The sequence below is a fragment of the Sceloporus occidentalis genome, unplaced genomic scaffold, assembly GCF_023333645.1.
Source record: "Sceloporus occidentalis isolate IW3139 unplaced genomic scaffold, rSceOcc1.0.p SCAF_4, whole genome shotgun sequence".
NCBI classification, from domain to species: domain Eukaryota; kingdom Metazoa; phylum Chordata; class Lepidosauria; order Squamata; family Phrynosomatidae; genus Sceloporus; species Sceloporus occidentalis.
In genome coordinates, this window is record NW_028316984.1 from 138514070 (window position 1) to 138801016 (window position 286947).

A 286947-nucleotide genomic window follows, 5' to 3' on the forward strand; every position below is an offset into this window, starting at 1 on the left:
CCTTTTTCCTGTGGGGGCTTTTAAAACGGGTTGAACTTCCTAGATTAGACTGCATTTCATTATTTCAAATCTAAAGTTGAGGCAAATCAAAAAAGTCAACTTTGACCACATCACAAGAAGGCATGCCTCATTAGAAAAGGCAAGAATGGCCCGGGCCTGGCCTGGCCACGTACTGGGGTTTGCGCAATGGTGGAGTGTCTGCACAACCCGCAACCCTAGTATGTGGCGGCAGTGGCATCACCATGGCAGCCTCCCATCCACATGGGAACCGTCATAATGACGTCATGCACGTGCCACGTCCAAACGGCATGGTGCATGCGTGACGTCTGCACCACCCCAGGCTGCTTATGGCAGCCTGGGCGCAGTGCGGGAAGGAGCTCCGAAATGGAGCTTTTTTGGGCACCGCATCGTTCCCGCAGCAACCAAACGGCTGCATGAATGATGCTAGGGAGAAAGGGGCCACCTGGCTGCAGCTCCTGGGGTGTCCAAGGGCATGAAGCCCCAATGACACCCCTTTTCTGTGCCACGGAGAAGCGGCATTTTGCTGCTTCTCCGTGGCCCGGAAAAACTCCAAACTGGGGCCGCAGGGCTGCTGGTGAGGCTGCCCTGCCCCCAACCCAGAGATAAAAGGGGCGCCACAGACCCACCCCTTTGGGGCAGTCTGTACTGCGCCAATTCTAGGAAAGGTAGAGGGGAGTACAAAGAGTGGAAGGCCACACACCAGATGGACAGACGCAATCAGGGAGGTCACAGGCCTCCGCCTGCAGGGCCTAAGCAGAGCAGTGGAGGACGGGGGTCTTGGAGATGTCTCATTCAGGGGGTTGCCATGAGTCTGCATGCCAGTAACATATGTCCAGCTCAAGAAGCTACAGTACTAGTCTCTGATTTTCCTCATCTAGATTATTTAGAGGAGAGAATGCTATTCTGTTGCAAATAGTAGGAATAAAGGAACAAGCAGAGTCTGTTCTCAGTTGCTGTTATTTTCTAGCTTTCCCCATAGGCTCAGTACCTTTTACAAGAGCTTTTTAATTCTTTTAAAAGGTCATTTCAGGGTCTTTCTAAAAGTTGATTAGTGCAAAGGAACTAAGTCTGGCAGAATATTGGATGATTTGAGCTTGCTTTTTTACTGGCCTACCTCTGGTGTGCTGCCCCTGGAAGGTTCCCAAAAAGGGATTGTGGACTCTGTCTGAAATTCAAAGCCAGGAAAATTATTTATGTATTTTATTTATTTTAATATTTATAGCCCACTCTATGTCACTAGCTACTAGGGTGGTATATAAATAAAATACATTTGCTATGGTTAGGAGTAATTTAATAATTTTAACAGTTTACAAACATATGTGCCAATGTAAATAATTTGAAAGCAGTGTAAAACCACATATATGTACAGATACAGGCAAGTTAGAGGCAGTGTGATTTTGGATTAGGACTCTGGAGACCAGGTTCTAATCCCCACCCAGCCATGGAAACCCACCAGGTGACAAGTCACACTCTCACAGCCTCAGAGGAAGGCAAAGGCAACTTCCTTCCTCTCAGAGCAAATCTTTCCAAGAAAACCCAGTGATAGGTTCACTTTCTGGTCACCATAAGCAAAAATGACTTGAAGGCATACAACATACAGCTCTTCCATACTGCAGAAATAAAGCAGTTTGACACCATTTTAACTGTCATGACTCCATCCTGTGGAAATCTGACATTCATAGTTTGTTGAGGTATTCAGTCCAGCTTGTCAGAGAGCTATGGTATCTCACGATTCTGTAGGCTGGAGCGATGGCAGTTAAAGTGTGAGACTGCTTCATTTCTGCAGCATGGATACACATTTAGAGAAGTTAAAAACCATGTTTTAATTAGGGCCCAGAATGAAGCTAGCATGAATACCAACTGGACCTCCAAGAAAGAACATTCAACAAGTGGGAAGCTAGAGCAGAGAAGGCCTTCTGTCATGTGTCCACATAGGACCCTATCACACTAGCGAAACCCCACTGAGAAACGGGATTTAAACTAGATTTAAATTAGGAAAAAAACCTGCAAATGAGGGAAGTTTATCAGATGACGTTCCTGCAAACGTGAAATAACAAGAAGTTAAAATGAGGTAAAATGGAGAAAAATGGCAACTTTTTACTTTTGGAACTTACCGAAAGTAAAAAGCTGCCATTTTTCTTCATTTTACGTTCAGTTTATTTTCACATTATTTCAAGTTTGCAGGAATGTCGTGTTATAAACTTCCTGCATTTGCAGGCTTTTAAAAAATTTAAATCTAGTTTAAATCACATTTCTCAGTGGGATTTCGTTAGTGTGATAAGGTCCTTTCCGATGACAAGGAATTTAACTTGCACATTACAGAGTGCAAAATGTTGCCACTGAACTATCACAGTTCCCTCTAATGGGTCCTAGCCTGCAATATGGGAACTGTTGTTAAAGCAATTAAGTGGGACATTTCTTAGGAATTTATTACACAAAGCAGATCGGGAGTTTATCCTGTGAATATCCTGGAAAAATTATGTAATTATGCATAACGATTTCACATTATTCGTGCAATTACTCACCATTTCCACTTCATTTGCGGGATGCTTTAAATGTGCTTTAATCTCTCTTTAATGCTGAAATCAAACCAAGTGTGATAAACTCTGGGACACAGAAGAGAGCCTTCCAGACACATCTCCGTGAACAGATGTGTATATAGGGAGGGAAAGGCAGTCCTTTATGTAGCAGCATCTCAAAGGTGTTTAAGAATGTTAAATGTTGTCACCAGCACATTGGATTAAGACCGGAAGCATATTTGCAGTGAGTTAAATGCCTACAGATGGTGTGTGTGTGTGTCTATGTGCCTTCATTTCACCTGTTAACTTATGGTGATCCCATGAAATTTACAGGATTTTCTTAGCCAAGGAAGACTCAAAGGTGGTTTTGCCAAACAAAATCTAAAGATCTCATCCAACAGCTCAATGTAGATAATAAGCAAAATGTTCTGAGCAATATTTTTTCCTTGGCTTAAAATTGTTTTCCTTTGGACCATAACTCATATATGGGGGAGTATGGGAGTTGCAATCTTAAAAAAAAAAGTATGTTTTCCATCCATTAATGTTATCTGTGCCATACTGCTGTTAACATGGGAGGAGCAATGTTTGAATAAAGATAGCATGATTTCTATATACATAGACAAAAAGGTTGTGATTTTTGTCTGAGCAAAAAGGGGAAAGGAAATATGCAAAGGCCCGGGGGGGGGGGGGTAGAGGGCATGTGCTTACAAGTGCTTTTCTCCTTGGGTGCAGAGGAAGAGAAGAAGAGGCAGGGCAGGCACACCTTCATCATGCCTAGGCCCAGAATCAAATGAAAGGCCCTCCCTCCCTTCTGACTGCCACTGCCCTGGCTCAGACAAGAGTATCAGTTGGATTTTTCCTTTTGTGCCCTATCTTAAGTATATTGTAAACCTGAGGGAAAGGAACTAGATTTATTTATTTATTTGTTGGTTGGTTGGCATTTTTACTTGTACCCTGTACAGAGATAGTACTATATAAATAAATGATGACGGTAATAATACTCATTGCACAACCTGAGTAGCCAACAACACATCATTACTTTGCAGAAATCCTCAGGCGCAGTACCAGACAAACATTATGAGCCATAATCCCCTTGACTTTACACCTATAAATAATACATGAGTATCTAGAAGGAGATAAGATTACATCATTCAGTAACAAGAAGTTATGTTCTTAAGCCAGCTGTTTGCAAGAGGGTTCAACCATTTCTGAGAAGCTGCAAGGCTGCACCACCTATCTGTATCTGCATATTGCTATAACCTAGACCTGTGTGGTGACTAACAGACCACAGGGATGGAACTAATGAAAAGCTGTATGTACAGTAATACTTTGTTATTCTTATGGTGTCACAGGACGTTTTAAAGCAATCAGTTCACAAGGTGAATTCAGGCAGGTCACTATTCCTTTAAGTCTCAGGGATATTTAATGTCCTGTCCTAATCTAATGGGGGCAACAGGTGTTTTTAAAAAGTGATACAGATGCATTTCCCATTCCAGGTCCAATCCAAGGTCTGGTGTTACCCATGGTTAGACCTGTCAAATTGTCATTAGTAGCACCAAACATACTGAATGTGGAAAAGAAAGAGTACTGAATCCTATCAGTCTCTTCTGTTTCAGGTAGATTAATTGACGTTATGCAAAACTATATATCCTTGATAAAACATTTGTAGGCCGGAAAACTACATGCAGTGTCTGTTTGCTCTTCCTCCTCATGTATTGAAGCAAACTTATGCAAAGCTCTTTAAATACTTGAAATGCTTTCTATAAAGCAGTGATAGTTCCCGAAGATTTAGATTTCCTGGGGAAGAACTAACACAGAAGAATTGTGAAACACTTTATGGTGGTGCTTCATTTGATTGCTTACTGCTACTCAATTGAGTTGTGTTGTGTTTGCAGTCAAGCTATACATCAACAGTCTTTCTTGTACCTGAAATAATAGCTTTTTTTTGTTTTTAGCCAATTTTTAAACTTAGTAGACATGAGTTGCTACCTTTTCCCAGTGAATTTTGAACTCACATCCTTTGCGTTTTTTAAAAAAAGTTACTATATCCCCCCTCCCCTTTTCCTTTTTCTTTCTTTCTTTCTTTGGTGGTCAATCAATTGCATAGGTTTCCTTCCCTTTTACAAAGTCAGCTCAAATACTGATATAACCATATTATCAGCAGAGTAGCCGTGATCTCATAATCAAATTGACCAATTGGTGACGTATATGATTTTAGCAGTCTAAATGGGAGAAATACTCTATTTTTGGGATCCCTGTCCCTTTATCCTGTCCTCAAATAGCTTTGTACCCATTCCATTCACAGAATGGAATCATGTATATAGAGGACGACATGCATAGGCTGTTCTCTTGAGCAGCAACTCAGCATAATCAGACTTTCAGCTTATGCAAAAAGTGCCTACATGTATCCAGCAGATATGCTCCCACTGGATGAACAGCATAGGAATGCAGTATGCAGGAGTTACTGCAGTCTACAAGGCACACGTCTTTTTTTCTATGTGATGTTTACTTTGTGAAGAAACAAATTCCTGGATTGAATTCCTGATTTCTGGGTATGATAATCACTATAGATTCTCTGTTCTGCTCTGGTCAGATCTCACCTGTAGTACTGTATCCAGTTCTGGGCACTATAGTTCAAGAAGCATGTTGGCAAGCTGCAAGGCATATCCAGAGAAGGGCAACAAGATGATCAAATGTCTGGAAATCAAGTCTTATGAGGAAAGACTGAGGGACTGAGAGGTCATATGATAATTATCTTTAAATATCTGAAGGGAATCATGTACAGCTCCAATGTGGAGCAAGCTTGTTTTCTGCTGTTCCAGAGACTAACACAAACCAGTGGATTGAAATAGTAAGAGATTTGACCTGATCATCAATAACTCATTTTTTAATATTTTTCTCTTTTTTAAATTTCTTTCTTTCTTTCTTTCTTTCTTTCTTTCTTTCTTTCATCAGAGCTGTTCGATAGTGGAATAGTTTGCCTTGGAGGGTTGTGGGTTCTCCATCTTTGGAGGTCTTTAAACAGACGTTAGATGGGCCTCTTTCAGGGGTTCTTTAGTAAGACAACTGCTAGAGTGCAGGTGGCATAGGTCTTGGAGTGAATGCTATCAGAAATCAGCAAAGAATCTTCATTGTGCCTGCTATGCAGCAGTGAGGCAGGCCAAAAATTATACTATACCTCTGGGTTTGCATCCTCAACCTCCCACACAATAGGACTTTTCCAAGTGGTGAGGAGTCTTTTAGGAACTCAGGTATGCAACCCATGGTTACCTGCTATGAAATATTTGCTAGGTACTTTGAAGAAAAACTTATTCTCATTCACTCACAGTTTGAGACTACACTTGTTACAGAGCCTAGGATACACTGTCTGGTCAGTTTTTATGGGTTCATTTTCAGTTATTGACACATGATGATGTGGACAAAAAGCACGAAGCAGTTTTGCCTACCACATGTAAACTGGAGCCTTGCCCTTCTTGGCTGATAAAATCTAGCAGGACTAGATTGACCAGGTGGGCCCAATGGATTGTAAATGCTTCACTATGTCACAGGGAGGTGCTTGCTGCCTGAAGAGAACCTCTCTGGACCCAGAGGTATATGGGAACTACTGCCCTATTGCATATATCCCCTTGGGCAAGGTGCTTGAGTGTGTGGTGGCTGGGCAATTTCAGGCATAACTAGAGGAAACAGATTATCTGTATGCATTTCTGTCCAATTTCAGGCCAAGGTACAGCACTGAAATGGCCTTAGTTGTTCTGATTGATGACCTCCTCTGAGGAAAAGATGTATAGGATAGGGTGTAAATATTTTAATAAATAAATAATAAAGGAATAGTTGTGTATTCCTGCATGGCAAGGGGTTGGACTAATGGCCCTTGTGATCTCTTCCAACTTTATGGTTCTAGATTAGAGAGCCTCATTTTCACCAAGGAAACATTAACTAAGCAAAGTGGAAAAATACAAAAGGTATAGGTAGCAGCTCTCTTAGGGTGTAGCCACACTGCAGAATTAAGGCAGTTTGACACCACTTTAACTGCTATGACTATCCTACAGAATTACAGGATTTGTAGTTTGAGGTATTTAGCCTCGTCTGTCAGAGAGCTGTGATGCTTCACCAAACGACAAATCCCAGGATTCCATACTCTAGAGTCATTGCAGTTAAAGTGGTATTAAACTGCTTTAATTCTGCAGTGCGGCTACACCCTAAGTACACACTGTTTTCCAGCAGGGCAGTCAGTTGCATCAAAACCAACAAAGGAGCCTTGTGGTACTCTAAAGATTGCCACAGTGCAGAATTCATGCAGTTTGACACCTCTTTAAGTGCCACAGAATTCCTGAAGAATCCTGGGGTTGGTAATGTCTTGTGGCACCAGAGCTCTCAGACAGAGAAGGCTAAATATCTCACAAAACCAAAAGTCCTGGAATCTCATAGCATTGAGCCATGGCCATTAAAGCGGTGTCAAGCGGCATTAATTCTGCATTGTAGATGCAGCCTGGGATTTATTCAGTGTACTTAACTAGAGTGACAATCCTGTTAACACTTGCATCTCATTGAAGCCAGTGACACTTTGTTTTGAGTAGACATGTAAAGATAGGTGCCTTTGGAACTGAGGTACGCAAGGCTGTTGCTTGATTTGATTTGCCCTGGAGAGTAAAATAGAGAGTGGGTGGCAGCACATTGTGGCTCCCTGAAGAAGAACAGTAGAGAGAGCATAAAGGGACCAGGAGCTCTTATCACAGGGTTCCTGAGGAGGAAAGAAAACATTTTGGTGTTGTGTTGTATATAGCGGAAGCATTTAATCAGTTTTGTACTGCTTTGTTTACAGACAAAAAGCAGGCGAACACTCTCTTTTCTCTAAGAAGGTTTATGCACCATCACTGACTGCATCCACAGTCAGAATTTAGGAAGCAGGACAATAAGGTGAGTGGCCTAAATACCCTAAAAGCACCAGATCCTGTCTGATCTTGCAAGCTAAGCTGGGTCAGCTCTGGTTGGTACTTGGTGGGAGACAGCCGATGAACACCAAGTGCTGTAGGCTATATTTCAGGGGAAGGAACTGGCAAAACCACCTCTGAATATTCCTTGCCTGATAAAACCCTGTGAAATCCATGGGGTCATCATGAGTCAACAAGCATCTTGGAAGAATATACACACAATAAGATGCCTATGTAGGTTGTGAGCTTTGCAGTCATGCTAGATCTGGAACAAGTGAATCCCATGATGAGATATGAAGGAAACTAAAGTGATCTGAGGGTCCACAGAGGCTAAGTCCAAGCTGGGTTGAAGCTGATGGCTGAAATACTCATGTGACAAGGAAAGGGAGCACAAAAAGTTTTGTTGATTTGTGTGCCTCGAGGAGGTGTGGCTTAGTGATTCAATGAGACAAACACAGACACCACACCCGCTGTTGGCCTTCAAACGAAAATTGTCCATGAGGAAAACCAGTGCCAGGTTGTCACAAGGCAAGATCTAAAAGCTAACAGAAATGGATTGATAAAATCTCTTTCATTCCTGAGTATGTCTGAATCTGAGTATAAAAGTAGTAGGAAAACATGGGGTTGTATAAGATTCAATTGAAGTAGCAGCAGGACCTCAGTATTCTCATTCTAGGGTTTTTATCAGCCACCTCTGCTTCCAGATCATCTGTTTTCCTAGCTCTTTTCTTTTTTGTAAAGATCTTTGCCTTTTCCTATACTGCTCTCTATGGGCCAGACTGCTGTTCATTATACCCAATCTCCAAACATTCTTCTCTCTATATATACACAGACAACAACACTGTCTACCCTGTAGGCTTTCTATTTCATTCCTCCCTCTCTTAATTCTCCTGTTGAAAATTGCCATCCTGTCTCTTTTTCCTGTTCAAGACTTAAATTATCCAGAATCTAATCTCAGTCCCTCTCTAGAGCTGCTGAACTGTGAATGGCTTGGCACCTGGAATTGTTGCTCAGCAGAATCAAAAATTCTGGTACCTTTAAAAAGCCAGAAATTTCCCTGGATTCCAAGAGGATCAAATTGAGGCTGTCATACTTTGACCACATCATGAGAAGCCATAATTCACTATAAAAGACAATAATGCTGGGGAAAGTAGAGGGCAGCAGAAAGAGAGGGAGGCTGCAGGGCAGATGGATAGACTCAATTGGAGAGGTCATGGGCATGGATTTGCAGGAACTAAGCAGAGCAGTGGAGAACAGGGAGGCTTGGAGATGTCTCATTCACAGGGTCGCCCTGAGTTGGGGCTGAAAATGAGCAGGTTTGACCTTCAATATTCTGAGGCCTGAGCCCAGTGTACAGAAAGGGACACCTTTCTTACTGACTCACTACTTCTAAGAAAAGAACTTGCTGTGTGTACCACCTTCATCTGATGCTAGCCCAGTTGCCGCAGTAATGCCCTCTCTCAGGAGCCCCCACTGCAAGGATGCCACCTGGGCCAGGGTTGGGCAGCCTGTGGCCCTCAGTCTAATTTTAAATGCCCTTTACAAGTAATTGTTTCAGACAAGAGCAACCCATCTCTTTGCCTCTAGTCAATTGGGAGGAAGATAGGAGGAGGAGGAGGAGGAGGTGTTGCACTCATGTTGGACTCTGGCTCCCAGGGAATGTGGCCCTCAGCAAAGGATAAGCTCTTCACCTCTGCATATATACTATGGTCCAAAACACACTGCAGAAATAATCCAGTTTGAGACCACTTTCACTGCCCTGGCTCAGTGCTAGGGAGACTGGGAATTATAGTTTATTGTGGCACCGGAGCTCTCTGTCTCACAAAACCACAGCTTCTAGAATTCCCCAGTATTGAACCAGGGCAGTTAAAATGGTCCCAAATTGGATTATTTCAGCAGTGTGTTCGGACCCATCTCAGTCCTCACTTACCATAAAGAAGTTAATCCCATTAAGCATTTGCCAGGTTGGCTATTTGAACTTGTTTGTTTTTTCTCTCTTAATGTTGTCCTCAGTGCTGGTTTTTGCTCTCTTAATGTTGTCCTCAGTGCTGGTTTTTGGCTTTAATACTTCATTTCATATTGTAATTGAACTGTTTGTAAGAAGTGTTTCAGATTAACAAGTAAACAAACACACAAACAGAGCGATAGTAGCTAAAAGTGTTGGATGAGAACTGAGGAGACCTAGGTTCAAATATGCATTCATGGCGATTGGACTATGAAGAATTTACCATGAGTAATCTTGGGTTAATCCTATCAGCCTAACCTCCCTCCCTCAGTTGTTTGAGGGTAAAATGGGGAGAAATACCATGCATTTCTCTTTGAGCTCATGAGATGAAAGGTAAGGTATGTTACAAATACATAGCTAGACTGAGATAAGAAAATGCCAGGTCATCCTCTGATCATGATTGGACTATGGCAACCTTGACTCTCTGGTCTTTTGTCATCAGTGCTCTTTCAGTGTCTCTAACTCTTCTGCGAAAATAGCCCACTTCTGTTGACACTCTGAATGTGGGAAGCTTCTGCTAATTTCTGCATTGATTTCCCATCCCCTTCACCTTTAGCACAAACATTTTGTCTCTACTTGTGACACTATCCAATAACCTTGCCCTGTCCTGCTTTTCTGCCCTTATCTATCAATATCCCAGTGTCTGTGACTCATATTCTCAGTCACCATATTTTCCTGTTCTCTTAATCCCACCACTCCCATTGTGCCTGGATCTATTCCTGTTGCCTATTCTCTATCCTTCATGAAATCTCTTTTCAGAAGCACTTTTTCTCTTAAGGCTGGATTTGCAGTCCCAAAACAAACAAACCAACAATCCAGTTTGATACCATTTTAAGTACCATGGTTTAATGCTATGCAATTCTGGAAATTGTAGTTTTGTGAGACATTTATCCTTCTCTCTCAGAGAGCTCTGGTGCCACAACAAACTACAATTCCCAGAATTCCATAGCATTGAGCCATGGCAGTTAAGGTGGTGTGAAAGTGGGTTATTTCTACAGTGCACATACAGCCGAAATCTTAGTCCTCATCTGCAGTTGTAATGTCAGTGGCAACCAGTGCATTTATTCACATTCATCCTTTGCCACTAGCCTTTCCCTTTCCTCAGCTCTCTTGCTTGCCATATGCCATTAGATTGTGAACTCCTTTTAAGCAGAAACCTTTCCTTTTTTTTTAAACTCTGTAAACTGCCAGGTACACTAAACATCTGGCCAATGTGTGAAAATGAAAGGCAGTGCTTCCCTAGCTCTGATGTTTACGCTGTTCCCTTGGGTCTGTAGCAAACAGTCAACCCTGAGGAATCCAGCTCTGTTCCTTTAACAGTTCCGCTATCTTGATCTCATAGTTTCTCCCTCTCTAGTTGGCTCCTGAGCAAACACACCCTTTTCCTCACTGCTAATAATCCACACACCCTGCTCTGCTGGTATTATTGTCCCCATGTGTTATCTTGTGTTTGTCTTGCTCTTATTTAAACCGTAAATGCTTCAGGGCAGGGAGCTTGTTTTATCTGTGTTTGTCAAGTTCATGGGGCTGCATAAATGCTTTTGATAATCCATAACAACCATAAAATTGGTCATTTTAGAAAAAGAAACAGATTAACCATAGGAAGGTGTGGTTTAACTCCTACAGGACCACCTTCTGGGTTTTGGGGGTGTATGGGTGTGGGCTGTTTTACAAGAAGGTATACATGGATTGTTTCTGGAGAGAAGGAATAGTTAGCACCAAGGAGCTGTTGTCAAGGTCCTGATTCCCTTTGCTGCTGTTGCTTTGTAAGTCTTACTAATCCTTTGCTGCACTGTTTTCCTCTTAGGTCTGTTGCCCTTTAGTGTGACCAGTAAGAGCAATGTGTAGACCCCTCTAAATTACATTTGGAAACATAGTTAGTTCCCAAATCTGAAATAGTAACCGGAAAACCTCAAGCATCACCATTGGTAATATTTTGCTCTACATCAGAAGTGGAGAGGCCTGTAAGATAGACAGTGATGGTAACTTCCCCACATTCATCACTTACTGTTTCATCACCTGATGACTTGCAGCTGAACCCCAGGGCTCTTTCCAGTGTAGGAATGACACATACGATGTCGTAACACATGCTTTGTCACACCACACACACTGACCCACCAAAGCAGAACCAGATTTCTTACTTTACCTTGAAGACAATGAACATTCTAAGCAAAAACAATAACAGAACTAGTATTTTTCCCCATAGCTTAATCCTAGGCCTGTCTACTACAGTGTTAGTCCAAGTAAATGTGCACCGGATTGTAGCTTTCAGGCCACAATCCTGGACATACTGTTGGGAATGAATTTCATCAAATTCAGTATGATTTATTTATCTGTAATATATGCATAAGACTAAACTGTTTCTGTGATTTTACAGAATGTATCTTATCTTCATTGCAGCTTCTGTTCCTCTTGTTGCATGCACCCACTTCCCTGAGCAGTATGGCACCCCTGAGAGGTAAGGCCTCCTGGAACCTATCCACAGCACCTTTGCTCCACCAGATCTTCAAAAAATAGGTGAGCTCCACATTGCCACCACCTTCTCCTCTCCAGATGTGCAAGGGTTGCTAGAGCTACCTTCACCATTCTGTTGCTTGTTGTTCCTCCACCCAGGCAGCTTTTCTGATGGGTGATAACCCAGAGTACATCTACACTGTAGAAATTATGTAGTTTGAAACCACTTTAACTGCCATAGCATCATCCTACAGAATTCTGGAATTAGTAGTTTTTGAGGCACTAGCACTCTTTGGCAGAGAAGGCTTCACACCTTGTAAAACTACAAATCCCAGGGTTGTATAGGCTGAAGCTACAGAATTTAAAGTGCTGTCAAACTGGATTATTTCTGTAGTGTAGATGCACCCCCAGGAGCCTGCCTCTCCCTGCAATGATTTAACCAGACCTCTAGCCAGCAGTGATGTGGAGGCAAATGTACTTCCATAAGGTGCATCCATACTACACAGTGGTAGAAGTCTGATGCCACTATCCTTTAAAATACTGTGATACTTTAATATAGTTCTGTGAGGTACCTAGAATTATCTAGTGAACTCCCTGATCTAGAGTTCTCAGGCATAGAATCCAAAGTATCTCAAGAAACTACAAATACAAAGCCACATCCTATGAAATCTTGGGATTGGCAATTTATGGAAGGTCATTTATAATGACCAGTCTCTAAAGCCAGCATGGCATAGTGGTTTGAGTGTTGGGCTACAACTCTGGAGACCAAAGTTTGAATCCTGGCTCAGCCATGTAAACCCACTGGGTGACCTTGGGCAAGGCACATTCTCTCAGCCTCAGAGGATGGCAGTGGCCAACCCCCTTTAAAGAAACTTGCTAAGAAACCCCCATGATAGATTTGCTTTAGGATTGCCATAAGTTGGAAATGACTTGAAGGCAAACAACAACAACAGAGTGCCTCACCAAACTATAAACGCCATGTTTCCATTGGATGGAACCACAGCAGCTAAAATGGAATCACAACACTATCATTGTGTGCTGTGAAAGAGCCCCTGGAGACAGACACTGGCATGAGATAACCACCTCAGAAAATACTCCAGCTGTATCTTTCCCTCCCTCCTTAGGGCCACCACCACCACCAAGTAGTATGTGTAAAGGAATTCAGTAGAAAGAGGAAGGCAGACATCTCAGAGCTTGCTTCAGCTCCCTTCCCTCGTATGACCTTCTTTTGAAACATCATTTTCTGTTTTAATCATTACACTTGTATCCTACCTTTCCATGAAAAAATAGTATTCGAGGAAGTCAAGAAACCAATCAGCTGCTTTGTGAAATAGATCCTCAAGTTATTTTTAATATTTTAACTGCTTTTAAATTATTAATGAATTTATCTTTATCTTGTAAGCTGCTTTGGAAATACTTGTATGCTGGAAGACAGCATACTGATACTTGATATTATTATTAATTTCTACAAATTAAACCAGATTCATAATGTTCTGAAAAAGACCTAATTGTACTACTTGTAGAAAATAAGCTGGTTTTTATACATATACTTGGCCTTCAACACTAATAAAACTATTAGCTTGATTCAATATTTCAAAAGAGACAGATTAGGGAAAGGCTTTTGGTTTAAGAGACTGATTTAACTGTCTTTTTGCTCTGAGTACAGCTCATCTATCATGAACCCTGAGATTTGAAGCCTAACGTTTGTAGCTTTTCTTCTTAATTGGATTTTAAGACATATAACATGCAAAATAAGAGATTCAATTCATATACAACATATAAGATAGTTACTCTGTAACAAATTACAATAACCCTAAACTGATCTAAGATTTCAGTTTTCTTTATCTCTTATCATAGGTCTCTTATATCTTAAAGTTGACAAATTTAGATTAATTAAATCTGCCCCGCACACTCAGAACAACCGGGAAGAACTTGTTGGAAATTCCACCTTCTAAATATGTTATTACTGCCCAGATGGCCTTCTCAGTAGCGGCCCCCACAAATCTGGAATAGTCTTCCCGACGAGCTCCGTCTTATCACCCCCTGGAAACATTTAAAAAGAGGCTTAAAACCTTCCTCTTCTGCCAAGCCTTCCCCCCTGGAAAATGAAGTCATGTACTCTGATCCCATTGACTCTCTACCTCACCCTATTGATTGATTGAATTATTGTTTTTAGATTGTATATTGTATTTAGTGCTCGTGCTTTTATCTATTTTATGATGTGTTTTGTAATTGGTTTTAAACTCTTTGTAAACCGCTTTGATCTTTTTGGAAAAGCAGTATATAAATAAAATTTATTATTATTATTATTATTATTATTATTATTACATTGTCTTGCACAGATATAGGATGGGAGACACATGGCTATACGAGACTATGTGTGAAAGGGATCTGGGAGTCCAAGTAGACCACAAGCTGAACATGAGTGAACAGTGTGATGCGGCAGCTAAAAAGGCCAATGCAATTTTAGGCTGCATCAGTAAGAGTATCGTATCTAGATCAAGGGAAGTAATAGTGCCACTCTATTCTGCTTTGGTCAGGCCCCACCTGGAATATTGTGTCCAGTTCTGGCCGCCACAATTCAAAAAGGATGTTGAAAAACTGGAATGTGCCCAAAGGAGGGCAAGTAAAATGGTGAAAGGTCTAGAAACCATGTCCTATGAGGAACGACTTAAGGAGCTGGGGATGTTTAGCCTGGAGAAGAGAAGGTTAAGAGGTGATATGATAGCCCTGTTTAAATACTTGAAGGGATGCCATACTGAGGAGGGAGCTGACTTGTTTTCACTTGCTCCAGAGATTAGGACCCGAAGCAATGGATGCAAGCTACAAGAAAAGAGATTCCACCTCAACATTAGGAAGAACTTCCTGACAGTAAGGGCTGTCCGACAGTGGAACAAACTCCCTCGGAGTGTAGTGGAGTCTCCTTCCTTGGAGGTCTTTAAACAGAGGTTGGATGGCCATCTGTCGGAGATGATTTGATTTGGATTCCTGCATGGCAGGGGGTTGGACTGGATGGCCCTTGCGGTCTCTTCCAACTCTATTATTCTATGATTCTATGGTTTCCCACATTTCCAACAATTGTTTTTGTACTTATTCTGAAACCTCACTAATTTTGATGGAGTCATGTACCATCTAAAGAATACATTGTAATAGTTCTCTTTAAGATTGTTACATTTAGCAAACTTTAGATTATACCTCCAGACTCTGCCCCTTCTTAAAGGTATTTGCTTCCCTATGTTCTGCATCCATTTTACCATATTTGTTTTGATTGTCTCTTCATGCAGTTCTATATTCAATAAGATCTTGTAGATCTTCATTATCATATGCTTTTCTCCTTCCCTTGGAGTCTTTTTTTCTAGTACTTTTACTTCATTTTCTATTCCTTGGGTTGTGATAGCTTAACTTTTGTAGCTTTGAAGGATTCTACACTTCTACCTTTTTAAGAAATAATAACAAAAAAACCACCCTGAGATTGTCAGCACCATTCTGTGGTTGCAGTTACGTTACCAGTTCTTGAATTTTTACAGAGTCATTAGTGAAAAGATGCATAGCGTGAGTAATGCACACACTACAGATTGTGTCATATACATTAATTTTGCCAGGGCAAAATTTTGCATTGGGGGAGGGGGAATTAAAAATGGATGTGAATCATTATATATGTCCAGAAATGGTTGGGCTAGCATGGCTTTGTAGACCATATCAAATGAGTGACTCTTGTTGTTGTATGCCTTCAAATCGTTTCCAGTTTATGGCAACTCTGAGGTGACTCTGTCACAGGATTTTCTTGGCAAGATTTGTTCAGAGAAGGTTTACCATTGTCTTCCCCTGAGGCTGAGAGCATGTGACTTGCTCAAGGTCACCCAATGGGTTTCATCAGCGAACAGGGAATCAAACCTTGGTCTCCAGAGTCATAGTACAACACTCAAAGCACTATGCCACGCTGGCTCTCAGTGACTCACCCAGATATAAACCACCTCAAAATGACTGAGGCATGTAAATAGTGTGTTATCTCTCTGTCTTTTATTTAAGAGTGGCTACAACTTTCAAGAGAACATATAGAATTAGTCCCAGAACATTGGGAAAGAAGCCCAAGTGAATCATGGGAGCCAAGCAGAGTTACTAGTGTGTGGGAAAAAAGCTACCTGTGCTTGAACATAATAAGGGAGTATGTAATAATAATTACTGTTATTGTAATAAGGGCTGGGTGACTATCTGAGAAAAAGGTGTCTGGCAATAACCTTGGCTTGGTTTGTTTTCATCTGTGAGTAAAATAGTAGTTATGTACATATGGCAATAATATCCAGAACAGAACACTGGCAGTGCACCAACTATGCACCATTCTGTTCAGGCGTATGTAGGTTAAGCCAAACAATTAATTGAATTTGGCATACACCCTGACCCTTTGCTGTGTTGACAGTCTGCAGCAGAGTCTAGGATCCAGTTCTAGGCTCCCAGGACTGCCACAAGAACATAATTCGAAAGTTATTTCTTTCTGCAGAGCTGGAAACAAGCCTCAACCCCACACCAGAGAAGCATCAAGCACTGGATTTGCTATGCTAAGGCCAGGTTACAAGTACCCATGCCCTAGGTTCTTAACAGGTGCAGTGTGCCTCCCGGCATGACAGTTTCTCAAGACCCCCCTCTCAGTGCTGATTAGCTCACCCTCCAGAGAGGGGAGGTGCTTGGAATGCTTTTTCAGCATCCCTTTCAGTGTCAGACCATGTAGCAGGGAATATGAGAGGAAGAGAAGGAAGTGAGTGTCAGGGTATGGTTGGGAGAGTGGGGCTTGTGTAAGTGTGGTGGCTGTTTGGGAGGAGGTTGGAGCAAAGGTCACTGCTCCTCCATTCCTCTGCCAGCCATTTACTGAAGCCGGCTGCTGTGTGTACCTTCACAGAGCAGCCAGCTTTGGTAAGTGGTTGGCCTCTTCCCCAGGCATTTATGTTTCTGGACAAATGGTTGGAACAATGGTCACTATCTGCCCCAATGATTTTTCCCAACATGCAAACCTTTTGGGGGTCCGCTGGAGCGGTTGGCAGAATGACAAAGGGAGGTGACTTTCTTTACCATCACAGCAGCAGAGCCACCAGACTCGGAAGGCAGCCCAGTCCCACCAACAGCTGCTGTTGGCAGTGGGCTGATTCTGCTGCCTTTTCCAGGTCTAGGAGACCTGTTGGCCAGGTGGTCAAGAGAATAACTATGAAAGGGCTTATGCCGTTTGTGGTTCCCTACATTTGTGAAACTGGATTCTCAACTCTAGCAACTTGATGTCACCAAAAACAAAGTTGCTCTTCATAATATAACTTCTTATTTTAGTAAACTTTGTGCTCAGAAACAAGCACATGGATCACATCAAATATAAACATTATGTTGAGTTGGATACTGAATTTATTGAAATAAACATATTCTAATTTGAATGATATTTAGTTCAAGAATATTAATATGAGTATATATAAACATGTGAATGAAAATACGCACACACAAAATACAAAAATATTTTTATTCATATACTAGGTCAAAGGTAGACGTAAAGAGGGGCCCAGAGGAGAAAGGTTTGAGCAAACTGTATATTAAGCCTTCATATTCTACAATTTGTTTGTTCATTTCACTTATTCTATATCCCTTTTGGGGGAGGGATTTCTAAACCTTTTAAGAAAAAGTGGTTTTGTTTTTTGTAGGATTCTAAGAAATTATTTTTTAAAAGAAAGAAACTAAAGTATCAAGTCTTATGTCTTTGGCTTTAGGTTGTGGAGAAACTACGGATAGTTTAATATTGTTATCTTATTCTACACTGATGGTTTACATTTAGACCTCTCTCTGCAGTTTCTGCTTCCATTCCCATTTTTATTACTTTGCAGTGTTATTAAGAACCATTTAAATTCTTAATATTGCAAAGGAAAGTATATTAATTTAGTTCTGTCTTCCAGGATGAAGCTGTGAAGTGTATGAAAAAAGAAAAGAACAAAGAACTTTGGCCCGTTACAAATGGGCCTAAAAGTGTGCACTCCGCGTGTGCTAGGGTTACAAAGGGGCGTCCTTTCTGGACACCCCCAACCCTAGCACGCGCAGAGCGCACACAAAATGGCGGAGGCCGTTCCACACGGCTGCTGCCATTACGACGTCACAACCGCGCCGCCTCTATACATCGTCACGCCGCGCCAGGGCGCATAGTGCGCCCCTTTCCCGGCCACAAAAGGAGCTCCGAAACGGAGCTCCTTTTGCCGTTTGCGTCGCTGGGCGCAGCCTTCAGACGGCTGCACCCAGTGACGCAGAGGAGAAAGGGGCCACGTGGCCCCTTTCTCCTCCTCCCCGCTGCGGGGAAGGGGCCTTTTGCTGCTTCCCCACAGCCTGGAAAGTGGCGGATTGGGGCCTCAGCGGCTGCCACTCTCGCCGCTGAGGCCCCGATCCGGTGGGGAAAGGGGCGGGTGCAGGCCGCTGCTTTTCGGCGGTCTATAACCCACCTTTGTGAAAGAAAAAAGAAGCAACCATGGAAAGAGGAAAAATAAGGGTTGTACTGTTTCACCCCGTGTATCCCAAAACTACCAGAGCCTGCCAGGTGCTTAACATCTTACGTACCCTGTTTCTGCAGTCCCAGGCAGGCAGTATCAGTGACACCATAATGTTTATCAGGCCTATGCATGGCTGTTGGGCTGCATTTGGTTTTGCGAGTCACAGCTTGTGAAGGCTTGTACTGTAGCTAAAACACAGTAAGTTTTCACTGCATTCTTTGTGATCACTTTTTTAAAAAAAGAAGCACAGAGGTCACTGAATTTGTACAATACAAAATTGAAGGAGATTGTGTGTGACAGGCGTGTGTGCCATAGGAAATAGTGGAGGTCGCCCCTCCATGGGTATTTGAGGGCACAGATCTGAGATCCATGAGTTAGGTGTGGCAACTGTACAATTAAACAAATCATCACATTAAAACACTATTACATTTTAATAGTATAAAATTATTTTTAAAACAATCAGCAAGTTAAAAATGCGGCAGGCTGATAATAAAACACTCTCTAAACCAATTAATAATTAAAAGTCTTTCTGAATAAAAACATCTTTACCTTCTGGGAAAAGGGGAGCAAAGAGGTGGTTAGCCTAGCAGCCCATGAAAGAAAATTTCACAGGCTGGGAGCAGCCACTGAGAAAACTCTCTCCTGAGTCCTCACCAGATGGGCTTGTGATGGTGGTAAAAGCAAGAGAAAGCCCACCTCCACTGATCTTAAAAGTTAGCCAGGTTCATATAGGGGGATACAATCTTTTAGATTGATCTGGACCTAAGCCATATTGGGCTTTATAGGCTACAACCAAGATTTTGAATTGCACCTAGAAATAAACTGGTAGCCAGTGCAGCTGTTTCAGCAGGGAACTTAGATGTTCTCTGCAACTGGCTCCAGTCATCATTCTGACCATAGCATTTTGGACCTGCTGAAATTTCTGAACAGTTTCCAAAGGCAATTTGATGTTCAAAGAGATTGTAATCCAGGCATGTGTCACTGTAGCCAGGTCTGACATCTCAAGGAACATGCACACTAAAAGCATCTCAGGAAGTAAACTGAAGTCTACGAAAGCTCATGCTGCCAACTTCTTTCTTTCAGTCTCAAAGGTGCTACAAGATCTCTACTGATTCTACAGACTAACACTGCTATAACTTTGTATTCTGGCATACTAGTTTTAACTATGCAAATAGTCACTGAATCATGAGCATCAAGATGTGAGCCTGAAATTTCAGGGGAAGTGTAACCCTATCCAGCACAGGATAAATCCCTCTTCCCCGACTTGCTTTTAAACTGACCAGGAGAGTACAAAAGTGGTAATTTTTTCAGAATTCCATGTTTTCAAAAAGAAGGTGGCAAGAGAGCAGGTGATTCTGTTAAGGTGCTTTACCTTTCTTAAGAATAACAAGCAAGTGTCACTGAAGGGAAGTTGCAGAATGAAGTCTTCATAAGCTTGACAGATCACAAGCTGGAGATGCTGCCTGTCAAGTTAAAGACTCACAAGCCACAGAAGAGGATGTAGCTTCCATCCCTCTTGCTCCATTTTTCCATTGACCTGGTCCCCTTTCTGCTGTGAGTCCTTCTTGCTCTAGCAAGCAGGATGCTATGCAGTGAGACTGGGGGTATAGAGCAGGGGTCGGCAACCCCCGGCCCGCGGGTCTGATGCGGCCCGTGGAGGCAGCAGGACCGGCCCCAGCGCAGTTCTGCTGCCGCCACCGCCGCCACCTCCACCTCCTCCTCTGCCCCAGGCCGTGCGGCCCTCCTCCTCCTCCACCACGCGGAGGAGGAAGAGGAGGGCCACGTGGCCTGGAGCAGAGGAGGCAAAGGGGGAAGCCCCGCACCGCCCTCCCTGCCTCCCTGCGGGGCCCGCGCTGCCCTCCCTGCCTCCCCACGCGGTGGAGGAGGAGAAGGGCCGCGCGGCCTGGGGCACAGGAGGCAAAGGGGGAAGCCCCACGTGGGTCCGTGCTGTCCTCCCTGCCTCCCAGTGCCATCCACCTCCTTCTCCTCTGCCTCCTCTGCCCTGCCCCCAGGCCATGCGGCGCATGGAGGAGGGGGGAGGAGAAGAAGGAAGAGGAGGAAGAGGAGAAGGAAGAGGAGGAGGGGGCAGCAGGAGGAGGAAGAGGAGGTGAGGGCAGCAGAAGGAGGAGGAGGTGGTGAGTGGCCAGAGGCCTCAAGGTTTTTTAAATTTTATTTTGCGTGCTTTAATTGTTAACAAGTCTCCCTTGCTTTGACAATGATAGTATGATGATGATGATGATGATTATATGACTCAGCTTGAGAGGCATGCAGGCACAGTTTCTGAAGCTGAGAGAGTGTCACCTTCCAAAGTGTGTTTCGGGTGCTTTTAATGCTAACAAGTCTCCCTTGCTTTGACGATGATAGTATGATGATGATGATGATGATGATGATGATGATGATGATGATGATGATATGACTCAGCTTGAGAGGCATGCAGGCACTGTTTCTGAAGCCGAGAGAGTGTCACCTTCCAAAGTGTGTTTTGGGTGCTTTTAATGCTAACAAGTCTCCCTTGCTTTGACAATGATAGTGTGATGAAGATGATGATGATGATTATGATGATGATGATGACGATGACGATGACGACGATGACGACGACGACGACGACGATAATGATATGAGTCAGCTTCAGAAGCATGCACGCACTGTTTCTGAAGCCAAGAGAGTGTGACTTTCCAAAGTGCCTTTTCTGTGTGTTTTTGGTTCTTTGATGGTGATATTGATATCAGAAAGCCTCTGAGGCAAGGCCAATGTAAATTGCTGTGATTTTTACAAACTCATGCGCAGTGAAGAAAAACCAATGTCCCTTGACCTATCTATACTTACTAGTTTCTACCTCTAGAAGAGCCTTTTCCACAGCTGCCCCTGCCCTCTGGAACACGCTGCCCACTGAGCTCCGCTCATCTACTACCCTGGCCCAATTTAGGAAGGACCTCAAGACCTTCCTATTTAAGCAGGCATTCCCCGACTAAACATCCTGCGGGCCTCCCTCCTCTTCCGTGGCCATGAGGATGGGCTAATGGGGCTTTTTATTGTTTTTATTGTTTTTGTATTAGTATTGATGCTGTCGCTGTGTTTTTAATCTGTGTTTGTGCTTTGTTTGCATTTGGAAGCCGCCCTGATCTTTTTGGAAGGGCGGGATATAAATAAAGTATTTATTTATTTATTATTATCTGATGTTCTGTTGTTGACTGTTTATCGATCCATTTCCTGTATTGCTATGTACTCTATATGTATTATCCTACTTGTGAGTATGTATTTTCCCTGGATAATGATTAACCTTCCATTTTGAAGCCAAGCCCTCCCTCCTGTCCATCTGCCTTGGTCCAGGCCTAGGAGGTTGAGAGGAACTGCTGGACCTCTTACCCTTTCCCTCCACCACTCCCTTCTCCTTCTGTGTCATGTCTTTTTAGATTGTAAGCCTGAGGGCAGGGAACCGTCTAACTAAAAAGATTGCATGTACAGCGCTGTGTAAATTTACAGCGCTTCATAAATAAAGGTTAATAATAATAATAATAATAAGTACACACTTTTGAGAAGTACACTTGGTGCAAGAACAGTGAAACCACCTTGACATGTTCAGTATGCATAGCCATGTTAAACCTAAGGGGTTTGGTTATGGAATAAGCCTCTGAAATATGCAAGAGGCCATGTTAAGTAAAGCCATGAGAAATGCACAAATGTGCTGTTGTGTGTGTTTTGGAATGCAGGTTGGGGGTGTTTGGCCAGAAAGGGACCGAGGAGGAGAGGGCGGGCAAACACCTCCTCCCCCCCCCGGGGCTTCGGTGGAAGCTCCGCCCCCGGTGTGCGGCCCCGCCCCCAGAGGGTGGAAGCTCCACCCCCAGCTTCGGCCCCCCAACTTGTCTGAGGGACAGCAACCCGGCCCCCGGCTCAAAAAGGTTGCCTACCCCTGTCTTAAGTGCTGCATAGTTCACTGACTATTGCTGTAAGATGACTGGCTTGAGCACTTGTGGATCTAGGGGAGCAAATAACAGTATCAATAAGATTCAGCATTTTCTAAACAAGCTAATTAAACATAGTCAGGTGTCCTTTGATCCACAGAAGTGTGTTAGTCAGGAAGGGCACATTTTCTTTGCTGCAAAGCAGTTGCCAGGTGAAGCTACTGATAAGCATGTTACAAATCTGTCTGAAGAAAGGTGAGTCAAGTCAGTTAAACAGAGGCTGCTGAACTCTGTGTGGTATAATTGATAACTAAGACAAAATGAGGTTATGATAAGCAAGAACAAGGAAAATGGTGTTTTGTACAGCTTGCACACCTCCTCCCCCCCCCCCCCAAATAGCTGATTATTAGATATTTAAAGTCTTTTGAAGCAGACTAATAAGATTTGCAAGAATGACTCACAGATCATACAAGATAGGTCAGGTCTAACCTGTTTGGTCTCTCTTTCTCTTACTCAATGACATGTTGAAAAGCAGTGACAAGAGCGCTCTCTCTCTCTCTCTCTCTCACTCTGAGCTTGAAAAGCTATTTAATAACTTCTGATTCACAGAGTTAATTGCAGATATTCCAGCTTCACAATAGACAATTGTTTGCAGTAGAATTTTGGTTTGGACTTCCTTCTGCAGGTCACAGTTGGGTGCTTGTTTCATTTCCCATTTGCTCAGAAATAAACCTCAAACACCTGTGAATAGTAGTGCTGTTTAAGTTTAGTTTTTAAGTGAAGTGGAGACTTCCACTGTTTTGAAACTTCTCCGTGTGCTTATTGGGAGAACACTTGCACTTTCATAATGGCAGAAGGCTATTAAACTCTTGATTTAAAGCAAGGGCGGGAATCTTAGGCCTTCCTAGAATGTTGCCCATCCTGATCTGCAGGGAAAGGCTTTGCTGTAATCTATAAAGTACATGCTGATTTTCTTCTAGAATTCTTTGGTGCACTCCATTAATCATCATATGTTTGCAGTGTGGTCCCTAGTATCTCTAGAGACCACACTGCTTGCACCTCTGGGATTTCTCTCTCCATATACGATTGGAATCTGTGCTGTAGAATTTTGAGCATAATTTTGCTTTTGCTATAGTTACTGCAGTCTTGTGTGTTTCCTTTTTTGTGGATGGGAAGGTACAGTATATTGAACACTTTTAGTCTGTTGGCCATCTTTTTGTTTTCCATACTTGTTGGCATATTTTAGTCACCACTTTGGGTTGATTCTGTCTGTATGGACAGTAGCACCTCATTTGGATTATCATCTGTTCCTGGTGATTTACTCTTCCGAATTTCTCTTAGTGCATCTTCCATCTTGCTTTCTAGAACCTGGGGTTGCTTTTCATATGGCTCTTCATTCCATGTGTCATTTATTTTATGACCATTTTTATATAGCTCTTCTGTGTATTGCTTCCACATTAAGCAAACAAAAATAATGACCATGGAGGATTTACATAAATTAAGTCTAGGTAACAAAGAAATAAAGCTAAAGGTTTTCCCTTGACATGAATGTCTAGTTGTAACCAATTGTAGGGGTGGTGCTCATCTCCTTTACTAAACCAAAGAGCCAGCGTTGTCTGAGGACAGCTGTGGTGGTCATGTGGCCAACATGACTGCACCAAATGCTGTTACCTTCCCACCAAAGGGGTAACTATTTATCAACTTGCATTTGTATGCTTTCGAACTGCTAGGTTGGCAGAAGCTGGGACTAGTGATGGGAGCTCACTCCATCACATGGCACTTGGGCCTTGAACTGCCAACTTTCCGACCTTATACAATCATAGAATAATAGAACTGGAAGAGACCGCAAGGGCCATCCAGTCCAACCCCCTGCCATGCAGGAAATCCAAATCAAAGCATCCCCGACAGATGGCCATCCAGCCTCTGTTTAAAGACCCCTAAGGAAGGAGACTCCACTACATTCTGAGGGAGTGTGTTCCACTGTCGAACAGCCCTTACTGTCAGGAGGTTCTTCCTAATGTTGAGATGGAATCTCTTTTGCTGTAGTTTGCATCCATTGTTCCGGGTCCTAGTCTCTGGAGCAGCAGAAGACAAGCTTGCTCCCTCCTCAATGTGACATCCCTTCAAGTATTTAAACAGGGCTATCATATCACCTCTTACCCTTCTCTTCTCCAGGCTGAACATCTCCAGCTCCCTTACGCGTTCCTCATAGGGCATGGTTTCCAGACCCTTCACCATTTTAGTCGCTCTCCTTTGGACATGCTCCAGTTTCTCCACCTCCTTTTTAAATTGTGGTGCCCAGAACTGGACACAGTGTTCCAAGTGGGGCCTGACCAAAGCAGAATATAGTGGCACTATTACTTCTTCTTCGTGGTCTCTGTGAATCATACAAATGGGTTTCACTGCGCCTGCGCAGTGCTGTTCGGAAACTTCTAGAATCACTGGGCAAAGTTTACTTTGCAACATATAGAAACTTTTTGGCGGTAACCCCGCCCACCCGTTATAAGGCCCCTGCCTTCCCGCTCTTTCCCCAGTTCCTTTTTTCCGCCGTGCTGGTTGCTGTTGGAACTTCGCTCTTGCTAGCTTGTTTGGATCACTGGTTCTATTTGACTCAGACTGTTTTTCTGGACTTTGGCTTCTCTTCTTCCCCCGTGCTTTTTGACCTTGGACCGTGTACTTCGATTTGGATCTCGGATTTTGTTTTGGCTTGTCGACTTCGATACAATGTCTCCTCCCTTCAAGAAATGCGACATCTGTGGAGGAAAAGTTCCTGTACAAGACCCGCATTCCTCTTGCCTGCTGTGTCTCGGCCGGGACCACGACCCCAGGGCTTGCAGCCTCTGTAAGTCTATGTCTTCCCAAGCCCGGAATAACCGGGAATTGCGGCTGACGTCCGCAATAGCCCAGGACAAGATTCGGGAGGGGGACCCTCGCCCTGCCTTGGCCCCCTCGGCTTCTGCTGTGGCTCTCCCGGCCCGTGATGGTCCGGCCAGCACACCTCCCTCTACTTTGTCGGTGCTGGATTCGGGGGTTTCTGACGCCGCACCCCCTGTGGCCCGCGGCTCCACTAAGCCCAGTGCCACCTCCAAACCCACTAAGCACCCTCATAAATCAGGGTCATTGGGTTCTGCTGCCGCCTCTGCTCCACCTCGCGAAGAGGGAGCCCCCTCCGAGACATCGGGGTCATCCCACCGAGCGGCCTCCGACCAGAGGTCCCATAAGGCGGCTTCGGCGACTTCGTCCAGCTCCAAGAAGTCCAAGGCCAAGTCGGGATCTTCAGACCATTCCAAGCCCTCCAAACCGGATGACTCCGTCTCGAAACGGGCCGCCTCCGAACCCTATGGCTCGGGCCCGAAGGAGCCCACCTCCGGGAATAAGGATGGAGCCGGACAGGTGGCTAGAATCTCGGAGTCACCGATCCTCTTCTTTCCCCCGGATGCACCTGCTCGCCCTAAGTCTGGCAAGAAGAGGCAATCATCGGCCCCGGCCTCAACATCTTCTTCTTCTGCTAAGAAGGCCAAGTCATCTAGTGGTCACCCGAGTTCTCAGTCAGGGTCTCCATCCAAGAGGCTGGCCGCGCCCAAGGAGGCTACTGGGTCCCGCAAGGCCCATCATCGATAGCGCCCTCGTCCCGACTCCCCGGTGACGGTTGCTTCCCTCGCCACACCGTCTGTCGAGGTCCACTCTCCTGTAAGGGATCGTGACCGTGTGGCTGCCGTCCAATCATCCTCGGTTCAAGATCCGTCGACTTCGACAGTGCTTCCTTTTCTCCTCTCAGATGATGAGGACCCTTGTGACCTTCCAGCGAGGTCCCCTTCACCTGCTCCGCATTCACCGGCTCGGGAGCTCGATGATGTTACGTACTTCTACGACTCGGAAACTGACCAGTTCTTTTTGCCAGTCCCGAGAGAGGTCGCCTTGGCTAAGCCCACTTCGGTTCGGGACCGCACTCGTGAGCAGGACCGTGCTCATGGCCAGGATCGACACCGACCCGAGGAACGGACCGACCGACCAGGGCCTTCTTCAGCCACTTCTTTGCTGCCCGTGACCCGGCCGACTGAACGCACCAGACCTGTGGCTGCTGTTGAGCTGCTCTCTTCGGATTCGAAACCGGACCCCATCGGCTCTGATGACGCCTCGGGTGAAGAGGAACTTGCTCGGGATTCCCCGCAATTCCTTCACCACCCGGAGGTAGCCTCCCCGACGGATGATGTCAGATCTTTTGCGGAGCATGTTATTAAGATGTCCAGGGCTCTGGACATCGAGCTCTCATATCCTGAAGAGGAAGCCAAGGACCCGGTTGAGCGCAGGGTGCGCGGTCGAGTCCACGTGACACCCTCCGTGCCGTTCCTGCCGTCTCTGGAGACTTTGGTCAAGCGCTCCTGGGATGCCCTTTCTTCACTCCTTGGCCCGCCACGTAAGATCGAGTCCCTTTACAGGGTTTCGGCTCCGAACTCACCATGGCTGACCTCACACCCTCGCCAGAATTCGGCTATCGTCGAGGGCTCCCAGCAGGTCTCCACGCAGCGTCAGGTGGCATCACCAATGGATAAGGAGGCCAAGAAGATTGATGCCTTGGCTAGAAAAGCTTATGCAGCGGCTGCGTTGGCGGTGAAGGCGACCAACTACACTGCCTGTATGGGCGCCTATGTCCAAACCCTGATGGAGGGCATCTCCCCCATCGTGCCGGACGTCCCGGATGGGGTGCAACGGACTCTGACTGAAATCAGGGATGAGGCCCATTCCATTGGCGCCTGGCTCATCACGGCGTCCAGGAATGTCGTGGAGTGTTCGGGCAGGGCCATGGCAGCATCCCTCGCCCTAAGGAGGCACGCCTGGCTAAGGGGCTCGGACCTCAATTCTAGCGTCAGAGCCACCATTGAAGACATGCCCATCGATGACTCGGGCCTGTTCCATGCCGAGACAGACGATAGGCTTAATCGTAAGTTCAGGATGAAGGCGGCGGCGAGGAAACATGGTATGTCGGCCCCCGTTCCATCCCCTTTCCGCAAGCGATTTCGCCCTTGGCAGCAGCAGCAAGGTCAATTCCATAGGTCCTCCTATCAGGACCGCCAGTTTCATCAGCAGGGCTCCCAGCGCCAGAGGTACCCGTCCCAGTCCTCTTCGTCTTCTGGCCGCCATAATCAGTCTTCCCGGTACCGTAAAAACCGCCGGCAAGACCCCAACCAAGGCAAGAAGAGGGCATGAAAACTTCCCGCGCACTTCGCCTCTCCTCTGTGCTTTCTGGACATCCTTAGGCCCCTTGCCAACGTTTGGGCCTCTATTTCTTCTGACTCCTGGGTACTAGACATTGTCTGTAGGGGTTATTCCCTCGAGTTCGAAGAGCTCCTGCCCACCGGAGCTTTTATTTCCACCCCCCCCCCCGGACACCCTTCTCGACGAAGTGCGCGCTTTGCTTCTCAAAGGGGCTATCTCTCCGTTACCCCCCGAACACTGTTCCAGGGCATTCTTCTCCAGGTACTTCACGGTACCGAAGGCAGATGGCGGCATCAGACCCATTTTGGACTTAAGACAGTTAAACCTCTTCCTCGAATACCGCCGGTTCCGGATGGTAACCTTGGCTTCTATTTTGCCTCTCCTATACCAGGGCCTGTGGTTTGCAACGGTTGACTTGAAGGACGCCTACTTCCACATCGGAATTCGGGAGTCCCACAGGAGATTCCTCGCCTTCGCCGTCGGCTCCACCGCATACCACTACAACGTGCTTCCCTTCGGCCTTGCCACGGCTCCACGGGTCTTTACAAAGTGCATGGCTCCGGTGGTAGCATACCTCCACCAGAAAGGCTACAGGGTCTTCCCTTATCTGGACGACTGGCTGTTTGTCGCCGACTCACAACAGGACCTCCGAGAGGCAATCTCGTTTGCCTTGCGACTCTCTCGGTCTGGTCGTCAACAAGGAGAAGTCTCACTTCACTCCGGCCAGGCAGGCCAAGTTCATCGGAGCCATCCTTGACTCCGAAAGATGCTCCGCCTTCCTTCCCGTGGAACGCTTCCAGGCGTTAGTAGCATCACTGAAGCCTTGCATTTCCCACAGAAGGGTGAGAGCCAGGGACGTCCAAGTTGCTCTGGGACACATGGCGTCAACGACCTTCGTGACACCGTGGGCACGGCTTCGCCTGCGCCCGCTACAGTCCTGGTTCCTCTCAGTCTTCTCCCCTATGGAGGACTCTCCGTCAAAGTGGCTCACGGTACCGAGGCCGGTGGCCGCCTCCCTAAGATGGTGGTTGGACGACCGCAACGTCTGTATCGGGATGCCCTTCCATCAGCCTCAACCTCAATTGACTCTGACGACCGATGCCTCTCTGGAAGGCTGGGGTGCCCATCTACTCGACCTGGTTGTCAAGGACAAGTGGGCGGCCCAGGACAAACATCTCCACATCAATGCTTTGGAGATGCTCGCAGTCGAGAAGGCTCGGAGGGCATTCGAGCTCACGGTCACAGGCAAAGTGGTCCTCCTCAGGACGGACAATACTACCGTGATGTATTACATCAACAAGCAAGGAGGCACCAAGTCCAAGACTTTGCTCGAGATCACTCTTCGCATCTGGGACTGGTGCATCCAGAGACGCGTGCTCCTCCAGGCGATTCATCTCCCAGGAGAGGACAACGAGTTGGCAGATCGTCTAAGCAGGTCCTCTTCGGTGTGCCACGAGTGGAGGCTCCATCCGGAAACGGTCAGCGACGTGTTCGAGCGGTGGGGAACCCCCCGGATCGACCTCTTCGCGACCGAGTGGAACAGCCACTGTCCCCAGTTCTGCTCCAGAAGGCTAATGGACGGATCCCTCGGAGACGCGTTCGCCTTCCTTTGGACGGGAGAGCTGCTTTACGCCTTTCCTCCCTTCCCTCTCATCACCAGGGTGGTGTCCAAGATGACAGCGGACCGTTCGCATGCGATCCTGATCACCCCGTGGTGGCCCAGACAGCCGTGGTTCGCATCCCTTCTCCACCTCTCCAGGAGATGCTTCCTCCGCCTCGACTTCCGTCCCGACCTGTTGTCGATCCAGGACGGCCAGATCTTGCACCCGGACATCGTGAACCTGCCGCTGGTGGCCTGGAAGATACAGCCCTAACCGCCCTGCCGGAGTCGGTGAGGACGGTGATCCTGGCTGCAAGGAAACCTTCTACTCAGGGGTCCTATGCCCTGAAATGGAAGCGGTTTAGCCTCTTCCTTGATCAAAAGGGCTTGTCTCCTGCTCAAGTGTCCACTCCAGTGGTGCTGGAATTTTTGATGGCGCTCTTGGATGAGGGGCTGTGCCTCACATCCATCAAGTGCTATTTGTCTGCCATTTGTGCCAAGTACCAATTCGGGGGGAGGGCTTCCTTTTTTAGGGACCCCTTGGTGAAGGGGTTCCTTAAGGGATGTGCCAATTTGCATCCTCCTGTGTCGGTACCGGCGCCGGCTTGGAGCTTGGAGGCGGTACTGTCCGCACTCCAATCCAAGCCCTTTGAACCGATGGCCACGGCGGACTTGAGACTACTGACTTGGAAAACCGCCTTTCTTGTGGCCATCACCTCTGCCCGCCGTGCGGGCGAACTCTGTGCCTTGCGGAGGGACCAGCCCTTCCTGAGGTTTCACAAGGACAAGGTGGTCCTTCAGACAGACATTACTTTCTTGCCTAAGGTTGTGTCTGCTTTCCACATGTGCCAGGACATTGTGTTGCCGACCCTCGCTTCCAATCCGACTTCGGATGCAGAGCGGAGCCTGCACTCTCTTGATGTCAGGAGAGCGCTGGCGTTTTACCTGGACAGAACTGCTGCCTCCAGTCGGTCCGAGAGACTTTTCCAATGCTACTCGGTACTGAAAAAGGGGTTGCCTGTGTCTGCGCAGAGGTTTTCCAAATGGGTGGCCGGTACCATCCACCTCTGCTATGAACTCCTGGGCAAACCTCTCCCTGGCAGGGTTCGGTCCCACTCCACAAGGGCAGTGTCAGCATCCTCTGCATTCCTATCGGGGATTCCCTTGGAGGATGTTTGCAAGGCTGCTATTTGGTCCCAACCTCTGACTTTTATCAAACATTATAGGTTGGACACCAGAGCTATTCGGGACGCAGCCTTTGGGAGGGCTGTGTTGGTTTCAGGGTTGCATTGATTGCACTACTGATGGTTGTGTTTAGCATTTGTGTATATAATGCCTTTGCGTTTGCATTCTGTTGAATGTTGCTTTACACAATTTCAATGGGATAGGTCTTGCACGACCTTATCTCCCCTTCTCAGGTTTAGCAATGTTGTTGCTATGTCTGGTTTGTGCAAGAACAAAAGACTGACTCCTTTTATGGTTCAAGGTGTTTATTGTTGTAATAAATGTACCTTTGGTTTACCATAGCTTTGGTCTCAGGACACTCCCTCCGCCGCATACCTAAGCTTGTCAGTCTAAACCCATTTGTATGATTCGCAGAGACCACGAAGAAGAAGGACAGGTTGCTTACCTGTAACTGTATTTCTTCGAGTGGTCATCTGCGAATACATGCAAATCCCACCCGTCCATCCCCTCAGTGTCCTGCTCTTATTGGCTCTTTCCATCGCCTGCTTGGCGGAAAAAATTGCGGAACTGGGGAAAGAGCGGGAAGGCAGGGGCCTTATAATGGGTGGGCGGGGTTACCGCCAAAAAGTTTCTATATGTTGCAAAGTAAACTTTGCCCAGTGATTCTAGAAGTTTCTGAACAGCACTGCGCAGGCGCAGTGAAACCCATTTGTATGTATTCGCAGATGACCACTCGAAGAAATACAGTTACAGGTAAGCAACCTGTCCTTCCCTTGATCTAGACACGATACTTTTATTGATGCAGCCTAAAATTGCATTGGCCTTTTTATCTGCCGTGTTGCACTGTTGACTCATGTTCAACTTGTGGTCTACTTGGACTCCCAGATCCCTTTCACACGTAGTTTCATTCAGCCACGTGTCACCCATCCTATATCTGCATTTCATTTTTCTGCCCTAAGTGCAGTACCTTACATTTCTCTGTGTTGAATTTCATTTTGTTAGCTTTGGCCCAGCTTTCTAGTCTATTCAGGTCATTTTGAATTTTGATCCTGTCCTCTGGGGTATTAGCTACTCCTCCTAATTTAGTGTCATCTGCAAATTTGATAAGTATCCCCCCAATTTTGTCCTCCAAGTCATTGATAAAGATGTTGAATAGCACTGGTCCCAGGACAGAGCCCTGTGGGACCCCACTGGTCACTTCTCTCCAGGATGAAAAGGAGCCATTGTTGAGCACCCTTTGGGTTTGGCTGGAAACCGATTACAAATCCATCTAACATCTAACAAATCCATCTAACATCTGCCTTGTCTAGTCCACATTTTACAACCTTGTTTTCAAGAATGTCATGGGGAACTTTGTCAAAGGCCTTACTGAAATCAAGATATATTATAGCCACAGCATTCCCTTCATCTATCAAGCTGATCGTCAAAATTGGCGTCTTAACCATTAAGCTACCACATCCCAAAGAAATAGAAATAGTCAGATTCCCCATACCTTGGACCAATCATTGACCAGAATGGAGAGTGCAGTTGAGAAATCAGAAGAAATCAGGAATGGGAAGGGCAGCTATGAAATAACTAGACAAAATTCTAAAGTGCAAAGATATAAAGCTGAACAATAAAGATAGTCCAAGCCATTCTATTCCCCACCACCATGTACAGATGTGAGAGCTGGTTGGTGAAGAAAGCAGATAGAAAAAATATCAACTCATTTGAAATGTGCTGGAGAAGAGTGCTGAGGATACTGTGGACAGCCAGAAAGTCAAACAAATGACCAGAGCTCTCCATGGCCTGGGCTTTCCCTGGAAGCCAAGATGACCAAACTTAGGCTGCCATACTTCAGTTACATAATGAGAAGACACAACTCACTGGAAAAGGCAATAATGCTAGGAAAGCTGGAGGGTGGAAGAAAGACAAGAAGGCCACATTTTGGATGGCTTTATTCAATCAAAAAAGTCACAGCCCTGAGTCTACAGGACCTGAACAGAGCAGTAGAGGACAAGAGGGATTGGAGGTGTCTCACTCATGAGGTCGCCATGATTCAAAGCCAGCCAAAGGCACTTAACAACAACAAACAACAAAAAATAGATGGTGAAGAAATTGAAATAATTGAAGTTTCCCCATAGCTTGGCTCAATTATTGATTGGAATGGAGATTCCAGTCAAGGAATCGGAAGGCTAGAACTTGGAAGGGAAGCTATAAAGAACTAGACAAGACCCCAAACTGCACTAAATATTAAAGTTAGGATTGCCAATACCATTGTACTTCCCATCACTATGTACGGTTGTAAGAGCTGGCCAATGCAGAAAGCTGACAGGAAGAAAATCAACTCATTTGAGATTTTTTTCCAGTTAAAAGTTCTGAGGATATTGTCGATTGATTTTAAAAATTCAGACAAATGAGCCCTAGAACAAATCAATCCTGAACTAAATATTAAAGTTAGCATTGTCAGTACAATTGTACTTCCCATTGCGGTGTATGGTTGTGAGAGCTGGGCAGTGCAGAAAGCTGATAGGAAGAAAATCAACTCATTTGAGATGTGATTCCAGAGAAGAGTTGAGGATATTGCTGACTGATTAAAACATTTCAGACAAATGGGTCCTAGAACAAATCAAGCCTAAAATGAATTGAAGATGTCATACTTTGGCCATATCCTGAGAGGACATGATTCACTAGAGAAGATAATAATGCTTGGCAAAGTAGAAGGCAGAAGGAAAAAAAGAAGGCTACATTCCAGATGGATAGATTAAATCAAGGAAGCCACAGTCCTAAGTCTGCAAGACCTGAGCAGAGCTGTTAAGCATAGGTTGTCCAAGAAATGTCTCATTCATAGGGTTGCCAAAGTCAGGGTCTAGCTGAGGTCAGTTAACACATACATTATTGTTAATTACAGGTAATAACAAGTTTATCCTACCCATCTTCCAAATGGCCCAAATTTCAGTATTCTCCTTCAACCCCTTTATTCACACAGCACTCCTGGAACATGGGTTAGGGTAAGAAGAAATAACTATCCTGAACTGATGTAACATGCTTTCTAGTAAAGCAAAGATTTGAAGGAAGGTCTTTCTAATCTAATGCAACAGCTAGCTTTCTATGCCCAATGAAAGGGGGATTATTTTTTTTCGTTTAAGTTTCAAAAATATTTGAGAAGGGGCATGCAGTGATGGTAGACTGCAGTGGGACCCTTTTGAACTTACCTCTGTTCCGGATCCTCCTTTTGACTTTAAGCAGATACACCAATTTAAAGTTAAAAACAGGCAGAAACCCATTCCCAGCTGGATCCTTGTGTTGGGTTGCATGTAGGGTTCTTTTTGAAAATGATCTAGAACCCTTCAGCTGGTCAAAACAAAGGTCAGCAAAACCGTTAATTAGGATTGGATGATACTTCTATGTGAGCTACACAGAGCAGTCTTAAATGTTAGAACTAACAACTCTGATTTTATCATATTGCCCACCATTTTCGATATTTCCTAACATTTGGTTACCTCTTGATTTTCATTTTTATATATGATAGAAACATATATTTTTAAAAAGATATATAAAAATAACCCTAGACATATATTTCAATATGATTCTAGGGCATCTATGCAGTTATAGACCTCCTTTTAAGTGTTGTTTGGCTCTATTAGTGTTCCCCCATGCACATGGTTGCAGTTATAATGCCCCATGCATAGGAATATGATTTGTACAAGAAGAAGACCAATTAATCAAGTAAGAGAGTGTATTACCTTTTACTTAATAGAAGTGGTTCAATCAATAATTTGCACAGTGAAGGAAGGGAGCAAATTAGTGATTCTCATTGATTCTCCTGCAACTTCTCTAAAACATCATTAGAGGGTCAAGGGGCTTTCTGGAACAGTGTGTGATGTGGTGCTTGAATCTGTAGGAGGGAGTGAAATTACTACTTAGCACACTTTCTTCCTTTCTCTAGTGCAAAAACACCTGGAGGACCAAAGTTTTGAACCCACTGCACTAGTGCAAAGGCTTGACTGGATCCATGTCCGATCTGTATGGGAAGAGCCCTCATTCCCAGAAGGGCATTTATAACTGAGCAAGAGGAAGAAGGTGAAGGTGAGCAGTTACTAATTTATTAATGTTGCACAGCAAAAGAAAGATGTTTAGGTTATGTGGCCAGAAAGTAAATTTCAGGGGGACTTTCACCAGCTATAAACAGCATGACAAGTCAGGATGTGGCTAACAGTACTGTTCTTTCCATTATAAACTTGAGTTTTATTTCAAAAGTATTCACTTCTCTCTTCAATTTCCCTTTTTAGAAGTGAAACCTGAGTTCATGCTGCCACATTTAAATACCCCAGTCAGAGGTCATCAAATTATGTACACTTGATGTCATTTTGTGTAGGGAGAATGTCTTAGAATAGATGTGGCAATATGAGAGCCTGCTTTTTACAGAATGATAGACTGAAATATGCTTAACTCAAGGCTAATACCTGCAACATGACTTGAAGATAATATTTTAAAGAGATTTTAAAAATTATAAATATATAACAAGAACTCAAGGCTAACACCTGCCATATGATTTCAAGATTATACTGTAAGGATTTTAAAAATTATACATATATACCAAGAAACAGTAACATGTACAACAGTACAACTGTTAATTTATAAAAACCCCATAATTTGATAGGGTTTTGTTAGGCAAAGAGTATTCAGAGGTGGGTTTACTGGTTCCTTCCTCTGAAATATAACCTACAACAAGTGGTATTCATTGGTGGTTTCCCATCCAATTGCTAACCAGGGCTGTTCCTGCTTAGCTTCCAAGATCCGACAGGATCTGGTACCTTTTATGCAGTGGTTCTCAGGACTTTTTACTCTTGTGACTGCCCTTCACATCTACATGTGGATGTCGTGCTCCCCCACCCCACTCGACATAGTATATGAATAAAAATATTTTCGTAGAATCATAGAATAATAGAGTTGGAACTGAAGAGACCACAAGGGCCATCCAGTCCAACCCCCTGCCATGCAGGAAATCCAAATCAAAGCATCCCCAACAGATGGCCATCCAGCCTCTGTTTAAAGACTTCCAAGGAAGGAGACTCCACCACTCTCCGAGGGAGTCTGTTCCACTGTCAAACAGCCCTTACTGTCAGGAAGTTCCTCCTAATGTTGAGGTGGAATCTCTTTTCCTGTAGCTTGCACTGTGTTCTGTTCTCTGGAGCAGCAGAAAACAAGTTAGCTCCCTCCTCAATATGACATCCCTTCAAGTATTTAAACAGGGCTATCATATCATCTCTTAATCTTCTTTTCTCCAGGCTAAACATCCCCAGCTCCCTAAGTCATTCCTCATAGGACATGGTTTCCAGACCCTTCACCATTTTAGTCGCCCTCCTTTGGATACATGGCTCCGGTTTTTCAACATCCTTTTTAAATTGTGGTGCCCAGAACTAGACACAATATTCCAGTTGGGGTCTAACCAAAGCAGAATATAGTGGCACTGTTACTTCTCTTGATCTAGACACCATGCTTTTATTGATGCAGCCTAAAATTGCATTGGCCTTTTTAGCTGACACATCACACTGTTGACTCGTGTTCAACTTGTGGTCTACTTGGACTCCTAGATCCCTTTCACATGTAGTCTTGTTTTGTTTGCTTAGTGTGCATATTTTCATTTGCACATTCATGTACATTCATGTTTTAACATTTTATAAGGGAATAACATTGCTCAAATTAGAAGTTATATTCAAATAAATTCAGTCCTTGACACATGTGTGAATTTTTCACATTCTGTCTCATACAGCTCTGCACTCATATGCACCAATGCTCACAGATATATACACACTCAATAATGCTCTTTCATTCTTTCTTTCACTCATACACATACTCATTTATTCTCTCTCTCACACACACAGTCACACAGAAACATTCATTCCTCTTGTGTTCTCTTCCCTCAAGTGAAGACAGCTACTCCATATGCCCTCCTTCCTTTCTCTTCCTCTCCAGGACAGAAAAGCAGAGAGTGTGTCTTGGGGGCAGGAGGGATTAAGGTCGCCAAGTCCCATGCCCCCTTGATCAACTCTCGAGCCCCCCCCCCCCCATTCTTGCTCCATTGTTTGACAACCAATGCCTTTAGAATATTTTGGTTAAACTCAGCCTAATTATTTTTTTATAAAGACATATAACATTAATCACTTTAAAGGCTGGTCTGAAAAAGATCACATTATACTTTCTGGGTGTATTAATAACCAGAGTTTGGCACATGCTGTCCTATATATGCCTTATTGTAATCAGTATCACTGGTATATATCTGTGGGAGAGATCACTGTTAGCCTTTAGGGTAAGGCACTATCAGTGATCTCTTTCCCTCGATGCCATCGTCCCCAACTACAATTGTTCTTCCTCCTCTTTCTCATCATTGCCCCACTTGTTTGACAGGTAGAGGAAGCCAATAAACAAATAGTAACATTTCCTGCAAGAGCCAGTGTGGCATAGTGCTTTGAGCATTGCAGTACGACTCTGAAGACCAGGGTTTGATTCCTGTCCAACCATGAAACCTTGGGCAAGTCACATGCTCTCAGCCTCTGGGGAAGACAACAGCAAACTTCCTCTGAACAAATCTTGCCCTGAAAACCCGGTGATAGGCTTCACCATCAGAAATGTCAGAAATGACTTGAGGGCACAGAACATATGCACACACACAACATTTACTGCTTCTACATTTTATTCACCACCACCACCACTCATTTCCCGACGGCTTCTTTTTGCGTCACAATTGTGACACACGAGTGTGCAAATGGTGCACTCGTGATGTTGTAAGCACAGGGGGACATGCAGATGCTAAGCATCCAGCATGTCAAAATGGTGGTGCCCATGTGTATAGGCATGTACTAGGGTTAGGGCATCCAGAAAGGATGCCCTTTCGTAACCCTAGTACATGCCGAGCACATACTATTGGCGCGTCTGGGATGTGCCTATATTAGTTTTTTAAAAACACACTTTATTTAAAATTATGTTAAAGACAGAAAATACATGGTTGACATTATAAATGATTCTCCACAGAAAAATCTGTGAAGATTAATCAGGCAGAAATGAAAAGCTGTTTCCATCCAGAGGTTAAATATTACTACATGAAGGTCAATTGTACTGATGTTTGCTGAAACTTGTTTCCAGGGAAATATTGTGTAAGGTGGTGACACAGCCCAAGAATTATGAATAACCTGAAACCATATGTACTCTTATGTGTATTTGTAGCTTCAAGTTGCCTATAGACTTAGGGCAACTCCATGAATTTCACAGGATTCTCTTAGGCAAAATCCTCCTCCTCCAGGAGCAGGTTTGCTATTGCCTTCTTCTGAATATAACCAAAAGTACTTGGTATTCCTTGGCTGTTCCCCATCCAAGTACTAACCAGGCCTGACCTTGCTTAGCTTCCAGGATCAGATGGGATCTAGTGCCTTCAGGTTATTTAGGCCCTATATTGTAAATTCTTACATGAACAGAGGGTGGGGAACTAAAAATGATAATGCTGTGAGTCTTTTGAATATTTTATTTTCAGTGATGAATGCAGCAGCCATCTTATATCTTGTTTTGATTTAACTTTGGGGAAAAAACATTTTTCTGTTGTGTGCCTTCAAGTCATTTCTGATTTATGACAACCCTAAGGAAAACCTATTATGGGCTTTTCTTGACAAGATTTGTTCAGAAGAGGTTTGTCATTGCCTTCTTCTGGGGCTGAGAGAATGTTATTTGCCTAAGGTCATCCAGTAGGTTTTCATGTCTGAGCAGGGATTTGAACTGGTCTCCAGAATTGTAGTCCAACATTCAAACCAGAACAATATCAATCTTTCCTTTTGTGATCCTGGGTGCTTTCTTAATATGACATAAAAAGCTGTTATTACTTTATTTTACCTTTAGGGAAACATATAACAGGTTGGACCCAGATGTAGGAGATTACTACACACACCTTTTAAACCACAATTACAGTAATGAAATAGTGGCTTTAGCGGTACATATCACATGACATTGCCTTTAGACCATAGCTGCAGTGTATGCTAAGAGTGGTTAGGGCATCCTTTTTCATTGACAGGGGAAACCCACCAATAGCTGCCAATCAGGCAGGAGTCACAGGACTCCACAAGTGTGAAATGTTATTACTGGGACAATTGTGAGATCACGTGGTGTCACAGTCTCCTCTCTCCCCTTGTCCCCCCTCCCCATCGCTATTTTGGGGAATATTTTCTTTCTTTTCTGTTTTAAACTTAAACCACATTGCCAGAATTGCAGAACTGCATTAAAAATATCTAAAATAAAGTAAAATAAAATGAAAGGTATGCTGGGTAGGGGATAGGGAGGGAGGGAATTAAGGGGAAGTTAGGAAGAGGGCACAATGGCAGCAGCAGCCTCAGTCATATGATTTTGAAGACGTGCAAAAATGGCTGCTCACAAAACGGTATGTTTGCGTTTTCCTTCATTTGCACGATTGCGTCGAGAACAGGGCTTGTGTGATAAAGTCCAGAGTCGTATTTAAAATAGAGTTGCTGAAATCACTGTGACTAAAATTAGTAATGATTAACTTAAGTATCACTGATTTACATGTGTCTACTTGAAGTATGACTAAATCTGAATCCATCCCAGTAACTGGACTTTAAGGACAATCTGGCTAAGTAGTTTAAATATTTGTAATTTTACTTTCTCCATACATTTGTGATGCCTATCTCTGTAAAATGCTATTGTGAGATCCTTCCGTGACTATTGTGGCAATTTTTAAAATAGACCTAATGGAAAATACTTAAAGTTGCTTTTTTCAGAAAATGTTTAGCATACTAAATTCATCAGTAACCTTGGCAATGCCAAGTTATGTGTATGTTTTGCTATCGAAGAGTAACACACTTGTCCTTTTAAAAAGCCAGTATGTTTCTAGTCTAAATTCAAAGTGCTGAGGATGACAATTAAAGCCCTAAATGCCTTGAGACATTGTTGTTTTAAGGAGGGACTCTCTTTTGTCAGGTCATGACTATCCCAGGAAATTTCAGGGCCAAAACCTGAGATAAAGAGACAACATTATTATTATATATGAAAAAGGTGCAATCACTAGGGCGATGTTATTACACAGAGTATACTATTCAGATAAAAAAGGCCAAGTCTCAGTCTTAATAAAGAATTTTTTAACGATTGCTCTCACCCTGAGATTCCTCCCCCTGTGCAATGGAGAAGATGGCACCAGCATTGAGATTCATAGAATCATAGAGTTGGAAGAGACCACAAGGGCCATCCAGTCCAGCCCCCTGCCATGCAGGAAATCCAAATCAAAGCATCCCCAACAGATGGCCATCCAGCCTCTGTTTAAACACCTCCAAGGAAGGAGATTCCACTACACTCCGAAGGAGTGTGTTCCACAGTCAAAGAGCCCTTACTGTCAGGAAGTTCTTCCTAATGTTGAGGTGGAATCTCTTTTCCTTCAGCTTGCATCCATAGTTCCGGGTCCTGTTCTCTGGCGCAGCAGAAAACAAGCTTGCTCCCTCCTCAATATGACAGCCTTTCAAATATTTAAACAGGGCTATCATATCACCTCTTAACCTTCTCTCCTCCAGGCTAAATATCCCCAGCTCCCTGAGTCGTTCCTCATAGGGCAAGGTTTCCAGACCTTTCACCATTTTAGTCGCCCTCCTCTGGACATGCTCTAGTTTCTCAATGTCCTTTTTGAATTGTGGTGCCCAGAACTGGACACAATATTCCAGGTGGAGCCTGACCAGAGCAGAATACAGTGGCACTATTACTTCTCTTGATCTAGACACTATACTTTTATTGATGCAGCCTAAAATTGCATTGGCCTTTTTAGCTGCCACATCACACTGTTGACTCATGTTCAAGTTATGGTCTACTTGGACTCCTAGATCCCTTTCACATGTACTTTCATTCAGCCATGTGTCTCCCATCCTATATCTGTGCATTTCATTTTTCTGCCCTAAGTGCAGTACCTTACATTTCTCTGTGTTGAATTTCATTTTGTTAGCTTTGGCCCAGCTTTCTAGTCTATTCAGATCATTTTGAATATTGATCCTGTCCTCTGGAGTATTAGCTATTCCTCCCAATTTGGTGTCATCTGCAAATTTGATAAGTATGCTCCCAATTCTGTCATCCAAGTCATTGATAAAGATGTTGAATAACATTGGGCCCAGGACAGAGCCCTGTGGGACCCCACTGGTCACTTCTCTCCAGGCTGAAAAAGAGCCATAGTTGAGCACCCTTTGGGTTCGGCCGGTCAACCAATTACAGATCCATTTAACAGTTACTTTGTAACTGTTACAAAGTAACAGAGAAACTTATCCTATATAAACCTGCTTGAGGACTGAAATCTGCAGGAAAGGTCTCCTTCTGTGTGCCAGCAATGTGGTCAAATGATCTGGGAGGAGGCCTTCTCAGCTGTGGTGCCCGAAGTGTGTAATACCTTGCTATGGAGGCTCTGTTGGTGCCAACATTGGCTTCATTTTGACACCAAGTAAAAACACAGCTATAGAAGTCTTTGGGCCCAACTGATTTGTTCCAAAATGTCCATGCACATGGTTTTAAACTGTTTTAACTTTGTAAAACCTGTTTTAAATTGTTACATTGTTTAGTATATTTTACATTTAAAAAATTCTTTTAAAATTGTTTTAACATCAAAAATAAACAAATATACTGTTCACATCAGTTTCACTTTGAGATCTTATAGTATAGAGTGGATTATAATTATTTTAATTTTAAAATATAACTGAATAGTTCACAGTGGTGTCCACCCACCATATAAACTTGTGTTATGATATGTCGGTTCTTTTCCCCTTGAAGGTGATACATTAAATGAAGAGAGTCCTCAAGAGGAAGTATGAATGGGCTCCATTTGCTTTCTTCAAACTTCTCTGAGACATTACAAAGGATGGCAGGTGCCCTCAGACCTGCAGAACACCAGAGAGAGAGAGAGAGAGAGAGAGAGAAGGACTGTGTTCACCACAGTGGGATGTGTTTTCAGTTTTTCTCACCATGTCTTTTTGAGGGTTTATTGGATCTTATTAGTGTAACTCCACTTTCTCTGCCAAAGAACCCTTGTTTTGAAGGGACCTATAGGACTTGGGTTGAAACACTAAATTTTAAGATGGGATCCAAATATTTTATTCCCTCTATAGTCTCCTCAATCACTCTTGCCCTTTGAATTCCTTTGAGCAACCAAAATTTCATTAGAACTTTTCATGTTCTCAGACAAAACCCTTCAATCCCTTACTGTGATGGTTCCCAACTTGCTGGTCATCAGGTTTTGGACCAGCATTCATCATCATTGGGCATGTTGTCTGGGACATGGGGTGATTGAGGGGATCTACGTTTGGATAGCACTGCCTTACTACAGCTCCTAGGGACCAAAAGCTGTACATCAGGCAACCTAAAGGAGAATAGACTGCCAAAGTATACAATCCTTTAGCCTCTAACCTTCACTGCAGATAAAAAGGTGCCATTCTACCATGGTTATAGGCAACAAGGATTACTCTTCCCCTGTTAGTCACAAATATGAGATGATGAACATTAGGACCTTCAGGACCGTGAACCAGAGGAGGAGACAGGATCATAGTGCTATCTTTGGCAATGCCAACACTTGTTCTTTGTGGTAGTTTGCTGTGAGGCAAATACTCTGGTTAGCAACTTGAGACAAAACAACAACAGCACAAAATGGTATTTATTGTCTTTCTGGCACAGCAGATATTCTTTGCTTTGAAGTACTCTCGGTTGTGAAGCAGATACTTTGGTCAGCAACTTTGAGCCAAAGAAACAAGGGAGTATTTGTTGTTCACCTAAAGCAATGCTTGCTCTCCTAGTTAAAGAATTACAGGACTTTACCTGTTCTTATTCTCTTCCAGTGCAAGGAGCAAAGGGCTTAATAGGTTGCCTGGCTTGTGTCAGATTGCAATTAAAGGGGCACATTCAAGAAACATGAATGGCTTTCTTTTAGATCTCCATCCAAAGACTCTTAACTCTAAAAGAATTCCAGGGTGCTCTTTTAATTAAAGAAGAAAACAAACCATAAATCTTTCACAGCCGAACTTTTATCAAAGCTATTGAATTGGCACTGCATGAGTTTCCTTGAAATAACAAATGTCTGGTATATCATTCATGAGTACTCTTGGCTATAAAAGACCCACAGCCATTTCTATCAAGACATGGTAAAGTCTTTGGGACAAACATAGTGGGAAGGTGTGGAGAAGTCCATTTGAATCCCACATTTTAAAACCTCTATTTTTTTTAAAGAGAGAGAAAGACATATGCATACATTGTTGTCATACTCACCCATTCAAGATCCTGGATTTAAAAAAAATTCTGAGGGAGGCCCATTTTAGCTAGATTCTTTGCTTCTTAGATCTCCCTTCAGGGCTGAGCTAGTCGGCAGAATTCATTTCATATATATATTTTTTTAAAAACCTCCTACTGATGTAGTATTTTCTTGCACAATTAACCAGAAGGTTGTATCTTCCATACTTGGCTCTTTCTGGATCCAGAGTTTAGGTGTAAATAATAGCAATTTCTTCATGACTCTGGTTTCTTAAAATCATTCCCCCTTCTTGTGATTTTTTTCCTTTTTGGTCCTTAAGTGTCACATACCATGTTATCTACACGACTATGAGGAATTCTGTGTATCCACTGATGGCCACACTTTTTTGCTTTGGAATCCATCAATCTGTTTTAAATAGAACATTCCTTGCATTAAAGTTGTGATAGGCACAGTCCCTTTTTTAAAAGAATCTGAAGTGCACCTTTCATCTCATTGCATCCTGGGTCAGTGCCAGATTCTTTCTCATTTTGTTAGTGATCACATAAGGCAATCCCACCTGCCACCATGTCCCTCTTGCCATGCCTAGGAATAGCTGAAAACAAAGAGAAAGGACACAATAGAAGAATATATTTGTTGTGGTGCAATGGGTTGAGAGGTCCGCATTTTAGTATCCAATGAGGCATGAAACTCAGTGATCTCTCATTTACCTTCTCTCCCAGCCTAGCCTACTTTACAAGATCATTGCAAAGATACTGGGGGAGTTGAAAAACCAATTAAAAAGACCTTGAGTTGGTTGAAGAAAAGATATGCTGTAAATGAAACAAGCAAAAAAATAAATGCTAGATTGTGATATTCCTGTTCAGCTAAAACATTTCTGACATGCCACGCTGATTACTTAAAATGTAGTTTTATGATACCTCTGAACTGATCTTTTTAGCAGGTATCTACTCATCATGTCTTCTTAAACATCCATTGTGTTATTGCCAGCTGAACTAATGTATGTACATTGCCTTCACACCTTGCTATTTTTCTCTCATTCCTTTGTTGCTTTCTCCTGTGCTGGGTTTTTGATTGTGAGCCCCTCAAGTCACAAGGGAAGGGGCTGTTTATGTTACTCTATAAACCATCAGGTGTTATTTTAACTAGGTTGATGGGGTGGATGATGATAAAATTATTGTTATTCTCTGACCAGGTGACAAAACTCACTTCTCCTGCAAATATCTTGCTTGCAATGTGGGCCTAACCAAGGCTGCAGGACAATAGTGTTGTGATAGTAATTGACTGTATGATAAGAACCATAGTAGCCTAGTCATCCTATTTTATTGTATTGTATGGTTCTTGTGTTTTAAATGGTTGTCCTAGGACAGAAGGGAGAAATATGTTAAATAAATATTGTACCTGTGAGTATATCCAGCTGTAGGGCCTTTGCAAAGTCTTTTCTGACATTAGCACTGCCAGCATCAGCCTTTTTTTCAAATCTGGAGCTTTGTTCAGCAGCTCTTCCAAACTCTTCAGTCCTTATGACTCTCATTAAAAGCTGGTACTCAGCATTGCTCTAATCTATAACTCTGGGCTGGATGAGACTTGTAATCTCAGGAGTAAGGCTGAAATTGGGTCTAATGGGGTGAGTAGAAGCTGCCTAGCAGTTGTTTATAATTATCCCCTGGAAACAACATTGACAAAGATTGCTTTTTCTCTTCCTTCTAGCAACCTCTTCCACCTTGTCTGAGTCACCTTAAAGTAAAGTTCAAATCACTGTCATCAATTTCAACCACTTTTAGTCTGAGATGAGACAAGTGAGATCTAAACAAGGTTGTTACAGAAGAATACACTTCTGAGGTTACTATGCACCTTGGTCAGAAGCATTCTTCAGATTTTTTTTTTATTGCATCTGGCTTGGGAATGTGAAGTGTTTGTTTAAGCTGTAATTAATGTAGTAGTTCCACCACAACCAAGGTTCTGGCAAACATGCAGGGTTTCTTTTAAACCCAAACATCCTTTGTTTTAATGATGGACGTATCGTTTTTAAATTGAAAACCAGGGATGAGAGATGGTAACTTCCCTCTCAAATCACTGATGATTGTATGTGTGTGAACAAGGATCCAAACTTTGGTTTCTAACTTCAGTGTTAAGCATTTCAGCTGCTAATCCATAGTGATATGATAAAACTGTCTGTCTCTTAAAGGGTGTTTGCTTTCATTTGGACAGTGCACAAGAATCTTATTGGTTATAGTCCTAGGATCTGCTGGTTCAGCTCTTTCAACACGTCATTCTGTTAGGATGCCTACTGACCTGGTTAATCTCTAGCTCTTCACATCTGACTTTGGCTTGTAAATGATTTATCAATTGGCCCAGATCCCTGTTTGCTCAAGGAGGTGTGTTGTGACCTCTGGCATTCCTTGTGTACAAAGATGCAAACTGCATCTTTGATTATGACCTTTGGTGCAACAAGCAAGAGGCCATCTCATAGTAAGGTCTAGAAGTGAAAGTGGACATGAGGACCCTTGGGTATTAACTCTATTAATGTTCATGGGCATTTGCACTATGAACAGGATAGAAGGAGTAATTGTGCAGTACCAGTCTTGGACAGAAGTAGTTTTTCAGTTACTGTGTCTCAAATAAGCATAATGGCTGATATTTCTGACCCACAGAAGCCATACAGAATAATGTACATACTGCCTTGTATAGATTAACAGTAATCATCTTAACTTCATAAAATTTGGGGTGTTGGCATATCCGATATCCCCATTGTCAATTCCTGGAAAGATCATCAGGCCTTTGTTACATTGCAAAACAGCACCTAATACCCCTTGATGCTAGGATCTCAGATATAAATATCAGTCTCAAACCTAACCTTGGCAAATATACTGTGCACAGAGAGACTGTGAAGTCGAAGGCTTTCATGGCCAGCATCCATGGTTTCTTGTGGGTTTTTCGGGCTATGTGGCCATGTTCTGTGGCCACATAGCCCAAAAAAACCCACAAAAAATGAGATTCTTCTACTCACTGTGTCTCCCTCAGACATTGTCTGAGCCATTTTTGTGGTCTCCTTTCCAGGACAAATCAGTATTACCTCTCTACATCCCTAAAACTCTAGTATCCAATTTCTATACTTCTGTTTTGGTTAGTTCTGATTGGTGTGCCTGTTTGAATTACTATTGTATTACACTCCTGCATATTTCTAAATAAAATCTTCTTATTCACCCAAACATGGAGTTCTCCTCAGTTAGTACTGGTATAAATAGATGGAAATGACGCTCCATGTTACCCAGCCTCTTGTAAGCCTCCTTGAGCTAAACAATTCCCCCAACCTTTAAAGAGCTGCTGACACAGTTGGTGGAGAACTCCCAGTCCCCCCAACTTATTTTGGGTAACAAGGGTTTGTACAAGACAGTTTTATGGGCCAGAAAAGCAGCAACTGCTGTTTGACAGTCCATAGCAAAGTTTCCAAACATTTCTCTCATTATGGAAATTACAGGTGATGTGTTTCTATGAGAATTAGTTGTTAGATGCTCTTAAGTCATTTGAATGGAGCAAAAGTAGACTTCGCTCCCTGCACTCTCATCTAAAGATTGTGTATGTGTGAAAAGAACTACAGGCTGCCTTTCAAGTCTGAGGAAGGACTGTATAAATTAGCAGGCCTGGGGCTTCCCTTCTCTAGAAATCTAATATGGAACAATGAATTTGGCTCCATCACTCCACCTATGCTCAGCGGTATGTACCAATAAACACACATTTTACATTCATTTTAGCCTCGCTCTGGGTACTGACCTTGCTGCTCTGTATGGTATTATCCAGCGCTATTGGATTCAGTAGGTTTTTTGTCATTCTGTGTTTTTTTGCTGCTGTGATAATCATGTTGCTCTAGTGCTTTGCTTTTGTTTCAGTGAGTTGCCAGCACTAGCTACAGAAATTAAGCACCAAATTCAGTAGTAATCCATCAGCTTCTTCAAGACAAATATTATAAAATGCTGTTAAGCCTTCACACTTCCATAGGAAACCAAACTTGGGAAAACATGGCCCTTATCACTTAGAGAAGCAAGCATGGAATAACAATAAGGTCCTTCAGAGTTTTGACCTCAACTGTTTTGGGAGGACCAATTCACAGGTGAGTCACCACATTGCAGTAGTGTAAATTGTAAGAGCCAGAGGAAAGGTGTTGGTAGGCTGGATGCTGTCCATAGGCCATCCAATCCCTGCCTCTATACATATAGAACAAGATGTAAGACATTTATATATTGTTTTCCATAAGGGGGAGGGGAGAAAGAGAGAATGAGAATGGAGTAGCTGTCCTGCTATGATAAGCATTTGTTATACTCACTGTATAACTGATATGCCACTGTAGGTTCATAGTTCTGGTTAGACCTGAGATTTGCCTTGAAAAAACTGCCAACTCCCAAAAGATCATAGCAAATACTCTTTGTGCATTGACCTGCAATATCACTAACATTTATTTAGCACCATTCCAAAGTCCTAAGATAGAACATGTTGGTGGGGGAGTTGGGTGTCCTCTGAGAGCAATGTATTGGTAATGTAAAAGAACAGGTCAGGATTTTGTAATGCTTTGATAAGAATGAAAGTGTGTGAGGAAAGTGAAATGGTGTTACATCTGTTGAAATCCATGGTGATTGAGAACCAGCTTCTTTGAAGAAAAAGGGGGAGTTATGAGAAGGGAAAGAAAATTATATTATAGAGAATTATAAAGAGAGATCATTTCAGATAATGAAAATCAGCAGGAGTGAAAACATACTGTATATGTATTCTATCTGGAACAACTTCTGAACCAGAAACATCCAGCAGCAGATGAAACTGGGTCAGGGAGGAATTAAAATTGGGATCGGACCATTGAAGAACCCTAAATACTAGAAGTGTGGGCATGGCTCCTATTTGGGGCACAAGGCCACACCATTGTTTTACTACACCATTGTATTTAATGGGATTTGAGCATCTGTGGATTTTGGTATCCACAGGGGTCCCTAGAACCAAACCCCAGTGGATACCAAGGACCCACTGTATTTTGGTCCTTCTGGTGTTTTGGACCTCAACACCACCACCACCACCCCACCTGGAGTCTGTAGCTATTGTTCATAATGTCTAGAGCATCTGGGAACTAAAGTCCAAAAGATCTAGAGGTAGCTTAAGAAGCATTTCCCTAAATGGAACTTCAAAATCAGAGAAATAGATCTGGAAGTAATTGTTATAGAAAAGGTAGGTTGAGATCCTGAGCAGGGCAAAGGGTCCCATTTAAAGTCATGGAGGCAGAAGGGGATTTTTGTGCCTTTCCCATGGCACCTACCCTCTCCTGAAATGCAACATGGAGGGTCAATGGAGGAACATTTTGAGTGGGTTGAGCAGTGTAGGGCTGAGTGGAAGAGGAGATCCCTGAAGACCAGACAGAGGTACCTTTTGTGAGTGGGAACTCTACCCGCTAATAAAAGTGGCAGGAAATTTAATGAGGGCAATTCCTAGCAAGAGAGATGGGGAGAGGGAGTGAGAGAAGCCTGCAGCAATGCTATAAAGATAAAGGTAACAAGAGAGGAAGAAAACAGAATTCCTTTAGCAATGTTCAATATTATCATCATTTGCTCCCAGTGACTGACATAACAGGCCATTCCTTGGATTGCAAACTGAGCATCCATAGATAATCTGGTTTGCTTTTAAGAAATGTAATAGCTCCTATTTTCTTGAATGCCATTTAATTACAGCTGTGTCTTAAATGTTGCTTGTGTGTATGTATAATAATAGGCAGAGCCACAGTAAGAGCTCAATTAATTCTCAAGGAGGCTATTATGGAATAAAGAGCTCATCAACTAAACAGTGCTCTGCCTCCAAAGATAAGTGACATCCTATAATTCTTATTGGGTGGAATAAGACAGATTACTAATGTGTCACATTTCCAGTAATAGACAATTTAGTCCAATTATCTCACTCCTGTACATTTTATCTCCACATCTTAGTGAGGCATCAGTCTTCCAAAGTCTCTTATTTGCCTTGTGAGCCACCTTGTATCCCATGCTGGCAGAAAGGTGGCATATTAAAAATACATACATGCATGCATGCATCCATACATATAAGGAACAATGATTTAGAGGGGAGGTTCTGTGATGAAAATGAACTAATTTCTAAGCACAGGTTCTTAAAGTCTAGATAATTCTGGGTGTTTAACATTCAGAGACCTAAGCAGGCCTCAGTTATAGGGTAGCATGATAATGGAGATAGTTCAAGCAGTGTAGTTGCACGCCAACCTTGCTATTTCATTTTCTGTTCTCACCCAAGGCTATCTAAATGCTTGAATAACATGCCCCATTTTGAAATGGTGACATCATAGTAAATTTCACATGGTGACTCCTTTCTCCTTTGATTTCAGTGTCAGAGGAAAGGTGAGGAGGGCCAGTGTGGTGTAATGGTTTAAGCATCAGACTAGGACACTGGGAGACCAGGGTTGAAATCCTGGCTTAGCCATGGATACCCACTGAGTGACCTTGAGCAAGTCACACTGTCTCACCCTCAGAGGATGGCAATGGCAAACCCCTCTGAAGAAACTTGCCAAGAAACCTCCATGATAGATTTGCTTTAGGGTCATCCTGAGTCAGAAACAACTTGAAGACACACAACAACAACAAGAAGGAAAGGTCAAGAGAGACCGCTGCCCTGGGATTGCGTATACCAGCTGTTACCACATGAGGGGACATGCAGCAGAAGTACTGGCACTTGCTATATGGTATGGTTTAGGTAGAGCAGTCTTCCTCACCCCAGCACCATCTAATAGGTTTGACTACAATAGCCATCTTCCAATGCTTTCAGGAATAATAGGGTTTGTAGTCAAAGACATCTGAAATTCTAGGTTGCAGGTGGCTGAGGCAAAAAAATCTTCAGATGATTTGATTATATCAAAAAGCAATGTATAATACTTATCTGAAAATAACTAGCTCTTCCAATTGAACTCCACTGTCTGTAATACATCCTGACCACTTCAGAACTCTTCCTTTGCAAGTCCCATTCAAAGACACCTGTTGTACTAGTGTTGCAGTTAAAAAGCTAAAAAGTAATGTTCCATTTCTTGGTATATGATTGTCTTGGAGCCCTGGTGGCGCAGTAGTTAAATGCCTATACTGCAGCCACTCACTCACAAACCATAGGTTTGCGAGTTGAGTATCAGCAAAAGGGCTCAAGCTTGACTCAGGCTTGCATCCTTCCTAGGTCACTAAAATGAGTATCCAGATTGTTGGGGACAATTAACTTACACTTTGTAAACCACTTAGGAAGTGCTTAAGAGCACTGATAAGCGGCATAGAAATGTATTTGCTATTACTATTGGAGCTTGAAAATTGTACTTTTTTTGGACTCCACATCATAAAATCCTTCAACTATCATAGCTAGTGACAGAGCTGGCTTGTGGATCTTGGGAATTATAGTTGAAAAGGTAACTTTTCAGAGTCCTGACCCAACTGGTTAAAGCTGTATGTAGAAAGTGCTAGATTTAAAAGTGGTTAGATACACAGACAGTGGATATTTGACTATATTCAGCCAAATAACCTTTTAGCAAAGGTTCAATACTAGGCTTAGAGGTATTGCCTATAAAGCCCTCTACATGTTACGGTAGGTCCAGGCTATCTGATAGATCTTACTTTCACATATAAGTCTGTCCAATCACTCTCACAGCTACAGCTGGTGGGGATGCTGGAGAAGGCCTTTTCACTAGATGCTCCCAGGTCTAGAACTCCCTCACTAGAGAGGCTCCTTGTTATCTTTCTGCAAGAAGGTGAAGACGTTTTGTTTCAAGAGGCCTTTTAAGACTGGTGGCTGAGGCGGAGGGTTAAGACCGTTAATAATGTGCTATGTTGTCGATATTTGTTGTTTTGATTTTTCAAGGATGTGCTTTTAATGCAATTGGTAGGTTAACTATATGTTAACTCTTATACAGCTAGGAAAATAGAGAACAACAACAACTAGTTGTGGGGGTTGTGGGGGGGGGGTGGACAGGCAAGTGAGGTAGGGGAGTGAAAGGAGGCTTGCCCCTCCCTTCACCTCTGCATGGCTTCTCCTCACCAGGAAGCCATATGGAGGCAAAGCCAGGAGGGTTGGCCTTGCCCCTCCTCTTCTTCCACTGCCTTGGGTTCCTCCTCAGGGATCCATGGCTGTGAAGAATGAGGGGCAGGTGCCAGCACTGTCTGCAGCATCAGGAGGACCCCTCCAGGTGTCACCACTCTTCTGGGGTGTTACCCAGTGAGGCCTGTATGCCCTGCACTCTCCGAGTGCTGCAACTGGTAATAATATTCATCAATATTCTACCTGGGCTTCTTAGTTAAGAATGTGTAATTAAATAACTTGTCCTGGCCCAACTCCTCCCAAGCCATCTTAACATCCAGCAGCTGGATTGATCAAAGGAGTTCCATTCAGCTGTCAGTCAGGACACAAAGAGGATGATGTTTCTAGTCCTCTCCCACCAGCAAGTGAGCTTGCCATGAGGAACTGCAACAGGGATCTTGCTTCTGATTGTTGCAGCATCACTCACTTCTTACACTCTAATTGGCAACTGAACAGACTTCCTTCCTTCACTCAGTCCAGCTGCTGGCTGTCAAGGGTGGCAGGGAAGGGCATTTACGATGATGGGAATAGGTTCATGATTGTATCTGTGTAGTCTTACTGAATATATGAAGCAGTTATAGATTCACGACTCAAGGTTACAAATCTGTAACTGCAATACAAAATTCTAGCCATTTTTAGTAATGAAAATAGCCCTTCCAAAAGCAAAGTGAAAAATCAAGCCAGCTGAAATTTACTGTAAAAAGCTATTTGAGAGACTTGGTATAGATGCACAAGATTATGGGCAGAGAGATTCAAGTTCAAGATATGGCTTGCAGGATCAGGACAAGGTGACGCAAGAATTGCCTTTAAAGTAAGCTAGCCTCATCAAACAAAAGCAAAGGTTCCTAAGACATGAACAAAACTGATTTGTCCACCATGTGCAAAGTTGTTTAAACCACATAGAACCAAATTCACAGAGAACTTCTGCAAGAACCAAGAACAGAAACAAAAAAACTCAAGGGAACAGCTGAACCGTAGATAGAAAGCTGTGCCTTATTAAGAGGATGTAGAGGTGAAGCAAACAACTAGGTTCCAGTGTCTTGCATGCATAAGTTTATAAGAAACCGGTTTCCAATACCCTAGTAAATATCCATATGATCTAGAACAACCTAGGCAACATTGTGCACTAACCAATTGGGTGTGAAGGTGTGGTGATTTTACTGTTGCAATTCCCACTGCTAAATTTCAAACAAACAAAAGTTGTAATTATACATTCAAATGTAGGTGCTTGCTCTGAGTTCTTAAAAGCAGGGCTGTGGCTTGAGTCTCACAGTTGTTGTTGCTGCTACTGGTGTTTTTACAGCTTGTCAGAAGTACTTTAGTTAGACAATGCCTTACTTGGTTTGTCTTGTAAAAACTTTCAGACTGAGCAGGACCAATATGCAAAAAAAGTATATACTAGAATAAAAGAGAGATGCTCAGATGGTGATATACCAGAGGGCTTGTCAACACTGATAAAAAAAAAATCAGCCTCACTTTGCAGCAGTCATGAGCCAGGCACATGAAGTTTTTGACAATTTGCAGGGAAATAGCTGTGAATTTGGAGTGAATATAGTTCAGATGGCTTTAATTTAATTTCTAAAAGTCATCTTTTGCCACAAAAATCTCCTTGAAAAATCTGAATTTTCTTGGGTGGGACTGGTTAAGCCTGGCAAGCCTGGTGTGTGTCACCATGTTTTTGTACTTCAGTGTATATTTATCCAAGAGATGAGTGGGGTAGATTCTGCTATCCTCTCCCTCTTATCCCCCTCTGCCCAAGTATCATGTTGTTTTTACTCTTTTTACTCTTCCCCCTACTTTGATCCTCCCCCACACCAGTTCAGCATGCTGTCTTTGTTTTTATTTCAGTGAATGGAGCTCATACACACACACCCCAGTCATCCACTCATCCAGAGATCAGCAATGTAGGTATGGGGGGAGTGTGCAAGATCTCTGCATGAAGAAGCAAGTGAATGATTGGGAGGAAGACAATTCCATAAATAAATGATAAATAAAATGCATTTTATTTATTCTTTGGGGAGTGTATGTGTGTGCATTGTAAATTTCCTCACACACTCACTGGGGCAGCAAAGGGGGAAAGGGGACTAGGTGGGAAAGCATCCAATCAGAGTGCAAAGTGGTCTAGATTAACAGCGAAACAATAACAGCTATTAGTTTTTTTGTGGGGTTTTTGGGCTATGAGGTTATTCCTGACCTTTCGCCAGCAGCTGTGGCTGGCATTTTCAGAGGATAGAATCATAGAATCATAGAATCATAGAATCGTAGAGTTGGAAGAGACCACTAGGGCCATCCAGTCCAACCCCCTGCCATGCAGGAAATCACAATCAAAGCATCCCTGACAGATGGCCATCCAGCCTCTGTTTAAAGACCTCCAAGGAAGGAGATTCTATCACCTTCCGAGGAAGTGCATTCCACTGCCTAACAGCCCTTACTGTCAGGAAGTTCCTCCTAATGTTCAGGTGGAATCTCTTTTCCTGTAGCTTGCATCCATTGTTCCGGGTCCTGTTCTCTGGAGCAGCAGAAAACAAGCTTGCTCCCTCCTCAATATGACATCCTTTCAAATATTTAAACAGGGCTATCATGTCACCTCTTAACCTTCTTTTCTCCAGGCTAAACATCCCCAGCTCCCTTGCTGGCATGGAAGAGAGTGGGATATATATACTGTTGGATGAGAGGAAGTGGTTTACATGTTAATCTGTGTATTGTTCTGTTGTTGAATGGCAAGGCTATTTAACTGATGACCCATTGTCTGCTGGGAAACTCCCCTCACCCTGGTGGTTTTCATTTGCATTTGCTGGGTCTTGATTTTGGTGTTTTTCAGGACTGATAATTGATAATATTTTCTTTGCCAACAAAATGATTGGTCTTGGAAGGAGGGAGCTGATATCCCTTCTGTTTTGCAAGAATCTGCCCCATGGGTGAGTCGTACAGAGCTTGGAAACAATTATTTTAGGACAGCTCCCAGTATATCTCAGCCTGCATAGCCATTGTTAGTTTTTCCAAATGCTGGTGAAATACATGTAGCAGAGAGGAATATCTTCTACATATATTACTCCCCCTCCTTATCCATTCATACATGTGCTTCATGCTTTTCCTCAATTTATACAAAGACCGCTTTCCACATTTGAATAAGCCATTTTGATATATTGAAGTTCACATTTTTATTTACATGTAGATGATGCCTAGCCTTTTCCAGCCGTTGAAGAGTTAAATTGGTAGTTTTGGGAGAGAGGCTTCAAGTTCAGTTAATGACTAACTGCATTCCATCCCTTTTACCCTGACTGCAGGACAGTCAGGATGGATTGGTTTAATATGTACAGACAAAAGCCATTTGATGAAAAACAGTATCAGTTCATACATTTCCCCCCTGTCTTTGCTATTATGTCATCTGGTATTAGTCTTATTCAGTGTAGAATATTAATTTTTATCCAACCTAGGAACAGAAGAGGCTGTACATAGCCAGTTTATTTTGTAAATAATTAAAAATGTAGGAACAAGATTTCTAGATCCCTCTCAAACACAAAAAGGTGTTAAATTTGCAGCCCTCATATCTTTCCATTAAACGGTGCACTAGACCTTTGAATGCCAATTGTGGTTTCTACTGAAATAGAAATATTACATTCAGGAGGTGAATGCCAGCCAGCCTGGTGGGTCGATCTTTCTTTAACCTTGCTTCCCCCGGGAATGGACTATAATTTTAATGATCACTGCTAGTATGGCCAGTGGTTAGGGATGATGACAGTTGTAGTCCAGCATCCTCTGGAGACCCAAGGTGAAATTTTACAGCTTTTATTTTGTTCCTTCCTTTTGACATTTAGGTTTAATATGGCTGTAAGGTTGGGGGTCCTTTTTAGCATGCACCACCCACCAGAAGCAGATGGATTCTCATGGATCTGAGAGGGCTGTAGGTATTTTCCTATTGAAGCTGTGGAATGCAGGGATGACCTGGGCTGTTGATACAACAGCTCCGAAGGAAACCCTCTCACTGAGAGCCAGGGCAACTTCTTGGGATGCAGCTGAGCTGTAGGGTGTGCAAGCAAGCAAGGAGACATTTAGGATACAAGTGGAGGAAAACATCAGCAAATGCAACTGAATGCCAGTTAGAGCTCACAGTTGAGCCTACCCAGTGACAGTGAGGATGGGGAATGTTTTTTCTCCATCACAACTGTGTCCTTTCATGGCAGCCAGCAGATTTTGCTTTTTTGCTTTGCAGCGCTTATTGTGAGGTTTTCTGGGCAACATTTTTTCAGAAGAGGTTTCCAAATGGCTTCCTGAGGCTGAGAGCTGGTGACTTGCCCAATGGGTTTCATGGCCAAGCTGGGAACCAAACTCTGGTCTCTGGAGTCCAGCACTCAAACCACTGCACCACACTGGCTCTCTCTCATTCTATAAATGCATGAAAATATTTTCCCCTTGAACATCATCTTACAATTACAAGGGAACAGAATGTATCCACTAGCCCCTCCCTCCTCAACTGTCATCTCGGCCTCAGAGGGAGCCATCAGGCAGACCCAGCAACATCAGGGACTGCCTGAAGGAAGAGGCCCCTCCCTCCTCAACTGTCATCTCGGCCTCAGAGGGAGCCATCAGGCAGACCAGCAACATCTTGGACTGCCTGAAGGAAGAGGCCCCTCCCTCCTCAACTGTCATCTCGGCCTCAGAGGGAGCCATCAGGCAGACCAGCAACATCTTGGACTGCCTGAAGGAAGAGGCCCCTCCCTCCTCAACTGTCACCTCGGCCTCAGAGGGAGCCATCAGGCAGACCCAGCAACATCAGGGACTGCCTGAAGGAAGAGGCCCCTCCCTCCTCAACTGTCACCTCGGCCTCAGAGGGAGCCATCAGGCAGACCAGCAACATCAGGGACTGCCTGAAGGAAGAGGCCCCTCCCTCCTCAACTGTCACCTCGGCCTCAGAGGGAGCCATCAGGCAGACCAGCAACATCTTGGACTGCCTGAAGGAAGAGGCCCCTCCCTCCTCAACTGTCATCTCGGCCTCAGAGGGAGCCATCAGGCAGACCCAGCAACATCAGGGACTGCCTGAAGGAAGAGGCCCCTCCCTCCTCAACTGTCATCTCGGCCTCAGAGGGAGCCATCAGGCAGACCCAGCAACATCAGGGACTGCCTGAAGGAAGAGGCCCCTCCCTCCTCAACTGTCACCTCGGCCTCAGAGGGAGCCATCAGGCAGACCAGCAACATCTTGGACTGCCTGAAGGAAGAGGCCCCTCCCTCCTCAACTGTCATCTCGGCCTCAGAGGGAGCCATCAGGCAGACCCAGCAACATCAGGGACTGCCTGAAGGAAGAGGCCCCTCCCTCCTCAACTGTCATCTCGGCCTCAGAGGGAGCCATCAGGCAGACCCAGCAACATCAAGGACTGCCTGAAGGAAGAGGCCCCTCCCTCTTCAACTGTCATCTCGGCCTCAGAGGGAGCCATCAGGCAGACCCAGCAACATCAAGGACTGCCTGAAGGAAGAGGCCCCTCCCTCCTCAACTGTCATCTCGGCCTCAGAGGGAGCCATCAGGCAGACCCAGCAACATCTTGGACTGCCTGAAGGAAGAGGCCCCTCCCTCCTCAACTGTCATCTCGGCCTCAGAGGGAGCCATCAGGCAGACCCAGCAACATCAGGGACTGCCTGAAGGAAGAGGCCCCTCCCTCCTCAACTGTCATCTCGGCCTCAGAGGGAGCCATCAGGCAGACCCAGCAACATCAGGGACTGCCTGAAGGAAGAGGCCCCTCCCTCCTCAACTGTCATCTCGGCCTCAGAGGGAGCCATCAGGCAGACCAGCAACATCAGGGACTGCCTGAAGGAAGAGGCCCCTCCCTCCTCAACTGTCATCTCGGCCTCAGAGGGAGCGATCAGGCAGACCAGCAACATCAGGGACTGCCTGAAGGAAGAGGCCCCTCCCTCCTCAACTGTCATCTCGGCCTCAGAGGGAGCGATCAGGCAGACCCAGCAACATCAGGGACTGCCTGAAGGACGAGACTTCTCCCTGCTTTAATTGTCACATTGTATTTGTATTGTATTCAATTTTCACTGTACACCGCTATGATCATTGCGGAATAGCGGTCTATAAATAAAACGTATTATTATTAAACGTATTAGCCAAACGAGCTGCAAAACAATGAAAATTATGATAAGTAACTTCAAAATGTCCATGTATTTGTGCTACTGTAGACCTGGACACCGCTATTGGTCTTGTGTTCAGCCCAGAACTTGGCAGTCATGCAATACTGTATTTTGCTTTCACAGCCAGAGTCAAGGGAAACGTGACAGCAGATCTTACCACTTCCTTTGGAAACCTGCCTGCTCTTCCTCCCTCTTCCTTCATTATTGCTCACCACTGTGGTCTTGAAGGTTCTAGGCAAAGTTTACAACAATTAACTAAATGATGTAACATGATTTTGTCATTCACTACCAGAAGCAATTACCTATTGCACTCCATAAGATCTATGCACTCTGGGTGCGTGCGTGCATGCATGCGTGCTTTCAAGTTGCCTGGTGATTTATTGTGATCCCATGAATTTCATGGATTTTTCTAAGGCAAGGAATACTTTTGCCAGTTTTTTTCCTCAGAAACATAGCCTACAGCACCTGGTATTCATTTATGGTCTCCCATCCATGTACCAACTAGAGCTGTCCCTGCTTAGCTTCCAAGATCTGATAGGATCTGGTGCATTTATACAATTATAATTCTGTAACTGAATTACCATAGATCAGACTCAAATACAGCTCTTGAAGTTACTAGCTGAGCTGCACAAAAACACAGTCAAAGCCAACCAATTAACATACTTACTGGCAAGGAACACAGGTTAAGAGACAAATGGCTAGCACAAGGCCAGTCATGCAGAAATTAAAAAAACAAAACCATTCAGTTTTCCTTTTTGATAAACCAGATAGACACTTTTGGCGTTCTAACTGGAATCACTCAGCTTTACTTGAAAATCCTATATACTCTGCCAGTTGTTCTGTGTCAAGAGGGCTTTCATATTCCCACATCCAATTATGTTTTTAACCCTCCCCCCAAAAAAACTGGTGATATCAGGGATTAAACCTAGGACCATCTGAATTTAAGGCTTGTGCTCTGCCACTGAGCTATAGTTATAAAAACAATATATCTTTAAAAACTTGAGAAACAGCTCTTACCAATGTCATTGTTGACCTTGACTTGCATTCAATCATCATGTTTTTTCCTAGGCACCCAATCATTGCGAGACTGTCCCCTCTGAGACATCCTTAGACACTGACTATCCTAACTCTATCCTCTGGACAATTTTGTCATCTTGATCCCTGCCTGATTATTCACATCAAATGTCACATTCAGCATCTGGCTGAATTTGGAGATCTGCAGAACTTTAACTTTACTTGGTGGAACTTTTAATATGATTAAACATGAGTAGACTTGTATGTCTATAAAGGTTTCTTAGAGCACTGATATTCACAGTGGTAAATTTGTGGACTAGTGACAGTCCCTGCTGAGTTTCCAGCAAGAAAGAAACAATGGTTGCTGATGGGAACAAATACGGTGTGCCCCTGGCACTCTGGGGGGAAAAACTCCCCATACCAGATATCATCATCATCATCATCATCATTTTTATTTGTATTTTCCCGCCTCTCCCGACGGATCAAAGCAGGATTACAATCATAAGAAGCAATGACCTAGAAGAGTGTTCCCCAGCGTGGTGCTTTCTCTATATTTTGGATGACCCCCTCCCCCATAAGCCCCCGTTAGCATGAGCAATAATTGGGGATGATGTGGGTTGTAGCCCAAAATATTGGGAGAGCTCAATTGTAAAAGGCTGGTCTGGAGAATATCGGCAACTCCCTCCCCTACCTGTTCAACTGTTATCCTGCATGAACAATTATTATTCAGCTATATATCTGCAGCCAAAATAAAATTAGGAGTCTTTCCTCCAAAGCATCCTGCTCAAAAAGCTAACACACTCTGTTTCTTATTAATAACGATTGCCTGCAAGTGAACTGGTGAACTTTACAACCTGTGTTCTATTTTTAAAAGATTTGGAAAGTTTTTCACAATAGTGGTCACCCTTTCAGCTGCAGCACGAGTGCCATCTTGTGGTTCCAATGTTCCTTTAGCTTTGCCTGAAACTTTCATTGTCACAGTTCAGTGCCACCTGGTGTGTGAGATGGATTGGAAATCAGAGGGTAGGATGGGACAGGATGGATAATATGAATGGGTTGGAACAGTATGAATGTAGCAGTCTAGTGTGAGCCGTGAGCAGCAGGAAAAAAATACCTTTATGTTGACTGAGGTTGGGGAAAGTATGCATGGATGAATGAACAAGGGGATAGAGTATGCAGTGTGTGAGTAAACAGAATACAAGACAGGAGCAGCTTCCAAAAGCTAAAATAACTAGAGGGCTATTCATTTGTACCCTGCTCCACATCAGTAAAAATATATTTGGGGAAAAAACACTAACTCAAGCTGACTTTTTAAAAACAGTAAAATTTTAAAGCTGCTATCTCCTATGATTCCAGCCTATTCCTAGTGGTACAGCCTATTCCTAGTTCTTTCATACTCATATAAAGTGCCATCTTACTAGAGCTGTATTTCTATCAGTTTTCTGTAACAGCACTGCCATCTCTCTCCCTCCCTTACAGTGTCTCAATCATAACTATTGTATATGCTGTACTGTGAGTGATACACCTAAATGTTGGCCATGCTATGAACTAAGGAAGATCAATAGCATCCTCTAGTGGTGCAATGAACTCAACTCAGTGCAAAACATTGACTAGAATTCATCCATCAGCTTTTTGTAGCTTTTGAAACTGAAGCTGGTAAACATAGCATAGAAAAGCAACATTTAGGCTGTCCAAAGAGAATGTTGAACTTTACTGGGTAAGAACAAAGAACATTTATGCGACTTTAGTAAGAATGGTAAAATTTCCCAGACAGATACTGTTATTAGGCCCTAATTAAGGAAACTTTTCCTAAGAAGCTACTCACTTATGAGTAACCATTCATCTGTAAATAATAATCAGTTTTCCTTTTTAGTCAGGATATACTGGCATGATCAGAGAAATTCAAAAGGAGACTGTGCTATTCTTCAGCTCATAAATATGTTCTACCCTGCAATTTAGGAGGCTCTAGAAACAAATTTATCAAACTGTGTTGTAAAATAGTCTAACATGTACCCTAAAAAACAGTTCTCTTGCATGTTCCCTTTGTGAACATGACCTTATGTACCATGGACACTTCTTACTGTCAACATATCTGCACTGATATGTTGCCACTGGAAAATATAAAGCTGTGCTTCTTTTGGGACATTTATCACTGGAATTGATAAATATGCAAGAATCTCTGAGGTGTTACTAGTTTCATGACCATAGTTTTTTGTGGGTTTTTCGGGCCATGTGGCCATGTTCTAGAAGAGTTTCTTCCTGATGTTTCACCAGCATCTGTGGCTGGCATCTTCAGAGATGCTGGCGAAACTTCAGGAAAAACTCTTCTAGAATATGGCCACATAGCCCAAAAAACCCACAAAAAACTATGGATGCTGGCCATGAAAGCCTTCGACTTCACAATTTCATGACCAATTGGTTAAGAGGGAGAGCAGACATCCATCCACTCTCAGAGGTACTTTTATTTATAAGAGGGAAGAATACCCACTTTGTAATATTGCTCACAAAGTGCATGTGTGCCTTTAAGAGTGCAGAGTTCCTCTTATTTTAGCTGAGGAAAAGGTGTGTTCTATTTATCAACTGCATTAAAGAAACTCCAGAGAGATTTGCCTTCTCCTGAACAATATTATCTGTTCATGTAATGAACACGGCATGCTTTACAGAAACCTGGCTGGGGGATGTCAGTAGTGTAACGTGGGCCCAGGCCCTCCTAGCCAGGTATTATGTCAATGAGCAGGTAAGGGGAAGTGGGCAAGGGGGAGGAGTGACCGTGATCCACAATAACAACCTCACTTTGGCCAGGATACCTGTCTGTAAGACTAACCACATTGAGTGTATTTACCTAAGCCTGAAGGCAAGGGATAATCTGGGTATACCATCCACCCCGATGTCTAATAGACTCCCTAGCTGAGCTGACACAACTGGTCTCAGAGTTGGTGTTGGAGTCGCCCAGGCTTCTTATCCTGAGTGACTTCAGCATCCCACTTGAGTCCAGTTCTTCAAATCTAACAGATGCAGCTCGGGAGTTCACGGATTCCATGATAAACATGGGCCTATCCCAATTGGTCTCTGGGCCAACACGTTCTACAGGTCATACCCTCGATGTGGTCTTTACTACGGAACAGAGGTATTTGTGGGCGGAGATGGTTCACTTCTTGGTCAAGGTTGGACTGAAGGCCACTACCCATAACCCTGTCGAGGGTGGAGGGCCTATTAGAATGGTCTGCCCTCAAAGGCTGATGGAACCTGTCAGGTTCCAGAAAGCCCTAGAAGGTTGTGATTGGCAACGCCGGTGATTCTGTTGCAGTCTTGGTTAATACCTGGAATAGTGACCTCACCAGTGCCATAGACACAATCGCTCCCTAGCCTCCTTTTCAACCTGCTTCAAATCATAAGCCTTGGTATATGGAAAATCTTAGAAGAATGAAGCAGGTTGGACAATGACTAGAGTGCTGCTGGTGAAAAACTCAACTCTTACCTGACAAGACACGCCATAGGGATTTTCTTGATTCCTATGGAGTGGCAATACTTGCAGTGAAGAAATATTTTTCCTCTGCACATATTGAGTCTGTGAAATCTTGCCCAGCAGAGCTGTTCAGGGTGGTAAGAGATTTAACTCAAATGCCTCCCTGTACCCTTTATTAGAACCTGCTAGGTAGTGTGAAAAAGACAACTTGATCTCTCAGTCCTTGTCCTTCATGTCTGGCTGTCCAGGGAGGTGAAGCAACTAAGAAGCTGCTGAGACTTATAATTAATGCATCCTTCAGGGAAGGCCATTTTCCAGCTAGCTTGAAAGAGGCGGCGGTGGTTAAACTACTATTGAAAAAGGCTTCCCTTGATCCCTTGGACAAAAACAACTACAGGCTGGTCTCCCTTCTTCCATTCTTGGGCAAAGTGATCGAGAGAGTAGTTGCCATTCAACTCCAAGCAGTCTTGGAAGAAATGGATTTTCTAGATCCATTTCAAACCAGTTTTAGGACAGGAAAAGGGAGTTGAGACTGCTATTGTTGCCTTAGACAATGATTTGCATCTGGGCATCGATAGGGAAGCACGACCCTGTTGGTGCTTTTGGACGGCTTTTGTGCCTAGTTCAGAAGGTTCAACTGGTGCAAAACATAACAGCCATATTGGTTGCTGGTAAATCCAATTAGCTTCCAGGCGCAGTACAAGGTGTTGGTTATCACGTTTAAAGCGCTACATGGCTTGGGTCCAGCTTATTTGTTGATGGTGGGGGGTTGGGGGATTATGTAATGTTGATGTTAGTTGTATTATGTATTTGTATGTTCTATTGTAACCTGCCTTGATACATAAGAGGCAGGATATAAACAAACAAACAGTCTTCTCCTAAGACTACTGTGTCAGATTCTCTTTCCCTTAAGAATCCTTCCCCATAATTTGAGGTGAAAACTGGGTGCATGAATTGCAGTCCAACACATCTGGGGGCACGTAGGTTTCCACTGCATTGAGAGCATGCTTGTGCTTCTTTTTGGCTTGCCTTTTGCAGATCCAGCCATGTTCTGTGCACCAAGCCAGACCCGAAGATTTGAATCTTTTGTTCAAATGTCACTCTTTGTAACCTATGTAATGGTTTCTTAGACCTGTATTCATATACGTATTTCTGAGAAAAATAAAATCCCACTGAAGGCCCACCTAGTTTCATTTTCATTTATTGTTGTGTACCTTCAAGTCCTTTCTGACTTATGGCAACCCTATAATGAGGTTTTCTTGGCCAGATTTGTTCAGAAGTTTGCCACTGCCTTCGCTTTGCCCGAGGCTGAGAGCATGTGACAGGCCAAGGGTCATCCAGTGGGTATCATGGTTGAGCTGGGAATCAAACCCTGGTCTCCAGAGTCATAGTCCAACACTCAAACCACTATGCCATGCTGGTTCAATTTGGTACGGCAGACAATAGAGGGAAGGCTGTGTCAGACAGTAGCCAGGAGTTTAGGACAGAGGCATTAGGCAATCAACATTCATGTACCTTCACAGTTTTTGCAGAAGCAGCATAGTTTCATCCTTGTATGACATGGTACCCTAAGTGAAAATTCCTTTTCTAACATAGTGCATCTAGTCATACATGACTAGGAGATTATCAGGCACAGGCCTGGATAATGATGGGCAAGAAGAAACTAAAGAAGCTTTCAGGAAACAAGATATGAATTGCAGGCAAGTCTGTCAAGCAGGATCTTTCTGTAAGCTTTGCCAAAAGAGTGTACCTGTGATCAAAAAAGACAAGTTACCTCCAGAGAAGCTTAACTTAAAAGTTTCCAGAGGAGGAATGTGGATATTGGCTCCACAGAAAAGGGCTTGCAGAAGCAGCAATCTGAGCTTTGTTGAATCAGACCAATGTTCTATTTAATACCAAATGCCTCCAGGAAACCAATAGGTAAGGTTCAGTAGCATACTATCCTTTGTCATCCAAGGTAGATGTCACCACTTCCTGCGACAATAATTTTCATACACTACTCACTGTCAAAAACAAAGAGTTGCAACTGAAAGACATTTAACATGTTTATTTCATTTTGTCTCTCCCAGATTTGCCAGTGTTTCAACAGATGACAGAGTATTCTAGCATGACAAAGGAGAAGCATTAGTCCTTCCACTTTCTTTATACAATTGTGCTTCTCTTTCTGGCTTCCTTTTTTTCTAAACTAAATAGTTCCAAACGTCAAAGAAATGAATGTCGAGAACATTTCTGATTATTTTAATTGGCCCTTTCTCATCTTCTCCAGCTGTATGATATCCTTTTAAATTTGGCCTGATCAGAATCATACAAGTATTCCAAGTGTGGCCTTAGGATACCTCTGTACAGCTGTTTTATGATAGGAGCAGCTTTATTTTTAATCAGTTCCCCAAGAAACCCAACATGCAACTCATCTTTGTTACAGCTGCAGCACTATAGATTACCAAATCTCCTATTTGTAGTGAACAAATAATGACTTACAAAACTAGTTTCATTATGTATCAATTTTATTGAAAATAAAAACTGTTGCTAACAAAGAAAAAAGTTTACAAACTTAGTTTTAATGAGCAACACAGAAAGACTGCTGAAGCTACAGTAAGCAGGGGAGAACATTTATTGTATTTACTGTACCACATCAATACATTTAGACATTTTAGAACTGTTTACAAATATTTTAACCAGATTCTCTCATTTTAGGTAAGTGGGAGCAAGAGAGTTTAGTGATCACAAAATTAAAGTTAACAAAGTACTACCTATTAACAAAAGAAACAATAATCATGTTTTGTAAAATGAAAATGCGCCTTTATGCTTTAGCATTAATAAATTCACATTACATTAAGCTTTTGTTGAAAATTTGTCTTGACAATCTGAAAATATGTCATCTATGAAATTTGAGAATTTACTGTTTCTGATACCACTGTACCTTGCTATTTTTAGTGTCACACACTGGTAGTCACAGAGAATAAAGCTCTCTTTGCAATATTAAACTACAAGTTGAGATTGCAGAAAGTGTGGCATCTCTAATTTTTCTCTGTAAAATGAAGCATTCTCCTATATGCTGCATTGAGCTCTCCCTTGTTAGGATCATTTATAAAATGAACTGAGTTATGAAAAACTTTGCAACCAATCCTGATGAAATACAAAGCAGGAGATATACCTCCAGACTAGAGCTTATCATTTCAAAATGCACAGCATCTGCTTAAACAAGTAACTTAACTTCACTGGTTTGCTATTTTTCATGTCAATACTAGTTCAGAATAAGCAAAATCATTCATTTACTATCCACAAAGCCTCCTGTGAGCCATTAAAGGATAGATGTACACTGGGGATGCTATAGATGGTTCTCAAAATTGCATGTTAATCAATAGCTCAGCTCAACCTTGGTGGTTTACTCAATGCTAAGTAAGAAGAAAATAATCTATATGCAAATAAGAAACACAGCCAAAGTGGCACTACAATCTGTGTTTTCCGTTTATCACATTCAATTCCAGTGTGTGCTGCTGTAGTCAACAAGAGTTCACCTACAATTGTACATGGGGCATCTGGATAATTATAATTTTCCAATCCAATTTTTTATTATTGGTTACAGTTTACCTAACTCTATTAAGGGTGGGAATGAGGGCAGGATTACCTCCACTCTCCAGAGGTTTACGCTCACTGGATGAATTTTCCCTCTCCCATTTGCAACTTATTCAAGCTTATAGAAAATTTGACTTAAAAGTGGAATATTTATACATCTTTCAAAATACCTTAATTGCGGCTTTCAGCAGAGCTTGACCTAGAACGAGACCTCTTCTTGGTTGGAGGAGGAGAAGGGGAGGAATTCTGTGGGCCAGAGTGATGGTGTTTCTCGGACCCCTTCCTCTCAGGTGTACGGCTTCTAGAGCCCCTCTTGTCAGGTGTACGACTTCGAGAACGAGACTTGCTGCTTGATTTGGAGGATCTTGCAGACCTAGACTTGCTGCGAGATCTTGAATAACTCCGTGAACGAGATCTGCTCCTGATAAAGAAGAGATTTTTATGAAAACGTTTTAAGATTTATCATGTGACACTCAACATCCAGTATTCATAGTCAATTAAATGTTTTGCCTGCCTCCAATCTTGCATGTGCTACTAAAAAACTATCAGGACTCAGGTTACCAAGACTTGGGGAGACACTTGTTCGAATAGGTAAAGCTGGTGTCTCAACTAGTCCTCTTAGCTTGACTATTTAGCATTCAAACCGCTACAAGACTCTGGTTCTCTCTTCAAGAGCAAAACCACACTTTTAAGAGCTTTTAAAACCACACAAAGAGCCATTTATAAAGCACTCGATCTAGAAAGGGACACCTGAAAATCCCTGTTGCATGTGCAGAAGCTACTCTCATAAATGGCAGTAAGCAATCTGGGCCTTCTACTGCATCACACCCTAAGCTACCATGGGCTGCTTGGCTACCCAGCCTAATGCTATCGTCAGAGGAGACAAATACATATATCCATAATTAAGTGTAGATACACCCCAATTAACAGAGTAGATGTGTTGCTGGGCATTATTTCTTTAACAGTAAATTTGGCTCCAGAGGCAGCAATAACAAGGAAAGAATGGGGAAAGGTGGTGTGTGTGTGTGTAAATAAAAAGTCTTAAGGAGCTTCACTGTCAAAGGCTGTGTCAAATGAGGTATGCCTGTACTGCAGATTCTACTACCAAGTGAGAAACTCAGTTCTTTTGAACTATCCCTAAGAAATAACTTTTCTTTCATTAAGCAGTCAGAGGTTTGGTCTATCTAATTAAGAATTCCAAAATGCTTTTTAATGAATAGTACAATGGCCCCATATCTCTCTCTGGTTTCTTTGCGAACCAAGATTCAGGAAGGACTCATCCCACGCTTTCTACAAGCGCGTTGATGACTAAAAAGGCTGATCCGAGATAAACAAGTCCGGTTGCAGAAAGCACAGCAGAATGTCTCCTTGGGTGACGTTTCCAAGTTGTGGTTCTTTCTGCATTCTCGTTTTCTTCAAGAAACGTTCGGCGTGAGTTTTTGAAGAAGGCTGCAGCATCGTGGATAGCATGTCTCCATGCCTCCTGATGTGAGGCCAGGGTGAACCATTGTTGGTGATCGATTTGGCCAAGCCTGAGATGTTGTTTCAGGGAGTCCTTGTATCTCTTCTTTGGGGCGCCCCTCTTATGCTGACCCGTGGCAAGTTTACCATAAAGTATTATTTCTGGGAGGCAATGGTCCTCCATCCTAGAAATGTGTCCTGCCCAGCGCAGCTGCGTTCGCAATAGCATGGCCTCAATGCTGGTGATCCCTACTTGCTCAAGGACAGCAACATTCGTCACATAGTCAGTCCAGTGTATATTCAGAATTGTGCATAAACAGCGCTGATGAAAGCGTTCGAGGAGTCGTAGGTGTTCATGATAGGTGACCCATGTCTCAGACCCATAAAGGAGAATAGACAGTACAATGGCTCTATACACACTGACTGATTTTTGTGCTTCACCTCAAATGTTTGTTACTCCAGACTCTTTTGTGAAGCCTTCTGAATGCACTATATGCCTTTGCTAATCTGTGATCAATCTCTTTATCAATCTTGGCGTCTGAGGAGATGATGATTCCCACGTAGGTGAACTGCTGGACCGACTTAAGCACAGATTTGCCTACAGTGACGTGAGGATGGTAGTGTTCTTCCTGTGGTGCAGGCTGGTGGAGAACTTCCATTTTCTTCAGGCTGACTTCCAACCCAAACAGCTCTGCAGCTGTTGCAAAGCAGGATGTTAGGCGCTGGTTCCGTATGGGCAACAAGGGCAGCATCGTCAGTGAAAAGCAGCTCATGGACTAGATAGTTTAGAGTCTTAGTGCGAGCCCTCAGACGGCTTAAGTTAAACAAGCTACCTATCAGTACGGTAGCATATATAAATCCTGTCCTCTTCTTTGAGATCTGCCGTAGCCCTTTGAAGCATCATGCTGAAGACTGTAAACAGAGGTGGGGCAAGAACACAACCTTGTTATCACTCCATTAGTTATTAGAAAGGGCTCTGAAAGAGCATCGCCATATCTGACTTGACTGTGCTGGCTTTCAGGTAGCAAGATAACCATTTTAAGGAATTTAGGGGGACATCCTAGTCGTTCCAGGATCTGCCACAGACCTTTTCTACTCACAGTGTCAAAGGCTTAGGTAAGGTCGACAAATGTTACATAGAGTCCTTTGTTCTGCTTTCTACATTTCTCCTGCAGTTGTCTAAGGGCAGATACCATATCTGTAGTGCTCCTAATAGCTCTAAAGCCGCATTGGCTTTCAGGGAGAAGTTCTTCTGCAATAGCAGGAACTAATCTGTTTAGGTGTATCCTTGCAAGGATTTTTCCAGCAATGGAGAGCAGTGTTATACCTCAATTGTCTCAGAAATTGGATTTTGCTCCTTTTTTCTTATATAGGGTGATGATGACTGCATCTCCAAGATCTGATGGCAGTTCACCTTTTCCCCAGCAACTCACAAGGAGCTCATGGAGTTTAGCATGGAGTACATGACCTCCATGTTTCCAAGCTTCAGGTGGAATTCTATCAATCCCGGCTGCCTTGCCGTTTTTCATCTGCTGTATGGCCTTAAGGGTCTCTTCCAAAGTGACCCCATAACAGCAAAAGGATTTGCAGCCATCTTTAATTAGCATAGTACCCAATTAGAATCACAGAATCATAGAGTTGGAAAAGACCACAAAGGCCATCCAGTTCAACCCCCTGCCATGCAGGAACTCACAATCAAAGCATCCCTGACAAATGACTATCCAATCTCTGTTTAAAAACTTCCAAAGAAGGAGATTGCACAACTCTCTGAGGTAGTGTGTTCCACTGTCGAACAGCTCTCACTGTCAAGAAGTTCCCACTAATGTTGAGGTGGAATCTCTTATCCAGTAGCTTGCATCCACTGTTCTGGGTCCTATTCTCTGGTGCAGCAGAAAACAAGCTTGTTCTATCCTCAATATGACACCCCTTCAAATACTTGTACAGAGCTAGATCAACTCTTAACTATGTCTTCTCCAGGCTAATACTAGTAGGTACCATAATATGATTCTGTCCACTGACAATTCACAGAGCAGGTAACTTTTCAGGATTGTGTTCTGGGCACATCTTTCAACAGGATACTAGATCTGCTCAGCAACAGCAACAACCTTTCCCCTTCAGGTGAATGCTTATGTACCTGTTATACACACCATGTGAAAGATCACCTTTACTTTTGCTGGTTCCTCCTAATAAACCCTAGCCTGAGGGAGGGAAACTTTCCCCCTTTTTTCTGTGAACAATTTGTAGAAGGCTTGACTTCTCCCACATTCAACCTGATTCAAAAGTTGGAAGTAGCAGCAGGTTCAGGTGATTTCAACTACATTCAGTGCATGCTGCCAGTTATCATTAATTATCCCCTGCACAATTTGGGCATCAAAACAAAGGGACTATGCACACAATTACACCATTTCTCCTCTCCTGCTGGTGCTGTTATGCTGCCTTTGGCCGCTGGTGAGCAAACTATGCAGTCTGCAGACTTAACTGGAGCCTGGAGAGGAAGGGTGCAAAGTGCAGCTGGTCTGTGAATGCTAGTTTCATGTTCATCAAATTGGCAGATCCACAGGAAGTAAACAAGTGCTGTAAGAGTATCTCGCAGAACAGGTGGGAAGATTTAATACTTCACAGTCCCTCTTCGCCCTTCCATTTTGACACTTCCAAACAACCCTAGTCTCCCCTCGTCTCTATCCCAAATGCTACAGAAAAAAACACAAAAGGATAATACGTGGAAAATGCCTTCACAAACTGGCTACAAACAGTGATGGTCTCTGTGAGTGAAGATGGAAGCAGTACCTATCATAAATAATTTGTAGTAAAGACAGAACTTGTGTGACCATCTTTAAGTTCTCTACAGAGCTTAATTTCTAACACAAGGTATAAATCTGTTTAGCCTAGGAACCTTAATATGATGCATATTTCAGGTTCTGCTCTAGCTTACTGCTTTATCACACTAGGGGGCAAACAGGATTTAAACGAGAGTTAAACAGGAAATGTCATGTGATAAACACCAGCATTTCCTGTTTAACTCTCGTTTAAATCCTGTTTGCCACCTAGTGTGATAAAGCAGTTAGTGAGTATGAGAGAAGGCAGCATCAAGTAAGCTGCTGTTGACTCAGCTCTTATCTATTCACCTCTAAATCATACAAGGGGAGAGAACATTTGTCAACTCTTGAAACTGACCATAGTGTGCTAGAAATGGATTTAACAGCTGACTCCTAGGAAACAGTGGTTGACTACACAATCCAGGAATAATAACAACAATATTTATTTATAACTACTGTATATACAATCAAAATGGGGATGTGGTGGCTCAAGTAGTTAAGATGCTGACTCTGTTGATTACAAAATTGGCAGGTTGGCAGTTAGAGGTCTGGGTGCTGCATCGCTAGTCTCAGCTTCTGCCAACCTAGCAGTTTGGAAGCATGCCAATGCAAGTAGATAAATAGATACCACTCCAATGGGAAGCTAAACAGTGTTCTGTGCAATCATGCTGATCACATGAACACAGAGTAGCTGGATCTTCAGCTAAGTAACGGATATGAGCACGGCCACCTATGGTTGGACACAACTTGACAACCTTGTCAACAGGGAATACCTTTACCTTTACTTTACTTGGGGAATCCATCCCAGCCCCCCAGCCCCCCCAGTAAGGCAAAAAACGTGTATGCTCAAGCCCCATTGAATATAATGGGGCTTGGGCGCAGTGGTGTGCACGCGCCATTCATTGTATTGCCGCGTGGCTTCAGTGTAACCTGAAAGCCATGTATAGTGTGCCCGTGTATGGTGCGGGTGCACTGTACAATCAAAAACAAAAACAATAAAACCTAACACTAAAAATATACAGCGCGCCCACGTCATACGCGGGCGCGCTTTACGCGGCTTGAGCATACGTGCTCAAGCCGCGGGGTGCGCACGGGGCGGCGCATCCCATTCAATTGAATGGGCGCGTGCGCCCGTTGCGCCCCGCGCGCCGCCGCACCAGCGTGCACAAGCCCCATTGTTTCCAATGGGGCTTGAGCATAGGCAGAAATCGCCCTACGCGGAGGGATCCGGAACGGATCCCCGTGTAAGGCGAGGACCAACTGTACATCGAATTCCCAATATTCATTACCCAACTCAAGCAACCTCAGAAACAACTCAGCAGCTTAATCTGGCAAATCAGAGGAACATTTTCAACCCCTTACAAAAATGGGTGAGATCCTCCTCCAGCCAGAAGTCCAAATCATTCCACAGATGCAGAGCCAGATCCTGAAAGGTGTGCAGCCTTGACAGGGCTGTGTGCTTTGGTGAAACAGACAATTATCCTTTGCCTGAGGATCTTAGATTCCTAAATGGTGCATATGCTAGCCAACCTGCCAGCACAGATCCTAAATACAAAGGGGGGGGGGGAGGAGGAGGAAGATAAATATATTTCAGACAGAACATCTGATGCAGTAGTATTTCTATTCACCAGATGTCCGCACACAGCACTTTTCTCCATCCCCTTTTCCATCCTATCTGGATCCTGCTATAAATTTCTTACTAATCTTCTACTGATTTTAACTGTTATTTTATACTATTGTTTTAATGTCTTTCTGGTTTAATCTCTTTTTAGTATTACTATGTTTTTATACGGGGGGGGGGGGGGGAATATCTCATTTTATTGTTGTAATCCACTTGGATTCCAAGTGATTAAGCAGAATATAAATAATAATATTATTATTAGCACCCATCTATCAGATGTTCTTATGGGGCAACATACCTGCGTCTTTTGCGATCCTCAATTAGTTTGATTCTGCGCCCATTCAACTCACTGCCATCCAACTTGTCCAATGCACTCTTCATGTCACTAGATGATGCAAACTCCACAACACTACAACCATGAGCAAATTTGCCATATGAGTTTGTGATTGGTAGCAAGCAAGAAATATTTATTTGCATTTATTACTTGGAAAAATCATAGACTCTCCTTCAATGCCTATTGCAATACCACACTAAGTATTGGTACCAAAATTTAAGTACTTGGAAATTTCAGGAAACTGCTGCCCCCCATACTAAATGCTTTTATAGAACATAACATAGTTTAAAAAATTCCACAAAACCATTCTATAACCAAAAACATCTAGGGAATAAATCTGAAAACAGAGGTGCATTGGGATAGACGACTTCTTTTCCTTCTGCTGATCTTGTGTATGATAGAACTATAGGAAGCTCTCTTATCATGATGTTTGAGTGACATCATGGCCTTTGGCTGAGATCCAAAGTATGACACAAGTAGTTGCTTTGAAATTCAAATTCTGAACTGCTGCTCCCCATACTAAATGGCAAATCACAGAATTCTGATAGTAAACATACTTTCAAAAACCTGCCTACCCTATGCAGCAGGCCTGTTGCTTAAAACCAAACCCTCCCACTAGAAATATTTAAAAACAGCTATTCAGATTTGTAGAAATCACTTCACTAAATACAAAATTCATTCTTACCCTTCATTTGGATTGTTTCTGTGAGCATCTACAAAGGTAACTTCTCCAGCCTTTCTCATGAAATCTTTCAAATCCTGCAGTAAAAATTACATTTCACCTTATAAAATAAAGACTGAACTCAAAATACGGAAACATTTAGCTTCCTTGATAAAGCTAACAATTATAGTAAAATCCCATTTCATATGGCTATTACGAGCAAAATTAAGCTAACAGCTCACATATAGCAATATACTGTACAATTTAAAGGATTACCACATATATTTAACTATGCGACATTTGAATGGCATTATTAAATGCAAGCATTTGATCAAAACTGAAGTCTCAGTTTGCTAGTACATTAAAGGTTGCCTGCTAACATTTTCCTCTCTACTTCTACAAAAAATTAAACACAAACGTCTTTATTAAGCTAATGCTAAGATTCTGTCACAAACTCTCAAAAGGCAGTAACAACCACCTTCCTGGCTTTTGTCAGTCTGTGTCACAACCTCAGTGTTATTTTAACAGAGACTTGCATTTAATGTAGTTGAGAATGAGCCTATGCTGTAACACTACCCAATTAAGCATTAAAAATGTTTTACAACAAGTTGATTATGAATTATTTCTTAACCTTTACAAAGTGCCCCAAATAATAGCTGACATTTTATAGCCATAGGCTACTTACCACAATATACCACAAGTGGTCAGATGATATAAGCAGGTACCTTAAGCAAAGAGTCGCTTGTCCAATAATTGCCTAGCAGACCAAGAGGATCTCCCTTACATGGGAGGGGCAGAGGAATGGATCATAGCAATGCGCTTCAGGGGGATGTACCAGAGACCCTGAAAGCACTGGACACAGTCTCCGGAAGCAGCTCTAGAACCTGAGGTTGACCTGTGCTAGCCAATCGAGCTGTGGGCCAACCAAGATCTACATCGCCAAGATAGGTGTGTCATGGGTACCAAAGGGAAAACTCAGAACAGGCCAAGCCCTAGAAATTCAGCCACTAGGAACCCCAACCTCTTGGGTTCTTTCTCCTCCACACAAGAGAAACGAGGGCTAACCCAAAGCAAGGCTGTTAAAAGAGGTTCAAAATGAACTTGGTTAGATATATATTTGTGAAAAAAAAATACAAACAAAAAGCCTAAAACTGAACTACAGTTTACAGGATGCCTCAACTTATTTAGTGTTTAATAAAGTTTGGTTTAGTCTTAACAAACTAGCATGTGCATCAAACAGTCTGAAAACCTGAGCCTTATCCTAACAGTTTAAGAAGACATTTCTTCATGGAAGCAATCAATTCTACAACACCCAGAGCACTCTAGCCCAAATTTGCATGACATTTGTATATGCACATCTCAAATGTATAACAAGACCTACTGGCGGTGATGATTCTAATCATGTTTAAATAATGAGCACAAGAATTTTGAATAGTCAAGACTAGAGTACTTAGCATCTGTAAGACTGAATCTTCCCTATACAAAGTTCATAACATATAATGCAAAATGATGCTAAAAGTATTTCAAACTAGTTACATCCGGAGTAATGAGACAAAGCTAAATAATTGTTTTCATTAATCCTTGTGTGATCTGCAATTGTTTAGCTTTGATAGCACAAGCAAATGTGCATATAAAAGCCCCATTTAAAAATCTGACTATACCAAATTTGAAATTAAGATTTTCTGTCTACCTTAAACTTGTTGTAAATTTAATGTTTAACTATACTAGGCACATGAAGAAGGAAGCTGTACAAAAGTTTCCATCTTAAATATTTTTCTTAATTTGGCCAGATCCTATTTAGGAAACTGAAATAACTGTGTATCAACACCTTTCTACAGGAGGCCAAAATTTGTAGCTTTCCCTTCTGAGTTACATGGGAAACTTGCAAAGGGAAGGGGAAAATTACGAATATGCACCATCAGGGATTAATGGGCTTCTAGTCATAATCAAAAGGAGACTACGGCCCCATACAGACAGGCCAAAATAAAGCTGCTTCGGGTCATTTTGGAGGTATGCTGTTTAAATAATGCATGTGTGCTAAGAGCCTGGAAGATGCACCAAAGCCACGATCCAGTCCTAAGGACTGGTGCACAGCTTTGGTGCAGCTTCCGGACTCTTAGGACGCATGCATCATGTAAACAGCATACCTCCAAAGTGACCCAAAGCAGCTTTATTTTGGCCTGTCTGTATAGGGCCAATGATACCTTTAAAAGCCAGACTGTGCTGGCCTGGAAAAGTTCATGTTAAAGTTTGCATAGCTACATACCAGGATAAAAAAATACTATTTATTCAATCCTGAACATAAGAGCACAGGTCCAGAGCACCTGTGAGCTTATGTCCGGCACTATTTATCCCTCAGCTCTCACTGTAATATTAAAGAATTAATGATCAGACACATATTATTTATGAAACTGCTACCACTACGTAGTCCTGGGAGAAACTGCTATTCACATCATGTGAACAGCAAAATTTGCTTGAAATTCTATTAAAATATATGAGAAAATCAAAATCTAACATCAATGGGCCTTGAGAGTTATTAGTTTATTGTAAACTGCCACCTGGGACTACTATCTCACATGCAGTTATGTATGCCAGTCTTAACAAAATCAGTGAGTTACATCTTTTTAAAGGTTTCAGTTAGAGAGATTTTCTTTATGCAATTGAGATGGACACTATGTGATAAGGACTTGAGCAGATTAGGTAATTAACTATGCTGAAATGGGAAACAATGCATTAGTTTCCCTATTAAGCCTTTTCTGTTTCAAAGAATACAGAAAGTGATAAAACTGGGCAAACATCACATGCAAATTAATGAAGAAAAAGAAATGGGCATGGATGCAGTATGGCAACAATATTTTTTTCTTGCCTACATGAGGCAGTCATCTGCCAGAGCCTCAGGTTAGTGCCACGTTTTCTCAACCACAGTATGAATTCTGTAAACATTGAACAGTCTGAGATACATGAATGCCTGCAATTTAGTGTTTCTCATACAATTGGTAATCTCACCTATACCAAAAGCATACATGGCTTTTCCATAAAGCAGCCCATAGTTTGTATCATGGCAGCAAAACAGATTTGAACAGAAAAAAAATTACTTTGTAATTAAGAACCTTCAGAATAATTATCACTGGTTTTATGTTGGTTAGAATGTATTTGCTGCTCTTAGTTTTGATTCACTCATGAAAGGAAGGTGCTCAAAATAGAACTGCATGGAAACTACTCTATCCAGCAAGCTACCATGCAAAGTGGTTTACTAAGTAGTTCTGGATATTTTTCAATGCCTCTTCAGAGCCAGGCAAGGTGTGAAACTCTCATGAGAATTTCATACAGCCAGCCTGTCAGGAAGGGCAGCCCAACTATCTCAGTATTGTCATAGAAGAAATGAGAGCACTACACTACACTACACTACTTACTATTGTAAATAAGATCTCAGTGTATACCAGATCTAGTTCAAGAGAACTGTCATAACAGGCACAAGCTACTTACAAATACTGTACACTCGTTTCATAGTTGCTACTACTGTAATCTTTCCTTACTAATAACAAAACTGAATCTTGGCAAGGTGGAGACTCTACAGACTGCTGCTTTCCACGTTCAAGAACTGGCTAAGTAACATGCCCTGGATGGTGTTTCACCCCCACCTCTAATAACAGGTGTGTAGCTTGGGAGTAAGAGAGCCAGCATGGTATAGTGGTTTGAATGCTGGACTACGATTCTGGAGACCAGGATGTGAATCACCACTCAACCATTGGATGAACTTGGATCAGTTACACTCTCTCAGCCTCAGAGGAAGTCAAAGGCAAACCTTCTCACAACAAATCTTACCAATGTTCAGAATGCTTACATTTTGTTGTAAAATTTTACCATCTTATATTTTAAATTGTTCTAATTGATTGTGGGCACACTATGTGCGGCTACAAGCTTACACTGAAACTGTGCGACAATAAAGCCTGTGGCATGCGCACCATGAGTACACGCTCCACTGTTTTCAATGGGGCACGAACATACACAGAATTCCCCTTACGCAGAGGGATCCAGAACGGATCCCCTGCATAAGGGAAGGGCCCACTGTATATGAACTGGGATAAAAATAATGTAAATAAATAAATACAGAAGTAGCAGCCTGAAGCACCTGCAACTTTGTAATGTCAGGAGCAGCAGACACAAATACAAAATTAACAAGCTTCAGATAATGTACTTAGAGATTTGTGAAATACAGGTTTCCAACTTCAGTTGGAAACACAGGTTATTGCATTTGGCCTTTTGTTAGATGTGGAATAAAAAGTTAAACCTTTCTGTTTACTACATGTGGGATAAAAAAATTGAACTTTTCCCATTACTATAAGCAAAACAAAATTAATAGAAGAATATCCAGAACAGTTCAATGAAGCATCCATGTTATGAAGCATATAACTGGATTTCCAGATATCAGGGAGTAAAAGCTTGCTTGTAACATTTTCTGAGGCATATCCCAGGCCAGTCTAAGAAATCAAGAGCCCTTGGATATGATTAGGTAGTGCTTTTCTCTTCCTAAAACAAATTGGCTCCAGGCTTTCTTCCCTGGTCAAATGCCTATTGGTGGACATTCTACTTGGTTATTTGAAAAACGAATTCTACATATAATTTTGTTCATCTCTTCCATTAAATCTCCTTTTGTGTTTGATTTCTTCTAGAAGAAATATATTATGTGCTGTTTGAACAACATTTTAGTAAAAAACCTGTAACAAATAACAGCAGCAGCAGACACAAAGACAAAAGTATTTTTTTCCTTAGATCCTTGTTTTTCTAAAAACACTGTAATGGTAAGTGCCTCTAAGGAAGAAAACATTAGAATAATTAAATAATTCAGAGACAAATAAGAGGAAACCAGGGGAGGGGGGAGGCACTTGAAATCACTCATTTTATTTTGTGCTGTCTTTAGCATTTCTGTATTAAATATTTGCATTTTATTGTAAAATGAATCCAGCCATCATGTTTCATATTTTCACATTAATAAGTAGCTCGCAAATATATTTGCCAGACTTCCTTGCATCCTCAAGTGAGTCTCTCATCCTAGATTATGGCTCCTCATCCATGTGCTGCCCATTGATGGCACCACTGCTTTAACAGTATTTTCGTAACACACCCAATTTCTAAGCTTCCAAACTACAACTATTGGTCAATATAGTAAATAGATTTCTCTTGTTCCTGAAACGTGAAAGTACTCCCAATCTCTTCCTACCATTTGCTTCTTCAAGGTGCCAAGGGAAACCCTGTTTGCAACGTTTCTAGTACTCATTAAAAGGAAGATATTTCCTATTCTCAAATTTATATTAACTAAAAAGATAATAAAATTGAGGACAACTAATAATGATACTCATATAATCATACAATAACCTGCTAATCACCATAAAGGTTAGAACTGGTGCTAACTTAAACATAACAGCATCTTGCTGGTCATAAAACTTATAATTGTGAGAGAATGCAGGACACCACCCAAATAGAATCAGGTGTTATTTTCTGTTATTTTATGATTTTGCCTCCACAGTGGATGCAATTACCAGGTAAAATATTCAATTTCAGGATCTGTGCAGGAACAGTTATATATAGCATACAGTAAAAGGGAAGCTTTGTCTTTTGAAGAAAATATTTTGAAGAAAAACAGACTGCCATAATTTAATTAGCTTTAAGCTAATGATAGCAAATGGGCTAGTTTCTTAAAAGAGTTACATATAAGAACACATTCAAACATTTTGCTGATTCAATAGAACCTCATTTTTTGCTTCCACACTCAAGATTTAAGGAAATCTGAATTGGCCCGTTAGTATTTTTGGCCTATGAAACAGATGAAGGTGAGCTCTCTTTGACCAGATTTAAAATTAAACAGTAAAACAAGCTGGTATATTAAACAGTAAAACAAGCAGCAATTAGAGAAAAACAAAGAATGAAAGGAAAGGTGAAGAGTAATCACTATCCCTTCTATCAGTAATTATTTTGGATAGCAAACTAAGCCATGCTAAGAACCTATTTGTCCATGACAGATGGCAAAAGGTCTCAAAAATAACTTGTAAATATTTGTGTGATCACATTATAACACACACAAAGTTCTCAAGCATCCTACAGTTGTGTGGAATGCTGCTCTCAAAAGACTGCAAATGAGGACTGCTTTTCATTTAACTTACACAAGTATTTTGAATCTACATGTGAAACAGCTTTCACACTTTTAATTGCCAAGGTTTTCCCTAGCCTATTATGAAATCTTGTTGAGCATAGCTTAGGCAGATAACATTTTCACTTTCCCACAGGGAAATGCTGTATATATAGTATATTTTATACAGTATGGCTATTTGCATAGTTTATATTTTATTTATATAGTATATTTTATTGGAAGGGTAACTATACAGGAACTATGCAAGATCCTCTAGATATATCAATGTATGCCGAGGTCAGGATTATCCATGTCATTTTACTTCCAATTTCTGCGTATGGTTGTGAAAGCTGGACAGTGAAGAAAGCTGGCATGAAAAGAATCAGCTCATTTAAAAGATCATGCTGGAGGAGAGTTCTGTGGATACGATGGACAGCCAAAAAGACAAATAAATGGGTCCGAGAGGAAATCAAGCCTGAACTTTCCCTAGAAGCCAAGATGACAAAACTGAGACTGTCATACTTCGGACATATCATGAAAAGAAGTAACTTGCTAGAAAAAACAATGAAGTTTGGCAAGATAAAAGGCAGGAGGAAAAGAGGACCACCATATTACACATTGATAGACTCAATCATGGAAGCCATGTCCTGTGTTTGCAGGATCTGAGCAGGACAGTTGGTGACAAAATGCCTTGGGAGGTCTCTCATTTTTAGGGTTACCATAAGCCTAACAACAACAAAGCTTTTGACAAGGCTCCCCATTATATTCTTGCACACAAGCTGATAACATGTGGACCAGACAGTGCTACTGTCTGGTGGATCTGTAACTGGTTGATGGACCTAACCAAGAGAGTACTCATCAATGGTTCTCTTTTAGAACAGGACATGAACCAAAGGATTGAAATCACAAGAAAATATATTCCAATTAAACTTTGGGGAAAATATTTCAACAGTAAGCGGTGTTCAACAGTGAAATGGACTTCCCTGAAAGGTGGAGCACTCTCCTTCATTGGATATCTTTAAACAGAGATGGATAGCTCTCTCTCAGGGGAGCTTCAACTATGCATTCCTGCATAGCAGGGTGTTGGATAACATGGCCCTTGTGGTCCCTTTCTAATCCTATGATTCTATGATTTCAACAGGGACAAGTCAGATCTGTCATCCTAAGCAAATGTCATGTAACCTTATAAAATACTGCAAAAGGAAAAGAGATCAAAGATTACAGGTATACTGAATCCATAAATCTGAGCACTTCAAACATGAAATGGTTCAGGGTTTGCAATTTATTTAGCAGATATTTCAAACAACTGTTGAGCAGTCCCATTAGCACAGGACAATTAAGAGAAAAAAGAAATCATAAACAACTTAAAGGAAAACAATGTTGTGCCATGAATTTTCACCCCTACACAACCTATCCCATGCAATTAAAAAACCCTAACTTTTCAAGGCAACCAAAAGCTTTTCCAGATCCAATACAAATGTCTAAACTCACATGCATATTAAATATTATTCTAAACACAGTCCAGCTACTCACAAACCCCTTGAAGAGTACAGATATTGTATAAAAGTTGTTGTATCAGGAAGAAAACCAGTACTCCAGCCATGTGGCCATTCTGTTCATTCTATTGGAGCCAGATACAAACTGGAAACAAGCCGCAGATTTTACCACTGAATGAGACCGGCCTTTTAATTAAAAAGGTTAGATGTCTAAAATTGACTTTTCACAATTCTTTTTTAGATGAAGATTATAGTTGTCCAAGAAACACTAATCAGCATTTTAGTTGTTTTTTTTTTAAAAGAACATGTTTCTTAAAGACTTATTTGTTGATATGCATATCAAAGAATTTTAAGCTTTGGTTTTAATAAAGATACTCTCTAACTACTTTTACTAGTAATATTAAACTTTATGCTACCCCCTTCAGGAAACAACCCCCTTCATGTTTTGAGCAAGAGAAATCATATTTAAAGATCCAACTCACCTGCCAGCTTACACGTGAAGAAAGATTTTCAACTATAAGCCTGTGTTCAGTACGAAGAGGTGGACCATACTGGCTACAAGACACATACATTTTCCTGTTAGTTCACTTATGCTTCACAAAGAAAATTAAAATGCATGATGCTCTGAAAGCCAGTCTGTCTGCTCAGCAAACAGTGTGTTCTTTAGAAATCTGGCCACCCTCTATTTAAATGGGGGCAAGACTGCAAACACAGTTGGCTTGTTTGTAGTAGGAAAGGCAAACTGAGTATACACAAAAACAGCAAGACACACACTAAAAGACTATAGTTTAGTTCACACATATGTGTTAATCAGTTGATGGCTTACTTGTGTGCAACACAAGCACAGAAAGTTTTTGAGACTTAAACCTAATGTTAATGTCAAGTGATGAACATGACTATGTGAATCAGTCCTAGGAATCAATCAGGCTGTACAGAAGATAGCTTACTATAGTGTTGTTATTCCAATGAGCTCTAGTGAGATAAGTCACTATCTAGTCCATATTCTATTAATAAATTTGGTATTATAGGATCTGACTTTCTGTCATCACAACCACAAGTTATAAAACAGTAATAAAAATAACTAGAGACTCATACGTTAGTTGCTTTAGGCTACTGGTCAAAATCCACTCAAGGTGATGGCGCTTTCACATTACAAAATGCGACAACCAACATGTTCTCCTTTTGAACACTGAAGCAGAGGCAATTCCATTTTATTTGCCTACCTCTAAATGCCCCACATTTTCAGAATATCCAGATCTTCAGAGCATTTAAACAGAAGTTCCAGAATCCCCCAACTGGCAGGCCGAGTCCCACTTTTCACTACTGGAAACAGTAGTCTTTTCTTGTCTTGCACCATGTGCCTGATGTCATGAACGTGACTACCATGCCAGATGCCCATGAACGTCAGTCACATATCCTACTTTTAAAGTTCACTTTTAGCCTTGACCTTGGATCACTCCTACTGCAGCAACATCACTGCACTAAAAAAAAGAGAATCTAAACAGCATATCTCAATATGCAAAATTTGTTGTTCCCAATGCTCTTTTTAAACATTGGGATGGAAAAACGATGCCTCTGAATGATATACAAATATGCTATTTTAAAACAGTGCTTAATATAATAATTACAAATGTCTAACAATTTCTTAGAGAGATTACATCAAACAGGACTTCTGGCAGACAAATCAATACTGTTACAGTTTAAATGTGAGAAAACTTTAGGCACAACATTTTTGACAGTGACTATGAATATGCACCACAAATACACATAATGATCACTACAGATTTCAAACAGATTTTGACTTTAAAACATGATTTGCAGATCTCAAAATTTATTTTATTATAGGTTTTGCTAACAAAGCATTATAAACATTCCAATATATGAGTAACTTTCATTTGAGGTTTGAATCTTAAGAAACCATTATTCCTGCATGGTAAGAGATGAACTAGATGGCTCTTGCAATCCCTTCCATCTCTACAATTCTATGAAACTATACTAAGTTTAGGCTATTGACATGTGATTGAATGCAACTTATACATCAGAATAAATATCAATAGGCATAAAAATGGTATCACATTTCAATGATAACCCCCCCGAGCCAATTACAGGCAATAATTGACTACTTCACTGACTCATCTTTTCATCATAACCTTACAGATCAAAAATAGCTAAGTCACTTGAGAGGAAGATAGGTAGGATATAATATTTAAAAATAAAAATAAATAGTTGAAGTCAGCCTCAAAAACAATATTGTAAGGAAGCTTGTGCTAAATACATAAACATTACCAAAAATGTAAAATATAAAGATTAGAAGAATTGCAATTGCCTAGCCATACGAACACCTTGAAATTTCAAGTAGGGTCCTAAAATATGAAATATTTGGAATCCAGAAAGTATGTAGAATTTTCTAATACACTGTGTAATAAAATGTATATACTAATATACTTTTCGTAAATAAATAAAAAAGATGTCTTACCTAGATCCACCCCCATAGGACTGGTAGTAATTGAACCGTTGCGGATATCTTCCCCTACCTCCTCTTCGGGCTCTGGCATGTTCAATTGTAACTCTTTAATAACAAAGAAAAAGAGGTGGAAATGAACTGAAAATATGCATCCTCTTTCAGTGCACTCAAATAAACGGAGTAAAACACCTGGGGTATTTGAAAACAAAACTCTGACCACAATAAGCAAGCAATTCTCTCCTTTTCAGCGTATCTTCTTCAACTTTTGTAAGCAACTCAAAATATCTGTTGTATGCAACTTTAAATATCTTTAAGATACCCAAATATGTTCTAATTATATTTGTTCAAGAGTTCAGAGTCTGGAAAGTGAAGTCAATATTTTGCAGAACATATACTGAGAACTTTTTATTTGTGCTCAAGAATAGAGGTGGTAAGAAATACTAGAAACCTCTGAACTTATTCCTAATTCTGCACAAGTAAGACAAGACTCCACACTTCTCTCAGATTCTCTCTGCACAAAGAATGCACAAAGGAGAGCCTGGGTTCTCTCTCATTTGTACTGTAGTTTGAAAATCTTCTTGCGCTTTTCTTTGTCTTCTTCAGTAAATAAGAAAAGCCAGTCTCTTCTCTCCTTTGAGACTTTTGGCATGTGAGATAAGACACTGTAGTATCTTACTTTTTTCAAGCACCCAGAGAACCGGGGCAAATAATTTACTGGCTGCATGAATTACTTAAAATTCTGGAATTAAGTTTTAATAAGAATGTTAGAATATCCAGTAGAATAAAAAAGACCAATTACTTCCAGTATTAAGAGGAATAGCTAATACCCAGAGGACAGGATCAAAATTCAAAATGACCTGAATAGATTAGAAAGTTGGACCAAAGATAACAAAATGAATTTCAACACAGAGAAATGTAAAGTACTGCACTGGGGGGGGGGGGGGGGGGGATTGAAATGCCTAGATATAGGACGGGGGACACCTGGCTGAACAAGACTATGTGTGAAAGGGATATAGGAGGCCTAGTAGACCACAAATTGAACATGAGTCAACAGTGTGATGTGGCAGTTAAAAAGGCCAATGCGATTCTAGGCTGCATCTACAAAAGTATAGTTTCTAGAATTATCAAGGAAAGTAATAGTGCCACTCTATTTTGCCTTGGTCAGGCCTCAGCTAGAATAGTATGTCCAGTTCTGGGCACCACAATTCAAAAAGGATGTTGTGAAACAGGAGCTTGCCTAAAGGAGGGCAACCAAAATGGTGAAGGGTCTTGAAACCATGCCTCATGAGGAGAGACTTAGGGAACTGTGTATGTTTAGCCTGGAGAAGAGACAATTAAGAGGTGATATGATAGCCCCAGTTAAATATTTGAAGGGATGTCATATTGAGGATGGAGCAAGCTTGTTTTCTGTTGCTCCAGAGAACAGCACCCAGAACAATGGATGCAAGCTGCAGGAAGAGATTCCACCTCAACATTAGGAGGAACTTCCTGCCAGTAAGAGCTGTTAGACAGTGGAACACACTCCCTCGAAGGGTGGTGGAGTCTTCTTCCTTGGACGTCTTTAAACAAAGACTGAATGGCCATCTGGCAGAGATTCTTTGATTGTGAGTTCCTGCATGGCAGGGGGTTGGACGGGATGGCCTTTGTTGTCTCTCCTCCAACTCTATGATCCTATGTTTCTATTCATAAAAGAATAATTTTAGTCCAGATACTTTTTCTGAATTATATATTTACTTCCAGTCACAGTGCTAGATATCCTGATCCTTTTATGAAGAGCTGAATCAGAAGGACAGTGACCGAATGTTCGGTCAGTGAAACTGATAATTGTTCTCCACCATGAAACAAAACATTAAGGCAGTATCAAAATGAAATATAGGAAAGTTCCCCTTCTGATTCAGGAAACTGCACGGACAGCCCTCTAGAAACTGTTTGATTTCAACTTCCATCAGCTATACAACTATGGCTAATAGTTGTGATCCAATATCATTTGAAGAGTCCCAGGTTCACTTCCTATGGCCCAGAGAAAAGGAAAAGGTAAAACACTCCAAACAACACTATGTAAACTCATTAATCTTTATATTTGCAAGCAAAATTATTTAGAATGCCAGTACAAGGAGTCAATTTTATAAATAACAGACAGCAATATAAATAATACATTGTCACAACAATATTTCTGGGGAATTACAAACTGCAGTTGCGCTATCAATTATTTTATTTGAAGTTAAATTTACCTTTCGTTGCATAGTTCTTTACCATTCAGTTCATATACTGCATCATCCGCATCTCGATGATCCTCAAATTCCTAGAAAAGAAGCATCATGAGTCAAAGAATGAGACAACGTTTGCCCACTGGTCAGAAGCTGTCAACACACTGCATCCAAAGCTGACAGTCTCAGCTTATATTAATGAAAATGTACAAAGTGATGCAATATTGAAAATTTGGATTAGACAAACAGCACTTAACTGCAGGTATTTTTTCATTGATATACAGTGACTGATTTCATAAAAGATTATAGCATTCGTTCATTTACTGTGGTTGGCTTACTCTAGATATTCAAAGAGTTACCATGCTATGACACTCACTTTTCCAAATACAGCCGGCCCTTCCTTTATGCAGGGGATCAGTTCTGGACACACCCACACACATACCCGCGTAAGGAAAAAACGTGTATGCTCAAGCCCCATTACTTATTCTGGGGCACACCAGGGTTTTTTCCAGGACATCTTCCAGCGTATGCTGGAAGCCGTGTAAGGCGCGCCCCCCATATGATGTGGGTGCACTGTATTTACAAACTTGGAAATTTTATTCAAAGTACTATAATATTATAACATTGTAAATACAGAATTTTCTGAGGTATTTTGGAAGCAGAGGCTTGTTATCCAAAATATGTAAACCTAAAAGAAAAGGCTATAAAAGATTCAAGCAGCATATTAATATGGGGAAATGATTTAAAAATTAAGGTTTCCCAAATTATGGCAGGGTACAAAGCGCCAGAAAGAGACACGTTCCCGGCGCCTCTCTTTGTTCCGCAGGAGTGCCGCAGCAACCAAATTGCATGGCGCTCCTGCAGAGCAAAAAAGGAGCACCAGGAAGCGGCTCCTTTTTTGTGGCACACGTCTGCGCCCTAAAGCACCAACGATGCTGCGGTGACGTCGCAACTGCGCCGCCCCATTTGGAGGCACCACAGCTGCGATGTCACCAGTATGCGTTGCATCTGGTGGGTGCACTGCAACTGCGGCGCTCTCGTCACGTGCGAGGGCTGCTGGGCATGTGGGCGCTCCGCCCACCAGGCAGTCCTCTCACGTGACGCGGGCGTCTCAAAGGCCCATCTGTTCTGGGCCATAAAGTGTTTTTTAAAATCTATGATTTGTTCTTCATTGGATATGAGTTCAAAGGAGAATGTTTATAAGGTATAGTGCATGTTAGAGCTAGTGTGGTATAACACTTTGAGTGTTGGTTCAAATCCACACTCAGCCATGAAAACCCACTGGGTGACCTTGGACAAGTCAGATTCAGCATCAAGCGAAAGCAATGGCTAATCTTCTCTAAACAAATCTTACCAAGAAGACTGTTATAAGTTTGCCTCAAGAGTTGCTGCAAGTTGAAAATTACCTGAAGGTACACAGTAAATAGTGTTATGTTCTATTCTACACTTATAATAAGGCAGAAGATACATGCAACCTTGACTTATGCTGGAAATGCAGTACACTAAAAGGATACCATATTTCTTGACATTTGTATATTTACATCAAGTCCATTACAGCTACAAGGATGAAGGCAAACAAATCAAAACTTAATCCAGACAAAACAGAAGTGTTCCTAAGCAGTTGAAAGACAGGTCTGGGAATAGAGATTTAGTCTGTGTTAGATGGGGTTACACTCCCTCTGAAAACACAGGTTCACTGTTTGGGGTACAGAGCCTGGAGTTAAACTAGTGCGCCAAGTTCACCTCTTCTTTGAGAATTGGTATCTGGTCACAGCGGAACTTGTCTTGGATTACATCACATTTGGATTACTGTAATAATGCACTGTACCTGGGACTGTCCTTGCAAAGTACTCAAAAACTTTAGTTAGGCCAAAGAACTGCAGCCAGGTTAACTGGGACTGGCTACCAGGAGCACACAATCCCCTTGTGGCAACAACTACACTGGCCACTAGTCTGTGTATGTGTCTTCAAGTCATCTGTTGAATTATGGTGACCCCATGAATTTCATAGGGTTTTCTTACACAAGGAATATTCAGATGTGGTTTTTCCAGTTCCATCATATGAAATATAGCCTATAGCACGGGTTGGGGGCATGCATCATCTAAACATCATGCCCCCAAGCCACGTGGAAGCCAGCTTAAAATGTCCGTCTGTTTTGGGCCTAGGTCTCCAAAGTACTTAATCTGTCAGAGGTATGGACTCCATTACTTTACTTCATTATACAAAAGGAGTTGCATCTAAAATGCCTGCTGGTGTTCTGTCTGTCTCTAGAGCAAGTCTCCTTTGAATGCAATATGCTGTGCCATGGGGGTTGCCCTCCCAATGTGGGCTGAGGGAGTTTTTGATATGGGACCTCCTGGTCTCCTGTGTTCTTGTTCTACAGTCCACCCTATGTAAAGTATATTCCAACCCCTTCTGACCTTTCCAAGCAGTTTAAGGAAGGCTGCCAGGGAAAGGTTGAAGTGGAAACATCAACTCTTGCCAGCCGCACTTAAGGGACCATCCTCTGATTACAAGTGAAATCATTTGTAGTTCCACCTTCCCCAATGTGATGCCCTGTAAATGTCACCGACTACAACGTTCAAGCATTACAGTGAAACACTAAAAATTATAAGTTGTTCTTCATAATTTAATTTCGTTATTTTGAATATGAACATTAGTTTTACTTTCTATGTTTTTCTTAATTACTGCATTTGCTCCATAAAATCCACCTTTGGGGAAAAGTATATGAGACAATTGCTTTATCTGGTTAAATTATGCTTAAAAGTTTAGCTTTCAAGGACTAAGTCCTTTTATTTTTAAGTGAAGAACGTATCCTGGCAACTGCAAAACAGAAGCTGTTATTTAAAGATGTGTTACATATTAAAGTAAGAAATCTGTAAGAAACTATTATAAAATTGAAGACAAGACTGAGGCACAGTAAGGGAGCAAAGGCTGCAAAATCACTGCCAATTGTTTAACTACTCATGGTGGTGTGCAATTTAAATACACTAAACTGAGCATCTGGATAATGTGTCACAAGGGAGAGGGACACTGACAGATATGGGCTTGTCCAATAGCAACTGCTCTTATTCTATCACAACATGTAGTCAAATCACATGGAAATATTTCTATTCAGAAAGGCTTAATGGTGTAGCTCTGCTTGCTTTCAAAACAGCCCACAGTATATAATAATAATACTTATTTATTTATAACCTGCTTTTCAGCCAAGGCTATCAGTTATGCAATGTTTGTTACTGTTGTATGCCTTCAAGACATCTCCAACTTATGGAAACCCTATCATGGGTTTTATTGCCAGGATTTGATCAGAGGAGGTTTGCCCTTGCATTCCTGAGGCTGAGAGAGTATGACTTGTCCAAGGTCATCCACTAGTTTTCCATGGCTGAGCAGGAATTCTAACCCCAGTCTCCAGTTGCAGTCCAATGCTCAAACCACTACATCACACTGGCTCTATGCAATGTACAGATATGCTAATAACACAACTGGCATTTGGCAGGCTAAACTTTCTATCCCATACATCTGTGGCTTAATCCACTTCATAAATTGGGGTTATGTTATCCACCCCCTTACAAAAACATTCTGTAAAATTACTTCTGCAGCCATATTTTCATCCTTCTAACCACTGAAGAATGGTTGCAATAATATTCTGTTTGTGTATGTATCACCATATACATTTCCTCTTATAATTAAATAAATCCCATTAAGATAACAGCATCACAAACTGATCCTTCGAGTTTAGAATATAAAGTTGATGTTAAGAAACAGTACAGTACAAAAACTTCTTGTAGTTATGTGCCTCCACGTCAACTTATGACAACCCTACCACAGGGTTTTCTTGACAAGATTTATTCAGACAAGCATGTGACTTACCCAGTCACCCACTGTATTATCATGGCTGAGTAGGGATTCGAACTCTGCACTCCCAGAGTCCAAGCCTAACGCTCAAACTACTACACCACACTGGCTGAAAATACTATTTCTAGTCAAAAATGACCAAATTTCTTACAGATCAATTGGATGAAGCTGTGTTACCATGGGATAGTGTGTTATAGAAAGAGTTATAGTTTCTGTGATACAGTAAGTGGTTTACTATACTACCATAGTAAACTGTTCTTTTCCTAGTAAAGAAGGCAGAACTACTAGGATCTGCATTCCAGGCAGATAAACACCATAAGCACAAAGGAAACAGAACCTTCAAAGGAGGACTATCAAAGGGAACCCTTCTTGCTCACACATGGCAAATTTTTTTTACAATATCGCTTCAATGCTTCAGAGGCGTGTGTGTGTGTGTGTGTGTGTGTGTGTGTGTCTTCAAGTCACCTGCTGTCTTCTTGAGAGCCTATCAATTTCATATGGTTTTCTTAGGTAAGGGATACCTAGAGGTGGTTTTACCATTTCCTTCCTTTGACATATAGCCTACAGTGCCTGGTATTAACTGATGGTCTTCTATCCAAGTATGCAATAATGACCCTGCTTAGCTTCCAAGATGAGACAGTATTGGATGCCTTTAGGGTATGTAGGCCTGCATCAGAAACTACCACTTCATTAGTGATGATGACTACTACCATGCTGTCCAGCAGGCACTGCTGCTTCACTTAACATGTATTTTTTCCCCTGAAATCAATCTCTCTACTGAGTGTAGAGAAATAAGGGCAAGCCTCTGTTTTCATCCACGGATTTGTGTCTGGAGGAAGTACATGAAGGTAACTATCGATTCAATATAATTTTATCACACATTTTCCTGCATCTTTCCTGAAAATATATTTCAGCTGAGCTGTATAAAAATTGATTAAGTTGCACATTACAGTGGAACCTTATTATACGCGGGGGATCCGTTCCGGATCCCTCCGCGTATAAAAAAATCCGCCTATGCTCGAGCCCCATTGTTTCCAATGGAGCTCGTGCGCGGTGGCGCGGTGGCGCAACGGGTGCGTGCGCCCATTCAACTGAATGGGACGCGCCGCCCCTTCCGCCCTGCGCGCGCCGGCAGCTTTGAGCACCTATGCTCAAAGCCGCCTATAAAAAGACCGCGTATGCGGAGGCTCCACTGTACTGTTATTAATCAACTTTATAGCAATGTTTTTACAAAGTGTTAAGCATCAGTACAGGGTCAGGCACTGCACAAGTACAAACTTTCTGAATCCTATGTCTCTTCCTAAACTAAAATAAACCCTAACAATCTAAATTTTTATAGATATAAACAAAGGGTCAGGGTAAGCTCCAGCCAGATGACACTGAAAAGTATCCCTTTCACTATCTGGCCAAAGGAAGTGGACCATCGTGATGTAATGTTTCTGCTTTTCTCTGTCCCTTTCCAACCCAAGAATGATAAAGAAAGCAAATGTACATCTCACCAGCTCTGTTGTACTTTCCAGACAGCCACAGATGGATTTTGTTTTTATTCCCATGCACCTAGATGGAGCTAAGGTGCAGAAAATGTGAGCATAGTCCACTAAAGGGCCACCTAATGTCTTATGGTTGCTGGATTCTTTCAAAGAATGGGGGACCAGCTAGGCAGAAAGGCACTTCTCACTTGTGCAACTACACAAAACAAATGGATGTTTTACTGTTATGAGCATACTCTACTGAAACCAATCTGAGTATGAAACTTCTAGCACTAATTTAAAGATGCTACACAAGACTGTTTAGTTGTCCTCTATTACGGAGGCAACTCTTTAATTTCTTATTTCAGACACAAGGTTTTCAGTTGTTTAAAACATTTGCATTTTGGTTTAAGTCCGAGAGAGAACCAATATTAAAGTTATTTGAGCTATACAGTGGAGAAAGTACAGCACTAATGGCGGCTGCGTCTACTTTCTCTTCATTACCTTGTAAAGGGAGGGGCTGTGAGGGAAAAGCACACTCAGTTTTAGGAGTGGAAAGAGCTGTTTGGGCTGAAGGAAAGGCTCAGGAAAGCACATTAGGGCATAAACAACCTATCACTCAAGAATCTTGATAAAAAATTTTAATTTCAGTTAAAATGCATTTTATCTTAGAATTTATTTCCAAAACAACAAAACAACAAAAACAAATATGTTTTTAAAAAACTGGTATTCTGCTTAATCAGATGTTCTAGTGTTCAAATGTTATGAAGTACAGATAACTACTTACAGCCTTCTAGCATGGGGGAAATCTTGAAAAGGTGATATACCTACCACAAAACCAAAGCCATTTTTGAGATTTATTTCCCGTATGCGACCATATCCCTTGAAAAATTTCTCCACATCTCGCTCTCGGGCGTGTGGACTCAGACGTCCAACGAAGACACGACAGCCACTCATTTTATTCTAAATGGCAAAAAAATTAAGCTCTCATTAAACTTTTTATTACAGATATGCTAACACCTTGCTCTATCCTTTTTTTTAAAAAAAAATAACAAAGTGGTAAAATTTCACATGACAATATAGATGTAAACAAAGAATCCCAAACTTATCCAATGAACTAGCAAGAGAAGCAGTCAAACAGCAACCCCATTGAAATACTGAATATATTCATGTATAAGTCTGTAAGTTTTAGTTTTTAAAAAAAACCTACCCCAAAAACGTGACCCAACTTATCCAGGGGTCAATGTAGGTGCTGAACTTTAATGTGTATAAATAAATAAACCATCCCTGTTGAAAGGCAAGAGTGTAATCTGTCCTGGAAGCACTGACCTTCCCCTCTACTCTCTCATCCATCCAGCCTCAGGGTGGGCAGAAACAGTTATGCCTGCTGGGATTTTACTAGTTCCTTGGCATTGTTTTCCTTTGGATCCTTTCTTATACACCAGTACGTTTTACCCTCAACTCATCCATCAGTCATATCAAATCCATAATTTTTGCCCCCAAAACCTGCCCTGGACTTGAGGTCAATGTATAATTGAGTATATATGGTAATTAAGCACATCTTCCTCCCTGCATCAGCTGCACTAGTGTGGGAGTATGGAGCCTTTCAAGTTGTGCAATTCAAAGATTGGCAAACTCCTGGAAAAAAAGAAGAGGAGGCTCAAAAGAGTCTGTTGCTGTTGTTTGCTTTCAAGTCACTTCCAATTTAGGGTGACCCCAACACATGCTTTTCTTGTCAAGACTTGGTCAGAAGGGGGGTTGCCATTGCCTTCCTTTGAGGCTGAGAGTGTGTGGTTTGCCAAAGGTCACCCAATGGGTTTCATGCGCAAGCTGGGATTTGAACCCAGAATCATACTCCAACATCCAAACCACAACGCCATGCTGGCTCCAGAAAAAGATAATGCCGTAACAAACCCTTAATGTCCACAAAAGAGCTAAAATTAAGCCTCGTCACTATGAGACACTTCCCAACCTGACAGAAAACAGATCAGGAAAAGAAATATTAAAAGACCTTTCCTATCCAGACCTCTCATTATTCCAAGGTTGGAGATGCTGAGAAAGAAATGTTGGGAGGATATTCCCAGTTATCCATCCCTTCCTAATATTTACCTTTCAAGTGGAAGCAAAGGCAGTGTGACTGTGTCAGCTTGCAAAGGCCTGTCCTTGGAGAACCTGGAAGGGAAAGCCAAAGGAAAAGATGAGTATGGGTGGGAGAAGAGAGAGGAAGGGAAAGAAGGAAGGAAGGGGAAAAGGGGGAGAGTGAGAGAGGATAGAAGGAAGAGAGGGGGAGGGGGAGAGAAAGAAAGAAGGAGGGAGGGAGGGAGAAAAGAGCCAGTGAGAGAGGAAGGAAGGAACGAAGGAAAGAGAGAGAGAGAGGAAAGAAGAAAAGAAAGAGAGAGAGAAAGGAAGGAAGGAAGGAAGGAAGGAAAAGAAAGAGAGAGAGAGAGAGAGGAGGGAGGGAGGGAGAAAGAAAAGAGCCAGTGAGAGAGGAAGGAAGAAAAGAAAGAAAGAAAAAGAGCGAGGGAGGAGAGAAAGGAAGGAAGAAAAGAAAGAGAGAGAGAGAGAAAGGAAGGAAGGGAGGAAGAAAAGAGCCAGTGAGAGAGGAAGGAAGAAAAGAAAGAAAGAGAGAGAGAGGAAGGAAGGAAGGAAGGAAGGAAGGAAGGAAGAAAAGACCCAGTGAGAGAGGAAGGACGGAAGGAAGTAAAGAAAGAGAGGGAGGGAGGGAGAAAAGGGCCAGTGAGAGAGAGAGGAAGGAAGAAAAGAAAGAAAGAGAGAGAGAGAGAAAGGAAGGAAGGCAGAAAAGAAAGAAAGAGAGAGAGAGAGAGAAAGGTAGAAAGGCAGAAAAGAAAGAAAAAGAGAGAGAGAGGAAGGAAGGAAGAAAAGAAAGAGAAAGGAAGGCAGGAAAGAGAGAGAGAGAGAGGAAGGAAGGAAGAAAAGAGAGGGAGAGGAAGGAAGGAAGGAAGGAGGACGGGAGGGAGAAAAGAAAGAGAGAGAGAGAGAGAGAGAGAGGAAGGAGGATGGGAGAGAGAAAAGAGCCAGTGAGAGAGGGAAGGAGGAAAGAGAGCAAGGGGGAAGGAAGAGGGGGGAGAGAAGAAAGAAAGAAGGAAGGGGAGAGGAAGGAAGGGAGGAAAAAGAGAGGGAGGGAGGGACTTAGTGTCCTGATCGCTGTCCTCTGACCCTGGAGGCCTGGGTTCGACTCCCCGCTCAGCCCCGTAAGGCCCTCTGGGGGAAGGCGGCCTTGGGCCTGAAGTCTCCTCTCTCTCTGGGCCTCGGAGGGGGCCGTGGCCAACAAACTTCCCAAGAGGGAAACCCCCGAAGAAACGAAGGCAGAGAAGACGGCAGGAAGGGAGGAGAGGGAGGGGAGGGGGCTCAGGGCCAGAGCCTGAGAGGGATGGCGGGGAAGGGCTTCAGCCGCCGAGGCCAACGCGCAGGGCCCCTCCGCAACGGATAAACAAAGGCCCGCCGTGCGCCGAGGCTCCAACCGCCCCTCCCTCTCCGCCCCGGTCCGCCCCCGCAGCAGAGGGAGGCTCACCGGCGGTGGCGTTGGCGTTGGCGTTCCGGGGCGTGTGTCCGGATGCGTGCCTTCCTTCCCGCCTGCCGAGAGGAGCGCCGCCTCGATGCCTCAGTCCCGCTGCGGGTCCGCCACACAAAATGGCGGCGCTACTTTCCCTCGGCTCGGACTGCGCCTGCGCGGACGGCGGCGCCTCCGCCCACCCGGCTCGCGCACTGCAACTCCCAGAAGGCATTGCGAGGGAAGGGGCGGCTCAAACGGCCGGCAGGGAGCTTCGGGGGAACGCGGGGGCCCACGGGAGTTGTAGGCGGCGGCGGCTCTTCAGGGGCCCAGGTGGATGGGATGAGGAGGATGACTGTTACACAAGGCAATTGCTGCCGATAACTTGTTTGTTTTTGTTTGTTTTGTGAGCCGCCTTGGGTCCCTTTCTTGGAGAAAGGCGGCATGCAAATGAAGTAAATAAAATGAATAAAGATGTGAATAAAAAGTAAAAGCTATGATAAGTGCCTTAAAATAATAATAATAATAATAATGTATTAATATATATAATAATATATACTAATATAATATATTAATATACATAATCATAATGTATTAATATTAATATTTTAAAAAGATATTATTAATAATATATGATTATTATATTATTACTATATTAATAATAAAGATAATATAATTTATTTATATCCCACCTTTTCCAGAAGGATCAAGGCGGGTTACAATAAAATACATAAAATACATAATACAACACAATCAGAAATATATATCCCTTATCCCCTCACCTAAACTAAAATAACATTATAATTACGCTAAACACTAAAATAACAACACTATAATAATAATAATAATAAATTTTATTTTATACCGCTTTTCCAAAAGATCAAAGCAGTGTACATAAAATTTAAAATCAGTTGCCAACACATCATAAAATAGATAAAACCAATAACACAATATACAATATACAAATCTAAAACAATCATTCTAAAGGGTGAGCCAGGAAGTTGATGGGATCAAAGTACACTAGTTCATTTTCCAGAGGGGAAACCTTGACAGGAGAGGCATTATCAAAGGACCATGTGGAAGAAAGCGTTTGCCCTTGTGGTTCCAACACAGTAGAAGACCTATCTCATTACCTATTGGAGTCTCCAATTTATAAAGATATAAGAAATGCCCTATACAAAGAATTAGGAATGGTATCAAACAACTATGACTCTGATTTACATTTAATCATTTTGTTATTAGGGGACACCGAAACTAGTATCTCTGAAAAGATAGCCTGTTTTGCTTTGAAAGCATCAATCATAAGGAGGAAGCACTGTAAAGACAATGGTTGGGTTACAGAAGAGATCTGAATCTCTGCTATCCCTGAATATTCCCACCTCTGTAATTTAACCATATATAGTCCAGTGTATTTGGTTCTTACGCCTATCTAGATTTATCTGAGCCCTCATTTTTGTCTTTGCCTTTCTCTGTGATATTCTGTTTTAAAGATGATTTTAACTTCGTAAGCAATGTATTATTTTATAATGTATTTGATGTGTTTTATGTTCTACTTTATTATTTTTTATGCTTTTATGGATTTTTACAATGTATTGATGTTATATTTGTTTTGACGGATTGCTTTCTTTTTGTAATGGCATATGCTACACAAATAAACTTATTTACTTACAGTGAAGGGGTGTCATATTGGAGATGGAACAAGCTTGTTTTCTGCTGATGCAGAGAATAGGACAGGTAGTAATGGATACAAAGGAATCAAGGGAAGTAATAGTGCCACTCTGTTATGCCTTGGTCAGGCCTCACCTGGAATATTGTGTCTAGTTCTGGGCACCACAATTCAAAAATGTATTGAACTCTGCCCATGGTTATTGTTTGGATTTTAAAATGTTAGTTTTAGTTTTATACTGTTTAATCTTGTTTTAAGGAGGGGTATTGTGTATATATGGATATATTTTAGTCTGTTGTACGCTGCTTTGATTGCTTGGAAAAATATTATTATTTTATTTATTATAAAAAGGATGCACAGAAACTGGAGCATGTCCAAAGGAGGGTGACTAAAATGGTGAAGGGTCTGGAAACCATGTCCTATGAAGAACAACTTAGGGAGCTGGGGATGTTTAGCCTGGAGAAGGTTAAGAGGTGATATGATGGTTGCCCTGTTTAAATATTTGAAGGGATGTCATATTGGGGAGGGAAAAAGCTTGTTTTCTGCTGCTCCAGAGTACAAGACCTGGAACAATGGATGCAAACTGCAGGAAAAAAAGATTCCACCTCAACATTAGGAAGAACTTCCTGACAGTAAGAGCTGTTTGAGAGTGGAACACACTCCCTCGGAGTGTAGTGGAGTCTCCTTCCTTGGAGGTCTTTCAACAAAGGCTGGATGGCCATCTGTCAGGAGTGCTTTGATTGTGAGTTTCTGCATGGCAGAATGGACTGGGTGGCCCTTAAGGTCTCTTCCAGCTCTACGATTTTTGCCACATTACCGCACTACACTCTTACAGCCCTGCATTCTAGCAAACACGTAACAGCTATGTTAGAAATACAGCTAGAAATATGGTTATAATCTCTTTGGAGTACTGTAACACACTCTTGCATGAAGGTGTCTTTGAACACTGTTCAGGCACTTCACCTGGTTCAAAGTATTCTGGGACTGTTGACCAGGGTAGGTTATAAAGCCCATATATTTCCCTTCCTACAGCAGCTTTCCTGGCTAGAATCATAGAATCATAGAGTTGGAAGAGACCACAAGGGCCATCCAGTCCAACCCCCTGCCATGCAGGAACTCTTAATCAAAGCATCCCTGACAGATGGCCATCCAGCCTCTGCTTAAAGACCCCTAAGGAAGGAGACTCCACTATACTCCGAGGAAGGAGTGTGTTTCACTGTCAAACAGCCCTATGAGGAACACCTTAGGGAGCTGGGGATGTTTAGCCTGGAGAAGAGAAGGTTAAGAGGTGATATCATAGCCCTGTTTAAATATTTGAAGGGATGTCATATTGAGGAGGGAGCAAGCTGACAGTAAGGGCTGTTCGACAGTGGAGTGTAGTGGAGTCTCCTTCCTTGGAGGTCTTTAAACAGAGGCTGGATGGCCATCTGTCAAAGGGAGTGCTTTAATTGTGATTTGCTGCATGGAGAGAGTGTGTTCCACTGTCCAACAGCCCTTACTGTCAGGAAGTTCCTCCTAATGTTGAGGTGGAATCTCTTTTCCTGGAGCTTGCATCCATTGCTCCAGGTCCTAGTCTCTGGAGCAGCAGAAAACAAACTTACTCCCTCCTCAATATGACATCCCTTCAAGTATTTAAACAGGGCTATCATATCACCTCTTAAACTTCTCTTTTCCAGGCTAAACATTCCCAGCTCCCTAAGTCGTCCCTCATAGGGCATGGTTTCCCGACCCTTCACTATTTTAGTTGCCCTCCTTTGGACACTTGGCTCCAGTTTCTCAACATCCTTTTAAAATTGTGGTGCCCAGAACTGGACACAATATTCCAGGTGGGGCCTGACCAAAGCAGAATAGAGTGGTACTATTACTTCCCTTGATCTAGACACTATACTTTTATTGATGCAGCCTAAAATTGCATTAGCCTTTTTAGCTGCTGCATCGCACTGTTGACTCATGTTCAACTTGTGGTCTACTTGGACTCCCAGATCCCTTTCACATGTAGTTTCATTCAGCCAGGTGTCGCCCATCCTATATCTGTGCATTTCATTTTTCCGCCCTAAGTGCAGTACCTTACATTTCTCCATGTTGAAATTCATTTTGTTAACTGTGGCCCAGCTTTCTAGTCTATTCAGGTCATTTTGAATCTTGATCCTGTCCTCTGGGGTATTAGCTACTCCCTCTAATTTGGTGTCATCTGCAAATTTGATAAGTATGCTCCCAATTCTTTCATCCAAGTCATTGATAAAGATGTTGAATAACACTGAGCCCAGGACAGAGCCCTATGGGACCCCACTGGTCACTTCTCTCCAGGATGAAAAGGAGCCATTGCTGAGCAGCCTTTGGGTTCAGCCGGTCAACCAATTACAAATCCATGTAACAGTTACATTGTCTAGCCCACACTTTACAAGCTTGTTTGCAAGAATGTCCTGGGAAACCTTGTCAAAGGCCTTACTGAAATCAAGATATACTATATCCACAGCATTCCCTTCAACTACCAAGCTGGTAATTTTATCAAGAAAAGAGATCAGGTTTGTCTGGCATGACTTGTTTCATCACTAACTGCCAATGTACAGTAAAACACACATATGACCATACAGTATGTTCGAACATGAAAAAATATAGGGGCCCCAAATGTACTTTCTGCCCCAGGGCTCCTAAAGGCCTAGCTACAGGCCTGCCTGCTATTCCACTTTGACTGCTCTGGCTGCCTCCTGTTAGTGAGGCCTAAGAGCTCTCTGGCTGAGAATTCTAAATACCTCTCCTTAAATTGCAAATCCCAGAATGCAACAGGAGGCAGCCAAGCAGTCCAAGTGGAATAGCAGTGCTTTAAGAGTATTGCTGTAATCTAGTATGATTCTGTGATGTGTCCAAAGTATGACAGCCTCAGTTTCATCATCCTGGCTTCCAGGGAGAGTTCAGGCTTGATCTGTTCTAGGACTCATTTGTTTGTCCTTTTGGCTGTCCACATTATCCTCAGCACTCTTCTCCAGCACCACTTTCCAAATGAATTGATTTCGCTCTTAGTTGCCTTCTTCATTGTCCAGCTCTCATATCCGTACATGGTGATGGGAAATACAAAGGCTTTCCTAACAATTCTTTACTGTGTACTGTGTTGGACTGTCACTGGGATCACGTTAATAAAACATAGTTGTACTCCAAATTAATTAATCCCTAATATCCCTTTGTGGGATGCGGTGGCTCAAGTAGTTAATATGCCAACTCTGTTGACTGCAAGATTGGCAGGTTGGCAGTTGGAGGCCCAGGTGCTGCATGATGGAGTCAACTCCCATCACTAGCCCCAGCTTGTGCCAACCTCTATGGTCAGCTTCCAGAAATTTTCCACTGGAGGACCTAGATATTCCTAGAGAGAACAAATTAACTAAATCCATGAACAATCAAATCCACAACAGTCAAAATCACAAATCTAGAGGGACAACTGTATGTGCTTTCAGACAATAAAGTAGATGCAGACTTCTGACCCTCTTCTACAGAAGGATCTTTGCAATGTTGTTTCCCAAATCCTAAAAACCAATGCTTTTGATCGTGCATTGCTGAATATGCCACCTGGCAAACCCAAAAGGAGCACCATCAATTTGATATTTGATCTGAATTAAGGGGTTTGCATTTGGATTATGCATTTGATCTGTATAAGATTACTGGCTAAATTTAGAAACAAGATGTTGTGCCTAATTACATAATTAATGAACACAGTTGGCACAGAGCCTTTCAAACATTTCCACATCACTTAAACATAAGTATGAAATTCAGAATTAGAGATTTTGTTTTCAATGGACCACTTTAGATAATTCTCAATGCTAGGCTTTCCAAATTCATAGGTTATGCCAATGCTACAAGAAATAAGCTATTTGTGTGCTCAGATGCAACTCTGGAAATTTCCCAATATGCCAGAGCAAATGATGAACTGACTTCATATCAGCTTTGTACCAGATGGTGCATGGTGGAATAGTGGCCCATAAAGCAGCAGTAATAGCCAACCTGATCCATGTCATTCCTGTTACAGAATTTATTGAACTAGATGGGGATTTATGGAACTAGATGGGGTTCCCAGAACCCCAGGGGTTTGATCTGATTAAGGACCCTTTTGTTTGCTTCTTTGACTGCCCATCTCAGCACTCTTCTCCAACACCACACCTCAGATTAATTGATTTTCTGGTTCACTTCCTTTATTGTCCAGCTCTGATATCCATACATGGTAATGGGGAATACAATGGCTTGGACAATTCTAAGTTTCATGCTCAGTTTTATATCTTTATACTTTCAGGTCTAGTTCTTTAATAGCTTCCCTTCCCATTCCTAGTCTTCTTCAGATTTCTCTACTGCAATCACTGTGCAGTGCCATCTGCATATCTTCGATTGTTGGTGTTCCTTCCTCCTGTCTTCACTCCTCCATCTTCTGAGTCTAAACCTGCTTGTTGTATGATATTTTTCTGCAAACAAGTTGAACAAATAGGGTGATATAATTCAGCCTTGCCTGACCTCTTTGCCAGTTGGGAACCATTTTGTTTCTCCATATTATGTTCTTTCAGTAGCCTCTTGTCCTAAGTATAGGACTATCAACTGTAGTGGGACTCCCATTTCTTTAAGAGCATCCCATAGCTTTTCGTGATCTATGTAGTCAAAGGCTTTGCTATACTTATAAAGCATATGCTGATTTTCTTCTGGAATTCTCTGGTACGTTGGATTAACCATCACACAATGTGGCTCCTAGTGCTTCTTTCTTTCCTAAACCCCACTTGCACCTTTGGTTTTTCTCTCCATGTATGATTGAAATCTATGCTGCAGGATTTTGAGCATGATTTTGCTTACATGGGAAATTAATCATGTGGCCCTAGATCTGCTGCAGACACTTATGTCTCCTTTTTTGTGGACGTAGCTGTATATTGATTGTTTCCAATCTGTTGGCCATCATTTTGTTTTCCATATTTGTTGGCATATATTAACACTAGAGTTGATTCTATCTGAGCGGACTGTTGCAGTTAAATTGGGAAGTTTATCTTGTTGTTATATTACATCTGGGAGCAGCTGCATGCTTTGATGGATAGTGGCAAAATAAGTGCTGTACCCAGGGTGAAAATGCATTTGTTTTTCATCCTCTTGATAGAGCCTACATACCTTGTAAGGATGACTACAGGAAAGGAGCTATTCACTACCATAGTGTCATGAAATCAGTCCTGACAACCTCTTGTTGTGTTGACCCACCACTGGGGTGAGGGAGCCAATCCCACTGCTGCACACAGATGATTCCCCTTAGCCATATTTTTCTTGAGCAACTGAACACATAGACTCCCCCATCCCCCCCCCCCCCCAGGCCTATTTCTTTGACAGTCCGAAAAATAAATTTTTACTAGAAGCCAGCATGATTAACCTCAGGCTGTTGAACTATGGCCATATCATGAGAAGACATGAGTCACTGGAAAATATGATAATGCTGGGAAAAGTTGACTGAAAAAATATCAATCTCATTTGAAATATGGTGCTGGAAAAGAAATCTGCAGATATGATGGACTGCTAAAGAGGAAAGCCTAGAGCAAATCAGGCCTGAACTTTCATTGGAAACCAAGATGATGGAACTGAAGCTGTTGTACTTTGGACATTTTTTGAGATGATATGACTAACTGAAAAGACAATGATAATCAGAAAAGCTGAAAGCAGTAGAAAAAGAGGAAGACCACATTATAGATGGATAGATTCAGCACTGAATTTGGAAGGCCTGAACGGAGTGGATATTAATAGGGTCGCTTGGAGGTCCCTTACCATAGGATTACTATGAGTTAGAGCTGACTTGATAGCCCTTAATAACAATACAATACTTTAGGGGCAAGGCACATCTGTTGCATGCATGAAGTTTTAATTCAACTGCCAGCATTTCCAGGTGGTACTGGAAGAAAAATCCTTTCTGAAGCTCCAGAGAGCTGCTGCTTCACATTCATTGTGAGCTTCACATATACTGAGGGCAAGCTGGTAGAAGATGAGATTTTATGCTCTGTTCTGGGCATGCATGTCTACAAAATATGCAGCAGCATGGGAAATGCAACTGTCCCTTACACAAGATGAATCAGCATGCATACAGATGCTATAAAAATGGTCACATGAACATAAATAAAGAACACAAGTAGCCAGTGTGGTACAGTGATTTGACTGTTGGGCTGGGAAACCAGGGTTTATAGCTCTGCTCAGCCACTGTATAACCTTGGGCAAGTCACACTCTCTAAGCCTTGGAGGAAGGCTATGGCAAACCCTCTCTGAACAAATCTTGCCAAGAAAACCCCATGATAGGTTTGCTGTTAGTTGGAAAGGACTTGAAGGGACATATCAATCCCAAAACGTGGTTGAGAAATAATATTAAAATGACAGATTGGTAATACCTTTTGTTAGCACAACTCAAGTGCTAGAAAAGCGGCACATCGATGACACATGTTTCAGAATTCTTTATTAGTCATGAGGTAGGAGGATGGAGGAAGAAACAAGAAAATCCCAACATCTGGGGTGATGGAGTGGCCTGTGTCTGTTTGAACCTAGTTATTTCAGGCTCAGTGAAGTGAAGATGTGTCAAAGTATTGGTTTTCAGCTTGCTGGAAACCACAGTTAATGATTTCTCTCTTTCTCTTTTTTCACCCACATGCATACCAGTAACAAAAACAGCTGAGCTAAAATTATTCTATCTACTGCTCTAGATCTATCAGCCAGATCTATACAGTTCTGGTAAGATAGCTACCCCTGTAGTCACAAGCCTTTTAAAAAAAAAAATTCTGCCCAAAGCTTCCACTTTGTTTCAACAGATCCATCTTTGGCTCCTTCCTTCCAAACAGACTTTGTCCAATCCACATGAGTGTGTCTACATACAGCTGCAAGGATTACACTGCTGCCACCTTCTCTTTGAGTCAAACAAATGCAGAGGCAAGTTATGCTGACCATAGGTCTAATTCCAAAGCTCACACTGTTGTATTTTTATTAAGTTAACCAAAAGGAACACATTAATTTTCCAAAGGTGCAAAATTCATGATGAAAGTTTGTGCAATGCATTGAGCCTTTTGTTTACGACAGTGGTACTCAAACTTTTTACCCTTGCCTCCCCATTATATCTATATGCAGATGTCACCCGCCCCAGTGGCACCCCTAAAGTTGATGTCACCCAATGCGGTGACTCATAGCGTCCCTCCCCCATTGACTCCTCTTATTTGACACCATACAGAATCCTTAGTAATGCTTTTCTGCACTAATGTAACTCATAAATCATAATTCCCATATACCACTGAACGTCATGCCAATAGTTGTAACATAAACAACTAGCAAAATTAAAATTATACCTTCAAATTACAATATCATACACACAGCCTAAATGTCTACACAGTGAAGATTTGTTTAAAATGTGATGTTTTTAAAGACAATTTTTAATAATAAATAAATTAAACATATATATATATATATATATATATATATAATTAAATTTTGACATTGGAAATTTTAATTTTAATAAATTCTGGGTCCTCTCCTTCCTCCTCCCACTGAGCTTCACCCCACTCCCACCATCTCTTAAAACATTTTAAAGGGAAGCAGATGAATGCCACAGCCCATTTCTGCCAAAAGGTAGGTGTTTGAGGAGCAGTGGGGTCATCCCCCCTTTAGGGTGTCACCTGGTGCGGTCCACACCCCATGCACCCCCTAGTGATGCCACTGCCCCCCACTTGAAGAAGTGTAAGAATAAAAATATTTTGTTTATTTAGTATGCACACATTCATATATATCCATATTTTAACATTTCAAAAGGAAATAACATTCAACTTAGAATTTTTATTTAAGTAAATTCAATATTTAACTCAATGCATGTGTACATTTTACATGTATAAAAAACATTGGGAAGAGGAGGAGGGATCAGGGCCTCCATGTTGTGCGCCTCCCTGGAAGTCCTGTTCCACTGCTGAAAAACGAAAGCATTCTCCAAAATCCAATGACAGATTCTTGTTATTTTCTCAAGTTTTCTTTTAATCAGCAATGAGTAATGCAAATAAATTCTGGAGAAGCTGCATAACAAAATAAGGGCTGGAACTAAACCTTTGCCCCAGAAATCAGCACCTAGTCAGATTTATCTTGTTCATGACAGGGAAACAAGGAGTTCCATCCTGGGAACAATCTGCTTTACACAGAAGGAATGTGTAATGGTAGTTATGTAAGCAAAAACTGATGTCTGAAACAATGCTTGGAGGGACAATTGGAACAAAATTTTGGAGTGGCAATTCTGGGTTCTTGTTTAACAAGAGAGTCAGTATGTGGCAAGATACTATTTTTGCAAAAAAAAATCTCTGTCTTCAGTAGGAAATTATGTATTTTGGGTTGGGAAATTATAAATGTGATTAGTGCATACATCTTATAGTTTTTTAAAAAATCCTCAAAAAGTGAAAGCATAAAGACCCATTATGGTCTCATGGCTACCAAGATGGATTTAGATGGTTGGAGAACCTATATTTGAGCTTTTGCTTGACTATTAAATTCAGAGGGCAGCCCTGGGGTTCTTTCAGGAATTACACCTTCTAGTCTATTATGAACGTCTTTGGGTAGGAATGAAATACAAAGCATATTTTTATATTTTGGTGGGTGTGGAAAACAAAATAGTTTTGATTTCCATGGTTCCACATTTGGCTTGGTGTATAGCAGAGTCTAACACTAGCAAGTTCCTGAAATTTCCTGAAATGTAGGTCAACCAAGACATAACAACTGCCCTCATGCAGAATAGCCACACAAATGTTAACATTTTCTTATCTTAGTTATATGTACTTATTACCCTTTCTTGTTACTTTCTGAGGCAAAAATGCTTTCAGGGAATTTCTCTCCCAGTTGTAAGCCATTTTCTTAATTTTTCAGAAATATATTTTTTAAAAACACACACAAAAAAATAACAGCAACACGTTATTTTAAAGCAAGCCAATAGGCAATGCTACCTGCTCCTTTTTTTTTTTAAGTAACTTTCCAATCTCTCTTCAGTAGGACCTTTTTGGCAATTACTGTATAAGGTGATGCACTTTTGGAAGAACTAAAGTTCATAAACCATCAGTTATGTGTATATGAATTATACAGAATGGGGGATCAATAAGTTACACTTTGAAGAATTTTATATTTGAACTTCTAGGCTGCTTATCAAATGCCAAGGTACAGGTAGTAGAGAGTACCTTTAATTCAACCAAGATAAATAATAAATAGTGGCTGCCATCCTAATTAGGCAGTTACGATCTTGTTAGCTAGACTTAGGATGTCATAACTGTTTCATATTTACATTTGCAGTTGTGACACCAGTGTCATGACTGCCAGTGTCCCAAAACCCACCTTAAAAGCCTGGCAGCTGTACCAAGTGAAGGGGCCCTGTGGCACCAGCATATGGGGCAATGGGGGATGCAGTGCCTGACCCAATTCCGCCAGTGAACTGCAGTGCAGTAATGAATTGAAATCTGACCCTGCTGGCACGAAAGATCCGGGTGTGCTTTTACTGCCCTGGTTGGGAGCACTACAGAACTTCTTCTTTCAGTATGGCTGTCTATCTTTTGAGGTGGGTTTTAGGGGTCAGATCATGAGACAGTGTAGCTATGACATTGTAGCTTTGTGTCTCATGCAGGATCTCAGCCAGTATTGCTAAATTGGTGGTATAAGTGCCGTGTTGTGGATTGTCAAGGAGACAATTTGGGACATACATTTTATATGTTCTATAATGCTTTCCTGGAAGGAATTTTAAATCTTATTTCTGATTTAATATTTACATACCATGCTGTAATGAAAAGCAATGTAATGTAATGCACATGTAATGTAATACAACATAATAGTGAAGGGAATTAGAAAAAGAGCAAGACCACATGCTAGATGGATGGACTCAATTAAGAAGGTCACAGGTATGAATGAGCAAGAACTCAGAATAGCGGAGGATAGGGAGTCTTGGACATGTCTCATCCACAGGGTCGCCATGAGTCAAGATCAACTCGAGAGTGGTTAACAACAACTGTAATGATTCAATAATAACTGGATAATAAAGAGAGACAACTACTGCACTACTGCAATATATACTGCAGCATGTGTTAAGAGTTTTCACTAGTAGAGTTCTGTCTGTTTGCCTAGGTGCCATGTAGATAACACCAAGGGGAAAAAATAAGTGTCCCGTGTGGTTTTGCAGATTATGGTTAATAGGACTCTTTTCCTTGGAACAACCAATTATACTGTAATAAGACCCTTGTCATCTACACAAGCCCAAATACTCTTAGGAAGGAACTGGGACTTGAGAAAAATAACATTTGTTTCTAATAAAGATTCAGGAGATTTTGTTTTGTTTTTAAATAATTATTTTAGTGCAGTACTGCCAACTACTACATTTGTAACTTGATTTTCTGAAAATTTCTAGGCTTTGGCTTATTGTGTGTGTATGTGTTTCTCCTACATTTCTATATTTACAGTGACAGAGAATAGTGTGAAGATTAAGACATACTCAAGAAACTAGGGCTTGGGTGGGAGGCAAAAAAAGAGGGATAGAGATAAACACACAGACAACAATTATTGGATTGAAAACAATAAAAAATAGATTAGAAGCCACTCTTGTATGGAGTATGTGTGACTGGACAGGTAAAATGAGATTTAAAAAAACCAAACCAATAATAGTACAACCCTATCCACACTTAGCTAGAAGTAATAAGCTCCAGTGAATATAGTGGAATTCATGCACTTTTGAGTAACTTGTTTAGAAATATACTGTCTATTAAAATGTTTTTTAAAACATAAAATGATTTATTTCCCAGAGTTAAAAATGCTGCCTCTTGAGATATGTACATATCCAAATGTGAGTCTCACCTAGAATAGACCCACTGAACCAACTGCTGAATGGTAAGTCAACATTTATGTACCATATATACTCAACTATCTGTTGACTTCATGTATAAGTCGAGGGCTGGCGTGGAAGCCAAAATTATGGTTTTTGGTATGACCTGTGGATATGTCAAGGGTTAAATTTAAGGGCATGAAATAAATGATCTAAAGGATGAAGCAAAAGAAAGAGATACCAAAGAACTTACAAAATTCCAGCAGCATAACTGTTTGTGTTTATATTAAGGCTGGATGGATGACACAGTAGAGGGGGTTCAGTACTTCCAGGACAGATTACACTCTTGCCTTTTACCAGGAGATGGTTCCTTTTAAAATAAGAGTTAAAGTACAGTACTTACTTAACACTAGCCATTGATAAGTTGACTCAATTTATTGGGTCAATTTTTAAACTAAAAATTTCTGAACTTACACACAAGTATATACAATTAGTCCTATTAACTGTGTGGGTCTAGTCTAGCTGGGGCCAACAACTGGATTTAGACCCTTGCGTTTGATCCAAGATGACAATTTGGTATACATTTATCTTAATTTGAAATAATAATACCAGCCATGTAAACATTACTTCATTACAGAACAGGGTTGGAGTGGGGATGGGAAGCAGACTTGGTTACAGTATTTAAGAAAACAAGTAAGAAAAAGTTGATACTAGCATAATATGCCAAAAGAAGTGCCGCAAGCTACTAGTACATTTTGAAATGTCTTTCTTGTTACAGCTAAATAGAATTAAACAAGTGATGTAGACAAAAGAACGAAATCTAGATTTTTTATCACAAGATTTTTTTTTTAATATGGTCTGTGACAAGCAATATCAAAGATGCCAACTTTCAAGCGCCATATTTGGAAACCAAGACAACTTTCAGCAATGACACACAGTAGGCATATTGCAATTTTAATTAAATATGAAAACATGAGCTGTGTACATTATTTTTCCCTAAAAAAACACAGCAATTTCAAAAAGTTTTATTGTAAAATATTTCCATGAAATGAGTGAACCAGCAATACATGCACTTGCGTGCCTCCCCCTCTGAAAACAAACGTGATAAAGAATATAGAGGGACAAATGAGAAAAGCTGACTTATGGTAGGACACATGGGACTGGGCTACAGCATATAAGCTTACGATGCAATGCTGGACTCCATTTCCTATGTCTTAACAATGGGAGGGGGGGTACTTCACATTTTCTTTTGGTATTACTCTTTAAAATTTCTATTTATGCTTTGATCTTGGAGAAAAATACCTTTTTTCCTATAATAAAATACATTTCTTTAAATGTAACTTTTTCCCAGAAAATAATTTTGTAAATAATCATTCTTCAGGGGCATGGCGGGTTACTTCATTTCAAGATCTTTCCATCTGCTTCCCTCCCCCACTGGGATCTGTTATCTGAAGTGAAAAAGAGGAAGGCTGGAAAAAGGCAGAGCAGAGCCTGCTTTGCAGAGAAAAAGAAAAGTGCGCCTGGATGGGAGTGGGTCAAGATGTGTGTGGATAGATAGGTGATAATTAAAGGTCACTTTCACCATAGAGGGCTGTAGAGAAAGACATGTAGTCCAGGGCACCAGGTACAGAATCCAGCCCAGTATAAGGTGCCATTCTAGCAATACAATATTCCGCTTGATCAGGAGGCAGCTCCCGTCGTAATTCATCCACAGTGATATAGTTCTGCAAGAGAAAACAGAGATGTTGTCATTCCATTTCAACTGGATGAAGCAAAACACAAGTTTAGTAATACAGCAACCACTTATTTGAATACTAAACAAAAGTGCATAAAGATTTCATTATTTTAATATAGGGGGTGTAGAATTTTTAAAAACCTGTGGTATAAGGGAGTACTGCAGCCACAGAACTTAAATATTTAATATGCTTTTATAAATGTTGTATACTTAATGCAAACGTTTTAAAATCAAAGGTAATTTAAATAAACAGCTTCACATAGCATGGAAGCGGCATGCTACGGCCTGAATGTTGTTGCTAGTTTCAAGTAGAGTAGACACTCTGTTTCAGTAGGATTTGACTCACCATTTAACAATTGATTCAATGGGTCTACTTATTTTGGGCAAACCTACAGGAAAGCCTATATTTTCTGTATTATAGTGTTAAATACATGGAGGCATTGGCGTACTTGACTATTCAGTGAAACATATTTACCAAGAAATAATAATTTCTTAACATATGTATAGCACTTTCAAATGCTCTAATTGTTTGACATGAGTTAGTTTTTATCCTTACACTATGCATGTTCAGACACTATTATAATATCTTTAAAACTGCAGGTGGTTCTCTGAGGCTGTTAGACATTCAGAGTAGCAAGTCAATGTGTTCTCATAGCAGAAAGAAAATTCAAACTAGGGACTTCCTGATTCATAGCTCGCTTTCTTAGGCATTGCATTTAAGACTCAATCATCCTGTTCCCTTTGTTTTGAAGAGTATTTAAACCCATCTCTGTAAGATTTTTGCCAGACTCTTTCCAAGACAAAATTTCACATCTGGGGTAGACAGATGGACTTTCCAGAATCTACAACAGGTTTTGCAGATTCTTGCAGAGCCTCTTCCATAGGTCTGTAGCACCGATGCAACAGTGCCCTCCACTATCTGTTTAGCACTGGGCACCTTTGCCACTACTGCCAACCATCTCTCCCCATCTCTCAATAATAGTAGAAGAGATGGATAATGCATGTATAGAAGCATCTAAGACAAAGGAATATGTCCGTGGGTGACTTTAAAGATGCACAGTCCAACTCAATTGTTCTCACTCACTATTGCATAACTCCCCTTGATTATATTATATATGTCAACTGAGCATGCTTAAAGCCACTTAAGGCCTTGATTAAGCATCTAGCTCAATTAAACATCCTTCCTTACTACTTCAGTGCAAGGGAAAATACTGATGGATTAAAGGAGGATTCTGTAAGTAGAATAACTGGGTTATAGATTTCTCACAGGCAGCAGGAAATCCTGTTGGCACAGTGGTTAAATGCCAGTACTGCAGCCACAAGGTTTTGAGTTTGATCTCAGACAGGGCTCCAAGGTCCACTCAGCCCTCCATCATCTTGTAGGTCAGTAAAATGAGTACCCAGCTTGTTGGGGGCAATTGGCTGACACATTGTAAACCACTTAAGGAGTGTTAGTTCACTGATAAGCGGTATAGAAATGTACTTGCTATTCCTATTGCGATAATATGGGGATTTATGAACAATGCTTTGCCTGCATGAACTGTACAGAATCTTAGCAAAAACTTTCCAATAAATCCTTTCTTTTCCTCAGTCAACCTGAAATCAAGATTATGTTTTATTTCAAGACTGCATGTACCCCATTCAAATCTAAACTCACTTTATCTCCAGCCAGGATCTTGAAAGAGGCCATAACTTGATCAGCTGTATCAGTATCTGCTGTTTCCCGGGACATGAAGTCAATGAAGGCCTGGAAAGTCACTACCCCTATGCGATTGGGATCTACAATGCTCATGATTCGAGCAAATTCTGCTTCCCCCTGGATAATAAGACAAGATTGTTAGAAACAAATCAATCTAGCAGTGGCAAAAAAGAATAACATATACATTTGTTACACATGCATACTTTGTTATACATGCATCTTTGCTAACCCTGGTGACCTCAACATTTGTAAGATTATAGCTTGCATCTTCCACAGCCAACATGGCCACTGGATGTTTAGATGTATAAGCATTACATATTGCAATTGGCTGCCTCATTACATATGTCAAAAGCATGTGATTTGTAAGATAGCAACTCTTCAGTTCTCTTTGCTCTGTAATTGGCTTTATATCCATTATACCCCTTCTTTCATAAATGCAATAGTTTAATATTAAAAGTTTATATCATTTCAGTAGGACTTAAAGCCTGACCCTAAGAATTTATTTACAAATATCGCACTAAGTTCAATGAAACACACCCCTGAATAAAAAGGGAAAGAAATGGGAGAACAGGGTTCTGACCTATTTCAGTATTAGCCTTATCAAGTAAGCATAAAATCTTAAGTGATCTCACAGTACATTCAACTGAATTAGTGATCAGTGAGCTGATCAAATGTCAATGTTGGCCTTCACTGTTTGTCATTCAAGGTAACTTTTGTGTGCCTTCAAGTCGTTTCTGACTTATGGCGACCCTAAAGCATATCTATCATGAAGTTTTCTGGGCATGTTTCTTCAGAAGGGGTTTGCCATTGCTCTCTTCTGGGGCTGAGAGAGTGTGACTTGGCCAAGGTCACCCAGGGGTTTTCCATGGCTGAGTGGGGATTCTAACCCTGCTCTCCAGGGATATAATCTAATGCTCAAGCCATTACACCACACTGACTTTCATTGCCCTATGTGTGTATTTGAAATTTGTCATTCAAGGTAACGTATTGGCCTTCTATGTGTGAACTTGAAATTTCTGTTTGGGTTTCAAGGTGGTAGTGGTGTTTTGTATTGTGGCAGGGAATATACAACTACTATATTTTTGGGAAACAAGTTATAAAAGGCAAAATCCTGTACTGGAGACATGTTGGCCCATGGCCTGTGGCAGAGATGGGCTTGGTATGGCCCATAGGCTCCCACTGTTCCCACACTTTTTGTTTTTTAACAAATCATTTTTCCCCACTCGTAGCGGTCTCCACCAGCAGTGATCACAGGCCAAATCCCACCTGCAAAAGTGGGTGCCACGGTTACCATCAGTTTTGTTTTGTTTTATTAATTTATTTTGCTATTCCTGCCCATTTATGAGCCTGAAAATTTTGGCCCCCAAGCTTTCACAAATTGACCATACTTGATTTGGGGGAAGCTCTGCTGCTCTACCACCATGAAATATTTGTGAGTAGAAAAGCCTAGATAGGATCATGGCTGCCTGTACTACGTGTGTGCGTGCACACAAATACATGCTCCAATGCTGCCGTGTGTGTCTGGCTATGCAGGTGTATACACTGTGCAATATATCTCCCTGTCATAATGAATTATTAGCTTCCTTTATGTGTGGGAGAGCTTATAGACATCATCATCAGCACAGTCTCTGACTGGTGTACACTGGGGGACTTTACAAGGAAGCTAGGATTGTTTTTGTTGTCTTTATATTGTTTTTTAAAATTATTTTGTTTAGGTTTTTTTGTGGCTTTTTCGAGCTATGAGGCTGTGTTCTAGAAGAGTTTATTCCTGACGTTTCACCAGCAGCTGTGGCTGCCATCTTCAGAAAACAGTGACATGGAAGAGAGTGGGGTATATATACTGTTGGTTGAGAGGAGGTGATTTGCAAGTTAATCTGTGTATTGTTCTGTTGTTGTTGAATGGCAAGGCCTACAGGGTGTCCATTTAATTAATGATCCATTCTCTGCTGGGAACCCACCCACCCCTTCACCCTGGATGGTTTTTATTTGCATTTGCTGAGTCTTGATTTTGGTGTTTTTCAAGACTGGTAGCCAAACATTGTTTACTTTCAGGGTTTCTTCTTTCCTGTTGAAATTGTCCAGGTGTTTATGGAAGCCATTGAAATACGTAAAGGGAGGTATGTTGCAATATACACAACAAGCTACCAATACAAATATATTATGAGTGATGTTTCTATCCTGCCATAATTCCTATCCTTGTTCAGGGATTGATCACTCAGAAATTTAGATAATATTCTGTTTTCAATTCTAAAATATAGTTTAAATCAAGCACTCCAATTTGTAAATAAGTATGTGAGATAAAGATGTTAAACTATACAACCTTTTTATGATTCAAAGCCATGGGACTGACATGGCCTTTACCTTGATTATTAGACATATGCCCTTCTCTTTCTGAGGAGCTAAAATGACATTGTTGATAGAATGATAGAGGCCTCTACATTACCATATTGTAACCAATGGAGATAAGGAAGGTGCGGAAATCTTCAGCATCCATCATGCCTGTCTTCTTCTAACAAAGAGTAATTCGAGGATGGAGCAATGAGGAAAGAAAGAAAGAGAGAAATGGAAAGCAGACCCAGAAGAGATGACGTCATGGAAGATATCACAAAGAATGGAGTTACAGCGAGGAGGAGGAATGGAAAACAAGATGCATTGAACAATAAAACAAAACATCACAATGGTTTGAGAAAGCAAGAGATACATATATTCCATTGAAATTTTGAAAGATGGACAGGAAAGTTGAAACAGAGGAAAGAAGACAAAGGTATGAAAATATAAAACGAAACATTTAAGGAATTGGGCAAATGGAATGTAAAATAGGAAGCAAAAGAAAATGTATGGAAAGAATGGAATTGTGATAACACAAAAACAGTTGTAGATGGAAATATGCACAACACGTTACAAGAACATTGACAACACATGGATTAAAAAAAAAGAGAGAGGGGGGGAGAAATATGTTACTTCCTTATAGTTCAATATCTTGACACCCCCACTTGTATTCAGTACCTGTGCATCGTTTCCAATATCGTAACCCAAGCTGATGAGACAGGCTTTGAATTCCTCAGGGCCAAGTGTGCCGGAGTGGTCCTGGTTATGCAGTGTGCCAGGCAGCCGGACATGCAGTGCCAGTGGAGTAGTGACAGAAGATGAAGAAAAGAAGTAGAAAAGAGGGGAAAGGGCAAGGGAAGGTGAGAAAAGGAGGTGGTGCATCATGCAGTGGATAAAGAGGGGGTGGGAGGAGAATGGCATGCAGAAAAAGACGGGAGAAAATAAAAAGTGCACAAAGTTAGAGTCTATGCGGACATTTAAGGTTGTGCTGATGCTTTTTTATTTTAAATGCACCAATTTCTCACAAAATATGGCCGTGTCTGCTCAAATGTCTGCATATTAATCATTACCAGTAGTGATTTTTGAAAACTGCTTTAGTTGGAAGAGACCACAAGGGCTATCGAGCCCCTTGCCATGTGGGAATAAATAATCAAAGCACTCCCAACAGATGGCCTTCCAGTCTCTGCTTAAAAACCTCCAAAGAAGGAGACTCCATCACACTCCGAGGGAATGTGTTCCACTGTTGAGTAGCTCTTACTCCCAGAAAGTTCTTCCTAATGTTTAGATGGAATCTCTTTTCCTGTAGCCAGAATCCACTGCTCCATGTCCTAGATGTTTATCACACTATACTCTGCCTGAGAATTCTAAATACCCCTCCTTAAAACTGCAAATCCCAGAATGCAACAGGAGGCAGCCAGAGGAGTCAAAGTGGAATAGTAGCACTTTAAGAGTATAGTGTGATAAACATCCTAGTCTCTGGAGCAGCAGAAAACAAGCTTACTCCAGCCTCAATATGACATCCCTTCAAATATTTAAACATAGCTATCATATCACCTATTAACTTTCTCTTCTAGTTCCCTAAGTTGCTCCTCATAGGTTATGGTTTCCAAACCTTTAACTATTTTGATCACCCTCTTCTGGACACGTTCCAGCTTGTTCATATCCCTCTTGAACTGTGGTACCCAGAACTGGACACAGCATTCCAAGTGTGGTCTGACCAAAGCAGAATACAGTGGTACTATTTCTTCCCTCGATCTAGACACTATACTATTGATGAAGCCTAGGATCATATTGGCTTTTTTAGCCAATGCACCACACTGTTAACTCATCTTTAGCTTGAGGTCTACTAAGACTTCTAGCTCCCTTTCATATATACTGTTGTCAAGCCAGGTGTAACCCATCCTATATCTATGCATTTCATTTTTACTTCCCAAGTGTAGTACCATAAATTTCTCCCTGTTGAACTTCATTTTGTTAATTTTTCACCAGCTTTCCAATCTACCCCTCCTAATTTGGTGTAACCTGCAAATTTGATCAACATGCCCACTATTCTATCATCCAAGTCATTGATAAAGAGGTTGAATAGCACTGGCCCCAGGAAAGAATCCTGTGGCACCCTGCCCTGCTAGGCACTTCTCCCCAGGATGAAGAGAAGTCATTGGTCAGTACCCTTTGGGTTTGGACTGTAAACCAACTACAGATTCACCTAACAGTGGCATTGTCTAGTCCACATTTTAATAGCTTTCCTTGAGACCTTTTTTTAAAGAATCAATTATGTTTTCTTCAGGATCTTAAGAACTGACATAATTTAATCAACAACTTCCAGACTAGTGAAAAGCAGGCAAGAGCATTGTTGACCAAAAACTTGCAATCAGAGCAAGAACAAGATCTTTTGAGTCTGGAATAAAGAACTATGGATTTACACGGACCTATTAGTACAAGTAGTATACAAATAATTCCACCTTAATCAAGTGCAGTCATTTGTAGTCTAAAGAGTTTAGTATTCAACAGGACTGAATGACTGTGCTGCTTGAAATTCACTGAAGATTGAAACTCTTGACTTTGGCTTAGAATGCACCCAGAGATGTGTTATAATATTAATGTGTCCTTCATATCTTCAGGGTTGTAAGAAAAGCCCACACAGTGAATATAAGCTTCATTAAAACATAGGTGTAAGGCAGTGGACTGAAGAGCCTTCACTCACTAGCTGAATTCAGTTTGTATGACCAGTTTTATCTGGTCAGTTACTCTTTGTCATGGCCAGCCAAGATCAGCTCTCGGAGGATGAGGAGGAGGATGAGCCTCCTCCAGAGCAAGGGCTGATTGAGGCAACGCCAGGTGTTAGTTCTGCTCTGCCAGGTCCCAGCTGTGATCCTCCAGCCCCAGAGGAGGAGATTCAACCAGGTCCTAGTGCCACAGAGAGGCTTCCTTCGGTACCACAGCCTAGTGGTGAGTCTGGAGACGAAGCTTGCCTGCAGGTGCCTTCCTATCAAGAGAGAAGGGCCGAGAGTGCTTGCAGGCGCAGATCCAGGAGGATTGCAGAAAGACAGTTAGCAAATCAGCCTCAGGTGGCTCGAGGGAGAGCTTCCCTGATTTAAGTGGAAGAGAGGTTTGAGTTTGTTGCTAGAGTTTATTGCATGAGCCCTTGGTGTGATTGCTGTCGCTCTAGCTCCAGACATCTTGTTACCTTGCTTCCTTGCTACCTTGACCTCGGACCGGACCTTTGTTATCTCTTGGCTATTGTGACCTCGGACTGTTTTGACCACGCTGCTTTCTGGCTTCCTGACCTCGGCTCGTCTTTCGGCACGCTTGACTTTCTGCAACCCCGACACCGGCTTGTTTCCTCGGCTTGCTCTTTGACTGCTTCTCCACAAGGTTTGTTTGCCTACACGTATCAGCATAAGTCAGAGATTGCTGGCAGCAATCCCGGACATAATAAACTCTAGCCCTAATCATTGCTGATAACAGAATGGCAGAAGCAGTGCTCGTTAAAGAACTGTTGGAGCAGAACCAAAAGCTGACAACTCAGGTTGCTATGCTCACTCAGGCTATGGCAGAGCTGCAAAACCAAGCTCCAGCTCCGCAGCCACCTCAGCCTAAACCAAGAACCAAGTGTCTCACTGCTTTGCCTGAGAAATTCTCTGGAGACCGGGCTATGCTGGAGAGCTTCTTGGCCAGCTGCAGTTTGCATTTTAGAATCAGGAAGGCAGATTTTCCCACAGACTCATATAAGGTGGCCTTTGTTATCAGTCTGTTGTCTGGCCCAGCTAGTAAATGGGCAACGCCTTATTTGAATGCAAACAGCCCGGTGCTTGATAACTGGGAATCCTTTGTTAAGGAGTTTAAAGACACTTGGGGAGACCCAGTTAGGACTGAGACTGCTGAGCACCGGCTATTGACTTTGAAGCAGGGCCAGAGCTCAGTAGCAGATTACTCTGTGGCTTTTCGCCTGCTTGCCCAGGATGTCACCTGGGGAGATAGTGCCTTGCAGGCTGTGTTTCGGCAGGGACTGTCGGCTGGGATTCTGGATGAACTGGCTCGCTCCGAACCCCCAGCAACCCTGGCAGCCTTAATTACCCAGGCCATTAGATTGGACTGCCGCCTTACGGCTCGGAAAGAGGCTCGACAAGCTGGCCTCTCACTGCCTTCGCTCCCTGTGTCGTCATCTCCTACAGTTGCTTCCGAGACTGTTGTTCACGGAACCACCGAGGAACCAATGCAACTGGGGGGAGCTCGGCCCCGGCTCCCAGGGACAGAGAAAGAGCGGAGGAGGCGGGAGGGCCTTTGCTTGTACTGTGGCCTCTCTGGACATTTTGCCAGGGTCTGCCCGGCCAAAGGACGTCATGCTAAGCCGCCGGGAAACGGCGCACCCCAGGTGTAGAGAGGGTTTGCCACCTGGGGGCCTGTTCAAAACCCGACCCTGTTGCTTTGGTCTCCCGGAGGGATCCCCTACTGGTGGCTGCCACCCTGCGGCTCCCATCCATGGAACTGTTGCCAGTAGGAGCCATGCTGGATTCAGGAGCCTCCAACTGCTTCATGGATTTGGCGTTTGCTCGTCAGCATGGGATCCCCATGGAAGCACTGCTTGAGCCCCGACCGGTAGAGACCATTGATGGACGGCTCCTTCGCTCAGGCCCGGTGACTCATCAGACACCGTTGCTTCATCTGGAGATCCAGGGCCATGTTGAGGAGCTTCGTTTTTTGTTGGCAGCGGTCCCGCACTTCCCGTTGGTGTTGGGCATGTCGTGGCTCTCGCGGCATGACCCGCATATTTCCTGGTCCCGGCGGGAGGTGCTTTTCGGCTCTGAGTATTGTCAGGAGCACTGCTGGCCAGAGCGGATCCCAGCGGCTGTGGTGGCAGAGGCTCAGGATGGCAAGGTGACGCTGCCGGAGAAGTACCAGGACTTTGCGGATGTCTTCGACAAAAAGGAGGCGGACCGGCTTCCCCCGCACCGGCCCTATGACTGTGCCATTGATCTGGTGCCGGGGGCCCCTATTCCGGCGGGGCGTCTCTATTCTCTCTCGGAGCCTGAGCTGGCGGCTCTGAGGGATTTTTTGGAGAAAAACCTGCAGCGGGGCTTCATCCGTCCCTCCAAGTCTCCTGCGGGTGCCCCGGTGCTCTTTGTCCGCAAAAAGTGTGGGGAGTTGCGCCTTTGCAATGACTATCGGGCCTTGAATAAGATCACTGTCCGCAACCGCTACCCCTTGCCCTTGATTCCAGAGCTGTTGGAGAGGCTTCGCCATGCCAAGGTCTTCACCAAGCTGGATCTTCGTGGGGCCTACAATTTGGTGAGGATTCGGGCAGGGGATGAGTGGAAGACGGCCTTCCAGACTCGGTATGGGCATTATGAGTATACGGTCATGCCCTTTGGTCTCTGCAATGCCCCTGCCGTATTCCAGCATTTTGTGAACGATGTGTTCAGGGACTATTTGGACCGGTTCGTGATTATCTACCTGGACGATTTTTTGATTTATTCCCCCAATCAAGAAGCCCATGATTCCCATGTGCGTGCTGTGCTCCAGCGCCTGAGGGAATACCGCTTGTATGCCAAGCTGGAGAAGTGTGCTTTTGACCTCCGGGAGGTGGACTTTCTGGGGTACACTGTCTCAGCACAGGGTGTGGCTATGGACCCAGCCAAGGTCAAGGCGGTGTTGTCTTGGCAGCCCCCTCGCAACAGGAAGGATGTGCAACGGTTCCTGGGGTTCGCAAACTTCTATAGGAAGTTTATTGAGGACTATGCGGCCCTCGCCAGCCCCATCTCCCGACTGTTGCGGGGGAAGGGACAGTTCTTGTGGACGGCGGCGGCACAGGCGTCGTTTGAGGCCTTGAAGGTGCGCTTCACGTCGGCCCCGATTCTACAGCACCCAGACCCTCGCACGCCCTTTGTTGTGGAGGCGGATGCCTCAGACGTAGCCATCGGGGCGGTGCTGCTCCAACCCGTGGGTCCCCAGGGGCATCTGCTGCCTTGCGCCTTTTACTCCCGGCAACTCTCTCCTCCGGAGTTGAACTATACTATCTGGGAAAAGGAGCTGTTGGCAATCAAGGCGGCCTTCGAGACCTGGCGGCACCTGCTGGAGGGGGCGGCGCACCCGGTGGTGGTCCACACTGACCATAGGAATTTGGAGCACCTGCAGACGGCCAGGAAGCTGTCTCAGAGGCAACAGCGCTGGTCGTCCTTTTTCACGCGCTTCCGCTTCCAACTGAAATACATTCCCCAGTCCCGGAACCGGCAGGCGGATGCGCTTTCCCGCAAGCCGGAGTATGCCACGAACTCAGAGAGGGAGTTACAGTCCACCATCCTGCGTCCAGAGAATTTTGCTGCGGCGCCGAGGGAGGCCGCACTGGTGGACCAGATCCGGGAACTCCAGGGCCAGGACCCATTGGTGGCACAGCATTCAGGGGAAGGGGATGCTTCGCCCTTCACCATGCGGGACGGCCTGCTCTACCACCGGGGCCGCCTGTATGTGCCAGCTGGACCTTGTCGGGAGGCGGTGTTGCGGCTGTGCCACGACTCCAAGCCAGCAGGTCACTTTGGCTTTTGTAAGACTTTGCACCTCCTCACCCGAGAGTTTTGGTGGCCTCGAGTTCGGGCGGAGGTGGCCAAGTATGTGGACACATGCTCAGTGTGCCATCGGGCGAAGGACCATCCGGGTCGGCCGGCGGGATTGTTGATGCCGCTGCCGACGCCGTCGGGGCCCTGGAAGATGGTGTCCATGGACTTTATCACAGATCTGCCCCTCTCTGCTGGCTGCACCACCATTTGGGTGGTGGTGGATCTTTTTTCAAAGATGGCGCACTTCGTCCCGTGCGCTGGTCTGCCCACTGCGAAAGAGACGGCCCGGCTGTTTGTGCAGCATGTGTTCAGGCTCCATGGACTGCCTGAAGGGGTAATTTCGGACCGCGGCAGCCAGTTCACCGCCCGGTTCTGGACCAGCTTGCTCCGGCTCCTAGACGTCACGCCTCATCTGTCCTCAGCACATCATCCAGAGTCTGATGGTCAGACAGAGAGGACCAACGGGACCCTGGAGCAGTACCTCCGTTGTTATGCCAGTTACCGCCAGGACAATTGGGTCGAGTTGCTCCCGCTGGCTGAGTTCGCATATAACAACTCGGTCCATGCTTCGACTCAGCAGACGCCTTTCTTCGCCACAGGGGGCTTCCATCCACGAGGGTTTCCGGCGGTGGTTCCAGTCTCCGAGGTCCCTGCGGCGGATCAGTGGCTCCAGGAGCTCAAGGCGGCGCAGTCCTTGCTGCAAGAGCAGCTCGAGGTGGCGAAGGAGGCTTATAAGAGAGGAGCGGATCGGCACCGCCAGGAGGGTCCTCCTTTGCAGGTGGGGGACTCGGTCTGGCTCTCCACGCGGCACCTGCCCCTACAGCGGCCCTGCCGGAAGTTGGACGCCCGGTTTGTGGGGCCATACAAGATCGTGGCCCAGGTGAATCCGGTGGCATTTCGGCTCCAACTTCCCCGGACTTGGCGGATTCATCCGGTGTTCCATCGCTCCCTGCTGCTCCCAGCCTCCGATGTTCGGCCTGACGCTGGTAGGACGCCACCGCCTGATCCAGTCTTGGTGGATGGGGAGCAAGAGTTTGAGGTGGCCCAGATCCTGGACTCTCGTCGCCATCGGGGGCGCCTCCAGTACCTGGTCGACTGGGTCGGCTACGGGCCAGAAGAGCGTTCTTGGGAGAACGCCTCGGACGTTCATGCTCCACGGCTCGTTCGGGCTTTCCACCGCCGCTGCTCCGACAGACCTCGTCCTCCACAGTTGGAGGGAGAGCATTATGGGAGGGGGAATGATGTCATGGCCAGCCAAGATCAGCTCTCGGAGGATGAGGAGGAGGATGAGCCTCCTCCAGAGCAAGGGCTGATTGAGGCAACGCCAGGTGTTAGTTCTGCTCTGCCAGGTCCCAGCTGTGATCCTCCAGCCCCAGAGGAGGAGATTCAACCAGGTCCTAGTGCCACAGAGAGGCTTCCTTCGGTACCACAGCCTAGTGGTGAGTCTGGAGACGAAGCTTGCCTGCAGGTGCCTTCCTATCAAGAGAGAAGGGCCGAGAGTGCTTGCAGGCGCAGATCCAGGAGGATTGCAGAAAGACAGTTAGCAAATCAGCCTCAGGTGGCTCGAGGGAGAGCTTCCCTGATTTAAGTGGAAGAGAGGTTTGAGTTTGTTGCTAGAGTTTATTGCATGAGCCCTTGGTGTGATTGCTGTCGCTCTAGCTCCAGACATCTTGTTACCTTGCTTCCTTGCTACCTTGACCTCGGACCGGACCTTTGTTATCTCTTGGCTATTGTGACCTCGGACTGTTTTGACCACGCTGCTTTCTGGCTTCCTGACCTCGGCTCGTCTTTCGGCACGCTTGACTTTCTGCAACCCCGACACCGGCTTGTTTCCTCGGCTTGCTCTTTGACTGCTTCTCCACAAGGTTTGTTTGCCTACACGTATCAGCATAAGTCAGAGATTGCTGGCAGCAATCCCGGACACTCTTCCCTTGCATTACTGCTGAACAGTGTAGAAGCAGTTGTTTGTACAGAGCACTGTGCCATAAGAGCTTAGCCTCCATTGTTCTGAGGCAAAAACCATCCAGAGGGAGAAATGAAGCATAGGAAATATGGCCAAAAATAGGTTTTCACAGAATCCAAGATACAACAGATTGCCAACAGTAAGTACTGCATTGTACACCTCTCAGACTGTGACAACACATTTTATGCTCAATGAATTTCTGGTTATTCTAAGGTCAATTCTATAGGTATGTATGAGAGTTTTGTTATCAAGTGACAAATCAATCCATCAATAATAAAAATAAAATAAAGTGACTTTGTGACTGTGAGCTCATTCAGTTAGTTCAGCAGGCTTTTTTTTTTTTTATATAATTTGGGAAGAGTCACTAAGGTAAAAACTCTCAGTGAGGTGAGATGTACAAACCTCTAACAGAGACACCCTCTGAGTTACAGTTGTTACAAATCCCCCCTTACCCTGTCAAAGTGGTTGAAAGAGGCACGGAATTCATTCATCTGTTCCTGGCTGATTCCTTTGGCATCTCGAGTTAGAATCTGGTTTTCCACCTCATTAATAGTTCTAGCTATTGTTGTGAGAAGCTGTTCCCAGCCCACCCGGATATGCTAGGAAAGAAAAGTGAAGATTTAAAAAGATTGTATGTACAGCGCTGTATAAATTTACAGTGCTTTATAAATAAAGGTTAATAATAATAATAATAATAATAATAATAATGCTTGTTCAAAATTAACACAGTCAGGTGAGCTGTTTCAAATATATGCTGTTTAACAGAACTAACAAACACAAACCAGTTTGTCTTTAGGGTAAAACCACCTAGTATGTAACTCTCTCATTCTTGCTTTATTCTTAGGTAAGGAGTTCTTTAACAGGACTAAAAACACAGTATAAGGGAGAAGAGGAATAATCCTGCCCTTTCTACTGTAAACTGCCCCCACTGCAAGCAACAATTAGAAAGAGTAAAAACAAAAAGCCAACTCATTGGAAACAAAGTTATTCCTATTACTATTCGTGGTAGAATTTCTGGCCTGTATATGGTTTTTGTGTGTATAAGGATTAAACCTTCCTTAGAGAGCCAGGGTGGTGTAGTAATTTGAACATTGGACTATGACTCTGGAGATCACGGTTCAATTCCCCGCTCAAGCATGGAAACTCACTGGGTGACCTCGCTGAACAAACTCATCTTAGGCTTGCCATAAGTCAAAAATGATTTGGAGGCACACAACAACAACAACAACAACAACACATGTACAGCAGTCCTAATACATTTGCTGATGCTTGTGTTTATCTGAAAACTGTGGTAGGAAACCTACACAGCCACATTTGATATTTAGAAGTGGTTATGGGCTGTACACATGTGCCTATTTACACACATGTACACATTTTCACATTTGACTGGGGGAGGGCCTTTGTCAGTCTTCAGCAAATGAACTGTCCTATGGGGCAAAGGGTAAAGCCTCCCCTCTATACAGTTAACCATCTGAAGATTGCTGGGGGGAACTTTAACCCCCCCATCTGAATGCAGCAAAAGTGGGTGCATGGGGATGCCTCTGCCTGTGCATCACATTAACGTGCAGCTTCTGGCTGTCTGCCAGATGTTTGGCATCATGGCAGTAACCCTTCTTTTTGGAAAAGGCCATGGAGGGAAATGACACAGGCAGGGTACCCAGTGTGAGCCATAAATGTAGCTTCCAGGAACCATATTTGGTCTATGGTCTGTCCACCACTATTTTAGAGTAAAACAAAAACTGAGAACTGTATGCGATGAATTGAATGCCATGTATACTTTTATCCTATGACAGTGGAAACAAGAATCTTCGTTGTTGTTGTTGTTGTGTGCCTTCAAGTTGTTTCCAACTTATGGGGACCCTAAGGCAACTCTACCATGGGGACTTCTTGGCATGTTACTTCAGAGGGGGTTTGCACTGCCATCCTCTGAGTCTGAGAGTGTTTGACTTGGCCAATGTTGCCCAGTGGGTATCATGACTCAGTAGGGAATCAGACCCTAATCTCCACCACTCTGGCTCCAACAAGAACTCTTTTCCTAAAAAAGGTGCCCCCTTGGTAATTCTTACCAAGTCTTGGTAAGAATTTAATAGCCTGTGTATCTTACGTACTGACTAGTCCTACTGACACGGAATCCAGACTTGTGTGTGGAAGATTTTCACTCTCTCAAGTGGAATTTGCAACTGTTTTGCTGAAGTAAAAACAGGTGCCTTATCTGCTACTTGACCAATTTATAGGATTAGCAAGATGTGTTGCCTATCAATATGACATTATTGGCAGTTAATGCTACCTTTTTATGAACAACAATTTTACCAAGAGCAAGTCAGGCTGACATTGTAAAGTTAGTTGCTATTCCTGCAATAAGACAGTATGGAGTATAAAAAGGCAAAGGATGGTTTCATTGGTTGCAGATGAAGTACCATGATCTGCAGGAAATCAAGGGTGAGCAGCACAGTGGAGAATGTTTTCAAACTCCCCAGGTGAACCAGAGAGAAAACATCCCCTCACATGCCCACTTGGCAAGTCCTTCTCCCTGGCCCAAAGAGAATTTCAGCAGCTAGCATGACTCATATTGCTTCTAGGAAAAGTCGAATCACACTGCAGAAAATGGATGTGTGTGTATGTGCTGTCCATACCCTCGTAGAATATAAACTGGTAAAAAGGTAAACCGTGGAACCCACGGTTGTATCCAAAATCCAAAGTCTGCTCTTTCCTTGCATATCTGTGTGCTACTCCCAGAGCTTTTCCACAGCTTTTACCTCCATAGTGTAATTGGTGTGCTTGTTATCAAAGATGAGTGCCTCCTGGATCTGTTGGTGATCTCCCTCCAGCTGATCAATCTTTGGTTTGTAGTTCACAATGCTTTTTTCATACTGCCGCAGGTGATTGAGCTGGTCCTCCAGAGTCCCATGCATCTCTATAGAGATACGGCCAATTTCCTGCATGAGCCCAAAGGAAATATGGGTGAATGATTGACAAGCTCCAACATGTACAGATTTGCTTGCAGCTGTTCTGTAAACAGCCTAAAACACAGGCCTTGTAATCTCAAGAGAATACAAACCTGCTTGCAGGCTTTTCAGAGGAAAGGTAAACAAATTTGGTGAGACTTTCTTTGCTAGCATAAATTATTGCAGCTCTACTGAGTTAAATATTGAACACCAGTCCATCTGTATTACAATGTTCCAGAAGATACTTCCATTACCTTTTTACCACAGTTATTTCCAGCAGCAGTTAGTAGCTTCCATGTCAATGGGACATGAATTTGTTCTGGTTCTTTGTCTAAACCTTTAAAGAGCTTTCCAAGGCACTGACCTGTTTCTGGGGATAGGGTTCAACACAGTGGATAGCTCATTTAAAATTTGAATTTAAGGGTGTAACAGATTCACTACTGCACTGACATGCAAGCAACCAGCTACCCCTGGCTATTTCTTCCTTCTAAATTAAGACTGTGTTTAGTGAGTACACACTAATGACTGTTAAATCTGAGCACATCTGAAATATGTACTTACTGATTCAAAACCATGTGCACCATGAATAACAGCAGCATGCATCCACACTGTTGAAGCAGTTAAAAACAATAGAGATGTTTAGCTGCATGTACAATACAGGTACGTAAGGTATGGAGATGCAGCCAATGGTGGTGAACACATTTAGAAGCCAACTGATAGCTAATATGAATAGACAAAATCTGGAACAAGGTACACATTGAACATGTAAAGCACAAAATAGTTATTTCCTAGTGGCACTTGCCATTTTGAACACATTTTGAAGCTCTAAGGAAATCATTGTCAACACTACTCCTTGATATACACACAAAGGAAGTGTTACTATCCCAGGCAGCAGTAAGACTCTCATTACTGACGACAGGAAGAATAGTTGATGCCACTGATGACAGGTAATATGAACTTCACAATTTACCAAGAAACAAATTAAGTTTAAACTTGTTCAAATTCTCTTGGGATTGTCTACCAAACTGGCTGGGAGTAGGTATTGAACTCAAGAGATTTTCCTCTGTGTCATTAGTAGAAGCCAGTAAGTGAACTGGGAATTTCCATGGGTACCTGGGTATATTTCTTTTGTTTTTAATCTCCTAACTATGGGATGTATGGATAAGGGAGAAGCAGACCCAGGGCCAACTTCTGACTTCATGCTAGGATTGAAGTAAGAGACTGTGAAAGTTATTTATGGACTACAAAGTCCTAGAATCCCCTAGCCAGCATGGTGAAGTGATTCTAGAAGTTGTAACCCCCCAAAAGTAACTTTTCCTAGCTGTGGATGAAGAAGTCTATGACACTGAAACTAGGCTTCAATTAAGTCATTATCAGAATTGTATTTAGAATATCTGGTAGAGATGTGAAGAATATACATTAATATTTGCATCCTTGAGGAGAAAGGGCTGACTTATCACTCAAGATATCCCAACACCCCGCCAAGAAAAAGGAGAAAGGCTGCAAGATTCTTCACACCTTGGGATCAGGAGGTTCTTCAGTAGAAATATGGCCAGTGTTTTTGTTTTACCTCCATCTTGGTTTGAATCCAGGGCCCAATTACATTGGCTTGAGCCCCAAACTGCTTGCGGAGTCTCTCATTATGCTGCTGGCGTGCATGTTCCTCCATCAGTGCTTGATCTCGCCTGGGAACTAGTTGTCTCACCTTTAGCCAAAACACAAAACTGTTTGATTTCATGTGTCTTAAGCATTAATGCACAGAAGGCATTGGGAAGTTAGTAAAACCAAGTTTTCTATCCTGTTAACCAAAAATAAAACCCCACACTCTTCCTTTCAAGAGGTTGTTAAATCTGGATTTTCAGTTTAAATGTATTAGGCAACCACCAAAACAAAATTAAATTTCCCCATTTATTAACAGATGACGACTTCCACAAATAATCCAAAAGAAAGACCCTAGACTTTCATTAATAAACTCTTTCAATGATAATAATTATTTCACAATTGTTTAGAATAAGGGCTCATCTACACTAGCCAGAATACTCTGGGCTGCCCCCCGAGAATTCGCGCCCCAGAGCTGCCCCAGATTCCCTCCTTTACCTCTGCACTCTGTAGCAATGCTGGTAAAATGTCCCTGCTGTGTCATTCAGCACCATTGGGGCTGGTGCAGGTCACTCTCCCTGAAGTCAGACATGAGGCACCCAGTGTTGATTGCATGGCTGGGTACATCATTGTGATCAAAGGGAGCAATCTTTGTGAATGGAGGCAGTACAAGATGACATAGTGGGGAGACGTGAGCAGACAGCTGCCCAATGTCACTATAGAGCGCTCCAAATTTTCTTGTAAAATTCAAAGGAAAAGCTACATTTTTACAAACTAGTTTGAGGGAGGGATAAGATGGATTCAGTGCAGAACCGGCCTTACTGAAGACAGTCCACACTCAAATCAGGGATTTGGGTTTGCATTTTGAAGACAGGTCACTGTGATGATGAAGGGGAAAACCCCCCACTTCATTTGGCCTGTGCAGACATGGCCTAAAGCTAAATGCAGAAATATTTTTATAAACTGCACTGAATCACATGCTTACAAGTAAGAGACAAGTGGTAACTGTACAAGATTCTGACACTGTGCATCAGTGAGCATTTACATAATGGCTGAAGTCCTATGGACACTGATTTGGGAATATGCCTTGTTTTGAAATTAGGGAGGGTACTCCTGAGTTTCTAATTAGGTTGTTATAAAGAGACTTTGTTTTTCCACCTATAGGAATAATTGCCAAATCTTGAACCCAACTCACATGATCCCATTTGCCGTTAATTTCCTGTGGAGTGATGGTGGTGTAGGGGTTTGTTCCTGCCATGTTGACGTGGTAAGTTTGAACAATTTTGGACACTTCATTATGGATTCCTAGGATGGCCTGTCGCTCCTTGTCAGCATCTGGCAAGGTAGCTTTAAACTGTTCATGAGCTGTGGTCAGTCCCTGAATGAAAAAGATAATGTGACAATAAGAAGGAAAAACTGTATTTACTAAAATAATGTGTAGAGTATACAAACTATACAGAAAATTAGTAACACAGAGCTTAGGGATTTTTTTCGGGGTGGGTGGGGGGTGGGTTACAGTTACCAGAATCTCTCAGCCAGCATGGCCACTGCATAACAGAATTGCCAAGTAACTCAAACAGTGCATGAAACAGCCTTTTCAACAATTTTACATTTGGGCTTGGATAATGGCAGATGCTGCAGCAAATAAGGCTTTTCCAGTATGTGAGCTGAAGAATATATTGAAGAAGTTTTAATAAAAGATTATATGTGTAATATTTTTAAAAGAAAAAAACCCAATCTTCCTCCCAATATTCTTGGAAGCTAACTTACCTGTTAGAGCTTGGAATAAAGAATGTGTCTAATCCTTTTTGAAAAAAATCAAAAAATACACTATGCAGAAAGCCTATCTGTGCATGTTACTAAAATTAATTTTGCCTACATATTTGAGCTTCTCAAACCACGGCAACCAAAACCTTGCAAATGAGTTATTGGGGTCTGCCAAATTTATTTGCCATCAAATAACAACTCTGCCTCATGGCGACCTATGAATGCGAGACTTCCAAGATAATCAACTGCCCTGCTCAGGTCTTGCAAACTTAGCACTGTTGTTTCCTTGACTGAATCAATCCCCCTATAGTGAGGTCTTCTTCTTTTCCTACGGCCTTCCAATTTACCAAGCATTATCATTTTTTTCTGGTGAATCATGTTGTTTTATGATACTTCCAAAGTTCAACAGTCTCAGTTTAGTCATTTTGGCTTCTAGAGCAAGTTCAGGCTTGATTTCCTCTTTAATTTGTCTTTTTAACAGTGTGTGCTATCTGTAGAACTCTTCTCTAGCACCGCATGTCAAATGTGATTTTCTCCATGTTAGCTTTCTTCATTATTCAGTTTTCACATTCATAAAAATCAGAAACACTATGACCAACTTTCTTATTTAATGATATATGCCTTTACACTTGAGAGGCATGAGGTGTTTAATACTACTCCCAAATACACAATTCTCCTTGTCATATTAAGCCTGTACTAGATCTGTGACTAAGAGATTTACAGTTCATTCACTAACAGGCAATACTTGAAACCACACTTACATACACAGGGTTTATCTAAAGAAGTTTTTAATTCCTGCTTATTTAAATAAGGACTCTTAACTTTTCCGGCTGTGACCCATTCATTAGAGGACTTCGTTCAAGTCTGTGCATGCAGCACTACATGAATCTAGCTTTTTGCAAAACTCTAGAAGCCATTTTTAAGGGAAATAATCAGATGTTGTTACTACCTGGTCTTTAAAAAGAGCAATGAATCATGCTACTCATTAATAATTAATTGCTTTTAAATTAATCCTTTTTTCCAAAGAAAAATTGTAACAAATTTAACATCCCCCTAAATCCCTCCCAAAACTTCCCCTGAAACATGTTAAAGAGATGAGCAACATTACGCAAAATTATTATTATTTTCATTTATAAACCTAAAAGTAAATATAAAGGCACACAGTACTAAATTTTTTTAACAACTAATATTGGCCCAGTACACATCACAGAAAAGGGAAGATCTGCAGCCACCCCTTTCCGCAGAGGGTTAGGGCCATGGCAGCCATACCGGCAGCCCAGAGGCCCCAATCTGGCACTTTTCCAGGCCATGGAGAAGCGGCAAAATGCTGCTTCCCCATGGTCTGGAAAAGGGGTGTTCTTGGGGTTTCGTGCCCCTGGACACCCCAGGAGCCAAAGCCATGGGAGAAAGGGGCCGCTTGGCCCCTTTCTCCCTGGCATCGTTCCTGCAGCCATTTGGTGGCAGTGGGAACGAGACGCGCACCCAGAAGGAGCTCTGTTTCAGAGCTCCTTTTTGAATTGCAACCAGGCCACTGTAAGTGGCCTGGGGCTGCGTGAAGACATCACACATGTGCCGCGCCATTTGGACGCGGCATATGCGTGACATCATAATGGCGGCACCCCTGTAGACAGGGCGCTACCATTATCATGCCGCTGGCGTACATGGTGCACGCTCCCTAACCCTAATACCAGTGCTGTTACACCACTTGTTGGCGCTCTGTACCATGCAATTGTTTCTTTTAATTAATTCTTCCTGAGTCCTGAGTTTTCTTGAGAATGAGTCACGAAGTGGAGCCTACCTTTGGTGGCACTTGATCTGGTGAAAAAAACTGATTTAAGGCATTGATTGCACATTTCGAGTATTTATACTCTGAAAGGGGCAGACAAAATGCAGCCATTTTATGGCCAGTTGCTGCTATCAGCCTAACACTTGAAAAGGATAGGGTACTGTCTTTGTTACCGATCGATGAGACATTATCAAATCAATTGATGTTTAAGTACCGTAAATTACAGCCAAAGCCAGAGTTAAAGCTTCAGAAATAATAATAAAATAAAATAAAACTTTTATTTATATCCCACTTATTTGTAAGAAACAAACAAAGTGGCTTCCAACAATTAAAATAATACAGAGAGAAAGGGAAGGGAGAGAAAGAGGGAGGGGGAAGGAAAGGAGAGAAAGAAAAAAACTCAAAAGGGAAAGAGAGAGGAATAACAGACACGCAATATTCAAGCAAAAAAAAACATATGTATATTTTAGAGATGGACATAAGACAATGTTTGGAAAGTCACGTAGATAATTTAATCTAAAGATCTAGGGTGATAAAAAACACAAAAGGGTCCGTTCAGAGTGATATACGCAGAGGAATAACCAATCGAAAGCAGCAAATCTTAACATAAGCTTCGAACTAAATATGAATAGGAAAATTTACAACTACTGTGGGTTGAATTAGCATACACGGAATTATTTGGAAAAAAAGGTCTAACAAAAGACAATTATACCCAGCAAATTAGAGAGAGAAGTTTGGTATGAATGAAGACAGAAGAAGTAGAGGATGGAAGAAGAGTGTTTCAAAGAAGGTAAAGTAAGTGATAGAAGGTGTAAGTCGTAAGTGGAAGAAGTGTAAGTGTAGAAGATTTAATGAAGAATAGAAACGCGAAGAATGTAGTAAGCAAAAAGAGAGGTGTAGATAAGAGAAGGCAACAAGAAGAGATAATGAGAGAGAAGGAGAAGGTCAGAAATGTAGTAGAAGAGAAGAAACAAGAGAGTATTGATTGTAAGATTGTAAGAAGAGGCAAAGGTGGACATTGTCTTATACAAACAGACTAAAGAAAAGAAGCGTTGTTAACTTCCTTCTTTGATGATGTTTACTTTGTAAGTATGTATGTTGGTTTGTATGGTTGTTGATATGTATAGTTGTTTTTAACTTCAATAAAAAAATAATACAGATATACAGAAATATTATTAATACAAATATACACACCCCTTTAAAAAAGAATTAAACCATTCTGGATTAAAATTTGAGACATTAAAATCAATGCATTTATATTAAAATAACACAATAGTGCAGCACAAAAGCAGTGGGCAAGAACTCATCATGGCCGGGATTGTACAAATACGCAACTGCTGCATGCATGGGGAATCTATGTGTGGCTGGGGGCTATTCCGGGAAGGCCTGCTAGAAGAGATTCATTTTGACTGCTTTTTCAAAGTTAGTTAGCTGGCTCGGGCATTCTGGGACTTTCATACTAGCTTGGTGGATTCTGGGAGTTGTAGTCCTCAAAAATACCCTCTCCAAGCTCTGGGAAAGCTAATCTAGTGAGAATGAGACTCATATTTACCTGGATCTCCTCAATGGTATGGACGATGAAAGTGTCCTGAAGATCCTCCATGGCCCCCTCCATCCAGTTATTGAAAGGGGCAGCTCGTTTTGCATACTCTAAATATAGCTGGTCAATCGTTTCCAGCAGTTTTTCTGTTCTCTACGAAATTCCCACAAAAACAGAAAGATAGATAAAAATGTAAGCATCATATTGTGATTTTTCTCTCTAATAACCTTTAAAATATTTAGTTATCTTATATCCCCTTTTAAAATTTTTGATTCTACCTGGATTTCTCCTAACATTTTGAAAAGAGAACACTTTTAAGTAATCCAAGCAAAGGACTTAAATGTTTGCCATTGAAAACATTACAATTTTCTTTCCCCAAACTGTTGTTCTTATTATTATCCACAGCACAGTTAAATTCAGAGATAAATGAGAACTTGAAATCAGGAAGGTTTTTTTTTAAAGTAGAACTTGAAAATGTTGCTTTTTGGAATACAATATCCAGAATCCTCAGGGGCATTTTGGAAAATGTTGTTCAAAAGTAACATCCGCAAGTGCTGGTTTTTAGTCTCTACAAACAGTCAACAACGAATTCAAGGTACAGATAGTCAATGTTGGAATAATCTGGATCTGGAATAAGATACTTGTGGACAGAATCATGTTAGTGTGCTATGCTACTGACTGCACTTTTTTTCAGGGGTATGTAGCGGTATCAACAAGAGCAGAGTGAGTAGTCTACTACTTCACAGCATTACTTCCTTAACACCTGTTCCTCCCATGGTCTATTCCCTCCTCCCACCACCATATGCTGGTGTAGCTGCACCAGCATGATGAGTCAACAGGATTTTGGCCTATATCAGCCAGCTGCGCATATTAGTTAATGGCAAACAAGGACTGTAAAAAGGCCAGTTTTCAAACTCCTGCTCAAGCATGAAGCTTGCTGGATGACTGTGGCTGAGTCCATATCTATCACTAAACCCCAACCTACCTAACAAGGCTATTCTGTGAGTTTAAAACTGGAGACAGGGAAAATAATGCACACCACTCTCATCTGCTTGCAAGAGAGGGTGGGATTTAATAAATAAATCAGCAATGTGCACCATACGAGAAAACTCTTTTTTCCTAATAATCTTTTAACTTCAGTTTTGATACTTTGAATTAATATGTTTTATACACTTCTTCCCTGACATTTAATAGAAGCTTCAAAGATGTTTTTTATGAAAGGATTAGTTTAAAATTTTAAAATATAGGGAGGACAGTTAGAATAATCATCAATCATGGAGTCAGTAAGGTATTAAGAGCAAGACAAACCGTATCAGCAGGGATAAACAGAAAACTAAAAGGCCTTGAAAAATTAAAAGAAGTTAGTACATGGCACCAAAGGGGCAATGAAGTTGGGTCCTGAAGGGCCTCTTTGGGGAAAGCATCTAATAACTGGAGTGCTAACACTGAGAAGATCTTTCTTCTGATAGCAATCTGTTTTTTATTAGAAAGCTGGGAAACATGCAGATAGTCTGCAACAGAAGATCCTAATGTACCAATAGGCATATGTGGAAACACATTGTCTTTCTAACATTTTGGTCTTAAGTCATAAAGGGTTCTTAAGACTGAAGCCAACACTTAAACTCACTCAGCGTGCATTACAGTAGTCTATAGGTTTCCAGAAAATGGATCACTGAGCCTAGGCTGTTACGGTATATGGATTTGCATTGCTTTCCAACCCTAGTTTCTAAGAACAGAGTAGTCTGGAAACAGTATGGAAAATACATTTGAGACTTAGAATGCACAAACCATCTCTCACCTCCAATGCTTCTCGTCGTTTCTGGGTCAGAGCCCCAAGATTATCCCACTGATCACATATTTTCTGGCATCTGGCATTGACACTTGGTGAATCATAATAATCCAGCTCACTAGCAAAAATAAGTTAGAAAGAGATTATTGGACAGAATGACAAATGTTGGTGTCTATTAATTCAAATGCCCCCATGGGAACTGACTTTCCCCACTCTGACATTCTCCAGTCATGTCACACTACAACTCATCAACAACTCCACAGCCAGCAAAGTCTATGTATGGTAGGCCAACACACCTGGAAGGTTCCAGGTTGGTAAAGACTGGTGAGTTGAGACTGCCATGGTCGCCTTAGTTGATGATCTCCGTCTGGGCATGGACAGGGGAAGCGTGTCCCTGTTAGTGCTCTTGGACATCTCAGCGGTTTTCGATACCATTGACCATGGTATCCTTCTGGAACACCTGAGGGAGTTAGGTATCGGGGGCACTGCACTCCAGTGGTTCCATTCCTTCCTCTCGGGTAGATTCCAGATGGTGCAGCTGAGGGATGTTTGCTCCGATAAAAGGGCGTTTACATCTGGTGTCCCTCAAGGAGCTATTCTGTCCCCCATGCTATTTAACATTTACATGAAACCGCTGGGAGAGATCATCCAGAGACACGGGGCGCGGTGTCATCAGTATGCTGATGACACCCAAATATGCTTCTCTGTGTCCCCGACTGATGCAGTAACTAGGGATGGCATCTCTCCTCTAAATGCCTGCTTGGAGTTGGTAATGGGCTGGATGAGGAAAAACAAACTCAGCTTGAATCCAGAGAAAACGGAAGTACTAGTGATAGGCTCCCCCGGTCCAGGTGGTGAAATTTGTCCACCTGTCCTGAATGGGGTCACGCTCCCCCTGAAGGACTCAGTTCCCAGTTTGGGGGTGCTTTTGGACTTGTCGCTCCAGCTGACTTCTCAGGTGGATGCGACGGTCAGAAGCACCTGTTACCAGCTTCGGCTGATACGCCAGCTGCGACCCTACCTAGACCGGGGGGACCTTGAAACAGTGGTACATGCTCTGGTAACCTCTCGGTTGGATTTCTGTAATGCGCTCTACATGGGGCAACCCTGGTACCAAACCTGGAAGCTTCAGCTAGTGCAGAATATGGCAGCTAGGTTGGTCACTGGATGTCCCAGGGCTGACCATATAACACCGATTCTGCATGATCTCCATTGGCTGCCTGTTCGCTTCCGGGCACAATACAAGGTGTTGGTTATAACCTATAAAGCCCTAAATGACTTGGGCCCAGGGTACTTGGAGAACCGCCTCTCCCCATATAGTCTGCACCGCACACTCAGGTCGTCTGGGAAGAATCTGTTGAGGATCCCGATAACGAGATATGTATCAACCTCACAAAGGGTCTTTTCTATCTCGGCCCCTGGGATCTGGAACACCCTTCCTGAGGAACTCCGCTCCGCCACCACCCTGGATCTCTTTAAAAAGAGACTCAAGACCTTCCTGTTTTGGCAAGCCTTCCCCGATGCTCCTTGATGATATATGACTTCCCCCTATATGTACAGCATTACCGAGCACATTTAGCTGGCCTGGATTTGATGTATGGTTTTAATCTGTATTCTGAAATGTTTTTATTGAAGTTTTATTTATGTATTGCAATTTTTATCCTGTATTTTGTATTTGATATTGCAATTTTTACCTGTATACTGCTATGATCAACATGGAATAGCGGTTTATAAATAAAACTTATTATTATTAAACAGTCATTGTTATTAAAAATAATCTTGCTGGATCAGAACCGAAAACTACCTAGCTAATCATCTTGCTTCCAACACGCTTCACCATTACTCTTCCCTTCCTGTTCTTGCTGGGTCTCCAAGGGCATTTTGCCTCTGCACCTGAACTACTGTTGGTCATTACAATTTGTACAGTGGACCCTTGCCAGTTGCTGATAAAATTATCCTCTTTAGAGAAAGATAACCCCCTTTAAAGGCATCAGTGACAGCACACATTAACATTTTCTGAGACAATGAATTCCACAAATTTCATGATGCACTGTGGGAACTGTAGGATGTAGTGCTTTCTTCTGTCTGTCCTACCAGAATATGGAAACTATTGTTTTGGATTACAACTCTGAGAGCCCCTCAGCCAGCATGTCCAGTAGCCATGCTGGCTGGGGGATTCTGGGAACCAGTTCCCTCAAAATAATTTTTCCATGCTCTGGTCCTGTTTCTTGCCAGTTTCAGCTGTTGATCATTTTCTTCTGTAGAGGAAGACAATCCCTTTTTAAAGTAATCCAGTCATCAAAGAGAGCAGCTACCATCACTTCCTCTGAGACAGTGAATTCCACAAATTAATGACCAGACCACAGAAAAATGTTGTTGGGTTTGTTTTGTTTTTTAAAATAAAAGCTCTCAGAATCTTTGTTCATGCTAGTTGGAGATATTTTTTCATACTCTGGCCCTGACTCTCCTGCCAATCAATTTCAGAATTTGGATGATTCCAAATTCCACTATTATGAGAAGTAAGTTCACACAGAAGGATCAGCCTCTATCACAAGGTTAGGCAAAGTGCAGCCTCCAGATATTGCTGACAGTTCTTGCCAGCATAGCTAATGTTGAAGAATGCTGGGACTTGAGTTCAGCAAAATCTGGAGGGCTACACTTTGTTTACCCCTGCTCTATCATGTCTGCCCTCAGTCACCTATTAAGGCTTCAATTCTTACTTGGGCTTGCAAGTAATAATCAGGAAATAATGGATGATGATGATGACGATTACCCTGCCTTCCCAGTACAAGGACTCAAGGCGACTTGAGCTGGGTTTCTGTGATCTGTGCATACCAGCTGGCTCTTCTCTGATTTTGTCAAGTATGATGGCATGAAGAATCCCTTCCCTTCTGTTCAATCTACATCACCCTCTTCCTGCTCACTGGTCAAAGTTTTATTCTAAATCAAAACTCTTAGCTCTTGTGTCTAAAAATGACTAGGGTTTGATTTAAGCCAAACAGGATCACAAGGCTTTGTGTCTTCTGAAACTCCATTAGCTAGTTATGCACCCCCAAAAGGAAACCCATGCACCCTGCCAAAGCCATACTTGAGTTCTTGTGCGATAGCGGCAATCTGTTCCACACGATCCTGATGAGCAGCAAGATCACTTTCAAATGCCTCATGTTTCTTTAACAGGGCCTTAATCTCTGAGAGTGTGGCAGTTTCATAGTCCTTCTGCTGCAACATGGCCTCTTTACCTACAGGGCCCCCCAAAAGATATTAAGTGAGCAAAAAATCAGAAAGTGATTTGGCCTTATACATTATCCAGACTTTGGAAGCTATCTAATTAAATGATATCCAGACTTTGGAAGCTATCCAATTAAATGAATGCTGCTACTCATTACTTTGAGAGTGGGAGGGAGTAGCAGTTCTCAAAATTGATGTACAGTTATTCACTTTTACATCAATTATATTAGTGCTGCAATTTTTTGAGTAACGTGTAGCGTTTGTTCACTCCTGAATACTAATTTTCAGAAAGAAAAGTAACAGGTAAATAGGTATTATGTTGCTTTAGAAAACCAAAAGCTAAGGAAAGATGCCAAAAATGCCCCAAAATAACTTTTAAAAAATAACATTTTGAAGTGGCTAATAACAACATATTATTAAAAATGTTAAAACAATGTAAAATCATATACAGTGTGCCCATGTTTTATGCGGCTTTAAGCATATGCTGAAAGCCGTGCCGGAAGAGCCCCTTGCGCGCCCCAGGAAAACTAATGGGGCATGCGCATGGCCACACTCCATGGGTACGAGCCCCATTACTTTCATTGGGGCTCCAGCATACGTTGATGTCCTCTTATGCGGGGGGATCCAGAACGGATCGTTGCGTAAGGGGAGGGCCCACTGTAGATGATACATAGCTTCCCCAAAACAGCTCAATTTTTATCAGATATTTGCATCAAATTCAATATGGTTATAGGAGCTTTAGGGTCATTCAAATACTACTTTTCCCTGTTGTCTGCGACCTATCAGATGGATAGTCATCATGGCTCCTAGCAATATTTGACATCTGCCTTGAATAATTAGCTTACTGAGTGTGCAGTAGTTTTGTTCATTTTTGAATGCATGACTTATTGCAGACAACAGTGCCTTGTTATTTTTCTGAAAATCTGGTCAGATTACTTGAATTATAATGATTATATATCATCATGTAGGAAAATGTGCTGACACATGTTGTGCATTTGCTTTATAAAATTATTTATTTTATACCCTGTGTTTCTCATAGTGTGGCATCCATGACCAATAGACTGATTATAAAATTAGCTTTAGTACAACACAGTTTTTTTAGGAAGAAAAAACTAGACCAAAGTACACCAAGCCCTGCTAATGGAAAATGTTTAAGAACTGTGCTACCTTCCGTCCAAGATTCATGAATGGAAGCTTTTTGCCGGAACTTCTCAGCCAGGTGATCCAGCCGCTCTAGTCTCCTGATCTCATTCAAAAGCCATTCCTCATAGCCTTTCTCAGCCTGTTCCAGGCCACCCCATGCGTTATTTATATCCTGCAGCAATCAAAGAAGAAGCACAGCACCTTTTTTTTTAAAAAAAGGATATGAGTTCAAAAGTGAAATAGTCTGAATCTTTGATCTCTAAGTTGATCACCCGGTATCAATCAACAGCAGCCTTACACCTCAAAGAACTGTGAGCACTAGTTTCAAATATGTTTGACAACCCAAATATTTTCAGTTAAAACACCCCATATTCCCTTACTCTTGGGCATGCTGGCTGAAGACTTCTAGAAGCTGTAGTAAAAAACTAAAGCTTTCCCAACCTCTGGTTTCTTTATCATTAATCTGTTGCCTATTGAGTGTTAAAATACTGCAGGAGTAAGTTCTCCAGTCCTTGCCTCCATGGTGATCAGCTCATAGGCTGGTTCAGAGGTATGCACTGTGGCAAGGTCAGTATGTTTCCTACTGCCTCTATAACCATTATGCTAGTGAAGGAGGTGAGAGTTGTCATACTGAAAAAGAAGCAAAGAAATAGAACAGGAAACAGATTAGGGGTGGTGAAGCTATGGTCCCCCACAGATGTGTTAAATGACAACCCTCACATCTGGGAGTTGAAGTAAAAAAATATCAGGAGGGCCAAAGGGTCTCCCTTGCTGAGATTAAATAAATGCAGCCCTGGAGCTCTTCTTCCTCTTTTCCTAACTAAGGTTTACTCTGCACTGCATAAATAATGCAGTCTGACAGCACTTTAACTGCCATGGCTCAATGCTAGGGAATTCTGGAACTGTAGTTTTGTGAAACATTTAGCCTTCTCTGTCAGAGAGCTCTGGTGCCACAATAAGCTACAATTCCCAGGATTCCCTAGCACTGAGCTAAGACAGTTAAAGTGGTCTCAAGCTGGATTGTTTCTGCAGTGTGTTCTGGACCTAAATTTATACAAGGAGTAGCCACCTCGTAGAATGATTTCGAATCAGGGCTTCCCCCAGTATGAGGATCACTGATGTCCTCTGATTTCTTTTCTGACGCTGTGGTGTCCCAGTAACCAGTCACATATCTATTGCTACGTATTCATCATTATTACTGCCACTATTATTGGGATCTTGGTTCCTTGAATTTCATATTTCTTACTCAACCACAGGTTTCCTGCCTTCTGTCTTACCTTTGCCTTTTCTCCTTTTGCTGTTCTGTACCCTTGGAACTGTCCCCCAAAGAGCTACAGACTGTGCTGAAATGTCACGTTTAAAATGTTTTTGTATTATAAAGCCTTTGGAACGCCAGTTTACTCATGCAGGTTTATATGTTCAGATTATGGAAGTTATGATTATGAACCTGAGATTATAAACAATGGCTTGCCTATTTGTTTTTGCTATTTAGATTAGTTGTCTCCTTTCCAAATATTCCACTTTTAATTACAGTGTATGCTTTTTGTAAGGATGTATATTTTTATTGTTTTATCTTTGTACAGAGTTATGAACATGGATGGTGTGATGTGAATAAATAAAGAACATGAAATACCCACAATAGCAGCCCTTTTACACCAATGTTTGATATTAGAGGTTTTTTTATTTGTATAGATCAGAGATTGCAGTGAGCAAATCCCTTGTACTAATTGGCTTTACAGCATTGGGCACTAATAGACTGTAATTTTCAAGGAGTTTGAAAATAGTAGCTACAATTAAGTATATGCCTAGAAAATAATGCAATTATGCACAGAACCCATGATCCTAACACACTCACCGAGACCATTTTCCCTTCAGAAGGCATAAAGGCAGGCCTATTGCTAAGGCGCAGTTTAGTTTGTAAGGTGTTGAAGTTAATTTCCAGCTGGCACTTCTCTTGTACTTTAGGAGGCTTGTGAAGGCGGCGGTAATCCCGGAAATCCTCTAGTTTTTGTTGCATGGCTTGCATGGTGTTCTCTGGTACTCGATTTTCCAGCCAAGGTATGGTGCGACGGATCCATTCCAGCAGCTGTAAATGCCAAAGAGGAAAAAGAATGGAAATATGTGTACTGTTTGAGGAGGAAACAATGGGAACAGTTATACAGTAGAGTAACAGATTGTTTTTGTTTTGTGCCTTCGAGTCATTTCCAATTTATGATGACCCTAAGGTAAATCTATCATGGTGGGTAGATTTATCAGTGATCTAGAACACTATAATGGGGTTTTTCTTGGAAAGATTTTTCCAGAGAGAGTGTATCTTTGCTCTCCTCAGGGACTGAGAGATCATGACTTGTCCAGGGTCACTCAGTGGATTTCCATGGCCGAATGGGGATTTGAACCCTGGTCTCCAATGTTCAAATCATACCACACTGTATCAGTATTCTACGTGACATTTAACATAGCCAAGGCTTAGAATTATTTTTTTCAAGAACAAATTGCGTTTTAAAAAATATTTTGATAACCTTGACTATTCATGTTTGAAACTATTTTTTTAACCAGCAGTTTTACAATAATCAGAAAGCTATTTAAAAAAGGACACGTGTGCAATTATGAATATGCAAATATAGGCCTAAATGCCATAGCTTAATCTACACTAGAGTAGATGCACCAAATCAACTCCTGAATGGATGAGTCAATATTTATGTAACTCCTGGACCTAGGGATTCAATAGGCCTACTCTGCTTGAAAATAGCAATTGGATGAAAGCCATATCCTTTGATCTCTCTGTTTTACACTAACAAACATATATAGATATGGAACCCCAGGTATCTTGGATACCATGTTGGATCCCATTCCAGGAGAAAAACAGACAATTAATTCAATAAATAAATAAATAAATAAATAAATTTTCACTAAAGGTGAACAATATTTCTAAAAAATGCTTTGAATTAATTTTTGTCTCCATTGTCTGGTTCAGGTCAGTCTCAGGGACTGCCTTTTTTGTAAAATTACATAACTTCCCAGCCCTTCTGGCTTTTGAATTTGGTTTCTTCTGCTGTCACAAAAAGCGTCTATGCCTTTAATAACCACATGGTTTCTCTGCACAATTTCTTCAGTAGCATGGCAGTTAATTCTAAAAGTGTGTTTTGACCACTGGAAAATGATGTTTCCATTATTTATTATTAGAGGGCAGTTGCCTTCCAATTCTAGGTAGTCTTGGATGATACAAATTATCTAGATCCATTTCAAAGTGGCTTCAGGACAGGATATGGAGTTGAGACTGCTATGGTTGACTTCATGGATGATCTTCATCTGAGCATTGACAGGGGGAGTATGTCTTGCTGATGCTTTTGGACCTCTCAGTGGTTTTCAGTACCACTGACCATGGTATCCTCCTTTGAATGCCTGGGGGGATTTGGGAATTGGAACAACGGTACTTCAGTGGCTCTGGTCCTATCTCTCTGGCAGGTTCTAGATGGTGGTGCTTGGGGATAGCTGCTCCTTAAAAAAGGAGCTATTATATGGCATATCACAAAGTGCCATCCTATCCGCAATGCTATTCAACACCCACATGAAACCACAAGAACATACCATCCAGAGGCATAGGGCGGGGTGCTATCAGTATACTGATGGCACCCAAATATATTTCTCTATGCCTTCAAACACACCCTCAGCTAAGGATGGTGTGTCTCCTCTGAATGAATAACTGGAGGAGGTAATGGGCTGCAATGAATTTAACATGACTATAGATCTCAATTTATGAAGAGATGCCAAAAAGATTTCAAAGTATCTTTTACTTTGTTGTGCTAGGATAAAACACACACACACACATTCTATGAGGTGGATAACTTTCCACTTCCATATAGTCTTTTTAAAAAACCGAAGGCAGGAAAACCTACATCACTGGCCAGCTTCTCATAGTCTTCCATTAGTTGCTCATTTTCTTGATTAACTGCCAGCACCTTGCAGATACGATTTGCCGCTGTTTCCGCCTGTCAAAAGATAACGGCAAAAATGAATATATATAAACCTAATTGCTGAAGATAGCCCATTTAGCTTCTTGAACTATTAGAAAAGGGAGAACCCACTTTTTCTCTACCATACATTTTTTGTTGTTGTGTGCTTTCAAGTCATTTCTGACTTATGGCAACCCTAAAGTGAACCTACCATGATGTTTACTTGCCAAAATTTGTTTAAGGGAGTTTGCCATTGCGTTTCTCTGAGGCTGAGAGAGTTTGACTTAGCTAAGGCCAGACAGTAGGTTTCCATGGCTGAGCGGTGATTTAAACCATGAACTCCCAGAGTTCTAATTCAGCATTTAAACCACCACACCACATTGGCTCTCAAAGAGTACATTATTGGTCTAAATATTGTCTATCCTATTAATATTTAGATGTTATTAATATCTAAATTAATATTTAATTAATATTTACTTGCTATTGTAATTGCTTCTTGCTTCTCAGGATGAGAGACACAGCCTGAGAATTCCAATTTGATTGAGCATTTGCCATGCTTAAGATGTTTTTTCACCCTTTAAATCAGGGGCAGCAAACCTGCAGCCTTCCAGATGGTGCTGGACTGCAAGTCCTATCAGCATAGTCAATGATCAAGCATGATGGAAGTTACAGCCTAAGCATGATGGGAGTTACAGTCTAATAAAATTTGGGAGGGCTGCAGGTTCACCACTCTAATTGAAATCTATTAAATCATACTATGCAATTACATGCTTTTGCCATATGGTAATAACCAGAACTTTGGAAAATTATTTTACAAACTACAACTCTCAGAATGCAGCCAGCATGACTTATGGCTGTAAGTGGCAGAGGATTCAGGGAGCTGTAGACCAAAATTACTGCATGGTGTAAGCTAGAAAACTTGGGGACAAGGGAAGATTTTCTTTGAAGTCATCAGTGTATATCCTGATCATCTTTGTGAGCCATATAGCAATAGTTCTAACCCAATTTGATCAAATGATTTAGATTTCTCAATTTGTTGAAGTTATTCTGCCTCCACAGTTTTGGGGTGATCTAAATAATCGCTCTACAGCAAAAGTAACATGCCTCTGACAAAAAAGCATTAGGTAAATTGTTAATCTCTATTCCATACACATCTACATTGCCAAAGTCATCAACCCAAAATGCTTTCTTTTGACACTATGGCTCTACTTTAGGGAGTGATACTTAAAATTCTCAGCCAGAGAACTCTAGTGCCTCACCAAACTACAGATTGTAGGATTTTATAGGATTCAGCCATGACAAGTAACGTGGAATAATTGTGAAAGGACCTCTTGTCCCATGACAACTCTGAAGATAGATGAAACCATCTTTCCAGTCAAGGCATTTAGGGCATGCTGACAAATAGCTTGGAAAACTTAATGTTTGGGGCTACAACTCAGTATAGTCATTTGGATTCTGGAAATTATGGTCAAAAAAAGAATGGTTCCAAGGTCTTCACCAACCGGTTCTCTTAGTAACTGTCTTACCACTTTTCAGCACACTCTCCCTGGAGTAAAACTTCACACTGCTTTCAAAACTGTTCTAAAACTTCTTTACGTTCTTTTACTTTTGTTCCTTGGACTGAGAGTTGAGCTTTTTAAACATCTGAAGTTTCTGTCTTTGATATTTTTAGTGGAGAGGGGGGATAAAAATATTACATACACAAATTGAAAGTAACATTTCAAAGCTCTGATCAAAACCTACAGAACAAAAAAATCAATTGCCTTAAATCTGTTTTGATCTTGATATTTGTGTTTAGCACAAATCTTTTGGTCCTAGCGAAGGATATAAATAAAAAAATAATATATACTTTTTGGAGTATAGCGTTGCACATGCTCTCTTTTAAAAATAATCATAAACAGAATTTCCTGCTAATGAAAGCTGAATTCTGCAGCCTGTCTACATTCTGGAAATTAAATAATAATAATAATAATATTTGTATTCCACCCAATCAATGAGGAATCCGGGCGGCTAACAACATATTTGCTTTATCTGTTTAGTCTGCATACATTTTGTATCTGTTGGTGAAAGAGCAAGGTAAGATCCTGAAGCACTGTTTTCTGACCACTTCAGAAACAAAGCCAGCCCACTTGGGAAATGTATGCAGGCTTTTACATTATACAGCCCTCTTTTAACAGGGCAAACATTAACAGATCCCAGTAACTCCCATGGGGTCTACTCCCAAACAGGAATGCTTAGGATTGCACCCTGATATAGAGTGATTTTCAGCTATTTACAGAGCATGTGTCATGTAAACACTTTCAGAGATATAGCCATGTTAGTCTGGAATATAAATATGCAAAGGGGTCTTGTAGTACCTTTCAGACTAAACTAAGCAAAGGAAGTCATAGCATAAACTTTCATAGACTGGTCTACTTCCTCAGATGTATGGGCACTAGTTCATTCCATGCATCTGAAGTAGACCAAGTCAACAAAAGCTTATGCTACAACTTCTTTCGCTCAGTCTCAAAGGTGTTACAAGATCCCTTTGTATATTGATATTCCAGACTAACAAGGCTATGTCTCTAAAGATGTACGTGTTGGCTCAGTCTATGATTTTGGATTTTATATACCTTTTCAATATTGTATGGTGCTTATTGAATTTTACTGTTGTACACAACTGAGACATTATCTTATGACAAGTTGTTTTATCATATAAAACAAAGATTGCTATTTTCCTTCTCATCCACTAAAAATGTGCAAAGACAGAGGTTTCATAACACCTGTAAGTAATGTGTTCCACTTTACAATAACATGGGAGATATTTCCTTAACTCCGTGGTTCCCATCCTGTGGGTCGGGACCCCTTCGGGGGTCAAACGACCCTTTCACAGGGGTCGCCTAAGACAATTGGAAAACACATATTTGCATGTGGCAATGAAATTAATTGTATGGTTGGGGGTCACCACAACATGAGGAACTGTATTAAAGGGTCATGGCATTAGGAAGGTTAAGAACCACTGCCTTAACTGAAGGATTAAATGCAGAGGTCACTTGAACACTCGCCTATCCATGGAGTTTTCTTCATAGCTACTAGACAGTGCTGGAAGTTACCCATAGAACAGATTAAGTCTAGAGAGAGTGGCTCCGCAGACTTAACCAGCACTGTTTTGCATCTTTTCCCCAATACCACTGTAAGGAAGTTCAGCATAGGTAGGGCTTTCTGTCTCCGTTGGCTCCCAGATTTCTTTTATGGTGACTGAGTGCAGTTATTATCATATATAATGCAGGCATCTGTCTTGTCTTCATTGTAGATGATGTGCTAGCCACACCAAACTGAATGAAGCTGAACCAAAAAGCTAGCCAGAAAGTAATTCCAGCAATCCATTTCCACAATGTATTAAAAGCATGTTATTAAACCCATCTATTAATAAAAACACTCATGCATTTTAGTGTTAGGAAAGTTAGAAGCAGTTAAGAGAGGGAGGGAAGCAAATTGACCAAAGCGAGTATATGTGTAGAAATATACAAGAAGACACACACAAATCATATGAAGGGAAAAAAAACACCAGTCACATACGCATCATGGCAGGCTGGGACCCCTGTACCTTTAAAGACTCAGTATAAGAGAATGAAAGAAGCAGAAAGTTGATCATGTGACCTCCCCTTCAGGGCTGGTAGCAGTAATGAGAAATCTGAATGAGAAATGGAGCGATATCACAGTAAGTCACCTTATCAAGAAAAAAGGAGACCCTGAAAAGACACGCTGTTGTGCCCCAGCTATTTGGTAGAAGGGCGTGCTTACAAATTGCTCTGTGTGAGATACAGCTTGGAAAGGTTATTTTGATGGAATACAATTGCCAGAATCCCATGCTAGCTAAAAGATTCTGGGAGTTGCAGTCCAAAAAGTAACTCTTCCAGGCTCTCAAATGAGAACAGATTTGGAGCCTTTATCTCTCACCAGCTTGCTAATAGAAAACAAGTAGTGGACAAAGTTCAAAAAGAAAGGGACCTCTGCCCCGTCTTTTAAGTCTCAAAGGAGTCACAGGTGGACTGACTGACCAGCTAACAATGAAATCCAGAAATCCATGTGATTTAAATATATATATATATATATATATATATATATATATATCTTATTTTAATATCAGAACTGGGTGCGTGCCTTAATAATTAATTCTTTATTCTTACTCCAGTTACTTGTTTCAGTGGCAGATCTTATATAACAAAACAATGTTTATAACAGCCTGGATGCTGGCTAGACACAGGACACAATGTTTCCCAGACATAATTGATAATTGCAATCATCTGGTTCAAATTTCAATAAATGAAGGTGACATTACTATTTTAAGTACAAAGTCATATACTTGATAGCTATTTAATTGCCAGGTTGTACTTGGTATGAATTTCTGTCAATACCTTTTAAAATGTTGGGAGAACCCTACTGAAAATATTACTCTATCCACTTGGAAATGACATGAAATAAATGAATTCAAAGTTTTCAGTTTTTAATCTGACAAGTATAGAAATGATGCTTTCTCTTATTCCAGCTTTATCAAAAAGTTGGGATATGTTCTGAAAAATCAACAATTAAGCACTGCCTTCTGCTAAACTTCAGATTATTTACATCAGTCTCACCCAAGCCATGAGTAAATATTTGCAGCAGCAGTATCTGAACATGGTGTGACTGTTGCTCTAATAAGATTGTTTCTCTACATCTTATCAGTAGTTTCAGTGAGCTAACCCCCTTGCATATGGCACCAGACCCCAGTAGGACGCAAAAGAGTTGTTGTGTACCATGCTAGAGAACATCATGTTCTGACACAAAGTTTAGGATACTAACCACTCTGTGTGTGTAGTGTTGCAAAAATTCAGGGTCTAGTGTTAGGAACGTGATAACATGGTTTTTGAAAAAGTTGAATATTCCCTGTAGAAACAAATGCTGTCCCAGATTCTTTCATACTTTCTTGTATTAAAAAGCACATAAATGAGTCAAATGTGTTCTTAGAGATTAATAATAATAATTAATTAATTAATTAATAATAATAATTTGTTTTATTTATATACCGCTATTCCAAAGATCATAGCGGTGAACAGCAAGTAAGCTAATTAGCAAGTAAGCTAATTTGCCCCCAAAAGTCTGGGTACTCATTTTAGCGACCTCAGAAGGATGCAAGGCTGAGTCAAGCTTGGGCCCTTTTGCTGGTCTTGAACTCGCAACCTTTGTGGTTTCGAGTGAATGGCTGCAGTACAGGCATTTAACCACTGCGCCACCACATTTAGAAGGTCTTCTGTCACTTTTAGAAGGTCTTCTGTCACTTTTAAAAAACCAAAATGCCCTAAATTCTTAGATGATGTCCAATGAATCAATGGGAACCTATTCATAATGTTGACGTACCAAGTTAACACTGATTTAATGGTTTACACTAGCCTGGACTAAAAACTGAATTTAGACCACTGCATCCTTTAGAACTTTTAAACATGATATGGAGAATTAGGTCAAATTCACACATTTGCTATGTGATACAGAAGTGAAGTCAGTCAGCAAATAATGTGGCATGTTGTGTAAGACATGAATTTGAACCCAGGGTAAACACTTTTAATTTACTTTATATTATTTTGGTTTAGTTCAGTAAATTTGGGGAAATAAAAAATATACAGTATACTCATTTTATTATCATATGATTGTTTATATGAAGACACAGCAAAGCATGTCTTCTTTTTTTTAAAAGATAGTTTATTCATAGATGATTGGCTAGTGTATCAAAGAAGAGTCTCTGAATTAGCTACATGTCCAGTTCTCAGAGCTGAGGAACATAATGCAGGGCCAGAGGAGTTTGGATTACGTTTTATCTTAGCTCAAAGGCTGAGAAGCTTGGACTAAGGGCTGCTTTCCTGTTGACATTTTATACCCAGGTATCAATTGGTGCCAATCTGACTGACAAAGACATATTGAAATCCTTGCATTTCCACAAAATGCATGCAAACATTTATTCAGAACCAATAGAGGGCAGATATATTTTGTATCCAAGTAGAAAATGTCAAAGGATGAATAGCTCTAAGATATGAAAAAACCAGCTGACAGATGACTTCATGGATCAAAAAAGCTGAAAAGGTAAAGAAACACCACAAATGGTATGAGCAAAGAAAGCACTAGAATTACTAGTGGATGAAGAACACAAATGGGTGGGAGCAAGGAAAAGCCACATGAGGACAGAAAAGAACTAAGAGCTAAATACAGAGACTATTATAATCAAATTTGGTAACTATACTACAGCCCTCCCTAAGCAAGCACTCTCCAAATGTATCAAGTTACAGTCTCCATGATCCCTAGCCAGCATGGCCATTGATGGTAGTTGTGATCCAACATATTTGGAAAGCACCAAATTGAGAAGACTAAGTAAGAAAGAATTTGCTCCTCAAATAATATTGTAACCCAGTAACTATTCAATGTGGAGAAAACTGCAGCATTTTTCCTTGCACTTATATTGAGTCTGCAGCAAAGCAGAAGTGGTCTTAAAAATAAATTGGAGCCCATACAGGGATAGACAGATTCCTTCAGTTGTGATTTATAGTTATATTAAGTGCTTAGTGGCCATTTTATACTTTCACACAGAAAAGTGGCTGCTCAGGATGCCACCAATAGCCAGCAGTCTTCTTGTTTACAGAACAAAAGCATTTCCACAATTGTTCTAGGGATGCAAGTTTGAGGATTTGACTATAGATGATGCTCAGTCATACACAGCTCCTCTCAAACACTATTATAAATAAAATGCAGCTGTAGAAACCACCGTCTGGAGTAAATGTTTAGTCTGGTGGGTTTTCTTCCCCTTTCTCATATTCTCTGCAAAATTTTATGTCATAGCGAGTTTTCTTCCTGCAGAAAAATAAAGCTATGGGCACATCTATCCATGGAACATAAGAGTGGAATAAGGGATAGAAATTTTAGCAGAAAATCTCCCAGAAGAGAAATGATTAAAAAGGCCACACACAACCTGCACTGGCCTTTCACTCCAGGCTAAGTCTTCACAGCTGCCTTTGGGAAGCATTGGAGAAGTGCTACCATGGCAGAGCATCCTTTGTAACTTGGACCATTCAGCACTATAATTTTTGCAGCCACCAGGAACTCAGGAACTACTAGTGCTTGGCCTTTTGAATACCCTCAGTAGATTTGTAACTAGCAGTGGTGGACTAGTACTGCATTTTCCCTCAGAAATGACTGGTCATCTCTAAGGCATCCTAGAAAGTATTAACTAACAATGCACTTCTCAGGAGGAAGATTCAAATCTGTCAGTCACTACTGAATACATTTTCAAAACTTAACTGGACATGTTTGGCTATGGCCTAATAATTCTAGAGGAGGAACTGTTTCTGAGGAAGGATGTGTATCTGCGATGATGGAAGAAATCAAGAGTTTGCAAGAAAACTGATCTTTTATCCTCAAGAAGTTAATGGTATGGTAAAAGAGCCTGATACAAAAGCCACCCCTGGTTCCCTACCAACAATGGTCTAGAATAGTTTCTTCTAAATGTGATGGGCAGGAAACAGAAGGAGGAAGAGGTGGTTTGTTAGGAGTAAAGTCTCACCTTCTGCGCACCTGAGAAGGCGTGGTAGTAACATGAAACATAGGTCATAATGGCCTTCTCATCCGGCCTTAGCGTGCCTATAATATCTGTGCAAAGAAGGAGAAGAGGTTGAAAGGATAAAGTAAGAAGCAGCACACAGAATAAAATAAAACAGTCATGGGTGGTAAGAGAAGGGGGAAACTTCCCATCATGCATTGCAGGACAGGCCAAACAGATTTCCATGCGGAGAGCTGGGAATTTGGATCAGAATGTGACTGGCAGGGTTGGCTTTGTGGACTCCAGTGGCACCCATTACCACCACCCATTTTCAGCTCCATTTTCCAAGCAACCACCCACTAGAGCACATTATATGTTTTGCCACAGCTCCACAGTCAGTAGATTTAGCCCATTTGCAAATAGGAGCAAAGCTAACTGCCTTTGGGGAATGAATGCTGCATGCCTACTCTACACACAGCAGTAAAATGGTTAAATTTAAGAAAGTTAGATATGGCCAAACAGAACAAGATTCCACCTGTCTTGGGAACTATTAACTGACTAGATTTAGAGAGCTTTCTATATTATGCTTCTTCTTGCTTATGTACCAACAGAAAGCCTTCATAACATTATACTCCAGTACCATTCCCAATGAACAAGCTCCTTTTCTTTGACAACTTGGGAGCTAAACTACAAGTCAGAAGACTTCAGGAGAGACTGTACAACTAGAATTTGCATGCCTGATTTGCATGAATCAATGGGAATTCACATGACTGATTTGCATGAATCAATCACCTACCCATTGGAAGCTGGAAAATTACTTATCCAATGAAAGCAAAAAGGATTATAACTGAGCATTTCCCCTGACATGCTAGCTTTCTACAAAGGGAATTTTTGTCCTGGGAAAGCATTTCTTCATGCAGATTCCTCATATGTATACTGATATTTCAATAGCCGGGGGGGGGGGGGGGATGATATCCTGTATGATTCTTTTGGCCATGCAAATTAGCCATTAGTCCAATAGCACAAAACAGCCCAATTTACAGAAATCCCACCTTTAGAACTGCGGGATCAAAAAATGTCCAAATATTTCTTATTTTGGTCATGAGTAGTGAAAAGTGTAGTGGAGTACCTCCTTGTCTAGCATAGCAAATCTAAAGAAACTTTGTCATTATAAATGAAAGAGCACATAAAATAAGTGATCCCTACTATGCATCCTTGTTTTAGAACAAGAAAAAATTCCCCCACTGGATCAGACCAAAATCCATCTAGTCCAGCATTTTCTGCAAGAATATCAGAAACCAATAGGTGGATCGATGGTACCTTCTACACACTACTGCCATAAGCTACATGTAAGAGTCTAGGGAAATATGGCTGTCTGTTTTTCAGGAAAGTGTCTTTATTTCTCAATCCATGATTAAGCACCCCCCTACTTTACACTGAAAATGTATTGTTAGCTTCCCAATATTTGATGTGTTGTAATACACTGTGTCTTTCAAATGAAAGCATTCTGCAAACTGACACCCATTTTAGACCCTACAATTGACAACAGGTGGCAGTATATTTATTCTTAGTCTGCAATGCTCTGCTTTCTTTCTTGGGAGTAGGCCCTATTGAACCCAACACAATTTACTTATAGAGACTTGTACTACAAAGCCTTATGCTTAGATACCAAAGAATGGTTAATGTACTACAAAGCTCAATGGTGACTTCCTCTTTGGAATATTTCTCTCACTAGAACATCCAGAGAAGCTGAAAAATAGACCGTGGACTTATTGTTCTGTGACATCCAGATCTTATTTATGACAATTATGCAGTTTCATGAAGGAGAGTGGTCTACATTTCAGAAGGGCCCAACTCTAGTGCAAACCAATTTAACATGGGATTCATGTGAATGATTTCATGCTCCTAGGATCACTATGCATGACAAACTACTATGCAGGTTATCTTTTCCTTTGATTAAAAGCTGTTATTACTGAGACTCGCCTCTAGAGACATTGTTACATCCAATGGATAATAGCAAAACTCTAATTGATATGAAAACGATCCACAGATCCAGTGTTTTCATAGTGATCCATAAATCTGCACTACGTCTCTGGCTGCAGGACTGTGTTTCACTAATTTGTATTCCCAGCATGTTATATATCTGGGGGCACCACTGTGGGTCAACAAGCCAACGCTACCAAAAATAATAATAAAGATGCCCGTAGCTAGATAAGAGAGAGAGAAAGAAAAAAAGGTTTGGACATTAGCAAGAGGACCAGGTGCGCTGTGTGGAGGGAGCTTGGAATCCTGCGATACCTTCTGGGCTCCTGAGAAGGCGTGGTAGAAGCTAGAAACATAGGTCATGATGGCCTTCTCGTCAGGACGGGCTGTTCCAACAATGTCTGTCAAAGAAAACCTGAAGTTAAAGAGCATATCAACTGATGGGAAGTGAGCAAAGTGAGGTACTGGGGGCACCAGGTGTGGGTGAGGGATGGTTGAGAATATCAGCACTTTGTGAATTCTCTAAGGACCTTATCACTCTTGTGGAATCCCGAACAGAAACTGGATTTAAATTAGAATTCAATTAGAAAAAAATTCATACAATGTTACTGCCAAAGTGAAATAAAACGAAGATAAAGTGAAGGCAAAAGGGACACAAACGGCAGCTTTTTACTTTCGGAAAAGTAAAAACCTGCCGTTTTTGTCCCTTTTGCCTTCACTTTATCTTCGTGTTATTTCTGGTCTGGCGAAACGTTGTGTGTTAAACTTTCAGCATTTGTGTTTTCCCCCCCTAATTTAATTCTAATTTAAATCCCATTTCTTGCTAGTGTGGTAAGGTCCTAACTGAGTTTTAACAGAATTTTGCAGCAGAAGATGTCCAACCCCCCCCCCCCATAAATTTAGAGTAATTGTGCCTGCCCGCTTCCATTCACTTACTTAACACACACAAAAAAGTAATACTTGGGAAATGTGTAAAGTGGCAGGTCCAAAGGAGAAATATAACTCCTAGGTTAATAAGAACGAAGATGTCCCAACGCTGCTGCTGAAATAAATGCAAACTAGTGCTTCCTTCTCCTTTTTACCCTGTGCACCATGCTTAATTGGTTTCAATTATTATATTTCTGTAGAGCAGATTCTGGGAAATGTAGACCAGAAAAATAACTTTTCCATGCTCTACATTTTAGTGAGAGAAGCAGGTGCTCAGCCCTTCACAAGTTTAAGCAATGCATTTTTTTCCACAGCACTTCCTTGCTCCTATGATGAAGATGATGATGACTGAAAACAGCTGCCAGGATACTGAAGGAGAAATATATTGCCCTATGCCTAGCCAGCTGATGTTTCTGTGAACTTTATTGGATCCCAATTAGTAGTTTGTAACAGATCTCTCTGGTGGCAAGTTAAAAAGTAAGAGTTCAGGATTCTGGGAGATTCCATGTAAGACAATTTGCTGGAGATAAAGAAGGAGACTACCTGCATCTAGAACAAATATTTAATCAAGACTTATGCAAATTAAACAGTGGATAAACTAGCAATCAGAATATGCCCTCAACATTTGCTCATAGCCAAAAACTACCTGAAGAAGGCTCCAGAATATATGACCAGGGAGCTAGGAGTGGATAGAGCTAGCTACCAAATATTCTTCATAAAAGGGAAATGAGGAACAAAAGCAATTGAACAATTATAGATTTCGGTGACAGTACGCATTTTAAAAATAATTAATTAAAAATGCAAAAATGACAACACAGCTAAAAAAAACCCTAAAAGGGTATATTTGGCATCTGCATCCAGGATCTTGCTCCTGAGAACTGAAGGTTATAGGAAATATATGTTGGATCACCTTATTTGGTGAGAAGCACAACTAATATGTAGGAGACAATGGAGGATGATCTGCCTTTGTTTTTTCCCCCTTATGCATTGCAGTTACCATGCCATTTGCTGTTACTGTAAAATCAGTTTGTTTGTCCAAGGTGGAGTACGAAACCCACAGGTGTCCAGCCACTATGAATTTTATTTTTTCTTAGAAATGAACCTCACAATAAAAAGCTTCAAAGCAGGTTTGAGAAATGCAGAGCACACTAGAACTAGTGGATGATACCATGAACACAACCTAGCCATTACTTATTGAGGACCTGGCAAATACATTCTGGGGTCTGTGTGGAGTGTAATTCACTATAAGTGAAGGTTTGCTATATCATCCTGTTAACACTTCAAGAGAATCATCTAAGACAGGTAGTCCAGGTTACAAGGTCCCATATCCATGGTGCTTCCTCCTAGGGACACTGACTAGGATCTACCTTATCTGTGCCTCCCATATTATTTCAGTATTCAAATGTTATTAGCAATAGCATTTACATTTCTATACTGCTTCATAGCGATTTACAATCTGTAATCTAATTGCCCCCAACAAGCCGGGTACTCATTTTCCTGATCTACAAAACAATGGAAGGCTGAGTCAACCTTGAAGCCCTGGGATTGAACTCACAACGTTGTGGCTGCAATACCAGCATTTATCCACTGCACCACCAGTGTATAGGGTCTGAACACTAGAAAACAGTTCTAAAACATGCATCAGGGTTTTAATCCCAATTCAAAGATAGATTCTGGGTATAACAAGAACAAGGAGGAAATTTACCCTGCCTGCTCCCACTTGCTGTTTCCATCATCTTTTATACTGGGAAGAAAACTCTCTGAAGGGAAGAGCTTCCTCTTATCTGTGAAAGCTTCACTTGACATTTCAGAACCCAGGGGGGGGAAAATGATTTGAAATTGTGTGGAGAGCCTCCACATATAAAGGAGATTCTCTCCATTCAGCCCCTTCCATAGGAGAGAACCAATGACAGAGACAGAAGTGGACTTCAGCTCCTCAAGTGCTTATTAAAGCCAGAATTTAAAATCCTAAATAAGCCTTTACTCTAGTTATGTGACAATGAAGGGGAGAAATTTCTGAAAGATCTAGTAAGTATATGGGGCGGAAAGACTAAAAACCGCTTTGGGGTGGGGGAGGGATGGGAGACAATAATTGAAAATTAATTTCTACTTTACCTTCTGCATCCAACATCTTTGGGATATCTAGGTACCTTTCAGCCACATCAAAAGCTGTGTTCAAGTTAGTGAAAGGATCATCCTAGGAAGGAAATAATCTGAAGTTAGAAACAAGTAAACAGAAGAAGCAATTTTTAAAGGATATTATTTATATGCAATCCTCGGCTGGTGACAGTGTGCAGAATGACTTTGATCTTTTGACAATGGCAGTCCTAATTTAATAGAGCATTAACCACATATACCACAGAGCTGCTCACATCATTGGAAAGCCTAGTCAATTTAGACAAAAGAAAGCAGAATAGGAAAGAAAATTATTAAAGCCATAGAACATCCACACTAGAAAATTAATGGTAATAATAATGTCATCACTTTCCTTGCCTAACAATGTGTCATGATGTGGCACCCATGTACTTTCTTCAGCCTGAATTTTCACAGGAGGAGTCAGGACTCCTGAACCCAAGGAAGCAATTGCTAAGGAAAATGGCATATTAATTCCCAGCTCAGATTGTCTGAACTTACTGTACCAGAAGGCTGAATATTGATATAACCTTCATTCTTTCTCCCCCAATCTACTACCAAATATACTAAAATGTTAACTGTGACCACTATGTACATTTGCCCAATGCCTTCTTTAGACTTCCTCCTTTAAGGACCTGGAAAGGATGCACAATTATCTCCCTTTCCCAGGAGTATACTTGCTTCCAGTGCCAGCAGTAAGAATGAGTGCACCAGCTAGGTTGGTTGTCAATTTTTTGTGTTCTTTAGAACCAGAGTTCAAATCACTTTTAGGCTTTGATATGAGCAATAAGTATCATATTGTTTTAAAAATAAAGCAAAACAGGTAGAATGCCCACTCTCTTCTCTCCTTTTAGTACAATGGAGCTAGGTCAACTGTTATACCACTGAAATTGCATGACTGGAAAGTTATAATTAAACATTGGCTTTTTGCATATATCAGGGAGGAAGAACAGAGGTTATATCAATGAGCAAATAATGGTCTTCAGAGGCTGTTGTATCACATTTCTCATTATCACCATCACTGGCTATCCTAACTAGGGCTGATGGGAGCTGTGGTTCAACACTAGCTGGAAACTATTGTCCACAACTGGCTTACGTAGTCCTCTCTTGGGCAAGTCAGAAATCTGGTGGTCTTTTCACCCCTTCCATTTTCTTTTACTTTGGCTTTTCTCATACCAAGGGAAACAATTCATTACATTGTTTGAAATATCTACTTTTGTTTTATCTTGGGAAAATTCTTCATTACTTTCAGCTTCTTCCAGTGAGCTAAAATTCCTAGACATCATTTAACAGACAATTTGAGACAGACTGTGTAAGTGTAACTGTCACTAATCTCTCTCAAATTACTATACAATATCTGCTACTTATTAGATCAGAGCCAGTATGGTATAGTGGTTTGAGCACTGGACTCAAGACTAGTTGCCTTGAGTCCCATTTTGGAAGAAAGGTGGGATATAAATCTAATAAACAATAAATAAATAAATAGGACTCTGGTTAACCAGGATTCAAATCCCCATTCAGCTAAACAAACAAAACAAGCTTCATTTATATACCGCTTCATACCGCCTAAGCAGTGTCTAAGCGGTTTACAACTGTAAGCTAATTTACCCCCAACAATCTGGGTACTCATTTTAGCGACCTTGGAAGGATGCAAGCCTGAGTCAAGCTTGAGCCCTTTTGCTGGTATTGAACTCGCAACCTTATGGTTTTGAGTGAGTGGCTGCAGTACAGGCATTTAACCCTTGCGCCACCAGAGCTCCTTACAGCTACAGAAACCCACTGAGATAACTTGGGCAACTCACTCTTTCAGACTTAAAGGATGACCATGGCAAACCTGCTCTGAATAAATCTTACCTAGAAAAGCTAGGATAGTGTTGCCAGAAGTCAGAGTGTTGGAAACACCTAACAATACTTATTAGGAATCCTAAATATGTATACACAAACATAGACCTGTGTGTGTTTTGGAACGGGAAAGAAATATAAATGTAGATTTCTATAAAGAATGCTTTAGTATTAGTAGCTAATACTACTGTTGAGAAGTCTTTTAAAAAGTACTAGTATATATATTGAGTCGGATGACCTGAAAAATTAATGCTGCAGTTTCTTACAGTTTCTCCTTTATGCCAGTATAAAATGCTGACTTGTGTACATAGCTTTCCCTTTTAGTGTTAAAACTTTCTAAGTATTTATTTCCTAAAATGTTACTATGGTAATTATTTCAGTGTCACCAGTCATCACCTTTGTAACAGCAGCAAATCAGCACAATTGTTGAAGCAAGGTAGGAAGAGTGAATAAAAGATGTTGATTATGTCTGCGAGAAAATCACCTAGTGAAATGTGTGTGGAGGGAGTTTATTACTGTTGTTAAAATAATCAGGCTGGGAATGCCAGTCACAAAAATAATATTCTGTTCTTACTGACTAATATGGCATGATTCATAGGCTAGTAAAGTGCTAAGCCTTTGTCTGTCTTCCTCAATGGACAGGATCAAAAGCATGTTCTACCATTAGGATACACCAATTTACAGCTTGAAAAAGAAAATGGAAAATCATACTTGATGCCTCTTTTTGTACACACAAATATGCATACCACTGTTGGGATAAGTGAGGTGATCCTACATACCATAGCTTACTCTGGAAAAGCAAGAGGGATTTATACATTTACTGATTATATATGCCAGTCTGTTGCATGGATTTAACAGTGGTTTACCATGTTTTCATAACCATTACTGATCCTGTGTTAAACAGGCTCAGATTAGTTTAAATACATCTTGTGACAAAATATGAATCATATTTCCTAGGATTATGAAAATTATCTGCTTCTACATGAAATCTAAAGCAAGGACTAATTGGTATAAATTTACCATACTGATATATCTGAACTCTTTGCTAAACTAATTTCTCCCCCTTAGGGTCACTTAGGTCCAAAACACACTGCAGAAATAATCCAGTTTAAGATCACTTTAACTGCCCTGGCTCAATTCTAGACAACTCTGGGAACTGTAGTTTTGTGAGACATTTAGCCTTCTCTGTCCAAGAGCTCAGGTGCTACAATAAACAACAATTCCTAGGGTTCCTTAGCACTGAGCCAGGGAAGTTAAAGCGGTCTCAAACTGGATTATTTCTGCAGTGTGTGTTTTGGATCTTGGATATCCAAATTGTTATTTAGGTATTCATATTCCCAGAACATCAAAACTTGTAACATCCTTAAGGAAGAAGCTGTACCTTTCTTAGCTTTCCATAGTCAATGAGTTCTGGACGATGTCTGTGGATCAAGGCACAGAATCCAAGGCCATCCTTCCAGCTGTAAGAGATGGACACAATTAATTAAGTTGATCAAGGAATGGCTGGCACAAAAGTTGATGGAAACACACAAAGCAAAACAAAGAACAGTCAGTAGAATTTCCCATGCAGTCCATGAGACACAGGGAATGCATTTGATTTGGCTGAGAATGTAGAGTCATAATCTGAAATAAAAGTGAGACATGCCTATGTGCTGATGATTACTAAGTATTGCAGGGAGGGAAAAGGAGGACCAAATACCATAATTCTGTAGAGATAGCATTTCTTGTCCTGGATTTCTCCAGATGTTACTGGACTGCAGCTTCCATTAGTGCCAATGTCTATCCATCCAAAACAATCTGGAAGGATCCAGATTGGGGTTTCTTTCAGATGCAGCCTTCTCTAACCTCGAGGCCCTCCAAATGACATTGGACCATCATCCCCAGCCAGCATGGACAATGGGGTGATGGTGTTTGCAGTCAACCATGTCTACAGAGATGGATGGGGAAGTCTGCATTTGGTTAAATGTATGGTTGATAGGAGCTTTTTCAATACTTAATAAGAATCATAATATAAGTTAAGTTCTTTCATAATGTCAACCCCCAAATTTTCAGTTCTGTTAAGAGGAATTTTGTGAACACTGGTGCTGAAATTAAAGAATAAAAATAGATGCATTTGATACAAGATTTATGAGAGACTTGATGTCTCCTTCCTTCAAACAAGACAGAATCCCTTTACTAATTATTAGTTGCCTTCTTTTCTCTCTTCTCCTTTACTGAGTTTTGCAGGGCTGTTGTCCACCAGTTGCACAGCAATGGTTCACAACAAGGTATGAGCAAGGAAAGGAGAAAAGCCATGCTATCAGGAATAAGATCCATCAATTCCACCTTGCCTCCGTGTTACGGAGAACAGACACTGTTACAACAAAACTCTGTCCTAGCTTTAACATGGAAGTTTTAAACATTTACATGTATAAAAACACTTGTAGAAAGCAGATGGATATTTTTAAACAGTGTTAAACAAATGCAGTGTGCATACGTATAGGATAGTGATGGGGAAAATAGCTAGTACAGAGTGTTCTTTGTGTTTCCTTGTCATCACTGGATGATAACACAATGAAATTGGGTCTCTCTGCACATCCACAGGATTGCAGATCATTGTATATTTATGTATCCCCTGCACAGATATGTATACAGCTTGGAAAAGTTACTTTTTGAACTACAATTCCCAGAGCCCTCTAGCCATGCTGGCTAGGGGATCCTGGGAGTTGCAATATACAGTATATACAAAATTATATTTCCTAGCTCTACCCCTGTGACATAAAACTTGGGTGACTGTGGCCCAATTTGTAAATACATTCCCATCTTGCTAAGCCACACTTCCACATTAGCTTAAAAGTATAGTGATCTTAAAGTAGAATTCCCCATTTAAGTGTAAGTTACAGTCATGTTTTCTCAATGTGGCACTAAACCACAGTCCTCCTTGTTTTGGTAAAATGCTGTTTATTTTAACCAGGACTGGGACATCAATGAAAGATGGTATGAGGTGTGAGGGAGGTCTGTGTTGACCTGACTCTCAGTGCTGGCTGGCTAAATTACAATTTAGTGAGCCAGAAATGTACCCCAATGGGGCCTGTTTGTGCTTCTAGCCACAAACCTGACAGTAAGAAAAAGTAAAAAGAGCATGAACATTTTGAATTACACCAGATGTGGGGATACACACACAATTGTCTTCATAGTATAGTGCAGGGGAAAACCCTCAGTCTTTTGACTTACTTGTTCCACCACCAATCCTTTAATGGGCAGTAGTGGTAAGGCCCATTGTTAACTGTTCTTAATGCTGAGGTTAGTAACAATTGGGTAACCACCAGGCAGTATCCAAATCCCTTGGAATATGCAAGATTACAAGTCACAGGCTGCTACCCTTCAACCTTTACGTTACCTGATATGGAAGTTTTGGATGTTCACATTTTTGTATGGGGCTGTCTTCCTCTGACACCATAACAAAAGCCCTTCTTTAGCAGATGTCTCTAGGGAACAAAAGGTACAAAGATTAGCCAACCACTGTGGTGCTTCTTCCACTATCTTTAAAAGTTGCTTATTCATTCTGAGCTTTAAAATATTTGAAGCCATTGAGGAAGATTTAGGCCACTCCTTTGATTTACACTATAGTCCACAGAGTACAGTTTAAAATCTTAATGGGAGTCATTTTTATTTTTATTTTTGAGAAAGTGCTGGAGTGTGTGTGTTTTTTCCTAACCACACATCAGTATTACCTAAGCAGCTAATAAAACATCAACAGTGACAGCAACCTTTTATTTATTAAAAAATAAAATAAGAGGGTGGTGACCTGAACCTCTTCCCCACACTCCTTTTCACCTACAGATAGGAAACCTAGTACCCTTCAATTGTTGTTGAATATAAACTCTCACCAGCCCTATCAAAGACCAATAAACATAGATAATGGAAGATGCAATTTCAGCAGCTCTGGAGGTTTCCCTGCCTCCCTGTTCTACACCAAGGTCTCCCGTCACCTCTACAATCCAAAAGTTAGAGGTCAGGAAGTCAATTGCAACTAATGCTGAATTTCACCAGGGCACCATTCATACTAACTTTTTTGTGACAAGTAGATCCAGGGAGATTCAATGATGCAATACTGAATCAAAATTCCCACTATCTTTACCGTAATTGAATCTCTCTGTGGCAATTTAACACTGATGAAGTTCACATTACCATTTGTATCGAATTAAAATGGAGCCACCATTTCAATCGTTCTTGGGATTTTTTTTACACTGTCAATCAAATGATGTGCATCTATGTCACACTGTTTGGTCAACCCCCCCCCCCCCCGGCAGTCAGCTTTGGAGGATGGCAATGGCAAGCCCCTCAAAACAACCCTTAGCAAGAAACCCTGGGATACATTAGCCTTGTGGGGGCTAACACTCTCTCAGCCATATAAGAATATAATTTCTCAGCAATATAATATGTGTGCGAGGGCTTTAGATTGCACCAACTTGGGAGCAGGGTCTGTTGTGGTTTTATTTCTTGAGAAAGAGGAAAAAAACGAACTCTAACTCACTGCCCCACTAATAGTTTTTTTTAATGTCAAGCAAATCATGTGCACCTTTGTCATACTGATGACACGAGTATTTAAAGGTGCAGTCTACTGTGGCCATGCAAAAGCAAATATGTGCATAAGTTGTCCATTTAAAAAAAAAAACACCCCTCCATCTAATGATGTTCCCAGGAGAACTCCCTCTCTGGCTTTGGTGGCTCTGGGCTGGGAATCAGACATCGTGCAGATAAGGGCAGAAAAGAAAAAAAAACAACAGAGCTGCACTTTCCAATACATGGAAAGTTTGAATCCACTGCATTTCTGGCACTGCTTTTTTCACTTCCACAAACAAGTGCCGAGATGGAAAAGGAATGGCTCTTGGCTGGCAGGGAGAGGGCAAAGGGCTGGGCACGATCTGCCCCCTGCACATTAACCCCTCCCTCCTGGATGTCCTGAATAGGATCAGGAGCAAGTTCCATCAACGACACCCTGATAAAATCTGGTGTTTTGGAAAAGAAATGGGAAAAACTCAATCTTGGAAAAAACAGGTTAAGGGGGATTTGCACTTCCCAAATGTGAATGACCCCTTTATAAAACTGGTTTACAAACTGGTTTATAACATAGTGTGAACGGCTCCCAGCATAGTGTCAGCTGCAGTTGCTCTCTACTTCCATCATAAACTTATGAGCAACAGATTAAAAACTTGGGAGGTAGAAAGCAGCTTTACATTAAGCAGAGATGTCATTGTACGAATGGATATGGAGCTTTTTCTGTCTCCTATCTTAACCTTGCACCTGCATAACATATCAAGCAAAGTACTGTACTTAGACCAGCCAGAGGGACTGGTCTAAGCCTAGGGCTTCATCTGGATGGCAAAAATAATCCATTTAACTGTAATGGTTCAATGCTATGGAATTCTGGGATTCGTAGATTTGTGAGATACTTACACTTCTCTGTCAGAGAGCTCTGGTGCCACAACAAAATACAAACCCCAGGATTCTATAGAATGGAGCAATGGCAGTTAAAGCAGTGTCTAACTACATTATTTCTCCAGTACAGATGCAGCCTAAGAGGTTTAAGTCTCCAAATACTCTACTGCAGCCACCATCATTCACTCTAATCCCTTTAACTCCATGGAACAGTACTTCAAAAAGAAAAAAAGGAAGTAAACAGGAAATGACTGGGTGTAAAAAGTCAATTCATGGGCATGTTTTATACATCCCAGGGTGCCTAAAACATGGTGAAAATTCCTCTCACACACATCCTTGGAGACATTTGGGGGCAAAAAATTTACATTTATTTTCATGCAGGGGTGCAGAGGGGAGATGTGGCACTTCAAGGTCTACTGGGGACTGATGTGGCCCCCTAGCCTCCCATACTGTTTCACCCTGATCTAAACAGAGAGATGAACTTCATCTGGTGAGAACTCTTACTACAGGTGACTAAGAAGTTTATCGCACCGGGTTCTCGGCCCGGCCCGGCAGGAAATGGAAATGAGTGGGGGATGGATTTTACCGCACGCACCCATCCCTCACTCGTTCCGTTCCCCCTCTCTTCCCTGCCCATTCCGTTCCAGAGGGGACGCTTTTTGAGAACTGTTCAGAACAGTTCTCAAAAATTTCCCCCTCTGGAACGGATTAAGAACGGAAGAGAGGGGGAACGGAACGAATGAGGGACGGATGCGTGCGGTAAAATCTGTCCCCCACTCGTTCCGCACTCATCCCTACTCCTTCCGTTCCGTTCTCAGAACGCGTGGAAGGAACGCAGTGCGATAAAGTTCTGTATTACTAACTTCAGTTCTGGCAATACAGGTTATCATAGCATAGACAATTTGAAGAATCTGTAGCACTCCAGCTCTTGGGGACTCCAGATCCCAACAGTTTCACTGAACCTGGCCAGTGGTGATGGATCATGGGTATAGCAATAGTTGATCAGATCTGGAGGGCCAAAGGTTCCTCAATTCTGCTCTAAGTAAAAATAATTTCCTAGTGGCTTTCGATGAAATCACTTAACAGTTGGGAAAGGACAAGTTGTTCTCTAATATTCCTTGGATAGAACAATTGTTCTTCATATTTAACCTTGAGAGGGTGCCTGTTTTGTGTTTTATGACTGAATATGGTTTATATTTAATAACATCATCAATCATACTGTGGTGGGCTGGAGTATGAAAACAAAAAGAAAGGAAAGGGTTTTGTATCTTAGGACAATGGCAATACAAACTCTTGGTTGTTCTCAGAAATCTTCAAAGCACCAATCATGATCTTACTGAACTGACTGAGGGAGCAGATAATTGGTTCTCCAGATATCTGCAATATTTCTGGTACCATTCCCCAACCTGAGGCCTCCAGTTTTGTTGAACTACACAAATTTCTGTGAAGGGTTATGGAAGTTGTAGTCCAACACATCTGGAGGGCACTAGGCTGAAAGTAGGTAGTTAACAGTATATCAGAATCATAAGTTTGCAGATCTAACACCGACAAGTCCGTCACTCCAGAGGACGAATCAGGTTAAATGTGATGGTCAGGAGTGCCTGTTACCAGCTTCAGATGATACACCAGTTGCATCCTTTCCTGAAAGTTGGGGATCTTGAAACTGTGGTACATGCACTGATAACCTCCTGTCTTGATTTCTGTAATGCACTCTACATGGGGCTACCCTCGTGCTTGGTCCGGAAACTTCAACTAATACAGAATATGGCAGCCAGATTGGTCTCAGGTACATCCAGAAGAGACCATATAATACCGATCTTAAGATCACTTCACTGGCTGCCTACCAGTTTCCGGGCCCAGTACAAGGTGTTGGTTATCACCTTTAAAGCCCTAAACGGCTTGGGTCCAACCTATCTTTGGGGCTGCCTCCGTCTGTACAATCCACCAACACTTAGGTCCTCTGGGAGGAATTTGCTGCAACCTTTAAAAACTAGACGGTCTGCAACTGCCCAGAGGACCTTTTTGGCTATCGCTCCCAGATCATGGAATGGTTTGTGAGACGAGATCCACCATATTACCACCTTAAACAGCTTTAAGAAAGCTGTTAAGACGGATCTCTTCCAGCAGGCCTTTCCTCAATTGATGCCCAGCCACCAAAAGAAAACTTAATTCATTGACCTCTGATTTGCCTACAGTCACTGTTTATTTGTTATTATTATTATAGTTTTGAGTATGTTTTAAATTATAAATGGTTTAATTGTATTTTAAGGGGGTGTGGGCTTGGGGGTTATGTTGCACAATGTACTTTTAATGTTGTAAGCCACCCCGATTGCGTTGTGCAGATAATTATTATTATAGCAAGATCTGTTTGCAAAGTCATCAGAACATGAAGGGACCCTGTCATGGCCAGCCAAGATGAGCTCTCGGAGGATGAGAAGGAGGATGAGCCTCCTCCAGAGCAAGGGCTGATTGAGGCTACGCCAGGTGTTAGTTCTGCTCTGCCAGGTCCCAGCTGTGCTTCCCCAGCCCCAGAGCAGGAGGTCCAACCAGGTCCTAGTGCTTAGGAAAGGCCTTCTATGGTGCCACAGCCCAGTGGTGACTCGGGAGACGAGGCGTGCCTGCAAGTGCCTTCTTACCAAGAGAGAAGAGCCGAGAGTGCTTGCAGGCGCAGATCCAGGAGGATTGCAGAAAGACAATTAGCAAACCAGCCTCAGGTGGCTCGAGGGAGAGCTTCCCTGATTTAAGTGGGAGAGAGGCTTGAGTTTATTGCATGATCTCTCGGCGTGATTGCTGCTAGCACTAGCTCCTAGTATCTGGATTCTTTGTTACCTTGACCTCGGAACGGACTTTGTTATCTCTTGGCTGTTTTGACCTTGGACTGTTTGACCAACGTTGTTTCTCAGTATCCTGACTTCGGCTTGACTCTCGGAACGTTTGGGCTTCTGGAATTCTGAACTCGGCTTGTTTTCTCGGACTGCTCTCAGACTGATTCCTTGCAAGGTCTGCTTTACTTTCACTTCCACTGTGCTAAGGCTCTGTTATCGGCTACTGTCAAGTGTCTGCTGGCAGCATTTCCGGGCAGACCCCTTGCTTGCAACCCCATCCCACCCCAAACAAAAAAAGGATTGTAAATAGCAGAGCTATGAAAAGTTACTCTGAGGGGATAGGAGGAGGGTAGGAGTGGCCCAATAATGTAAATCTTCCAAACTCTGGCAAACATGGACAGGTGGTCAGTTTTTTTAAATGTTAACAAAGGAGTGGGTCAAATACTGCATGTATCCAACAAGACTGTTTTGCAACTCTCAAGACGTTCCCAAATGAGGAAAAATTGTTTGATTGCCCCCCACCGTCAAAAAGCTCAGTTCACTTTCTAATAAATAATTTCCCCATGCCCTCCTCATCCACTATTCTAGACCCAGAAAATGTATGTGTATAGGAGGCCCCCTTCCTGCTTTAAAAGGCCGCTCCTGGATATTCAACAGCCTAAGGGGCCCATTGTGAAACTGTCTCCAAAGCTTCCTAGAGGCATGAGGTGGGAGTATTTTTAGTACCTTTAAAGAATATTATTGGAGATGTGGCTTTAGCAAGGGATGCTCAGGAGCTCCTTTACACTATGCAAGCATAGCTCCATGTTTCTACATTAAATGCAATGGTTCCATTCCATGGAATGCTGGGATCTGTAATCTAGGGACGGGTACTTAGAATTTTCAGCCAGAGAGCTCTAGCACTTCACCAAAATACAAATCCCAGGATTCCACAGGATGCAGTCATGGCACTTAAGTAGAAATCATCATGCTATATTTGTGTAGCTTGGAAGGGCACTAGGTAGTTGCCCATCCTTGAGTTCAGTATGCAGGGGGGTCTTGTAGCATCTTTGAGACTAAGTGCCATGGCAACACCCCATGGAATCCTGGGGTCAGCAGTTTCGGGAAGAACATTTAGAATTCTCAGATGGCTTTAATGCTTCACCAAAAGCAAGTTGTATGATTCCATAGGATGTTGTCATGACAGTTAAAGTGGAATATAGGGCTATATCCATGTTAGTGTGAATGGGCAGTTGTGTGGACCAAAATCTCTTTGTCAACTGCTTTTGGTAGCTCCAAAACAAACACTTAGGTCAGGGGTAGGCAATCTTTTTGAGCCAGGGGCCGGGTTGCTGTCCCTCAGACAACTGGGGGGGGGGGGGGGGGGTGAAGCCAAAAAATAAATAATTAATTTTAAAAAAAAATTTAAATAAATAAATAAATAAACCGGGACAAATGTAGGACAAAATTTTCAAATGGGGGACAGTTTTTTTAAAAAAATGGAGGACACGCGAAAAAATTTGCTGATTTTTAAAAAAATGTTAATATAAATGCATGTTTCTGAGGCTTCTATGGACAATTGCCCCCTTTGCCCGCCTCCTCCTGATACGCCAAAGGCAAGAGGCCACATCCGGCCCGCGGGCCGCAGGTTGCCTACCCCTGACTTAGGACCTATGAATGTTTTGCTCTAGAGCATACATTTATGGAGTGATTTCCTAGCACACTAGTAATTTTGCAAGGAATAGGAAGCACATTTCGATTTACCTTCCACTGAGATATCCTGAATCGCAAAACGGAGAATGATGGTCCAAATCATGCCAAGTGTCATTTTTGCATTCCCGTCAACAATTTCTGCAAGAGAAAAGGGGAGATATTGTTTTATTGAACAAAAAAATAGCATCAATATGTATTCTAACAGAATGTACAGTGGGCCCTTGGTATCTGCTTGAGTTCGGTTCCAAGACCCTCTGTGGATACCAAAATCTGTGGATGCTCAAGTCCCTTATGTAAAATGGCAAAAATCAAAGTTTTTGGTTTGTTTGTTTTTTAAAAATTCAAGCAGTGGATGTTTGAATCTGTGGATGCAAAATCCGTGGATATAGAGGGCCAACCATATAATTAATCCAGCACAGATCTAAAGAGATTGCTATTTATGATGAAAAAACACCCTGAAACTCTGGAAGACTGTAGGAGCCCTGGTGGTGCAGTGATTAAATGCCTGTACTGCAGCCACTCAATTAAAACCCTAACGTTGCGGGTTCAATACCAGCGGAAGGGCTCAAGCCTGACTCAGGCTTGCATCCTTCCAAGGTCGTTAAAATGAGTACCTACATTGTTGGGGGTAATTAAGCGTACAGTTATAAGCCGCGTAGACACTGGAGTTTATCACACAGGCCCCTGGAACGGGCCTTGTGCATTACAAAAGGGGCTGGGATGGGGCCAGAACGAGTGGGGGACGCATTTTACTGCACACAAAAGTCCCCCGTTCCGTTCCGTTCCATTCCCCATCCATCCCACAGGAGGTGATTTTTGAGAACTGTTCAGTAACCATTTTCAAAAACTGCCTCCTGTGGGACGGATGGGGAACGGTAAGGGGACTCTTGTGTGCGGTAAAATGCACCCGCCATTCGTTCCGCACTCATTCCCGGCCCCTTTTGTTCGGTTCCCAATCCATCCCGGTGCAATAAACTTCATTGTTAGTTCAGTATGAAGCGGTATATAAATGAAGCTGTTTGTTTTGCTTTTGTTTTAAATCTGTTTCAGTCCTGGGGGAGTGAAAGGCAAAGGCAGAAATCCTGCATCATGAGACATAAGAGTATCAGGTAGTTATGGTCCAAAACCCACTGCAGAAATAATCCAATTTGAGATGGCTTTAACTACCCTGCTAGAGAACTCTGGGAACTGTAGTTTTGTGAGACATTTAGACTTCTCTGTCAGAGCACTCTGGTGCCACAATAACCTACAATTCTCAGAATTCTCTAGCACTGAGCCAGGGCAGTTAAAGTGGTCTCAAACTGGATTATTTCTGCACTATGTTTTGGACTTATATGTCCATAGCTATGGCCTGGTACAGACTGCCAGAAAGCGGCAGTCTGGGGCCAATTTTAGCACTCAGGAGTGCAGAGTGACCACATGGTCCTAAGCTGTACGCATGGCACCAGCACCATCATGACGAAGCCCCATCCACATGGGGGCTGCCATGATGATGCAAGCATTGCGCAGCGTCTGTACGTTGCGGTGCCACACTTGCATCATCGACGTACGACAGTGTGCCAATGGTGCACTCATGGCATCCACTGCACGCAGCAAAAAGAACCCACTTTTAGCAGGTTCTTTTTGGTACAGAGGGAGGCCCCGCGTGGTTTAGATGCTGCGGCGTCCCTCAGTCTCCCAATGACCCCTATGTCTCCCAATGTTTATGTCTCCTGATGCAAGATTTCTCAAAGCCTACCTCGTAAATTGCAATGCCTCCAACAAACTGTCACCTTCATGTTGTTAGAGAGCAAAGGAGCAGTGGGGATGCATTCAACTATTTTTTCTGTAAATGGACTCACTGCAACAGGTTTCCACAGAGATCTCCAGAAGTCCTTAGGAGGTTCCTGCATATGATTACAGGAAACATATAATCCTCCTGATGAAACAGCTGCCAATCGATTTCCAGGCTGAATTCAAAGTGCTAGCTATGACCTTTAAAGCTCTACACAGCTTGCTTTGAGACAGTATCTCCCTGTATGAATCGACGAGTTCTAACAGGGATTTGAACCCTGGTCTCCAGAACTATATCCAATGCTCAAACCACTACATTACACTGGCTCTCTGGAAGCAAGTAGACTAGATTATCCCATCTCCCTAAGTAAATGAGAAGAAAAAGTTCCCTCGTTTCACTTTTATTTTAGAACAGTCCTTTTAGTTAAGAATTTCTGTCTTAGTTTGCAAAAAGATCCTGTGCATGTTTGAATGAAAAGCTGTGAACAACTGTGGCTGGTATGTAATGCACAACACTGAAGACATCACCAGGGAAAGTCCCAAGATCTCAGATTTTGGCCCAGAAACCTCAGAGCCTGAGATGATCCTGAACTGGCATGCCTACTGCCAGTTCAGTGAAAAATTGGAATTTCCACCAGGAGCAACAATTCTCATTGAAAACAAGCTGCAGGGCTTCCTTGCGCACTATCATGCTTTAAAAAGGGAAGGATTTTCAGCCACCCTGACCATTTCAGGGTTGTTGTTGGGTTTCCCCACCCCACTTTGGCCTTTCTTCTATATTTGTTTATGAAGTTCTGTTATAGTATCAGAACTCTCAAGATTATACACTTTTTCTCCCCTTACTGCATTCAGTGTTGCCCTTTATCTATCCAGCCTCCACCATCTCGACTTCATAGATATCTAACCAGAACTGGTGCAATTACATTGAGCCTTGTGAGGATGCAGTTATCTTTGTGTAGCACCAGAATAGCACTACTTTCCTCTAAACCTCTCACTGTCTTGCCCCAAACCTAGAAAAGCTAAATTTTGGGACTGATTGTAGGCCATAATGGCTGGGGGATTCTAGGAGTTGTAGTGCACATGTAACCTTTGTGAGCCCACTGTAACAGTAGTGGGATGTTAAGTGCACAGGGGCTAGTTTGAAGTGATTTGTGGTTCAGGGATTGCAGTGGAAATTATAAACGCTCTTCTAGCTGAAGAATTGTGAATACATGAGGGGTGGCCTGAAAGTATTATATAAGCCAGAACATGTGTTTATTACGATTTTGGCTGGAACAGACATGACTGACTGATATATATATAGAACCGAGGTACAATGGAACACAACACCATCACTCACTCTCCCACATCACCAGTTATGAGTAGGAAGAAGAGTGAAACAAATAACTGCCTGTTTTAAACGCTGCAATCCACTGTTCTCTCTTGCCTAGTAGCAGCCAACCAGCCAGTTTGTACTGCTTTGCATGGAAGTGATAAGAAACCTTGCTCAGCCAAAGCCACTGTGCTTAATTCTCTCCTTTGCTTACCTGCATGTACCCAACTTTAGATCAGAATTACAGCATGGAAACAGAATTCAATTTCCAGAAATTCTGGGTGTTCTAGTCCAAAAAGGTAATTTTTCAAGCTTTGCTTTTGGTATGGTGCAAATAGAGTCATAGGTAAACTGGAGGGGTGTGTGTGTGTCTATTTTTAGATTTCTTGAGAATATTTATGCTATCTTTTTGATAATCAAGGATGGATTTCTAATATGCAGCTCACAAGAATCCAGGCAAGAAGAATTTTTTCTAGAAAACATGTTATAAATCACTCCCACAAAAAGCTTCTGTAATTTTGCACAGAGGCCTAAGAGTCCAGCAAGTGGTTTGATAAGAAATCCATTTTCCCATTTAAAAGGTTCTACCCCAAACAAAAAGTTTCTATTTCTTTATTTCAGTTGCATTCATATAATTTCTTTAAAGTCAATCCAGATTTTTTAGTGGTTATTCCTCATAATCTTCCCTTTTTAAAACCACAGAATTTAACTTGGACACTGCCAATACAGGATCTGTCCTGCATTCATATATCCTTAAGCTTGCAGTATTGTAGTTGCTGGCTTGTAGATATTTTGGAGCAAAGATAATAATAATAATAAAATTTTTATTTATACCCCGCCCTTCCGAATGATCAGGGCGGCTAACAAAGTGCACCGAAGCGCAGACAGAGTACAAAGTTAAAAACAAACACGATATTATCAATCCATAAAAACAATAAAAAACCCCCTTAGCCCAACCTCACGGCCACGAGAGAGGAGGGAGGCCCACAGGATGTTTTAAACGGGGAATGCCTGATTAAATAGGAAGGTTTTTAAGCCCTTCCTAAATTGGGCCAGGGTGGTGGATGAGCGGAGCTCCGTGGGCAGCGTGTTCCAGAGGGCTGGGGCAGCTGTGGAAAAAGATCTTCTGGCCGTAGCAGCCAACCTAGCCCCAGGCACCTTCAGGAGTTGCTGCCCAGATGTTCTGAGGGTGCGAGGCGGAGTGTACGGGGAGAGGCGGTCCTTCAGGAATCCTGGACCCAAGCCATTTAGGGCTTTATAGGTAATAACCAACGCCTTATATTGTGCTCGGAAGCGAATGGGCAGCCAATGGAGACCTTTAAGCACGGGTGTTATGTGGCTGGTCCTGGGAGCACCAGTGACCAGCCGTGCTGCCATGTTCTGCACCAGTTGCAGCTTCCGAGTTAGATATAAGGGTTGCCCCATGTAGAGTACATTACAGAAATCCAGTCTCGAAGTTACCAGAGCGTGTACAACAGTTTCAAGGTCCCTCTGGGCCAGGTATGGGCGCAGCTGGCGAATCAGCCGAAGCTGATAACAGGTGCTCTTGACTGTCGCATTCACCTGAGCAGTCAGGTGAAGGGAAGAGTCAAGAAGCACCCCCAGACTGCGCACGGAGTCCTTCACGGGGAGCGTGACCCCATTCAGGACAGGTGGAACCACCGTCATTCCTGGACCAGGGGAACCTATCACTAGTACCTCCGTCTTCTCTGGATTAAGTTTGAGTCGGTTTTCCCTCATCCAGCCCATTACTGACTCCAGACAGGCCACAAGGGAAGAGACGCCATCCCCGGTCACTGCATCAGTCGGAGACATAGAGAAAATAATTTGGGTGTCATCAGCGTACTGATAACCCCGCGCCCCATGTCTCCGGATGATCTCTCCCAGCGGTTTCATGTAAATGTTAAATAGCATGGGGGACAGAATGGCTCCCTGAGGGACCCCAGTTTTAAGGGCCCGCTCACTGGAGCACACGTCCCCCAGCTGCACCATCTGGGACCTCCCAGAGAGGTAGGAACGGAACCACTGAAGCGCAGTGCCCCCAATTCCCACCTCAGCCAGACGCCCCAGAAGGATACCATGGTCTATGGTATCGAAAGCCGCTGAGATGTCCAAGAGCACCAACAGGGACACGCTTCCCCTGTCAATGCCCAGACGGAGATCATCGACCAAGGCGACCATGGCCGTCTCAACCCCATGACCCGCCCGGAAGCCAGTTTGAAATGGGTCCAGATAATCCGTTTCATCCAAGACCTCCTGAAGCTGAATCGCAACCGCCCTCTCAATCACCTTCCCCAAGAATGGTAGCAGCGACACCGGCCGATAATTATTATGAACCAGGGGGTCAAGGGAGGGCTTTTTTAGGATCGGTCTTACTATGGCCAATTTAAGATCCGATGGAAATCGCCCATCCCTGAAAGATGTATTTATTATCCGGCGTAACAAAAGTGTCACCGCCGGTCCCCCCTGGGCCGCTAACCATGAGGGACAGGGATCAAGAGAGCAGGTTGTTTTCCGAACACTTCCGAGGATCTTGTCCACATCCTCGGTACTCACCGACTCAAACTGATCCAGAATAATACAGTCTACGGAGGCTCCGGACAGTTCTACCCTAGGTTCTGCCATAATGTCGGCGTTCAGACCTTCGCTTATACGAGAAGTTTTATCCACGAAAAAGTCGTTAAATAAGTCGCAGCAGGCCTTAGAAGGTTCAAGGATCTGGTTCAGGGCGGGAGGGAGCTGAGTTAGCTCCCTGACCACCCTGAACAACTCTGCTGGACGCGACTCCGCGGACGCAATACGAGCACCATAGAACGAATTCTTTGTTGCTCGTATTGCCTCTCCATAGTCCTCTAACAGTCGGTCTAGGAGAGTCTTGTCGCTTAAGCGAAGGTGTTTCCGCCAACGGTACTCTAGCCGTCGCAGAGCCCGCTTCCTCGCCCGGAGATCTTCCGTGTACCAGGGCTTGCGTTTGGAAGCGGGCCTGAGAGGGCGCTTGGGAGCGATTCTGTGTATAGATGTTAATTATACAGCTAATATGGTATCAAAGAGCCCTAGATAAGACCTATTGCTAGGGCTGTAATTACAAAAATTCTCTGCCAACACAAGACGATTTTTGAGTTAAGCCCTACCTGTTTGATATGCCTTTTTCTGTCTGAACCAAATTAACAACATTTTGTCTGCCTCATTGATTTTTATTTTCTAGCTTATGGCAGTGACAGCTTTCTGAAGTCTTAATTTAAGTCCTTTAAAATTTATAGACTGGAAAAGTTTATAATCCTTTTCATAGTACAGTCATTGTGACCAAAGAGCTATCAGTCAAGTCCAGAGATCCATTTCAGAGTTATGATTCAATCTTGCTACAAAATAAAATGTCTAGAATAAGGTGGAGCTGAAATCCCCACACTATGCCTATGTTTACTCATCTGTTGACAGAGGCTGTTTGAGATTCATTCTTTTATACAGGGGAGGAAAGAGCTCATATTAATGAGACATATCAACCTGGTTAAAACCTTTATCCTCATCCCATCTCATGTGGATATTAAGAAACTGTGTACAACCAGAGCTCGGTAATTTGCTTCTATAATCAGTCACAGTTATAGTTCCAAGTACCTGCTTGTCCCCAAACCAGTTAGTTGCCATTATGGATAAACTTTTAAAAAAAACCAACAGTGATGTTTTGCTTTCTCATTTTTTGAAAGTCTCCAAAATTGTTAATTTTAACTTCTTTTCGGGGGGGGGGGGGGGGATCTGAATGCTACATCCTGTTGGTACAAAGTGCACTCTCCTCCAATCCATCTCAATGGCACATCACAAAACAGCACAAAATGGCAGCTCTAGGTGTGCCCACAACATGAGCCAGTACTTGGACGATACTGTGAGGTTACATCCCCATAACTATAAATACAGTATAAGTAAAATGTCAACAACTTTGCTGTATAAGGGCTGCACTTTCTTTGTCAAGTTACAACTGTAATAAGACACTGTTATAATCTTCTTGCAGTAGTGGGGGTTAATCACAAGGAACTTGTTATTTCTAGTCAGCTGCTTCCAACCTCATTCCAAATAAATAACCAAATCTCTATTTTATCTTCTATCAGTTGTTAGATTGTGGTTTCCATGCCAGTGGTATGGTGAATATCCTCTGGGCTTTAGTTTTAAATAAACTATTTTGGAGATAGGGTTCAGAACTTTGGATAGTATCTTTAAATTCTGAATTAAAGCCCAGAGTGGAATCACTATTCCACTGTAGCAGAAATCACTAACTGTGACTATATTTCATGTATTCCCTATTCCTATATAACAGCCAATGTAATATAGTAGTTCGAGCATTGGACTAGGATTCTGGCCAACCAGGGTTTGAATTCCCATTCGGCCATGGAAACCCAGTGAGTGATCTCGGGCAAGTCACATTCTCTCAGCCTCAGAGGAAGGCAACATCAAACACTCTTGTGATAGTTTAGAGTTGCCATAAGTTAGAAATGACACAAAAGCCCAAAACAACAACAATTTCTATACTCTGGGCCCCCTGCAACATGCTACACTTACAAGTGTTTATAGACACACATATTATTCCTACTTGAGTTTAATTTTTGGAAAGCCACTTGATATATATATACCTACAGAGACATTTCCAGTGGCTTTCCAAAGCTCAAATTCAGGTAGGAAATATACACACACCAAGCTTCAGAGGCAAGAATGCAGCTTTGATTTACCATGTGTTTAAATTAGTGGGTCATAGTATAATGTGAGCAATTGCTTTTTAAAAAAACAGACAGAGGCATGGGAAATTCTCCCTTTTCAGTGTCCCACAACTCCAGAATAAGTCAGGCAGAATAAAAAATATCCAGGAAGGGTGGTAAAACATTAGAAGAAGTAAGGAGATAACATGTCTGTCTGAAACGTAAAAAGATAAGTTCCAGTCAGCCCAAAACTTCTGCAAGTCCTCATGTGTCACATAGGGAAACCAGAGAGAATATTTACAAGTAATGTACTGTATTGGCACACTTTTATTACACATAGCATTCGGGAATTTGGTTGAAACTGTATGATAAGAAAGTACAGTGGAACTCACACTCACAGACTCAATATATTCACACTCTATTGCCAACATGCCAACTGAGAAGACTCAAAAATGATGCTTGCTCAGGATGTATGCAGAATTGTGCAAGAGACCAGATTCTACAAAAATTGCTACAATTACAATCATTGCCTTGTAATGAGAAAAGCAATCAATAATTGCAATAGTAACTGTGCCATCCATCCCCATGTTTTCAGAGGAGTCAATTGTTGCTTACCTTCTGCTCCAATGGATACCAACTTGACTCCTTTGCTAGCAATGAAATCTAATGCTTTGTTCACATTTGAAATTTTGTGCACTCTCATTTTGCCTCTTTCTGGTTTGGCCAAACGTTCACCTAATAAAAGAGAAAATAGAAAATGTGTCACTTTTTCAATGAGCTTCATTTCCTCTCAGTAAAAGAATTATATTCAACACAAAGAAGAGATACTCGAGCATGTTTCGTTAATCTTTCAAAACCACAACTGCAGTCTACAAGGATTTATTCACATTTGAATGTTTAGGCATTCCTGAGATTGCACCATTTTAGAAATCAAATTTGACTACTTCCCTCTGTGGAAAAAAAAATCCCTGTACACAGTCATCTTGCACCTCAAGGCTAAAACATTCATCTTGACATGGTAGCTTTCCACAAGTGAGGCCTTTCTGACCTAGAGAATTTAAGTACACAACCCCACAGTTGTAGTCTGAAGTGGCGCTATTCCAAGACATTGTATCATGGGCTTTCTAAGATTAACCCTAACTTTGCCTCAGTATCCTTTTTCTCTCTAAAATGTTGAAATTGCTTCTAAAACCCTTGTATGCCTGAATATGAGGTTAACAGTGGTGCACTATGATACTGAAGGCCTGCTTCCCACATGACTTTCTGTTTGCCATTCATCTATATTTATTTGCTGTTGTTGTGTGCCTTCATGTTAATTCTGACTTATGGCAAACCTTTCCCTTCCACCCAGGCTGAGTAAGTGCAACTTGCCAAAATCATTCAGTGGGATCTCGTGGCTGCACAAGGATTCAAACTCTAGTCTCCAAGAGTCCTAGTCCAATACTCAAGCTACTATACCATGTGATCTATCACTATCTCTACCACCTACTTCTACCTTTAGCTCCCATTTTTATCCCAATATCTGACTTTTATCCCAGTAAGGGACCCAAGCTCTATCTCTCTTGTCTTTTTCCATGTACTGCTTTAAATACATAAGACTGTATCTCAGGATGACTCTCAGCAAAAATGCTATAGACTGGTATGAGGACTTTGTTTGGAATTAGGGAGATGACTAATACATTGGGTCTGCTTGTGTTGCAAGGGACTTGCGATCACCGTTGTTCTTGCTCTCCTTCCATTCCCTCTCCTTTCAATTCAAAACACTCTCTGCCCAGACTTTATAGTTAGCATTTACTTTGAACTGCTGTCAAAAGCAACTAGAACTGAAGTTGAGAGAGACAGAACAACAGCCCCATTTACTTCTAACAAGATTCTATTGACTCTCCTTCTGTGATCATGGCACTTTATACCAGACGATGCCACAACAAAGTGGGTGCTTGTCCTACACTTTCAAAAGGGATTACGGACACATGCCAAGGGTAATGTGCATGACCCCATATTGCTAAGCAGAAAAGAAGGGATATCCAGTCTGCTTCTTCTACAAGAATGAAAGAGACAAAGTATAGCTTTGAAGAGATCAAGAGTACCACTGCACTACTTGCAGGTTTAATATATCATTGTGCCAAACATGCTGCAAGGGAGGTTGTGAAGTATGCTTGCTGTATTTAGCATATAAACACTGAAAGTGATTTCAGTAGAAAATAGAGCTTGGAAAAGATACTTTCTTAGGTTACAACTTCCAGTAGCCTTGTTGGTTGCGGCATTCTGAGTGCTGTAGTCCAAAAAAAGTAATTTTCACAAGCTCTGGGAAGCACACACACAGATGGAGTGTGAGAGGCAAGAATTCAACACAAAAGAGGATGCACTGGGCAGGTGCGTGCCAGAACCCGTTAAGCTGAAGCCACTAGACATCAGCTCTTTTAGTCATATGGAGTAACTACACATCCTCCCTTCCTATCATGGTCTGTGCACTGTTTCCCCTCAGCTTTTGTCTCTTTCCTGTATGTATGAGCAAGTGCTTCACTAACAAGATAAACAAGACAAAAATAAATAATGTGTGGCGCTCAGCTAGTATGTGGCAAACATCCAAGCAAGCCACAGGGCACAGCCTGCTCAGTACCTGGCTTCCAAATTTTGAGGCATCTGGAACTCTAAACTGTTTGATTCAGCATGGGAATGAGGGATATCCTCTGTTTTCCCAAGACATTTTGGTTTTGAAGCTCAACAGGCTATATGTTATATAAATGCATTTTAATTGAACTGTAATTTTAAATTTACTGTTGTACTCCCACCTTGATCCGCAGGGAGAGGTGGGAGATATATAAATAAAAACTATTATTATTATTATTATTATTATTATTATTATTATTAAAATACATATACAGAGTGCACACGTGAGAACCCCCCTTGACTATACAGCAAAATGTGGTGAGGAGAATGACTATGTAAGAAAATTAGCTGGGGGAGGTGCCAGCTTAATTCTTGTCTTCTTGCTTGCTTGCTTTGGCTAAGCACAGCTGGCACACCAGGTGCAATATGGAAAGACACAACTTTTCTGAGTGCTCTATTCTTCTTTTAAGAGCGCGGGGTGGCAGCAGTCTCCCACCTTTTTAACTTTTGAAGTTATTTTTCCTTACAAATTTCAACCCACACCCTGCATGAAGAATGCTGTTAGCAAAGATGATATCTTTGAATCTGTTTCATTATCATTAGGCAAATTTGCCTGAACTATTGGTACTTCAGCATATGCACAAGCAGATCTAATTGATTTCTTCCACAATATGCATGAGTGTGGTTTTAAAATGTTCTAACCTTTCAAACTGTTCAATATACTTTCCATCTGTTTAAAGTTTCCCAGGGGAGAGTGACCAAGATGGTAAAGGGCCTAGAAATCAAGTCCTATGAAGAGCAGCCAGGGGAGCCGAGTATGTTTAGCTTGGAGAAGACTGAGAGACAGCATGGTAGCCATCCTTAAATATTTGGAGGGATATCATGTAGATGTTTAGCAAGCTAGTTTTCTGCTGTTCTAGGGACCAGAACATAAACCAATGGATTCAAATTACAAGAAAAGAGATGTGACCCAAACATTGGGAAGAACTTCTTGACAACAAAAGCTGTTCAATAGTAGAATAAACTGCTTTGGAGTGTGGTGGATTCTCCCTTTTTGGAGGTCGTTAAACAGAGACTAGATGGCTGTCTCTCAGGAGTGCTTAAACTGTGTACTCTTGAATGGCAGGGGGCTAGATGGCCCTAGTGATCCCTTCCAATTGTTATATTCTGAATTATTTTCATCACTTCAAATTTTTAAATGGTTGCACGCCACCTTGAGATTCCAGGATGTGGGGAAGGGAAATGAATAAATGAATGAAAAAGTCTGTGAAACCCTTAACTGTTTAAGCATTGGACAATGACTGTCTTACCTGATATGACTTCAAGAAGCAACATAAGTTTAAGGCCATCCCTGAAATCTTCTTCTATGTTCTCAATCTGTGTGCCTGCCTTCCGAAGGTGAGAATTGCACCAGGCTGTAAACGTCTGGAAAGAAACAAAAGGGAGAACATGAGTGAATTTGTCTTCTATGAGAACGTACAGAGCTACTGAAAATAAATCTGTAACATTTTAAAAGCAAGAATGCTGTGATGTACTGAATTAGTGTTAAAGTATGATTAGATTCATCAGTTCTTCATGTACCACTTTTACAGGGCAGAAAAGTCATACAGACAAGAGCCTCAGACCTTTTTTTTTTTAAAAGACTCCAATTACATGAACTATACAAGTAAAGAAGAAAATTTGCCAATTTACCATTCAGCCTGAATGTAAGTCATAGATTCAAATGCTGCAATACTGGCATAAAAAGGGCCCTTTATTTACTGTAAAAGCAGACTTATCATTGAAAGGTTTTACTGCTTCCAGAGAAAAGGCAGGGTTCTTTTAAATTAGGGTGGCCCAACCTTGATGCAAGTAAATCTCTTATGGCTACACCACAAGATTTAGTGACAGCCGCCAACTTGGAGAGCTTTAAACAGAAGTTGGGCATATTCATGGAAGATATTAATATAAATGACAGCTAGTCATGATGACTATACAGGTTGAGTCACCCTTATTCAAAATGCTTGGAACTAGAAGTGTTTTAGTTTTTGGAATATTTGCATATACATAATAGGTTATTTTGGAGATGGGACCCAGGTTTAAACAAGAAATTTATTTATGTTTTATATACACCTTATACACATATCCTGAGTGTGTGTGTGTGTGTGTAATTATGGACATGAAACAAAGTTTGTGTACATAAAACCATCAGAAAACAGTGGTGTAACCATCTCAGCCAGCCATGTGGGCAGTTCTGGATTTTGGAGTATTCTGGATTTCAGAATCACAGATAAAGGAAAGTCAACCTGGATATTACTTCCAGTTTAACGGATGCTTGTCAAAGTAAGTCAGTTGACAGGTAAGACAAGTAGATTGGCATAGTCCTCACATTTTCCTCATGTCCTGCAACCACAGACTGACCAGTATGGAAACATAATCTTTCACTAAACTGTACTTTGGCTCTTTCTTAACCAGCATGGTTCTTCTGATGTTATGTATTGTACTTCCAGTAGCTGAATAGAAGGGAAACAATAAGACAGTGTCAATTCTGCTTTTATTCCAAGAGGTGTGGATCTCAAAGGTTCATTCTCTTCTTTCAACCTTGCCCCTTTTTCAAATGCCAAGATGAATGTAGGCCTGCTCCTTAATCCCTTCATCTAATATAATCACAGCTTGGAAGAGTGATCTTTTTTGGATAACAACTCACAGAACAACCCAACTGGGTTTGGGGGGGGGGGGTTTCTGGGAACTGTATTCCCAAAAGTGTTTTTTCCAAGCACTGATTATATTAGTAACTATCAGACTGTAGGGTGTCCTCCTGGAATGCATGGAACACAAAGAGGGGGGAATAAGCTTCTGAGGCCTAAGAATGTAACAAGAGCTATCCTGCCTCAAACCAAAGGTCTAGCTATAGTTTTTTGTGGGTTTTTCGGGCTGTGTGGCCATGTTCTAGTAGAGTTTCTTCCTGACGTTTCGCCAGCATTTGTCTCGCTAGTCCAGCATTCTGCTGACACAGTAGGCATTCAGCTGTCAATTGGAAGCCTATAAGCAGGACACAAATGTAAGTGCATCATCTAGCATTGGTGTGTGTTGAAGGAATGTCACATTAGAGCAGTTACAGCACTGGAAAAATGAACAAAAAGCAGGAAATGTGGTGTGGGAAAAGAGGATGACAGCCTCTTAAAAAACAGTCAAATAAGGATGAAGGATGGGGAAGTATGCAATGGAGGTATTGGTCACCATCCAAAACTGTTCCCTGTATGGGAAAGCCATAGTACAATTGCTACAATGTTTGCTACAATCACAGGACCAAAATTGAAATGTGAAAGACAACATTACACTCCCACTAGCATGGCAATGATATAAACTTTGCTTCTTTAGCAGCCCAAGGGACTTGTGTGAAAAGGTTCTTACCCACAACCTCATAAGCCACTAGCCATCATTTGAGTAAGCATAATAGTTGTCTCAAAGCAAAAAGCAGTTCTTTCCAAGCAGAGGGAAGAGGAGGAATGATGCCACATAGTTGCTATAAATAACAGAAATATGCTGCACTGGAGAAAAGCCATCAATCTGAAGTTCATCACCAAGTCAAGATTTCATTGAGATAATGCTTTACAAAACACTTAGGGGCAGAGTCATGCTCCATGGGGTGGAGGTGCACATATGTCTAGCCAGTGCAGCTTTTAAAAAGAGAGAAAGTACCATGAGATTAACGTAGCAACTCATTAGCTGGCTCTTAATTAGGAGAAAGCTGAATAAGGACTAAAATTAGAGTTTTGTGCCAGTGAGTGCCACTCATTTGAGAGTGTACCAGGAGGTCTGAGATGAAGTCATGTAATTGAAACCTAGCATTTCCTCTTCCAAAACAGGAAACACAAGTTTGCCACACCTGCTGATACTGAGGATTAGATGTAGTTATCGCAAAACACTGCCATCTAACCACAGGGCACAAATAAAGCTGATGTTTTCACCACTGTGGTCAGAATTAGGAAAATGAGGCTAGACAATGGAAAATTAAATGTGCAAGCATGAGCCACTTAGTTTGCTCTTTGGTCTCTGAGCTTGACACAGCCTTTGTAGAACCAATTTCCCCTTCAGCAGGTATATATCTATACTGAAAAATTATTTATTTACACCTTTACATGGAAGGGTGAATCTAAAAACCTCAGTAGTATCAAATTATAAGGCAAAAATCACTACACTCATCATGAATTCAGAATCTCTCAGTATATAATTTAGGACTTATTTTTATTTCATTTATTTATTTATTGCTCCTACATGCAGTCACTGCATTTAGAGTGAACTGCATTTGCCACTTTGTGGTCCAATAATCTTGGAAAGGTTATATTGTACTATCTTGAACAATTTGGTGTCAGTTGCAAACCTGAACATCTTGCTGATTACCTCTGGCTCCAGACCATTTATGAACAAAGAGAAAGGGTCCATATCTAATACAGAGACTCAGAAGATTCTATCGTTTATTTCTCCCAGTTGTTTGAACTATTTATTTTTATATTCTACTCTTCTTTAACCTGTTTCTGATCCATAATAGGACCTGTCTTCATGCCCCAAGTCTACTAAATCAATAGCTTCCTGGCAGTTCCATAGCTAACACTTAATGAGACTGCCAGTCATTAGGTCACATAAAACTGCAATTGTAAAAGCTTGCAAATTCAGTTTTTAAGGTACTACAATACTCTGTTGCTGTTTTAGGAGCTCTAGAGACCTCCCCTAAGGGGCAGCGGGACGCCACCGCTTTCCTGGCTGGATTGGGGGCCGCAGCAACCTCACCCCGCGGCCCCGATCATGCCTTTGGAAGGTGCAAAAAGCAGCTTCTTTTTGCATCCCCCAAAGGGTACCATAGCTGTGGCAGCGCAGCTGTATGGTGCCCCTTCAGCACTGCATCATCTGGATGCAGCACTGGAAGTGCACCATGATGTCGCGCGCCGTATGGAGTGGCGCACAGCATCATGGTGCCCTGGGGGCAGAGTCAGGGCATACATCTTCAGGATGCTGTAGCCCAACTCCGCCCATAAACCAGCCTTTCAGGCCAGTCTGCATAGGACCTAAGTGAACTTGCTACAAAATTTTTTAAAAATTGAGAAGTTGGTGGTGTCCTGCTTACCTGTACTGAGGGCAGTACAGCAGGGGAATATGCAAAGGAATAGTCCAGAGTCCAGTCCAAAGGTCACAAAATATCAGTCAGTCAGTCAGTCAGAGCAAAGAGCAGAGGCAAGAGCATAGTCACAAGGCAAGCCCAGGGGTCAGATAACCAGTCATGAATCAAAGAGCAAGGAACAACAAGGCTGCAAGACTGGTTGTGAGGTGTAAAAAACCTCTGCAGCTGGAGGTCTTTTAAAAGGCCTCTGCTTCTCTCAGCTGAAACCTATTAGCTCTCCTCTTGACCTGTCTTTGCTCCACAGGTCTTAGCACCTGCAAGCTAGAGTCCATAGATTCTGTTTTTCCCTCTGCAGCTTCCTCAGCGTGCCCCAGATCTGCCCCTGTCTCAGCTTCCTCCATGTCTTTAGAGTCTGAGTCCTCTGACTGTGTCTCTAAGTCAGGCCCAGGGCAGTCCATGACAGGTGGGACAAAATTCTACAACAATGCCCTCTTGTCCTTTTGATCAGTTTTTTATCGTTGTTGCTATGTGTCCCAAGTACCTCGCCTATATCTAATGCCTCCTTTCAGGATATCAATTTGGAATGAGATACAAGCTATTCAACCAATGCCTCCACTATGACAACCAGATTGCTACCACAGATCCCTGCCGCCAATTCATCTGACTTCACTGCATCCTGCTGTAGAACATTGTTCTTTTGAAGCAAGTGCTTCTCTCTCTCAGGCTTCAGAATAAAGGAAATGAATTGCAGTTGCAAAATGGGCTCCTCAACTATGCTTCATTCCATCTGCTCTTAAAAAGTTCATCCAGAGCCCCAAGTACAAAGCAAGTGCCTCCTAAGGCCCGACAACTCACAATCAGAACCATCTTAGGAGACTGCTCTTGGTATGTTTCTGCAAGCTTTCATACTTACGAACCAAATACCATTTCAAAACCTATTAGCAGGTATTATGGCATACCTGAGCAGAAAAACTTTGACTGTTGGAAATGAAAAAAGTAGTAGAGTGTGTCACAATTTTCTTTAAATGCCTAGTGTGCAAAGGTATCAGAAATGATACACAAAGGCAGGGTACAAACCACCAGAAAGAGGTGAACAGCAAGTTTCTTCTTGTCTGACTGCCATCTCTCAGTGGATGCGGCTTCGGCGCTTGAAGCTCAACATGTCTAAGACTGAGCTTCTTGTCTTTCCACCTAAACCCACCCTTCACTATTCCTTTTCTGTTTCTGTCGACGACACTTCTATTCATCAAGCCCACAGTCTTGGCTTCATTTTTTACTCTTCTCTGTCATTTATTCCCCAGATCCAGGCCACCGCCAAGGCCTGTAGATTCTTTCTCCACAACATTGCCAAGATCCGTCCATTCCTCCCAGCCTCTACTGCCAAGACTCTGGTCCATGCCCTAGTGGTTTCGCAACTAGATTATTGTAACCTCCTTCTAACAGGGCTTCCTCTTTCACACCTCCATCCTTTAATCTCTGTCCAGTATTCAGCTGCCCGTATTGTCACATCCGCTCGCTGCTTTGACCATGTTTCTCCTCTTTTCTCCTCCCTTCATTGGCTCCCCTTCCCCTTCTGCATCCGCTACAAGTTTTTGTTATTGACTTTCAAAGCCCTCCATGGATTGGCCCCTCCTTACTTATCTGACCTTCTTTCTCCTTACATTCCTACTCGAACCCTCCGCTCTTGTAGTCAAGGTCTCCTGTCACAGTGTAGGACTACCACTGCCCCCTCCCGAATTCATCCCTTCTCGCTTGCTGCCCCTTACTCCTGGAACCTTCTTCCCCCACATGCACACCTCATCACTTCTCTACCCAGTTTCAAAACTGAGTTAAAGACTATATTGTTTAGAGAAGTGTTCCCAGAGGCGAGCCCCTCTCTGACCCAGGAAGCCTCCTTTTAACCATCCATTAAGAAACCAAGCCCTTCCTCCAGTCTATCTGCCTTGGTCCAGGCCTCGGAGGTGGAGAAGAACTGCTCGACCTGATCCCATTCCCCACTACCACTCCCTTCTCCTTTTGTGTCGTGTCTTCTTAGATTGTAAGCCTGAGGGCAGGGAACTGTCTAACTAAAAGATTGTATGTACAGCGCTGTGTAAATTTACAGCGCTATATAAATAAAGGTTAATAATAATAATAATAATAATAATAATAATAAAGAGGTGCGTCTGCAGGAGCACTGCAGCAACCAAATTGTACGGCACTCCTGTGGAGCAAAAATGGAGCACTGGGAAGCAGCTCCTTTTTTGCGTTGCACCTCCACACCCTAAAGCGCCAGCAACGCCGCGGTGACGTTGCAACTCCGCTTCCCCATTTGGAGGCAGTGTAGCTGCGATGTCACCAGTACGCACCGCGTCTGATGGGCGCGCTGCAGCTGTGGCGCCCTCGTCACATGTGAGGGCTGCCGGGCGTGTGGGCACTCCGCCCACCAGACAGCCCTTGCACGTGATGAGGGCGCCTCAAAGGCCCGTCTGTTCCAGGTCAAAGATAACAAATAAAGAAAAAGATCCATGAGGCTGAAGCTCAAGAAAAAAACATTCATCCAGTACCCAGGTTGGGGAGTCAATGAATCTATACCAAGATGCCATCATGTACCCAACAGCCTTTCTCAGGCACAGGCACAGCTCTTGGCATAGCTAAAACAAGCACCATGAAAAACATCATTGTGCCTTTGTAGCAAAAGGCCTTCAGCTGCTTCCTGGTCCCACCGTGTTATCATTTTACACACACACCCCCCCCCATATTCCCACAATATCCAATGAATTTTCACCAACACAATTAGTATTAGTAATGTGGAATGGTGGTTTCAGTTGCATTGTCTTTATGTGTCTGTTTCTCTTGACACAGAAATCCAACACTTCAGTCCACCTCCACACAACCTCATCACTGACAGCCAACCAGCTGTAAGGTAGTGTAAAAATGAAACAAAACACCATGGAAGATACCACACCATAATCAAATGCCTGGAACAGAATGTCTGTTGAAGGCATGCCCATCACAGCCTGCAGTCCATTGTATTTTGGAACCTACAATAAGTTAATATAATCATTCTCAACATAACATGTTAAACTGAAAAACTTTTTGTTAATGGAGTTTGTCCCATCATCTCTGTTTGCTGCAATTATAAATGATTTAGAGTTTTTTTGGAATTACATTTAGGTGTCCCTATATCTACAGCACTGTGTGCCTGCAACCGAAGATGACATTAAGACAGGGTAAGTTGCACCACTCTACACATGGCAGAGAGGGCTAGGGGTAACAATCCCCTATTTCTTAACATGCATAGTTCTACCCTTATTTGTTTTTAACTTCATTAGAACTAGCCTTCCCACTAAATATTAGAAGATGCATTACATTTCTGTGGCTTAGGAAGTTTCACCATTACTTTGTATTACAAAAACTTCAGTAATTTTTCATTAAGTAACAAATTAAGAAGTACCACCAGTGCAAATGCACTAAAGGGCTAAATAACCATAGCCGTGTGTATGTGTGTGTGAATAAATACAGTTTTAATTCACTTGAGCCCTTCAGCAATTTTTGCAACCTAAATGTCAACATCACAGTCATAAAAATCCCAGATATCTTAAAAAGCCAAATAGGCCGTTGGCTGGTTAGCTTAACTATAAAAATGACATTCCAGTGACCTTTACAAATATTCTTTCAGCTCCCTCTTCAGCTCCTTAATATCTTGTCCACCGTGACAGTTCCTTTCATCTATTAGCCCAAACACTGTATCATTCAGTATAGGCCACCATATGCATAAAACATTTTTATAATCAAGGAACGACCTGTACTGTAAACATTTTGTTGATTTAGAGGAATGAGATGTAAACTATACAAGTAGAGAAGTTAGACAGAAACATAAGCCCAGGTTGGTGGCAATACAGGCATACCTCTGACAAAGAAGCTTCTTTTTACAAAGTATTTTTATGGCAGGCCAGCCTAGCCAAGCCTCTCCCTTTTCTTGTCTTCTGCCTAGCTGGAAGAATCTTGCTCTATTAGCATTGGGAGGATGGTGAAAGATAGACTTGCAATGCTGGGTTGCAGCAATGTGTCTGCAGTAAACAATGCAATAAAAGTGAAGGCTGCCAAATTTTTAAAAAATCATCCCTGAATGCATTTTGGAAGATGTTTTCAAGTGGTCTCTTGAAGGTTCAAAATGTTTTGTTTACTTATGCAAAGCTTACCTGACCTGGTTGTTTAATTTCACATGTGCATCATATTAATTTTGAATGAAAAACTTGCTGAAACATGTTGAAATGCTTTTATCTCTGGTACCAAAGTTTCTGTTAAAGAGGTTAAGCCCAGGAAAACATCTGCTTCATTAACTGAGACAGTCCTGTACACAATTTTTTTCTTGTGCAAGTGCAGATCTTAGCTAGCAGGGATACTTCAGCCTGGGACCTCTCTCCTCTACTGAGATAGATTAGATAATGAACTGTGAGCCAAAACTGCCTGGTGGAAATCCCTTTAATACAAACTACTCTCTTTGATCTTCAATTCGGCATCTGCAATAGGGAGAATAATAATATAAACTTATGGACTTGTGAGTCCAAAGTACCTCATGCAGCTTAGCAGATGCACCCCAAACACTGCTGGATGTATAGAACTCTAACTGCCAACATGTTCAGCCAACAAATAATGACTAGGGATTATGAAAGTTGTTGCGATGACAATGGCAATCAATAGCATATGGGCAACCCTGTCCCAGGAAACACAACAATATCTTTTGTTTTAAATTACTCGACAAAAGATGTGTGTATGTGGTGTGTGTGTGTGTGTGTGTGTGTGTGTGTGTACCTTCAAAGTCACACGTCGATTTATGGCAATCCCATGAATTTCATCGGGTTTGCTTAGGCAAGGAATACTCAGAGGTGGTTTTGCTAGTTCCTTCATCTAAAATATAGCCTAGAGTACCTAGGTATTTGTTGGTGGTTCCCATCCAATTACTAACTCAGATCAACTCTGCTTGGCTTCTAAGATCAGACAGGATCTGGTGACTTTAGGGTATTTAGGTCATTCTACACAGAAGCATATTGAATCTCTGATACTAGAGGTGATATGTGAGAGCTGGGGGATGTGTGCTCCGATAAGAGGGCACTGACATCTGGTGTCCCTAAAGGAGCCATTCTGTCCCCCATGCTATTTAACATTTACATGAAACCGCTGGGAGAGATCATCCAGAGACACGGGGCGCGGTGTTATCAGTACGCTGATGACACCCAAATATGTTTCTCTGTGTCTCCGACTGATGCAGTGACCAGGGATGGCATCTCTCCTCTAGATGCCTGTCTGGAGTCAGTAATGGGCTGGATGAGGGAAAACAGACTCAGCTTGAATCCAGAGAAAACGGAAGTACTCGTGATAGGCTCCCCGGGCCTGGGGATGAATATTTGTCCACCTGTCCTGAATGGGGTCACGCTTCCCCTGAAGGATCGGCCGGGAAGCAATTGTTGAGGGTTCCTGATACGAAGTACACCGTGACTGCACAGAGGGCGTTTTCCAACTCGGCCCCGCAGCTTTGGAACTCTCTTCCCAGTGAGCTCCGCTCGGTTACCTCCCTTGACCTGTTCAGGAAGAAGCTGAAGACCTTCCTCTTCCAACAGGCCTTCCCCTAGGCGTTGTGATATCTGCTCTCTCCCCTTTACACTAGCACTTTTAAGCTAGTTATTGTTGTGGTTTTTAATGTTTGTAATTTTTATCTTGTTTTTAAAAATTTGATGTATTTGTTATGAGATTTTATAATGTAGATACTGTTGTAAATTGTACATTGTTTAGTACTCTTGTTGTAACCTGCTTTGATCTCCTTGGAAAAGCGGGCTATAAATAAAACAGTATTATTATTATGTATTATTATGTATTATTATGTAGTCATGGTTTCATTCTCCAAGAATTTTTGTTGTTCTTGTGTGGCTTCAAGTAATTTCCAATTTATGGTGACTCGAAGGTGAACCTATAATGGGGTATTCTGGGGCTGAGAATGTGTGACTTACCCAAGGTCAGCCAGTGGATTTCCATGGCTGAGTGGGGAATTGAACCCTATCTCTAGAGTCATAGTCCAACACTCCAACCACTAGGCCTCACTGATTTTCCAATCAGACCTCCAAGAATTTATCCAATCCCTTTTAAAGACACACAAGTTGCCAACTGTCACTATAGCCTATGATAGTGAATTTCACTGTTTAACTGTGCACTCTGTGAAAGACTCCTCTTTATCTGACCTGAATCTCTTACCATTCAGTTTCTGTGGATAACTCTGGGTTCTATTCAAGGATGGGGGGATGGCAAAATGAGACCATTCTCTCCCTCCATTAAAAATTCTGTCTCCTCCAATGAAATTTTCTTCCTTCTCCAAATTCCTAGCATTGCAGCGATCTGAAACTTCAACTGTGCATTTAGAAATGCAGTTTAGGTATCCAAAGAAAAGAAGCAAACAAAGTTATGAAGCGAATGCAAATGGAAGAATTCTGGGTATTTACATGATTATCAGTATATCTCATTCTCTGCAATGCTAGAAATTTGGAGACTGAAAGAAAATTTCATTCAGGGTCAGGATCTTTATTTTGGGAGGCAACGTCCCCGTTTTGCGCACACACACCCTGTAGCTACACTTCTGGTTCTAGTACTGACTGGCTTTGAGAGAGGCCTATCCATCCCCATATTATGCAATATTTTATACATAATTTTATAACATGTGTCTTAACTCTTTTTAATCATCTATTTTCTAAGCTAAACAGATCCAAACAGTGCAACCTCTCTTTACAGAGGAGTTGTTCTGGTCCCTGGGGGAAGCCACACAGTTTTGCAGTATGACAGTTGTCCAGTCACAAATGAATTCTGCAGGAAATTTAAAGGATTCCCTCCCATTTTGAAACAGTTGAAAGATATGTTGATGGCCTGGGGGGAAATTACACACAGCAAAAGCACTGTAATTTATTTAAGTGCTGGGTGGGAATCATGCTTCCTTCCTAGGAATTGTCCTGTTTGCATGTGCAACCCCCTTTCCTTACTGTATACAAAGAAACTGCGACTGTTTTCTCCATTCATTTTCATGGAGTGAAGGAAAAAAGATCCAAAATCAGTAAAATCTGGGGAGGGGAAGACTGATTGGCAAGGCAGGGGGAATGGTGGATTTTCTGAGATGTTTCCTTAACTTCCTTGGCAGGAGCCTCTCCTGTCTGTCTGTTGGGTTAGGCCAGTCTGGCTCCATGGCTGTTTTATTAATTTATGACTTACAAAAGTGTCTTCACATCCAAAGGCGAGGAATGGCTCTCCCAGCATTTACTGCAGTACACCACAGACTCTCTAATGTTTACACCTCTGAAATTTCTTTCAATTATGAGCCAAACTCTGGAACAGTCAATTTTTGGCTGACCTCACAAGACAGCTGGTGTTTACACAGGAGCTCTGGAGATCAAGTGATCTCCCTCCAGATAAGTTCCCTTTACTCACTGAAATGTTATATATATTCTGGAAAGGCTTCATTTTGGCAGCTCTGGATGGCACACTGCACTGCCAATAGTTACTGAACTTCCTGCATTTATACAAAAATTCAAAAGGGCAAAGCTACACATCCTACCCACAACAAAGATGAAGGAAGCTCATATCAATCTAGAACCCAATAATTTAATTAGAATTATAACCGTTCTATCAATGATTTGACATAAAATTATTTAAAATTCATGATATATGATAATCTGAGATGTTCATGCTGCTTTGGGTTTTTCCACCTTTTCCTTATCACAAAAAGGAACAGTGTTCAGTCACTGATTGGTCAAAACTGATTTTAACTGATCATATACATTTCATGTATATTGTAAGGATTTTCAGGGACTGGGGAGAAAACTCACATATGGATAGTTTTATTACATTGATTTCAACAGAAACAAATATGTAGAATAAGGCTTACTAGAAAGTTTCATGACTGCCTGAACAGGCCTAGGTAACAGAGGCGCATTACAGATGGGCCCATGAGGCGCCGTCATCACGCGTGAGGGGCGGCGCTTCCTGACGCACCTTGCCCCTCGCGCATAATGACTACGTCAAAATGGCGGCGGCCGTTCCACATGGCCGCTGCCATTTTGACATAGCGGACGCTCTGCGTCTGCACATCACGCGGCGGAAGTGACACCACAAGTGCGCGACTAGCGCCTCATGGCGTCTCTTCCAGGGCCGAGGAAGGAGCGCGATTTTCGCACTCCTTCCTTGCTGCGTCCGGGAACCGAGCAGTTTGGATGCTGCGGTTCCCGGACGCAGCAACCAGCAGTGGCGCGAGACTGCCCCTTCTGGGCCGTCTGTAACGCGCCAGAGACAGCAAGAGCTGTTATCTCCACAACACAGCTACGGAGTAGCTTGACACCATTGCAACTGTTATGGCTCCAGCCTATGAAATCGTGGTGTTTATAGTTTAATTAGGTACTAATGATTTACTACTGGCAGAATACTGTATAGGTCTCACCAAACTACTGTACAAAGTTCAGGATTCCAAAGGATGAAGCCAGAGCAATGTGATGTCAAAGTACCATAACTGTGTAGTGTAGATACATTCTGACAATCCTTAGCAAAATCTGGGTTGAAACTGTTCTACATCCTTATATGTTAGAACAATGAGAAAATATTTAGGAGGAATAATTTCTATACATGGCACCTATTGATAGATATATCATTTAGTTTCTCTGCAAAATGTGATCAACTAAACAAGGTTAACAAAACATTAAGATTTTAGACTCAAATATTCTTCCCCTAATACCATCCATTGCTAGTTAATTCTTTCATAGAAATGAATCTATCTAACAAATGCCCTGATTTATTTGATCATTTAAACAATTTATTTATAATTTCTATACAAAACTGATTGGGCTGTACAAAATGTATTTTAAACTTCCATCACATTTTTCTTGCTTTGAACTGATGATTAATCTCAGGGACATTACATTCTTGTGTTTTCTAATACCTCATTTTTATTTATTAATAATAATCCAACTCTTTCGTTGGAAGAATGATCATAGGTTAATGAAAATGTCTCTCAAATAAACTTTAATACATCCCACAACATAGAGAATTTGACCCGATGTGATGAGGCTGGGATGCTTTTGTTTTTCCATTGATGACCCTATCATTGCATTTGTTGCCCAACGATGAATTATTCACCCTCCAATTACTTTTAGTGCTGCTGAAACACTGGAGCATGATTTGCAAAAACGGGTGAATCTATTTTGATTTCTGATTCATCAAAAGTATTCATTCACACACACACAGACACACACCTGCTACTGCACTGAAGGTATCCTTAGCAACACCAGAACAACATGACTAATACTGCAGACAGCATGATTCTTCTCCAGCAAAACTGTGATTTGCCAGCTCCTTTGCAAACCATAGTTGTTTTGACACGACTTTTTAATATACCTTTTCAATTTTGAAAATTATTCGTGGGTCAGCATGATCACCAGGCACAAATAATGTATGACAGAGAAGAGACAGCAGTTGGGGGGGGGGGAGAGAGAAGCTCCATTGTACAAGTGGAGGTTCTCTAATTTGTGGGTTTTACTTATGCCTTATCATTTGGAGCCAGTGTGGTATAGAAGTTTGAGAGATGGACTATGACTCTGAAGGTCAGGGTTTGCTCGGCCATGGAAATGCACTAAATAACCTTGGGTGAGTCACACACTCTCAGGCCCCGGAAACTCTATGATAGGTTCATTTTAGGGTCACCATAAGTTGGCAACAATTTGAAGGCACACAACTACAACGACTTAACATCTGATGAGTTTTTGCCATATACTATTTTTGCTCTGGAATTTGCCACATTTAGAGAGCTCATAACCTACTGCTTTTATAGAGCTGGCACTGAGGCCATAATTGGTGAAATCAAGTGACTCAAAAATGTTCAGGCCTAATATTGCTCTTGCATCTTTTACATTAAGAAACAGAGATACATAGACCAGAGGTCATTAGAAAATTTGATATCACGCTTTCTTCAGAAAACATTTCATCTGTTTTTTCTTGTAGAAACAAGCCTATGTTTTCCAGATCTATCTACCTACCTACCTACCTACCTACCTACCTGTAATAATCTGTGCTGCATCCATGATTATTATTAAAGTAGTCCCATTTACACAAAGGATGTTGGAGTTCCTAGCACAAGCAGTACTTTCTGGAAACCTTAATTTGATTCCAAAAAGCCCTCTCTTCAAATCTGAAATGCATAACCCTTTGGCTAGATTAACACTTGCTACTGTATCCATTTTAAAGATTAATTTAACATATGGCGCAGCAGGGAAAGTTTGCAAAAATGAGAAAGGGAAGGGTTTGAGCTGCAATGGCTAAAATTACAACTTCAAACTTTACAAGACTGAAGAAGACTGCAGAAATGCACACTGTAAAATGCTAGGCAGAGTTAGGATTAATAACTTTTTCAACTAACATTCTAAGAAACTCCAAGCTGTTTATAACTTTTCCAGGCTCTTTGATCTGGATTCAGAACATAACTAGACATCAGTAAGAACAAAACACCAAAACAATATTCTTACAGGAAAAAGTATAGCACATGACAAAGAACAGCAGAAAAAGTGTACTTTTCTAAATATGAATCATTCAGTTGACAGTACCACCACCAGTTTAAAAAAACCAAACAAACATAGAGGTCACAAAGGTTGGGTTGGGAAAGGCCCCTTGAAAAAACAAGAATTTATCATAGTAAACAGCATGAGCTAAATCCAAGTGTTGTTCCAACCAGAGTAGACCCACTGAATGAATGAGTGGATATTATAAATTTAGAACACAAATTTCCCCTTCTCACATTATATGTTTACTGTGGCATTTGCACCACCAGAAAAACATGTCTACTGGGTAAAATACAAAGTGGTTCTGAAGCCTGGAAAAGTGCCAGTGGTTGGAAGTTATGCTAACTATTGAATAAATTGACAAACTGGTTAGCTTAACCTAGGCTTGACTGAAATCAGTGGCATAAGTTACTCATGATATAACTGAAATCCCAATGATTTCGACAGGTACAATGTTTAACAAAGTGTATCCAACCCTAGTGGTTTAACACAGAATAAATAACTATTTAAGCTTCCATAAAGAGGGAAAAACACAGATAACTGTAGCACTGAGACCAGTTTTTTTAAATTTAAGAGTAATTTTATTTGTTTAATATTATTTTTTATTTAATATTTTTAAATATTATTTTAAATTTTATTTAATAGTAAAATGTCTATTTAAAAATAAAATTTTATCACAATAAGGATTTGGCTTTGATTTGCAATAGGACTATCTCTGTATCATCCATCTTATCCTTCTTGAAAACATTGCTTTCTCCATGAGGTGTATGGTGTATGATAATTAACATCCTCATACACTGAAGGAGGTAGCAAGAACATGTAGAAGTTGCAGTCTAAGAAAATCTTGACAATCCCATATTCTCCATTCCTGTGCTATAGAATATAGATTGTAGGGAGAAGAAAAGAAAACTACATTAGCACTATAGTGCAGGAAATAGACTTCTTGCTTGGCACAGTTCAGCAATGGCACAGGTCTTAAAACAGGCAAATAAAAACTCATACCTACGTAGCCAAAAGGAGACCAGCCAATTGGTTCTAGGCAATTGGTTCCATTGCTGAACTGCTCTTAATGTCAAAAAGTTCGTTGTAATGTTCAATTGAAATCTACCTTCTTGTAACTTAAAATCACTAGACCTGATTCTACTCTCTGAGCAACAGAGAACAGTCCCAAAGCATCCTCAGATACTATGAACACTAGGTTTCTTTTTCACTGTGTGCTAAAATTGATGTGTGAGCACACCTGTTAGTAAAACAGACATTTCAAATTGAAATCAGATGCTGATTTTCCCCGACCTCTGTTCTCTGTTCTATTTATTAACTTAAGGCTCCTTTGTCAAAAGTAGATATGGAATCTGAATTTTAGAACATATGCCCTATCATATTTGTCTTTCAACAGTTTGAATGGGGAACTATTGTTATACAATCCAAACACTCTTCCCTTTCTTTCTAAAATTATCTGCTTATTGACTTGACAACCTTACCAGTTCTACTACTTTTGTCACAGAAATGCCAAAAATGTAAGTCAAGGGGTTGGGATCCTTCCTTGATTGGATGAAAAGGACAGGTTGGTGGAGGTGAGAGAATCTTGTTCTTTTGCTGTGAAACCTGAATGGGACATGTGGCACCTGCCATGAAACAAACCGACACAATAAATAAATAAATAATAAAATTTTTATTTATACCCCGCCCTTCCAAACGATCAGGGCGGCTCACAAGTGCACCAAAGTGCAAACATCAACAAAGTTAAAAACAGCCAAAAGCATAAACATAAAAACAATCCTTAAAAACAATAAAATAAAAAGCCCCCTGGCCCCACCTCACGGCCACGAGAGAGGTGGGAGGCCCATAGGATATTTTAGTCGGGGAATGCCTGATTAAATAGGAAGGTTTTGAGACCCTTCCTAAATTGGGCCAGGGTGGTAGATGAGCGGAGCTCCGTGGGCAGCGTATTCCAAAGGGCTGGGGCAGCTGTGGAAAAAGATCTTCTGGCAGTAACAGCCAACCTGGCCCCAGGCACCTTCAGGAGTTGCTGCCCAGATGTTCTGAGGGTGCGAGGCGGAATGTACGGGGAGAGGCGGTCTTTCAGGAAGCCTGGGCCCAAGCCATTTAGGGCTTTATAGGTAATAACCAACGCCTTATATTGAGCTCGGAAGCGGATGGGCAGCCAATGGAGATCTTTAAGCACAGGTGTTATATGGCTGGTCCTGGGGACACCAGTGACCAGCCGCGCTGCCATATTCTGCACCATTTGCAGCTTCCGAGTTTGGTATAAGGGTTGCCCCATGTAGAGTACATTACAGAAATCCAGTCTCGAAGTTACCAGAGCATGTACGATAGTTTCAAGGTCCCTCTGGGCCAGGTATGGGCGCAGCTGGCGAATCAGCCGAAGCTGATAACAGGTACTCCTGACCGTCGCATTCACCTGAGCAGTCAGGTGAAGGGACGAGTCAAGAAGCACCCCCAGACTGCGCGCGGAGTCCTTCACGGGGAGCGTGACCCCGTTCAGGACTGGTGGAACCACCGTCAATCCTGGACCAGGGGAACCTATCACCAGTACCTCCGTTTTCTCTGGATTGTACAGGAATGTACAATGGTACAGGAAAGACTGACACAACAGTAGAAGTGGAGAGAACAACTGTTCTAACCTTCTCAAGCATAACAATTAATTTACAAGAACATACAGTTAGCAGTGAGTACGGTTTGTGGCTGCCCACATGCTCTTAAGAAGCACCTTGCTCCCCAGATTAAGAGATCAGATCGCCCAGAATTCTGTCTCTAACAGTGGCCTGTCAGATACAATAAGATGATAATAAATAAGGCATGGTGAAATCACAACAATATTTGTCCCCAACATCTAGCAAAGGTACACTGCCCCTGACCTAAAATGGTTAATATCCATCAGTACACCAATCTGATATTAATTTAATCTGTTTTTCAAAAAATATGCACCGTTATCATTTGTTGGGATTTATGAGTTCCATCAGTCATGTACTCTGTGAATTACCATTTCTGATGGCTCTGCCCATTTCTTTAACTGAGCTACATCTCTTCAGACCATACAGGGTGCGTGGGAGAGGAGGAGCAGGGCAGAACAGAAGGAACTCCTGGGGAGAATTGTATACACTACCTTGAGCCCTTACAGAAAGGTATGAAACATTTAAATAAACAAAAGAGAGAAAATTAGCAAAAGAACTGAAATGTAATGGGCAAATTCTCTGATAGGCAAATCCTAGAGATAAGACATTCAGGGTTAACCCAATTGGCCGTATAGCAAAATACAACCAAATCCAAAATCTGCAAAAAGGGCAATACCCTTATTGGCCAACCAAAATGCAGAAAATGCATATTGCAAGCTTTTGAAGCTTCAGTGGCTTCTTCACCGGGGCAAAGATGCTAAATGAAGCCAGTGAAGCTTTGAAAACTTGCACGATGCATTTTCTGCATTTTGGTTGGCTAATAAAGGTATTACCCTAGAGAGAAGAGTGTTACTAAGGGGCGGCCTGCACCTGCCCCTTTTATCTCCTGGTTGGGGGCAGGACAGCCTCACCGGCAGCCCTGTGGCCCCAATCCAGAGTTTCTGGACTGTGGAGAAGTGGCAAAATGCCGCTTCTCCATGGTGCGGAAAAGGGGTGTACTTGGAGCTTCATGCCCCTGGACACCCCGGGAGCTGCAGCCATGGGAGAAAGGGGGCACCCCCTTTCCCCCCAGCGTCGTTCCTGCAGCAGTTTGGTGGCTGCAGGAATGAGGTGCGTACCTAGAAGGAGCTTTGTTTCGGAGCTCCTTCTCGCACTACAGCCAGGCCTCCGTAAGTGGCCTGAGGCAGTGCAGAGATGCCATGTACTACGGTTGCGGGTCTGGATCACGCCTAAATCTTTTCAGTGCTGGGACTCTTTTGAGTACTGATAATTCAGCTCCCTGCCTTACTCTGTCAGAAGCAACTACTTCCAGAGAAGTAGTTGTGTTAATTTGATACATCTAAAACAACTATCTTGTGTCTTGCTAAAAACAACACATTCATTATCACATGGATGTGGAATGTGTGACTTTCCAACGTTGAACTGTAACTCCCACCATCTCTCACCACTGGCTATCCTGGCTAGGACTAATGGGATATGAAGTCCAATAGCATGGACTGATGGACTCTATGTTCCAAATCCCAGTTCTGCCAGAAGTAGATATTTCCGAGGTAAATACAGAGTCATTTCATCCCGAGCCATAAAAGCTGTCCAGGAGTAGGGTGGTGTGTTGAAAGTAAATATTTTTTTACAGTCAGCTCTCCATATCCACAGATTCAACCATCCATGCCTTGAAAATATTTATATATATATATAAATTCCAAAAAGCAAACCTCAATTATGCAACTTTATATAAGGGACACCATTTCACTAGGCCACTGTATATAATGGGACTAGAGCATCCAGAAATTTTGGTATACGCACAGGGTCCTAGAACTAAACCCCAATGAATACCAAAGGATCACTGTATTTACACAAGTTTCAGAAAAATAGAAGCAGCATGGAAACATTTCCCTTTCAAACAGAGGAAAATCAGTCAAAATCAAAGACATGGGACCTTTAACAAATCAAGTGCTTTATTAGCCTGTGGAACTTGTTGTCAGCATCTGTCACTGAAGTAAAATACTTTATGCGATTAAAGGATTAGTGTCATTAGCGTACCCATGGCTACATTTTAATAAATAATAATAAACTAAAGAGATTTCAGGACTTCAGCCATTCCTGAATGCTTGGCCTTTTGAGATGCTCTTTTTGTTAGTGGACAGATCCCCACGAATATACAGTACATGAAATCAGATCTTAAATTCAGTTTGGTCATAAGGCCTTCCTTTGTATACCATTGGTAGGAGCATGTATAGGGCCATAGAAAAGAATCTGTTTCTTGTATGTTACATCTTGGCTATGGAGCCTGACTGGTGCTCATTTAGGCACCAAGCTAAAACCTGACTTTTCACCAAAGCTTTTGATGCCTAATGACGACAGCCTGATCAGTTGTGTTTCAAAGTACACTGTGTGCCCTTTCTTAAATTTGTTTCTAAATCATTGCAAATTGTTTTAAACTATTTTCAAAATTTGTTTTATATATTTTAAAATTATTTTAAATTAGCTAGTGTTTTTGCTATCTGCTATTAGGCAGGATATAGATAGATGAACATATACATAGGAGACAGGATCAGATGTCCTAATTCTTCAAGGATCTGTAGAATGTGCATGGCATTTGTCTAGCACCAGGGTGAAAACTATGCAGGCTTCCAGATGCTGTTGAATTGCAACTTCCAGCACCCCTAAGCAGCTTAGGTCCAAGGTGAAGAATGCTGGGAGTTGCAGTTTAATAATATCTTGAAGTCTACATAATTCCCACATAGGAAGACTCTACCTGGACATGAAACCTACTGTGAACTCCTGAGAAGTGATGGGAGATATAAATGTAGTACCATAAATCAGTAAATAGTATAATATCATCAGGTCTTTGCACTAGCATACAGTTTAGATAAAAGATAAAAGATGTGATAGGGACAGATACATTTCTTTATTCAGTCATCTGCTCATGCAGATGAAACCATGTTCTTTTTAAAACAAAGGTGTTTATTCAAAAGGTTAAGGCATGCCCCCACAGTATAGTGAATGTTTTACATGCAGTAGGTCCAAAGTTCAATCCACTGCATCTCCGCATAGAGCTGGGGGAAATCCTTGCCTCTTTTAAATCCAGGAAATCAATTTGCAGCCAGGTACCTAGATGGATTAATGCTCAAACATGGCATAAGGCAGTTTCCTATGTCCCTATGAAGTGTATGGTCTCGTGTCTTATGTCGATGTGCTCAGTTACCTCAACACTTTTCTCCCCTGCTCAGCTGACTTCTGGGACCCTTGCACACTACACAATTATTAATGGTAATGATTCTACTTTATACTGCCACAAAGATCTGTGGAAATCTTGGGATTTGCAGTTTAGGGAGGGTAAATCCACTGGGTGACCTCGGAAGTACACTCTCAGCAGCAGAAAATCCTGTGATAGCTTTGCCTTAGGATCACCATAAGGCAGAAACAACTTGAAGGCAAACAACAACAAAAAGAACAACTTCAAGTTCTCAGCCAGAGAGCTCAAGCAATTTACCAAACTGCAAGTCTCCAGATTTCACAGGATGTAGCCATAGTGGCTGAAGTGGAATCATAGTGCTGTAATTGTGTCATGTAAAAGGGTTCCTGGTATTAGAACAAGAATGGGAAGAAAAGCATCTTGAAATGACTTGAGCAAACAAACTGGAGTCCCCCATACAAAAAGAGCTATCCAGTGTGGCATTTCAAGTTATCACTACTGTATCTCAGCTCATTGTCTGCTAAGGAAAATCTCTATGCATTCACAAACAATACTGCTTGGATTCCATGAAGGTCAACATACTAAGCTGCTTAGAGAGAGACTGTTTCCCCTCCCTGTGAAAAAACAAACAAGCAAGCAAAGGCAATAAAAACACAGCTCCATGCCATTCCCCAAAGAAACAGTTTATGGAGGAGAGGGACTAGTAACTGAGAAATCTGGTCTTGTATACATATTCACTATATATATGGCATCTTTGCATCAAAGCCTTACATAAACCTTCAGGAATTAATGAAAAGGAAAAATACTACTTGTGCTAACACTCCTGTTTACAGAATGACTATAACAATATCAACAACAGTTGATATCTTCCTAGGCATGTGAGGGGAGCAGATCTCAATCTCTCTACCCACCCTGAGTAATGGGAAGAAAATCCTATTTCTCACAGTCTTTGGATTTTACTGCATCTTGGGAGCAGTGTGAAATGTGCCCCACTTCTCCAAGAAAAGAAGGTCACCATCATGTAGCAAGCAGCAGGAGACCAGAAGTCAGAAGGCAGCACATACATGGGGGAACCGAGTAAGCAACTTTCCCCAACAAGATCTAAAGCTCCACAGAAACCAGGTTGAACAAGATTATACCCTTCTTGGACTCCACCACTTCCCTTAAAGTAAGAAGAATTAAAGGCAAGGTCTTTGCCTTGAAGTATAGCAATCTGTTCTCAGGCTCAGAGGTTATCAGCCCCAGGGCTGAGATTCAACTATTTCAAGCTCTATTTAGTTTTCAAAGCAGTATTAGTCTCTTGCACCATAAAAAGGAAGAAGGGGGAGGCGAAATGTAGCAGAAATTTAATAATATTTTTTTATTTCTCTAAGAGCTTTTCTGGATATAAACCCACTACTGGGTTTAGATCCACAAAAACTCATGCAAAAACAAAAACCTGTTAGTCTTAAAGGTGCTGCTACATTCCCCCCCCCCCTCTTTTTTTTTAAAAAGCTATGATCTCTGCTAAGATCTGGTGCCATTGTCACTATCGGTGCATGGCTTTCAGCATAAGCCGAAAGCCGTGTGTGGCATGCCCGTCTATGGCACCTCTCTCTCTCTGTCTCTCTCTCTCTCTCTCTGTGCATATATATATATAACTTGTAAAGTTAATTCCTCTTCCATGGATTCCATGGAACCATTTTTGCTTTCTATGACGTGTGAACTTTTTAAAATTCCCTGATATTCTGAAGTATTTAGTTGTTCTTCGCACATACACATATATTTTAAGCTGCCTGTTACTGTATCCTATTCCCCACCAAATTGCAGGCTTTGTATTACTCCACTGTTTTTCAGTTGTATTAGCTTCCCTGGAACATAGCAGTGGAAAAAAGTAAGGCTTATATGTCTTCAATTAATCAGTCAATCATACTGTCTCTACAGGACTAGTCCAGTTCTGGGTACCAAAATTCAAAAAGGATGTTGAGAAGCTGGAGTGTGTCCAAAGGAGGGAGACCAAAATGGTTAAGGGTCTGGAAACTATGCCTGTGAGGAGTGACTTAGGGAGTTGTATATGTTTAGTCTGGAGAAGAGCAGGTTAAGAGGTGATATGATAACCCTGTTTAAATATTTGAAGGGATGTTATATTGATACTGGAATAAGCTTGTTTTCTCTAGCTCCAGAGAACAGGGCCTGGAGCAATGGATTCAAACTACAGGGAAAGAGATTCTGCCTCAACGTTAGGGAGGAATCCCTTGGGAGTGTGGTGGAGTATCCTTCTTTGGAGGTTTTTAAACAGAGGCTGGATGACCATCTATCGGGGATGCTTTGATTGTGAGTTCCTGCATGGCAGGGGTTGGAGTGGATGGTCCTTGTGCTAGATTACCACACCACACTCTTATATTGCTGCTAGTCCACTTTTACTGCTCTGGCTGCTTGCTATTGCATTGCAGTTTGAGGAGGGGCATTTAGAATTCTCAGCCAGAGAGGTCTTAGGCCTCACTGAATTACAAACCCCAAAATGCAACAGGAGGCAGCCAGACCAGTAAAAGTGGAATAGCAGCAATATAGGAATGTAGTGCAGTAATCTAGGTGGTCTCTTCCAACTCTATGATTCTAGGACTGCTCAGTGCACATTGCCAAGGGGTGACAGGTTCATCTTTGGGTTGCCATAAGTCCAAATGACTTGAAGGCACACAACAATAACATTTCCTTTGCTACTTCATTTCAAGATCTCTGTTACACATTAGTAGAAGGGTAGGGAGGGGAATGGAGCATATGAGCCCTTGCCTGCTCCGTAATGCCACTGCATGGGGAGAGGTAAGGAGATAGGGAGTAGCAAGGAAAAGAGCAGGTACATCAGGTTATTTCCATCATTACCACTCTGCTGGAAAGAAAGAAAGTCTCCAGAAATGTAAAAAACTATAAAGAGAGAAAGCATCCTTGCCTGTTTTAGATGACAGGGATTTATTTGACAAAGGATATGAGGATGGGGAGTGGGATAATCAGGCCAAAAGATACAAATTCCTTTTCTGAAGGAGGATCAAGACTATCTGTGCTACATGCTGTTTTTTATACACCACAATTGGCAGGAGACTGAGGAATCAGTGCTGCCAATTTGGGTGGGAGGCAGCACATTCCCCGTGTGCTAGAGATATATTTCAGCTGCAGTACAAATTTAGAAACAGAACACAAAATTGTGTGAAAGGAATGCAATGTTGTGGACAGGCTGCCTTGCTCTACAAAGATGAAGATGATTTAGTAATCCCAATGGGGGAAGAAAGAAAGACAACTGAAGGAGAGCCCAGGGAAAGAGGCAGCCTATTGGATAGCTGTGATTTCCATGGAAACAAAAAACCAGCAAAGCCCTGAGAACACACACTGTTAGCTGCAGGGATGCTACAAAACTGAGCTCCTTCCATCCTCCCAGAGAACTGACACTCTCTCACCCACTGTCAAACTTAGGACCTTTTACTGTGTGGATTAGGACCACTGTGCTGTGCAACTCCATACTTTTTCCTGTAGCCACCAGGAACACGGGGACACATATGGTGACCCAGCCTTGGTTGTGAATGCATGGATACATGACAATAGAAGAGTGAGAGTGAAAGAAGCACATGAAACACATGACACATGAAACATCAGTCTGTTTAAATATTTAAAGGGGTGTCATAATGAGGATGGAGCAAGCTTCTTTTATAGACTAAGTCACAGACTAAGACTCGGAGCAATGGATGCAAGCTACAGGAAAAGAGATTCCACCTCAACATTAGGAGGAATCTCCTGACAGTAAGGCTGTTTGGTGGTGGAACGCGCTCCCTCGGAGAGTGGTGGAGTCTCCTTCTTTGGAGGCTTTTAAACAGAGGCTGGATGGTCATCTGTCGGGGGCACTCTGATTGTGAATTCCTGAATGTCAGGAGGTTGGACAGGATGGCCCTTGTGGGGCCATCATAATCAAAATCATATGCACAATGAGGACAGGACCAGGGTCACACACTTCTCCCTCACCTGCCTCTCTACTGCATAAAAAATGTAACTCTGGACTCATCAGATGACAATAATTATTTCAGTGCAGTGTGTGTGTGTGTGCGTGCGTGCGTGCGCTTGTGAGTCTCTTGTCGATTTATGACAAGCCTATAATTTTTATAGGTTTTTCATAACTTAAAGGTGGCTTTGCCAGTTCCTTCCTCTGAACTATAGCCTATAGCACCTGCTATTCATTGGCAGTTATATGGGAGACTGTATTAACCAGGGCTAACCCTGCTTAGCTTCCAAGATCAGACAGGATCTGGTTTCTTTTTTAGGCAATGTATCCACAAAGCTGTGATCAAAGCCCTACTTTCAGGAAACTGAAATCCTGCTAGAAAAGGAAGTGTGTGTGAACCTGTGCTACATCCCCAAACTCACAACACAAAGACATAATATTCTATACTGCATGGTATGGATCAGAGTTGGGAAAAGTTGCTTTTTTGGATTATCACTCTCAATATCTCCCACCCAGCATGGCCACTGGCAATGGTGGTTTGGGATATGCAAGACTTGCATTCCAAAAAATATTTTCCCCAAGCTCTCGTATGAGCAGTCCCCAAGAGTTGCTGAGCCCTTCACCAAAAATACTACAATAGTTCTATGAAGGAGACATGACTGCAAGCAAAAAGCCATTGCAGTCAGTTTCGTATCCAGGAGATAATGGTAACCTTGAGCATGTAAACATTATCAGCACCTTGACAACAAGATGCCATAGCAGCTGTTCGATAATCTGATCAACACAGAGAAAAACTTCATAGGCAGCAGCTTCAATTCCTTCATAAAATTAAGAACTGGTTAGTAACATGGACTGGGCATATTAGTAGCTTCTGTATTCTGGGCAAAGGGCAAAGTAAACTTCTGTATTCTACACTTCTCTCAAATGCAAGGCTCTTCTTGATTTGTAGCAGCGCTTCCATAAAAAGACAAGTGGCAATTATTACGCCCAGGCAACTGAAATATGCAAGAGATCTAACCGCTAGAAGAATTGCCCTTTAGTAAATGTCTGATGCAAACAAGTCTTTGTCTTTAGTAGCAATCACTTTTCAGGTTCAAGCAACAAGAATAGTCTTCAAAAGAGCACATGAACATTAAAGGGAAGGAAGATTTATGTTTTCAGAGCAGGCTCTAACAAGGCCATGGCATGCAAAGTCATTGTGCCAGCCACCATAAAACCAGCATTTTGTTCCAGCCAAAGATGGGAAGACTTATCTCTACCGGGCAGTGCCATTGCTGGATTTATTTTTGCTCCTGGGATAATGCTGTAAAACTTTAGAAAGGCTGTAAAGGTACAAGAAATATTCTCTAGAGAGCTTGGCATAAGTGCCAGGAAATAAAAGTATCCAGACATTTTCTAGTGGGGAAACATTTATGGAATAGCAGCTAAGAAAAATGTCATCAGGGACCATACCTTGGCATAAGACAGTTTAGAAGCAGAGTTTAGAAGTGGATTTCGGCTCCTAGAATACCTTAGCCAGCATGTCCATATGGCATGTTAGTGGGGGGATCTAGGAACTGTAGTCCAAAAATTAACTAAAGGTATAAATAAAATAAGTACAGAAATCTCCAGTCAAGAGGCCAGGGATTCAGAGAAGGTAGCAAAGGGTTAATATTTCATGTTAAGGCAAAAGTACCTAGATCCAGCAAACCTATTAAGTATTTTTAAAAACAAAAAACTTTATTAGCACATTCAGAGTATTGGAAAAGAATATCAGCTCATATTATTTTCCAATAAGTCTCAAGTATCAACTCAGATTCTTTTCCAATACTCTGAATGTGCTAAAGTTTTTTGTTTTAAAAAAAACTTAATAGGTTTTCAGGAGTAGAATTTTGTCTTTAAACCCTCCTTCTTATCAAAAGGTTTGGCTCCTTCTTCATGCTGTCAGATACAAATACTGAGTTTTTCAGATCTCTACTAGCCATCAAGTTCCTAGTATTTTTGGCAGAAATTTTCTCAGTCCTCCAATATTTATAGCAAAGATGGAGTAGTGCAGAAAAAGGTAAAGTGAAGAAAAAAAGCACCAGTGCATTTTGCTCCAAGGAGCAGAAGCAGAATCCACGTGTACTTAACAGCCTGAAGTAGATATGCTTATTATTCCAATTAATACTTCTGTTTTTAATAGGCAGAATATGGCAGGAATTAGATGTCTTCATTTTCAAGACATTCTCACCTAATCTTAATAATTTAAAAGACTAAAATAACAACACCTAGTAGGATGCTAGTTTTGAACTGAGGCAAAGATATGCAGAACTAAGATGCACAAAGCTGAGATCAGCTGCCATGGTAACAAAGTAACTAATCTATATTGTCCCAATTTGAAGCAGGATGAAGGGGAGGGGAGAATGCATACAAATATGAGTACTATTTCAATAAGAGTCCTGATCTGTTTTACCCCCAGAGTTATATAACTTACATTTTAAAAAGCCAAAAAACCCCACAAAAGACTAAAACATAAGAGCAGGTTGAATGTGTCGCACAGTTATAGGGACAACAGTTTGCATTTCTTCAGATAAAAAGTTTACACTGATGTGAGAATGACACAAGCAGATACCCATCATCTTCCAATTTGGGACATCAGACATCACTCAAAGTGCCTCCAGTAAAGGATTTTATGTGGATACAAATGCTGAATCAGTGCACTAGGCACATGTAATTCACCCAAGGGATCTTGCTGATTCCCAGCAGGGGCCACAGGCTGGAATTCTAATTTTCTATTAATATTTAGATTAATGGAAATGGTGGTGCTAATGGAAGGGTATGAATGGGAGAATTGGAGCAAACACCAACGTAAAAACTACACATGTGAAGTAATAGCTAGCACAGATATACTAACATAAGGACTATGTGACCAATCGTGTACCAAGCAAAGACTTCCACAATTGGCTTGAATAAAAATTACTTTTCCAAAATTATGTAACATTTTGGCATGCTTTGACTAGTCGGAAATGACTCCATCTGTGTTCATACATTAGAAAGTGGTGGGCTCTTGGTATAGCTTCTCCCAGGAGAATTCTATCTTTTTGGAACTGGGATTTGCTTTTGGCTAGTCTCCATTCATGAGACTATCTCTGAATAAGAGTCATTAGACTATATCTGAAGAACATGCATGGATAAACCAGGGCTTGGTAAAACTGGACTACAGACCCCATAATCATCCAACTAACATGGCCAATCATGGAAACCATACTTTTCCACACTCTGTGGATTACCTATTTTAATGTCACTTGTACTTAAATTACATTGCACTTAATAAGATAAAAAGAGCCTGTCTAGTCCAAAATCATGTTGAACTGCTCCTCCCAATCAGTTGCCTATGGAAGGCCCACCAGCAGGATATGTGCAATTCACAGCAATTGATACATACCAGTATTTGCTATGTGCCTTCAAACAAATTCTGGCTTATGGTAACCCTATCCTAGACCTTTCTTCGCAAGATTTATTCAAAGGAGTTTTGTCATTGCCTTTCTCTTAGGAAAAAAGTGTGTGACTAGCCCAGAGTCACAGTCAGCTGAGTGGGGATTCAGAACCTGGTCTCCCAGAACCCTAACCCAACATTTAAACCACTATATGACAACACTGGCTCTTTGTATACAGTCTTGTACTTCCCTGATATTGAAGGTTACACATCTTCAATAAATTTATTCAATAGCCTTTTAAAGCTATCCAGGTTGGCAACTATCAGCCTAAGAATTCCATTGCCATGAGCATAGAAAAACAAAACACTATAAATATTAGGAACTAGTAGGCTTTCTCTTTTATTTTTTTAATTACTTTTCCAGTTACAAGCCAGAATACAGTTCATAATTAATAAACTACTGCTCAGCTAAAGAATGAAACAATAGAAGTGATAACTGAAAAACTCCCTCCAGTGAGTCCAACTTATTCACAATCCATAAATATATAATATTCCAATATGAAAATGTTGACAGTTCACAGAGCACAGCTCTAAGAAATTATACCTGGAATCATTCTGAGAACAAAGAAAACCCTATGAAAGTCATGGAATCACCATAAGTGGACAGGAGACCAGAAAGCATATGCACATACATTGTCAATTTCATCAGGAAGTAAGAATATGAATATTCCTCTCCCGCCTCCTTTTTTTAAAACTGAGGAAGTATCTTTGAATAACATCTGCTGAAGATTCTAATGTTAAGCATCTAAACAATTATTCTTATTCAATTCTTTTTTTTAAGTGGATTTCTGTAATAATCTTGAATGCTTCCAGACATTTCTCCAGTTGTTTCACTAGTGTTAAACCTGTGGTAAAAAGGAACAGACTTCTAGGAAGGAGGCGCTGGCCTGTAGAATGTTTACTGAGGTTCAGAGAGGTTATGTCATCTGTTTTCATCCTAGATTCCATGCAAGGTGTATATGACTGTTAATCTTTCAGCCGCCTACTCATAGATACATACCAATAAGCAGGCGGAAATCCTGGCTCTACCACTATGCTGATAATTGTCAGCAATAGCCACATGCAGATTTGCTCTGACCAGAGACAAGAAAGAAAGAAATATGGGCTTAAATACATGGAATGCTTTTGCAACCCTTACCATGAATGAAACGAAAATAAAAACTGCAGCATGTACATGAAACAAGAAAGGAAGAATGTTGTAATTTAAACCTATCTTGAGGTTAGATGTTGCTGTAGGAAAATGTATTTTGTTCAGGGCGTTATGTCTTTTGTGCTCTAGGAAGTACAGACATAAATCCCCTGCAGTGTCAACTGTAATGTTGCTCATGAACATTTTGAAGTATGGAAGTCTGCAACTGTGATTTTAAATGTGTATGAGATCCAGCTGTTGGCTCCATCCATGGACCAAGTTTAAACACCCACTCGCCCTCACCTTTGCACTGAATTCTCCTTTGCCATCTCTTCAGCCCATGTCCTATAATCCCCTGAAGAGATCATCTATACCATTTAGAAAAATCAAGACTAGCCTTTCTCAGTAGTGGCTGGTGTACTCTACATCAGTGAAACAGCATATCTGTTTTAGGATTTCGCCCAAGATTTAAAGGCACTGGTAAAGATGCTGAACTCTACCCCCTCCCATTAATCTCCTTAGATATCTTCTTTAAAATGCAGAGTAAAACACAGAAGGGGTTCACCACTGCACTGGTATGGAAGCCACTAGTCACCACTGGTACTTTTCCTGAATTATATTAGAGATTACAGCTGTGGGTTTTTAGGCTTGTATATTTCCTCATCCTTATCATATGAGGTGGTATTTAAACATGCAACACACTCAAGTGTTATAGTGCAGAAAAGCCATCAAGTAAACAAGGTGAGTGTAGGGATCACATTTTGCCTAGTTTTGTGGAGTGCCTCTAATTCAAATTCCTGCCATTTGGATTCATGCATAAAATGCAAAACCGAAGTATCCTATCTCATGGCCAGATGTCAGTTACAAACAGGATGCTACCACTGTCATCACACATATATACAGGAGAAGCTAGGAACAGCCAGCCAAAATGGAATTTAATTATAAACATCACCTAATGCATAACTAAAATACATTCTTCCCAGCTGAACAGTACATTTTCTGTCAGTCAGTTACAGAGAAGCCAAAATATCTCTTGTATTTGAAACATAACAACTCCAGAGTACAAAGTCCTGTTAGGAAAGAGAATGTGAAAAGGTCTGTTTGTCATGTTATCATACAGATTGTCCTTGGTGACAGTTGCTAAGCAAAACACAGAGATACATTTTGCTATCCTAAATTGGCACTGGGCTCCAATCTCAATTATAAACTAAGTGGAATCTATTCATGTCCAGCCCTACTCACTTTCCAAGCATCCACCTCCTCCTCCCTATCTCCTCTCCTTGTCAGTTAATCACCTGTCTATTAGCAATTTAAAAAAACCAAAAAACAAACAAACAAAAAACCCACACGCCAAGAAACAGTGTGTGGGTGAAAGTGAGAGTAAAAAAGAAGAGGAAATCTTGCACTCTATCTTACCTTGCCAGCAAGAAGCAATGTACCACTTACAGTTATTCCATTAGAATATTTCAGTCTTAATTTTAAAAATGTCAAATACTTTAGAAATTGGAATCTCAGTATACAGCCTTATTCAGACATTGTGAAGGACAGCTATGAAAGAATGAGATAAGAGTGAAAAAATATAAAATTGAATACCAGGATCATCCGAGCCATAGTATTTCCCATCACCATGTACAGACGTGAAAACTGGACAGTAAAAAAACTTGATAGAAAATCAACTCATTTGAGATGTGATCCTGGAGGAGAGTGCTGAGGATACTGTGGATGCCCAACAAGACAAACAAATGGGTCCTATAACAGATCCTAGAAGCAAGATGACTAAACTGAGGCTGTTATACATTGGCCACATCCTGAAAAGACATGACTCACTAGAAAAGATAATAATGCTAGGAAAGGTGGAAAGCAGTAGAAAGGGAGGAAGACTGCATTCCAGATGGATAGACTCAATCAAAGAGGCCACAGCCCTGAGCCTGCAGTGCCTGAGCAGAGTAGTTGAGGATAAGGGTGCTTGGAGGGGTTGACATAAATTGAAATCAACTTGAGTGCAGTTAACAACAACAACAGTTTTTGCCTGTTAGTTTCTATCCATTTATAAAAATTTGGTGTCTTTCTTCAATGTTTGTCATTATTAATTGTCATCACATGGAGTTTGATTTAGGGTAACCCTATGAATGAGAGACCTTCAAGTCAACATATCATCAATAGCCCTGCTCAAGTCTTGAAGTCTCAGAGCTGTGGTTTCCTCGACTGAGTCTATGCAATTGAAATGTGAAGTTCTTTTTTTCCTACTGCCTCTCACTTTACCAAGGATTATTGTCTTTTCTAGTGAGCCATGGCTGTCTCATAATATGGCCAAACTATGATACCTCCAGTTGGTTTCAAGAATCATAGAATCATAGAGTTGGAAGAGACCACAAGGGCCATGCAGTCCAACCCCGTGCCATGCAGGAACTCTTAAAGCATTCCAGGGAGACTTCAGACTTGATCTGAATGAATATCCATTTATTGGTCATTTTGGCAGTGTGTGGTAGTTGTAGATGCATGGTATCCATATATACCAGTAGTTCTAAATCTTTGGTATGCCATGTTTTAGACTTCAGCTCCTAGCATGCAGCATGATTGGCCATGCTGGCAGAGGCCTCTGGGAACTGAAATACAAAAGGGCAGGAAGATCAAGATTGACAACCACTGATTCCTCCAAAATTTAACTCTCCCTTTTCAATACTTCTACTCTGCTCTCAAAATGTAGAGATCTTGTAGCATCTTTGGGACTAACTGAAAGAAAAAAGTTGGCAGCATGAGTTTTTGTAAACTTCAGTATACTTTTTAGACTACAGTCGGCCCTCCACATTCAGAGGGTTAAAGGAACAAGACTCCTGCAAATGTGGAAAATCTGCAAATAAGGTGAGTCCCTCCCACCTCCCCTCCATGCTTGGGACAGCTATATCAGGCATAGGAGGGGCCAGAGAAGAGCTTGCGAATAACCAAATTCACAAATATAAAGTTTGTGGAGGGATGACTTTACTTCCTCAGATGAGGAAGCAGACTGAAGTCTACAAAAGCTTATGGTGCCAACTTCTTTCACTCAGTTAGTCTCAAAGGTGCTACAAGATCTCTGTACATACTGATTCTACAGACTAACATGCTATATCTTTGAATTCTGCTCTCATAAGTTATTTCATTAGTTGGAGAGCACTATTGCTGCTTTATCAATTTCTCCTCTCTAGTCTCTTTCAAATTGCCATTCTGCAACTTATTCTTCTTGTCTGCCATCTTTCCAAACATATTCTGTATGCACTGGTTTCCCTATTATATTTGTTTCATATTAAATGCAAGTATCTTGTTTTGTTTTCTAAATGTCAATACTCTTGCCCTTTTGTACTTTTTCTTTTGCTTTATGCTCCTTTTTGGTCCATAAGTAAAATCCTGCTAAGAGTGCTATATGAGTGTAAAAATCATTGCTCAAAAGGTTCTGTTTTCTCAGCAGTTGTGTAAATGAACTACCTAGCACAGGCAGTTATTTTGCAAGCACACACACACATTCCTTATTGAGTGGGTAGGGAATTAGACCATTGTGTAATAAGTGAGCTCAAAACCATGGCACCGACTGCACAATCAATTGGTCAGCTGCCAGATTCAATGTAACTATGCTGGCCTGTATTTATTCTATGTTGACGATATATAGAATCTTTGCTCTCAGCTCTCAAGCTACTCATACATAGTCTACTGTTGCACCTTGTTTCCAGAACCCCCTTGCCCTTGCTATTCATGCTACTTCATCTCTAGCTACTTTTAAGAACTGCTCCAACCTCACATTTTCTTGCATGTCTTGTCTAATCAAATTAATTAATTCCTTCTCCTTGGTACGGCAGTTAACTCTCTTGATGCTTGCAGAGATCCTCTCAAATGACAGCAACAGATGGAAGAACACACATCTTATTCATAGTGCAATACTAAGGAAGGATTTGGTATATATGAGCCTGGACTACAATACTTTCCTTGCCAGAAATGAGCTGCAGCCCTGATCTTATTTGCAGGTAGAAGCATTTGCTGATCAAGCACCGGAAGCGTCACTGAAATCATAACCTATGAGAATTTTGCAGATACTGATGTCTTTCTAAAGATGTTTGTTCAGAATGTATTTTAATCTTAGATCCAGCAAGTGATTCTCAAAACTAATTCCTAAGAACTATTATTCTGGTGAAATTGGTATACATCCACATCAGTCATTTGTGCTGTGGTTTTTTTCCCATTTTGTTCTGCCCCTGACTGCTCCAGAACTACAAAGAATCAAATTACATGGAGTTTTCATTATTTCAATATTCAAAAACTCATGTACTTTATTAAATATACATCTACTCAGAAGTCTTTGGTAGATTTGCTTTTCTGTCAAATCAAAAAAGATAAGTTAACTGTTCTAGGTTGTTTGGAAATAAGCCTGTGTCCAGAGTTCTTTTACTCCTGATAAGCAGGCTTCCCTGAGAGCAAGTTCCATTGGACACAGTATTGTTATATATTTTGTTTATTTTAATACACATTATTTTATAGAGTTTTTAATCTGTGTATGGGTTTTCAAAGTTTTTTTTTACAGTTTAATTATTTTGATTCTTATGTTATCTCAAACTGCATGTTTTACTGAATTGTAATCTTATGGTTTAATTAATTATTTTCTCTCTATTTGGAAAGGTAACCTAAATTAATAATTTTGAAACTAGTAGCAACATAGTCGGCCCTCCATATCCACAGATTCAAACATCCAATGCTTGAATATATATTTAAAATAAATAAATAAATCACCAAAAGCAAATCTTGATTTTGCCATTTTAGATAAGGGATACCACTTTACTATGCCATTGTATTTAAAGAGACTTGAGCATCCATGGATACCAAAGACCCACTGAACTAGTCTGTCTCAGTATAAAGGGAAGTCATTGTGACACCTTTATGATCCCTTACAGAAAGAAAGAAAGAAAGAAAGAAAGAAAGAAAGAAAGAAAGAAACCAAGACACCAAAAGCTTTGAACCCATCAGAATTTTTGCTCTTTGTTTTAGCCTTAGCAATATTCCTCCATGTCTTCTTAGGTATGTTTACTTACAGTATGTTTCCAGTCTCTGTAAGGTTCATAGAATTCCACGTGAAGGAAAGTAATATTCTCTATAAGAGACGCTACCTTTGAAACTACCTTTGCACCACCCAGTCACACTATATTTGAAAGAAAAAGAATATCTGCCATGGGTGGCAAGTATTAGTCACCAGTAAAGGGGGTATGGTGTTCCCTTGCCCCAAACTGCAAATCCTAGACAAACCCAGAACTGGTGGTGATGATGATGATGGTGATGATAGATTTATTTTAGCCCAGCTCTCTATCAAAGACAATTGAGGCTACATTTCATATCCTAAACATTCCCTCCCTCCTTCATCTGCAGTAGCATTGTTTCCCAGCGCTTTCCTTTAGATGGCTGCATCCATTCATAGGAGAACAAAAACTAACAGTGGAAAAGTAAATCCCCTAAAGCACTACAAAAAAAAAAAGAGTAACATGTAAAACAAGAGCAAATACAGTAATACTAATGATGGCTGAATGAGTGAAACACTGTAACAAGTAATATGGGGAGGACTAAGCTAAGAGTGAAGGAGCCAGTGTGGCATAGTAGTTTTAGTGTTGGACCATGACTCTGGAGACCAAGGTTCAATTCCCAGCTTAGCCATGAAATTTACCAGGTGACCTTGGGCAAGTCACATTCTCTCAGCCTCAGAGGAAGGCAATGGCAAACCTCCTCTGAACAAATCTTGCCAAGAAAAGCCCATGGTAGGTTCACCTTAGGGCTGCCGTAAGTAGGAAATGATCTGAAGACACACAACAACAACAAACTAAGGAGTTTATCAAATGGGGGAATCCTGTGCAAAAACAGGATTTAAAAGCTGGGGTGGGGGGGAAACACACAAAGGAAGCTTGATTTTCACACACGTCATTGATAAAGTGGTGTTAACCTGAACAGAAAGTAGACAAAAAACCACTCCTTTTTACTTTCAGGGTTTTCTGAAAGTAAAAAGGAGCACCTTTTGTCTACTTTCCATTCAGATTAACAGCACTCTAACAACAACGTCGTGTGAAAATCAACCCGCTTTTGCATCCCCCCCCCCAATTTAAACCTCCATTTCTGCACAGTATTTCCCTTGTGTGATAAAATCTTAAAAGTATACTACCTAAATACCCAAAAAGCACCAGATTTCGTCTCATCTTGGAAGCTTAGCAGGGTCAGCCCTCATCAGTACTTGGATGGGAGACCATCAATTAATACCAGCTGCTGTGGGCTATATTTCAAAGGAAGGAACTGGCAAAACCACCACTGAGTATTCTTTGCATAAGAAAACCCTATGAAAGTCCATAGGCAACCTGAAATCAAATACACACACAGACAAACTAAAAGGACATGGCATGTCTATTCAGAGGTAAGTCCTGCTGAGTTCAATGGAACTTTCTCCCAAGTAAGCATGTACAGGTTTTCAGCCTAAACTGAATTTCCTACAGACCCTTTTTGATTGAAAAATAAACACCTTGTGATGGGGCAGGAAATGAACTGAAAATACCAACTTCCTTTCGCTGTTTAAATTAAGTGCCATTATGAGCAAGTATGAATTAACTGAGGGATTTATTTTAACGCATCCAGAGTTAGGTAGTTAGGATAGCTGCCTTTATGCATTTCCTCTGCGTGTGTATGTGTGGGGGTGGAAAGTGTATGTGTAAATACCTATATACAATGCTTTCCATGCTTCAAGGGGTAAAGGGAGCATGCTTGTCCTGTAACCAGGTAGGAAGCAACACCCCCTGAAATTCCCCCTTCTGCATAACCATTAAAACTACAGGAGCCTTCTCCAGTTTTCGCTCTGGTTCCCTAGGAGGTCCAGTAAGACCACCAAATCCTCTAGAGTCTAGACTCTCCCAGTTTTTGTAATTAAAATAAAATAAAAATTGGGGCACCGTACAGGAAGGAATTGGCAAAACTACCTGCTAGTATTCTTTGCATAAGAAAACTTTATGAAATTCCTAGGGTTGCCGTAAGTTGAGAGACGACTTGAAGGCACACACTGTACAGACATCGCTTGCTTTAGGCCAGAGAGTCCTAAGCGGAAAGTGATTTCTGCTCACTTCCTGGTTTTAAAAATTAAAATTTTTAAAAAAGATCATCAGGAATTTTAAATAAAAATAAAGTAAAAAAGAATAATAAAGAACATGCAGAATTTTGAGACATACAGGCCCAGCAGAGATCATGTGCAGTCCTCTTACCTGCAGTAGGAACAGGAAGGGCATCTATGAAAGAACTAAATAAGATCAAAAAGAGCAAAGACATGCAAATGAGCACTAAACTAAGAACTGCCCAGGCCTCTGTATTCCCTATCAGCATGTACAGATGCGAGAGCTGAACAGTAAAGAAAGCAGACAGAAAGAAAATCAATTCATTTGAGATGTGGTGCTGGAGAAGAGTGCTGAGGATTACGTAGACAGCCAAAAAGACAAACAAATGAGTCCTGGAACAGATCTGTCTGTCTGTCTGTCTGTCTATCTATCCATCCATCAGATCAAACTTGAAATCTCCTTGGAAGCCAAGATGATCAAACTGAGCCTGCCATACCTTGGCCACAAAATGAGCAGATCACTAGAAAAGACAATAATGCTAGGAAAGGTGGAGGGTAGAAGATGAAGACCACATGCCAGATGGTTGGACTCAATCACAGAGACTATGGGCATGAATTTGCAGGACCAGAGCAGAGCAGTGGAGGAGAAAGGATCCTAGAGATGTCTCATCTACAGGTAGCCATGAGTCAAGATCAACTTGAGGGCAGCTAACAACAACAAAATTGCCTACCCTTGCTCTAAAATAATTCCAGGAAGGATGGGATTATTACAGGCGAGGGAGGGGAGAAACTGGGTTTTTAATTTCTGTTCACCTTCTGTTAGTGGAAACATTTCGTCAGAATGTTATTTAAAAAAAAAAAGCTAAAATTCATACTAATCTAAAAAAAACTTTTTAAAAAAACCCAAACAAACATGAATTGCCAAGTAGCCCTGGGTTCAGTGAACACAGGCAGCACTTCTGAACTTTTTGTGCCTATTGGTGCACATGGTGCTTCTATGTCATATCCTCTTCCTGCAAACAACTTTGCTCCTTTCCCCATCTATGGGCACTGTTTCAGTGCTCTGTTTGGCACAAAATGCAGATTTAACAGTAGTAACCAAGTGTGCAAATTAAGGCTGCTTATGCAAAAGGAACTAATTTGCATACCATACTGCCTTAGCCAAATGCTTATGGCAGTTTTTGAAGGTTTGTTTTTTCCCAAAGGAAGAATAAACAGCTTTGACTCCTAAAATATGCCAAGTTCCTAAGAGTCTGAAGCAGGAGATGTTTCTTCTTTGCCTTTAATGAATCCCAGCTGGGCTTTCCTGTTGCTTCCCCAGTCGCGCCATAGGTCAAAGCACACACAAGAGCAAACTGATTCAGCAGCACAGCACATCTAGTCTGTAAAGTGACAGAGCTTTGGCAGAACAACAGACCAGTATTTCAACACTGTCACATCTTGTTGCTGTTGTTGCTACTCCTCTCTAAGCTACCCTCTTCCATTTCTTCCTCTCAACCCCACCCCACAGTGTTATGGGCTGTCTGAAATGCTTGGATATTCTTCATGACGTTCCATCTTTGACACAGGAATCAATTTATTTGGTGTTATTTTTGTCTACTATTGTCTACTTAGTTCAACAAGACAATGGCTCTAGGAGTACACAATGAAGATGACACAGAAGGAGATTAAATATAAGGACTTTTCAAGCAGCTAGACTATCAGAGGAAAGGAGAGGTGGGGAGGAGAATTCTGTAGATTTGTCCTGATTAGGCTGAACAGTAAACGAGACTTTGGTGCGTTACAGACCACTGAAAAGCGGTGGCCTGTACCCGCCCCTTTCCCCGGGGTAGCGGGGCCTCAGTGGCTAGAACGGCAGCTGCTGAGGCCCCGATCCGCCGCTTTCCAGGCCGTGGGGAAGCGACAAAAGGCCGCTTCCCTGCAGCCTGGAAAAGGGTGTCCTTGGGGCTTCAAGCCCCAAGGACACCCCGTGGTGGCGGGGAGGAGGAGAAAGGGGCCGCTTGGCCCCTTTCTCCCTTGCGTTGCTGGGCGCAGCCGTCTGAAGGCTGCGCCCAGCGACGCAAAGCAGCGACGCAAACCAGGAAGGAGCTCCGAAACAGAGCTCCTTCCTGCTCCGCGCAAAGGGCGCACTAAGCGCCCTCACGCGGAACGACGACATCACGTCCGCGCCACCCCATATAGAGGCGGCACGGTCGTGACGTCGTCATGGCGGCCCCCATGTAGATGGGGCGCCGCAATTTTGTACGGACTAGGGTTAGGAGGGTGCAGAAGCACCGCACCTTCCTAACCCTAGTACGGACTGACTCCATACTAAAAGGCCCGTCTGTAATGGGCCTAAGAGAAATATGAGATTCATTCATGAATGAATTAGCAGAGAGAATGGACACTATGGTGTATTTAGGGGGAAAAAGTTGTTCTCCAGGATTTTGCTGTTGTTGTGTGCCTTCAAGTCATTTCCAATTAATGGCAATCATAAGGCGAAACTATCATGGTACTTTCTTGGCAAGATTTGTTGGAAAGAGGTTTGTCATTGCCTTCCTCTGAGGCTGAGAGCATGTGACTTGCCCAAAGTCACCCAGTGACTGGATGAACCTCAAATCGGGATTGAAAAACACATATAATGTCTAGGCACTGGAGAACTGGGGCTGAAATAGTATGCCACATTGGCACAATCTGATGGAAGTGACAATTTTCATCTGTATAAGCAATGTCTAGTACAGTAGTGCTAGCCACACCAATTCAGAAATAAGCTCCACTGAGTTCAGTTGATTTTTTAAAAACTTTCTTTTCAAGTGTAAGTGTATGCCATAAATTGTTTTAATATTGTTAACAATGTAATTCTATTTAAATGTTGACCTTTTTATGTTTGAAGTATACTGTGCTCATTGTTACTTGTAAGCTACCTTGCATCCCAGTTTGGAGGAAAAGGTGAGATAAAAGGTTGGGGAGGGAGAGAAAAACAAAAAGCAAAATCAGCAGCAGATCTCCAGGACTGTAGCTGAAATGGTCCACTGTCAATTCTTTATTCCATATATGTCACTTGTTTTTTCAGCTTGTGTTGGGGGAGTATTTTATTTTCTCTCATTTCAATGCACCAGAGGAAACATGACAACTAATCTCTGAAAGTATATCTATTAATGTTGTACCATATGGAATGTAGAATTCAAAGGTATAGCCATGTTAATCTGTGGAATCAGTATTTAGAGATCTTGTAGCACCTTGAGCATTGGCAGCATGAGCTTTCATAGACTTATCTACTTCCTCAGAAGCATTAGGTCACAGAATGTAGTTATACAGGTATACTTGTGAGGAAAGCTACCAAATATTGTGCATGGCACAAGGATTTAGCTCCAATAATTTTATAAACTTTAGTTTTATAAACATTTATTTCATTGTCCAATTACAGGTGACAACACTGGAGTACAGTAAATAAAGAAGATGTGTTCCTGGGCATTACTTCTTTAACAGAAACTGTGGCATGGGGAAAATAGCATGGAAGAACACTCGACAGCGATCAGCACTATAAACTTCAGTTATGTTACCTGTTTCTTAGGACACAGTTTGCTTGTAATATGAAAGAGGACTTTGTAACGCCGGGAAAGTACTCTATGGTAGTCAAGGACACTAACATATTCCCAATTTTTCACCACTTTAACTGAGCATCTGTGGATCTGAGACAGGGAAGGATGAAAAGAAGCAATTTGTGTAGTAGTATGGAAGGAGAGAGTCTCTTGTGGAGCACATATATCTGCAAACAGAGGCACCCTACAACCATAGCACTTTCTACTTTATATATCCACTATCTTTTCTGTCAAATTCTACTCCTGCCAAGTTTCAAACGTGACAGGGATATGGCAGGATTCTTCCCCAACCCTTGTTATACAGACAATATTAGTTTTATAATTCTCATGGAACCACTGTGATGAGCTCTGATAAGCAATAAAGCCCGAAAAGAATACATCTTTTTTATATATTTCTTCATGGTTGGTGGTGGGAATAAACCTTGCCAAATAATTTCAACCCCTCACCTCTTGGTTCATTAGTAATGTGCCAATGAATGGGTGCAATGATGTGCTCAACACGAAGGGTACATCTGAAGCAAAAGAGAATTACCAGCTTGGTGGGGCTTTATTCTCACTCTACAAAATGTGCCACCACCAATTTGGATATTGGTTTATGGTGAACACAGCTACTCCTGCCATCTATTCATAAACTGTAGCAAGGGAGTCCCCCAAATTGCTGCCAATGTGTACACCCATTTCAATATTGTTTCCAAATTGGCAACAGTGGTGCAGATAAGCAGATGGAAATCCTTCCCCAGAAGTGAAGGCAAATAAATCCCCAGATTGAAATGAAACTCAAGCTTTTGTGTTTTAAGGCTGAAAGTGCACTCCTCCCACAAAAAACCTCTCTCAAATTTGCCAGCGTTATGATGTCACCACTTGGCTTCTCATCATGCTTATGACTTGCTTCATCCCATCCCACCACATTCCATGAACAGGAAATGGCCAACCAAGCCACATCCTCATGATAGGCTACATCCAAGTAGGAACGTGGGAGGGAAAACAGCCAGTTTCCTTTTGTTTTAACCAGCTTTGCAGTAAATTAAGTGCTTTCCTATCAGGTTTACTCCCAAGGAAGCTACTTCATCTTTCATCACAATGAATCGCCTGGGTAGTTTTCCTGACAAGACATGTGAAAGGCAGGGGAAGAAACAGAAGAGCAATGGCTATGCAGCTGGTATTAGATGTGGGGTCCTGAGTAACAAGGGGAAGTCAAATTAGAAGAAAGAAGCCCTCTGCAATTGCTATCAAAGGTGTTCAATCAACACACAAAGAGGGAGTGTGCTAGCCCTGCTTCTCTTACCAGTCATAACTGGAGGATTAGAGGCATGGTAGTCCAAAAGAAATATCAGTTTCCAAATTCTCAGTTAAAATAAATTATATGAGTAATCCAGCTTGGTATTATTTCTGAATGACTTTTCTGCTTTCATCTATTCATCATGGGTTTGGGGGATAAACCCTGGTCTGGGAATCCATCTGTAACTGTATACAGAGATAAGACATTATTCTTTAATACTGGATTAAACTGGGGTTGCATCTACAATGCAGAATTAATGCAGTTTGACACCTCTTTACCTGCCATGACTCAATGCTATGGAATTCTGGTGTTTGTAGTTTTCTGAGATAATTAATCTTCTCTTCCAAAGAGCTCTGGTGCCACAACCAATTACAAATCACAGGAGTTCACAGCATTGAGCCATAGCAGTTAAAGCAGTGTAAAACTGCATTTATTTTGCAATGTGGCAGCAGCCTGGATTAGCTAAAATATACCTTAGGCTTAGATAGCAGACAGACAGACAGACAGACAGATTCATCTTTGATTAACTTAAGTGTCTTTACAAGGGAGATTAATATGAAGCATAGCAAGGGGCAATTAGTGTGCATTAAGTGATATTGAGTATTCAGCCCAGGAGATTTTCTGTTAAGGAGCAGAAGCAAATTGGAATACAGACTTAGAAATATTGCTACTGAGAAGTATAAACCCCTTAACAAAGCAAAAGCTAGCAGGATTTTTTGTTCTTCTGAACCAAGTTCACACCTAGCAGGGATTCACATATCATCTCCCCAATATTTTCTTAGCCTCATATCTCTTTCACACATTTGGAGATGTGAAAGACTAGGGGGGATATGAAAGGCCAGTGGCTCTAATGCCCAATCCCTGCACAGGGAGAGGATGGAGAGCAGTTTCTGGGTGGCCATTTTGACTGAGGCCCGTTACAGACGGGCCTTTTAGTACGGAGTCAGTCTGTACTAGGGTTAGGAAGGTGCGGTGCTTCTGCACCCCCTAACCCTAGTACGGACTGAGTCCGTACAAAATGGCAGCTCCCCTTCCACATGGGGGCCGCCATGACTACGTCCACGCCAGGGCACTTAGTGCGCCCTTTCCACAGAGCAAGAAGGAGCTCCGTTTCAGAGCTCCTTCCTGGTTTGCATTGCTGGCCGCAGCCTTTAGATGGCTGCGTCCAGCAACGCAAGGAAGAAAGGGGCCAAGCAGCCCCTTTCTCCTCCTCCCCACCGCCGCGGGGTGTCCTTGGGGCTTGAAGCCCCAAGGACACCCCTTTCCAGCCTTTTGCCGCTTCCCCGCAGCCTGGAAAGCAGCGGATCAGGGCCTCGGAGGCTGCCGGTCTGGCAGCTGAGGCCCCGATACACTGGGGAAAGCAGTGCCTACAGGACGCCTCAAAGGGGCGGTCTGTAACGCGCCTGAGTGACTTTTTTTATTCAGGCTTGATGCTCATCAATGACTTCTCTTCATCTCAAGAGAAGTGACCACTGGGGTGCCTCTAGGTTCTGTCCTGGGCCCAGTTCTGTTCAACATCTTTATCAACAACGTGGATGCAAGAATAGAGGGCATGCTCATCAAATTTGCAGATGACATCAAATTAGGAGGAGTAGCTAATACTCCAGAGCAGAGGATCAAAATTTAAATTGACCTTAATAGATTAGAAAGCTGTGCCAAAACTAACAAATGAATTTTGAGGGTTTTTCAGGCTATGTGGCCATATTCTAGAAGAGTTTAGAACATGGTCACATAGCCCAAAAACCCTCAAAAATCTATGAATGCTGGCCATGAAAGCCTTCCAACTTCACATAACAAAATGAACTTCATCAGGGAGAAATGTAAGGTACTGCACTTAGGCCAAAAAAAAGAAAAAGAAAAAGAAAAAGTAATGCGCAGATATAGTATATAGGATGGGGGACACCTGGCTTAAGTGAACTACATGAGAAAGGGATCTAGGAGTCCTAGTAGACCACAAGTTGTACATGAATCAACAGTGTGATGTGGCAGCTATAAAAACCCATCTGATTCTAGGTTGCATTTATAGACTTCTAGATCAAGGGAAGTAATAGTGGCACTCCATTATGCTTTGGTAAAGCCTCACCTGGAATACAGTGTCCAGTTCTGGACACCACAAAAGGATGTTGACAAGCTGGAGCTAGTCCAGAGGAGGGTGACCAAAATGGTGAAGGGTCTGGAAACCATGCCCTATGAGGAGAGACTTGGGGAGCTGGGTATGTTTAGCCTGGAGAAGAGATGGTTAAGAGGTGATACGATAGCCCTGTTTAAGTATCTGAAGAGGTGTCATATTGAGACTGGAGCAAGTTTGTTTTCTGCTGCTGTTCCAGAAAATACACTCAGAAAAATGGATGCAAGCTATAGGAAAAGAGATTCCACCTCAACATTAGGAAGAACTACCCGACAGTGAGAGCTGTTTCACAGTAGAACACACTTCGTTGGAGAGTGGTGGAGTTTCCTTCTTTGGAGGTTTTTAAACTGAGGCTAGATGGCCATCTGTCGGGGGGGGGGGATGCTTTAATTGTGAGTTCCTACATGGCAGGGGGTTGGACTGGGTGGTCCCTGTGGTCTCTTTCAACTCTATGATTCTTTTATTCTAGAGGGAGGGGAGAATGGAAGCATGGAGGGGGAACCTCACTTCGGATGAAATATTTTTTCTTCCGGGATCAATGAAATTCTTTTAAGGTTTTATTTACTCAAAATGCCAGAAACATAATAGTATGAAGATTTGTATGTAAGTATAGTCTTAGTGGATGGTAATTTCACTCCCAAGATGAATTTCCACAGCTACTGGGTGCAGCCATCTTCATAAGAAAAGCATACCTAGGTGGGGGCTTCACTGCTTGTAGGTTGTTGCTTGCCTTCTTCTGATGACCTTTGTTGTCAACTAGTGGAGACAGTCATAGCAGAAGCAATTCGGCTGTCCTTCTGACCTGGCCCCTGGTCAACCTTTTCACCTCTACCCTTAAATGACTGTCACAGGGACACAGCACTACAAACTGAGAAACAAACAGCTTATTGTTCTGCTTTGATGGATGCAGAAAAGGTCAGAAAGAGGTGGATTAGAAACTGCTGATGATTCAGAAGAAGAATCTGAAAGACTGAACTGAGCTCTCAGCAAGACCCACAAAAAGAACTGGGCTACATCTATCTCAGCAAATGTAGAGTATATTCATAATTTTGCCAGCACAAAAGTAAAAGTAAAAGGGAAAGGTTTCCCCTTTGACAAGATTATTAAGTTCTGCCTTTCATATTTTTCAGTTTCATAAATGTATCAAATTGTACAATTTTATATGTTTGTATGTTTGTGAATAAAACACTGTATTTTACTAAAACAGTAACATAAGCTTTGGTTGAAGATAAAAACAAACATAGCACATATTTCATTTATTTTCCATTTCTCCAGAGAAAGGGAAGGCTTTTTTCCCCACATGGCTTCAAAATATGTGTTTTCTGCATTTGAAAAGGCAGTTCTGGGATGAAATAGTTTTGCAGTCTTACCACACTCAGCTGGCCACTTCAATCAGGTGTGGCCTCATTATATCTAATGACTGGCTCCCCTTTTTGGATTCAAGTTTTAAAAAACACTATTAGCCTGTATTAAGAACACACGCTAGACAGGAATTTTTTAGCGAGTTAAAAGTAATGAAATCTGGGACATTTGTCAAGAACGAACTTAGACTTGGTTCATCACATATGGGTAAGAGTCATACCCCTGCATTCTTTATTGGGCTAAGAGAAGAAAATACACTTTTAAAGAAACAACTACCTTTCATAGCACAGTCATGTGGAAAGACATGGAAATTATAACTGATAAAGCAGTATCCTTTATTCTACACAACAGAAACTTGCTAACTTATGCCAGCTGTATAAATCTTCCAAAAACAGAAAATTAAAATAAACTACCATCTGCAAATGATGTTACAGCAGTAAGGGATTGGCACATCCCATGTCTAGATTCATACACAACAAACAAATATTCTCATCCTGATGCACTAGATGAAGGTTATGTTACAGAACACCTTATAGTAAGGCCTGGACCTTATTCTGTGATCACAAACCGCCTTCTATCGAAAACTATTCTTATACTGATAATTTGTTCCCAAAGTATACATTACTGCAAGGCTTTGAGTCAAATGAAAAGCCATATAGAGTATCCAGGACAATGTATGCCTGTACACTTAATCTTCCATTTGATAAATGGATATTATTATTCACTAGACTGTAACACGTATTTATCTTTTGTATTTTATTTCAGAACTGAGAAAAGTTACTTTTTAGACTACAATTCCCTCAGTCTCTCAGACATGCTGGCTGGGGGATTCTGGGAGTGGCTGTCAAAAAAAAAAGTTGTTTCCAAAACTTTAATTTGTATTTCATTAGTTGTCCAAATTTGCACCCACCCTAACAGCTTTCTCTAGCAGGAAACCTTCTGCCTAGGGCTGAGAAAGCCATTTACCTCTCCCTTTCATTTCAGGTCACCAATATGACAGAAATGGCTAGCATATGCATCATTAAACTGTAGTGTTATTAATGCTTCAGGATGATTTGCTACGATGTGATATATATCAGTAAAGAGGAAGTGTTTCTAATATCGGCTAAGGTAAAGAGTTACATTCCCCCTACATTCACCCAATGCCCAATTCTTGTACAGTGGGGGCTTGTTATCCCCTGGGGTTTGATCCCAGGATCCCCCTCCATGGATGCTCAAGTCCTATTAAATACAACGGCAGAGCAAAATGGTGTCCTTTATATAAAATGGCAAAATCAAGGTTTGCTATCAGGAATTCAAACTTTTTTTTTAATATTTTAAAGCCGTGGATGCTTGAATCTGTGGATAAAAAAATCCATATATATAAGGAGGGTTGACTGTATATTCAGAAATGGGGGGAGGGAGAAGAGTAAAGTTTAGCTATATGGTTCATACCACAGCCAATTAATTATTTAACCTTTTTAAAAAGTACATTCCACAAGCTATGGTGGCAGAAACTAAGGTATAAGCAAGGCAGTACAGCAGCCTTGCTACTACAGGTACAGGTCAGATGTCAGGAACAGCCACATTGCAATATGGTAGGAAATCAATACAAAAGGGGAAAATGCTACTTTACTGCCCAGCAAGGAGTTAAGAGGCATGCCTGGCTGCAAGCCCTACCACAAACATGTTATTGCCTTCCACTGTTAAAATGAAAAAGAAAAGAAAGGGTCAGAAACAGGAAAACAACTCTTCCCTAATCTTATTAATACTCATAGCTACAATGTCATTGGGTTGGCAAACTTTGGTTGCTTTGACATCCTGTTCTTCTTCTTTCTTCCCCCACCCTCTGGCTCCAGTATTTATTGTTGCAACTGATGCCAAACAAGTAACTGCTGAAGTTACGCATCAGCTTTATTTCCTTAGCAAGACGTGCAGCCTTGATCTTATCAAATGAAAATTCTGTTGCTTGACCCAGCTTCTTAAACTTTAGTTCAACAAGTAAAAAATCTGTTAAAGATGTTTAATCTAAGCAATGATTTGTTATCAAAAGTTTCACAACAATACAGCCCCCCAAAATGTGGGAAGAGAGAGATCACTTCTGCTCAACCAACACCAAAACCTTTTACAGTATAGTTCACATAATCTCCCCATTTCCAAGAAATGACTTTGTGTTTTGTTTTTATAATCCATGCACTGATGGAAAACATCCATGTGAAAAATCTCATGCCAGTGACCATGCTGGTTGTGGTATTCTGGGAGGTGTACTCCAAAAGCAACTTTTCCGAAGATCTTATTCACTCTGCAGATATAGTCAGTGAGGCTTAAAGGAGGCAGTTTTTGCACCCAGAGGCTTTGTGTGTCTAACAACACGTGCATTCCCACAAGGCAGCAACTGCAAAAGAGTTGCATCACAATAAGAGAAAAACGGTTGTGCAAATCAGCCACAGGGAGGAAGATTTCAACAACCAGATGTTTTGTCATCTTATTGCTCTTCAGCTGATGATATGGCCAGAAAACTATGCTTTGAGATTATCTTGCCTGGTATTTGTTCCTATATCTTGCTTAGGTAATTAATTCATAGAACCAGATAAAACAGCAGCAAAGTCACCAAGTGCTTTCCCACTTCAGAAGTAACCATCTGTATCTTGATGCTCCAATTACCTGAGTAGCATGGCTGCAGTAAGAGAAGTGGATATAAGCCAAGACAATCACTGGAAGCATTCTTTTTTCTTCAAATAGTTTAGCTGGCATCATAAATTCACCTGTGTAAAAACTGCCTTTTTCACACAAATTGTGCTTTATCCAGTCTATTGAAATCATATTAGCAACCACACCAGTTAACTAACATGCAAGTTGAAATGGAATAATCCCTATTTGCCAGTAGCCATGGTTTACAGGAGGGTCTGTAAGGGAACAAGTTACATGAGGGATAAACGCATGTTCCAAAACATGCCTGAACCAATAAAAAGGGGTTATTTAATTTAAAATCTAGAATAAAAATAAAGTTCCCACACTTTAATGCTATCTATCTTTTGGCTTCTGATTGTGATGTATATACATTTATAAGGGGAACTATGCCTGTACAAATAAGCCCTTGTATGTAGAAAACTTTTAAAAGAAAGCAGAGCACACCAGATTATGCCTAGTCTTGGTTTCCCTCTGAAGCACAAAGAGGTTCCTGAAGCTAATAAACTAACCACCTCTGTCTTAAAGCATTCCTAGATCAGTATGGGAGGGAAAGGTTTTATGATCTTCTGAACTAGTTGGATGTCAAAACAGTCTCTTTAGTATAATTGTAAGAATTGGTTGATAGCAACTGATTAGGGAAAATAAACAGAGATCCTTAATTGTTGTTATACAGACTGGCCTTTTTGAAGACTTGTATTTTTACAATGTGGAAATTGGGAAGTGGCTTGGGAATTTAAAATCCATATTCACTACACCATCTTAGGTCCAAAATACGCTGCAGAAATAATCCAGTTTGAAACAGCTGTAACTGCCCTGGCCCAGTGCTAGGGAATTGTGAAAACTATAGTTTGGTAAGACATTTAGCTTTCTGTGTCAGAAAGATCTGGTGCCATAATAAACTGCAATTTCTAGGATTCCCTAGTTCTGAGCCAGGGCAGTTAAAGTGGTCTCAAACTGGATTTTTTCTGCAGTGTGTTTTGAACCTTAATGATGGTTTCTGGTTTCTTGTATGACCTGTTTACTGTACATCGGTGAGTCTCAAAGGAAGAGGTGGAGAGGAAATGGAGAATGACTTGTGCTGGATATTGAAGGATGCTTTGAAATGGAACACATGCAGGCTTCTTGACAGTAAGAATATGAATGCAGTCAGAGAACCAGCAGAGAAAGGTTATTTTATATAGTGCCAACTCTGGGCTTGTTTGTTATATGTTCAAAGGGAGAGGGGGAAGGCTCTTGCATGACCCAACACAAGTCTTTCAATCATGATTGTAGTGCTTGAATTTTCTCAAAACAAAAGCTGTTATTAGCGCTACATAATATGGAAAGAAAATGCCCATGGTGTTGGCTGGCAAAGTCATAAATGTTTCCAGTTTGTCCCAATAGTAAGAACATACAGTACAATGCATGAGCTGTTTTGTCATATTTATAATTTATAATGACCTGAGACTTGCTCGAGTTATTCCTTTTCCCTACTTGGCTTTTTTGTACCAAAGCAGGTTTAACCCAGTGTCTCTGACAGAGAACTGTAGATTCAGTATTAACAGACTGCAAAGGGATCTATATTAAATTCAAAAATTACTTTAAACCAGATTATATTTTAGATGCAACTCTTTTTATAATGGAATTTTTTAAACTAAAAAGGGTTTTAAATCTTATTTTAAAAAATGGGTATACAGTAGACCCTTGTTATATGTTGGTGTTTGGTTCCAAGATCCCCCATGGATAACAAAATCCATGGATGCTCAAGTCTCACTAAATATAATGACATAGCAAAATGGTATTCCTTATAAAAAATGGAAAATCAAGGTTTGATATTTGAAATTTATACTTTTTTTGAACATTTTCAAACTGTAGATGCTTGAATCCGTGTATAATAAATTCGTGTATAAGAAGGGCTGGCTGTATATCCAACCTTCTCATATGTTATACTGTAAGTTAAAAATGCTCCAGACTTTACATGGTGTCTCTTCTCAGAGTAACCATGATAAGCTGTTGTCTAGACTTCTCATTCAACAAAGAATTGAAGCTGAGAGAGTGCAACTTGTCAAAGGCCTTAGAATGGGTTGCTTAAATGTAACCCTAAACCACAGCTGAATTATATTCTCTCATCACACACACACTCCTAAATCAGTACTAGTTTTCAGCAACAGCTATACTGTCATTACATCAAAACCATTAAACTATCATGGTTACCTACTGCATCTTTTTTCACAGCACCACAACAATCCAAATCTTCAGTAGTGAGAGATCTCAATTGCGCATGAAATCATTTTGAAAATGGAGGTGCCACCATTTTCTAAAGGATCCGGTAGCTTCTTCCTCCTTCTTCCCCCACCCACACCTGCCGTACTGCATCCTCTTTGTCCTCCTTTCTCCTTCCCCCCCAGCTACCTCCCTCCTCTTCCTCCCCCCAATCGTTGTGACCTCCCCCCTTCCTCACATCCTACCTATCTCCTCTTCCTCCCCTTCTCCCCCACCCCCCAGCCATAAATTCAGGTTAAATTGTTGTGTTGGCACTTTGTAATAAATAAGTGGGTTTTGGGTTGCAGTTTGGGTACTCGGCCTCTAAAAGGTTCGCCATCACTCCACTAGAGGATATAGAGATTTCTAGAAAAAGCACTTCTCTAGGCATGTGTAGATCCTCCAGTGTGATTTCATGGTCAACCACTGCTGGATGTTGATCTCAGAGTTGAGATGAGAACGTGGAAATTCCTAGAGAGGTGTTCTTTCAGGCAAAAATAGATTTTTTTTATTTGACGTTTTTCTACTTTCACGGGGTCTTGGTTGAATGTGGAGGGCCCACTGTATAATCACATATAGTTCAATGTATTCTTCAATATAATAAAATAATGGTCCTAAGAGAAATCATGTGGAGAAAATGTTAATAACTTACAATATTTAAAAACTGTTTTGTTTTGTTTTTCCCTCTGTCCTGGGAAAACAAATTAATTCTGGTCTGTCTCTTCCAGGATAAACTTCCCCCACCCCACGCCAGTTAAAAAAACGAGATATAATAATAATTAGCTATAAATACTAGTTATAAATAACTAGTACGGCACTTAGGGTTGCCATATCCCGCCGGGGGGCGGGACAATCCCGGTTTGGGAGGGGCCAACCCGGTCCCGGTCCGGTTTGGCGCCCAAACCGGGATGGCCCCGCCCACCGCGGCCACCTCAGGCCCCGCGGCGGCTCCAAGGCCTTGCTGAGGCCTGGGAAGGCTCTCCGCGGTTGGAGCTCCAGCCGCGGAGACGCTCCCTCCCGGGCCCCAGCGAGGCCTTCGAGGCGGCTCCGCGGTCGGAGCTCCGGCCGCGGGGTCCTCCAAGGCCTCCGCAAGGCCAGGGAGGAGGAGGAGGCCGCTTCCCACCGCGGCAATCGCCACGATGAGGAGCGGCCCCTGCCTCTTTCCCGGCCTGGGAGCCTGCTGAGGCTTCCTCCCAGGCCGGGAGGAGGAGCAGGCCGCTTCCCCTTGTGGCGATCGCCGCGATGAAGAGCAGCCTCCGCCTCTTTCCCGGCCTGGGAGCCGGCCTAGGCTCCCTCCCAGGCCGGGAGGAGGAGGAAGCCTGGCACCGCGGCGATCGCCGCGATGCCAGGCTTCCCCCCGCCCTTCTCGGCCTGGGAGCCGGCCTAGGCTCCCTCTCAGGCCGGGAGGAGGAGGAGGAAGCCTGGCACCGCGACGATCGCCGCGATGCCAGGCTTCCCCCCGCCCTTCTCGGCCTGGGAGCTGGCCTAGGCTCCCTCCCAGGCCGGGAGGAGGAGGAGGAGGACAAGGTTTAAAAATCTAGGACTTTTTTTTTTTTAATTTCCTAGCCAGGAAATTTTTTTAAAAAATGTCCTACATTTTCAAACCTTGTCCTACATTTGTCCCGGTTTCGAGGTCCTCCATTATGGCAACCCTAACGGCACTGTATAAGAAATCATTTTCCTAAATACCCAAGGTGTATTTAAGTTACATTCTGACTATCTTAACAAATGATAACTTCACTCCTTTTGTGGTATAACTTTTTAGTTCATTTTATTGCTCCAGGCCATGTAGCCTCAGTAAGTGGAATATCACGTGGTTAAAGTGCCGCCCATGCTGCTGCCTTATGTTTCATTGTAGGTGTTGAAGCATGAACATTGTAACTGTAATTAGTTAATTTAAAAAAAACTTCCCAAGTTCTGAATACAATTTGATGTGGGAAGACTCTAATCAAGGCACATCCCAATAAATGAAGTGTTAAGTATATGGCATACCTCCACTAGGAAACCTACAGAGCTAGAAGATGCAGAATTGGGCAGGGGGCAGTGTGTATTTATTTTCTGAAAGAAGACATGGCTATGGGAATACTTTAGATACTGAAAACTTCCATCAATATGAAAGGGGAAAGTAATCTGGGGAAAGTGGAATCAGAGCAAATACTTCTGGTACATGAAGAGAAGGAGAATGGTAATTCCAACTGAGGTTCATATGCTCTCTTTCCACGCAAGCCTTCAACCAAATCTTTAAAGGCCTATTTGTTCCAAATATTTTATGCAGCTGCCACTTGAACTGATCCTCCATTGGTTTTGTTTGTATAAATGCTATTATGCTCTTCCACACAGCCTTACCTATTGCTATTTCACTGTTATATTATTGCTATTGATTCCAATGGCTATGTTTTATGTTTTATGGTTATTGTGTTGATAACAAATATGATTTTATATTCTGTGTTTCTGTGGTCATACACAATTTTCAGGTTTTATAATATTCCCCCCACACACACACACACAATCTATTTTGAGAGAAATACTTTTTCAGTTATAGTTGTGTGTTTGGAGAGAAAATATATTTATACTTGCATACTTAAATATGTAATTAAATATAAACATCTGTGAGAACTTTTTAAGAATTGTATATTAATTTCAAAATTTGATTAAGATTTAGGAATAAATAAATGTAAGACCGAAAAACACCGATTCTTTTATCCCGGGTGAGGTTGGCAGACGTAAGAGGAGCAACTAATTTCTGGACTACAACATCCAGAATATAATAATAATAATAATAATAATAATAATAATAATAATTGATTTATTTATAGAATGTATTGGTTGTAATCCCGCTTCGATCCATCGGGAGAGGCGGGAAAATACAAATAAAATTTATTATTTTTTATTATTATTATTATTATTTATATCCCACCCAATCACAGGGAATCTGCCAGCATACCATCAATTGTAGCAAATTCTGAGTCAAATGAGTCATCCCTAGGAATTAAAACTATTTTTAAGGAGGAGTTTTTGTCTTTTTAAAAATGTTTTTATCAATGTATTTAACATTTTGAAAGTTTTTACCTATGCTGTAGGCTATATTTCAGATGAAGGAACTGGTAAAACCACCTCTGAGAATTCCTTGCCTAAGAAAACTTTATGAAATCCATAGGGTCACCATAAATTAATGATGACTTGAAGGCAGGCAGGCAGGCACACACACACACACAGCCTTGAGAGATCTAGTGGGTTGAGAGGGAATAGACAAATTTCTTAATTAATCAAATTTGGTGTTCGAGATGCAGTTTGTGGAACAGGGAAGTGAATTATCTCCATCTGCTCCATCATTCTGAACTCTATGTTGTCAGCTTAGGTGCAGAGCAAAGAAGGTGACAGCATTCCTCTGCATTTCCAAAGCATGGCTAGAAGGAAGTCATAAATATCTGCTCTTCAGAGGTATACCGAACTTCTGTATTCAGAGGAAATTCACATATATAACAGGAGAGGCTTCCATGAGAAGAGCTGGCAGGAAAAAGTTTAGGTGGCTGGAGACAAATGGACATTTGATGGGAGTAGCTTAGCAGAATGCAAGTCCTAGAGTGAGACTTATATAACCCCAACTTTTTATAGGCATGAAGTTCTACCATTATGCACATGAGAGATTTCAGCCACCACATGTCCAATAGTCCCTCTGCCTCTCTTCCCCTGCCTGCTGTAGCAAGTGCTTCAGCACTATGTGAAGCCTCACAGCATAACAAGAAAAAGCATTTGTATGAATCATACTCTATAACCCACTAAGTATCACACAATGGCTACAATGCAGAACAGCGAGTGTGGCAGATTAAGGTTTACAGCTAACCACACACATAACCCAACTATAACTGTACAATCTGAATAAGCTTTAAAACTGGCTTTTAGTTTCACCTAACTTGTTGAGTAAATTCAAAACATCCTGGCTTGACTGACAAATATCATGAAACTCAAAACTCTACCAAAGAGCACATATCTGCAAAGTCTGCATTAACAACACAGGCAATATTTATTGCAAATTTCCGTATCCACAAAATGTAACACAAGAAGATACTTTTGTTCGGAAATAATTTTGTCCCTTCTTTTGGCATCCTTATGGGAATTCACAACACAGCGAGGCGTTGTCTTTGTTTGGTTTTGTTTGTTTGTTTTTTGAAATTTAAAATACATGCAGGACAGATAACATACATTCATTCCACTTCTATTCCTTGTCCTGAATCCTATCCTCCCCCTCCCTTCTCCCAATTGCCCCCCCCCCCCCCAGTATTCCCTCTTGCCCGTACATCTAAGAATAGTCATATTCTATTAGCTATTGGCTATTTGTTTCTACCTCATTTCTGGGCTTCACTTGCTTCCCCATCTCACTGTTATACATTTGCTTTCCGCAACATTAAGGGATTGTGTATTTAATTGTTCCTACAATTTCTTCCCACCTCTTTATATTTTCCATTCACTCCCTTATAGATTTCTATCCTTTTGCTATTGTTAATTTCAGTATACAACCTTCTAAATTCCCTTAAATGTACCTTTACTTCTTACTTCTAATTTCTCTCTTCCAATACTCTAAGCAGAAAGTCAGAAATGCATCCCAGTTTTGGTCCTGGTTTCCTTCCTCTTCTCTCAAATACATCGTCAACCTGTCTATCTCCATAATGTCCAGAGTCTTTATTAACCAGTCATTAATCTCCGGAGCCTTTTCTTCTTTCCAACACTTTGCAATCGTGATCCTCGCTGTCGAAATCATATATAATATAGGCTTCAGCTTCTTCCTAGCCTCTGCCTCATCTAGCATGTTTAACAGTAACACTTCTGGTTCAAATTTCATCTTGACATTATTAATCTTCTGAACAATTCTATGCACCTCTTTCCAGTACCTTTGTATACATTCACAAGTCCACCACATGTGGTAAAAAGTCCCTATTTGCTTCTTACATCTTTGTCTTTGTTTGGTATTTTAAGATGAACCTTATAGAACAGTGAACTGAAAAAAGTTTTGTGTTATGCTGCTTGTGAGGCTCCCAAATATATCCCTTGCTTTCATGATTCTCCTGCTATTTAATTGTTCTTTCATACAGATATAGACTATATTCCTTCACAACTCATGTTTCAGGTGCCTCAAGATATCCAAGTACTCTCTGTAGCCTTCCATTACAGTTTTTATTAGATTAAGGACCATGCTAAACTAGAGGATTCTGGGAACTGTCATCCAAGAAACTAACTCTTTCAAGCTTCTTCCCCTTCCCCTTTTGCTCTTAAACCTGGTCAGCTAGGTTAAAAAGGTTATTCTTGTAAACCCAAAAGTAAAAACATAATAAACTTGTGGGCAGTGTATTGCTCTGTAATCTGGCATATAGAGGTTGTAAGAAAACAAAGAATTAACATTAATTAGCTTTTTTCAAACCAGTAGATTTCTTTTCTGTGAAATTAATTTGCTGAAGCCATTTCAAATAAATAAGAACAACTGTTGCTAAAGGAATTTGAAGAAAAAAAATATTCTTCATCCTACCGAGAAGATATGTTTCATCACTATACATGAGCACCTTATTTTCTCAGATTCTGAGTCAGATCCACCTTGATATGGATTACATTGCATATTTTCATGCCAATTTATATAAGGGGCGGCTATAAACCAACTGAAGTGTTTCCCAAAAAGGATATATCTATTTTTCTACTGATATGTCATGTTTCGGAGCAGCAGACTTTTTTTTTTAAAGGCCTCCATCAAAAGTGGAATCTGACTTTCTTTACCTATTAATTGTTCCTAGAACCCAAAATATGTGTTTTATTTTCAAACCAGTGACTACTTGCATGAAATTTACCTACCACAGATGTGTAATCAGCATTAAATCCCAGCCTCTCTGCATCATACTGCAATTATACCAGCTCAGGACGTATTCCAAGTTTCATTACGCAACAATAAGAAACAGCAGTTACCCCATTCAAACTCTGCAAGGGTACTTTTTGCTGCGGTGGTGTGCCTTAGACGGACAATAGTTACTTGAGACTGATAGGCCAGGGAGTGGATTGGAAAAGGATCAAACAGTCCAAGCAGTAGAAACTTTCAAAATATTTGAGTTAAAAGCAAAGAGCACGTTAATCCCATAAACCATCCCACAAAGTTATGGGACTACAAAGATCTATATAGAAACTTATCAAAAATCATAAAAAGTTCTTTTCACCCTTCTTTTAAATTAATATCAGTGCATGATACACATTCACACACAGCCTCGTATGTAGATGGGAGGAGGGGAAAATGGTGGCCTTCCAGAGTTCATTTGGGCCATGATAACTGAAGCTAATAGGAACTATAGAAAGCCAGCAGAATTTGCAGGGTCACAGGTTCCTCAGTCCTATTTTATAAAAATACCGTACACATGGGAAAACTGTGTTTTTCCACAAAGTCCTCATCAATAACATCTTGTAACTTTAGAGAGCTCCTCTTTTTTAGGATCTTGAACAGAGCTATCTAATCTTTGTATATTTGTGGTGATGGAATTGTTTGAATGAGAGAGGAGAGCCTTGCTTTTGAGGATATGCTTTTGAAAGAACACTCCCTTTTCACAATTCCACTCCTCTCAAGATCTCATGGCCATAAATAAAATAAATGAAATAAAAGTCAATTTCTTCACATATAAGCAGTAGTCAACAAAAATGCATTCAAAGAGGTGAGAAAATTCAGACACTAATCCAAATACAGTACATGTTGCAACATTTAAAGGTGGATGATATAAAATAAAAAACCCTCGGGTGCTATGTATCCAAAGCTTGGAAAAGTAACGTTTTTGGATGGTAGCTCCAAGAATCCCCCAGCCAGCATGGCAGCTGGCCATGTCTTAATAGTGCTCTCTCCAAAGTCTGCCTTCCAAAGCTGAGGGTTTCTGGGAGTTGTGGACCAAAAAGTCACTTTTCCAAGCTCTGGGCAAATCTGAAGTAGCGCAGATGTGCTTTCAAGTGTGCTCATTCATTCAGATTACATTCCTCCTTTGCACACTGCTTTCTGTTTCTATGGAACCAATTTGCCTACTAGGAACCAACTGGAAATATACTTGTATTGTCATATTTCCCATATGGCCTTGCACAGGCAAGCTCCAACTCACTGAGATCCCCTTTTTCCAATTCTTGCTATGCACAGCTCTCAAAAGACTGCTAACTATGGCCCTCTATAGATGGGCCCTTTGCAGCGCATCCATGATGTGCTAGGGTTGCCTCGGGGTGGCGCGTACACACACTCCGCAACCCTAGCACATCATCAGTGCGCCGCAGTTGTGCAGCGCCACACAAACGGTGCGCACAATGATTACATCGCAGCTGCGCCATCCACAAATGGCGCTGCGCAGCTGCAATGTAACGGAGCTGTCTCTGGCGCTTTGTGGCGCCACAAAAAGGAGCTGATTTTTACAGCTCCTTCTTTGCTGCGCAGCTGTGCAGTGCGTATGTAGGTGGCAGCGCTCCTGTGCAGCAAAGAGAGGCGCCGAGGAGGTGCCTCTTTTTGGCGGTCTGCACCCCGCCTTTAATTACAAAAGTTCTCATCCTTTGAGAAAATGTTGCGCCTACAGACACATCCATAACAAGCTATCCTACTGTAGTACACACAACTATAGAGGGTACACAGGGAATGGCCTGCTGGAAATTTTGAAGCCTAGACACTCAGGACAGTACCCACAAACATGCCCTCAAGGAGATTTTAAGAACAATAGTATTGTGATGAGACATATCAACAAACCATGTCAAGCTTTCATCTCTATTAAGAACAGACCTTTTTTAAAGCTGACAGATCTTAATGGCTCATTCAAAATGAGGCCATCTGAAAATATTCTGGATTACAACAGAATATGGTTGTATCACAGTAATATGTTGCGTCTGGGGGAAAAAATTCCTTCAGTTCCCTAGCCTAAATCCAACATTGCTTTAGTGGAAGTTGGTTAGTGCAATTGGACTTTTGTACCCTCCCTCTAGTAGAGCCCTCCTAACCACCCAAAGACCTCTCTCTCATGGGTGATTTCCAAGCCCTTCAGAGAAGGTTTGGAGGTTGTATAGGGGACTGCGGGGGAGCAAGGGGTGGTTCTTCTACTGATGGAGGCAGTTCTGTCAATGGAATGACACACACACACACACCCTTGAATTCCTCCTCATCCAAACGCACACACTGTGAGGACTGGAGCTAACTTCTGTGGAGACACAGAACATGAGGGAAGCGACTGAAGATGTCCTCAGCTAATGAAAAGGTCCCAGTGCTTCAACCCTGTACGCCTAAATCTACACCACTGTCTACATCTCTGCTCCTTATTTCTGGCTGCTAGTGTTGCTACGAAAACACAGTCTGATGTGCAGTAAAATGCCTAGTTGTTGTCAGATATGTGATTCCACCAGGCAAGTAGGGATGACATTTTGGTTTGAAGGCCACACTTAAAAGAGAGTGGGTGAGCAATGAGACACAAAAGCAAAAAGGGGTTTTAAAAAATCAACAGTGGCTGCAATAATGGGAGAGGAGATACATGCATCCCAGAAGCTGTGTGATATTCACCCCACTTAGGTGGCAACAGATGTTTCTGAAGGACTGATTGTTGCCATTTAGACTTGCTCACTGCTTAAGAATCTGCATCAGAAGGGCCTTCCGCCATGTGAGGTGATACATGGTGACTAAAGACACCCAAATGGAGAACATTCTCCTGTAAGAATGAAGCTTCCCCCGCCCTACATTTCAGAGAATTTTATTCTCCTTAATTTTAATGCATTATTTATTTTACTCCTTCTGTATCTGTTTTGCCATTCTTTTGTTGCTTGCTGATTTTTAGTTTTGTGTTGATGTTAACATTAAAATGAATGCTGTCCTGTCTGGGGCAATACCTAATATCTGATGGGGCTTGATCTCTCATATCAGCCATTTTGTACACTCAGAAATCTTAACTCCTGTTTCCCCATCCTTTTTCCTTCCCCAGAAATCTTAGAAACAGTGCTAAAGCTTATTGTCTAGCTCCGCTCTCTCTCTTTTTTTCAAGTCATAATCAGTTATAGCTGTCCCCACCCCAGCATTTTTAAGACAGTGGTTTATGTTAATCTCCAAGGTGCTGCTAGATTCCTTTCTTCTCATGTTTCTGTTTTTATGCTAAAGGAGACTAACAAAGCTTGTCTCCTTAAGAATTCTCCATCTTTAGAAATCATGCCCACTTCTAAATGTGTGCTATCTCTTTTGAGTTCCTCCCTAAATCAATCATTCCCCATACTTCTTTTCCATTTGCCTAGCTAGCTGATCTCTCTCTCCCCCCCCTGCTTTTAAACTTCTACCATCTCACTGTCTCTTTAGCCTAAAGCATGGGTGGGAATTATGCAGCCCTCTAGAAGTAGCTGAACTGAAACTCATGGCATTCTCAACATTGGCTATGTTGGCCAGGTCTGCTGAGAGCCAAAGTTTCACAACATCTGTCAGGCTGAACAATTCCTACCCCAACCCAGTGAGACTAGCATCAGTCCTGGATCCATGACAGCAGCAGCTGCAACATCGAGAACTTATATGCCACATTCCCCCCAATGTTGGGACCCAAGGTGTCTTACAAAAGTTTAAGCAAATGCAATTAAAAACAGTTATAAAAAGTGGTGTAAAAACTTATTAAAAGCTGTTGCTTTTCTCTTCCTTCTAAACCCTGATCCCTGCCCAAAATGTGGAGTCAGGAGGACCTAGTGAATTTGAACTGGCAGTCTATTCTTCCACTAAAGGCTGCAGAATTATTCTTTCATACCCATGCATCCCTCTAGTATCCTGCATCCTTCTGTTTGAGAAACATTCATGAAAAGTGCATCTGCACTGTAGAAACAATGCAGTTTGACATCATTTTAACTGCCACAGGTCCATCCTCCAGAATCCTGGAATTTGTCATTTTGTGAGTCACCAGCACACTTTGGCAGAGAAGGTTAAAAACCCTGTAAAACTACAAATCCCAGGATTCCATAGGATGAAGCTAAAGCATTTAAAGTAGTGTGAAATGCAGCCATGGCCTCACTGGTTAGTCCTTAGATTCTCAGTGCTCTCTGACTACACACACACAAATATACAAAGGAAACAAGTGACTGACATCATATGTCTACTACATGGAAGAACAGTTTAAGGAAATGCTGCCACACCCCTGGATGTTAGGGCAAAGGTGGCATAGACACTTCAGAGCTTTCTATCATTTGTTTTCAAAACTTGATTAAAGTTTTCAATTTACAAGTGAATTCAGTTTGGTTTGAATTAAATTAAGAATTCATTCCTCAGAGGCCCTGCACCGCCCAATCTCTCAATTACAGGATAGTAGGTAACATATATATATATGGAATATTATACACCCGTTTCTAGTTAGTTAGTCTGATGTGGCTTTTAACCTACAAAATCTAAGCAACATTAATCAGATCTTATCCTTATGTCTACACAGGTGTAGGAATGCAGCAATGAGCACAATATCTCTGCCTCCTCTTCCTCCCTACTGTACTCTACATCCAGACAGTTATTGCCTCTGAAAGAGGCTCTTCTTGAGATTTTGGAGTCCTAATTTTTCAGTTCTAATATCTAGCAGAGTCTCCACAAGTAGGAGGCTCATTATTGAACACAATCAGCCTCCAGGCCCAGTCTGGAATTTGCATGCTTTGCATGAGGGGCTCTTGTAAAAGAAAACGCTGGGCAAAGCCACTGCATGGGTAATGAGTCATTGTTGGACTACAGCTCCCATCATGCTAGACCATTGGCTATGCTGGCTGGAGTTGAGAATGTTCCTCAGCCATGGGCTAAGGCAATACTAGGTTGTTTTCCAAACCTTGGAAAAGTTAATCTTTTGTACTAGATTTTCCTCCCATAACACACATTTTCAAAGCTCTGCTTTCACAATGGTAAGTCCCAGAGTTGGGCTTTCTCCCCAGAAAGAGTTCAGGACTACCACACTCAATAGCTTGGGTCCACCAAGTCTTATGATTTTTCAATGCATGAAGTAATCTCTTTAGGAAGATATATCAGGGGTAGTCATTAAAGTTTACTTCCTGGACTGGAAGAATCTCCCAGTATCCACAAAGCCAGGAGGAGGCCTGCCTGAATACCCTTCCGTACCATCTAAACTGAGGACAACAACCACATTTTGACAAAATGCAGGCCAAGGATTAACGTCACCTTCCCCCCCCCCCCTCCTTTGATTTTTAACACACTTGCCTGATGAAGATGCTAGTGAAACTATGAAAGCTTGCAACATTTGTATTATGCACTTTAGTTGTCCCAAAAAAGGTATCATTGTTTTGTGCATTTTGGATGATACTGTACTCTCCTTAGGAAGAGTCAAACATAAAGTCCACATACAAGTTTCCTCACAGTGGAAGGTGAGTGATAAGAACACAGCACAGGGCCTTTGGGGGAGGGAGTCAAACACTTGGGGATTCAGTACTAAAAAATCCAATTTAATCTCATCATTTTAAAAATCCTAAATCCTTGTGATAAGGTTTTCTTGAAACGGATTATTCAAAGGAGGTTTGCCATTGCTTTTCTCTTATCAGGCTGAGAGAATGTGACTTGCTCAAGGTCACCAGAGGGCTTCCATGGCTGATGGGGAATCTGAACGCTAATCTCCCAGAACCCTAGTCCAACACTCAAACTACTACACCATGCTTCCTCTAGGTTTAAATTGTAGGTTTTACCTTATTTAAATTGCAAATATGAATTTTTATGAGGTATCATTTTATTACGTTTTTGAAAAATTCTTAATTTTCTCTGCTTCTTTCACATGAACTCCACTTGGCAGATAAATGCCTTTTTAACTGTAAAAAACACACACAAGTAAATAGTATATGAGAAACAAGGGGCAACTCCCTTCGTTCTACGCATAGGACATGGTACAGAGAAATGAACCCTTTAGTACCCAAACAAGATTTACTAGTCAGCAAATCATGCTATCCTTCAAAAAAAGAAGAAAAAAGAGAATGGAGGGCCATCTGCCTATAATTCTTGAGGGATGTTTAAAATAATCTATCAGCTGCAAGTGCTGGTAGATCTCACAGGCCAGCAATTTAACATTCTCACCACATGGTCAGAGAATTAAGTTACCATTCCTCTCCTCTTTGTTATCATGCCAAGGTCACCCACCATCACAAACTCTATTCTCCCACAAAGCACCCCCTTATTTTCACGCTTTACTTCTCTTGCCTTTATTGTGTCTGGGAAGCCTTGTCAACCTAGGATGCATGCCACTGACAGGCTGGTGGCAATGGAAGGGGGGGGGGGGGAGAGAGAGAGAGAGAAGGCCTTTAATTAACTTTGCCTCCATTGAAAAACACATCCTTTAAAGTATCTGTACATCCTTTGAAAACCAGGCAAGGGGAAACAACAACAGAGTCTTCTCTAATTGGCATGCTCTCTTCTGACTGACATATTCCCACTTTGGTTCAGAGCTGCTTGTAATTAATTTTTTTAAAAATCCTTTTAAAATATGCTTGTAAGTCGCCTCCACCAGCCAACCCGCCCTCTGTCCTTCTTCATGGGGGGGGGGGGAGAAATCCCAAATCCTTCAGGTCTGAGATGGAGAAGCCATTCTTATCCCCTGACCTCTCCATGGCACATTCCTAGGAGGCCGAGGTGTGCGTCTCTTTCTTCCTAGCTGGGCTCTGGTGCCTGCCAAAGAACTGAAGGGGAAAAGGTTTGAGTGTTTAGGATTCCAGGGTGAGCTAATACCACATGCCTTGGGGTTGTGTTGGGGACAGCGCAGGCAGCGCTGGTGGCCCAGCAGAGGGTGCGGGGAGAGAAGAGATTTGAGAGATGAAGGAGTTAGAAGAACGCCTCTCCTAAGAGCCCTCCCCCGCCTCCTGAAATTTAAAAATGGGATGAATGTTACCATTTTTGGACATGAGTGTTCGCACAGGCCCAGCCCTAAAACCGCGCCATTCAAAACTGAAGTGAGCCATCATCATCATGCTTGAAGGGCTGTAGGGAGGGGAAGGACAGGGTTAGGCAAAGGCAGGGGAGGAGATGGGGGGATTCAATCCCCTCCAGACCACACTGGGAGGGGGGGGTCCAATCCATCAGATTAACCTTTCTAAGATAAGACTGGAGGTGACACCACTGCAGTTTCTTGGAAGACTAGAAGGAACCGGATCAACAGATAGTTGGCTAAGAGGCGCCCAATCCTCCCCACCCCTCTCCTCTTGGGTTGCTTGACTTTTCTACAAGACAACTGGAGTTTTAAGGGTTCATTGACATGTAGAAAGAACAGTTTGACACTCTAGAAATAACACAGTTTGACACCACTTTAAGTGCAGTCACTCCCTCCTATAGAAGCCTGGAATCTGTAGTTTTACAAGATCTTTGGTATGCCAAGGTGTGCCGGGGTCTCCCCAAACTATACATTTCAGGATTCTATGGGGTAGAGCCACGGTAATTACAGTGGGGTCAAACTGCACAAATTCAACAGTGTAGGTATAGTTTGTGTGTTGGACAGTGTAGGTATAGCCTGAGGCTGCATCCTCACTGCAGAAATAATAGTTTGACACCACTTTTAACTGCCATGGCTCCATGCTGTGGGATTCTGGGATTTGATGTTTGTTGTAGCACCAAAGCTCCCTGACAAAGAAGGCTAAATGACTCACTAAACTAAAAATTCCAGGTTTTAAGGCTGACTTGAAACTGGAATCTATTCAATGTGTGAGCTGCCTTTTGAGTCTCAAGGTTTTGTGAGCAGGAAGAAAAGGTGGGGTATATTTTGGAGGAAAGAACAGGCAAAACCACCTCTGTGGTATTCCTTGCCTAAGAAAACCCTATGAAATTATTGGGGTTGCCATAAGTCAACAGTCAATAAAAGCACAGACACACCAATTGTTATTATATTTCTGCAACCTCTCTCCTCCCAGAACTCCAACACCCCCAATGTCCCACCCTTCCTCTCACAATTATTGTTTTTTAAAGGCAATGAAAATAAGAAAACCACACAGACAAGCCCAAACTCTCTGGTTTGTGAGTATTTCCCCCCATGCCACAACTTCAGGCCAAGCTCCACAACTCTTGTGTCTACACACATACAGCTCTCCTGGTAGGGCCACACGAGACAGGATTTTTGTGACAGGTTTTATTTTGGGGGATAGTGGTGGCGGAGAAAAGGGGTCGAGGAGGAAACAGAGGGGCAGACATCTTTCCTGAAAACCAATCCTTCCTTGGGTGGGGTTCAGGGTTGCCAAAGCACCCCCACCCAGGTCCACTTTCACACTCCTCTGTGAGGCCAAGGGCGAGAAAAAGGGAAACTCACTGGGTGGCTTTAGGCAAGCCACACTCTCTCAGCCTCAGGGGAAGGCAAGCCTCCTCTGAACCAATCTTGCCAAGAAAATCCCCATGATAGGGTACTCTTAGGCTTGACATAAGTGGGAATTGAATTGGAGGCACACAACACACATGACTCTGGAGATTAGGATCTGAATCCCTCCCTGCTCTGCTACTGGGGGGCCTTGGGCAAGCCACACTCTCTCAGCCTCAGGGGAAGGCCATGGCAACCCTCCTCGGGACAAATCTTGCCAAGAAACCCCCCATGATAGGGTCCTTTGAGGGTTGCCATAAGTGGGAAACGACTCCGAGGCACACATGACTGACTCTGGAGACCTAAGGTCTGCATCCCTGCTGGGCCATGGAGGACCCATACAAAACCCCACTCCTATGAATATTCAACCCATGCTTCTTAGCCCTGCTCAAAATGGAAGACCTTTGGGGAAATTGCTCCTGGAGAGAAGGCTGAAAGGAAGGCGATGCCCTGGAAAAGGAGGACCAAGGCTGGTCGCCCTGAGCCAAAAAACACCAATATCAGTATAAACTCCTGCCTTGCTGAGCATGGAGGACGCTTTGGAATCCCTCCCGGAGACCAGGCTGGAACGGAGGCCAGGTCCGGGAAAAGAGACCCATAGAAGTATAAAGCCATGCTTCTCAGCCCGGCTCAAAATAGAGGACCTTGTGGAATCCCTCCTGGGCAGGAGGCTGGAAAAGGAGGCTCACGTCTGGCCAGCCGGAGCTAAAAAGACCCAGATACTCTAGATATAAGCTCATGCTTCTCATGTAGATATAAATATTCCTCCTGGGCAGAAGGCTGGAAGGGAGGACATTCCTTGGAAAAGGAGGACCAAGTCTGGCCACCCCGAGCTATAAAGACCCAATATGAACCCATGCTTCTCAGCCCTGTTCCAAAAGGAGGGCCTTTTGGAATCCCTCCCTCCTGGATCGGAGGCGTCCGGGAAAAGGAGGGCCCGGGTCCTCCCCCTTCCCTCCCCTCCGCTCCCCTTGCCCTGGCGCCGGTGCTGACCTTCCTCTGCTGCTTCTCCCAGGCTGGATCCAGGAGGAGGTCCCTGTCCCAGTCGTCCTCGGGCTGCATGTAGTCGTTGGTCTGCTGGGAGTCATAGTGGTCCATCATTCCTGCTTCGGGGGACCTGGCTTCTCTTCTCCCCTTCCTCCCTTCTTCTTCCTCCTCCTGCTCCCCTGAAGCTAAGGCTGCAAGGTCCCTCCGGAGCGCCGAGAGAGAGAAGGCGAGAGAGGGAGCGGGGAAGGCAGGTCTCTCTCCCTCCCTCAGCCAGAGCCACCGAAAAGGAGGGAGGGGAGGGCCAGCAGGAGCCCAGCCTCCCCAAGGGCCTCATTGGCCGAGAAGAGTTGCCCAAAGTTCATTTTGGAGGGCCACCCGGACCCCCATTGAACCTCTCCGGTGTCAATCCCAACTTCCCAGCGCTCCTATAGGTCGCTTTGAGAGAGGCTCCCCCTCCCAGACCCACTTCCCTCCCCCCCTTTGCACACTCGCCTGACGTCTGGGGAAGGGAAGGGAAGGGAGGAGGGCCTCCCCTTCAGCCCCCGGGCTTGAGTGTGTGGGTAGCCTTTAGTTGGAGAGAGAGAGAGAGAGAGAGAGAGAGGGAGGGAGGGATGGATGGGTGTGCATATATATATATATATATATATATATCACATATATACATATATAGTATATTTATATATGTATATATCATATATCTCCGATTACTAATATATATGTGTGTGTGTATATATATATATATACATGCACACACACGTGTATATATGTATATATATATATATATACATGCATCTCTCTCATATATCTCAACTACTAATATACATATACATACATCTCTGTCGTAGATCTCCAACTATATATACATGCATCTCTCTCATAAACCTCCAACTACTAATATGTGTGTGTGTGTATATATACATGCACACACACACATATATATACATATACATGCATCTCTCTCATACATCTCCGACTACTAATACATATATGTGTGTATATATATACATGCACACACACACTTATATACATAATCCCATATATCTCCAACTAATGTGTGTGTGTATGCACACACACACATATATATACATACATCTCTCTTGTAGATCTCCGACTACTCATATATATGTGTGTTTATAAATACACACACACACGCATGTCCATACATCTTTCTCATATATCTCCAACTACTAATATATATGTGTGCATATATAAATACACACATATGTATACCTCTCTCTCTCTCTCTTCAAGTTGTTCCTGATTTGTGCCCCTATTATTCTAGTGTGTGTGTGTGTACACACACACACATACATTAATACACACACACACACACACACACACACACACAAATAATAGAATCAGAGTTCAGAGTCATCCAGTTCAACTCCCCTGCCATGCAGGAACTCACAGTCAAAGGATCCCTGACAGATGGCCATTCAGCCTCTGTTTAAAGACCTCCAGAGAAGGAGACTCCACCATTCTCCAAGGATATAATATATACACACTAATACAACAGAGAGAGAGAGAGAAAACTGTGTGTGTGTGTGTGTGTATTAGTAGTCAGAGATATGAGAGACAGTTTGGCGTAGTAGTTTGAATGTTAGACTATGACTATGGAGACCACAGTTTGAATCCTGGCTCAGTCATGAAACCCACCATTCTCCGAAGGTAAGTCACATGCTCTCAGCCTCAAGGGAAGGCAATGGCAAACCTCCTCTGAACCGGTCTTGCCAATAAAGCCCCATGATAGGTTCTCCTTAGGGGCACCATAAGTCAGGAACAACTTGAAGGCATATAATACACACATAGTCAGATATGTGTGTGTCTGTGTGTGTGTGTGTGTGTGTGTGTGTGTGTGCAGAGATGCTGAGAGGACATATATATCGTTTTAATCTTTTGTTCTCCGAGTTTTGTTGTAACGCACACTAAGGCTTGTGAGGGAAACCAGGCCCAAACATCTCTTCTCCCCATTCTTTTTCAAAATGAAACAGAGTTGGTTACTTTCGCATCTTTTGCTTCATTTTAAATGTTTTTACCTTGTTCCTCATTTTGTGTACTTATTGTAGATGTGAATGCTAAAAACCATTCCATTGGATAATTCTGTCTATATATCTGTACTTTAAGTCAGCAGCCTAAAGATCCTAGGCACCAGATCCAGTCTGATCGTGGAAGCTAAGCACAGTCAGCTCCGGTTAATACTTGGATGGGAGATCACCACCAATTGATAAATACTGGAAAAAGATGTGTAAGCCTAAAGGTTCATGGATCCCATGGGTGCGAGATCCAGTTTGGAGTGAATCATTCCAAGGGATGAAAGTGAAGATGTTTCCATTTGCCCAAATGCAATGGCTGCTGGTGGCTTGCATGTCCTTTTAATTTCTCTCCCACAACAACTTTATACAGGATGTTTCGGTACTAAATTCAAAAATAAACTGTAAATGGAACCATCTTTCATGTACCTTTGAAATATGTTTCTTTTTCAATGTCCAGTGAGGGAATTTTTTTCCAGACCAGGTGTGGGGAAAGCAGTGATGGATGGTTAGATCTATGTCAGGGGAGTGGTGAATTCACTCTGGGGTTTATTCTGAACCTATTTTGTGGTGAGAGTTCAGCGTCTTGGACAGCTCTTTGAGCCTCCAGACTAAACCTCACTGCCCCACTGTCATGGAAGCCACCAGTTGCCACTGGGGTGAAGTGTGGCCTTCCTGATGTTGCTACACTGTCACTCCCGTCACCACCAGCCAGCATGGAGAAGACTGCTAGGGGTTGAAGTCCAACAACATCTGGAGGACCACTGAATAGGCTTCACTTTAAGGAAACGTGTCTAATGTGAAGTCGAAGGCCATTCTCTGAAGATGCCAGCCACAGCTGCTGGCAAAATGTTAGGAATATACTCTTCTAGAACACGGCCTCATAGCCCAAAAACCCACAAAAATATTTTAAAAGGCAGTATGTATTCTTTCCTGTAACAATGTATGTCCCCTTCAGTTGTAGATACAGTTGGCCTGTGGGGGTCTAACCATCCACCACTGCTTTCCCTGCACCTGGTCTGGAAAAAAACATGTATCTGTTTGTCCGCCTATCTACCTGCCTATCTGATGTATATGCTGCCTTTTCCACATGACTGGGATTCAAGGCAACTGAGACAAAACAGGTAACACAAACACATCTAAAGTCCTACAACACTTGGGTCCAGGGTATCTGAAATATCGTCTCTCCTTATCAGAGCCAGCCTAAGTTTTAAGATCTTTGGGCCAGAGCTTTCTCTCAGTCCCACCACCATCATGGGCATGTTCTTTGAGGACACAGGAGGGAACTTTGCTGCTCTCATGATATGGATTTCTTCCCCATGGAAAGCTAAGCTGGCCCTCTGTTCTTTTTCCACCAGCAGGCAAAGACCTTTTAAATTTAAGCAGATCTTTGGCTCTTAATTGGTTGAGGGTGAAGGGTTGTTGCATGAGTTATGTCATGCTTTTATCATTTCGTTGTGTTTTCAGTGTGTTTAAAACAGTTTTAAATTTAGTGCTTTTAATAAAGCAGTTTATTTAAAAAAAAACTTTTGATTAATATGCTTCAGTTGTAGTCCTGTTTTAATTTGGCTCTAAGGAATCTTGGGTCCTGTGCCAGGAAAAAAGTCAGGATATAAAATAGATAGATAAACAAATAAATAAATGAAGTACAACTGCAATCCATTAAAATCCCTTTCTCTGCAGCCAGTCAAATGTCTGAATGAAAAGATACTTGGCTGCCAGAAGAAGGACAACAGGATGGGAAGCAACCTATACTAGTGCAACTCAAGCAATTTAACGTGGGGGACTGGCAATTTGTTTTCCTTGTATGTTGGGGACCAGTACCATGTTTGCGCCTACTGACTGCAATTGTTTCTCTTTCTTGGATACTCAGCAGAGACTGGTAGCTGATGGCTGATGGACTAGCAGTGGTCGATGGACTACCTCTTTGACTAGCATAGGGTTAACTCCCTTGGAAGAGAATTCTACAACCTCTGGACTGAACCAAGCCCTGTTCAGACTACAAATAATGTTAAGGCTGCAAATGGTAAAAGTTGCAAAACTGTTGCAGAGGGGAGGTGTTTTCACTCAGGGAAATGCCACAGCTCAACATGGAGCTGCCACAATTGTAATTTTGTTATTGTCTTATATAGTAGGTTTATATCTTGTTAGCTGCCTTTGATGCCTTATCAGATGGAAAGCTAGGATATAACTATTCCAGACAAATAAATTATTATAAAAAAACCCTCCAATCTATAAATGTCCACTATTAACAAAGATATCCCTAAAAATCTTCTGATATCATAAAGATTAAAAAGAAATTCTACATATTCTTTTTGGACAAAGTGTTATCATAAATTGGCAGATATATATGCCTGCCATGCTAGCTGGGGACAGGCGTCTCTACAAGCGGTCATCTAATAAATCTAGAGAGCACCAGGCTGGGGGAATGCAGATTTGATATCTGCAATTCTTGTCATGTGTTTTGTATCATATATATTGTTGAAAATAAAACTGAGGGACTTTTCTGAACATTTGCAATTTTCTTTTCTTTTATCTCACCCCACAACCTTTTAAATAATATTTTATAGGCATTTTGACATTATTTTATCAATCCTGAAGGTTAGGTTTTAAAAAAATGTAAAGGATGCATACTACAATTAGTTACTTTTAAAATACTGCCAAAAGTAACAGCAACATGTTACTTTTAAACACTGTAAAAAGAAATGGGCATGAAATATTTTTAAAGGAACTTTCTAACGTCTGGTTTGTACGTCATTATGTGTAACCTCTATTGTAGTACTCAGTGAAGTGAGATTAGGAAGAGGAACATTCTTCTGTTCAGTTGCTATACTTATGCTATACTAATCCCTGTGACTGTTAAATTTACTGTAAAAGTAAGCCTTTTACATAGACAAACAAGACTATCTTGGAGCTAAATGGTATCTCATCAACTTCAGGGACCTTTATTGCTTTAAACTGTATTTTCAAACTTGCATAATCTGAGAACATTCCCCTCCCAAATATGTTAGGTATCAACTAGCATATTCTGTATAAATTACTGAGGAGGTTGTAATTTATTTTCAATTGTTGGGGCTTTAAATACCATCTGAACTGTAATTTATGAGAACTCTCCTTCAGAGAACATTAACCAAATACACTATATTATTCCTCCAAATCCATGTCCATTTTTCATCCTTATTACTGTTCTGAAACCTTTCCCCATTTTGTCATTTAAATTATATGAACCATTTAGTAAACTTTTACATCATTTACTCAGCCACATTCTCTGGTTAAAACATATTCTGCTTCTGGCCAATTTTGTCCCATTCTGTAATCATGATCAAAAGCTAATATTACACCACCAGTTGATAGGTACTAGAAAAAGGTGTGTTTTATGTTCTCCTGTTTTCTCATTAATCTGAGTATTCAATAAACATTATTTTGAAATATTGTGTCTGGGATATGCCATAAAGGAGGATAACATATATCAATGGCTACCAGTTATAATGACTGGATTCTATATCCAGCACCAGAAGCAGAATACTCTGAAAAGTACTTGCTTGAAGCATGAACAGTAGAATGCTATCATATTTATGGTTTATTTCCCTTAGGCATCTGGATAGTTGGTATGGAAACAGAATCTTGGATGGGCCAGGACTTTGGTCTCACAAGAATTGTACTTCTTATGTTCTTAGCATGATATATCCCTTAATACTATTTTTGCTTAAAACGACTGTAGAAAATAAAGATAAGAGGTGGGAGGTCAGGGTCAAATTTGTTCTTCTTCAAGTATCAAACCTTTAAGAATCATAGGTGCATTACAGAGCGCCCAAGAAGGGCGCTCTGCCGCCGCCGCCAGTTGCTACGTCCGGGAACTGCAGCGGCCAAACCACGCGGCTCCCGGGTGCAGCAAGAAAGAAGTGCCGAAATGGCGCTTCTTTCTGGGCCGCGGAGGTGGCGCTGCGAGGCGCTAGTCACACACTCGCAGTGTCACTTCCGCCATGCGACATCCAGATGCTATGTATGCACGACGTCAAAATGGTGCCCCCCGTGTGGATGGGCGCCGCCATTTTGTACAGACTCGGTCTGTATTAGGGTTGAGGTAACCCTAGTACACCCCTTCGGCGCATCTGTAATGCGCCATAGAATCTTAGAGGTGGAAGAGATCTCAAGGGCCATCCAGTCCAAACCCCTGCCATAAAGGAATGCAAAACCAAAGAACCTCCAACAGATAGCCATCCAGCCTCTGTTTAAAAATCTCCAAAGAAAGAGACTACCACTCTCTAAGGAAATGTGTTCCACCGTCAAACAGCTCTTATTTTTATAACCAATTTATGTTCATGGAAATTACTCTTATTTGCAAGTACAATAGGTTATCAGAACCATCAAAATAATACATTTCTAGATTCCTCTTCCTCTTTTGTCTTTTAAAAAAAAGAAGTAGTATTTGTCTACTTGGATGATTTAGAATATAAATCTAAACCACGGAGCAGGGAGTAGATGCAGTGTGGGTTACAAGTAACAACATCAGTATAAATCAGTGTTGGTCCTTGTCTCAATTTATGTTAAGTGCTATTGGTGATTTCATGGCTCAGATAAATTTTAACTTGATGTTTAAACTAATAATGGTTGAATCATAATCCAACAGAATATTAAACCATTGTCCCAACAATAGTGGCAACAGTGAAACATCCTGAATAAATTTTTGATGATTGAAACTGGGAAACTCAGTTTATGGCCTTATCTCCCAGATATTTTATTGGCCTTATCCTCCTATACTCGTCTTTTCATTGACTCATATTGTAGAGTAATGTTCATTCATTTGAACTGATGATAATAAATTTAATAGCCAGAAAGGTTGCTGTAATTCATTTTAGGGAAGGCAACAGAGCAGCAGTTCCTAATGAAGTCAGCAAGTAGACTGGCTGAAGTATCAAGTAGATGGGCTGTCTCTATTCTAATAGTGTTATTGCCCCAACTATTGGGATGGTTTTGTGGTGCAAGAAACTGTGTGTGTGTGTGTTGTTTCTGCCTTCCCACTGCAGTTACTGAAGCCACAGCAACTTTCTTTCCTCTTGGTGGATTTCTGGCTGCTTCTCTTTGGCAATACATGACTGGGCAAGTGCAGTGGAAAAGTCTGAGGTTTTCTGAAACGTAATTTTAAAACTCTCAATTCCTTTAAATTAGGTTTGGGGTGTGAGATAATGGATATTCTTGGTGTCACTGACTTGGTCTTACTGCCTGAGGGGAAAGGGGGAAATTCCTAAAGGAAAATGGCAACCAGATTTTTTTCCTACTTCACTTAAGCATCACATGAAAGCTAATGTGAGAGGGAAAAAAGGATTCAGATGGGATGAGAAGTTTAAAAAAAGTGTGAGGAAAAAAAAAAGTTGGGGACTCAACCCCTTGCCCCAGGTCCTAAAATTCTGAGCAAAACTTGAGCTTTTTAAAGGTTTGGGATTAGATTTCTTCTGCTTTGATAATTTAGCAGCCCAGGCTAGGACACTGCAAGGATGTTAAAACTAGTTCCACTGCAGGGGTGATTAAGCCCCTCAGCACAGAGGACCTGTTAGAACTTGTTGGATGAAACTTAACAGAAACAGAGAGGTGCTTAACTAGGCAGCTGAAAGAAGCAGCACCATAGCCTTGCACTGTCCTAGCTAGGTGCTGGCTTTGTGATATAACACTATATCCTTAATCCCACTGTATGCAATTATTTTTCAGCACAGTTTTCTTTTAGGGGAGCTTAAGCAAATAGGCTAAAGTTGCATCAGTTATAATACCCTCCAGCTCCAACACTTTGAGTATGAGCATAAAGCTGATGGGGAGAGCATGGCCCACACTCTAACAATCTTGTCATTGTTCTCATGCACATTTTGCCAGACATTGGTATGTCTGTTGTTGGTATGCCAGTTGTTTCTTCCTGGTGTGCCACAAAAAAGCCTTTCTCCAGGTGCCTCCTGAGCCTGGGTGGAGAGCTGTCCATTAGCAAGTTCGTAAGCAAGAAACCTCAGTGGGCATCAGAAGACCATGCGAGAGGGGTAATTACTTGTACATCTATACTGTTGTGTGGAAATATATGTATCAATGATCTCCACAATTTCCTTCTCAAGGTTCTTGGAATTTTGTAAAAAGGAGCATTACATAGCATAGCATAGCAGACATGGATCTTTGTATGCAATTATGAATCTGCACGTATGGATACATAAGAGAAGAATAAGACCAGCTTCTTGCCATGAACTAGAATGTATTTTTCGTAAAGAATTCAGCAGTGGCCTGGTTGGACAGAAGTGGAAGAATTTGTCAATAGACCTCTACATCCCTGATGGGCTACTGTGTGGGCTAGATCATGAACTGGATGTTCTCTTGCTTAGATAGTTTCAAGGCAAAGTTTTACATGTTCTAACATATGTTATTTGTGGTTGGATGGGCAACACACGGTTCATTGCCTACATCTGCTTTATTTGTTTTTGTTAGCCCTAGGGCCCTGAACTCTGATTCCTCAACCCCCCTAAAAGATAGAGAATCCTGCCATAAGATATTTTGTTATCTTTTAAACCAAGGTTATGACTCCTGTGTATTTGTTGTTGTTTTAAAGGGAAAAACCAAGATTGTTTTTAAATCAGGAAGGGACATCTGGCCCACTTCTGTTTTGAGCATAAGAGTGTGGTGTGACTCACAGTGGGTTGATGGCAAGAAATAGGACCCTAGACACTCCAAAGTTGTCTCCACTGTTTTATGAAGGTTTTTTTTTTTTTAATACAGCGATAGTGGGGCTATGTTCAGATTGGAATCATTATGTGTAGGGAGGGCTTTCTAATTCTTTGCTCCCATCATGGGCCCAAGGAGGAAAATTCCAAATGGGTCTCACAATTCACAGTGTGGGCACAGTGGGAGCAAAATGTTAAATCCTTCCCTATCCCAAACTCCCAGCACAATGTTCCCAATCTGGACCATACTTCCACATTTTTTAAAAAAACACATGACATTATTAATACTACATCTAGGTATACCCTTTAATTTGTCTTTTCTTTTCTACATGGTAATTTTATCTATTCCTCTATTTAATTGTTATAATAATAATAATAATAATAATAATAATAAATAAAAAATTTTATTTGTATACCGCCCTTCCATCAGATCAGGGCGGTTCACAGCAATTAAAACACAATAAACATACATGTTAAAATCGTACATCATAACAATATTACAAAACATAAAAACAAAAGGCCCCAGGTTAGCCAACCCCGTTGCCAGTGCGGCGGGGGGAGGCCTATAGGACCTTATTCAGGGAATGCAGTCCTGAACAGGAAGGTCTTAAGGTCCCGTCTGAATTGGGCCAGGGAGGTAGCTGAGCGGAGCTCTGTGGGCAGCGTGTTCCAAAGGGCTGGGGCGGCGATGGAAAAAGTCCTCCTGGTAGTAGAGACAAGTCTCGCCCCGGGAACCCTAAGTAGTTGCTGCCCAGATGTTCTGAGGGTGCAGGACGGAATATATGGGGAGAGGCGGTCCTTCAGGTATCCTGGGCCCAAGCCATTTAGGGCTTTATAGGTCAACACCAACACCTTATATTGTGCCCGGAAGCGAATGGGCAGCCAATGGAGATCTTTTAATACCGGTGTTATATGGCTGGCCCTGGACGTACCAGTGACCAGCCTGGCTGCCATGTTCTGCACCATTTGGAGCTTCCGGGTTTGGTATAAGGGTTGCCCCATGTAGAGTACGTTGCAGAAATCCAGTCTCGAGGTTACCAGGGCGTGTACTACAGTTTCAAGGTCCCTCTGGGCCAGGTATGGGCGCAGCTGGCGAATGAGCCGAAGCTGATGACAGGTGCTCTTGACCGTCGCATTCACCTGAGCAGTCAGGTGAAGGGACGAGTCAAGGAGCACCCCCAGACTGCGCACGGAGTCCTTCACAGGGAGCGTGACCCCGTTCAGGACAGGTGGAACCACCGCCATTCCTGGACCAGGGGAACCTATCGCGAGTACCTCCGTTTTCTCTGGATTCAGCTTGAGTCGGTTTTCCCTCATCCAGCCCATTACTGACTCCAGACAGGCCACGAGAGGAGAGACGCCATCCTCAGTCACTGCATCAGTCGGAGACATAGAGAAGGTTATTTGGGTGTCATCAGCGTACTGATAACCCCGCGCCCCATGTCTCCGGATGATCTCTCCCAGCGGTTTCATGTAAATGTTAAATAGCATGGGAGACAGAATGGCTCCTTGAGGGACCCCAGTTTTAAAGGCCCTCTCATCGGAGCACACGTCTCCCAGCTGCACCATCTGGGACCTCCCAGAGAGGTAGGACCGGAACCACTGGAGCGCAGTGCCCCCGATTCCCACCTCTGCCAGGCGCCCCAGAAGGATACCATGGTCTATGGTATCGAAAGCCGCTGAGATGTCCAAGAGCACCAACAGGGACACGCTTCCCCTGTCGATGCCCAGACGGAGATCATCGACCAAGGCGACCATGGCCGTCTCAACCCCGTAACCCGCCCGAAAGCCAGTTTGAAATGGGTCCAGATAATCCGTTTCATCCAAGACCCTCTGAAGCTGGATTGCAACCGCCCTCTCGATCACCTTCCCTAAAAATGGCAGCAGTGAAACAGGCCGATAATTATTATACTCCAGGGGGTCGAGGGAGGGCTTTTTTAATAAAGGTTTTACCATGGCCAATTTAAGAACAGATGGAAATTGCCCATCCCTCAGAGATGTATTAATAATCCGGTGTAACAATAAAGTTACTACCGGTCCCCCCTGGGCTGCTAGCCACGAGGGACAGGGATCGAGAGAGCAGGTCGTCTTCCGAACACTTCCGAGGATCTTGTCCACATCATCGGTACTCACCAACTCAAACCGATCCAGTTTAATAAAGTCCACGGAGGCCCTGGATGCCTCTACTCTAGGTTCTGCCTGAATGTCGGCGTTAAGACCTTCGCTTATCCGAGACGTTTTATCCACGAAGAAGTTGTTAAATTGGTCACAGCAGGCCTTAGAAGGTTCAAGGATCTGGTTCAGGGCAGGAGGGAGCTGAGTTAGCTCCCTGACCACCCTGAACAACTCTGCTGGACGCGACTCCGCGGACGCAATACGAGCACCATAGAACGAATTCTTTGCTGCTCGTATCGCCTCTCCGTAGTCCTCTAACAGTTGGGCTAGGAGAGTCTTGTCGTCTAAGCGAAGGTGTTTCCGCCAACGGTACTCTAGCCGTCGCAGCTCCCGCTTCCTTGCCCGGAGATCTTCCGTATACCAGGGCTTGCGTTTGGAAGCAGGTCTGAGAGGGCGCTTGGGAGCGATACTGTGTATAGCCCTCGAGAGACCGGTATTCCAGATACCAGTCAGGGCATCAACAGAGTCGCCGTCACTTCCAACCATTTGTCCCTCTAGGGCTTCCTGGAACCTCTTGGGTTCCATTAGCCTTCGAGGGTGGACCATCCTAATAGGTCCGCCACCCCCGGGGGGGGGGATCTGGGTAGAGACCTTGATTTTTGCCTCGACCAGGAAATGATCCGTCCATGGCAGGGGGGAAATATTGGATATTTCCACCCACGGATTTTCCACATCAGAACAGAAGACCAAATCGAGCGTATTACCTGCGCAATGCGTGGGACCCAGAATCAGCTGGGACAGGCCCATGGCCGCCATGGTATCCATGAATTCGCGAGCCGCACCGGGTGGAACATAGCTGGCCGTGAGGGAGATGTTGAAGTCGCCCAGGACAAGTAGCCTGGGCGTCTCCAGCATCAGTTCAGCGACCAGCTGTGTCAGCTCGTTAAGGGAGTCCGTTAGCGCACGGGGTGGCCGATACACCAACAGAATCCCTAGACTGTCCCTAGCTTTTAGGGTCAGGTATATACACTCGATATAGGACGTCCGTCGGATGTGGTTCCTGGTGAGGGACACGGTGTTCCTATGTATCAAGGCCACACACCCCCCCCCGCCCACCTAACCTGGGCTGGTCCTTCACCGAGAACCCGGCAGGCAGGGCCTGAGCCCACACAGCGTCCCCTTCAGGCCCCAGCCAGGTCTCGGTAATGCAAGCCAGATCACAACTTCGATCCTCCAGTAGCTCATGGAGGATGTGGGTCTTGTTGTTAATTGATCTGGCATTGCACAGGAGCAGCGACAGGGTTTGTGGCACGGTTGGAGGTCAGGTCCCTTAGGTTGGGAGGGGGACCGGAAGGGGAGATAGATATGAGGCATCGATCTCGCCTTCCCCTGGAACGCAAGTCCCTCCTCCCACCGCCATACCTCCCCCTGCCCCACACAACCTCAATAGGAGCTCCGCTCAAGATGATGTTATCCCCTTCCTCCCCAGCCCATGCATCCCCCGTGTCCATGACCTCCCCCCACCCTACACCAACAATATAAAGAGCAGAGGGTAGCCACCACAGGCATCCTCTGCTCTAGGCTAACCCACCACTTCCCTAGCCCAGCAAAAACTGCGCAGCTGCGCAGATGCGGAGTCCCGCTGAAGTGCTCCTCAATCCGTGGGCGGCACTCCCGGGGCGGTGCACAGATGCGCACCTCCGACACCCCGGCAGGAGGCCGCCCGGCAGAAGCGCGGCTTGGCTGCGGAGTCCGGCGAGGAGAGGGCAAAGGGGGCGTGACAGGAGGTCCGGCGTCCGGCTTATAAGCTCGCCGCTCTCACCTGGCGAGCTCACTCCCTGTCTTCCCCCCAGGAGTCTTTTAAAGGGCCCGCTCCCCCGACTGCCGCCAAAGGCCAAAGCAGCCAAAAAAGAGTCCCGCTGCGGTGCTCCTCAGTCCGTGGGCGGCACTCCCGGGGCGGTGCGCAGATGCGCACCTCCGACACCCCGGGAGGAGGCCGCCCGGCAGAAGCGCGGCTTGGCTGCGGAGTCCGGCGAGGAGAGGGCAAAGGGGGCGTTATCTTAGAGTATATGCCTTGGGCAGGCTTTTATATACTCCTTAATTTTACCTACTTTGTACAGCGCTGTGTATAATTACAGCGCTCTAGAAATAAAGTTTAATAATAATAATAATACACTGGTACCTCGGGATACGAAATACCCAGGTTACGAAATTTTCGGGATACGAAAAACGTGGATTGGAAAAAAACTGTTTCGGGTTACGAATTATTTTTCGGGTTACGAAATTCGTTTTGGCGCGAAATTCAAATGATGCAAAGTGCAACGTACAGATTTTCCAGGGATTTCCAGGGCTAACGGAAACCTAAGGGGGCTGGGTTAGGGGTTAGCTTTGGCGCGAATTTTGAATTTCGTTAGCAGCAGTGATTGGCTTGAGAAATCAAGCTGATCAACTGTATTGGCTAACGAAATTGGGGGGGGGTGGCCTGGCTTGAGGTACAAAAGCCGGCTTCCATTGATCTGCTCCTTTGTCTGGCCCTGTGGACTGTGTGAGGAAGAGTTGATATTTTGAGCTCTGACTCTTTGGTTCCACTTGCGGTTCGGACTTTGCCTGGCTTTGGACTTTTGCTGCCTTTGCCAGGTGTATCTTCGGATCAAGACCGGCCATCAGGAATTTCTCTACAGGTAGGTTGATGGATTTTTACCTTCTTCTTGTGGGGTGGGCTGGGGTGAGACAGTGTGACCATGCTTTTGCTGTGGGGTGCTGGTTTTTTTTTTTTGTGTGTTTTCAAAGTGTGGATTGTGGGTTTTGCTACTGGCATGTTCAGATTTGTGGATTATGGGCTTGAGGTGCTGGGTTGCTTTTTTTGGGTTTTTTTTGCTGTTTGGGTGGCATGCTCTGATTTGTGGATTATGGGCTTGAGGTGCTGGCTTGCCTTTTTTGGCTTTTTTCCTTTTAGGGTGGCATGCTCTGATTTGTGGATTATGGGCTTCACATGCTGGCTTGCCTTTTTTTGGCTTTTTTCCTTTTAGGGTGGCATGTTCAGATGTGTGGATTATGGGCTTCACATGCTGGCTTGCCTTTTTTTGGCTTTTTTCCTTTTAGGGTGGCATGCTCTGATGTGTGGATTATGGGCTTCACATGCTGGCTTGCCTTTTTTTGGCTTTTTTCCTTTTAGGGTGGCATGCTCTGATTTGTGGATTATGGGCTTCACATGCTGGCTTGCCTTTTTTTGGCTTTTTTCCTTTTAGGGTGGCATGCTCTGATTTGTGGATTATGGGCTTCACATGCTGGCTTGCCTTTTTTTGGCTTTTTTCCTTTTAGGGTGGCATGCTCTGATTTGTGGATTATGGGCTTCACATGCTGGCTTGCCTTTTTTTGGCTTTTTTCCTTTTAGGGTGGCATGTTCAGATGTGTGGATTATGGGCTTCACATGCTGGCTTGCCTTTTTTTGGCTTTTTTCCTTTTAGGGTGGCATGCTCTGATTTGTGGATTATGGGCTTCACATGCTGGCTTGCCTTTTTTTGGCTTTTTTCCTTTTAGGGTGGCATGCTCTGATTTGTGGATTATGGGCTTCACATGCTGGCTTGCCTTTTTTTGGCTTTTTTCCTTTTAGGGTGGCATGCTCTGATGTGTGGATTATGGGCTTCACATGCTGGCTTGCCTTTTTTTGGCTTTTTTCCTTTTAGGGTGGCATGCTCTGATGTGTGGATTATGGGCTTCACATGCTGGCTTGCCTTTTTTTGGCTTTTTTCCTTTTAGGGTGGCATGTTCAGATGTGTGGATTATGGGCTTCACATGCTGGCTTGCCTTTTTTTGGCTTTTTTCCTTTTAGGGTGGCATGTTCAGATGTGTGGATTATGGGCTTCACATGCTGGCTTGCCTTTTTTTGGCTTTTTTCCTTTTAGGGTGGCATGCTCTGATTTGTGGATTATGGGCTTCACATGCTGGCTTGCCTTTTTTTGGCTTTTTTCCTTTTAGGGTGGCATGCTCTGATGTGTGGATTATGGGCTTCACATGCTGGCTTGCCTTTTTTTGGCTTTTTTCCTTTTAGGGTGGCATGTTCTGATTTGTGGATTATGGGCTTCACATGCTGGCTTGCCTTTTTTTGGCTTTTTTCCTTTTAGGGTGGCATGCTCTGATGTGTGGATTATGGGCTTCACATGCTGGCTTGCCTTTTTTTGGCTTTTTTCCTTTTAGGGTGGCATGTTCAGATGTGTGGATTATGGGCTTCACATGCTGGCTTGCCTTTTTTTGGCTTTTTTCCTTTTAGGGTGGCATGTTCAGATGTGTGGATTATGGGCTTCACATGCTGGCTTGCCTTTTTTTGGCTTTTTTCCTTTTAGGGTGGCATGCTCTGATGTGTGGATTATGGGCTTCACATGCTGGCTTGCCTTTTTTTGGCTTTTTTCCTTTTAGGGTGGCATGTTCAGATGTGTGGATTATGGGCTTCACATGCTGGCTTGCCTTTTTTTGGCTTTTTTCCTTTTAGGGTGGCATGCTCTGATTTGTGGATTATGGGCTTCACATGCTGGCTTGCCTTTTTTTGGCTTTTTTCCTTTTAGGGTGGCATGTTCAGATGTGTGGATTATGGGCTTCACATGCTGGGTTTTTTTTTTCTGTTTTCAAAGTGTGGAGTGTGGGTTTTGAAACTTTGGCCATGGTCCCATGTGGGCCAGAGAGTCCCACCATAGGGTGGCATTTTCAGATTTTGGGTTTCTGGCCTATGGGCTTGTGTTCTTGTGTGCTTTGGCCATGGCTGTGATGATTTGAGAGTGTGGGGTGGGACTTTTGCAAGTTTGGGCCAGAGAGTGTGACCATGGGGGTGGGGGTGGTTTCCAATTGTGGCTTTTGCTCAGTGCCTGTGCCTTTTGTCCTTTTTAGGCTTGAGCTATGGCTCCCAAGCCAAGCGGTGAGAAAAAGAAGAGGGCTCCCTTGTCCTTGGAGGACAAGAAGGACATCATCGCCAAGCACGAGAGGGGCGTGCGCTTGGTGGACATTGCCAAGGAGTATGGACGAAACCCTTCGACAATTGGCACTGTCCTCAAGCAGAAGGAGGCCATCAGAGCTGTTGTGGCTCCAGCGAAAGGCGTGACGACGATCGCCAAGCAGAGGACACCGAAGCACGAGGAGATGGAGCGCCTGCTTCTCCTCTGGATCAAGGAAAAGGAGCGAGTCGGGGACACTGTGACCACCTCGGTCATCTGCGAGAAGGCCATCACCATTTTCGAAGACCTGGCCAGCAGGGAGGCAGGCGAAGGAACTTCTTCGCAGGAGGAGCCAGCCACCCCGGACTTCAAAGCATCACGTGGCTGGTTCGAGAAGTTCAAGAAGAGGACCGGGATCCACTCTGTCGTCCGTCACGGCGAGGCGTCCAGCGCAGACCACCAGGCCGCCGAAGCATTCGTCGTCGCGTTCAAGGCCATGGTGGAGGAGGAAGGCTACGTCCCACAGCAAGTCTTCAACTGCGACGAGACGGGCCTCTTCTGGAAGAAGATGCCTCGCCGCACCTACATCACCCAGGAGGAGAGGAGACAGCCAGGCCACAAGCCTATGAAGGACCGCTTCACACTTGCGTTGTGTGCCAATGCCAGCGGGGACTGTAAGGTCAAGCCCCTGTTGGTGTACCACTCCGAAAATCCAAGGGCTTTCAAGGCACACAACATCCAGAAGGACAGGTTGCCAGTGATGTGGCGCTCCAATGGCCGCGCATGGGTCACACGCCTCCTTTTCGTCGAGTGGATCAACAGTGTCTTCGCCCCGACAGTGAAGCGGTACCTGGAGGAAGAAGATTTGCCCTTGAAGTGCCTCCTCCTCTTGGACAATGCTCCTGCGCACCCGCATGGCCTGGAGAAGGACATCCTCGCGGAGTTCTCCTTCATCAAGGTCCAGTTTCTGCCACCCAACACGACCTCCCTCTTGCAACCCATGGACCAGCAGGTGATCGCCAACTTCAAGAAGATCTACACCAAGCACATGTTCAAGCATTGCTTCGATGTGACAGAGAGCACACAGCTGACCCTTCGAGAGTTCTGGAAGCAGCATTTTGATATCGTGGTGTGCTTGAAGATGGTGGACTTGGCCTGGCAGGAGATCACCAGGCGCAACCTGATTGCTGCGTGGAGGAAGCTGTGGCCTGATGCTTCTTCCTTGGAAGGGTCACAGTCCGAGGGTGCTGAGCCAGGTGAAGAGGAAGAGGTGCACGAGATCGTCTCCATCGCAAGGTCCCTGGGACTCGACGTGGACAACGAGGACGTGGAGGAACTCATCGAGGAGCACAACGAGGACCTGACAACAGAGGACCTGAAGGCCTTGGCGGCGATGCAACACTCGGCCGTGGATGAAGACGTGCTCCATTTCGACAGGGGCCAGGAGGAGGAGGCTGCGGGGGCATCTTTGCCAACGGCAGAAATTAAAGACATTTTGCGGCAATTCCACAATGTGTCTTCATATGTGGAGAAGCACCACCCTGAGAAGGTGCTCACCAGCCATGCCATTGCCCATTTTGATAATGTCTGCCTTAGCCATTTTAAGAACCTGCTTAAGGGCCGGCAAAAGCAGACATCCTTGGACCAGTTCTTCACTAGAGAGGGAGAACCGTCATCCAAGAAGGCAAAAGGTGACCCTTAAAAAAAAGGTGACCCTTAAAAAAAACACCAAATTCTTTTTTAAAAAATGGTTAACTTTGTTAAATTGGTGGCATTGGCTAAATTGGCTGAATTGGTTAAATTGCTTGAATTGGCTAAATTGGCTGAATTGGTTAAATTGCTTGAATTGGCTAAATTGGCTGAATTGGTTAAATTGCTTGAATTGGCTAAATTGGCTGAATTGGTTAAATTGCTTGAATTGGCTGAAGTGGTTAAATTGCTTGAATTGGTTTAAATTTGGCTTTTTGGGCTGCCCCTCTCCTCCTCCTCCTCCTCCTGCCTCACTCCGAGATGCCAGGACCAGATGCCAAGACCAGCAAAGATAAGAAAAACACTTTTGTACTGTATGGTCATGGGTGTGATGATTTGAGAGTGTGGGATGTGAGGTTTGCATGTTTGGCCTTGATTTGATGTGGGCCAGAGAGTGTGACCTTGGGGTGGCATGTTCAGATTTGGGGTTTCTGGCCTTTGGGTTTGGGTTCTGGGGTGGTTTGGTCATGGGTGTGATGATTTGAGAGTGTGGGATGTGAGGTTTGCATGTTTGGCCTTGATTTGATGTGGGCCAGAGAGTGTGACCTTGGGGTGGCATGTTCAGATTTGGGGTTTCTGGCCTTTGGGTTTGGGTTCTGGGGTGGTTTGGTCATGGGTGTGATGATTTGAGAGTGTGGGATGTGAGGTTTGCATGTTTGGCCTTGATTTGATGTGGGCCAGAGAGTGTGACCATGGGGTGGCATTTTTAGATTTGGGGTTGCTTTGGTCATGGCTATGATGATTTGAGAGCTCCTCCTTCTCCTGCCTCACTCTGATGCCAAGACCAGCAAAGATAAGAAAAACACTTTTTTTCTTTATCCTTTAGAATGGGCCTGACCATGGGGTGGCATGTTCAGATTTGGGGTTTCTGGCCTTTGGGTTTGGGTTCTGGGGTGGTATGGTCATGGGTGTGATGATTTGAGAGTGTGGGATGTGAGGTTTGCATGTTTGGCCTTGATTTGATGTGGGCCAGAGAGTGTGACTTTGGGGTGGCATGTTCAGATTTGGGGTTTCTGGCCTTTGGGTTTGGGTTCTGGGGTGGTTTGGTCATGGCTGTGATGTTTTCAAAGTGTGGGCATCGATTTTTGCAAGTTTGGCCTTGATTTGATGTGGGCCAGAGAGTGTGACCTTGGGGTGGCATGTTCAGATTTGGGGTTTCTGGCCTTTGGGTTTGGGTTCTGGGGTGGTTTGGTCATGGGTGTGATGATTTGAGAGTGTGGGATGTGAGGTTTGCATGTTTGGCCTTGATTTGATGTGGGCCAGAGAGTGTGACCATGGGGTGGCATTTTTAGATTTGGGGTTGCTTTGGTCATGGCTATGATGATTTGAGAGCTCCTCCTTCTCCTGCCTCACTCTGATGCCAAGACCAGCAAAGATAAGAAAAACACTTTTTTTCTTTATCCTTTAGAATGGGCCTGACCATGGGGTGGCATGTTCAGATTTGGGGTTTCTGGCCTTTGGGTTTGGGTTCTGGGGTGGTATGGTCATGGGTGTGATGATTTGAGAGTGTGGGATGTGAGGTTTGCATGTTTGGCCTTGATTTGATGTGGGCCAGAGAGTGTGACTTTGGGGTGGCATGTTCAGATTTGGGGTTTCTGGCCTTTGGGTTTGGGTTCTGGGGTGGTTTGGTCATGGCTGTGATGTTTTCAAAGTGTGGGCATCGATTTTTGCAAGTTTGGCCTTGATTTGATGTGGGCCAGAGAGTGTGACTTTGGGGTGGCATGTTCAGATTTGGGGTTTCTGGCCTTTGGGTTTGGGTTCTGGGGTGGTTTGGTCATGGCTGTGATGTTTTCAAAGTGTGGGCATCGATTTTTGCAAGTTTGGCCTTGATTTGATGTGGGCCAGAGAGTGTGACTTTGGGGTGGCATGTTCAGATTTGGGGTTTCTGGCCTTTGGGTTTGGGTTCTGGGGTGGTTTGGTCATGGCTGTGATGTTTTCAAAGTGTGGGCATCGATTTTTGCAAGTTTGGCCTTGATTTGATGTGGGCCAGAGAGTGTGACTTTGGGGTGGCATGTTCAGATTTGGGGTTTCTGGCCTTTGGGTTTGGGTTCTGGGGTGGTTTGGTCATGGCTGTGATGTTTTCAAAGTGTGGGCATCGATTTTTGCAAGTTTGGCCTTGATTTGATGTGGGCCAGAGAGTGTGACCTTGGGGTGGCATGTTCAGATTTGGGGTTTCTGGCCTTTGGGTTTGGGTTCTGGGGTGGTTTGGTCATGGCTGTGATGTTTTCAAAGTGTGGGCATCGATTTTTGCAAGTTTGGCCTTGATTTGATGTGGGCCAGAGAGTGTGACCTTGGGGTGGCATGTTCAGATTTGGGGTTTCTGGCCTTTGGGTTTGGGTTCTGGGGTGGTTTGGCCATGGCTGTGATGATTTGAGAGTGTGGGATGTGAGGTTTGCATGTTTGGCCTTGATTTGACGTGGGCCAGAGAGTGTGACCTTGGGGTTGCTTTTTTAGATTTGGGGTTTCTGGCCTTTGGGTTTGGGTTCTGGGGTGGTTTGGCCATGGGTGTGATGATTTGAGAGTGTGGGATGTGAGGTTTGCATGTTTGGCCTTGATTTGATGTGGGCCAGAGAGTGTGACCATGGGGTGGCATGTTCAGATTTGGGGTTTCTGGCCTTTGGGTTTGGGTTCTGGGGTGGTTTGGCCATGGCTGTGATGATTTGAGAGTGTGGGATGTGAGGTTTGCATGTTTGGCCTTGATTTGATGTGGGCCAGAGAGTGTGACCATGGGGTTGCTTTTTTAGATTTGGGGTTGCTTTGGTCATGGCTATGATGATTTGAGAGCTCCTCCTCCTCCTGCCTCACTCTGATGCCAAGACCAGCAAAGATAAGAAAAACACTTTTTTTCTTTATCCTTTAGAATGGGCCTGACCATGGGGTTGCTTTTTTAGATTTGGGGTTTCTGGCCTTTGGGTTTGGGTTCTGGGGTGGTATGGTCATGGGTGTGATGATTTGAGAGTGTGGGATGTGAGGTTTGCATGTTTGGCCTTGATTTGATGTGGGCCAGAGAGTGTGACTTTGGGGTGGCATGTTCAGATTTGGGGTTTCTGGCCTTTGAGTTTGGGTTCTGGGGTGGTTTGGTCATGGCTGTGATGATTTGAGAGTGTGGGATGTGAGGTTTGCATGTTTGGCCTTGATTTGATGTGGGCCAGAGAGTGTGACCATGGGGTTGCTTTGGTCATGGGTGTGATGATTTGAGAGCTCCTCCTCCTCCTCCTGCCTGACTCTGAGATGCCAGAACCATCAAAGATAAGAAAAAAACTTTTTTTCTTTATCCTTTAGAAAGTTTAGAATGGACCTGCCAGTCATTGTTAAGATCCTTAGAAAGTTTAGAATGGACCTGCCAGTCATTGTTAAGATCCTTAGAAAGTTTAGAATGGACCTGCCAGTCATTGTTAAGATCATTAGAAAGTTTAGAATGGACCTGCCAGTCATTGTTAAGCTCTTTAGTGCCTCAGGCAACTTGTATTGTAGGGTACTTAGCTTAATAGGCCTCTATTGTGCCTTTGTTTTGACTTGCAGGTTCAGTCTGAGGTCATAGAACGCATTAGTTATTTTCAATGGAAAATGTGTTTTGGGTTACGAAATTTTCGGCTTACGAAAGGAATAGCGGAACGAATTAATTTCGTAACCCGAGGTACCAGTGTACCCTAAAGCAACTTTTTCCACTCAAGTTACATGTTTACTAGCAGTTACATAACTACACTTGACACATTTCTTTCTTTGTCCAAACCTTATGCATTGTTGTTATTGTTATGTACCTTCAAATTGTCCCTGACTACACCATGCTGACTCTCTGTGCATATTTGCTGGGAAATGACGATATCTGGATTCAGTAGACTATACTCAATTAAATGTGTGTAAGATTACAATCTTAGTAGAATTTTGATCTGAGTATCTCAGAGAAAAATTCAAAAGCAGTTTTAAAAAACATAAAACCCAGTATGGAAATATGTTTTTGTTTTCATGTTTTATACAGCAGCCATTAAAAGAAATAGTTCCTGAATACTACGTAGTACCCTGTTCCTGATTTTAACAGGTAGTTTCAATTTTGTGGTCACATTTAATCACCCATAAATTGTTTAAGTTATGAAATACATCACAGTAACTCTGCATCAGCAGCTGCCAGATGATATCCATGTAACCAAGAAGGAATGATGTCAGACATCCAGACAGCAGGTAGATGGTCATGGGCAGCAGATAAATGAGTCAGGCAGCTGAAACCAAATCCTACTAGAATACTCACTCCACCTCCCAACTTTGTTATACAAACAATAAACTGGCCCACCTGATAAGGTCTACATTAGTGTATCCTTAGCAGCTTTTAGGTAGCTCTGCTACTTAGGAAGTTAATGCTTAAAGCCCTTAGGATAAACAACACAACAGGAAAGCTATATGGTCAGATAACTACAGGCTTCTTTGCAGATTTTGTAACTGTTTTAACTATTTGTTACCCTTATATATACATTTATATCCCACCCTTCCTCCTTCCTACCTGTCCTGAAGGCACCAGATCCTGTCTGATCTTGGAAGTTAAACAGGGTCATGCCTACTTGGACGGGAGAGGGCCAGGGAATGCCAGATGCTGTAGGCTATAATCAGAGGGAGGTAATGGCAAACCTCCTCTGAATTAATCTTGCCAAGAAAATCCTATGACAAGGTCACCATAAGTCGGAGTCGACCTGAAGTCACAAAACAACATAAGGCAAAGTAAAGCAGTTTGGCAGTCAGCTTATGACTTATTGGGGAAAAAGTAAATCCCCTGGAATGGATAATTAGTAAAAAGAATAACAAACACTTCGTTCATCTCTGGAAATACATTCAGGGACTGAGAAAAAAGGTTTACCAATAAAAACTCCAACAGTTTTACAAAAATCCCTTGAGCTGGTTTCCATGAGCTTTCAGCCATTATGGAGCTGCTTCCCAAGGCAAAGAAAGAACAACTGATTCTTCATAGAATCATGTATTTTGGTTTAACAAATGTGTGACTGTAGTAATGTTACTCTCTTCTTTGCTGGTTCTCTTTCTCTCTGCTAATGGAGGGTAGCTTTCTGAAAAGGAGAGCGTTCTGTATCAGTGGAGGCTCTCCAGATGACTTGAAAACCTGATTTTCCAAGTTAAGAAATCATCTAGTGAGCTTTTAGATATATAGGAAGTCCACCTCTTTGCACACTCCATGTGCAAAGTGTGATAGTAACAGTAGGGAGGGGCTCTCCCTCTCATCACTCATTTGTTGAACATAGATATATAAATCTTGAATAGGACTAATGACTGCTGATTAGACTGTGGAGGCTGGGGAAAGTGAGATTCACCATGGCAACTGCTGCTTCAGCATACACTGTATAGAGACTAAACCTAACATACTTCATAGGGTTGTTGTGAGGATACAATGAAAGGGAGGAGAAAATCTATTTAAATTGCCTCCAGTTCCCTCAAATAATTGTAGGGCCCAATGGTTAGGTAGACACTGGAGATATATCTTGGTATATACAAGTATGCCATGTATACTTAGAAACAAATGTGATGCATACTTTAAAGCAAAACAAACTTGTGGGAAATGACACAGAACACTTTTACTCCCACTCCCAGACTTGTTTTCTTATGACAGATTTGTATTGTTTGAAGCTTGTGGTCATTGTGTTGTACTCCTGCCTCGATCCATGGGGAGAGGCGGGAAATATAAATAAAGATATTATTATTATTATTATTATTATTATTATTATTATTATTATTATTATTGGGACAAATAATAATTTGTCCTGGGATAGACAAGGTAAATTTTAATATTTATGTTTAATCATTATATTAAATTACATGGTTTTTTTAAAAATTACTGTATAGGAACATGTTAGAAACAAAGCCAAATAACCCAAATCCTATAACTTGATGCATACTGCAGAAGAAATGGTTCTGCTCTAGCTTTCAGAAGCAAGAGATAGCAATCTGATGTCTTTCTTCTATGAATACAGAAAGGTCCAAAACACACTGCAGGAATAATCCAGTATGAGAACGCTTTATCTGCCCTGGCTCAGTGCGAGGGAATTCTGGGGACTGTAATTGATTGTGGCACCAGAGCTCTCTGACAGAGAAGGATAAATGTCTTACAAAACTACAGTTGCTAGAATTCCCTAACATTGAACCAGGGAAGTTAACACTGTCTCAGACTGGATTATTTCTACAGTGTGTTTTGGACCACTGAGTCTCAGAGCTTGTGTGTTCATTTGTGTCCACTAGATTTCAGTTACTGGGAATAATTATTGAAGGTATCCAAAATCAAGCAACCTTAGGCTGAGGCCCTTTGTTCGGTTAAGATCCAAATTGCCTCATATATACAGAACTGTCTCAGGCATTCTCTATTTGTCATTTTACTGCCTGAGGCAAAACAGCAATTGTCACCTCCCATCCAGAAGTCAGGGTTCATAGCAGCCAAAGCCTGCCAAGTTATTTTGGCACACAAGGCAGAAAATCCCACTAAACACTCCTCAACCCTGGAAGTAAAAATGCAATAATAAAGTATATAATTTGTTTCCCCCCTTTTGACATCTTTAATCTCCTGCTTAAGGCAGCAGCCTCATTGCTTAATGGGCCGGACCTGTAGTTGGCTTGTTCGTTCTGTCTCCTGTTGGCAGATGATTCCTACTGCAGAAATCATTGTTAGGTTTTCCTCCCTCTCTGCTCACTTCAAGGCGGGGGGGGGGGGGGGGGAAGCAACAGTTGCTGCATATAGAATGCTGCGGACTGTTAAAGTTATTTAGTCTTGATTTCCCTAGAGATATTCTTGGTTCTCAAATGCTTTGTACACTAACAGGTGCATTTCTGCATTTGTGGAAAATATAGGAAAATGAGAGAGAGAGAGAGAGAGAGAGAGAGAGAGAGAGAGAGAGAGAGAGAGAGAGAGGTGACAATTTGTGTCAGATTGCTAGGGCTCTTTAACCATAAAACTCTTTTTAAAAAGAGTTTTAAATCTCTCTTTAAAACTAAAATTATATATTTGGTCTGCCTAGTTTAAAACTAAAGTTATATGTTTGGCCTGAATTCCATTGTGGAGAAAGGTGGGATATAAATCCTGGAAATAATAAAAAAAAACATAAATAATTGTGAAAATCAAACATCAAATATTATCACATCAATTTCTGTTTTCTATCTTGAAGAGCAGTAGTAAAATGGACACTGCAGCTGCAAAGTGTTCCTTATTATTCTTAATGAAGTGTTGAGTCTGAAGAGGAGTTGTAAGCCTAAGAGGCAGTTTCAAAGGAGTTTGAAATAGTGTTTGCTGAGTCTTCAGCAAAGGCCCTAATAAAACTTCAAAAAACTAAAATGCTTTGGCACAATATGTGTTTTTTAGGAAAGAGAAAGTGGCAAAATGCTAACAGAGGACAGAGAAAAGGCAGAATTACTCAACACCTTCTTTGCCTAAGTGTTCTCAGAAAAGGCAAAGGGTGTTCAACCTCAGGAAAATGGAGCAGAAGACAGAACAGGGGAAATTCAGCACAGAATAAGTAAAGAGATAGTACAGGAATACCTGTTTAATCTAAACGAATATAAGTGTCCAGGTATTAAAAGAACTGGCAAATGTAATATCAAAGCCATTGGCAATAATCTTTGAGAACTCCTGGAGAACAGGAGAAGTCCCAGCAGACTGGAGGAGGGCAAACGTTGTCCCTATCTTCAAAAAGGGGAAAAAAGAGAATCCCAACAATTATCGTCCAGTTAGTCTGACATCAATACCAGGAAAGATTCTGGAGCAGATCATTAAACAGTGAGTCTGTGAACATCTAGAAGGCAATGCCATAATCACAAAAAGTCAACACGGGTTTCAGAGAAACAAGTCATGCCAGACAAATCTGATCTTTTTTTTTGATAAAATTACCAGCTTGGTAGATGAAGGGAATGCTGTGGATATAGTATATCTTGATTTCAGTAAGGCCTTTAGCAGGGTTCCCCATGACATTCTTGCAAACAAGCTTGTAGAATGTGGGCTAGACAAGGCAACTGTTACATGGATTTGTAATTGGTTGACTGGCCGAACCCAAAGGGTGCTGAACAATGGCTCCTTTTCATCCTGGAGAGAAGTGACCAGTGGGGTCCCACAGGGCTCTGTCCTGGGCCCAGTGCTATTCAACATCTTTATCAATGACTTGGATGACAGAATTAGGGGTATACTTATCAAATTTGCAGATGACACCAAATTAAGAGGAGTAGCTAATACGCCTGAGGACAGGATCAAACTTCAGAATGACCTTAATAGCTTAGAAAGCTGGGCCAAAGCTAACAAAATGAATTTCAACATGGAGAAATGTAAGGTACTGCACTTAGGGCAGAAAAATGAAATGCACAGATATAGGATGGGTGACACATGGCTGAACGAGACCACATGTGAAAGGGATCTGGGAGTCCAAGTAGACCACAAGTTGAACATGAGTCAACAGTGTGATGCGGCAGCTAACAAGGCCAATGCGATTTTAGGCTGCATCACTAAAAGTATAGTGTCTAGATCAAGGGAAGTACAGCACAGAACAATACACATGCAAATCACTCCTGCATTCCCAGGCTCACACAGTATATATAGACCCATCATTATCTGAAGATGCCAGCCACAGATGGTGGCAAAACGTCAGGAAGAAAATCTTCTAGAACATGGCCACACAGCCCGAAAAACCTACAAAAAACTTTTTAACACCTTTGTCTGATGAAGCCAGTGGAGCTTCAAAAGCTTGCACCGTGTCATTTATGCATTTTGGTTTGCTGAACAAAGGAATAACTGTTTGGCGGATTTGGGATGTTATTGTACTTTGCTATATGGCCAACATGGATACCCCTGAATATGTTTACATTGGCCTATTCGCTTTCACTTTCTTTGTCTTTTTGCATGTATGCCTTCCAGTCTGTAAAGAGAGAATAATAGGAATGGGGAGGGCAGCAATGAAAGATCAAGACAAGATCCTAAAGAGTAAAGATATACAATTGACCACTGAAGTTAGAAAAGTCCAAACCACTGTATTCCCCATCACCATGTACAGATGTGAGAGCTGGACAGTGAGGAAAATAGATAAGAAGAAAATTAATTCATTTGAGATGTGGTGCTGGAGAAGAGTGTTGAGGATACTGTGGACAGTCAAAAAGTCAAACTAATGGGTCCTGGAACAGATCAAACCTTAAATCTCCCTGGAAAGCAAGATGATCAGATTGAGGCTGTTGGGGGGGGGGGGTAATAGCTCAGTGGTAGAGCATTTGACTGCAAATTGAGGCTGTTGTATTTTGGCCATAGGAGCCAATGTGGAATAGTGATTTGAGTGCTGAACTACAACTCTGGGGATCAGGATTCGATTCCCTGCTTGGCCATAAAACCCACTGGGTGAACTTGAGCAAGTCACATGCTCTTAGCCTCAGGGGAAGTCAATGGCCAGCCTCCTCTGAACAAATCTTGAGATGAAAATCCCATGATAGGTGCACCTTACGATTGTCACAGGTTATAAACAACTTGAAGGGATACAACAACAACTTTGGCCACATGATGAGAAGGCATGACTTATTAGAAAAGACAATAATGCTAGGAAAGGTGGAGAGCAACAGAAAGAGAGGAAGACTGTAAGCCAGGTGTCTAGATTCAATCAGGGACTGAATTTGCAGGACCTAGGCAGGCCAATGTGGGGTAGTGGTCTGAACATTGGACTATGACTCTGGAGAACAGGGTTCGAATTCCAGCTCAGCCGTAGAAACCCACTGGGTGACCAAATCACACTCTCTCAACCTCAGAGGATAGCAATGGCAAACCCCCTCGGACAAAACTTGCCAAGAAAACCCTGTGATAGGTTCTCTTTAGCATCACTATAAGTAACTTGAAGGCACAACAAAAGCAAAACAGTGGAGGACAGGGATCTTGGAGATGTTTTATCCACAGGGTTGCAACGAGTTGGAGTCCACTCGAGGGCAGATAACAACAACAAGAGACACATGGTTGCAGTTTCATAGGGTTGAAGTTCTCCCTTGCAAATGAGGCCATCCAGGAAGCAAATCTCCTGCCAGCCGCAAAATAAAGGCAGCAAAGATGCGCTGGCTTCCTGCTTCCTTGGGAGCCACAAGCCAGGCCTTGAGTCACCCATTTCAGGGATGGTCTGCTGGCTCCTCTTTCAGCTTTTAGTCAGCTGGTTCTTTGGCCAGGATGATTGGGCATCCTCTTTTTCCAGGACACATCCTCCATTTCAGCCTTTTGTCCAGGAGGAATTCCAAAATCATCTCCATTTGGAGCAGGAATTTTCAATTTACATTTAAGAAGCATGAATTTTACATTTCTGTGTGGAAACCATGCAGGGGTAGCTGTGTTGGCCATTTAGTACATTCAAACAACAATCCACCAAACAGCTATACATTTATTGGCCAAAATGAAAGGCACAATATACTTGTTGCAAGCTTTCGAAGCTCCACTGGCTTCTTCATCAGGCAAGATGTTACATCCCCATAAGGAGGGAAAATGGGAGATGTTAGTACGGTGCCTGCATTTTGTTGTTTCTGCCCTGAGCTCAGATGGCGTGGGGAGGGTATCCCTATTGCCACACGGCCAGAGCCAAAGATACCCTCCCCATGCCATCTCAACTAAGGACGGAGACAGCAAAACGCAAGCATCTTACTAACATCTCCAATTTTGCTCCTGTTTGGGATGTAACACCTTGCCTGATGAAGAAACCAGTGGAGCTTCGAAAGCTTGCAGCAAGTATATTGTGTTGGCCAAGAAAGCTACCACTGTTTGGTGGATTTGTGTGTGTTGGTGTGGTTTAGCTTTTATTTGGTCAGGTCCTCCATTTTTCTGGAATGGACTACATTTAGGGGTGCTTTGTCCTCTGGTCACTCTTGTCTTTGGCAAGCGGAGAGAAGCCAATGGAGGCGCCTCTGCAGGAGAGCCCTGGGGCCCTCTGAGGAAGGAAGGCGGGAGGGGGGCAGGCTTCTTGCCTCGCCTTCTAAGGCAAGGCTGGGGCTCCCTCCCCCAAGGGCTCCCGCCCAGCTCAGCTCAGGCTGAGGCAAGGTGGAAAAAGACTGACTGACTGCCTGCCTGCCTTATATGGCCAGGCTTGCATGCCTTGGGAAAGTGGCGTCATGGAGTTGCTGGAAGAAATAACAAGGAGGAGGGGAGGGAGAAAGAAAGAAAGAAAGAAAGAAAGAAAGAAAGAAAGAAAGAAAGAAAGAAAGAGGGGAAGTCCTCCTGGAATGGGGCAACCTGGAGGCTGAAGGACTCTGAGGGAAAGTTCTTGGCTCCTTCCCACAGCATCTCTGGAGCTCCTCGGGGTTGAAATGGGGAGAGACACACCAAGGGAGGGGATGGGGGCAGGCAGAGAGTTAAAGTGGTTTCAAACTGGATTAATTTTGCAGTGTGTTTTGGACCCAAGGCACCTTTGTGGCTGAGCCCTCCGTGGGGATTGTTATTCAGGATGATGGAGGACTAGAATAATAGAATCATAGAGTTGGAAGAGACCACCAGGGCCATCCAGTCCAACCCCATTCTGCCATGCAGGAACTCTCTGTCAAAGCATCCCTGACAGATGGTCATCCAGCCTCTGTTTAAAGACCTCCAAGGAGGGAGACTCCATCACTCTCTGAGGAAGAGTGTTGTTCCACTGTCGAACAGCCCTTACTGTCAGGAAGTTCCTCCTAATGTTTAAATGGAATCTCTTTTCCTGTCGCTTGCATCCATTGTTCCAGATCCTGTTCTCTGGAACAGAAGAAAACAAGCTTACTCCTTCCTCAATATGACATCCCTTCAAATATTTAAACAAGGCGATCATATCATCTCTTAACCTTCTCTTCTCCAGGCTAAACAACCCCAGCTTCCTAAATTGTTCCTCATAGGACATGGTTTCCAGACCCTTCACCATTTTAGTCACCCTCCTTTGGACACGCTCCAGTTTCTCAACGTCCTTTCTGAAGTGTGGCACCCAGAACTGGACACAATATTCCAGGTGGGGCCTGACCAAAGCAGAATTGAGTGGAGATTTAGGGAGCTTCCCTTCTTTGGACTCCAGTGCCCAGACTTCCCCTAAAAGAGGCATGGACCCCTTAGAACAAGAAGACAGTATGGGCTAAGAGGGGAGGTTGCTGGCTGGCAATGAGCTACAGGATTATTAATCAGAATGATGAGATTATTCTTGGGGATTTTTTTAAAAATAATTTTATTATATAACATTACATACAAGACATACAATAACATACAACACACCCATTATATACATATATACATAATACGATATTACAATAATACAATAATACAATACATCTTATTCTTGTTGTTCCATACACTTACAGCTTTCCTTACGAACTAGCCATACTTCCTTGCTCTATTGCTCCTCTCATTTCTCCATACGACTGATAGTAATAATAAATAAAGAAAAATAAGACAAACATGTTCTTCTCTTCTTATCTCCTTTCATTATTCTTCCATATTTTACCAACAATTTATGACCATAATCATTTTATTTTATTCTTTTTCTATGTTTTCCAATTTGTCTTCAGGAAGTTGTCCACTTTTTCCCACTCTTTACATTCCTTATCTTTATTTTTTATCATCATAGTCAATCTGTCCATTTCTTTTAGTTCCAACACTTTTTTTTAACCAATCCTCCATATCCGGTATATTCTTATTTTTCCAATTTTTTGCCAATAGGATTCTAGCAGCTGTTATTAAATTAAGAGTAATTCTCCAGTAGTTTTTTTCATTCTCAATTCCCATAAAAGAGGTCATATTTAAAAGGTACATTTCAGGAGTCATATGATATTTTATTTTGAATATTTTTTGTATATTCTCGTGGATTCTTTTCCAAAAACCTTTAATTTTTGAACATCCCCACCACATATGATAGTACGAGCCTTTTTCATTTTGGCATTTCCAACATCTGTTTTCACTCATCTTATATATTCTAGCGATTTTGACAGGGGTAAAATAAAATAATAATAATAATAATAATTTCAAGGTGTCGATTGTTGGATCTGTACTTGCTGTCTGTGGGTTACTTACTATCTGGATGCAGAATCTGTGGATGTGGAGGGCTGGCTGTAACTGAACATTTTATTATTTTATTAAAGAATATATGCGAATCTGTGGCCAAAGATCACAGCCAAGGCTTGTAGATTCCTTTTGTACAGTATTGCCAAAATCCAACCATATCTCTCCGCCTCTACTGCCAAGATCCTGGTCCATGCCCTAGTGATCTCACGACTTGATTACTGTAACGTCCTCCTGGCTGGGCTTCCTTTTTCTCACCTCCGTCCTTTAATCTCTGTCCAGCATTCAGCTGCACGCATTATCACATCCGCCCACCGCTCTGACCATATCTCTCCTTTGTTGGCATCCCTTCACTGGCTCCCTCTCCCTTTCCGCATTCAGTATAAGCTCCTGCTGTCAACGTTTAAAGCCCTCCATGGGCTGGCCCCTCCTTACTTATCAGACCTTCTTTCTCCTCACCTTCCCACCCGGGCCCTCTGTTCTGGTAGTCAAGATCGGCTGTCCCAGCCCAGGATTTCCTCTGCCCCATCCCGGATTCGCCCCTTTTCACTTGCTGCCCCTCACTCCTGGAACCTTCTTCCCCCGCATGTATTTTATATGTATTATCCTACTATAGAGGCCCCTTTCCCTCCATCTCTCCCTTCTCCTTTTGTGTCGTGTCTTTTTAGATTGTAAGCCTGAGGGCAGGGAACCGTCCAATTAAAAAGATTGTATGTACAGCACTGTGTAAATTTACAGCGCTTTATAAATAAAGGTTAATAATAATAATAATAACAACAACAACAAAGGCAACTTGTCACATATTGGCTTGAATTCTAGAAGGAACATCCACACATGTACAGTAAGTTTCCCCTTGTTGTGTGGATGTCTTTTTTCAGGCACTGAAGGGCTTATCAGTGGGATGGGGCTTTAGATCCCTATAAAAATACTGGATCTAAAGCCCCACCCCACTGATAAGCCCTGCAAAATTGTTCAGTTGTTCTTGATGACCAGGTGGGCTCAGAGAAGCATCTGTTTACATCTCCCATTGCCAGACGTGAAATGATGACACTGAGGTCCATGGGGCTCTCCAGCGGTCTCAGCTCTGCTGTAAATCATTTCACGCCTGGATATGGAAATATAGCCAGACACTTCTGCTTGCTGTGAAGCATGGAAAGGCTGTGTGCAGTGGTGTCATACACTTGGTAAGTGGGTGGAGGGTACTGTATATGGCTAGCATAGTTTAGGTCTGCATGTGGATTTTTACACTATGCTGAGGGGATTGAGGCCTTTCCTTGACTGCTTGTTCTTGTGACTGACTAAAAAGCAAGAGATTTTGTGAAATAAAAACAAGCTTAGCAGCGTGTTCATTTGCTAGTCTTTTCTTCTGACCACCAGGGTTTGTCAGTCATTGTCTCTTTACAACTGGACCTTCATATCCTGTTTTTAGCCCATGTAGCATATTTGATTGAAGCCCAGTTACCCAGCCAACTGTGCGTGTGCATGTGCGTGTGCATGTGCATGTGCGTCTGTATATGTATGTATATATGTATATGTATTTGAATATATATGGTGTGCAAAATGTTGCACTGAAAAAATATAGCTTTGAAAACACACATCTCTGATGCAGACCTTGATTTACAACATAGTTCCAGAGATTATTTACTTATTAATTTATTAAATATATATCTCACCTTTCTCCCAAGACAGGATCCAAAGCAGCTTACAATGATTAAAACAATTAAGCTAAACAAAAGTTAAAAAATATTTAAATCACCATATTATTTTAAAAACATGATTAAAACCAGTAAAAATGCTGAAATATTCAAAATATCATTTCCAATAAAAGATTTTAAAAAAAAATGAGCACACCACTTTACACACACATGCAATACTGGTCCATAATTAAAATTCAAAGACCTGTCTGAATAAAATCATCTTTAGAAAGAGAGCAAGGAGGTGGCCAGAGAGGGAGTTTGACAGCCTGAGAATAGTCACAGAGATCTTTCCTGAGTTCTCACCAATGGCACTTGTGAAAGTGGTAGGACTGAGAGAAAGCTCTCACCTACAGATCTCAAATCTCACATTAGCTTTGGCTTTCAGATAGTCTAGACGCAAACTATGTAGGCTTTAAAGATCAAAACCAACGCTTTGAATCTTGCCCAGAAGCGGGTTGGTAGACAGTGAAGCCATTTCTACAGGGGAGTCACATGATTCCTGTACCCATTCCAGTCAACAGCCTGGTAGCACTATATTTGACCCACTAAAGTTTCAAAACAGTTTCCAAAGGCAGCCCCATGTAGAACATGTTACTGTAGTCCAAATGGGGCATAATCAAAGCATGTGTCACCACAGCCAGATCTGACTTCTCAAGGAATGGCACAGCTGATGTGTTAAGTTTTAACTGTGCAAATGCATTCTTCAGCATAGCCAAGGGTGCCATCAAGGATCAAATCTGAGTCCAGGAGAATACCTAAGCTGCAAATGTGAAATTTCAGGGGGCATATAAGCCCATTGAGCACAAGCTGAATCCCTGTTCCCTGATCTGCTTCCTGGCTGATTGGGAGCACCTCTGTCTTGTCTGGATTAAGTTTCAATTTGTTCACCCTCATGCAGTCTGTGACTGATAGACACTGGTTTAGTACAGAGACTAAGTACAGAGATTTGGAATTGGATGGAAAGGAGAGATGGAGTTGTGTGTCATGAAATCCAAAACTTCAGGTTAACTCTCCCAGCAGTTTTATGTACATACTAAACAGCATGGGGGACAAAACTGAGCCCAGAAGGAAACCACAGGATAGTGACAGGCATCCCCCAGCACCACCTTCTGGGTTCACCCCTCCAAGAAGGACTGGAGCCACTGTAAAACAGTGCCCCCAAGCCCCATCCAAGAGAGGCGACCCAGAAAAATACCATGATCAACGGTACTGAAAGCCACTGAGGGGTTCTGCAGAACCAAGAGAGGCACAGTCCCTTTGTCTAGTTCCCTGTGTAGATCATCCACCAAGGTGAACAAAGCTGCCTCAGTCCCATAGCCAAGCTTGAAGCCTGAAATGGATCTATATACAGCCCTCCATATCCATGAATCCTTTATCCATGGATTTAATTATCCATGACTTGAAAATATTCCAAAAATATATACATTCCAAAAAGGAAACTTTGATTTCATTATTTTATATAAGGGACACCATTTCACTATACCATTATATATAATGGGACTTGAGCATCCATGGATTTTGGTATCCATGAGAGGTCCTGGAACCAAATCCCAGTGGATATGAAGGGCCCTCTGTAATTCATTTCATCCAGGAACTGGTGCAAGCTGAGAGGCCATCACATGATCCAATATCAAAAGGGATACTGGAGACTGGCTAGTTGTTCTCCATGGTGAGGCCAAGGAAGATTTTTTAGGCAAGATGGAAACCTATCTTGATATAGTGAGGCATTCAGTACTCCCAATTCATGCACTACTTATGATATTCATCCTGGTGCTAAATGATAGGAGCAAGAGGCCTCTGAAGAGACATATATACATATCATGCACACAAGTGGAACCTGCAACAAAATCTTATGCTGTGGAGTCCTTCTTTTCAGGACTTTAGCCAGCCAGCCAGCCATGTTCTTTTCTCGGTTATTCCATCCCAGATTATTCCATCCTATTCCCCTTTCCCTGTTTTTCTTTTTCTTTTTATCTACAATAGCCATTATGAATTATATACTGACAGAGTAGGGTCATTCCTTATTGGGGGGGCATTTTAAAAGTCCTTCTAAAATATATATTTCCCTTCAGAACATGCAGATCCCTACAGAATGTGTGGTACATGGTCCTTTAGATGGTTGTGATAATAGCACAGTTTTCACCCCCACAGAAAATTGTGTCCAATAGCACCACTTGCCAGAGTTAACAAATAATTTCCCAGCAACTGCATTTAGCTGTTTAAATGCTGGGAAATGGTGATTCTTCTAAAATAGAAGCAATTGAAGGGGTCTGGTGAGGTGAGTCACGGATCTGAAGTTCTTTCCAGGAAGGTCACTGTGTCTGGGTTGGTCCCACAATGCTGCTTTTTTGATACTTTTGTCAGCTAACTGCAGCCAGCCCCTTTGAAGGAATTGTCCTGAATTGGCCAGATCAGGGAGGGCCTGATGCTTTCACCTTAATCTATCTCCTGGTTTTACTTGTTTCTTGTACTTTACCTTTCTCTTACAAAATGTAAGATGTATATTTTGCCTACAGTGCAAGCGTCTTGTGATCTTTTTGAAGAAAACATTTAAAAATTAAACAAAGGGGCAACTGACAGAAACTTTAGAAATAATGAGAGCCCTACATTTTGAGATCAGTACACCATTCATTTGACAGAATATTGAACAAGTGCTGACAGAAGGGAGATCACAGTATCTTTATGTTAATTAATTTAATTTGCCAGTGGGTAGCATTTGGATTGGGTTGCTCAAGGCTATCATTCTCCCTCTGCCTTTTTCATCTGCAAAATAGGAACACAAAACACTGTTGCAATTGTAAAACAGAATGCATGATTGTAAATGTTTTATATTCAGGCCACAGCACTAACTTGGGCGTTAGTTACAAATAACAGTAAAACTACTGTAGCTACTACAGTACCTAGTTTTTTGTTGGTTTTTTGGGCTCTGAGGCCATGTTCTAGAAGGGTTTATTCCTGACATTTCGGCAGCAGCTGTGGCTGGCATCTTCAAAGAATGCTGGCATGGAAGAGAGTGGGGTATATATATTGTTGGTTGAGAGGAGGTGGTTTGCATGTTAATCTGTGTATTGTTCTGTTGTTGAATGGCAAGGCCTACAGGTTGTCCATTTACATGGGCGGGATACAAACCGCCATATAGTATGTCTTCTATACGTACTAGGGTTAGGAAGGGGCGGTGCTTCCGCACCCCCCTAACCCTAGTACGTATAGAATACGTACAACATGGCGGCGCCCCTTCCACATGGGGGCCGCCATGTTTACGTACTGGACGCATAGCGTCCAGACGTGTCGCAGCACCTATGATGTTGCGAATGCGCCAGCGGCGCCTCGCGACTCCATAAAGGCGCCGCAAAAAGAAGCTCTGAAATGGAGCTTCTTTTTTGCTCCGCGCGGGAGCCGCGCGGTTTGGCTGCTGCAGCTCCCGCGTGGAGCAAATGGCGCCGGCGGGAGACTGTCGCAAAGCGGCGGTCTGTATCCCGCCATGATGATCCATTGTCTGTGGGAACCCCCCTCGCCCTGGGTGGTCTTCATTATAATTTGCTGGGTCTTGATTTTGGTGTTTTTCAGCACTGGTAGCCAAACTTGCCTCCCAACACAAGCTTCTGATAGACTATATTTATTTGTATAGCGTTTTTCAATGCTCATTGCTTTTGTTTTGTTTAGCTCACTCACACTCACACTCACAAACACACACACACACATACACACTCCCACAAGTCTCTCCAGTGACCAGAAGCTAAATAGAGGAAGGTCGTGCAGGAATTTCCCACCAGTGGCACTGTCTTTCCACTGTAGTGGAATTGTGTGCTCTTGGGAGGCAAAAGGCTAAACTAATATTAGCATTGCTACTGGTAGGATCTCACAAGTCTGACACGTTTTCGTCAAGGAGCCAGAATTTTCAGACAATTTACTTGCAGTCAAAGCAGCAGCTAGGTATGTGAATGTGTGATTCAGAACTAAATGCAGATCTGCATTCTTTTCATGTTTCAAGGTAGTTGTTTTTCTTTTATAGTTAGTTTTTGTGGAATGTCATAAATGAAAGGTGTAACACAGGAAGCAAGTCTCAGATATGGGGGACTTTCCAGAGATCCTGGAACGGCCAAATTTTGTGTAGTAAAAATTTCCCTCAGGGGTTTCTGCTGATACACAGTACATCTGCCACATTCCTTCTATAATATACTTCACTAGGTTTGCAATGTAAGTAGATCCTTACCCTGTTATCTAGTTGGTGGGAAAAAAGAGCTAGAGCCAAAGAATAAATCTCCTATCATTAATGCTTATTTTGCAATTGGTTTAGTGCATGGCGGAGACTGCATCCGCACTGCAGAAATAATCCAGTTTGACACCACTTTATCTGCCACCGCTCAGTGCTATGGAAATCTGGCGCTCTGCTCTGGTAGCACAACAAACTGCAGTTTCCAGAATTGCAGCCTCAGTTAGTTGAACTTGGGCCTCATTTATATCAACAAAGACAGTTAGTAATAACTTAAATCCCTCTGATTTCAAAGGAAATGAATTTTCCTAACTTGGTGTGGATCCATCCTTTATGGTATCTGTTTTCATAATTGCATTTCCATTGCTTCTCTCTCTCTCTCTCTCAAACACACACACACACACACACACACACACAGAGAAAGAGAGAGAGAGAGAGACAGAATTTTTACAGGGACTGAACAGTATTTTCTTTTAAAAAAAAAACAAATCAAATTATCAGTCTGAGTCTTTTACAAATCAATTCATGTTTATTTATAATTAAATTTGACAGAATTCAGTGAGACTTGCTCCTAAATAAGCATGAATAGGACTGTAGCTTCTAGACTGGGAACAAGTAAGTTGCACAGGTCTGAAATCTGTTTTCACCCTCCCTGATTTTATTGGGATATATCCGCTGTTCAGAATACATGCCATGCCAAATGAATGTTTTCACTATAAAAGTGTCCAATTGCCCCTCTCCTGTGGAGGTAACTGGAGGTAAAGATTGTATGTATAGCGCTGTGTAAATTTACAGCGCTTTATAAATAAAAGTTAATAATAAAAATAACTTAATGGCTATAACCAAAGGTGGGGTTGCTGGTTTAGGAGTTATAAATAGACTTTACCCTAGCCATTTCTGGGGCTTTTAAAACGTGATTTGGGCCTAAAATATTTTAAGGAGAACTGAAATAGCCTTTCAGTAACAACTTTTAGAGAGAGCTTTTTTCCTTTCAATCTGGGTTTTGCTGTGGGTCAGGACTAAACAAGGAGGCCATAGTCCATCACTATGCAAATCTACAGCGCAATATAAATAAAGCATAATATTCATCATCATCACTAGGTCAAACAAAGCGTACAGTGAATCTGAAATTACATCGTCTTGTGTGTATCTTTTTAAAGTAATAATGGTGGGGTGAGCATTTAGAATTATCAGCTAGAGAGATATTATGCACCACTACACTATAAATCCCAGATTCCATAGGATGTATCTCTTCCAACTCTATGATTCTGTGTTGCTATAACAATTAAAGTGGATTCATAGTACTATTACTTTCTGGTGTGAAAGGGCTTACATTGGTAACAGAAAGACAACTGCGTGTTTTTCCCAAATAGCAGCTAAAGGAGAGTGGTTTTAATTGGAGAAATTATTTGGAGGGAAAGGTTAACCCTCACCCAGTTGTGTCTCTTGATCCAATTTCCACTACACCATCTACAGTTGCTTTTTATTTTTATTTTTTTTAAAAAAAGAAAAACGTGGGATAATGACACAACTAAGTGTTATAATGAATTACAGAATCTTTGGGTCACACCTAGTTGTGTCATTAATAAAGGGAGGCAACTGATATAAAAAACAAACAAACATAATATCCCTCTGCTGAAGTTAGAAGGAAAACCTTCCAGGAAGGAAAGGTTTTGTTTGTTTCATAGAGTTCTCATGTGTGCAATAGATAACCAGATACGCAGGCAGGCTTTTAAAATATTTCTTTGGTTTGCAGAGCCTTTATCTTCACTTAGTATACTTACTTCATTTGAGACCCAAATCATATCAGCATTCCTCCTAGAGTGGAAGAATCAAAGGTTTGGCTGTAGCCTTTCTTTAAAAAAAAAAAAACAGACTTGTGAGAATTCAAGACTTTACTGCAGTCTTCATTAGGCTGGCACTGTCAAAATGTGGTTGATTTCAACTGCCATTGTCCCTAAGCAGTGCCAGTGTTGTAATGCAACATGTTTAAAAAGTGTGTGGTTGGGAAGAATGCTGTATTGAGTCCTGCTCTGGCAGATACTAAACAGAAGATCCTGATGGAGAGGCGGGATATAAATAAAATATTGTTATTGTTATGCTGGACAGCCGCTCCCATCAGCCCTCACCTGCATAGCCATTTGGAAGAACAGCTGGGACATGTAAGGAAAAAAAAACATCTGAAGAATCACATAACTCCCATCCTTGTCCTAAGAGGTGACTGAGACATCTATTTATTATCACACATTATTATTATTATTATTATTATTATTATGCTTTATTTATAGAGCGCTGTAAATTTACACAGCACTGCACATACAATCAGATAAAAATAGAATAAAATAAAATAAACCTGCCTAAAGTTATTTTGTAGAAATTATTCTACAAAAATAATTTAACATAATACATATTAATACACATAGCTTTGGCCACAGGAAGGAAATTCAGGATGAGCAGACAAATCTCCAGGAGCACCTCTTAACATCAAAAGGCCAGAACGCTTTTCCAGCAACAAGGAACTCTATCTGCCCCTGCCTCCCTAATGCCCCTATTGATTCTGGAAAAACAACAGTAACCCAAGCTGTAGAGGGAGGTATGGAAATGGGAGATGGTTGTACTATCCTGGAGGAAGAGTTCACAATAGTGCATTGGGCACTCGAACCTGTCTCCCACTCCAAATAATCTGGATAGCCATGGCAGCAGCCCCCCGGGATGAAAATACTGCTGATCATTGGCAAGTCAGTGAATGGTAAAACAGCTGCCAGACTGAACTTAACACCTGATGCACATGCCAATACAGAATGTGTTACAAAGACCTGGTCAGATGAGGTTCATCACTCTGCAGCAGCAAGCAAGACCTGGCGGGGAAGTGGAGTTGCAATAGTCTATTGAGAAGATATCCCCCTGACCAGTCTGCAGGGTTTGATGTTTATTTGAAGGTGGGTAACTGGGACAGATTAGGGTTTCTGGTCATATACTGTCCCCACCTCTCTTCCTGAGTTACCTGGGGTGGCCTTGGTGGCCGCAGTCACTATGGCTTGTACTGCTGGGGGACTTCAATATCCATGCTGAACATCTATCCTGTCAGGAGTGGTTAGGGCTTCATGTCTACCATGGCAACCATAGGTCTGTCAGAAGTGGTATTAAACCCCACTCATGCAGCTGGGCACACTCTAGGGCCTTGCTTTCTATACGGGATGGGATGATGGTGTTCTGGGAATGTATTCAAGTCTTTTAGTCCAAGTTTCAAATCAAGTCCCAATTCCTTGTATGATACTTTCAAGTCTGGGGGCCAACTTTAACAGGAAAAAAGTGGGATATGTTTTGCAGAGGGAAACAGCAAATATGTTAGGCAGTGAGCTTGAGGGGGGTGGGTTGGAGGTCTGCTTGGCAACCTGTTCCCACTGTATATCAGAGGAGCCTTTGAAAGCTTTTCAAGGCTTTAGAAGCATCCTTCCACCTCAAGCCCATTGCCTAACACATTTGCTGTTCCCTCTAAGAACTGCGCCCTGTGCTCTGGGGATGGGTCTTGCTTGCTAGTCAAAGTGAATGACACCAGTAAATCAGTCAATAAATATACAATTTGTGAATTGAGTCAAGTCACTGTATTATTTATTGCTGAGTCAAGCTGGAATGTAGCCAGGATTTTAGGAAGGGGGGGTCCAGACTAAGTGCCACCATTATAATGGGGCTTGGGCACGGCGGCACAGCAGCACGCACCATTCATTTTTTTAATGGAAGGGGGAGGTCCGGACCCCAAGACCCCCCCACTTGGCTACGTCCCTGAGTCAAGTCCAACTAGAGTAACTGATTGAGTCCAACTAGAGGGAAATAAGAGTGGAGAAAAAGGCTTTTTTGGCTGCTGCCATTACATCATGAAAGATCCGTTTATCAGAACTGTGTTGAATAGTAAGGGAACTGTTACAATTTGACCCAAAGAAGAATTTATGCCAGTTAACAGTGGTGAATTTGTCCACCACTTTGTTGAACAATTGCTTAGATTTGCTCTGACATAGATGCCAGGGTTGACATAGATCTGGTGGATGTAACCCTGATCCTTGTTTGTCCAGTTTTGATGAATACTTTTCAGTTTGATCAGCCTGAAGATGTGGACAACATTCTGGTGCCAGACTTGGTTATGGCACAGATACAGCTTTGGTCGCCTTGGTGATTGATCTACACAGGGAACTGGGGAGGCGAGTGTGTCCCCATTGGTTCTGCTGGATCTCTCCGTGGCTTTTGAAACCATTGACCATTGTATCCTTCTGGGTGACCTCACTGGGATGGAATCTGTAAGTAATGTTCAACGGTGTCTCAATTCTTTTTGAGGGATGCTCTCAGAGGGGAGTGCTGGGTGATTCCTGTTTCACTCTTCGGCCATTGGCCAGCAGAGTCCCTCAGGGTTCTCTTTTATCCCATATGCTATTCAACATATACATGAAAACTTTGGGAGAGGTCTTACGGAATTTTGGGGTCAGGTGTCATCAGTATGTTAATGATACTCTGCTCTGTTACTCCTTTCCACTCAGTGTTAGAGCGAGGCAGAAACAAACCCCCTCTGAACAAATCTTGCAAAGAAAACTCCCTGATAGGTTCACCTTAGGGTCACCATAAGTCATACATTATTTGAATACACTCAGCAACAAGAAAAAATCTAATTCCAAGGAAGCTGTTTCTGTGCGAAACTGGTGCCTGATAGCTGTAATGGACAGGATGAAGGCAAACAAATTGAAGCTTAATCAAGACAAGACAAAAGTGCTCCTGGTCAGTTGAAAGACAGATTTGGGGATAGGAATTCAGACTGTGTTAGATGAGATTACACTCCCCCTGAAAATGCAGTTTTGTGAGTACTCCTAGATTCAGTACTGAGCCTGGAGGCCTAGCTTTCAGCAGTGACCATGAATACATTTGCAAAGTTAAAGCTTGTGCAACAACTGCATCCACTCCTGGAGAAGTTGGCTTTGGCCACAGTAACATATGCCTTTGGGTTACATCCCATTTGGATTACTGTAATGTGCTCTACATGGGGCTGCCTTTGAAAATTGCTCAGAAACTTCAGTTGGCCCAAATTGCTACAGCCAGATTGTTAACTGGGGTTGGCTACAGGGAGCACACAACTCTGTGTTGCAACAGATTCACTGGCTGCCGGTTTATTTCTAGACACAAGAGTGATATTTTTTTTAACCTATAAAGCCCTATACAGCTTGTTCAAACTATTTGAAGAACTGTAATTCCCTTTATGAGCCCGTTAGAGCTCTAAGAACATCTGGAGAAACCCTTATTTCCATCCCACCATCTGCCCTGGCTCATTTGTCAAGAACAAGGGAGAGGGCATTTTCGGTGACTGCTTCCACACTTTGGAACTCCCTCCCCAGAGAGGCCAAGACGGCCCATCTTTGCTTTCCTTCTGTCAGCAAGTTACGTGTGGTGCTCTTTTTAAGGTTTGTATGTTGTCTTTAATTAATTTTAATATTTTAGTGTTTAATGTCTTAGACTTTATCAGTTGTTTAATTGTTTTTACTTTTATATGTATACTTTCATTGAAGCTTTTCTGTAGTTTAGTGTCTTATGTTTTAAAATGTGATGTTAGCCATCTTCTCATTATTGAAAGGAAGGCAGGATATACATGAATATAATAACAACAACACAGTGTAAAATTAAGGCGGAAGTAACAATAGGACCAGAGCTTTGAAGTAACGAGTTGCTTGTGATTTGTTACTTTGATGGCTAGTTGTTTTTTACATTAATGAACTGAAACTTAGAAAATGGCTATTGTGCCTGTTATTCATTACTGGGTGTGAGCAATGGAAATTGGTGTAGTAGAAAGATTACATGGGTCACTTTGGGGCCCATGTGAGGAGCAGAGACGTAAACAAGAAGGAGGGGAGAGGAGGAGGCACAGTAGATGTATTAACTGCACTAAAAACCCAGGTTAATTTTTTAAGCTGATACTTCTTTCCATTATGTCTTCTCCTCTGGTTCCTCTTCCTTCCTCCATTCTGCCCAAATGAGAGTGACTGTTATGGCCAAGAGAAAACAGAGTCATTGTGAATGTAGAGGATGTGTGGATCTCTTGCCAGAATGGTTGCTTGAAACAGTGGCACAGGGCATGTATTTGGAGCGGGTGGTTTGGTGTGAATGAGGATGAGGAGCATTTCTCTGCATGCCTCAGAAATGGCTGGGGAAAAGATAACATTTTTCTATATTCTTTAGTGATGTAATAGCAATACTAATGTTAATATGTCAGAAATGAGTAATCCAGTGAGTTATTTTCTGTACTGGAGTTATAGTAACAAGTAGTGACTTGCTGAGTGAGTAGGGAGTAATGGAACTACATTCATCCCTCCCCATTTGCAGGCTTAGGATCTGTGGTTTTGGTCCTTTGTGGACAGCAAGTGGGGAAGGACAAAATGGGGCGTGTACCCGGGGAGCACACGCAAGAGGCCCCCCCCCCCCATTATAACCAATAGGGCTTGAATATCTGCAATATTTCTGATTTGTGGAGGAGGATCTGGAACGTGAATCGGGAGGAACGAATGTACTTTTAAATTTCAAGCGCTGAGAAGAATTTCTGACACAAAGCACAATAATAAAAATTTATCCTACATGTGCATTTCTGGGTTTGAACTTTTAGAAGAAATTCTAGAATGCCAATATAGTTTAGAACCAAAAATGGGGCAGGAGAGCATATGGAAACCTTTATTAACTAATACAGTCAGCCCTTTGTATTCACAAATTCTTTATCTGTGGCATCTAGCATCCATGACTTGAAAATATTCAATAAATAAATAAAATAAACTTCAAAAAAACAAACCTTGATTTTGCCATTTTATATAAAAGACCTCATTTTACCATGCTGTTGTATTTAATGGGACAAGCAGCTGTGGATTTTGCTATCCACAGGGAGTCCTAGAACCAATCCCCAATGCATACCAAGGACCCTTGTACTTGTATTATACTGTAAATTACAATAGCTTGTATTGTGTTATCAACATTTTCAATGATCCACAGTGTTTTAAAAATTGCTTTCCACACATTCCTCTCCAACTATCTCATCAATATCTCTGTTTTTTCTTCTGATAAGGATGAAATGCTTTCTGTTGATCACATGGAATGTTTCTGTTTATCACCAACTTAGAGATAAGGTGTGCATGCAGAGTAAATCCTATGTTGACATCACAGACTTCTAGAAGAGGGATGTGAGAGCTGGCTACATTATAAAGATTAAGTTTTCTGTACAACTGCATTCAGTCAATAAAGGCTTTGAGACCAAACCAGACATGACATACAACATGTAACTAACATGTCCCTGCTGCTTCCTTTTTAAAATGAAAAGACTATTTCTAGTGGGTTAATCACATTTTAAACCACTTTGGGGAAACACTTTTTTCTGGGGCCTTTATAACACCCATAGGAATAGCCCTGTAGGTTAACTGTATCAGGGTCACAGCTATTGACCCTATTCTCTGGTAGAAATCAAAAGGGTGTAATAGGTTATAGTTCGCTTCAATTGTGCAGCTTTGATTGTCCTCATGACAGAGAAGCGGGATATAAATAAAGTATTATTATTATTATTATTATTATTATTATGGCTTTCTTTGTCTAGAATGATCTTCCTCAAGATACTGCTTTCTTGATGTGTGTGTGGGAGGATTGTTTGTTTTTAGGAAGTGCTGCTTTTAAAAAATCTCTGCTAGGTTAATGATGAGCTAGGAGGGATTACCATTCCTTTTTGTGACTTGTACGGTGCCTTTGGGATGCAGTGACGATCAGAAGATCGGAAGGTTGTCAGTTCAAGGCCTGTGTGCTGCATAATGGGGTGAATTCCTCTCACTAGTCCCAGTTTCTGCCATCCTAGCAGTTCAAAAGCATGCAAATGCAAGTAAATACAGTGCGCCCGCGCCATACGCGGACTTGAGCATATGTGCTCAAGCCGCGGTGCGCGTGCGGGGCAGAAGGGGCGGCGCATCCCATTCAATTGAATGGGCGCGCGCCCCCGTTGCGCCCCGCGTGCGCCCGCGCCACTGCGCACGAGCCCCATTGTTTCCAATGGGGCTCGAGCATAGGCGGAATTCGCCTTACGCGGAGGGATCCGGAACGGATCCCCCGCGTAAGGTGAGGACGGACTGTAAATAGGTACAACTTCAGTGGGAAGGTAATACCGTTTGGTGCAGTCATGCTGGCCACATGACCACCAGAGCAGTCCTCAGACAATGTTGGCTCTTCAGCTTAGTAGCGGAGATGAGCACCGCTCCTACAGTCGGTTACGACTAGACATTCATGTCAAGGGACTACCTTTACCTTTTTATTGTGCTTTTAAATGTTGGGTGGGCAGGGGAAGAGAAAAATATATAATCCCACTTGTAAGTATACCATAGTCTCTGATTGTATATCCTAAAACTGGTTGCATTTTGATGTTGTAAGAATCTGGTCAATTGCATGAAGTTTACATTGTGCAGAGTAGAATACTGACTCAGCTCTGATGTGATTTTTAAAAAATAGTAAAAATGATGGCACTGCCTCACCCATGCTAGTTCTGCATTCTGGCTTTTGTACGTTTATTTTTAAAATGTTTTACAGATGGGTTTCTTCTCTCCTAGAGCTTTTAGCATAGCTGAGACACTGCTATTCTGAAATCAGATGGAAGTTAAATTAAAGCAGGTGACAGTTAACATAGTGCCGTGCCATCCAGCAATACCCCTTGTGATCTTTCCATAATGCTAACTCAGCTGGAAGTCCCATTCAGCAAAATGTACTTTCTATGTTAATTTTTTGAAAAATCTGATGTGCACATGGGGTCCATTTTATTGCTTCCTCTTGATTGCAGCTGGAAAATTATGACAATTAAGTTACTCCTTATATTCTTTCAACAACTAAACAAGAAAATGGGCAAGGAAACTGTTAAAGGCACTATAAAATGTCTCAATAGTACTTTGCCTGTACACAGTTGACTAGACTAGGTTGATGCTGCAACTGCATGTTGTTGTTGTTGTGGCTAAAAATTAGATCTGAAAAAAATAAAATTAAATTAAAAATACCAGGCTTCTGAAAATTGGGAGAAAAAAATAATCTGGACTTTCTGTTTGTTTTGTTTTGTTTTAATTATTTATTTAATAGCATGCTTTTCTCCCAGTATGAGACCCCAGATGGTGATTTGTTTTATGTGATTAAACAAAGTACAAAGATGTTAGAGAAAAAGAAAAGAGGGTTAAAATCACACAAGTGTTCCTTGGAATGATTGTAGTGTAAAGATGCTTATCAGGCCTTTGCTTTTCACCAAAAAGAAAGGTGAGGTGGAAAAAACACAGGCAACAAATGCCAAGCGGGCTTTTGTTAGTTCCCATATGAATGTAACATCTTTCTTTGAACCATTTTTCTTTCTTCTGAAATAAAATATATTTGATTGTTTGATGGCAGGGTGCTTTCATAAACAGGCAAGTTTCTTTTTTAAAGGGACAAACAGGAACATAGGTGTGCACCCTCAACATGCTTAACCCATAATGTACAGCCCTCCTAATGTATTATGTTATGTGATAGAAATTTACTCCTTGTACTGCAGGGATGGGATATGTAACCTGTGTTTCTCATCCCTGTAATAGAAGAGTAAACTGCCACCATAGAGATGTTTTTGAACTGCAACACCCATCATCCCTCAGTTGGCACTGCAGACTAGTACTAAGATCCCAGAACATCTAGAAGGCTTTGCTTTCCCATTGCTTTGCCTTTAAACTGGGATTTAAGGGCTAAATTTGAAGGAGCCCTTAAAACTGAGATATTTTGTTTACCTTTTCTTTCAGTGCCTTCTTCTTTGCATTGCTTCTATTTTATAAGGTTACAGAGTAGTAAAATCATAGAATCTTAAGAATTGGAAGGTACCACAAGGACCAAATATCTCCATAAATGGCCAAATACAACGTGTAATATATTTGGGAAATCTCCAGGTCCTCCAGCACGACTCTGCAGAATGTTGACCATATAGTCTTGCTGGACAGCCTAGAGAGTTCTACAAAAAAACTTCTCTAGGCATTTCTTGGTCCTCTGGTGAGATTCTGCGGTCATCTTCTGGCAGATGTTCACCATAGAGATGCACTGGAAGGTCTAGAGATTGCTAGAGAGGTGTTTTCTCAGGTAAAAAAACAAGAAAGTGTTTTTTCATTTGTGGTTTTTCCACTTTCATGAGGGCCCTGTGCTTCTAACCCCAACAAATATGGAGGACCCACTGTATTAGATTTTACCAAATATGCTGCACATTATATTTGTTCCTTTATATTTTGACTGCTGAGCTAGTTGTTTATTGCCTATGTCATTGTCATACATTGACAGTTCTTGAAAACTAAAAGTGAACTGTTCCCAGAGGGCTGCAGACAGGAAGCTAAGCCATCCCCTGCTCCTTTTTCTTGAATCTTGGAAAGCCCTTCTTTTCCTTTTATGGTCAGACCCTTGAACTCAACATTCTTCTGTTGCTTGTTGTCAGCAAACTCATTGAGCAACCTTTAAATTTACTATGGAGAACAGTCAAAGCATCTTGTATAGTGGTGGCTTCAATTAAAAGCATCATGCTGTTGGAAAGATTTGGGGAGAGATCTGAGAATGCATTAAGTTACAAGGAGATAAGCTACAAATGTGGAGTGTAAGAGATGCTAAAGAGAAATTTGTCCCCAAATTAGGGAGTTGGACTGGTTGTAAAGGGAATGATGTTGGCAGTACAGAAAGTTGTTTCTG

At 42.1% G+C, this 286947-nt stretch overlaps 2 protein-coding genes across 9 annotated transcripts; both read right to left on the minus strand.

Moving 5' to 3' along the window:
- Positions 1-63767: 63767 nt before the first annotated feature.
- On the minus strand, positions 63768-93038 carry LOC149314697 (serine/arginine-rich splicing factor 5-like). 3 transcript variants are annotated; one of them, XM_089521734.1, is made up of 9 exons: positions 92908-93038; positions 91478-91541; positions 90200-90331; positions 84069-84139; positions 81850-81942; positions 79856-79928; positions 71775-71848; positions 71054-71164; positions 63768-65278 (listed from the first exon to the last, which is right to left on the minus strand). In XM_089521734.1, the coding sequence occupies exons 3-9, from the start codon at positions 90323-90325 to the stop codon at positions 65029-65031; spliced, it is 798 nt and encodes a 265-aa protein (XP_089377860.1). In that variant the 5' UTR covers positions 90326-90331; positions 91478-91541; positions 92908-93038; the 3' UTR covers positions 63768-65028. The 3 variants fall into 3 exon arrangements, with proteins under 3 accessions (XP_089377860.1, XP_089377859.1, XP_089377861.1); XM_089521733.1 differs by having other exon boundaries at positions 91478-91540; positions 92901-93038; XM_089521735.1 differs by lacking the exon at positions 91478-91541 and having other exon boundaries at positions 92901-93038.
- Positions 93039-106177: 13139 nt separating this feature from the next.
- Positions 106178-240061, minus strand: ACTN1 (actinin alpha 1). 6 transcript variants are annotated; one of them, XM_089521737.1, is made up of 22 exons: positions 239820-240061; positions 175432-175546; positions 172127-172246; positions 163796-163882; positions 157186-157273; positions 155188-155266; positions 151947-152028; positions 146946-147031; positions 139325-139417; positions 137284-137514; positions 135453-135600; positions 134146-134296; positions 131067-131175; positions 129281-129421; positions 125371-125553; positions 124147-124281; positions 122388-122567; positions 120084-120230; positions 111793-111873; positions 111230-111295; positions 108745-108903; positions 106178-107076 (listed from the first exon to the last, which is right to left on the minus strand). In XM_089521737.1, exons 1-22 carry the CDS (start codon positions 239925-239927, stop codon positions 106918-106920), a joined length of 2748 nt encoding a protein of 915 aa, XP_089377863.1. In that variant the 5' UTR covers positions 239928-240061; the 3' UTR covers positions 106178-106917. The 6 variants fall into 6 exon arrangements, with proteins under 6 accessions (XP_089377863.1, XP_089377862.1, XP_089377868.1 ...); XM_089521736.1 differs by lacking the exon at positions 146946-147031 and adding an exon at positions 149220-149305 and having other exon boundaries at positions 239820-240060; XM_089521742.1 differs by lacking the exon at positions 111793-111873.
- Positions 240062-286947: the final 46886 nt, after the last annotated feature.

What these genes read in the sequence shown, in the direction of transcription:
- ACTN1 (XM_089521737.1), bottom strand. Translation starts at nt 239,927, where the DNA reads ATGATGGACCACTATGACTCCCAGCAGACCAACGACTACATGCAGCCC. An exon ending in ATCCAAAACTTCCATATCAG is followed by an intron (nt 155,267 to 157,185) that starts GTAACGTAAAGG and finishes CATCTCTTACAG; the next exon opens with CTGGAAGGATGGCCTTGGAT. An exon ending in CCTTCTCAGGTGCGCAGAAG is followed by an intron (nt 139,418 to 146,945) that starts GTGAGACTTTAC and finishes ATCTTTTGACAG; the next exon opens with GCGGAAACAGCGGCAAATCG.
- LOC149314697 (XM_089521734.1), bottom strand. Translation starts at nt 90,325, where the DNA reads ATGAGTGGCTGTCGTGTCTTCGTTGGACGTCTGAGTCCACACGCCCGA. An exon ending in TCCTATGGGGGTGGATCTAG is followed by an intron (nt 79,929 to 81,849) that starts GTAAGACATCTT and finishes TGTGTCTTGTAG; the next exon opens with CCAGTATGGTCCACCTCTTC. An exon ending in GAGGATCGCAAAAGACGCAG is followed by an intron (nt 65,279 to 71,053) that starts GTATGTTGCCCC and finishes CTTCTTTATCAG; the next exon opens with GAGCAGATCTCGTTCACGGA.